Raw genomic sequence first — 267,357 nt, 5'->3', positions numbered from 1 at the left:
CGGGGGCGGTGACAGACCCGGCCCCGGCACCGGCCCCGCCGCAGCAGCGCCCGCTGCGGGCAGCCCGGGCCCACCTTCCCCCGGCCGGCTCCGGGGGAGAAGCCGCTTCCCCGCTTGGAGCCCACCGTGGCCGGTGAGGCGGGGAAACTTCCCGAGGCGCGTTTAAGCCCACCTCGGCCGGAGCTGGCCCTCGGGCCCGGGAGGGCTGTGCCGGGCCCCCGAGGGCCCGCCGGCGTCCCCCGGCTCCAGGGCCGCTCGGGCAGCCCCTCCCGCGGCGGGACCGGAGGCTGCGGGGGCAGCTCCCCGCCACGCAAACGGGGATAAAGCGGGAGATAAGGGGACTGGGAACAGCCCCTGCCCCAGCCCCGCCTGCACCCCACTCCCATTACCTTAGCAACCGCGCCGCCGCCGCCGTCCCCCCCCCGCTTCGCCTCTCCTCAGGGCCGGGGGGGTGCCCGCACCATGGCGTGAGCCGGCGGGCGGGGCCGCCGGGCAGCCCCGCGCCTCTTCCAAAAGCCGGCCCTCGGGCCCGGGAGGGCTGTGCCGGGAAGCGCTGGGCCGGGCCCCCGAGGGCCCGCCGGCCTCCCCCGGCTCCGGGCCAAAATTCTCCGCGTTTCCAAGGTTCGGTGCCCACAGGCCGGACCTGCTTCTGAAGTTGAAACTCTTCCCAGCGAAGCTGCCAGCTCCGCAGGGAAAGGCGCCTTGCCCAACTTACGGAGCCCGTCTTTAAAGCCCCCGAGCAGTGACTGTATTTCCCCCCTTTCCCAACATCCCGGGGATTTACCTCAATCGGACGTTATCAAAAGCAGGTTGTGTTTGGCAAGGCTGCTGACAGACACCGGGAACCACCTTGCGTGGGGATGTCCCATCACCTTATGGCGGTGGCCTGCCCTGGCACGGTGACTTTCTGGTGATGACCAGTACAGGGAACTGCTGCAATAATTCAAACCGTAAACCAAAAATCATTTCTGGTGCAACTCGGCACCGCTCCCCTTTCTGCTGGATCTGTATCTCCATCTTTCTTTACCTTCTTTGGCTACTCCTTCCTTTGTCTTGCGAATGCCAGGTTCCAGGCCAGCAGTTTGCCCGTGCTCACGGCTTATAAAAGATTCTCCATCTACACAGACTCTCCATTTATTTCCTGATTTCTTGTCCAAAGAGTCTGCACTTCTGAAATGTCACAGGATATTTTTTCAATACCTTTTTTTCCAAAATAAAATTAATCTAAGAATATTTCCATTTATATCAAGTTTAAATTCAAACGGCTTATCATTTCCTTCAAATAAACCAAAGCCTGTTACACATTACTTGCCACACAACATTTTCAGGCAAAGGGGGAGGAAAAGGGTGGCTACCTCTGAAATGTAGATATTATTTTTTTCCCGAGATTTTCTCAGCAAAGCATTTCAAATCACTAGTTATATCAAGTTATGCTGGGCTATGACTTCATGTCTTACATCAGCTCTATTCAGGAAAAGCTGTTTCTCCTCTACACTACACAGTCCTTATTCTCCCGGCTGCCTCAAAGGAATGGACGTGCAGTACTTAACAGATCTAAGTGCCTAGATTTATCAGGTTAACTCAGACTAAAATGCAAATTCTATAGAAATGCCATTTTCCAAAATACAGGACTGATAGAGAACACTTCACCTGCATCTTAAAATTGCAATTCAAAGAAATTATGAATAAGGTTCCTGGCAGTGTCTCCAGGCTGAGTATTGCTGTACTACAGGAGCACACCGTGCTGAGGGAGAAAACCCACTGGGGACATCACAGCGAAAGTGACCACTCTGCTTTTTTCAGTCGTGCTCAACAGAAGTTGTAACCACAAAGTACAAATAAAAGCAAAAGGCAAGTGATAAACAAAAACAGTTTAAATGCTATTTCAGTTTTGGATAATATTTAATGTTTTATTTCCACATTTTATACTATAATCTTTGAAATTGATGAAATAAATGAATCTTTGTATAGTGGGCTCTCTTAGGTAACAGCTACTGTTTGCTTGTCCTCTTGGAAATGTTCTTCTATAAAGAAAAACCGCATAGCAGCGTTTTTTAATTTCATGCATTAACTACTGAAACAAATGATACATAATTAAAACCAAAAGAAACCAAGCCAGGGTTTTATTTGCATGGATCCTTACGCTGCGAACAAGGCAGTCAGACTTGGTTCATCACAGAGATCCTTTCTCAGTTTAACCTCTCTCCCAGCGGGAGAGTCCGGCAGTTTGATGAGTGTGATTAGAGATGCAGGAACAGTTCCATTTAGATCAGTGGGACATCTCCAGCTGATGTGGAACTAAGCACATACAGAAATGTTTGCGGAAAAAGGCCTTCCATCTGAAAGGCTTTGTTATACTGGGGAAGAATGAGTGACGAGGGACAGAGTTTTGTTGTCCCCTCTCTCCTGTCCTTTATGATGAAGTCTGAAAGCCAGAAGAGACCACCATGGCCCACACCAGATATAGAACATCACCTGTTGGTAATGATACATCACTAAAACCAAAAGAAGCCAAGTTAGATTTTCATTTTCCCTAACATTTACACTGAAAACATTTGGTGAGCTTTACTTTATCACAGAGGCTGATTTCAATGACAAAACCACACCTTTTAAAAGTTACCCTATCTTTTACCGAAGACTGCAGCAGCAGCCAACTTCTCCCCCCCCCCTAGTAATAATCTCCTGAAGTTGTATTATCCTTATTGCTGTAAAGAGGTCGTTTTATCACCTTTGAAAGATCCAACTTTCAACCGCTGCACACAGGGGCCATGACACTAGAGTTAGACACGCTCACAGGACCTGTGCTGACTCTCTTAATCACAGCTCAACTGTGGGAGGCTTCAGGGCATTTCACCAGCTTCTTCACATGGTGGAGAGAGTCACTGCACAGCATGTTCTCCTCTGATTGTCTGGAAAAAAAAAGATAGGGTAGATATGGTTAACTTCCTGCCAGGAGCATCCTCCTCTCCAGGTGCTTGAATAGAACTCTGAGAAGCAGAAGCCAGCACGGCCATGGTTGTTGCCGTGCTCTGAGGTAGGGCCAGCGCTTTCCTCTCAGTTTGCAAACCAAAAACAATGTTGATCCAATGTTGCCCCATAGCATTTACTTCATAAATATTCAACAGTTGTTAATTACGAGAAAAAACGGAGCTGCTGGCTCGAGGTGGGTGCCAAGACTTTACTAACCCGGTGCTTTCCCCCCACGAAGGCAGTAAAGTGGAGTAAGTGCCTCTGTCTGTCTGAGTGCATGAAAAAGCAAAGAGGTTTTCAGAGTTGTTCAAGGTAGGTTCTATTTTTCATAAAATGTTTAATTTAACAGTGACCTAGTTTTACAACAGCTTTCAGTGTCTTGGCTTTTCTTATCTCCTGTGTCTTAGCCTACATCATTAAAACAACAGAGCAATAGGCTTTACAGACTTTGTTAAAGCAAACTAAATAAGACTTTAGCTGGTGGATTAATTCTTCTCTCCTATTTTGTTTCAGGCACTCGCCATGGCATGGTTTCTTTGTAGTTTTAAGGAGGTTTTAGCACATCTTTTATGTCACATATTGTAGATATTTTTTTTTAAATGTCAGCTCAAAGCCCTTTGCTTATTTCATGGTACATTTTTGAGTATCAGGCTGTAGCAGAATTCCTCAGATTTCTTACAGAAGGATCCTTTGTTTTGTAAACATTCAAGTAACTGTATGGAATCACTGGCCAGATTGACTAGCAAATTTGGAATTTTACAAGCAGTACAGACTCATGCTAGCATTCAGCAGGAGCAAGCTGTGGGGTACTGCTAATTTTGCCTACCTTACTTCACCTGCCTGGAGCTTCAGAAGTAAAAAGTTATTCTCCGTCTTGTCGTTGCAACAAATAACTGGCAGGTCAAGAGATGTTCACTCTTTCTTTTGCTGTGCACTACATACAGTGCTCTCAGCTACCGTTTCATGGTACCCCCTCCCTGATTCCCTGCTTGTCTTTATGAAAGTAGGCTTTAAAAACTACTAATGCTCTATTGTGTGTGCTAAGTTCCACGTGGATTCAGCAGAAAAAGAAGTAATTAAAAAAAACCTGTTGATTTCAGCCATGCAGGTGTAAATTAGGTCTGCGGAAAGATGCCTCTTCCCTCCACCTCCATCTCAGGGACTTGGAGGAAATTTTATCATTGGAGAGTCAAGTATGGGGAGCCTTGCTCCACCGAGTCCTTCCTGCATACACATCCTTCTATGGAGGGAAAGCCAGAGTAGGAGATGCCACCACATCTGCCAGGTTTACAGGAGTTCAAGTGCTTTCTCTACAAGGAGAATTCTCCCATGGGGATCTCTGCCCACAAGAGGCTTTCTTTGATCCACGTTACGTGTGTTGTGCAGAAATTGAATGAGGCTGAAGAACACAGGTGATGTATACTGGCAGCTTCTGAGCCATGAGTTAAACAACATCAAGCCAAACATATACTTCTACATCCACGAGGATCATGCAAGCTAAAAAACCAGACAACTTAATAGGAACCATTCAGAGACAGCGTGTGCCGGGCCTTGCTGAGCTTCACTGAATTCCTCCTTTTGGGCAAAGGGATTTCAGCTGTCTTGGAAAACATGAAATTTGTGTCAGCTCTAATGCTTCTTAAATTTTGCATGACTTCTGACAAACTTCTCAGTGACTTGTTAGCATCAGGAAAAAAAACCCACGGTGGTGAAATTCATGCATGGAGGAACTCATGTCTTGGACATAGGCAAGTCACAAACCTAAAATTATTGAGAATAATTTTTTTTTTTATAAAGCTGGAAATATCAGAAAGGCATTAGTTATGGTCCCTCTGTTCATTTTTACCAATAAAGAACACTATGGAAAAGCAAAATTCACAATCTTTGCAAATACACCTGGGACAGTCTAGAAGACCTTGTTTGCTGGAAGTATTAAACACAGGTTTGTGTAAAAAGCTTTGCCTCACACTGTCTTTTCTGGAGTCCCAAAATGGACCAAAAGCAATACAAACAATCAGCAGGGGACACAGTTTCCTCAATATTCTGGTTCTTGCTCAAGCGTTTTTTTTTCTCTCCTGCCTTGGAAATCACACCCTTGAACAAATCAGAGGACTGGCTGAGTGCGGAGATTGGCAGTCTTGTTCTTTCCTGTCTTCTAAAGGTGGGTCTTTAGAGGGGATGTTAGGTTTTTCTGTCTTTAGCTGGTAGAAATCTGCTTACGATCTCTCCACCACTTCTTTCAGTTCAGCAGAAGATCAATTCCTTAATATCTAACAATGTTTCTTCTTTTCTGTCCTTTAGTCAAGAAGAGTCTTCTGTCCAGACTCCATCAACCTGCTCAGAACTTGTAAAGTTTTAATGGACCAGGTAAGGCCTCCACTTCTGCCACAGTGGGTGTCCAAGCATTATGAAAGCTCACTGGCAGAAATGGGTAAACTTCCCTAATTTCCATGCTTTCTCCAGTCAGACTGTACTGACCGGACTGGAAAAGGTGCACAAGGAATACTTATTCTGAATAAATCACAACATCCTTGGCTATTTTCTTCTGCAATACTGCAGAAGTTTCCTGTGGACTTTTTTCTGTTTGAAATAGGTTTTATGATGATTAATTACATAAGCTGTGATGGGAGCTGCTGTGCAGTGGGAATGAGGAGCCTGAAGTGTGGAGGAAGGCATGAAATGTGTTTAAAAAAACCCTTAAAACTAGCAAAATACAGCATGTGCCTTTCGTAGCCCTGATCATGCTGTTTGTATGCTATATCCCTCTCTCGCTGCTATTTATCTATGTCTTATTAAACTATGCAGTTGTCACAGCAGAAACTATATCATCTTCTGCTTTTGAAAAAGTATTTAACATATGGAAGAAACTGCAAACATCACCATAAAACATGTTTCTTTTCTGTACTTGCATGATTTATAGTACCCACCAGCACAGTTCAAGTATTGAAACGCATGTCTATGTGCTTGTGTATCTATATATATACACTTTGTGTACACACACATTTTTATATATAAAATATTTTCTCTAATAGTTACAAAAAGTTTGTAGGGTGTTGATGATTTGTCTAAATCCCATGGTGCCATTTCTCTCTCTCCGGCTAATTTATGTAGCTAAACATCACAGTGCTTTTTCTGGTTTTGGCAGGGGAGTTTAACATTTGACATTTGCTACTGGTGAATATTCAGATACTCAATTTTGTTACTTTTTTTTTTTTTCTCAATATTAACAGCAGTAAAGCCTGAGCAGTCAAACATTTCTACAATTTGACTAAGAAAAGTCCCTAAAACTCACTTTCAAATTCAAGTGACTATTATTGGATTAATTTTCAGCTATTGTTCCAGCTTGTCTGCTGCTGAGAAAGCACTGCACATGGAGGAGATCTGGCTGAGCAGGGGTCAGTTGTGTAGCACTCACGAGAATGAGTGGGAGGTGGGATGCAGGAGGACTCAAAACCCAGATATTAGCCTAGGAAACCTGATTTTCCTAGGCTCTCACTAGAGACAGTGGGTAGAGACAACTGGAGATTCAAGGCTGGAGCGTAACCTCAGATGCTCAGAAAAGAGCCAGAAAGAATCTTTCTCTGTGCTGAGCACAAGAAGGTGGTAAGAAGGTTTGCCTCACTGGACTGCAGTTCCCTAGCTTTGTGAACCCCTCTTGCCTACAAAGCCAGGAATCCACATGGCAGTTTTGCAAATCTCAGCAGTGTGAAATATGAGATGGATCCCAGGGCTCAGTTCTGGTCTCGTCTTCCACCTCTTCGGCCAGAGGAACTCCACTGGCAGCTCTCTCCTTGAAACACACTCCTTACTTCAACCCTCAGCCTGCTGAGCTGTGGCAATAAAGAGACTGATACAGCTCAATTCAATTAAAACACATTTCAAACTGTTCTGCTCTGTTAAACTAGAACGTGAGAACACCACACTTGCACAATGCATAATTCAAAATAATGCTAGGGCCTATTTTAAAAACCAGGAGTTTAATTTTATTTTTTTTCTCATTAAGAAAGAAACTGCTTCAGATCTGCATCACTATTAACAACTCCACAAATCTTTAAAAGATTAAAATACATGTCATGTCAGGATCTCAAAAGCAATAAACGTCAATGAAACAGTGAGTCCTCAGATCCACTTGCAGGTAAATAACTATGGCAAGTATGGTTGAAATTCTGCCATTCTTCAACTGCTTGGGCTGAAATGTTTCATTTTATGGACTGGCACAAGGCTAGCTTCTTATTTTCTATTTTTTTTTATGTTTCAGCAAAACCAGTTTAATTCAGTCTGAGGAGATTTGAGGAAAAAAGGCTTTTGCCCATGTTAAATATATTCCTAAATTGAATATGCTCATGTTTTGAGGCTATTGTTAAAAATGTATCAGGGAGATGGGCCTTGGTGACAAGGATACGCCGTGCTGTGAAAATCTGCCCAAATTTTGACAAGTTACAAAGTCTGAAATTTTCAACTTGTTCCTGCTTACATTCTTAAAGATTGAAGGCTAAATTTCCCAGAAGCTGGTTGCAGTGATGCATATTCAGAATAGTATAGTTAATTTTAACTAAACATGTAAATTACTCGGGCAGGATGGGGGGTGGTTGTGGTGCTCTGCTTCTTATTATCAAATTGCAGCACAGAAGGGGACTGAAAATCACTGGGTCTGTTCCACTGCTCAGGGTAGACTCAGCTCTGCCCAAGTTACTCCTGACAAGTCCTTAAAGACATTCAGTGCTAGAGACACCAGAGACACTCCAGGCAATTCAGTCTAATGTTTAGTGAACCACTATCTGTGCAAAGTTTCACCCTAATGTTGAAGATGAATGTTGTTAAAATTGGAGGCTGTTGTTTCTTGTCCTCCGTCATGGACATAGAAAGCAGATTATCACTGTTCTCTGCAGAATTTCATGTTTTTTTTAAGACTTTCACCCGTTTTTCTGTATCAGATTAGACAGCATCAATTTTCTTTCCGTACAGCTTGTTTTTTCAATGCCTCACCATGCTGATTGCCTTCCTCTGGACCATCTCCAGCTGCTCCACATTTTTCTTGTGTCCACAAGTGCACACACCTCTCTCACTGACACCTCACCAGTGCTGAACAGAGCACCCTGTGCCTCCACAGACAGCCCAGGGTGGCCTTCCTCTTTTTTGCACCAGCCCAGCGTTATTATTGCCTCCTGTTCAATTTATGGTCTAGGAATATATTCCTGCTAAACATTTTCCCACAGATTTGCTGTGACAACAGTTCTTTGCTGTCCTGTGTTTCTGCAGCTCCTTGCTCCTGTCTAAATGTAGCTGTTATTCATATTGAATGCTACCCACATTTTTCAGATCGTATCTGCAATATATCAAGATCTCTGAATTTTAATCCTGGCTTCCAACCTACTTGCAGTCTCTTGCTGCTTGAAATTATCTGTAAATTTAATAATGATTCTCTTTGTGTCATCATCTGGCTCATTAATGAATTTAATGAATACTACCAGACCTAGAGCAATCCTCTGTGGAACTTCATGCAACTCCTCCTTACATTTTGAGGATGAAATATCTATAACTGCTGTTTGAGCATGGTCTCCTAATGCAACTCAGCATCACATTTTCGGTACAAATAATTACAAGTTCAAAATTTACCTTCTGCAAAACAGTTGTTTAAAACTCTTTTTTTTTTTCCTTTTTGCCAGGAAATTCTTTTATTAAATATTAATGGAACTCAGACTTCAAAGGAGATTGAGCAGAGATGAAGCAAATTTCACGTTTCATTCAAATACTTAATTGTAGGCAATATCTTGAGGTGCACTTTTATTTGCATTTAGAAAAGGTAGTCTTTAGGTATTGCCTGGCTCTCATTTCCTCCCTTCCAAAAAGTTTTCTCAGATTTTAGCTCAGCAGCTGATGGCAATAACACACAAGAAAGCATAAATATTGGAACATGGAGAAAGGAAGTCCTTAATACTCCATTGGACCACTTCGCTTTGAGTAAAAACTTTGTGTTTGTAGTGACTTAGAGACCTTATGCTACAGTTTTCCTCCTTTGAACCCCATATTCTGCAAAAGAGTAATACCCTCCATGACAGTTAGAACATATTTAGACAAGGCCCACAGATCAGCTCATGTGGTTGTGAGCTATAGTCTACCCACACATGCTAAAAAAGACAGAACTCTTCTCACTCTGTTATAATCAGCTGGTCGTCCTCATCCTTTCAGAACACAAAGTAAAATCTCTCTTCCTAGATGCTCAACTATTCAGTTTTTGGAGCGTTCAGGAAAACACATCAGGAAAAGTATTTCCAGTTTCTCTAGCTCTCCAGCACGCTGTGTATTCCTTGCTTCTGCATGTCTGATAGGTGGACTTCCCAAATTGAATAGTTCTAAGTAAAATATCAAGAATCAAAAGTGTAGCAACCACCTTTGGAGATCTAGCCTAGCTGGGACTCAGATGTCACCTTGAAATGACAGCCAAGCATCTGTTCTTTATTAGATCTCATGCTTCTGTTTTGCTTTGTAGCTCTGAAAGCTCTCAGTGAAGGTGAAATTTTGACCATCCTGTCCACATCTGCATGGAGCTGCATGTTCACCCAGTGCAACCCCTGGGGATGTAGCCTCCAACAACCAGTCCTGCTCACCCGTCCACCGGGATGAGGAGCGCAAGTTTGATATACAACTGATCTAAAACAGGTACCTGCTACCAGAATGCTCTCTTCTCACCCAAGGTCCTAGCCACACATTCCAGATCAACCTAGTGGCCAAGTGGCTACAGGACAGGTCAATTTGGATGGAAAACAAAGACAACAAATGAAGATGGAGCTGGAAATCCATCAAAGGCAAGACTGCCTTTGAAAATGGCTACTAGTTTTTAGCTCATTTTAGATGCGGCACAAACTGTTACCTCTGCCTTCTCTCTGCATATTTATCTCCTTCTGACCCTCCAGCCTCCACACATGAGCCCCTGCCTACAGGTTTTAAGTTGTCTGTTCTTAATTATTTTCAGCAGTTTTCATTTTTAATCTACAGTTTGAAATCCTATGCTCCCTGACAAAACCCAGCTCTTCTTCCCAAGCTTCCCTGGCGGTGCATCTTTTTAAAAACAGACGCACTTGTTTGGTCTTTGCCAGTGTGTACATTAATCTTCCAGTCAATTTCACAGTAATTTAGATTATCAGAAATTCATTCCGAACAAAGCTAAAAATACTCTGCTCATTCTCCAGCTCAGCCTTGAAGGACTGTTCTATCTGATGGGGATGATGCACAGACCCAGGTAGTAGGACTGCTCTCCTACACGAAGTGGCTGGTTCACCTTATGACCTCTGCTAGGCAAAAATGTAGGTCCTCCTCTAAGACAATGTCCCAGACTTCCTCTGTAGTCACTGGGGGGGGCAAGTAATTCACCTGTTTTAGATACAGATATGACGGTGGGATGTGTTGCCCTCTGGAGCTGGCACCAGCTCTTCTTTCTTTGGGGAGGGCCTGGACAACCAGCTCAGACCAGCTGTTAAAGCATGGGAGCTGGGGGAGAAGAAACTCAGATAATGGATTTTATTTAGAAGGGACCTGTTTCTGCAAAGCACTCTGAGCTCTCATGGAAGTGTTGGACAAACCACTAGCTTTCAGGATTGTTTTCTAAATCTGAGGAGAAATGGACCATTAAAAAAAGTGGATTGAACTATGGCTCACTTAATCCTTAGGGGCTTAATGCTTCTTCTTTGATAATTAATGACCTCTCCTGTTACATATTTTTAAAGGAAAAAAGGTAAAAATTACAAAGGAAAATGCAAAAATATCCTAATATTGCATCAGCCTTATAGATGTCAAGTAGGAGATCTCAAGAAATCCAAAGTTTCTAGCTTTGCAGCCACTATTAAAATGAGATCATGAGACCAGCAGTTCAATGCATAACAGCTTTCATGCACAGCAACACAAACTACTACACTAGGAAAAAACAGAACTGGCTTCAAAGACACTTTTTGCATACAGCATTGCCTGCAGGGACAACAGGCTTTGTCTGTCAGTAATATCAAAAATTTTTCTCTGACTGACCCTGCAAATGAAAATTTTCCGTGCCTGTACACTGCATTGCTATCTACAACCGCAGGACTGTCAGGAAAAACTCCTGAGAAGGAAACTGATAGCCACAAAGAAAACATGAGAGATGAAGAAAGAAGTGAGAGAGACTAATCAAAACCTCAGTTTTTATCTTCCTGACCCCTTCACTTGCTGCCTTGGCCATCGTATCATGGTCATGATATAATCCACTGTAGGGAGGTATCTTCCTAGTTTTCACCTGATTGTCTTAAAGCTGTTTTTTTTCCCCACTGAAGTGATACATTCCTGGGTATACACCAGCATTTTAAAAAAGCTTCCTATGCAGGTATTCAAGCTTTAGCTGTTTTAGTTTAAGAAGAAAACTTGAGCAAAATTTTAAAAGATTGCCTTAACAGGGAGTTTCAAATAGCTGGAGATTATCTGGTTTTCATATATCAGCTAGATCTATCTCCACATTGGAAGCATTTTTGGCCCAAGCCAGATTAAGTTTCTAAGCAGCCTTAGGCAGGGAAAAATACCATGGGGGGATATAGAGGCCATGGGAACGTCCTGTAGTCCTAAGCTGCCCATTTTCTATCCCACAACTATAATTACACAGAGAACACTTCTACAGTAACTGCTGAAAAATATCCAGAGCCAGTGAAAAAGAATGGAGAGTAAAATTCTCTTTTCAGAAGTGTTGTGCCATCTGGTTTTTACCATACATGTAAATACTACCCTTTTACAAAAATTCCCCAGCATATCCGCAGATTTTACTCATTCTCTTCATCCTTCAGTGCTTCTGCCTTAATTTTAACAGGTACTGCAGATTCTGAGAATACATATATGTGGGCTATCAGCACCTTGCATTTTGCCCAATCTCATTATTAAGAAGAAAATTGCCACGTTCCCTTTGTTACTTCTAACACTTCCCTGTTTAAACCTGTGCTTTCACAGACCTGGGACATTGCATGTCCCTATTTACTACAGTTAACAGTCTCTGGAAATAATTTTGTGTTCCAACAGGATTCCTATTTCTCATTCTCCCTTTATTTGGGAAGCAAATGCAATGCTATTCTCAGTAGTTTTTTCCTACCTTTTATTTTTGGAAATCATGGCGTTCTGTTCTTAATTAATTCTCTTAATTGAAGCTCAGTCTGAAGGGCACCATTCATTCCTTTTCTACTGCCATGATACGTCTGCTCTCCTCAGATGTTACTCTGTCCACACGTCCCCCCTCCACTACTCCCCATCACCTGGGTCAGCTCTGGTTCTCCATACCGTACAGAAGCTATGGAGGGTCCTCCCATTTCTCTTTGCCTACATGGTGTGTCAGGACTTCAGACAGACCACAGGAGGGTAGCCCAGCTTGGCCCTTCACTTCTGTTCATCACAGACCATAATGAATGTGGGAAAGTTCATGTAAAAGGGGGTCCCTGAACACTTTTGTTTTTTGCTGTCTATATACAGTGCCCAGTTTTTCAACCAGCTCTCCTATTCTCATACTTGCCACATCTGTGGCACCCATATCCCATAAGTTATTTCTTCCATAATGTCAACATGGAATTATGCATTTCTCTGAAAAGAAAAAGGGAGACTTGCATCATGTTTACAGGAAAACTGCTAACTCTGCTGATGACGCAGCATCAAAACAGCGTGTGTCTGGCACCAGAAACACTTACACATTCAATTTTCTTTACTGTCCAGAAGTTATAACAGCGTTCCTAAACACAGATTTGAGTCTAACTTTGCAGAATTCATATTCTGAATTCAGAATACATAGTTCATAGATGAACTATGGCTCATAAATACAGAGTACATAAACACAGTTCATAAACACAGAATTCATAGCTCATATTGCCCCCACCAAATTACTACCTTCTGTCTGCAGTGCTCAGCTGTACAGAACAATCCTCGTTAGTCTTGCTTCCATCGGTGCCATCAATTCCTCAGGACTCAGGGAACATAAAATAATACTGGGATGCGTAAGAGAGAAAAAAAATGGAGCGTGAGAAGCTCTCATTAAACATTTATATTATCAGACAGAGACTGACTGGGACTGGGGACTGTTATGACAGGCATTTTTTAACAGAGGTAAACAATTTTCACTTTGCCTTGCTTACAGCCTGTGTCTGAAGACAGGCTCTCCCACTCTCCCAGGCACACAAGCCCGAGCACACCCGGCTCAGCTGCCTTGTCTGCCCCAAGCCGGGGAGATGGACCTTACACAGCTCTTTGGACAAAAGTGGTAACTCAGTCTCCAAAGTCTTTGGAGGTCTGGCTACCCAGCTACAAACGGTACCATGTGGGCATGTCCAGAACACACACAGAGATAAATTTAAATCTCTTGTCTCTCCAGAGTATAAACTAAACCCTTGGAGTGTATATCCCCTTTCAGGATATAAGCAAGTCAATATATCCTCTCCGACCACCAATCCTTCCTCTCCCCTTGCTTTTGACAGAAAAATATCTGGATTGTAATCTGAGATGACACGTTGTTACAAATGAGGGTTATAAGGGAATTCAGCCAAAGAAAACCTCAAAGACTACTTTCCTGTAATAAGAACGGAAAAAGAAGGGGTAGCAAAATTCTCACACAACCCTTTTATCATTTTCTCCCTTCCCAACTACTGGAAAAGTGCTTTTATCTGTACAGAAATGGGAATGGAGAAATGACTCCAAACCCCATCATGAAGGAGGGCTCTCTGTGAACCACGGTGAATTTTATGCTCTGCAGCACAGTGCACAAGTCAGTAAAAAGTACCTGAAATCCTGTAGAATTGTAGTTTGGGCATTCAGTTTTGGTTCAGTTCAGAGCTGCTTCTTGTCCAAAACTCTTTTCTGGCAGGAATGGAAAACCTCAGCATGTAGCCTCAGCTCTCGTCAGTTACCAAAAGAGTACTTCTGGGATGTGCTGATTTTTGAATGCTGCCTGGGCTATGAGGCCCACGAGGGGACAGTCACTGGGACATCTCAAGTTGATAAAATGCTAGAGATGAAGATTCTGTCCTGAAGAGCAGCAGCCTCTCAACCTCTGTGGAAAGGTGAGTACAACCACAGGCAGCATCTGCCAAGCTGATCCTCCTCGCCTGTCTGTGTCTGTAGAGAGCTGCTCACTGAAGCACACCCTAAATTAAAAAGTCAATAATTAGAAAAACCCCAAACCTCCCATATGTTGTCACAGCTAAGTTGGAATTGGGACCTGAAGCCTCCCAAACTCTTGGCATCCTGTGAATAATAAGAGAAGGGAAAATCTTTCAGCAGTCTTCATATCACCCAACACACTGTTTAATAACACTTTCCAAGGCTTTCAAGGAGGATGGATCCTGATACAACCTTGCTTTTCACAGCATCATTTGTGGTCATGCAGTTACTTAACTGCCTCAAGGAAAGCAACTGAAACTGTGTAAGTGACTGCTGGTCTTGAATTCCACAATACTCCCAAAGAACATTTCATGTCAAGGATTTCCATAGGTTAGTTCTTAAATGGATAAAACTAACCCCTTCTCTCTTTTTTTTTTTTTCATTTGTTTTTCTCCCTTTTCTTTCAGCATTCCCTTGTTACTGCACTCAGGAAGCTTGCATAGGATCCGCATGTACTTTCTCTGTATTGCATTGTGCAAACCATATACGCTGTAACTCATCTTTTCACTAAAATATGCAGGCTTCACCTTCTCCACCTGTTCTCAGATGGAAATCTTGCCATTCTCCAAATTATTTTATTACCTGCTTTGAGGCTGTTCTATGTTTCATGGATTTTTCTCATGGGTAGTCAGAACTGAGGGCTGCATCCTGGGAGGAGGTATTTTTCCAGAGGCAGATGTATTTGCTATTCTTAGCTCTCCCAGGAGCAGTGGCTGTATATTTTCTGCTAGTTCATATTCCAAAATTCTTTCAGAACATGATTTTCTCTTTGGTTCCCAACTCCTGGCTTCCCAGCCCCAGTGGGAGTTTTCCCTATCAGGTATGGGGAGAAGCCCAGGTGCAGCTAAGACAGGGCCACAAGGAAAAGGGGCTTCAGAGCCAGGAGCAGCGGTGCCACATCACCTCCTCACTTTGCTGCAGCTCCTCCAGAGATGCCACAGCCCTGGGACATTGGCCAAAACAGCACTTACCTTGCAGAGACTGGCAAACCCCACACAGTTCCTGACCTAATGGGGAACATCAGCAGCTCTGCCTGCCAAAATCAATGTGCATGTTTGTGGCTGGTGATACGAGCCTGTGCCCACCACAGAAACCAAATCTCTGCGGCCCAAATACTGCAAACCAGCAAGGGGCTCTTCCTGTCTAAAAGGAAGGGTTTTAAATGATTGTTAATTGCAGAAATACACTGGCAGTGTCCCCATTAACCATTTTGGGGATGGGGGAATGCCATCCCAACTCCCAAACTCCCCAAAAAACTGTAATCAACAGTTTCTGAGACTAATTCCCTGCTTTATATCTCAAGAGGAAAAGAAGTTTTCTTTTCTTGATATGATTAGCTAAACATTCTCGTTTGTAAAGTCACAGAAAGATACGTCTTATGAAGAAATTTTAGCCTCCCATACTGTGCTAGACTTGTGGGGAAACACATTTTTAAAAGAACATATCACAGTTTTCTTCCATAACAGGTGGGAATATTTCTTTAGTACTTCAAGTAGCTGGGGAGAAGAAAACTCTACCCCTCTTTTCTTCTCAGGGCCCCCAGTCGTTTCCAAAAAAGGTAAATATAAACCCATCAGAAATAATGATCCATTTTCTAACATGATGTATTACTTCTAAGGAAAGACCCAGTTATCTTTCCTTTGGGTTTATTTGGAGATTAATTAGACATAACATGTATTAGAGGTTACATCTCTGAGCATCTTTTTTATCACTCTACTAGAGAACCTAAAAACTAGAACACACATGTGTTATTGTTCTGCTCCCTCTTTGACAACATATCGTAAAATACACGGGAGAGCAGTAGGACCTAAAAGACAGGGAAAAGACCTTTTCCCAAGGTTCAGGCTTCTTAGAGGAGCTTGCAAAAGCTGTCTCACTGTACTCCCTTCCAGCAGACAGGCTGGGAACCTGCCATCAGTCTTTCTTGCTCTAGACTCAGCACTGCTTTGACATTTTGCAAAACTTTGAGCTGAAAGAAACTAAAACTGCTTTTTTGCTTGCTGAAGGAGATGTATCAACAGTACGTTGTCATAGTAAACTAAGGTTGAGAAATGGCTGTGTTCTTATCTTGCAGACATCATTTGTCTTGAATATATTTCCATCGTCTTGAAGTGCAAGGATGCACTTTAAAACACAGAGCAAGAGTAAAAACGCAAGCAACCAGGAATGCCATAAAATGACCTGATTAAAAAATGAACATCTTAACACAGCTTCAGTCGAAGCAGAGATCGACCCCACAGCCTGAAGAAATGCAGCAGCAGCAGCTGAGAGGCAACCATGGCACTCGGCTCAATCAGTGTGTGACAGCTGGGTGAGGAAATACAATTTGATAACCCTACTGATAGGCACCATCTTGCCCATATGAAAAAGCTCATTAACCCCAAAAGGAAATAGAATCATAGAATGGTTAGAGCTGGAAGGGATCTTAAAGATCATCTAGTTCTAATCACCCCTCAAAGGGAAGGGACACCTCCCACTAGACCAGGCGGCTCAAAGCCCCATCCAACCTAGCTTTGAACACTTCCAGGGATGGGGCAGCCACAGCTTCTCTGGGCAACCTGTTCCAGTGCCTCACCACCCTCAGAGCGAAAAATTTCTTCCAAATATCTATCTACCCTTTTTCAATTTAAAACTGTTATGCCTCATCCTATTGCTACATTCAATGATAAAAAGTCCCTCTCACCTTTTCTGTAGGCCCTGTTTAACGGTGAAGGCCGCTATAAGGTCTCCCTGGAGCCTTCTCTTCTCCAGGATCAACAACCCCAACTCTCTCAGCCTGTCCTCGTAGGAGAGGTGCTCCAGTCCTCTGATCATCTTCTTGGCCCTCTGCTGGACTCACTTGAACAGGTCTATGTCCTTCTTATGTTGGGATGGACTAAAGGGGCAGAATCACCTCCCTCGACCTGCTGGCCACGCTTCTTTTGATGCAGCCCAGAATACGGTTGGCTTTCTGAGCTGCCAGTGCACATTGCTGGCTCATGTTGAGCTTCTCATCCACCAACACCCTCAAGTCCTTCTTCCTCTGCAGTTTTTAATTTTAAATAGCTGCAGCTTTTTAGTTAACTCAAAACGTATATGTTGGAGCAGTGACTCTGTTTGTTTGATTTTCACTCAGCTGTCAAGGAAGACACAAGCACAGACAATTGTTATGGTTGGTAACTACAAACTTTGATTTGTGCAAAGACATAAAAATCTGTGCTCTGGGGAAATGTCTTTGCCCTTGGCTGTTGGTAGGAGCTGTGGGGTCTCATCCCACTTGGAGCACCTCAGTCCCGTGAAAGGTGGTGCTTCCCAGGCACAGCAAGCACACCCAGTGCAACAGCTCTCCAGACCCTGTCTCTCTCTGCAGCCTCCCACGCTGACAGAGCTCTCTAAGGAACATGGTGGGCAACTTTTTAAATGTCAACCTCATGCAAGGTGAGCTTGGTGCCAAACGGCACTGTGTAGAGTGAGGAGCACTGAGGTCACCAGTGGTTTTGGCCCTCTCTGTTAAAAACAGAACTGATAATTCAGACAGTCCTGTTTTTCCTTCTAACTTGGTTTTAATAGCTGAATCCCTTCAGAACATAATTAATGTTTATATATCCACTTATGACAGCATGTTAGTCAGTTCCTCAGAAAACCATGAAGCTTTTTGCCTCTGTGTATTGTAACCCAAGATTCACAGCTATTAGATTCACCTAGAAACTCAGAAGTTGTCAATATGTGAATTGTAATTTAATAAAGAAAGAACAAAAGATGGACAAATTAATTCAGAGTAAGAAATGATCCAATCCTTTGCTGAAGTATTTAAAATAACACAATAACAGAAGTAGGGATGTCTGAGTCAATCCCTCTTTAAATTAGTTTCCACCCCATGCAGTCTGACTTGGTATATCCACTTTATTCCATGGAAAAATCCCCGTGACCCTGACATGTAGATGGATTGTGCTTTTAACTGTACACTGCACACTTTAGACTCCATACATGGTGTAAAGCACTGCAGTTCTGGCTCTGTGTTTGGGGATCCTGTTATCTTCAGGAATCCAAATTACTAAAAGAAACAATTCAAGCACTGGATCACAGAAAACATGTAGAAAAAAATTAAATAGATCTTGGAGTGTCTGTCCTGAATAAGAGATGGGAATGTGCAAGGAAGAGTGCACATAGAATTGCCTTTTGGTTTTTTCTTAACCCAAAATCACTGTGCACATCATGATGTCAGAAAATGTTCTACCCCTGCTAATATTTGTTTCTCTATTAAGATTTCTTGGTAGCGTACGACAATATCAACATTGCAAGCCAGACATTGTGTTTCCCTATTCTAGCTTTGCAATGAGTTGATCTATGCCTGCTTCCAGTTTAGGATTGCTCTTCATGTTTTCACCACCTTCAAACATAAGCAATATGTTCCAAGTTGTGTTTTTAAGGTATATAACTGACTGGTCAGTGCTTATTGGAGAGGGCTGTATTTGCTTTCCAAGGTGCCACCTTTGCTTTTCCCCATAGTATAGTTAGACAGTTCAGTATTGTGGTTTCCAGTTGTTTTCACTGTGGTGAACTTCAGGAGGTCTGGGTGATTTTTCTATTCTTGGCAACAGTGAACAGAGCCTCCTCCAAAAGCTGTAGGACATGGATGCACAGGGATTGGTTTGGACAGTTTCAACAGATTTTTAGGTAAATTTGTGCCATGAACCTGACTCAGTTTCCTTACGCATTCCTCTCCAAGTTTCCTTCTGGATTTCATTTCCACAAGTCACTCATAAGGGCCACTTGAATGCAAATCATGAATAAGGTTTTTGGATAAGCATATCCCTTCCACAAATCCATTGTCTCACAGTACTGGAGATCTAAAGGTTAGCTGGACTAGTGATGGCATCAAATGGGACCAGTATAGTAATATACTAATTCTTTACACAGCAATAAAAAGCCAAACTCTTTTCCCTACAAAAACCAGGCCAGAGTGTGGGAGGTGGGGGCTTGGAGAGAGAAAGAGAGTGGGAGAGAAATTAAACTGCCTCTGGTATTCGATGCCTGTAGATGACAGCTTCAAAAATATTTCTAGGGATATACTTGGCAGGCGCTTGCCTGTGATTTCCTTCTTGATACATGTAAACACCAAAAGCACACGAACGGCCTCTTATTAAAAGAGATATAATTATCTTAATTTTCATACACGTACAAAGATGGTTTACAAGCTGGCTAAGGCACGGCTCCCATTACTGCCCCTTCCTCCTCCCAACCTGCCCTTCCAGCAGCTGGTACTCACCAAGCAGAAAGGCAAGACTTGGGGCCAGGCCATTTGGCAGGACAAACTGAACTGGTTTGTGTTCCCCCTGGTCCTTTCACACCACCTGCCATCCCACGGTTTCAGACAGGGTCCTGGGAGACTTAGGGGCTGCGTTCCCACTCCTTTTTAAAGAGATGTCAGTGCCTCTGTACTCCAAAATCCTCTGAAAATCCTGCAGTCACAGACCCACAAAGAAATATAAACCAAGTGACAATTTCCTCCAGTGCACAGAGACAGTTTGTCTTTGAGTTTGAAATCTAATTCCCCAGGAGAAAAATATTAGGTTATAAAGAAGAGCATAGTTAGATGAATTGAAGATTCGGAAGCAGGAAAAGAAAATGATGAGAAGGAAGGATGGAAAGAACAGAAACAGGGAGACAAAGAGAAGAAGGGGGAGGTATCAAAAGAGGGAGAGTAGGAATAAAAGATGGAAAAGACTCTTACACTGTCTTTCTGTGGCTTTCTACTTGGCTCCTAAACCTTTTTCTCAATTTTTTTGTTTTGTTTTGTTTTTTTTTTGCCTGTCAATAAAACTTTTATAGATAATCGAGGGAGAAGGAATGTCTGAGGCAGAATGCATGCAACCAACTAGTGCCAGCTCTGAGGATCTGTGCTGGCTGTGCAGGAGCTGTGCACAGTCACCCCTCCTCCTGATCTGTGCTGGACACCCAGCTCAGGATGCTGGGGGGAGCAAAAGCTGGGCTGAGGGTAAGGGGAGAGAAGGAGGAGTAGCAGAGGAAGGGGATAGAGAGGTGCACAGGGCTTTGGAAGGAGGTGCTGGCACGGGGGAATGTAGTCAAGAAGATGAAAAGCATAGAGGAAGAGGCTTGTTGGCCTGGCCATGCTGCAGTGGCTCCAGGCTGGCTGAGGAAGCTCTTCAGCAATGTATGACAGAGGTTCGCTGCTGGCCAAGCTGCTGTTGCTGGTTCCAACTTTATCTGGGGATAAAGAACAAAGGCAGGAGAGGAGAGGAAGGAAGGAAGCAGGGAGCTGCCTCCTGCCACCTTCTAACATCAAATGGCCACAGGACTTCAGCCTGGGAACCCTTTGAAGTGTGATTGATCCTCATAAGCTACTAAAGTGGGCAAAACCTTTCTATTTAAAACAAAAAAAGTTACATCAAACTAATGTCACCTAATGCAAAGCCATAATCTCTGCTGAAGCCAAGCCCTGCTGAATCCAGCAGAAGGATAAGCACAGCTCTGTGGAGGGGGTGGCAAGGAGGACTGTGGTGCCCTTTAATGACTTTTCTCCTGATCCCAAGGATTTCCAGTGTGTCATGAGCCTTGCCAATCATTTGAAACGTAGTCAGCTCTGGGTCATCTCTAAAACCAAAAGTCAACCTCACTACACTTCTTAAACTCTATGGGGTACACACATGTTTCAGTAGGGTGGGGATTTCAGGTAGGACTGATTACCAGTCTGGATATTGATTTAACTTTTTTCATTGACCTGAGATACTACTGCCACACAAATACACTTGTAAACAGGCTGAACTGAATCATAAACTTAACAAAATAGAAATGACTGTCATACAGTGAACTTTCAGATATATGTGCAAAAGGTACCATTGCAATTAAAATGTGAGATAGTAACTCAGAAAGCAGACTGATACGTAATGCGTTCACTGAATTAACTAACCTCCTAGCTCCTAGTGAATGAATGGTAATTATAGGTATCATGAAACAGACTCACACAGTGTAACTGCTCTGTAATTATACTTGCTGTATTAAAGCGTGACCCTGGTATTACAATGAGAAATGAGATGAAAAGAAGAAGAAAAATCCCAGCTCGGGATCCAAGCAGGTGGAACAAACCCACAATGATACCTATTCAGCTGCTTTCACTGTCTCACCATCTCCCTGCCAAAGGTATGTTCCACACGTCTCTGGAGTGCCAGTGCTGGTGTGTATATTGGCACTGGGATTACACGCACACTGCTCTGGCTTAGTATCATCCCTGGAATCGCTACTCTGTGCCATTACCAGTGACAGGCCAACTCCATAGCAGGAGCAAACTGTTGGCTGCACAAATTCTGTATTGTCCCTGCAGTATATTTAGTTCTAGCAGGCTTCATGTTAAACACACATATACTGGGCCGGTGCCAATGCATTCTCCTCCTTCTGGTCCTTTCTGCCGAAAGCTAAAGAACTGGAAGGAGGCGAGGATGTTTTTGTTGGGTTTTTGTATACTGCTTTTGCAGTGGCAAAGCTTGCTGATTAGCTCTGTGACCTTTCCAGTGCCCAGTCAGCTCAGAAGAGGCATGGGAAACACTCTAGCACACACTGAGAAAGAGAGAGAAAGCTGGGAGGAAAGCAAGCATGGGAAAGTAGCCCTCAAAGAAAAGAGCTAGGATGGAAAAAGGAAATGAAAGGAATCTGGTCAGAAGAGCAACAGATACATCACAACATGACTTACAGATGCTCCTTCTTAAAAACACACATTTCCAGTCACAGGCTTGGCATGCTTTGTCTTTATTCCCAAACCTAGAAGAAAGAAAACCTGGTTGAACTTGTGTAACACTGCCATCCAGTGCTGCCAGCGTGCCCCAGGCTGCAGCCCCCCCTCTGCGCCCTGACCTATCCCACCCCAAAGCAAGGCCACCTTTCTAGCAGGGCCTGGTTATCACCCTCTTTAGGGCAGTCTCCCCAGCTGTATTCCCTTGCCCCTGGAAATCCTGGCAGGGCTCTAGTCTAAGGGGTGTGGAGAGGACTGGAGGGCAGAGCTGTCCTCAGTCACTAGGATGCCTGGAGCAACGTAAACCACATCATCTCATAAGGTGAACCCATCCACATATTTCCTCTCCTGTTCTCCAGTTTTTTAACAGCTCTAGAAGGAAGGTTTCTTATATGCTCAATGCAATGACAATTAGTTGCCTGCTCTTGGGCTTGAGAACTGGTGTGGTAACTGGTATCCTCCGTCCTGGAAGGGGGACACTGTCATTCAGCCCACAAGAGAGACAGGAGTCCCAGACCAGTGATGAGGATGCTGGTTAGGTTTTGCTCTAATGGTCACCATAGTTAAATTTGGTGAGAGGCAAATCTCCTGTGTTTTAAAAAAAATTAAATGCTTCATCTCCCTCAAGCAGCCAGAAGGATATTCTTAGACATTATTCAGCCTTGCCCCATTTTTTTTCTTTGAACTGGCTAAAACCATCAGACTAATACTTTGAGAGCCTTTTCAAGACCTCTGTCATAATAAATACAATAGGTTGATTAATAACTTACATGCAAAAGCCTCAACATATGCTTTGTTGAAGGACAGTCTTTGTCCTTCTCTTACTTCAAAGCAGAGCTTTTCTTTTTGTGATGCTTTTTGTGAGCTACGAGCAAGCCTCTCCCAGACCAGCTCGCTCCCTTTTGTAGAGGAACAGTTTTCTTCTGGACCCATTTATCAACCTTCATCAGAGAGATATCTGGAACTTTTTCACTACAAACTAAATTGATAAATTTGCTACTGAATAATTACAAAAATAGCTCCCTTCAACTGAACAGCAGCAGAATGGACTGCAATGAATCACAAAAATAGATCTGTTGGCTTTTGAACATGCTTCAGCAAGAAAAGTGCAGCTGAATTTGATAAAATACAGTCACTTTCTCTGCTGACTTGCATCGTCAGAAGAAACTCTGCCTTTCAAATCAGGTGAGTTTGAAAGTAAATCTTTGATGTCACACACAGAATAATGTCCTGCATAGCTGAGAGAATGTAAGCAAATAAACAAATGCTTCTTCTTGACTGTAACTATATTTAGTTAATATTCAATGGATGACTTGAAAAATTAATGTAAGGGTTGATAGTGTAGACTGCAGTTTTATTCTTGATCTGCAGAGATACATTATTATTAATTAAAGCAGATACTGTACCTGCTGAAGCCAAGTGGATAGCACATAGTATTTTCCATTTCTTTATCCTTAAGGTTTTTATTCAAATTTCTGGAATATGCAGAGTAGTAACACTGTTTCTGAAATTAAAAAAAAAAAATCAAAAAATCTAACTACTGATTGATGTAGCTAGGAAGATACAATAATTATTATTCTTACCTAGGAAAGCAAACGCCAGAAGTTTGGTGTCAGTTGCATGCTGTTTCTGGGAATTAGTTTTGCCTTACTCCATGGAACAATGTTAAATTCCAGAAATCTTGCAGGTGAAAGATTTCAATCTAAAGCTACCAGAAAGGGCTCTGTTTTCAGCCTTCCCTCAGCCTCCAATATTTTCCTGATCTATTTATGTAGCTTGCACCTGCTCTGACAATCTTCAGCCATTTCCCATTTCTGATGATTAGAGGCACCTCTTTTTTGGTGTTCTACAGCAAGGGAGCACAGTGCTGAGCATCACCTGTGATGTCCTTCCAGCACCAACCTCATCTTGAACACATGGACTATGCTCTCTGTGCTTCATCAGCCCCAGGCACTTTCAGAGGAGGTTAATAAATGCCAGAATGAAAAGGCTGCTATTATGTGCAGTCCCTTAGAAAAAACATTATGTTTTTCAAATGCAGTTCACCACTAGCAGCATGCCAGAGGGTCATTGTCCTAGTTTTCCTAGTTTCCAACTTGGAAGAGCATCTCCACTTGGGCACAGTAACCTCTGACACTTTGTAACTACAAAAAAAGCAACACGGAAGAAGTGCAGATCTTCAATACAAACATGAATGATGTGCAGTAATGACAAAGTGAAAATCCTTACTCACACAGAGCTCACCTTTAAGGACTGAAATGGAAACTGGTGTGCATTTGTATAGAAGCAGGTTACTGGTCCTTGTTAGTATCAGCTTATTATGGCACTGCTGTCAGTGTGGGCCGTGAAACCTGCTGGCTTGGTTTCCACCGTTGCTGGCTTCTTTATCCCTGCTGGCAAACCTGATGGAGAAATATCTTATCTAAAAGGTGAAGGTGGGCCCTTCTGTTTTTTAGGTTCCCAACATCAGTGCTTAGGCAGGATGTGATTAACAGAAGCAGCACTTCTCCAAAAAATCAGCTGTTGTGAACCATCTCAGCTGGGCAACAAGTGGTCAGAGGTCCCAAAGGCTGACCTTAGATGAAGGTCAAGTTGGGCATTTGCCCAAGACAACATACATACATGAAGGAGAGAAACTCAAGGCTCACAGCAGCTGGAGGGTGCTGCTCCAGTGGCAGGACGGCTTCCCAGGCAGCAGGCCACCAAGACCAAAGAAGCTCCCCTTGACCTCTTTGATTGCTCATCCTGCTCTGCCCATCTTTGCACCTCTGCTGGATAAATCAGCTGGATATTATTCCTATACCACAGCAAAGCCAAGCCTTGTCCTGAGAGACCTTGCGCAAGCCGTGATCATGGGTATCTCTAATGGGAACTAACAGGTATTTTATCTGCTTTAGCCCCCTTTTCATAAAAAATTTACTCAAATCTAAATTTTGGACTTCAGCCAACTGGAGGGCCCTCTGAATGTATCATAAAAATTAGTCTTTCATGTATATGGTTTTTGCCATCCTCCAAAGAACATTGGTTGCTCTTCCCACCACTCTCAGTTCCCAGTATAGCACTATATTCCAGAGTTATCGCCTGCAAAAATGTAGGCTTTCATCCTCCAACTTTATATTAGCCCCTAAAGTCTTTTGGTGCCAGAAATGCTCCTAGTTCAATTATGCAATTACAATGAAAGACACAGGAATAAAGGAAAACAACTAAGTTTCTGCAAAGCGGGATCAATTTGCAGCAGATTTATCTATTTCAACTACATGCAGTGCTTATCCTGTCTCCAGACCCAGAGTCATACAGGGTTATGATACAAAGTCCTGTTCATTTCCATCAGTCAGTTCTCTGAGATCCAGGGGAGGAATGTTACCCACAGTGCATCTTGGAGGACTTTGCACATGCATTTCTAAATTAAACACTCTTCAGCTATTGAACAAGAACTCTGTCAGACAGAAGAAGAGCACTGAGGGGAATTTTAAGCTTCACTTTGCTCAGACAATTAATATAATACAATGCTGGTTCCCCAGTGCCTCCCCTCCTGCATAGTTATGCAGGCTAAATCCACAGAGAGATTTTTCCTTCATTCAAAATGCAAATCCTCAGAGCCCCCTTTCCAGCTCTTGCCTAACTTTGGAGCTGGCTGAATCCCTGTGACACCTAAGATCCCATCAGTAAAGCTCTCTGGTTGCTTAAATTTCTGCCTCTGGGCCTGCCCAAACATACTCAAGTCCTGACAGCACTGAATAACTCAATATTTCAGCCCTACAGGGATTCACAGATAAGGCATTACTCTTCTAGGAGCTGTATCTGCTAACTGGGATCCCATAGGAATTTCAACAACCCAAAGGGGATGGTGGGGTGGTATAAACTGCCACTGCTATAATAAGGAAAAGGGAGGGAGAAAGAGGGGCAAAGTATTTTCAAAGAATTGATTGTGGTGTGTTTCTGTCACTCCTGGACTTATCAGAGAATCTTGCAGAAGGAGGATTTCACTTAAATATTATGGATAACAGCTGGGCCAGCCACCTGGGTAATCAATGTCTTGGATGAATGAAGGCAGGTGCCCCATCATTCAAAATTAAACATGTGGCTCCTGCTCCTTTCTTGGCATTTGCTGCTGACCATCTCAGAGGGTCTCTGACTCTGCATGGCAGCTTTTGTAGCTCTAATTAGGCACCTGAATATCCACCTAGCCAGGCTGTTCATTTCACTGGGCATCAGGGCACTAAGAACTAAGCACTGAAACACTAAAATCAAGTTCTCTGAACAGCTTGGCCTCTACTTTGCAACTGAGCTTTGCCTGGGAATCCCATTTTTCCACTCACACGATAAAAAGCTTGAAAAACAGCAAATTAGCCCTCTGGATTTAATTATGCATATGCATTAGTAATGGCAGTAATTGCACTATCTTAGTCACGTTGCACAGTGTACTTACTTGAAACCAAGCCGAAGAAATACCACTGGCAGCTACAAGAAGACAGACCAGCTCAGAGGACACCAGGTGCACTAAGGCTACAAGATAATCATCTCACCCACTCTGGTAATTAACAGCCACAACTCTCACCTTGCAGATCATGAGTCTCTCCACCACTCCCTTCTGATGAAGGGTTACTATCAGATTGTGATGCCTCTGCAACACATCCTTTTGTATGAAAGCTAAAGAGCTGCAGGAGCAAGTTTATTCACTAAAAGTCTCAAACTACCTGACTGCTTCCCTGGAGCTACCTATAGAATATGGGTATGCACTGGGTATCCATGGTCTTACACCAAAACAACCCAGGGCCCGTGTCTGTACTGTTAGTACTGTGCTGCTGTGCAAAAGGAAAAACAAATGTGCAAGGAAAAACTCCTCCTTATCCATCTAGAAGTCCCGAACACAACCCTCATGCCACACTAAGCCCAGGAACATATTACCGAGAGCAATACAGGGCCCCAGCAGCTGTTCACTCAGAAAATTATTTAAGTTGAATTGAATACATGAGGCAAACCAGAAGAGTTCCCCATGGGCCGTTACAAGGTACTGGAGATGGTTCGTGTGTGTGACTAGCACAGGCTTTGAAAAGGAAGCTCAATTTAGTCTGAATTTGTGGGAAAACATCCTTTTTTTCCTCCTTGGTGCAAACACTTGCTAAGGCACAGCACTCTCCATAAAATGTGGTTTTCCCTGTTTTGCTGTCAAACCCTCCTGGTCCTCTGTGGTCTCTCCCAGAACAGTCAGCACTGCCACCCTGTTTCAAAATAGTCACTTACCTCCCACGTCCTTCTCCTTTCTGAAGGCCTGCAGGTGTTTTCATCTTCTTTGACACCATGCCAGCTTTTAATTCCTTGATCCCAGCAGTAGCCTTGGAGGTCTCCAAATGTACTCAGTGTCCTCCACGCTCATCTTCCTCCTGTCTATGATTTTATAATTAGTAACTCAGAAAATAGCAAATAATGGAAATTTGGCACAGTTATCGTGTCATTCGCCTTCATCAGATATAGTCAAGTTTAAAGATTCATAACAAATTACTGAAGAATCATGTTTTCAGATGACACAAAAATACCACATTCAGAGAGGGATGTGTAATGGCACTTGGGAATAGAATCATAGAATGGTTAGAGTTGGAAGGGACCTTAAAGATCATTGAGTTCCAACCCCCCTGCCATGAAAAAAGCAGACTCTACACTCCTGAAATGATAATGCTACTGTCAATTTGAGGTTTTATTTAAAATGATAACTGAAATAGCAAAATTTTAGGAGTTGAATTTCGTGCAGTATTGACAACAAAGAAGAGAAATTCTTGGGCAGGTCACAACCCTCTGTGCCAACATGATCAAAGTCAGCTGTTTGCTGGCCAACGGGAAGCATGGTTTTGGAGTGTGTACATACAAGCATTGGAGTATAAACACCAACCCTTTTGGTAAAAATGGCGTGTCTGTCACAAAGCACAGAGGTAGGTCTCATGAGGTGAGGTGCTGATGGTAAGGATTGCCTGACCTATGGAGCTAAGAGCACGTAGGGGAAATCGTACCAGTTCTAAGGATAGCAAGCAAATCGCATGCTTCAGCTGCGGGGTGTGTTGTGTACGGGTGACAGGGTAATAAAATGACTTGACCGAAGCTGTTTAATGCAAAAAGGTTTTACTATCTGATTCTCCATCATCTTTCATGTTATTCTGACATTTGTATTGGCAAAGAGTTCAAAATGAGTGCATAACATGACCTCTGTCTCCAGTGAGGGGAAAACTCTGAATAGGCATGTATGTGCTCAAAACCTATTTTCCATAAGTGTAAGCAAATATAAAGATTAAATAACAAAGAAGAGTCAACGCATCTGTGTATGGAGTTTGAGTGAGCGACACCAACCCAAGAACAAAAAAAGATCAAAGTGCCAGTCTGCATACACACATGCTAACTGGGAAAAACATGTCACATTTATACTCAACAAACCTTCTAGAGCTGTGTATTTCAAGTAAAATGGTATGTTACGGGATAAAACACGCTCCTATCACTTTTTCCTTCTATCTGTCCTGTAAAGCCAGAACAGCCATAAGATTATTTGTCTGCATCATCAACTTAAACACCTTTGGCCAAGACACCGGAATGAACAGAGGGGATTTTTGAAGAGTACAAAATCTGTTCTCCATTTACTTAAAAAACATCCCTACCATCATAAGTGTGGAATGAGATAACGCCATTCAGCGAACTGACAGATCATGCAGAGTCTGGCATTTCTCTTTGGGCCTTAAAGCAGAGACAAAAAAATGCATACACAACCCAAGATCTAAATAATGGAAGGGACTTTCAGCACAGTTAATGAAAGCATTGAGCTCGTTATCTGCTGGGGTACACACATCACAATAGGAAATATGGTCCTTCTTTCAAAGCTCCCAAATTATACAGAACAAAAATGCGTTCTTTCTTCCTCCTTCCCTCTCCTCCATTCTAATCTTTGCTGCAAAGATTTATTTTTCTTCTGAGAAAAAAACATCTATTTCACCGTCCACTTTAAAATATTTATTGGTGAATTTAGTGTTCTTCAGCATTCTTTAGTGTTCCAGTTTCCCCCATCATTTTACCAATGCACATTAATCCTGATTGGTGAAGACTAGGCAAATGTGGGGTTTCTTTCTTTTTTTTTTAACCTTGCTCAAATCAGCGTGATGTTAAAAGTGTCCATAGCCAGTGAAGCCTGTGGTTCTTCACCAGCACAAGGAGCAAACACTGCAAGGATTTGCTGACCTGCAGGAAGCCCCACCTGAGACCGTGGTAAACTTCTGCTGCTGCCCTTGGTGACCATGAAGAGAGCAAATATACATATATATACATGTGTATATACATACACACACACATATATATATCTATGCACACACAGAGTAAAAGAAGAGGAGTGAGACAGGTGAATTTGTAAAGTGATGGCTCTCCCTTCAGAGAATTATCTGAATAGCAAAACCACCATGGGAGAGCACCATAAAACTGAAGGCCCTGCTGGCTGGAGGGAGAAAGCTGGTGGGGTCCATTCTGAAGCAAGTTTACTGCAGAAATAAAAAGCCACCATCCAAGAGCGAGGCGACACATGGGATGAAACGGCAGAGCAGAGATGGGCAGGGCAGGCACATGCTGCCCTCAGACCAGTTCCCTGCATCCCCCTGCTGAACTTGTTCCTTATATTTAAGAGCTGAAACTGCTGTTGCTAGTGCTGGAAAGAGAGCAGAGCCTGCTCCCAGGGAGCCGGGAGAAGATAGTTGCCCTTTGGGACTGCAGGGCCAAGCAGTGTGTGGAAGGAAAGAAGGTCCAACCGTCCTTTTCCAGTTCAGGGAACCCCTGTGAGCTTTCCTAAGAGGTGACCTAAAGATAATTTATTCCGCATTACACTTCTATTAAGCATTAGTGCCCTAATTAAAATGATTCACAGTCCTTCTTTAGTTTTGTTTCTGTGTTATCCCAGCTGGTGGTAGGAAATAGGATGAAGGAGGGATTTTAATGCCCCTTTATATGTCTGACAAGAGACAGCTTATCTGCCCTAGCCTACTCCAAGGGTCCTGTCCAGCTTTCTGTTCTGCTGCCACTGCTGGAACATCAAACGCCCTTGGCTTTCAGGACCAGATCTTCTTTGCATGGTTGAAAAGATGACAAAGGACAAAGGGAACTTCTTCCCTCTCAGCAGCTCCAGCCTGCAGGCACTGAGTTGCTGCACAGTCAGCCCTGGGGCCGGCATCGCTCCCCAAGGGGCTGCAGGCAGGTAACAAATACTAAATCACCCTAACTAAACAATAACAGACTTTGGAAATTATGTGCCTGATACTAATGTGGCATCTCAGGATGAAGAATTTCAAGCTTTCCTCTACATGAAAACAAGATTCAAGACCTAGATCTTGACCCCCAAGGGAGCCCAGACTTTTTTGCATACCTTTTGCAATCTACATCATTACTACGGTGAGAAAACCCAATGGCATCATAGGTTTTATTGGCTATTTCAAAGCTCCATATTTTGCCTCAGATTGCTGAAGTGCTCTTTCAGCACTTTACTGAACTATTGAGTGGCTGATTTATAGTGGCTGACCAGTCCAGATTTCAAATGAGTTTCAAACGAGTTTCAAACAAATTTCAGGCAGATCAAAACCACACATGTCTTGGAAATGGCTGCTCACAACTTCCCAGAACAAATCCCTGGGGCTTTCTACAGCTTTTATGCAAGCAGTGGGCAAATACTGCGATTGTTTGATGTAGAACCTCTGGTACTCACCCTTCACCACTCCTTCAACAAATAACCTTGAAATACAGTTTTCAAAATGTATCCAGAAAGATTATAAATATAAAAGATAGCAAATATACTAAGCTGAAGTATTAACTGAAGTCCAAAGCCTAAGGATATTTAAGATAACAGCCAAATCAGTAACACTCGTATAAATTAAACTAGGTGAAAAAGCAAAGAAATAATTATACAAAAGACAGGAGAGTAAAACAGAAAGGCTGGGAAGAGGAAAGCTAGCGTGAAGTTTAAGATCTCTGCGGGACTCAGTTTGTACTGTGTCCCAGGATCTATGTTCAGATGGAGCAACGTGCACATCTTGCTCTGTCTACAAGAAGCAGCAAAAGCTCTGCTGACACCCTGCAGTCAGCTGCTATATCTATTTTGGGGCTCAGCGCAAACAGACTTTGTGAAGGAGCAACGAGGAAGGGAGCAAGAATAAAGGCTATCACCTCCAAAATCTACATACATTCAAGTGGGAGTTTCTGCAGTAACAACAGGAGCAATACAAATCCCAACAGAAGTCCTGTCAGTTCTTCTCACAAGTGTCCCTCAACCTGATTCTCTGTTCCACCTCCTCCTTACCCAGGCAACGTTTAGTAATAATCTGTTAGTGGTGGATCACAAAAGATCCTCACAGAGAATTTTCCACACAGGAGAAACACCTGCTGATAGTGCAGATTCATTGGGGATCATCCCTGTTCCTACAAGGAGCTCCGCTGAAACAACAAAATCAATGGGAAGACCCTGTGGATGACCTAGCTTACACGTAAGAAATCAGCAGTGCCCATCATTGTCAACATTGCTCAGGAAAATTCAGCGTAAACAGGATTTAGAGTATTTAGAAGATGAGTTGTGCCCATGAACTGCGGCGAATGGCATCTCTAACTGCCTTCTGGTACCTTTATTAAGAAGTTACGCTGAGTGACCATATTCAGGAAAGAATTTTAAGATTTTCATGACACAAATAAGCAACAGCAACATGAGCTGTGGAATGGGTAATAACTTATTCCGTAGATCACGATCATCTCCTGTCTTTTATAGCCACAGCAGAGTGTTTGTTACCAAGAGAAAACAAAAAAAAATATCTATTTGAGTCACAGGGCAATGTCTTATTTTGCTACAATGGTCAGTTTGAATTACGATGAGCGTAGAGCATAAATTATGATAGCTAGTGTGTGCCATTTTCCCCATATTTTTAGGAAACACCATTTCCATCAATTTTCTTGGTCACTCTTTACATAAGATGATGTCTTCCACTTCTCAGAGAACTGCAAAGTTGGCCAGTAGATAACAAGTGCATATCACACCTTAAACTCTTGCATAAAGGAATTTCATACTAACTCTGAAGAGAGGATAAAAACAGCGTATGTTCTACACATTTCTGAGGGCTCCCAAGTGATGGCACACTAGTCAGGAGTGAGCCAGTGCTACGCACCCAGAAGTCCCTGCGATGGAGTCATAGCAGCTGCTGGTCCAGCAGAACCAGGTGTGTGCATGGGGACATCTCTGCATGACAGTGCCCAGCTCTCCTGGCTGCATTAGGGAGGGCCACCAGGAGGTCTCTGAGCTGGTTTAATTAAGAGCAAATCTCAGTTTCAGAACGGGGATGGGGTTGCAAGAGAAAACTTTAATCCATCCCTCTCCATTCCTGGGGAGGACATGCAAATGTGAAACGATTCCCTGGTTTAGCCAGCAGGAAGTAAAATGTTCTAAAGCTGCTCACCATGGCTCAGGCTGCCAGGAACCTGCATTAGCCACCGGCTCTGGCAAACGCTGTAGTTTCCCCTCTAGAGGGGGAGAACTCTGCCAGGGTTTTTTGGAAGTCTTTCTGGTTTCTGCAGTTATTGGATCGTGTCATGAATAGGTCTGCATTTATTGTCAGACTTGTGATGTCTTCAGCCCTCTCCCTGAACACAAGCCTTTTTGTTGCCTTTCCAAAAAGTAGAGCTGCTCAGCAAGAAAATCACCAGGAAGGCTTCCATAAGTGCTTCTAGTCCTGGGGAAATGATAGCGACCAGTCTAATAAAGAAATTCCACATAAACTTTCTAGTAGCTTTGTTGCACTAACTGCACACTACCAGGGTTATCTGCAGTAATCCCACCACGCTAGAAACCATCTCACCAGAATACCCTGGATTTTCTGCTGCCTGTCACTAGCTGATACAAGGCTCAGCTGTTCTACCCTTATCCTACTTGCCACATTGCTCTGGAGGTAGGAGGTGGACACAGCAGAGACAGGGAGGGCATTAACACCACAGAAGTCCCTGAGAAAGCAGATTGGGAGCTATATTTATTAATTTCTCTGCCACAGTAATACATATAAACATAAATCTGACTTACTGTCAGTGGACAAACGCTGTATGCCAAGCCTGCCAGCAACACATGAAACCCCCTAAATAGGAGAGAGTGGCAAAGAGGTTCTGGAGCTGCATTTGGGCATAAGCTGCAAATTGGCAGCGGCTTCCCCTGAAATCCCCCTTCAGAGGGGCTGCTGTCAGTCCTGCAGCTCAACATCAGCACAGGGGGAAGGTGGGCTGGTGAAACACCACCATATCTAGCCCACAGCACACAAGATAACATGAAGAGACTGAAGCAGTATGGAAATTCTACACATATAAAATGTTAATGAAGAAACACAGTTTGCTTTTGCACAAAATAAAAAAAAAAAATCCCACCACCTGAGACTTTGGAGAATTACATTAATTCCCTTAAGATTCACTTAATGTGTATGTTACAGCAGAGGCACTTACTAAGTACAAGCCATTTACTAAGGTTTTTCTACATTATTGTAATTCCCTTTTTTAAACAGCTTTGCTTTATTGGAAAACTTTCCTATTAAAGTTGATTGTTATGAGTCGTTCTTCTCGTGTAGAAAAAGATAGTCAAATATGCAAGGCAAGAGGATTACAATGCCCCTAAGCTAAACACATGCTTAAAGCGCTTTGGGGGAGGGCTAAAGCGTTAACCAATTCATTGGGACTGAGCCTTGAGCACAGGAATACCTCCCATCCATCCTTAGGGGGAGCTCAGCCACAAATTTCTGCGACAGTGTCTGCAACGCAGTTCAAACTTCTCAAACAGCAAGAGGTGCCAACGTTGAGTTATAAAACTGATTCATGCTTAGATCTTCAGGAAACCAACACATCCTTAAGAAACCAACAATACCAGCACCAAAACACTTCATTTAACAGAGATGATCAAAAGGAAACTTTGCCTTGGTTGGTGTTTTTTCCCTCAGCATGGACTAATCCTGTAAGAATTCTTTTCTAAAATTGACAGGTGGATATGATTCAGTTTCATCTGATGGATGCTGCACTTTTTCTGCCCCCTGTAAAAGCATATTGTACAGTAGTTAGCCCACTGATGCTCCCAAAGTGGAAGAGGGTGATGAAGAAATTGGGAATTGAGAGCTGAGGTCATCTCGTGGGTTTTACTACTCTCCCAGCTTGGTAGTACTACGTGCCGCCCTGCTGCATTTCCCACTTCCATCTCCAGATATGGGGAAAAGACAGCTGGAATTAGGAAAGAGTCTGCTGGAAGAGCCAAAGACTGGCAGCAGTGCCCACCACGACCAACCTAGGGCCTCCCCAGGGGCAGCCAAACTGAGAATGACAACTCAAAGAGACTCCAATACTTGTTAAACCTTCAGACCTTTTCCCATGTGTTGTTCAAGCAGGACAGTGCAGCACAGGCTAATGGACTGGACTGCTCCTGTCACAGGGTGGTTTTGCTACACCACACCGCTCATGCTGAATTTATTTGTAAACTCTGGGTTGGTCTCTGCTATATAGCAACTGTTTCACACATATGTAAGCGTGCAACTCGCTAAAAATAGGTACAGAATTAAGTCAATACTATCACAGTGTAGTCCAAGCCATGATGTGGCAGCATGTGGCACAACTCCCTTGCCAATTTCAGCAGCTGGGGCAGGAAGGTGGGGTAGACTCTGCTCTGCTGACCTCCACACATGGTACATGGTTACAAGTCCCATTCCAACCTGCCTAATGACAAGAACTTAATACACACAGAAGGAAAAAACCACTAAATGTGATTGTGTCATTTCAATGAGCCTAATTAGCTAATAAAGGTCAGTCTCATTAGAAGCTCTTCAGGGAAGGATCCTCTGAAAGAAATTAAACAGCAAAAGAATTTTAACAAGCTGTCCTCCCTCGCCTGCACCAGACACTTCAAGGAGGACTCGATGAGAAACCAAATATCTTGAACAAGTAATGAAGGAAGGTATCAATAGACAGGCATTTTGTGACAATGAAAATGCATCTCTTAACTGTCAGAAGATCATTCAACATCATGGGGAGGGGCTCTGCTTACTCTCTGCACAGGAGATACTGGCTGCCCTGGGTCCATAAAGCCAGCTTGGCTCTGACTACACCTCCTATTTGCTCCTCTACTTCCCAGGAGCCAGAATCCCGTGTCCCTCCATGTCCTGGGCAGTTGAGCTCCTACACAGCACCCTGACATGCCATTTCTTTTGGTTTCAGCACATTTTGCCTCCTTCAGCTACAGGTTACTAAGAGTTATTATCTACTCATGGGTCTGCCATCCTATTGCTAGGCTAACTCCATTCGTATATTCATTAACTCCAGTAAAGACCACTCATGTCTACCTCCTACTTCCCTCCTTGGGAAAATCTACCTCCAGAAGTCATAATGTGTCTCAGTAGAAAAATGAGCAACCAAGTTACATCAAATATTTTTTCAAAGCATAGAATGGATCTTTGCCACGGTCTCCACATTGATCACCCCAGCTAAAGAAACGCTATTAGCTTCTTCCCTGTTCCGAAATAGCTTCGATCAAATCTGGTGGCTGGATTTCCTCCCATGTTGCTAGAACTTCATACAGCATAAAAGGGATAGGGAACAGGTCAGGCATTTTGAAACCTGGAAGTTTAAAGGACTGATAGCTCTCTGGCTTGCACTGGACACTAAATGCAATGGCGAAGGAAGAGAAAATGATTCTCTGTTTTTTCCATTGCTAGGCCAGAAGAATCCAGCAGCAGCACTCCTGAAGTTTAAGTATTTTCTAGTTCCAGATGTTTTCTCATCTTCTGTGGTCCTTCTGCCACAGCAGATCCCAGAAACATGGGGGGTTGGAAGAATGATGGGGAGACAGTTGTTGCTTTGGACCCAGAACATGCACTGGTGTTAATGAAGACTCACAGCACCTCAGAGACTTTGACACTTACACCTTTTTAATGAGCCATTAAGGTATTTTTTAGCTAAGCCACATTGATGGGCTCCTGTAGGCAAGGAAATTTCCTGTAGGAAATTTGACCTAGTCCTCAAAGAAACAACTGTCTCACTGGGGCTGGACTAAAGCAGAGACAGATTTTCCACATTAACAGTTATAGGAACAGATTCACTGTATTGGCCTGTGCGTCCCACAGACATGTACTGCAGGTCCCTACGGGAGGTACAGGCATCTTTCAGCAAAGCAGAGGAGTAAATGTATAGGAAGGGTGTGAGTTCAGGGGCTCCTCACTTCCATTGGAGACCAAAGTAAAAGTATAGGCTTTCCCTGACAGGGTGGTTGTCCCTCCCATAGCTAGATCTGCTTCAGCAGAAAGGTCTGGAAGAAGAGATGACTGGTCCCAGACATCTATACATAATAGATGCATAGCCGCTACCCAGACAAAGAAAAGGATAAGGGGAGTGCCCTTTCTTTAACAACAATGTAGAGGAACTTCCTTACCACCAATCCTGCAGTGCTCAGCAGGCCCTGGGGGTCCTGAGTCGCGCTTTTGTGTTTCTCTGCTGGACACCTATCCCATGGGACGGAGTTGGTGGCTGCTGAGGCATCCTTTGCTCCCACTGGGCTCTTCTCTAGGTGCTTCATGCAGCTCTAGGGGAAAAAAAAAGAGAAAAGAAATTGTAAAAACCTCCTGAGCATCCTTTAAATGCTGCTGTCTGTGACAAAACGCATGTGGGGGTGTCTTCCTCCCCTACTGTGGAAAGAAGAATTATGTTTTGAATTTGTTCATTTTTTTGAAGTAACGACAACAAAGATGAAGAAAACATATTCAAATTGATTTTTCTTAGGTAGTCAACATTTTAAAGCATTCCCTGCAATCTTTTGCCCAAAGTGGACAATAAGTGAAGGAAACAGGGTTATCAAGCAAACAAATGAAGCAAACCCCTTGCATTCAGATGTTTAAACTATTTCCTGTCAAAATGCTTTGATTTGCTTTGTTTAGTTTACTTTTTAATTTGTTATTAAAATAAAAATTTAACACCACCCCTCCTCCCCCAAATATTCACCTTAATAGCCAAATTTTACAGAAAATTATTTGGATTAAATTATCTTGACTAGCTCTTTTTATAGCCATGGAACCCTTTCTGACTGATGCTCTACCTTAGTGCTACAGCACTAAGTTACTGTTGTCACAGTGCTTGCAAAGGCAACATTTGGGAAGACTCGGGCTTTTATATTTGCTTGTTTGTTTTTAAAGAAAGAGTTTAAGGGAGTTTGAGGCCCTGAAGTGGCCCCTTCACTCCCCATTAAGCGATACCTGTTCGTGGAGACTGTTTTTCCCACTGTTGGGTTTTATGTACACAGAGACATTTGTTAGCCTTTTTTTTCTGGTAACATTCAGCTTTGTCTCTAGCTGGCCAGAAGCAGCTCTTATTCAGTGTTGCCTCGACCCTTTCCCGTCTGCTGTCTTTGTGATTTTTGGACACAACCTTTCTGGGCAGGGATGCGCAGCCAGCAGGCATTCAGCAGGGAGGGGCTCCACCCAGTGGGCACCAGCAGCAGGCACCACACAGGCTTCCTCGGCAGAAAAGATGAGAAAACCCAAAATATGAATGAAGGATGCACATCCCCTTCCCTCAGTGGGGGAGATCACATCCCATCATATTGCATCTTCCAGTTGCTCCAGCTCCAAGTGCTGTGATGCAGTTGGGAAATGAGATCCGAACGCAGAGAAAAGCTGTACCCAGTGTGGTTTGTTACCCAAAATGCTGAAGCTGGATGCTGTTTTGTTGCATGGACTCTGCCCTGGCCAGCTAAGGAAACCCAGAGTCCCTGGGCTGACACCAGTGGGTCAAGAGCCCCGGTTGGCCAGCCCATCTGGGAGCATGTGGGGCACACAGTCCTGGCAAGGGAATGATGGAGCCACCAGAGCAGGGGCAGTCAGACCTCCTTACACCAAAAGTAGCAGAGTGCAAACGTATTTCTGCTAGTCAGACCCCATGAATCCTGTCTGCGAATAATAGTAGTCCTTAATTTTAATTTTAGTAGTCCAGTATATTAAAGCTTGTGTTGAACACACACCCCCACAAAGCATAACCATAATATACTGATAGACAAGGGCCAGGAAAAAAACACTTCTGCCCATGCCCTGGCCCTTCCTTCTTATGCACTTAGCTCCAGGCACAGGCAGGCTTTGTACCAGTGGGTACCAGTGGTTCTGCAGGAGGATGGTGAGAAGCCTGGGCAGAAGTGCTCCTGCTCTGCTGACTCAGCCGGGCAGGCAGCCCTGACCAGCCTCATTAACATCAGCTCTGAAACATTAACAACGGAGTCCCTTGGGGGGAGGATAATAACTCAAAGGAGGGACAAGGCTAGAGGATATCCAGTTTACAGAGGCTGAAGCTAAGTACAGGACTATTTTCGAAGGAGGTAAACTCAGACAATAACCCACTGAACACTAGAGGCTACTGAAAAAACAGTTGTAGAGCTGGATTTCTGCCTATCCCTTTCTGCAAAGGGATAAACCTACCGGAGATTTAAAAAATGTGTTTGTGATACAAGCGGCCCCGGATGGAAAGAGCTGTGCTCCTCACATAAACTGGCCAGTTAAGACTTGACCCTCAGACGTACTTTGCAGGAGACTAGAACGGCTCCAGGCCACCCCGTGCCAAAACAGCTCTTAGTTCATGAGCTAATCCTCATATTTTTAGGCAAGAGTCTGCAACATTACTCTGTTTCCTGCGATAGAGCAGAGTGCTGTTACTGTTATTTGACAGCTTTATACTACAATGGCTGCGAGAGCATCAGGAAAGTTCCTCTGAGTTGTACAAGGTGCTGCACAGATTTATAATTGACACTGCTCCCTTGAAGCATCTCCAGTGCCTTACAGCACGGGCAGAACAAGCCCTTGTGGCAGGTGGTTCCATTTGGGGTTTAAAAAACTATGTCACTACTATTCTCTGCTGACCAGAAATCAAGATCAGTGCTCTTTGACACCTTCCTCCCTCAGGTTTGTGTGCATGGAGGGCCTGCCAACGTCAGGCAACTTCTCTGCTCACAGTTACTCCCACTTGTCACTCTAGTCACCTCCTCTCTGTCCCCCAGGCTACTGAACATGACACTGCAGGGGACTGTGGGAGCACTGGAGACTGGGATCACCTGGGGTTAGGCTTTCACCTTGGACAGGCTTCTCACCCCTGAGAAGACCTGGGCCAGGGAAGGAAGGTAACCAGTCAGGGAACCAGCCCCTAGCATGCCTTCACTACAGCATCGAAACAAGCTTTTAAGGAGGAGTCGCCTCTCTGCATTCACATCAAGATTTAACAGTGCTTCCAACCTGGGCTAGATGGCACAGTGTGGACCACACACTCAAGATAACTGTTAGTTTTGCATAATTAAGAGTCTACTCACCTTGACAATGAGGATGGACATGAAACACATTGATTTCAGCCCTACAGCACTAGACTTTATGAAACTGCTCTGCAGCTACTGCCTAGATGAATAAATGGTTGTAGAAAGGTGAGAAGATTCCCAATTGCAATTGCCCACACATGTTCTCTGCTCTAATACCATGCAGGGCTGGCCATGCTTTCAGCCTGGCTTCAAACGCTGAGAGCTCTGTGGGGCAGAGGAATGCAATCTGCCAGAGGGGGCCAAAGAATCCATTTTGGTCCAAAGGATGAGCCCAGCAGGACGATGAGATTATGTGTGACAAGCTGTCCCCTTGAGTGCCAATGTGATCTCTGGACCAGCCTTGTGGACTGCATCACTTTTGGCCTCCTGACAGGTCCTTTCATTCCTCGTGGTGCAGCTGATGGGCTCCCTGAGAATAGCAGCTAGGGAACCTGAAATAACTTGCATTGGCTGATCATTTGTCTTTCTGCCTAGAAAGACCTTCAGTGTTTAACTACCCTGCCTCCTCCTTGCTGGACTGCAGCCTTTGCACACATTACATAGGATAAGGAACAACCTTGTGTCATCTGGCAGTAGTGATGGTGCAAAGCGCAGCAGGACTCTGCATGAGCTGCTGCTGTTAAGTTACTGCACTGCCTCTTTCCCACCACAACATTAGCAGGACTTTGTGGACATGCATTTGCTCACTAGGCATTGAGTGCAAGAATTGGATTCTCAAGATTTATCTCACAAGCAGAAAGATAACAAGGATAAAAGAAGCAAAGTTCATCAGGGAAAGACACTAGCTTGGCAGTCTGCCTGTTGGTATTCACTCACCTTCATTCTGAAGGTAGGAGTTGAGTCCATTTTTGGTAGTACCTCCAGCTTTTCTGACCCACATTTCCTCCCAGCAGAAGTGAGACAGGTACAGGAGAAGGATGAGCTTCCAGCAGCAGGGAAATGCATTCTTGTCTCTGATATTTCCTGCTTGTTGCTGGGAAGAGTAGCGTGTACTACATGCAAGCCCGTTACTAAATCCTGCATCTTGGCTTTGCTCCGCTTGCCCTGGGGGGACGGTTGAGATAGACTGCTCTTCAGACAAATCTGTAAGGGACAAATTCTTCACCCCACATCAAGCAGCTTGTTCTTTTTCAGCTCACTCAACTGAATACAGCTTCAGCTCTGAGCCTGCTGTAGGAAAAGCGCTGAAAGAATTTGATAGTGATGGCATCTAGCACACACAGGAGGAAGGAAGAATGGGCTGGCCTTCAGGACTTTATTGGGGCACAGGTCTATAGAAGTACATCTCCTCCTGTTGTCCTTTCTTCTTAATTAACGTGCACAGCTGTGGCTGTGACATCATGGTTCCAGGCAGCAGTAGCTGCCCCACACTGCACTTCGATGCTCGTTGGGTCCAGGTGAGCTGCCAGCTGCCCCTAAGAAAGACCCTCCTACACAGGGTAAAAGCTCTGTTTTATAAACCCTGCGAGCAAACCAAGTTTCCTGCTGTTCATAGACAGACAATACATTCCAGCATTGTTTTCATGCTTACATAACTTTGCTGGAAGTTTCAAAAAACAGGAAGCAGTTTTCTTCTAGCTGAGGAACATTTGCAGCAGCAATTTTACACATGATGCTTATAGGTTAAAGTGGCCCCACCGCCACCTTATACCCAGCTGAACAACTGAAAACTTCATCCCAAGAAACACTAAGGCACAGGCAGGGCGCGTTATGCATCTGCTGCTGCTCTAAGATTAGCAACCACATCCATTAGCCCACAACAGTGGATGTAAAAAGCAGGAACTGCACATTTGTTATCATTTGACAGCTGATTCCACCCGCTGAGAAGAAGCTCTGCTGTCTACAGCCTTGATTCAGCACAGCAGGAGAGAAATGGCCTATGACAACCACACTACACATCTAAAACACTTTACAACCATAAAAAGGTAGGAGGAGAAAGAAGGACTGAGCAGAGCTGCCACTTACAAAAAGTTAAAGGAGCATTCTCAAGAAGAGAGTGGGTTTTGCAGGACCAGGATGTGCAATTCTTCTCATCTCCAGCCTGCATCTCTGGAAGATGTGACACAAAAGCAGAACAGGGAAATCATGCAATAAGACCATTACACGCTTTGTTTTACCAGGGAACTTCTGCCAAAGTACCAGCATGCTTTTTTCTTTATCATGACAGCTATGTAATATTAATAGCATTTACAGGCTGAGAAAGACACAGTTACTCCTCAGAAGCACAGCTGCAAAACCAAAGATAAATCAGCCCTGATTTCTTAAAGAAACAAATTGCAACTTTTATGCTTGACATAACATGTGGACACATAGATTAAAAACTATAATTGTAAGCAATAGGATCTTTTTCCCAGCAGACAGCACTCAGGCCCACAGAGGAGAAGAGTTTAATTACAATACTGCTGCTTCAATGCAGCCTCCAAGTGTGGGGCTGCTCCACCTCTTTCAATGGGGCTAGCAGTAACACTGTTCCTGTCCAATGTTTTTCATTAGCAGAACACACTGATCCTACAGAAGATTTTTTTATAAGCAGACATCAAAACACTTCACAAAGGGAAGCTCCTGTGCCCATTCTCCTCACTCAGAACCTGAGACAGAGGCATGAAACAACTTGCACAAGATTATTCCCCCCCAAACGACCACAATGCTGGGGAAAAAAGCACAACCTCCAGAACAGCTGCCTGTCTTTGCATCCAAGGGGCCAAGCTTTTCACCTAACTGCAACGCAGAGGGGCTGCGTCCAGCTCTGCAGGTAGAAGAGTGGAGAGATACTATTGTTTTCCTTGCCCATTAGGAACAAACAGTCTCCTGGACTCTAAAAATGTATTTTGGGGAAGTAGGTTATTGGAAACCACTCTCAAGAGCATCCCGTTCAATGCCATCAGCACAACCCTGAGGAGCTCGGGGTTTTGCCCTTTGATTTTAACACACATTCAGACACGATCACCACAAATGAGGGGAGTTGTTCAGCCAGCGTCTGCTCTTCACACAGGGACCAAGGAGAAAGCGAGCAACAGTAGCAGAGGGGGAACCAAATAAAGCAACCAGCCACAGGGAGAGGGGCTGTGTGTAAAGAGAAGGCAGCGACAGGAGATGAAGGAACCGCGGCCTGGCAAGACAGACACCCTGGCTCTCCTGGAGCGCCCCGGGCCTCCTGTTAGCGCCTCACACCTCAGCCCTGCTTGGCCTACAGAGGGAAGGGCAGATGCGGTCGGGGCGAGCTGGGCTACCAGCGCTGACCTGCTGGCTCGGGGGGCTTCTCCGGGGCCCGGTGCGGGGTAGCGGGGCCCGGTGCGGGGTAGCGGGGCCCGGTGCGGTCCCGCCCGCTCGCGCCCTTCCCGCCCGCTCGCGCCCTTCCCGCCCGCTCGCGCCCTTCCCGCCCGCTCGCGCCCTTCCCGCCCGCTCGCGCCCTTCCCGCCCGCTCGCGCCCTTCCCGCCCGCTCGCGCCCTTCCCGCCCGCTCGCGCCCTTCCCGCCCGCTCGCGCCCTTCCCGCCCGCTCGCGCCCTTCCCGCCCGCTCGCGCCCTTCCCGCCCGCTCGCGCCCTTCCCGCCCGCTCGCGCCCTTCCCGCCCGCTCGCGCCCTTCCCGCCCGCTCGCGCCCTTCCCGCCCGCTCGCGCCCTTCCCGCCCGCTCGCGCCCTTCCCGCCCGCTCGCGCCCTTCCCGCCCGCTCGCGCCCTTCCCGCCCGCTCGCGCCCTTCCCGCCCGCTCGCGCCCTTCCCGCCCGCTCGCGCCCTTCCCGCCCGCTCGCGCCCTTCCCGCCCGCTCGCGCCCTTCCCGCCCGCGCCGCCTCAGCCGCTGAGGCGCTTCCCTCAGGGCGCAAAGGGCGGCCCGGCTGGATTCCCTGTCGGGAAAGCTGGGACGAGCCAACTCCCTGCCCCCGCGCCTCCCTGCGAAGGGCTCAATCTGGGGGCTGAGGCGAGGAAACCTTGCCCGAGGGTGCGCAGGGCTGACCTGAGGGGAAAGCCATGATCCCGGAGGCCCCAGGCTGCGACTGCGGCCCCCCCAGGGGCGGGTGCGGCTCCGCTCCCCTTACCGACGGGCTCCGGGTCGCCTGACCTTGGACCTCATGGCTTTACTCCTTCCGGGCCACAGCACTTCCCACGGAATACAGGCCGTCCTACAGGTGGAGACCCTTTGCCTGAGGGTCTCTCAGGCAATGTCCTACAGGCCCGTTATCACTGACCAGACTGATCATGCCACTTACTGAACCAGTAGAGGAGCCTCTCACTGACCTACACTGACCAGTGTAAGAGCCTCTCTCCTTTTACCCTCATTTTACTTCATGGGCAGGGGAAAAAAGCCCTCCACATGGTTTATCGGGTCATTTCTCCTCTGCAGCTCCACATGTCTTCTCCACTGAGCATCTCCACACCACTCGCGTGAGACGCTCTCCAACCCACGGCGAGAGGAGCCTCTCCCACCTGCCACCAAAAGGTTTGTCAGGCACAGGGAGGAAAGGCCTGCTCACCCCATCCAGCACAGAGTCAGCTTCCCAGTAAAGCATCGCACGTCTCTTGCAGGTAAGTTTATCTGGGGATGCAGACCCAGACTGCCCATTGCCTGTGACAGGTAACATGACAGAGTGCTCTGCTAGGCCAGCTAGAAAAGCCATCAGAGGTGTCTGAATTGGCCAACTGGAAGTAGCTTGTTTTAGAGCAGCAGGCCCACTTAAAAACACCATCTGTGAGATACGGTAGATGTGTTCTGGTTTAAGTATGGGAACTGTGCTTATACAGAAGACCCATAGATAGAGCTGGACTGATTTATTGTGGTCAAAGATCTTGTGTTCACTGGACTTTGGCGAGAAGAAGCCCTAGGTGAGTTGCCAGGGGAATGGAGAGCACATGACACCCTGTGTGTCGCTCCAGAGTGCCCTGTGCCACCTCTCCAGCTGAGGACAAACACTTACAGAAAAGCTAAAATTTCTAACAGTTTCTACTATCGCCTAAACCCTCAATATGCAAAAATTCCTGGGCAAAGGTCAGGCATTTCTCAGGTGTTAAATTTTTCATTTTTCCAATGGATTTTGTTTTCAGACTGTGGTCAGAAAAACATCCTAAAGACAAGGCTAGTGTTTTGTGGCTCCTACCCACCTTCCCCTTCACCCTTACAAAAGTTGGTGTTCTCAACCATGTCTGATCCCTCCTACTGCATCAAGCTACCTTCCAGCTGCCTGGCAGGCCACAATCTGCTCCTCTTCTCCTAGTTCCTGTCTGCCACTGAAGGCACACAATGTCACAATCTGACAGCCATGCAAGCTGCCAAAATCCTACCCAATGTGAGCCCGCACATCCTGAATTCAGTGCAGATCTTCCTATTAGTTTCAGCCCGCACGGGCCAGAAACCCTCTCTGCTGCTGGAAGTCCTTTCTAAGTCAAGGGGCTTTTGCCCCCATCCAGGCAGCTTGCATCCATCACAAGGCTGTTCCCAGAACCTGCTTGGTAACTGCAGTGATCAAAGAGTTAAACAGAAGCAGCCTTGTGGCACTCAGAAAGCCACTTGGACCAGGCAATTTCCAAGAGCATTAAGTACATCTGAAGAAATCATAGAACTGACAGGAGAAGTGGTTAGGTCCAAATTATTATATGAGGCCAAAAGGCTTAGTAAAAGAATCCTGAAGCCGAGTTACTCGCTCTATCTTGGCAATAGCTTACCACTTTTTTCTGCCTTCTAAAAAGAGGGAAAAAAAAAAAAAGAGGAAAGCTGCCACACACATTTTTATCATTGTCTCACAATAAACAAAGTACCTGACACAGCAAGAAGAAACCTCTCCAAGGAGACCAAACAGTCCTGAAGCACATTTTGGGAACAGCTGTCAGACTTCATGAATAAAAAGTAAATTACAAAGTGCATTAGAGTATCCCTGTGTCAGCTAATACCCTTCTAAGGGTTTCTAGCTTTATCACAGACATCAGACACACAAACGATCTTATTAGGCCTAGCTTATCCTTGGGGAACACAGTAGGATTAGTCTCTGTAGATAAGTGCAAGTGCTTTGTTTTACCTAGGCAAGAGAGATTTGCAACTGATTCTTATCTGCAGGGTCCTAAGGACAGGCATGCTGAAGAGTGGAGCTGGGCAAGTGCTCCTCTCCTTCTGTCCAGAGCTTTACACCGTTACTGCAAGCCCAAAGGGAAAACAGTTCCTTGCTGATCAGCTGTCCTTTGACTTGATCATACTTCTCTTATACCTACCTGGTATCATTCACATCCTTTTTTCCCCATCAGCTGGCAATGTTCATCACTGCTTCCCCTCTCTCTGCCACAGCAGCTGTCCATAACACATGCTGGGATCTGGCTAGGTCAAGGGGTTGTGAATATCCACAATGCGCTTGCTCAGAGCAGTGACATTAGGTCAAGGGGTTGTGAATATCCACAATGCACTTGCTCAGAGCAGTGACATCCACAAGAAAGGGAAATACTCTGAAAAGCTAACCCAGGCATTGATCTCTACTGCAGCCAAAAGTGGGGCTGAAAACTGGCTTGGAGCTTGTCAGAGCACTCAAACAGGGTGAGGTGCTAACAGAGGGCTCCCAGGACATCACACCAACTAGGGACTCTTTGTGTCCCTCAACACACACCCTGACTTATTTTTCTGCATGCTGCCCTGTCCTTCATTCCAGGGATTAGTTGCAGGTCCTTTTCCCATGACAGCTCTCTGTGCCCCAAACCTGCCTTCTTCCCATCCTGTTTCCTTTTATTGGGTTTTCCGACTTCTCCAAGTGCAGTGCAGGATTTGATAATCCTCCCTGTTTCTGGGGTCTCTCCTTCCAACTTACCTGTGAGATGTTAGGGTTCCTGTTCCTTTCCCCATCGTAGGAGCTCTGGGAACACACATCCCTGCACTGCTCCTGTGTCCAGTGGTTCTGTTCCCAGCTTTTTCCCCATACACATCGTCCCTCAAAGTGTCTGAAAACAAAGCAAGACTGTTCAATAGATTAAGGTGTTCTCTGGGAGGAATAAGAGCAGGTGGATGATGGAGGCTGGATGTCACTGTGAAGAAGGTGGTTGAGGTCTCTATTTGTGCTGCAAAAGCCAGCACAAGCCTTTTCAGATGTACAACTCTCACTCTGTTAATCAAGCATCCTCATGTGTGGGCTGTAAGCAATTCTGCTGTCAGTCTTTTTCATTGCCATTGGTTCCACTTTCGACTGCAATATTCACTGAAACAGCAAAGGATAAAAAGGCCCCTAAATGACAGTCATGAGGCTCCAAATTCCCATACCTGACTCAATGAGTATTTTAAGCCAAATGAAAGAGATCTAACAAGAAAAGCTGGGAGAAAATACACATTAAGCTAATAGTCTGGTAGTCAGGATGCTTCCCTGGGAGATGCAATACCAAATCCCCTTAGAGAAAGGAGGTGATGAAGCAGAGTCTTTCAGCATCCTGGACAAACTCTATACCTACTGGGCTGTTTGGCAGAAGGGGGGTAGTACCGGCACTTCCACCGGTCTTTAAAGAGGTCTTTAAAAGAAAAGAGGTCTTTAAAAAGAGGTTTTTAAAAGAAAAGCAGCCATCAAGTACATGGACAAGAAAGACTCAGTGCATACAAGTGACTGCATATCCTGCTGAAGCAAGCTTCTTCCCTAAAGGTTCTCTAGGAATACTAGGAATATAAACTCCCATAGGAGTGGGTGAATGATTAAAGGGTGGGAAACAAAAGGTGGAAATAAACAGCATCTTTCACAATGGAGGAGTTCACCAAGGCAGCTTCAGAGGGATGAATGTTGAAGGCTGTGATGTTCGGTGGATTTGGCACATTACCTGGCAAATGAGTGGGTAATAAATGTGACAAACCTCCCGGTGGCATGAGGATGTGCTGAGTAAAAGCAGAAGGGTTATCTGCAAAGAGCTGAAAAACAACCATATGCTACCAAGTGACAAGGTGAGAAAACAGCAGAAAAACTGCAACCTAGAAATTCAAAATAATGGACATGGGAAAAGCAGTGCTGACTTCATTACATCAAGATGGGCTCGAGCTGATTGTTAGAAATGACATCAGCTTAGTTTATGTTCAGTTAATAACTGAATATGTTATTTGGTTTTCTATTATACCTTACTTAATATTATTCTTTTTAACTGATAAAATTTCCTGGTTTGTAGTACTGTTTCCGGTTCCACTCAAACAGATATAGGTCAGGCATGTAAATAATCAAATTTTAAAAAGAAATACATAATTGATCATTTTCTGACATATGAATGTGGACATCAGAAATGTGACCTGTTAAAATACATATAGCAATCTGTATTTCAGTAATTCATTTTCCCCTGATTAAGAAAATATACTGTAATTGCAATGCAAAGGCTCACGTTTAGTTGCAACCCAGCATGCTACACTGAGAATCAATGCATCTTTCTTCAGCAAAACATCTGAAAAGTCTAAGCACAGGACAGAATAAAACACAACCTTCTATAATGGATTTCTCTGCTTCCAACAGCAATTACGTGCAAATGCTTAAGCTTCATTTAAGTCACCCTCTTGGTTTATTTCTCACTGCAACATAACCAACCCAGAAACATTCCTGAAAGCACAGCCCTTCCCTTCAAGCCTCCTGTTTTGAGCTGATCCTGGCTACAAAGCCCACAAGTACAAAGCTCTGTAAGGGGAATCTTTGTTGTTCCCTGTCACACGGGGACAGAGGTGAAGTCCAGGAGCCAGCAGAAATTTAGCGTTTCACCCACTTCAGTGCTTTGTGAAACCAATACAGCCTTTACCCATGTGTTTAGACACTGCCAACTGAGCTTTTGAAGTCTGCCCTGGATAAAACCACTCAAATGTAGTCAATTTTAAAACACACTAGACTGCAAGTGGACAGTTTGCCTTAACACCTCCACCCCCAAAAGAAAACAAACTCCACAAAGCTGAAGCAAAATTTTCTCTGTTCCCAAAGGCACGCTCCAAGACTCCTCTGTCGCTTCTCACTCGGGACGCTGCAGTAACGAACTGGTGTGTGCCTACGTGTGGGGTTTCACTCTGCCTCTCCCTTTTCTCTTGCAGTGCAATGGTCAGAGTCTCACAGAGAGCAGCCCTGGTTTTTCCTGTTCTGCTGGCCACTAGGCTGCTGGGAAAACACCTCCTGGGCTCCTGTCCAGGCTGGCTGTCGCTCCTCTATTGACTCTTATGTGAAGAACTTGTCTGCCTTTTCTTGACCTCAGAGGGGGATGGGGATGTTTTTGCCTGCCAGGACCTTTCCGTGAGGCACTTCCCATCATTTCTGCCCACTCCAGCCACAAAGATGACATGATGTCAGTAGCACACCCAACCCACTACATGCTGATTCTGCTGAGTCTGCTCTATGTAGCCTGAGATATGACCCATATTTTGACTGTCTAATAAAGATGGCTCAATTAAAAACCAAATCTAAAAACTACAGGGAAATCAGGGCAAACAAGTCAGAGCTGTGGAACTAATGCTAGTTTCAGTGTTGGTTTTTTTCATGGAAGCCCTGAAATCAAGAAATCACAGGCAAGGGAAATGCATGTTTTCTATGCTGTAGGTGTAACCTCATCAAACTTCTCATCAAGAAGAGGAGACGATTTCTTGCTTTGACAGCAGAATATGGTGCAGCTCTTAGGTGTTTGCTCTCCATGAGGGACTTCCAGGTCATCTTGAAAACTTCATACATGCAATATTCTCCAGTTCCAACAGTCCTAAGTATGGCAAAACTCAGGCAAGCATCAACATTAAAAGGCAAATACTCAGTAGGCAAGAAGCCTGTTCTATACACTCCTCTCTGCCCCTTCTTTTTCCCCAGGCTGCATGTTGAGCATGAGCTGAGAAAGAATATAAAGCAAGAAAGGTCATAAAACAATCTGTCAGTCAATAAGACTAATGGGACTTGTAGGTTGTGGTGACTGACGGGTCTACCAGTAGGAAGCAGCCACAACCAGGAATCTTAAGAAAAAAAAAGTGCTGCAAAGAACATTAAAAGCAAATAGATGCGCATTTATCTTATCCCACCATTAGCATTGAATGTGGTGGGTCACAGAGGAAACAAGACTGGGATCTCCCCGAACTGCCCTCCGTGCCGTGGCTGCAGCAGAAGCTGGCACAGCAGAGCTGGGCTGGGCTGAAGCCCCAGAGCCATGGAGTGCCAGGCGAGCACATCCCGGTTGTTTCTGCTGCGTGTGGGCAGGCACACCCCGGGCGTTATCTCTGGCACATCGCTCTTCAGGCGTGACACAGCCTGTTCCTTCCATACAGATAAGTTATCAGCTGAGCCTCCCAGCTCCAGTTAAGCCAACTCAATTTTGGGCGTGAGATGCAAAGAAGATGCAAATGTGCCTCGACCCCGTTCACAAAAATCAAGTGAGCATCAAGCTCGTTTGTTCAGCCAAGCGCTTCGTTTGCTTGACTGGGTCTGGCCTTTCAGCTCAGCCGCGGGCAGTCACAGCTTCCCTGCCAGGATCAGCGCAGCAGTCGCTCTCGCTGCACCGGCTCCCGGGTGCAGAACAGCAGCCACCAGGCAAAACGGGCAAACTCTGCTGGAAGAGAAGTGCAGGAGGAAGCAAGAGGAAAGAACAGGAATGAAGTTTAAAACAGCACCAGGACAAGTCCCTGTCCTGTGCCATGAAACTTCTTTTTACTTACCAGCTGGTGGCATCACCTTTTTTTGAAAGAAATGGGTAAAACAGGGAGGCAGACCCCGCTACCCGCACTCCTCCCACAGCCACCCACCTTCTGCTCAGGCCAGTAACCACTCAGGCTGTGAGGAGATGCCTGCAAGTCAGATCTCGCCCTGGTCTAGGCTCACCTAGCAGTGGGCATGGTGGAGCCTGGGAACATCTAGCATGAATTCATTGTGAGTGCGGGCAGGGCAGCTCCTTGACCTGCAGGAAACTTTCTGCTCCAACTCAATTACCAGTATCCAATTATGGATGGTAAGACAGCATCTAGTTTTCTTTCCAAGATTCAACCCCTATTTTTCAATCAGATGCTTCTGTTTGCTCTTGCTGCTTCAGAGCTCTGTTGACCGAGTACTACACTGCTGGAAAAAGACAGATTTTCTTTCCACAAGTGCCTTTTAAAGATCAATTCAGTGAACCTGGAAGATACTTTCCTGCAGACCGACCTAGTTCCACGTTTTTGAGCCATGCAGAATAGTGATCCGCCCGGCCAAGAAAAGTTCAAATCAAAACATGTCCGAGGTCATCTCCCAAGTCAAAGGAGGAGATCTGGAAAACAAACCAAAACTAAATCCTATTATTTCCTGCTCACAGGTCTGGCTGTGGGATGCTAAAAGCTATGGGTGCTTTTGGGCATGTGTGCCAGGCAAGTTTGGGTTTGACTTAAATCAGCTTCAATTTTTCCCGGTAAATGATAAAACCCCACTACTCCTCCTCTACCATATCAGCCTGGTGAAGCTCAGAGCCACTGTTAAAGGTAGCAAAACCTTGTAAATGGGGGAAGAAAATACATTTGTGTGGTAATACAAGTAAAAAGACACTGGATGAAGGGTGTGTTACATACCAAGTAATGACCTTCGAAGGGATAAAAAGTAGAAATCTGATAGAGAATGGAACTCTTCTATCACCAAGCACTGAGAAAAGTGGTACAAGAAGAAAGCAGAAAGAAATGGACACTCTGGAAAGTCTTAAAACATTAAACCCAACAAAATCAAAAGAAAATGATTTAGAAGAGCCTTTAAAATGAGTTTTATTGTCAGAATTTTACAAGTAGCCTTTAGTGGCATCATACAAGAAGAACTCTGTTGCAAAACTCTAATAAATAGTCTGCCCCAAGTCCCAAAATATTTTTTGAAATAAAATAAAAACCAAACTTAAAAATAAAAGAGAATAAAAGCAAGACTTCAGGATGCTCAGAGATGTTAGCAATATTTCCCATTTACAAATAATATCAGGCATTATATAAATCTCCTTCATACAAGTCATTAAAAAACCCAAGACATTCTAAACCTTTACAAAAGCACTCCAGAAATAGTTCCAAAGAGATCCATTTCCATGACAAAACATTAGAGAAGAACTCCATGGGGATTAGCATCACAAATGAAGTTTGAGGTTGAAGTGTAGTGTGTACTTGTGTGGAGCAAGATTAAAGAGCATGAAAAAAGGATTTGAGAAGAGCGTGGAAGTTTCTGTGACAAGACTGTGCCTGATGATGTTAATCTGTCTATGTGAGAATGCGGTAAAGGGGAGGGAGTGGATGCTCTTGAAATTAACCCCCAAATACACTGCACTTTATGCAAGGCAGGATTTATTAAGGTAGTGACTGTATCCTCAAAAGGGAGTAAAAGAGTTTTCTCAGCACACTGCACAGTCAATGCCTGTGCAGACTGCGGCGCTTAAAACTCATCTTCTGACACCTACTAGGTATTTTCTGGAGAGGTAACACGTTGTGGCAAGTTAACTGTTCCTTCAAAGAACAAAAAATTAAAACTTTCCTGGCATGAGGCAGTTTGGGAAATCTCACGCTAGACAGTTTCACTGGGGACTGGGGATTTCAGAGCTCCAGTCCTATCCCAGTACTTTGAAAAATACACTTCTCTAATTCACCTTCACATATTCCTCTGTCTACCATAGTGAAAGATTTATAAGACCTCTCATGTAATAAAACACAAGTTGAATAAACATATCTCAAATCTGTTGTGATTTGAGAAGTCCAGAGAAATGGAATGGGAGGGCGGGTGCATGGAGATGGTTTAACGTGGCTTTTCATGGAAGCAGTTCAGGGGAAAGAAATCTTAAATCTCTTTACAACTTCAGCCCAAGTCTTCTGCACATATGCAAGTAACGGATTCCCCGGGAAGGGAAGGGGACTATACTGAAGCAGTGCAGCAACAGTACTCAGTATCTCTCAGCCTGCCTGACACAGCACAGACCACAGCATGCCTCTTTTTGCTGTTTGGAAAGTTACTTGCAGCCGTTGTTTCCACGGGAAACAAAGGCCACAGGAAATGCTAATGCAATAGATGTGTGATAATACGCCTCACCCATGGCTCCCGTCTCTAGTCTCTCTCCAAATGTTGTGATGCTGGTTGTACTGTACCATACACTATGGACACGTGTTCTCTGTAACGTATGGGAAGGTAGCACTAGCAATCGAGCGCAATTTGCTAAGGAGACACCTAAAACATTGCATTACATCTCCTTGTCTGTGGCATACTTCAGAAAACAATGTAAGAAGAGCAGTAAAATAAACATTTCTTTCTAATTTTCTAGATGTCATAATATTTGCCAAAGCTGCAAGGAAAAGCAGATTACCTGAAACAGAGAGAAAGGAGTTAATGGAAAGAGAGGCAGATGGAACAGCAAGCCTGATCCCGCCTCCAAATCATTTTGTACATAACAGATAAAGAGACAATGTGCAAAAAATAGACATTCACATTTTAGCAGTTAAACTTTTATTTTACCTTTTTAAAATTATTTACTTTGTTTTTTTCTACAAAAGGCAGACATTGATTGTTGATCTGCAATTGTTCTGAGTGCGCGCAGAGATGCAAAAAAGGGTTATTGGAGGATGAAGGACAGAGAAGTGCTCTGACTATACTTTCACATGTCATGATTAAGGTGGCATTAAAGCTTAAGTCCCAGTAATAATATTCATAGCAGACAGTTTCCTTCCCCGCACACCGGTCTCAGTTCATATCAATTGTGTTGAAAACCCATTCGGTGAATTTCTTCAGTTTCTCGGTTGCATTCTGGGATTCCTCCTGTAACCTCAAGTTGTCTTCCCGCAAATGTTGCACTTCAGCCTGAAGACTGGCCTTGTCCTCTTTTTCCTTAGGCATGAGCAAAAATACAGATCTTAGTGGAAATTTTAGGTCACGCGCTTCCTACCTACATGGAGAGGCAAGAATCTCTCAAGAGAGCATGAGTCTCAATCTTTCTAAGGATTTTATGTGCAGTAACACATGGTTTTGCATCTAAGGGACATTTGTGACATTTCACTCCTCACTTTTTGCTTGAATGAGCAAGATTTCTCTATATTAAATTCTAATACAGAAGCTGTCTCCCTCCTCAAGTGGTGAAATCAAACTGGGCATGCCCTGTTCTGTATGTACAAAATGTATGTACAACTGCTGATGGTTAAACTAAATAAGGGATAGGAAATATTCCTGCAAATACTTCCCCAGCTAAAAGACTTTTTGTGTGACCACAGCAGATCCCTCTTGGACCAAAGCAGGCAGTAACACAATACAGGAAGTTTCCACAGTAGAAGTTGTATGTTTAGGTAATACTTTCACTTTTCAACATCAGCAGGATATATTTGCACAGACTAGCTTCAGGCCTTTTGCAGTGTCACCTGAATTAGGAGTGGAGATCTCTGAATCACCCTCCTAACTTAAGTAGAGGAATCAGATGCCTACAAATTTAGACACTCCACCCTAACCTTGACAATAATTAGAAGTATGGCCTCAGAAATGTAGTAAAGAAATGTCTTTTTCTTATACAAGGATGAGACAGTCATAGGCTCAGGAAGCAAAGCAGGATTACACAGTTATTAGCATCACCTATCAGCACTAAATACGTCTTATAGATTTTCTGTAGATGAAATGTTTACCTTCCTTAAATCCTCTTGCAGCATCTTCAGCAAACCTTCCAGTTGGTCCACTTTAGAGGCGAGAGTTGGAGGAGATTCTTTACTGTTGAAAGCAGGAAACAAGAATAGGTTATTGTTATGATCTACTGTCTTCACATAGGGCAGCCAACAGCCTTGACTATACCAAGTGGCTTTATGTAGGTATGCACTAAGAATTCACAAAAAGAACAAAAAGAACCTGACAAAGAGTACACGGAACACACAGCACATTAATCAAGAGAACAAATGTAATGCATGATTAATTGGGGCCATCCCATCACTTCTCTCTACTTCTACTCATTATGTGTGCCTTGAATTACCATTGCTTTGGACACGTTCAGGAACATCTCAGACAAGAACGAACCTGCAAAAAGGTTTGTTCTGTACATACAATTCTTCTGTTTTCACTTCCCACCACCATCTTCATGAGAACTTATGAAGAGTTCCGTGAAGCCTGACGATGACTTACAAATAAAGATATTCCTACTCCTTTTCTCGGTTTGCAGCTGAGGAAGCCTGCAGATCTGGTGTACTGACTTACCCTGTGTAAGGCTTTATCTGTGCAGTAAGCTGGTCCTCAGCCTGATCACTGCTGGAGGCAGCGCTCACAGGTCTGTGATTTTCATCAGCAGCAGCAAAGAATGAAGCTCGCTGAACTGAGAGAGCAAACACACAGAGAGAAACAACGGCAGCAGAAATGATTATCTGTTCACGCACAGCACAACTGCTACACTGCAGGATCTCAGAGAAATCTAAGCAGTCTGTCTCAAGCAAGGTAAGATGATGATATGACAGAACAATATCCACTTGACAGAAGCAAACTGACATTGCAAGTGCTTGCACCAGGTTCTCCGCTGTAAGGGATTCAAGAAGCAAGTACCAGCTGTGGCACAGCAGTGGATGCTCACGCAGACCATGCTTCACCCTCCGGCGAAGCAGCTCTCGGGAGGGAGATACTACAGAGTGCAAAGCAGAGACACCCCAGCAGTATTCGCAGAGTCCACCCCAGGCCAGTTCCAAGAGAGGCAAGAAGCCAAGCTGGAACAAGGCCTGTGCAGAACTTCCTGGGTACAACTGCATGACACTACTCAGTAACTATATTTAGGTTCCTTCACTCCATAAAGGAACCCTTTATCTTGAGGAAAGAAAAGCTCACTGTACACAATTCACATGTGGAAAGTAAAATGACCAATGTAATTTTTCAGTACCCGGAATTTTTTCCTTATGCCTTAAACGTTTTCAGATTAAGACGTGAAACCTCTTTGCTGCCTTGTGTCTATACTTTTTTGTCCTGTAACTGCTCAGATGTTTTAACACATCTCTGAATCGCTATCACATGTGTTGTGACTGTAAACTACCCACTGCCCCCACCTCTGGAGTTTCCCAGCAAAAACAGTAACATAAACACTTTTTAGTTTAATAAACTCTTCCTCAGCAGCTGCTGGTCTCTTGCTGGAAATAGAACAGTATTGTCTTTTTCTGCTTGGTAAATTTCTATTCTGTGCTTTCAACAAGGCTAAAATTAACGTGCTTGGGTATTTGATGGAATTTTCTGGCTCCTCTCTCTTTTTTTTTTTCCTTTGAATGAAAATAGGGAAGGTTGGTGCAGCTCAGGGATCCAGGCAGCTTTTGTTTCAGCTGGCTGCAAATATCACTATTTGTAACTTTGGGGGCATGTGCTGAAGACACCAACCAGTGATGTAGAACAGAGGTGTCCAGGACCACAAATCAGAATTTATGCTGCTTGATGCTTGTCAATCCCTTCTGGCACCTGGTAGAGACCAGAGACTGGGATTATATTGACATCTGACAGCTGTTCCCTCTCCAAGTCAAATCTGAGTATAACAGCCATGAGACGAAGGTGCCAGCCCAGCACCATCACCCCAGCTTTTCCTCATCTGGGCTGTCAGGTTCATTAGCTTCACCGCACTGACTCTGCTCACACTTCTGGGGAGAAATGCAAGTGAGTCTGGGGCCTACTCAGGTTAATGAGGACAGTCAAAAAGATGTAACCAATAAAAAAAAAAAAAAAGGATCTTTTAAACAGACATTGCCAACCACAGTGAAATGCCTTAAAACCTGGGTTTTATCCCTATGTGGTGGTGAAAAAACCGTCACTACAAATTCACCTCCTCTTGAGGACTAAGACTTAACTTCGAATACTCTTTGCCAAGACTGCACGGGAGCAATGAGACATGCTGATCCTACAGTCCTATGGCAACAGAGCAGAGCACACACGTACATCTTCAACACCAGCTTAGACATGCACTGTCTTAATGATGTATATGGCTACTACCAGAGAACAGCCAAGAAAGCAAGTTACTTCACAGCCTTCTCCAGCCATGCAGAATAACAGAATAACATCTAAAAGATTCAGGATCAGCAAAAACACTTCCATGAACGTGGGACAGCATTTAAACAGAGATTAGGAAAAGGCACTTCTGTTTAACACGCCTAGAAGACTTTTCCCTCAGATTATAGTAACTGTAAGGTATAAACGCCCTTTGCTCTGAAGTGTATTTCATTTTAAATTCAAATATATCCAGGCAGCTTACAGTTCTTTTCCGTTTACTAAGTGTCAAGGAGATGGAAAGTGTCATAGGAGGAAAGGACCCTGAGGTGCAAGTCTATGTATTCAGAGTATGCACGGGGAAGAATGGCAATGGAAAAGGATATACCAACAAGGCATATTTCCCAAATTACCTTGGCAGTGCCCTTCAGCTGCACCGCACAAACTTCTTGCTAGTGCAGTAAGCAAGCCATCCTTAGTGTGCTCCCATGCTTTCCCTCTGCTATGTGACTTGACTTTTGCACATTTGTGCCAGATGATTTGGCTCAGAGGATTCCAGTATGAAGAAATGGTATCCGAGTATTACATACAAAGTTTTAGGCTGTTAAGAATCAAGTTGCTATTTCAAATGAACTTAATCTTCAGACTAAGTAGAAACAGTAACAGCAAAAGTCAATATTGAACCAAAACAAAACCAAAACCCCGCTCCTTAATGAAGCACGCACAAAGATTAGCTTTTCTAAGTACTATATTCTGAAAACTTACCTTCAAAGGCTTTGGCAGCATCTACCAAGTTTGACCAGTCCAGATCAGAGGCAGAATCAGGCAATGGCATAAGACCAGGGTCTGGCATGGGCTGCCGTCTTTGTTCCTGGATATCTGTGAGGGAGCTGTCTGAGGCAGAAAACTCTCCTAGAGTAACGCAGAACAAATTATAAACTCCATTAAAAAAAAAAAAAACGAACCCAAATTTCCTTCCTAATACTAAATGCATCCCTTAATTTTTCTGGGATAGCACTTTTAGAACCAGAACTCTGTAGAATGTTTGATCAACTGTAGTTGACCTGATAAAGCACGTTACAATCCAGTTTTCTGAAACTGCTTCTCACCAGGACATTCAGCTCTTTTCTGGCCTGCCTGAATCCCTGCAGCTTAGCATTTCAAAAGCCAAACTCTGCCTTTCCCCAGCACTGGGACTCTTCTACCCAACAATTCCTGCCTCTGCACAAGCTGAAAATATGGTGGGGAGGGCTCTGCAGCTTCTGCACTCCCTGGCACCTATTTGCTCCTGTAAAAATACAAAATTGTAGGGTTTTTTCCTCCTCTCTTTACAATCTCATAAAACAATGGGAGCAGACTTAGGCCTACCAAGATGAATCAGAACAAGAAAACCCTTAAAATGACTTCCAAAGCATTGCACATCTCAGCAGTTAGTGAAACCTCTTGATCTTTACTGAAAAATAGTACTCACACCCACCCATAAACTGGTACATGGCCTGCTATGGAAAAAACACTGGCAAGCTTGAAAGAAGGAAGTAAAGCTGTGTAATTTTTGTGCAAACTGATGCCTGGCAAAGTGAAACGCTTGAATTATTGTCACCAATTAGGGGAAGACCAATGTGTGAACCAACAATTGCTTACTTTATTTCAGTTTACTAGCTGGACAATCAAAAAACGCGCAATGCCTCGTCAGTCGGCACATATGTAAGCTCAGAAGCAGCAACAACTCGCTTCCCTGTGCCCTCTGTCAGGGTGTAAAATTCTGAAAAATGTGTAGGTGGTATTAGAAGCCCCAGAGCTGGGGGGGTGAGGAGATGGACTGAGCACCTGGGAGGAAGCTGCAGAGAAGCAGTGTATAGTAAAGAGTCCATTTGGACCAGAGAGAAGAGACAGACAGTGTGGCGGGCAGGATACAAGCCACTGGAAGACAAATGCCACTACCTGTGCTGCTTATTTTTTATATCTCTAACTTTAATGTAACTTTCTAATAACTTCAGCTAAATAATATTGCTGCCTGGGAAACAATGACTAGAAATGCTATGCTGCATTTGCTTAAAATGTTTTTCTGTCTCTGCATGCTTACTTTTTATAAATTAAGTTCAGCTCAGTATTAACATCGAGGGTTCTTGTATTATCTCCCCAAAAGAGGGCAGTTATTTGGGAAGCTCTTAACCTGAAAATATTTATAATTAGTGAAAAGATAAACAGAATTAGAAGAAAAAACTAACCATTTGAAAAATTACATGTTTTAAAACTGTGAGTCGGATTTTTAAGACAGATAAGTAAATAAGAATGTTTTTAGCTCTTTGTTTTCCCTCTTCAACACAAATGAAGGTGCTCTGGAATGGCTGTTCTTTGTTATTAAGATCTTTGACTTAAAATAATTTTGAATAGCTGGAAGTAAACAAATATTTGTGATATTAAACAGCCAGCTTTACTTAATCCTTCTCTCAGAAAAGGCAAGTGTGTATGAGGGACAATTTTGTGCCACTGAAGTATCTGGTCCTATAATCACACAGGTCCTACATTTTTTAGGCAACAGAAAAAAAATAATCTTATTTTGTTGGCAAATGGAGAAAGCTTATGAACTAGGAGGAGTAATCTATTTGGTGTGGAAAAGAACGTGACAATGAAAGAAAGTTTTGTGGTTTTCTTTTGGAAAAATACAGGCATCCAAACAAAAAGAGACAAAGTGCTGCTTTCCACTTCCACTCAGATGGCATCATTAATCTTCTGCCCCCAAGCCCTAAGAAGCTCAAGCCACCAGCCAGTTAGAAGGGTAACCAAGTCTGCAAAGCTGTTTTAGTGCATATAAAAAAAACAGAAGCAAAGAGCTCAGTTTCCCAACTCTTATGCAAGAAACATGTCATATAGAAACAACAGCTCATGAAAATGTCAGGTTAAACACTGAAAACTGATGCCTGGTGATCACAGACAGATGAAAAGAACTGAAAAAAAGAGGTCTTCAGCAGCCTTCACTGTCAAATGTATCTTGTGTACCTAAATACAGACCCACTATAGCGAGTTGGATTTATTGATAGCCTTGTGTTTTCCTCTTGAAACATGCTAAAACATGAATAAATCAGAGCAGAGATAGACTTCTTCAGAAAACATTGCAGAATCCTACACTGTGAGATCTGGCTCTATTTCTGGAAAACACATTTAGTACACATTTAGTTATGAGGTACAGCGGGAACCTGTGAAAATTCCCTTTCTCACCAACTGAGACATTCACATGCAGCAACACACAACCTATCATCCTATAATCCTACTGAAACTTTTCAGTTAACTAATGGGGGAAAGCCAAGTGTCTTCTTGACAGCAGTTTACCCAGTAACTTTTTCTTGTTAGCTCTCTATGTGTCACTAAAATAAGTAACTTGAGTCCTGTCAAACGAATAGGGCAAGGGAGTGAATCTAAAAACTGTTGGCGCAATAAAAGCTGTATCTGGCGTAGCTGTACCTCCAAATGTCCACTGGTATTTATCCACTTCTATATCATTATTTTCCTAGTAATATTTTATTCCCATAATCCCACACTAAAGGAACTGACACCTGAAGTTGTCACTGGTGGAGAACCAGGCATACATCATTTGCCCATTGGTCCAACCAGTCCAGATGACTCCTGGAAGAAATGGTGAAAACTTCCAACCAACGAGGCAAATTTTTGTGTTTCCTCCACCAGATAACTGCACGACCAGTCATGCAATCTTATACCCACTGAAGTGAGGAAAAAATATATTCCCGTCCTATTTTATATATTCAGACATTTGACTTGACTCTCCTCATTTTAGCAAAATCAAGATGGAAGTACTAATTGCTGTAATAAACACTTTCCCTTAACATCATGCGCAAAGGATTCCTTTCAAAGTAGAAAAATGGGAAATACACTTACCATGGAGCGATTTCATTCCCAAAGTATATGATGGTCTCCGTAACGGCAGCGACTTTGGGAGAGAAGGGTACGTGCTGGTGAACAGGACATCGTTTGGCATGGCTTGGTCCAAGAGCGAGGCCCGCGAGGTGAAGAAGTGGTCTCTTTGACCACTGTAAATACTCTCATCTGACAAAGTCCTTTGCAAGGCACGCCTTGTGGTAGGAGTGCTGGGAAAGGGAGACTGACAGGACAGAGTGTGTGACTATACATTCATAAAAACAAATAAAAAGAAATAAGAAAAAAAACAATCAATAAAGAAACTTTTGAAGGCTATATTGAAATAGTTTTTTAAACATTTTTGGTTTTTATGTAAGAAAGCAAGTGTTAACGCAGTATTTTTTCAGAGTGGATCGAGAAAAGAACTAAAGGAATCTGCTTTCCAGATTATACCTAGATAACATATATAGGTCTTTTTTACCCACTCTCACATTCTACTTTTTAAATACACTTCAGACTTCTCCTGAAGTGGAAATCTCAGGCAGCCCTCATGGATTCTAGAGCTGACGTGTAGCAGAAATAATGTTTACAGAAACAGCCTGAATGCTGCATAAACCAGAGCTCTCCCTCATGCCTGGGGGAGGCTGCCTTCCTGCAGGCAGAACACCAGCAAATGCCAACTAATTAAAAGTCTCCTATTACTGAACAACTAGGAACGCCCACCACCGCTTTGATTCTTCAGAAGGACTTCAATCAAAATTAAGTAGCCCCATGAGTAAGAGAACTTGTGTCTTACCCTCACCATCACCACAGCTTCCTCCGTGCTCCACGGAGGAGAAAGGGATGCTGTGGGCAGCTGGGAATTACGTACTCTCTGGCCAGGGCCAGGGAGCTGCTGTCAGAGAACATATAACCATTCCCATCAACAGAGACACTTATTTTCATGAAACCTGTTGCAACGTAACTATCTCCAAGACATAACATTTCTTTACGGTTTGGTTGAAATTTGGTCCAAAGGCCTTCATGGAGAAACGGCAAACAGAAAGGAAGACCTCACCACCCTCATTTGCTCTGGAAGCAAGTTTAAACAAAAAGGAGATAATATGATTTCCAGAAAAAGTGATTAATCATTATAAGGAGTTGCTGATTTGCACATAAAAATAGTTCTCTCTTCTCACAAAGAGGTAAACAGACAGCACTCTGTTCCTGTGATCAAAATCCCACACTACAAGGTGGGAGAAGAGTGTGGAGGAGTGTCACTTGAAGACAATCTGATTTTCCCCCCCCCCAAAACGTTACAAATTTTAATATTCAAAGACTGCTGCGTGTTTTGGTTCTATGATTAAGGATCAACAGAAACAATTAAGATTACTTCCAGAAAACTGCTATCATCAAAAGACAAGGAGGGAAAGAGAAGCCACATCCCATGTCAACTTTCTGTTACATCAGATCCTTCCACGTTGCCTCCCTCAAGACATGCCTGTCACAGTATGAACCTTGCATACAGAGTGAACACTGGAGAAATGACAACTTCGGGTACACAGTTGTCACTATGATACACTGAGGATCAAGCTGCTTTCTTTTCCTGAAATGTAAAAGCTCAATCAGCAGGTTCATTGTGTGATCTAGTGAAATCTCCCAGTACTTGTCCTGAAGTGGCAAAGGAAATGAAAGAGCTGCCAAGTCAAGCAGCATTTACTGGAGGCTGGTGTAGTTCACTTAGTCTTTAAGAACTAGGAGCTGGAACCACCAGTTAATATCAGACATTGAGGTTAAGAGGTTGCACAGATACAAACATCTGGTGCAGACGGAACAGAGGCAACACAAGTAGGAACTGTCTTCTGGTAGGAGAGCAGAGGGAAAAGAAAAAGCAGGGTTACTTCTCTGAGGAGATACAGTGCGTAATTAGTAGGTAAGGAAGGCTTGGAAGATAATAAAGACACACAAGACACACAAAATCACAGCCTAGAACAAATTCTACTAGCAAACAAAGCCTCTGGCAGCCAACAGACAGGAAGGAGGATGATTTTTGGTCATTGTACAGTAAGATAATGAAGGACATTATAATTCTCTTTTTTTTTTAAACTGTCAAAAAAATTTATGCCATAAGAGAACTTTTTTGTAAGATGAACTACAAATCATGCAGCAGGCAGAAATTACAGTTACTTTTAAAATGGAGAAAATTTAATTCATTGGTGTGGTAGAATGTTATTAACTTGCTGAAAGTTATCAAAAGTGTAACCTGAGTTAACGTATTTGTTCCAGTCACCAGGAAATAAAGATCAGGGTAAGAATTGACTCTCAGCCCCCCAAAGCAGAAAAACAACAAACTTGGGAACACACACACTTTTCACAGTCTTTAAGTGACCTCTAAACAGAATGGAATTTCTTGGAATGAGAACAATACCTTTTCTCAAAACAACAAAGAGGAGATGGTCACATCACCCATGTCCCACTCCCTCAGAACTACCACAAACCTGACAAAAAGATCTCTTGCCATTGGCAAGGGGTTTTTTTCCTCCATCCTCAAAGGTAACATCTAAAATAATCTGTGTTTGGAACCTCGCACTTACAAGTTTTAACAAGCCACTTTGGGTTTTTACAAGCAAAGAGAGAAGTTGCAGCTCTCTCTCCTGCATGGTTGCTGTGGAAACCACTGAGGCTCTGGGTGATGAGCCAGAGCCGTTAAGCACTGACTGTACATGGAGACTGCAGAAAGCAAGAAGGTTTCTTCAAAATGATGGATTTTTAGAATTAACATGTGCACTTTTGTGTTATTACACACATTTTGAAACACATCAGGAAATGATTTGTACTATATATTCTGTATAAATATTTGCTTAAGTTTAGGGAGCATTCTTGGTCCTTGTGTAGTAACAGGATTAGAGAGGCATAAAAGTGTGCTTTCTGCAAGGATTTTCAATACTGTCAACCAGTCACTGTCTAGTGATGCAATCAGAGACAAACAATTCAAATGCCTAAGACAACACTATAGGATTTTCCAGGAGCCAGCAGTTGTAGATGTTCTTTGCAGGTTGGCATACCGGTCTCCTTAAATTTGCACACAAAACTGTAAAAATATTTCAGTGACTGCGATAATGAAATTGTTCTCCAAATGTATTTCTCTAGTAGGCAAGTCTGTGATAAACAGATAACCTTTTGTCCATGATGAAAACTCAGGGAATGCCTTGCCTTGGACTCTATTTTCCTGATAGGGGTGAGAATAGAAAAAATCCTGTCTGAGAAACAAGATCTTGAGACCAACGCGAAGTCCAACCAAGTAAGCTCTGTATGAACAAACGCTTCAGCTTTGACTGCTTTGAAAGCACTCAGCATTTTCTTCTACGGCCTTCATCCTTTTCCAAACTGAGGCATTTGCTGCGTTATGGGCAGCAACAAACTCAATCATCACATTCTTACAAAGTGTAACTTTACACATTTCTATTTTGTAACAACAGGACTATGACTTGGATCAGAAGAGGACCTGTGCATTGCTCTTCAGGCATCCTCAGATTTCACTTAACTGTGACAAGAGATAGCCAGATGACAGACTCTCTCTTTAACATACCTTAAAATTCTTCTGAGACTCAGGTGTTGGACTTTCAAGATCTATCAATTTCTTCAGATCTTCTTCAACAGTGGACTTGGATGCTCGTTTGGGTGATGCTCGTAGATCTCTTGCTGAAGCCCGCAGCCGAGGGTGGGCCATTTCATTGCCATCACTCTGGTGACGTCTTAAATGAAATGGAACAGACACATTCAGGTCTCAAAGCCCTGGGGCAGGAGGCATGAATGAAACAGGAATTATAGCACCCTCAAGATTTTCAAAGAAAAATCCTAGGTAGGGGGCATGGAGGAGGGAAGGAGTTTCGCTAATACAGCAGAGCCTCATCTTAATGAATACCTGTTGAAGCAATAAACTTGTTTAAAAATATCAACAAGCAATACACTTAAAGGAAATAATAATATATTTTCCCGATAAAGGAGTGAATCTTTGAAAATAACGTATATTATGTACAAAATAAAAAAATATAAATGTCTTCAATGAGCCCCAAAGCAGCAAATCACTACATTTCTTTAATCTTTTAACTGGCTTTTTTATAACGCAGTTATCACAAAGTTTCACCATCTCCATTTGACAGCCAGTTATTGGTATAATTTAGGGATACTGTGCCTGACCCAGTAAAAGTCAAGAAGGGTTGAATAAATTACTTTGAAACGGGCTTTCTGAACTACTTTCTTTCCAAGCCATACTAGACTTAAAGGAGTAATACTTTCACTAGTCAGTTGTTTCTCAATTTCTTTTCCAAAAGAGATGGTTTCAAACCCTAACACAGAGAGATCTTGGCTTCCTTTAAGCCAGTTCGACTGGATACTGGCAGCAATCTTCACAAGGCACAGGAGTGCCGCGGAGCTCACGCACAGGATGCACAGTACGACTGCATGGATGCGAGACTTAAGAAAACTCAGGTTCTATGTTAAAAGGATTTTTAATATTTGCTCAAATAGCATTGGAGTCACCTTAAAGAAGTCCCAAGGAAAGATAAGTTTTAATAGGACTGAAATCCATACAGCTCTCTAGAAGTGATAAAACAAATCTTTTACAAGTAAGAGGGAATGAGATTAGCTAACTATCCAATATTTAAGACTAACTGCAGAACTCTAGATTAGAGATTAAATTCTACAGAAGACTAAACATCCTATTAAGATAGTCTTGAGCTCTTCTATACATTGAAGTGGCACAGGTCTCAATGCTTCTTTACAATAAAATCACCAAACGAGAGAACCAAAAAAGAGTCTTACTTTCTTGAATCCATAAACCCCACTGAGTTTATTGTCCCTTCTGGCTTTTTCCATCCGATCAGATACTTGCTGGTAGCACCCTGGCGAGGGTAGAAAGTCCTAGGACCAGATGAGGAGGAAGAGGAGGAGGAGAAAGAAGGTGCGAGCTGGGGAGAAGTAGCAGAATGAAGCTCTTCTTTAGGTGAGCTTCTGGCACTGGTGAAAACAACCGGGCTGGCAGAGTGTCGTGAGCTCATGGTACTAGGAAAAAAACATAACAAAGACAAAATTTTCCTCAAATATGTATATATGCAGCTTGTTTAACTATTTTTTTTAAAGCAGAACTCTGGGCACAAGACGATATTCGTATCAATAGTGGGCAGAGCAGTACAACCAGTCTGCTCTTTTAAGGGCCTTCCACCAATGCTTCATTAAAAAGGTCTCACAAAGTAATGAAAAATTTTGTAAGCAACTACTAACGATGGCAATATACCACCATCCCATCATTCCCCTTCGCAAATGGGAAATCTAGGGTTCACAGTCATTAGGCAGCCTAAAAGTTACACAAGAGATTGTAGCTGAATTAGCAAAAAAGAACCAAAGCCCAATTTGTTGCTGGAATTCCTGGCTGTGGAAGAAAACATATTTTGAAGGAACATAAGTAACAAGAAACATCTCTTTAAGACCCCAGAACAAACCCGGAGAAGAAACCCATACACCTTTTAAAAGAGACCTTCCTGGATTGCCTGAAAAGCAATTACCATTTGCAAAAAAAAATAGATTCTTGAGAAGTCTGAGCAGGTCTCAAACATATACCCCAATTTGTCTGGACAGGACAAGGAGTTTCATAGAAAGATATTCAAAGATATTAAAATCTGATGGAACTTGCATACTATCAGGAGCACTAGGGCTTAAGACAATATTTACTATAACAACCTTAAAAGGTCAAGCATTTCTAAGTAGAGCTACAGGAAAGCTTAGTGTACAGCCTTAGCACTGAAATAGCATTTTATATTTGGAGACCAGTTTTCCATCAGCTCTCTGCACAACTTAGCCACATTTTCATCCCTGTATCAAGCACTGCAAGGAAGGAATTTGAAACAGATGGCCCCATGGTAAAAAACTGTCTCTGACTGAAAAATAAAAATTAGCTGGAAGGCTGAATAAAGCCACTTTTCTTTCTTAGCTTAACAGAAAACTCTTCACCACTCTTGTCATATCTTGATAAAACAATGCATTTTCACATTTCTCTCTCTCTTACCAAACAGTGCTTTCTGTTTCTCTTACTGAAACAGAAAGAAGAAATTAAGGTTAAATTTATGTTGCCACCTGGGAAAATAATCTCACCTATGTTTAGCCTTACAGAAGTCAGTTATCTAATCTATGCCACTTGTCTGGCTCCTCATGGAGTCAATGGAGAAATATCCTTAGGAGGCGATTCTCCTCATCTGAAATTATTCTCCACAGGGAGGATTAATGCTTTGATTCCTTTCTCTGCACTAAACAACAGATGGAGTCGAAAAAGTCACCTTTAACGATGTTTCATTTTCATATGGCTCAAGTTAAGCACCACGAGTCCCAACAGTTAAGTGCTGTGGATTTAATGAGGAGTCTAAGTGGACTGTCATCTGCCCACCTCAAACAGCTCCGGCTGCTGCAGCCCAAGCTCCCGTCTGATGTACGTGGGGACGGCTGTAAAGTCCCTCACATCAGGGGCAAGATGTGCCTCCCCGTATGTATGCAAACCAAATGACAATAATACAGATTTTCTATTACAGAATTTTTCTTCTTCCCTCTACCTGTACATTTGAAAGGCCTCTACAAAAGATGGCGGATTTGATTAATATAGGAAAGAGATTTTCCTGTCTATTTGGCGCTGCACATCACAGTGTTCATATTTGTAACGGATATAAGTAAACATAATTTATGGCAAGAGAGCAGAGAAAAATAAGAGCTGGGGGAGAGGCAGTAAATTTCTCTTCATTCCCCCTTTTTCAATACTGAAAGAAAACTCCTACACACGCTGAGTAAACGAGCCCATCTGTGAGGCATCACCACCGCCACCAAATTAAACCACCAAGATTTAGGGAAGATGCCCATCATTAAAGAAAATATATGGGGCTGTATTTTTTTCATTTTTTACCCCCTTCTAAGTAGATCAGTCTTTTGCTTCAGTGTAGGAAAAACAAAGTTCTGATCACATTTCAGAATTCTTTAATCCATCGGGTAGTTCTCAAGGCAGTGCTAATTATAAGAAAACATTTCTTGATAAGAACCACTAACAACTCCTTGACAGGATGGTAGTGTTGATGCTTAATGTTACTAGGCAAAGAGGGTAAAAAATGATGTTCAGTATCCTCTACATAAAATCTATATATACAATGCATATGTATATATTAAAATAATTATAACATTATATTATATATAATATTGTGTATACACATTGTGTATTTTAAGTATTATTACTTTAATATTTATTATAATATATATCACATAATAGATGCCAAGAGCAGCCTGGCAAACAAGCAAGAAAATTAGCATACAGTTTTAAATACACTTTTCTTTAAAGTGTTTTGCATATTTTGAGCTGTGGTTTTCCAATATAGTATTTTGGGAGGATATTCTGCTTCAGGAAGTGCACAGACCTGTGGGTATGACTGAAGCTTTTCACCCTACGGGTAAACACAGGCAGGCCGATAGGGTAGGACACACTTGTTAACTGAGAGCACATTTGGAGAGCGTAAGGCTTTGGATAAAATCTAGAAAAACAAACTCACAGCTGGGGCACCAAGTATCTTAAAATTATTAGGAGTAACGAAAAAGATACTTGTCTAGAAATATCCATGATTTTCCTTTTAGTTTTGGTAAGAGTACCATGTAGTTTAGGTGGAAATGAAAGTTTGATTCTGTTTTTTTTTTTCTGGGGAATTCATGCCATCAGCGCATATGGCTTCATTTAATGACATTCAGCTATAATGATTCTGTATAATTACTGGCCTACATAATGCAATTCTCCTGGGATGCTATGAGAAATCTGCACAATCATCAGGAAGGACTTTGGGAATGGGGGTGGAGAAGAAAAATAAAACCCAGCCAGAAGCTCTGCTGTAAAAGTTAATCACTATAATTTACATTTTGCCACCAATTCTCAGGTACAAGTTCTTTTATGCACCATCAAATGATCTGAACACTAATTATCGCTCCTGTCTTCTACAGACACAAACACTCTAATTTGTGGTTATTTTCTTTTCTTTTGTCACCGAGTTCTTTTTAGGGCCAAGTTCCTTTTCTTCTTGCTCAGAAATGCGACTCTAAAGACATTACAGACATTCTGGCATCCACAGGCAAAAGGTAAAAAAGTGAGAAGCAACAAAGGATAACAATTTAGGAACTGATAGAGAAACACACCAATTAAGCTGTTCATTTCTCACAAAAAATAGCCTGTTCAGAATCATCCTTTAGCCTCCCCTCCTGCACCTCTGTGAAGAGGCAGCTGTGGTTACAGCTTGGAAGTGCCAGTTCAAGAAGCCCCCAGCTCCAGGCTGTTGTGCCTCCACAGATGGAGCTATGGGAGAGTTGGGAGCAAACAGCTGGAACCAGAGTTGGGAGCAAACAGCTGGAACCAGGGTCTCCCCAGGTCAGCGCCACTGTTCAGTGGGCAACCACCAACCCAGGACGCCATGGGAAACAAAATGAAAGCTTTTTAGCCCAGACTGTGTGTGCCTTTTCTTTATTGCGGGGCATCAAACACATGTTCTAGCCTTCAAAAATAAGAAATAATAAAGAAGGAACACGAATCAGTCTGTTTTTTCTCCACCAAGATAAACGATGAGGGTGCCAGGATTGCAGGATTTCTCAAGTATCACGCCCCATGTGTTTTACAAATGACTACTACTCCTCTTTGCAAAGAGCTGCATTTTTAACATCTGATTTTTAAATGTAACTGGAAAAAAAACCTTCAACTGTTTTCTCTAGCATAAAGCCTAGGGAACCTTTACCTGGAAATTTTAGTAAGAGCTCCCAAAAACCACGTAGAGAATCATTAGAATCATTTCAGTATCATCACATAAATTAATCCCAACCAACCAGAGAAAACACCATGTTTGGAGACACAATGCTATCACAAAATAAATTATGAGACAGCATCCTAGACTTAAGTTTGCAATCAAGTTGCAAACTATATCCATGGAAGACCAAGCTGAGAGCTGTCAGGATGTGCCTCCCTTGCAAAGATACGTTTCTTTCTATTAAATTTTCTCAGCTTTTCTACTGACCTAACCCTATTTAGTTTTCAGAGAAGAAGAAAACAGAACCTCAGACATACGAAGATGCCATTCCCGTTAGGCACACCTTTACAATAAAGCTTCCCAGAGTTATATCTCTGTTTTCCAGACTTCTTTGAGTCACTTCTGAAAAAATCCTTCCCAATGGAAATGCTACTGACAACTTTACTGCAATCAGCATCTTGTTCAGGAATCTCACATTTAATGCTACTGCCATTTCATTCAGACAAGTATCTCAGGGCATGTGGGAAATTCTAATGAATGTTAAAAAAGTGCATATAAACATTCTTGTCTTAAAATAAAAGGTATAAAACTTTAGATAACCACTATATAGATTTCTACCTTTGAAAAAGAGGCACATGCTAACATTACCCAAAATCTAAGTAAATCCCTCTGCACAGCTTTTTCTACAGACCTGCTCGAGTCCTTCACGCGTGCATTGCTACTGGAAACACCAAGCTCAAAGACCTGGGTGGGATTTACACCAACTGAATATGAGCTTTAGTGCCAAAACTGGCCAACCATGAGAGGCAGAAAAACAGAGTGGGACCAGCATTAACAGATTATCTAGTCAAAATTACCATGACAAAGTACATGGAGAGCCTTCACTACATTACAGTCTCTATGACAACCCCCTATTTGCAGCTACTGTATGAGGAGTTGTTAAACTGTCTGATAAACATCTAGCCTTGCATAAATGTAGCTTTCCTCAAAACGATTAACAAAATTTGCTTCAGACTTACAGCCTGTAGGTATTTTAGCTGCGCACTCAAAACAGACGTGCCTTAAGAACAAAAATGCAACAGTCAGGCTCTGCAAGGCCAACGAATTATGATGATCACACATCTTCCTTGAAAGAGCTGTGATTTTTTTCCTTGTTGCTAATGTGAGACAATGAGTGTTTTTCAAAAAGTGCACTGAATACTTCATGGGAAATGGGTAAGGAAAATGGCCACAAATGTTTTCTGTCTCTAGCAGCTCTGATCAACTTGTAAAGTGGGTATCTTCCATCTGAGGTGTTCAAGAACATTATACGCGTTCTCAGTATTGCCAATTTTACAAGTGGCAAAGCTGAGGGAGAAAGGGAAGGTGACTGTAATGTGTCACACCGACAAGCTGGCAGCAAAGTGAGATTAAAATCTACACACTAGGACTCCCAAGCAAGTTGCTCTCCGCCTTCATCATACCGTCTGCAAGCAGCTTTCTTAACAGACTAGAAAAAAAATGGAAAACGTCTGAAACGTACTGAAAAAGAACCTCATATGAAACACACATATTGAATATTATGTGCATTAATAAACTGGAGTGGTCTCCTTTCTGGTTCATATACAAACTGCAGTTTTTGCAAGATACTCCTTATAAACACATCAGACTCGTGTCTGTCTGACGTTGGTTCAGTAGCAGTGGTATGGAATATGCTCTCAAAGACATTCTTCAGTGTCAGCAGCAGTAGCAGATGCAAAGACTAAAGGTGGTCTTAATTTTCAAGCATTCTGCACAGTGAGATCGTTCAAAACACTGGTTAATACAAGCAGAGACCGCTCTTCAACATCCACTTCTCACCGTTGATAGGCCAGAGAGTGAGAATGGGAAAACGAGCGTGGAAGGGTCAATCTCATAAGAGGTGAAAATTACCTTGTATGTGAGACGGCGTCACTGAGACTATAAGCACTGTTCTCCCTCGTTAGAGGATTGGAGGCCGGTTGGCTCTTGCTGTGGATATCCAGGCTCAGTGAAGACTCTGTCTTTCGGTCTATGTGGCTCTCTTTTTCCAGTGTCCTGTCTGCAATGGAGACCACCTCGCTGGAGCTGTGCCACAGGGGCGCCACCTTCTCCTTCGTTAGCCCCGTGCGGGGAGAGGTTGCTGCTCCCAGGGAGGCCGTGCTGCCGTGGCTGGGTCCGTAGGAAGTGGTGTCGATGCCGCTGTCAGCTGAAGTCCCCTGAAGGTAGTTGTAGCTGTTCAGCTCCGATTCGGTGCGCTCCCCGCTGTCGTACCACTTCTCGTCGCTGTGAGCACTGGAGGCGTTGCTGGAGAGGGTATTGCTGCTGGAATGGCTGGAGTAGTGGCTGTCAGACTACACAGGAAACAACAATCCAAAAAACCCCCACATTTTAGGCTTATTTCAGAATTATGAAGGAAATAAGCAATTACGAAAGTCACCACTGCACAAAAGGAGCTTGTCTACCTTGAGGCATTGGATAGATACATTGAGGAGAGGCATAAACTCTAAACACGTGCTCTGTTTTGGGTGCACATAAAAAGCTTTCATATGGATATGGAAGCCATGCGTTAAGCACTCAGGGAAAGCCAGAGTGGTGTTTTGTCCCAAAATACTTTGCAGTGTTCTGCTCAGCCCCATCCAATGAAACTGGCTGAGCTGTGTAGACTTTGACTTGGTTCATAACTACTAGAATTTTAAAAATTCTGATTTTAAAACTCCAACATTTTATAACATGCAATATAACTAATCCACAGAAGGTGCACGTTATTTTAATAATCCAATTGCCTATCAAATGCTTAAAGCAGGCAAAATGACCACTGTTCTTCCCGCCCTTTTGTAGTAGCGTGTATTCAGTCCTCAGCAGGAGTGTTCTTTGCAAATGACCACTGAAATGGCATTTAACTAATCTGAAACTGTTTTTCCAAAGGGCACAATTGCAAAAAAGGAAGCTTTAATGTACTGCTTTGAAATTGTCCCATCAGGACACACCAGCCCCTGGCTGTTTTGTGTGTGTTCTGTCCTTGGTCACAGCCAACTGTTACGAAGAAACTGAATGCCCTCAATTCCATAGTGGGCATTGGTGGAATGTCCCATTATGGGAAGAATTTCTTGCCACACACTAATCATTGCTTAGTAGCTCAATTCCCTTTGGGGTATTTATATCCATCTGAATTCATTAATTTTAGTTCCCATCTACAGAATTTATCTACATTCTGATCATCTATATAATGAGAACTGATCAGTTTTTCAGTAGACAATGGACTTGTTTGGTGACCAGATGGGCCAGGAATTGTGGGAGGGATGGAGGAGACCTAGAACGACCTTTCCTACTGTCTCCTCTTGGGAGTTTTACCAAACAGGCATGGGCAGAGGTCCCAGCCAAGTATAAAAGATGAGATAGCTTCTGTTTTCACCGGAAAAAGAGGGAAAATAGAAAATGGATGTGCACAGAGAGCGAGAAATTTCAGCATCCACATTTCTTATTATACTAGAGCAAGAACTGACAGAAAAACAGGCCGAGTATTAAGATGAGCTGGACTCCTAGTTCTCTGCAATTAAAGTTACTGCTCTTCATTAGGAACTGCATCACTCTCCCCCATCCATCTGGCTACATAATAAAGATTTACTTTTAACAATGACTAAACGAGAAGAAAGCAAGCATTAATAATTCCAGCACTGCACTTTGCATGCAAGCTAATGAGTTCTATATTACATCATTATACGGTCAAATGCATCTCCTGGAAAACAGGTCAATCTAAATATAAAAAGTAGTTTGTGCTCCTAAGAATACGAAGACAGGTGTGGTGGTGTGGGGGTTTGTTTTTGTTTTGGTGTTTGGGGTTTTTTTTTTAATAAATAATAAAGATGTGTTGCCATGAATAAATGACCTAAAAGCAACCCTACCAATTTGTATTGAAAGGAGAATGCTGGTGAGCAGGAGCAAGTAACATCAACCAATTAAAGACTCTCTCACACCTAAATAAATGCAATTAATACTTTCAGTATAGTCATGGAAGACAACTCCATACTTTAGTTGACTGTACAAATAAACAAAAAACCCAAGTGATACATCTTATGGGTAATTTAAAGTTTAAAGGGTGGGGACTTTTTTTTGAGTCTAGTGACTTAATCTTCAACACATTTTAAATTTATGAACATTTATCTATCTCTCTGCTTGTAAATCAAGAAGTGACAGTCTCCAAAAGGTGTGAATATCTAACTCTGCAGAGACAGAAAGGCAGAATTTACCACTCAGACAATAAACACAAGTAAAACAAGAAAGTTTTTTTTCAGCAGCATTCCAGCAGACCTTTCAGACAAAGTCTTCCAACACCAGGCAAGGCAGGTTATGGAGTTATGGAAAGGAAGTAATAGTTGCACTAGATGAGGAAAGTGGAGAAAACACAGAACTGACAGCAAGATAACTATTCTGTTTTAAAGCAGCAGCTTTCTGAGTCTTGCACTATGAAATATATTAGCAAACTTTTAAGTTTCACATGTGAGGCCTAGGAATAGCTTTGCAAACTCCCACAAATCCTCTACTTATCACAAGGCAACAGACAAAACGTTGCTGCTCAACTGGCAACAAAACTTTATTAACTAATAAATATTTCAGTAGGCTGTGCTTAGCTTCTGTAGGATTCAGAAAATAAGGTCTGTCTACTGCTTCCTCCGTGTTCTAGTACAGAACAGGGCTTGAGGATACTTTATTTTTTTTAACTGACAGTCTAAATATAACTTTGAACAACACTTTTGGTGTAAAGAGCTTGTGGAGCAAAAGCAAAACATTAAATAATTTGGTTTTTTAGGATAACTTACATGACCCTGCTTATTTGGAGACAAGTGAACCACAGGATCCTGCCTCATCAGTCTTCCACTGGGGCTCTCTCTGAAGGAGGGCAGCACTTTGGACACTGCTGGGAGGTGGCACGTTGGTTCTGCAACACAGCACACAACCAGGTACTGAGGAGCACACGCACGGCAACAAGCTAAGAAAATGTGTCACCTGATTTTACACTGAAATTTTTCCAATACTACCATTAGCCAAAAACTTTGGATACCTAATACAAAATTCATTCCAAATTAAAAAAAAAAATCTGCATTTCCTTAAATTGTATTCTATACAAGGCAGTACAATAGCAAAATTCTACAGTGATCGCTTAAATGAATAAATTTTTTTCCAGTACAGCTAGTACACATATTTCTTGTCGAAGTTAAAGTGAGTTAAATAAACACTTTTTAACTGAAGAGACAGCAAAAATCTGTTGAAATCACAATGTTCCCTTAAAAATTGATGGCTGTGAACGTAGAAACTGCATAGATGTGTAAAAGGAATACTTGTAAAACTAAACCTGACAAAAGTGGATGGGATTCGATTCACTTGTCTTACATGGACACTCACAGGAGTGCTCTTTGCCAGTTAAACTTATTTTTTCCCCAGCAGGGGCCTATGGAGGTCTAGAGGATGTTCAGCCCCAGCCCATCAGCTAGGTTACTGCCTTCTTGGAGTGCAAGGTCAGTATTTTGAAAGAACTTCTCCAAGTTATGTCTTTTTACATGTATCTTCTCTCCTGTGGTTATCCAATATTCTGCACTGCTAAAAATATTGATTTTAAATAGAATATGTGCTTATGAACAAGTACTTAACAGTATATATGGTAATTAGCAGTGCTTTCCCCAACACAACTATAGTTTGTTCCGCTTGATCTGCAGCATTACCAGCTTTTTAAAAAAACAAAACTTTTTGTAGTTATTTTTTTATATGGAAAAAAAGTTTCAATGTGATTCCCCCTGGCAAGTGGTAGCAGGCAGTGCTGGTGCAGAGAGAACACAGCTCTTCTGTAGGTAACAACGGGCCAGGAAGGAGCGAGTGTGTGGATTCACTGCACCTAATGCCTTATTTCCCTTGAGACAGAGTATCCCAAGTGGAAATGTGCTGATTTGGCACAGACCCAAGCTTTCACCTGGAGTCACCAGACTGGCAATAGAGTCTCCAGTCAGAGATGCAGCTTCTGACTGTGCCTCTATGAACGCAGGACAATATACAAGAGATAAAGTACAGGGATTACATGTCAGTGCACATCTCTCAGCTTTAGCCAAATGCCGAAGCCATCTCTTCTACCACACAATTTTTCCTGTCCTTTTTGGCCTTGTTTATTTATTTAGCTAACGTGGTGACACCTGACATGGTACAACAGAACTTGCCGGCAGCTCCACTCGGTGCCAGCATCAACACCCAACTGTTGGTCTGCACAAGCAATGCTGAGCAAAAGATCAGCGTTCCGTGCGCCGTTACCATCACAACAGTATCCAAACATATGCGATTAAAAATCATCTGTCAAAATGAGAACTGCAGATGAGTATAATCACAGCTTTTCAGTGCGAGGTACGGGGGGAGTTGTGCGGGAGGGACTGACAGATGGCTTCAATAACAAGGCACAGCTCACGGAGGTTGTGAAGGTGTGTGAGCAAAGTACAGCTCCACAACTCGAGGCTGGCATTTGCCTTAACAAACTCCTGCTCATCTCACTGAACCTTACTCTGTGCTCAACACTAGTCCCTTTATATAGAACAAAAGCTATGATGCAGGAAAATGATGATCTATACCTAAAATAGAAAAATTATGGAATTGTTTAATCTATGGTAGCAAAGTTAGAAAAAAAAAAACCAAACAATCTAGCAGTCTTGGCCATGGTCACCATGTTGGATCGATGCTGTTTGTAGACAGGAGGTTTCATTGGTGTCAATCTCATTGGTATCCACTCGAGTCAAGTCACAGCTGTAGCAAAAGGTCTATGTGCAGAAACTTCAAATGAAGGCTTAACAATGCAAATTCTCCATAGCCAGCTGTTTTATGTAGTTAATATGTTCCCTCAGCTGACAGCTTAATTGCCAAGTGCAATGAAAATGTATACACTGGTGGAAGGCGGTTACCAAGCTATAGATTTACTTCACTGTTTAAACTTTAATTGCATTTTTTACATTTTGTACATGGTATTTTTATAGCTTCAATGATCAAACAATCAATTTGCATTTATATAGCACCGCTTGAAAGGGAGCATCACAAACACTGTAGAAAAACTAGGCAAAAATTAAACTAAGCCAAGCCACTCGGGAGAGCAGGTGAGGTCAAACAAGTCCTCAACAGCATGACAAAAGAGTAAGTGTGTCTACCCAAGCTCTTCTAAAAGGGCAGAGTGTTTCAGGGTAAGGTAGATTTAGTCCCACAGTCAAATGAAGAACTGAAATCAGTTCTTCCTCAGGTGATATGCAGAGATCTCAAGGAAACAGACGGCAGAAGCCTCGTGTATGCTCCAGACCTAATTATTCATCCTGATGAACAAAGTTAACTTTCCAAGATGCTGAAAACACAGTGCTTAAGAGGGTTCCCTCTCTCTGCACAGAGAGCTATTGCCAAAGTCACCTTGTGGTTAGCACCACTCGCTCGCTGTAAAGCATTAATTACCTACCCATCTGGTCAGCGATACTATCCTCACTTCTCTGCCAGCTGGGTGTGGATTTGCCGCTCCCACCCGTATCCGACTGCGTGTTCTGCCTGTCAATGGAAGCAGGGGATCTACGGCTAATTCCAAACCTGTTGCAACACCCCAAAAAACAAAGCAGATAATGGTTTTAAATATGCATACATCTCACGTAAGGGGAAAAGAGCACTTTTAAGAAGCTAGTGTCAAACAACAGGGCAGACATAGCACAACTGCGTAAAGGATTTAGAGTGTTCTTTCATTTAGCTTTTGTGGCAGCTCTCAGGACTCATGTAGCAACTTTAATGTGCAAGATTACAGTACATGTTAATTTATTGAGCACCTTTTATCAAGAACATCTGGGTACAACGCATACAATTAAAAAAAAACAGATCAAAACATCCAGAAATAAAATTACTAGTTTTCATTTACATACATGTTTACATGGAAACATGACCAGACTGTTACATGGTTACAGAAAATAGACCACAATGAGTAAAACGTAGACATTTGGATAAAAGCCACATAGGGAAACAAGGTGTGTTTGCTGGGAAAAGATATCAAGGATGGATCCTTTGAACCGGGAAAGCACTACCTCAAATTAGTCAATGTGAGCGTCAGAAAGTTTGCTGGGACAATCCCATGGATCTCAGTCACTTTCCTGGGCTCTGAGCAAAAGACTAGTAAGGTCATACCTGGGTGATGCAGACAATATGTACAAACAACATAGATTCATTTGGGACAATATTACACCGCCAAGTATTTTAAATAAGTGTTTAGAAAATTGACTGTATTAGTTATGGATTCCCAAAACCGGGGGGTTATAAATTATGTAAATTATTATTTGATCATAGAATAATTTGAGTTGGCTCCTGTAAACCAAACACAGCTGTAGGAAAGCAGTGAGACAAATACACTTATTGCTGTAGGAGAAAGCATACAGAGCAAAAGGAAAACCATATGCAATGGACTTTGTTTGTAAACCCTGCCAGATGAGTCAGATGGATTTTTGGAAAGTTCAATAAAGGTAGAGTAAACTCAACAATCCAATGACAAAGGAGACACACAGCGCTTCTGTGCCATGCCCAAGTCTATGTGCCCTATATGCCTAAAAACCTGTAAGAATTAGATCTATAATTCTGCATGACATCAAAATCACTCACAAGGCTGTAAGAATTATAATTGGATTCAGAATTAGCAGATCAATCATGAAGAATTTGTCAAGAATAATGCATTTCTGAGGCGTTTTATTTTTGATCAGACATACCCTGAAGGAAAAAAAATCCCCAAACTCTACATGTATAGAGTAACACTCAAAAGAATTTCAAGCTGATATATTCTCTATATATCAAGGAGTTTCTCTAGCTCAAAGTGTCTAATGAGTAACAGAGAATAAAATACCCAAACCGTGCTTTCTACTCACTCCTCTGGCTACAGACTGCCCCACTCCACCTCCAGTGTCAGAGGCATCTGCCCAGCTCCCCGAATGAGTGCAATGTGGGTTTCCCATCTGAAAGTTCACCAATTTGTTAACTCAAAAGAACCCACCAAAGAAACATCGTGTGACTCAGAACAACAAAATCCTGCTCTCATTCTTACAGACAAGCAGCCGGAACACACCTGTACACGCAGCACAGCTCCAAAATGTCACAGTTTGAAATTTGGGGCTTCTAAATTTTACCCAAATGTGACCCTTTTGTTCACTGCTCCCTGGGTACAGCCAATATACAGTTTGATGAATCAAAAAAAAAAAAAAAAGTGAAGAAAACATGGAAATATTTGCCTTCTGAATGCAAACAATTTACATTGAAATTGCATGCAGTGAATAATGCTGTTCCTTTTCTAGTCACACAGCCTAGACAGGATTTCACTTAATCAAACACCTAAATTAAACACAATGAATTCAATACCAATTCAACAGATACATAAAAGGTCCGAACACAACATTTCAAAAGCTGGTTGAATCTTTAAGCACTGATTTCAGGCAATTTTCAAACTTTAGGGCTCAAAGTATTTTGGGAAGAATATCTTTTCATAATAAAATACCTAGAAGTTGGTATCTAAAAGAAATAGCCCAAGCCCCATGAAACCTTAGTGCGATGAAGTTGTGCTGTGTCAGTATTTTACTTTCTATGCACTGTCCTCTTACCTAAACCCCATAATGCTCATACACATAAAAGCACTCAGTTTTGCATTTGGCATATTTCATGATATGGCATCTTTTTTCAAGATTAGAGATACACAAAACCACTACGTTTCCAATTTTATTTCATTAAAATCACTGCTCGTTGTATACAAAAAGAAACTCTTCAGCATTTCTGAATCTCATTTTTACATTCCATTACTACATGTACGTACCTTCAGGTAAACACAGGGTAAGTATCCGAAACACACATATATACATCAAGACCAATCTGGAAATTCTTGAGGGCAGTGGAGTTTTTGCCTATACCCAGCTCAGGCTTATGGACCAATAATCTAGAAGAGGCAGCAGTTACTGCTCTCACCGATGTCTAACAGAAGCCAGACTCACACCCATTGCTTCCAGCCATTTAAGTTTGACAAACTTTCCAGATCTGTCACATCATGCAACCAGAAAGAAATGTACACACAGATTATGCAGCTGAGATTTCCTGCGGTGAGAAATCTCAGGGACTGGCACACCCAGAGCACACTGGAGCTTCACCTCAGGAAGCTGACCTTCAGGACATGGTGCCCCCTTGGCCCCTTCTCCAGCCCATCCTTCTCTCCAGCCTCTCAGCAACTGGACACTACAATCCCTCTCCCCTATTTTAACAACATACAGGGGCTGATCGCCGACCGGCTCCACCTGGTACATCGAACACCGCTACAGAGCTGCCCCAAATCTGGTCTCAGGCAAATCTCAACACAAGGTGCACATGGAACTGGAATGATTTTTAGTGATGTGACAGACATCACTCTGCTTACTGAGGCAAAGGACAGTTTCCTTCATAATTATATTTTTCATGCTTTCCAGTTAGCCTGGACAGTACGGACAGTATTGGAGGAAAAGTACTGTTCCAATAAGAACAGAACATAATAGTCAAATAACTGGACTTCAGTAAGTTTTTTTTTTTTTTTTAAAGCATCCAATAAGAAACATGCAAAGTTCATGTCTTAATTACTTCCTTCATTATTCCATTGAAACACTGTTTCCTTGAACCAAATTAAAACTTCAAAACCAAAAGGACAATATAATAATACAATATAATATGCAAGGTTTCTAGGACACAGCTCTTTCCTGAACCAAAGAATGCTTAATGAACATCTGTGTATAATTAACTTAAAAGCTGGAAAAGGGCTGGGATGGGTGCTGGTGTGCTCTGAGGCCGACTCAAAACAAAAATCCCAGCGTGTCTGAAAATCCCTTCCTACTCCAGCAGTTATGGTTGTGACGGTCTGAGGACATCTGGCAGCAACACCTTTTTTGTAGAGCAAATGACATGGTTGGAAAAGAGCAGACAAGATATCAGGAGCACAAGCTGCTCTTCAGAATTCCAGGCAACAGAAGTGGTGCTGACATGAATGAGCTCGGAATTAGGTGGTGTATAAAGAGGTTAAGTGCTTTTTCCAGCTGCGGAGCTCTGGGCACACTTCTGTTTAGTTCCCTTACAGCAAAGTTTAATGGCTTTTGAGTAAATCTCCTAATTGACATTAGGACATTAAGAATGAACTTCAATAACGACCTGGACAGGCCTGATATTCTCATGAATCAAAGCCTTTATGAAGCAGAGGAGAGATGGCCTCTTCAGAAAAACTCACACTGAGCTGCAAGGAGAAGGACAGGGAGGACAAAGCTCCAGCGCTGTGGAGCAAGAAGCAGCACTAGTTCAAACACATGCTCAGAACAGGACTCTCTGGACTGACACAGAGCAGTGTCCCCCTACAGGCACCTGAACAAGCAAATGAAGGTGCCTTGTGCTAAGCAGTTCCTGACAATGGTATTTAATCTTACTAATAATACTTTTTTAAAAATAAAAAAAATAGAGAAAAAGATACTTCTACTTTAGGAAAGACCCAAACTAGAATCAATTACACACAATGACCTGCAATGTACTCTAGAAGACTTCAGAGGGAAGCTTTGCACTGTGAACTATCACCAGTTTTGCCCCTTTATCTTCTTTATAGGAAGTAATTTGGAATGTAGTAGACAGATCTCCTGCTGCCAATTATTTTTTTCCCTACTTGGAGATGCTTGATTTATTGCTCCTTTCAGTGCTCTCTGAAAATGACAGAGATTTAATTTCTTCCTCTGCAAGTTGCCCCTGCCGTTGACATTGCATCGCTTCAGAGAGTTTGACGATTTCTCAAAAGTTGGAAGAGAGAGCCTTAACCCAGGGTGAATGTGGATATGTGCAGAGCTGCTCGCTGGGGATTACTTACTGCTTCTGGGACTACACAGCCTGAGTCGTAGTTGCACTCAACACTGCTTTGCTTCAACTATTAGCTCAGGCTGCAAGGTCCCCACACCATTACTTATTTTATTTTAGAATCCAAACCTGTGAAATGAAGCAATCTGCAACATGAAACCAGTACCTTTAATGACGATTTTTAAATACATGAAGGTGCCTTTGTAGAGTAACCTGAGCAGCTGTAGAGTAGGATCAGAGAGAGAGGTTGGGTCGCAAAGGGACAAGGTGGAAGCAAGGGATTTTAAAAACTGACGTTTTCAAGAAGCGTGACGGTGATATTTGAAAACAAGCATGTTTTAATGCGTGTAAACAACAGCTGACAGGAGGCTGTGTGAGCACTCCTTCAGTTTAACATACATTACAACAAACGGAACAGAGAACATAAAAACCTGCCTAGAAAGAGTATGAAAAAAAAAAAAGTCTGGTGCCTACCCTTCTGGCATAGATTTTTGCCTGTACGTGCCCCCACCAGAGCCAGTCTCGCTGGAGGACGACAAGTTGCTTGGAGAATTGCGGCACGGCTGCGACCGCGCCAAGGCAATGGAGGACACCGTGACGTAGACGTCGGAGCCGGGAGACAACCTGTGCAGAGCAAAGGGACCGGTCCCGTCAGCAACACCATCGTGTGAGGCATGAAGGGCAACATCATGCAAGGTGTTACATCAGCAAAGAACAGGGCACCGTGGAGACAGCAGAAATGAAGGCAGTTGAAGGATGGGACATTTTTCTCTTGTTAACCTCCCGGAAACCACGGAAAACCAGCCGCAAAGAGCTGGATGCGGGGGACTAAGGGAAGAGAGGCGAGTCTGGGAGGAAATTACCAGCACGCAGGAGGAAAACATCCCATTTTCTCAAGTCCTGATTTGTTTTTACAGATTGCTTGTAAGGAATAACGTAACATGACATTGCTCACCCAAATAACAAACAGAACCAAATATTTCTAATTCTCAGAGCAGACTCTTGCCTGGAATTTAAGCTCACTGGGGTGAGCTGTCTACGCAAACTCTGCCAAGAGTATCAAGCTTATCTCTCTGCCATCAAACTCGTCCACAGTAAATCACAAGGACAAGAAATGTTTGTTATTCATAAATACCTTAAAATCCTTCCTAAAAACTTAACATTCTAACATAAAAATATCTCAATATATCAGAACTCTGTTTGAAAATACAGACCTGAGTCACAGGAAGCCTTCTCCTGTCAGAATTAACTGCACAGCAAGTGAAAGGGCTAGAATTGCAACACGTGTAGCTGGGCAGCAGGGCTGGAAGCAGCAGGCTTATACTGCTCAACTCCTATATCCTGTTCTGGAGTTGAAGGGTTTTTTAGATCATTTTCTGCTTTGTGCATTTTGTTTCCCAAACCCCAGCAGGTTTCACTACTGCCAGCTAGTTCTTTGTTCTACCCGGTGGTAACCGAACTTCTGCAGTGATTCAAGTGGAGTTTGAATTAAGCCATCCATGAACATCAAAATCCTACTGTGAACACAGACCTTTACTCATTCTAACCAGGAAAAATACTGTAACTTACACGAGTTAAATAGCAATTTAACTTTTAACATTTAAAAAATGCATGTTGACTTCAGTGAAACACACAGAGGTGTCTCAGTACACAATTTGGGCCTGGGGATTTACGGTACCTCAGCAGAGCCACTTGATCTGTAAAGGAGTGGCAGATTTTAATCAGCTCTTACCTCAATACAACTTTTAAAATTCAAAAACTCTTTGGAAAAAGAAAAAAACATTGAACTGATTAATGTTATTTATGTGTATGTATCCAAAGACTGTGTGTGTACATATACCAAACGTGCAGTTGTCTTCAATACTTTGCAAAAAAGCAGTAAAAAAAAAAAATCTTAAAATGAGAAGTAGGATTGGACCAAACATCTGGAATTTCATAAAGTGCATGTGACTAAGAGTAACCCTTTTCCCCAGGCAAGAAAGGAATGATCTAACCCCTGACCATCACAAGCACCATCCCAAATCCAGTAATTCCCTTCTAATCTACTGAACCAAATTTCACTTATCTCTATCAAGCAACAATTCTGAAACATTGGATTGCAAAGAACACAGTTCAAGAGTTGGGAACCTGGGGAGCCATGAGCCAAGCTGTTCATTTTCCCAGTGGAACTCAGAAAAAAAAAAATAATAGTTCAGCCAACAAAAATATGTGCTTTCAACAGCATTCACTCACCTGTGCAGGCACACACATTTAAACTCACGCTTGCAGAGCAATACACAGTTTAGAAGTATGACCTTTTTTCCTCAATACTAAATTAGAATTTATGGCGAGGAAACCAATTACTTCTCGAATAATTTCTGTAAAATGATTTCCTGTTGGAAAATGCTTACATTTTCACTTCAGACTCAGCTATGCCTTTTCTTGACTTCCTATGCCTTACCAAAAAGTGACAGCGCTGTTCAGAAGCAATGTCAAAATTTCAGAACTATGTCACTGAGTTATAACTCATTTACAAAGATGAAAGACCTCGAGGGCAAACAAAATTGTATTATAAATGTAATCTGAACAACAGCCCTGAACAACCAGTGAGGTAGGACATCCTATTATTTAAAGCAGCAATACATTTTGCTGGTACAGGTCACAATAGCACTGCAATCTTTAATAGCAGGAGACATTTCATTTTATGTGAAACATATAAATAAGACAAAAGAACTTCTGAGTAAATTAGTTCGAATTGACTTTTTGAGCTGCTTTGAAATCTGTTGATGAAAGACATTTCCCAAGACAAAAGGAGGGTTGTGTTAGCAGGATGCTCCATAGTTAAGATATTCTGTGCTTGTCTTTTATTTATAATTAAAAACCAAACTAAAACAAGCTATTATCTATTTCAAAAAAGACAGCTTTAAGAAGAAATTCCAAAATGGTTAAGTGCATGAGTCCCATAATTGAATTTAGAAATAGGCCAATGGTCCATTGCATTAAACAGATACAATTCCATGGCAGACAATTGAACCGGGATCACACCACGCGTGATTTGGCTTTAACAGATCTCGTTCCTCCTGAAAGGACTGCTTGAGCCTCGCCAAGTATGGGAGGAAAACCAGCTTTTGTGAAGGCAGGGAGTGGGACGGGTGTGCATTTTTTTTTTTGTTTAGCATGACAACACAGACATTGAAAGCATCCATCTTGCTCTTACATAAATTAATTTCCATGCCATTAGCTGTAATTTTCCCCGCGTCTTTAGCATGCATAGGTATGTAATATACACATCAGAAGAGAAATGTCATTCTAGCACACTGTGTGCCTGTGGCCTGGTCTTTAGTTGTGTGATCACACACAGGTGCCTCTTGCCTTAGGACCTCTGCCCCGGGCACTTTTATCTGCGCTACAACCTCTCCAAGGGGGCACAAGCCATGAGGAGAGGAAGGATGGCCTGATGGGTCACGGCATTTCAGTGCTGACTTGGCAAACCGAATTCTTGGTTTTGCAGCACTTCAATATAACCACTGGCATATTTGTTAAAGAAAATTTTTCATTCATTGTCACTAATTGCAAGTTTCTCAAAGGTCTTATTTGATTCCAAGGCCCAATCTGCTTCTGAGCTGAAAACTTACCAAAGCAGCTGAAGTCAACCGAAGCTGTAATTTGAATATATAAAATATTAACAATGCTGGGCACACTTCCAAATGTGAGATGCCCAAAATAAGACACAGCAAATGATTAGAACTTAATTTCTCTCCCCACCTTTGTTCTTAATCTGAAGAGGGCCAAAGACATCTCTTCTCACAGAAGAGTTTTGAAAATTAAGTTTAATTAATACCCATGAAGCATTCAGAAACTATAGTAATGGGTGCCACTGTAAAGCTTAGAGGGGAATTAATAATTGCATCTTTACAGCAGGATTTGAATGGCATCCAGTAAATAAGGGATGGAGTAATAAAGAGGAAAATAAAATATTAAATAGCTCTTTTTTAATGAGCTGCATCCACTGTGTGAACTCAATGAGGCAGATGTACTCTGTTAAAAGAAATTCTCATAATTTAATCAAAGGAAGTATCAGAAAATACAGTTACACTAGAGTTATGAATAAAATTGCACAGCAATTCTTAATTCTGGCATGCTTACCTTCCACGTGTTTGATTTTTGCAGTCCTAATAATACTGCAAGATGTGACAGCTCTTTGAAAACACTGACTCAATGCTCTCATGTTAAAAAGGAAACCAAACCATTCAAAAAGGAAAAAAAGAACATCGGCAATTTTGGGGAAGGGGATAGCGAAGGAAACACAAAAGGCAGTTATGCTGCCATAGTGTACCTTCTCACACCACACTGCACACCTTCTCAAGTATTTTTCTTCCATTTGATCATCACATTTCAGAAAATATGTATTATTACAAGAAGAGATATAGAGGCAGGCAATGGGACAACCAGAGGTACAAAATGGTGGCCGTATGAAGAAACGCTGAACAGGCTACGTGGCTTCACAGATTATAGAGAATTTTACTGTGTCTGTTTCAATCCATCCAAACATGAATTTTATTGGATCAAGCAAAAAATGATTATTCATTATCCCTCATGACACAAGAACAATTAGGAGACCTGGAGCTATCAAGAGACCAGTTAGGAGGCACCTGGATGAAGCTCTACCACCCACAGCTGTTGAACACAGCAGCACAGGTGCATCTGGCCCAGGCCATCTCAAGCAGCAGCCAGCCAGGGGACTGTCCCACCGGGTAAGGAGTCTGTCTTTATACCTGTAAGCATTTCTGATGCTTTCCCTGGTCCCTGCTGGTGGCCACTGCCAAACAAGAGAGGTCAACTCTTGGCAAGACACAACGTGGCTCTACTCAGATGTTTTTGGAACACAAGAGCTTGGCCATACAGCCCAGGTGTACCAACAAACCTTTAATTTTCCACGGCTACATCCAGCTCTAGGTCCTGGTGCCAGCAGGAAATGCATAATATATAATCTCATGTTAGTACATGTTTTAATTGGATGAGTGTTATATAATATACACATCAGAAGAGAAATGTCATTCTAGCACACTGTGTGCCTGTGGCCTGGTCTTTAGTTGTGTGATCACACACAGGTGCCTCCTGCCTTAGGACCTCTGCCCCGGGCACTTTTATCTGCGCTACAACCTCTCCAAGGGGGCACAAGCCATGAGGAGAGGAAGGATGGCCTGATGGGTCACGGCATTTCAGTGCTGACTTGGCAAACCGAATTCTTGGTTTTGCAGCACTTCAATATAACCACTGGCATATTTGTTAAAGAAAATTTTTCATTCATTGTCACTAATTGCAAGTTTCTCAAAGGTCTTATTTGATTCCAAGGCCCAATCTGCTTCTGAGCTGAAAACTTACCAAAGCAGCTGAAGTCAACCGAAGCTGTAATTTGAATATATAAAATATTAACAATGCTGGGCACACTTCCAAATGTGAGATGCCCAAAATAAGACACAGCAAATGATTAGAACTTAATTTCTCTCCCCACCTTTGTTCTTAATCTGAAGAGGGCCAAAGACATCTCTTCTCACAGAAGAGTTTTGAAAATTAAGTTTAATTAATACCCATGAAGCATTCAGAAACTATAGTAATGGGTGCCACTGTAAAGCTTAGAGGGGAATTAATAATTGCATCTTTACAGCAGGATTTGAATGGCATCCAGTAAATAAGGGATGGAGTAATAAAGAGGAAAATAAAATATTAAATAGCTCTTTTTTAATGAGCTGCATCCACTGTGTGAACTCAATGAGGCAGATGTACTCTGTTAAAAGAAATTCTCATAATTTAATCAAAGGAAGTATCAGAAAATACAGTTACACTAGAGTTATGAATAAAATTGCACAGCAATTCTTAATTCTGGCATGCTTACCTTCCACGTGTTTGATTTTTGCAGTCCTAATAATACTGCAAGATGTGACAGCTCTTTGAAAACACTGACTCAATGCTCTCATGTTAAAAAGGAAACCAAACCATTCAAAAAGGAAAAAAAGAACATCGGCAATTTTGGGGAAGGGGATAGCGAAGGAAACACAAAAGGCAGTTATGCTGCCATAGTGTACCTTCTCACACCACACTGCACACCTTCTCAAGTATTTTTCTTCCATTTGATCATCACATTTCAGAAAATATGTATTATTACAAGAAGAGATATAGAGGCAGGCAATGGGACAACCAGAGGTACAAAATGGTGGCCGTATGAAGAAACGCTGAACAGGCTACGTGGCTTCACAGATTATAGAGAATTTTACTGTGTCTGTTTCAATCCATCCAAACATGAATTTTATTGGATCAAGCAAAAAATGATTATTCATTATCCCTCATGACACAAGAACAATTAGGAGACCTGGAGCTATCAAGAGACCAGTTAGGAGGCACCTGGATGAAGCTCTACCACCCACAGCTGTTGAACACAGCAGCACAGGTGCATCTGGCCCAGGCCATCTCAAGCAGCAGCCAGCCAGGGGACTGTCCCACCGGGTAAGGAGTCTGTCTTTATACCTGTAAGCATTTCTGATGCTTTCCCTGGTCCCTGCTGGTGGCCATTGCCAAACAAGAGAGGTCAACTCTTGGCAAGACACAACGTGGCTCTACTCAGATGTTTTTGGAACACAAGAGCTTGGCCATACAGCCCAGGTGTACCAACAAACCTTTAATTTTCCACGGCTACATCCAGCTCTAGGTCCTGGTGCCAGCAGGAAATGCATAATATATAATCTCATGTTAGTACATGTTTTAATTGGATGAGTGTTATAAAAACTTCAGAACAAGAAATGCTCTTGTTGTGTGAGGCAGGCAATGCGTGTGCCACAGCGCTCGCACCATGGTGGCCAGATGAGCACAGACACCTGCTTGTTTGCATTAGGAAGAACGTCACTGATTGAAGCCAGGCAGCAGCAGATCAGGATTTTTATATAAGATGGGAACAGTTTAAACTAAAATCTACCTCTGCAGGAATTAACCTATAAACTACTAATGGCACAGTTCCTGTCACTGACTGCACGCAGGCATCGTTCAAAGGAGTAAGAAGTTTTAGGGCAAGACTGTGCTCCAAAGTCCTCAATACAATTTAAAACCAGTCTTAATGAATATTGTTCTAATACTTTATGGTGGAATTTTACTGTGAGTACTTGACTACTGTTATGCCATAATTCAGTTTTCCATTTGGTTTAAAATATTGACTGTGCTCAGAAATTTTCTAGCTAGATAGAGCCTTGAGCTTCCCCCCAGGACAGCACTGAACTGCTCACGGAAGCGCCCGAGTCCAGCTTTGCTCGCTGCTCTTCACACTTCTCAAACGTTTGTTCAATCAAGTTAAGACTGGTTCCAGTTTAAGGTAAGTTAATTAAGAAGAGATTATTGTCTAACTATCTCATCTCCTTTCCCTGCGCATTTCTTTCTTAAAGTCTGGAAACCAAGTGTACAAAATAAAACCTGAAAATTGGGAGGGGGGAAAAATAATGTTAAGCTCTAAAATTACATCTTCTCCAATAACATTAGCTCTGACATACTTCACATATATGTGGTTTATGTATCACACTGATATTTATTCTGGGTTATAGGCTATATAGGGTCCCGTGTGAGCCAATTAATGTTGTGAAATGAGCCATAACTTGGGATTTATTGCATTTACATTATTAGATTTTTCAGTCTTTAATGTTGCAGTAACATTAGAGATTCATTTTAAGATGGTTTGGGTTATTTTTCCTGCCTACAAATATGCACATCAATCACTAATCCATTCAAGGACAGTATGAGGAACAGGGAGAACTGCAGTATGAACTGCCGAGGTGGCTACATGAGGACAAACCAATAATGGCACATTTAAAGGCTCCGCTGGTGAGGGACAGGGCATCTGTCTGCCTTCTCAGAACCAGGGTCGGTCAAGAACACTCCTCTCCCACCTACACCACCAGGCTCCACAGGGAAGCAAGGGGTTTTCACGTATGTGAAGCAAAATCCTCCTGTTCTCAGGACCGGTAATGCAGCTTTTATCTATTTTTAACATTGCTAAATGGACTAAAGTGAAAATACCAGCTGGGCCAAAAATTAAACGGGTTTCACTCAGTATGCATTTTTAGAGACTCTGGCTAAAGTGATCATCAGTCAAATATCACTCGTAGGTAATGCCAAAAGGGTTACACCTGTACTCCGAGACCACTTTGTACTCAAAAAGGGACACTCTGGTCTTGTCTGTTGTGCTGGTTTTGCTTAAATCAAATGCCTCAAAACACCCATTTTTTTCTAAATACTTAATATAAGCCATGGATTTAACACTGATATCTTACCATTAAAATTAGTACCACGTCAGGTTTGGCACGTCAAAAATGTTATAATTCCTCTATTTCATTCTTTGAAATCCCACCCGCTGGAGCTACAGCTAACGACGGCACAGGCCTTCTGTGGTCCTGGGCAACTGCTACCAGCACTACTTCCAAAAATCACCTCAGATTCGGAACTCCGAGACACATGGATCAATTTACTATGGGTTTCTCAGCTGCCACGTCCCTTAAAACATAGACCACAAACTATAGATTGCTCAGACAAGATGTGCCATCCCTGTCACTGCGCCTGGCTCCATAGATGAAGAACATGCAGTCAAAATGCAAGAGCAGAGAGGGATAAACGCCAGCTCCAGTCTCAACACAACTAAGTATTAAGATCAATCAAACATCAGCAAATCCCAACTGCAGCTCAGCACCACAGAAGCACAAGTGACAGGCAGTGATACCGAGAACCACAGCCAGAGATTAAAATTGAGGTTACAGCTATACTTCAGTACTGAAATGACTTAGTGATGCTGATCTTCACAGGTAAGTTTCCAGCCCCACTGACATTTAGATAGTACCTTCTTTTTGAAAGTGAAGCTCTAATGGTAGTAAGGAAATCCAGGATATCTGTACTGCTTTGCTAATGAGCCATAATTACAGCTGCTGTTTTTCTAAAATCCCTTAAAATTCTGTATAGAACATAAATACTGCACAGACAGACCATTTTGTATACGATGGGGCCATTTTTATAATCTAATTAATTAAAGGGCCCTTTTTGGATCGCAGGTACCACCAGTACAGATCCTGGTACCCCTATTAGGAGGTGACCCTTGGTTCTCCATTTCTCCAGCCAGCAGAGAGCTGAGCACAGAAGAAACAGTTGGGAGCAAAGGCCAGCAGAGCTCCATCACTGCCACCTGCACCAGAAACACACAGATCCTAGCACCTCCTCAGAGCTGGTTTTTACACCATGGAAAGTATGAAAGTTACTGGTATAAAAATCAAATGAGGCAGCAGTTAAAAGAGCTATGAGAATCTCACCTTTGTTGATTTTAGAGGTTTTACACAATAAGAATAGAAGTATCTTAACTTCCCCGAAAGCAAAGCTTTCTTTTTTCATGCAGAGAAGAGACAAAATAAGTCTTGGAGTGAGCTTATTGCCTTTTTTTTTTCCCCTCCAGTATTCCTTTAAAATGATAAAAATGTATTTTTCTTCACTTTAACTGGAAACACGTTAACCTGGTGCAGCTGCTGTTATATTTAAACTTGATCCAGCCAAGAATAACATGTTTAGCAGACCAGACAGATAAGAGAGAAGACCCTTTTCAGGCATCCAAAAAAATTCCCAGCCAAACTTAAAAGCTACTTTGATAATATACTTTTAAGAATTAAAAGACCCAATAGAACTCTTTTTGAATAATAACAATAAAAATACCTAAAAGAATGTCTAGAGGAGAAGAACCCCAGCTATGTGCCTTGAAAATGAAAGAAAATGGGAAATCAAAGTTTCACTTTTTGAAAACAAACCCTAAGTATATGGAAATGTAATTTTCACTTTGCAAACATTTGTCAGGCCCCAACTCCCCTCTAGAAGCATTCAGAGACTGGATAAATCTTAGATGCTTTAGGTGTGCGATGTTGGCTGCACAGGATTTTATGCAGAAGAAACACACAGTTAGTAACACCCCATCTCCCAGTGCAGCCAAAGGCCCAGTCTCCTCCGTGCGAGTTGTGGAACGGCCAACTCAAGACTCCAGACAAAGCTCTTTGGTTAATAACATGAAGAGATGGAAGTGTCTGAAAAAATCAGCAACTCAACTGAATCTGATCTTCTGCCACTGCCTTAAAACTTGCCCAGGTATTACTATGCCTTCCCTAATTACAGAGTGAGATTCTACACCACTGGAGAAAGCAAAAAACCCAACACCCGAACTCCTATCTCTTCAAATTCAGCATCTGCCTGCCCTCACCTCTAACAGGCAGGGATGGCCTGAAGCCACAGAATTTTTATGTTGATCCAAATATACCACTAAAGTCCAGTATCTCACTGGTTTCTGCAACCTTTTTCACAGACAATTTTATCAGGTTGTCTGTGAAATTACTAGTGCTTTCAGTGTTGCAAATTTTCTTTTGCAGTTCACACTGATGGGACCTGTAAGCACAGATCTACTGAACTCACATAAAGCTACAACTGGGGGGCAGCACTCTGATCGGTTTGAGTGCAGGAGTATGGTGGTTTCCAATGATAGTATCAAATAAATAAAGAAAATGAAGTCTTTAACAACTATTATAATTTCTTAACAAAGTGTCCTATGCAGAAGTTTCAATTTCATCTTGGTCTTGGCTGTACCATCTTTGAACATTATTTTTTTTATCCCCAGTTCTTCAAGATGTAAAAAAATGCATTAAGTTAATTCATTAGAATTCTCTTTAAATTTTCTACAATATGCATCTGATTTCCACTGCTTTATATTTTTCAGCAACGTAAAGCACGATTAGAATCTGTCTACAGTTTTGTTTTTAAGGAATTGTTCAAAATAAGAAATACAAGCTACGAGCTTGTTTCCCTCAACAGATCTCTTTGTAAATGCAGAGACAGTGACAGATTTGTATAGATAATCAAAACAATAGCAGTTCATTTGAATTCTATCAAATACATCTTTTTCCATGAAAGAATGAAAACACTGTGACAGGATGTGCCTGACACCTTTATCTTAATAATAATCGCTTTCTTGTTTAAAAAAGAACAACAAAAAACCCAAAGCACCCTGGAGAAATGCAAACTTTAAACAATCTCTTCTCTAGCCTAAAAGGTTCAAAAACTCCCAAATCAGATAAATTTTCTTTCTGTGCTTTCTTGCTGTTTAACAAGAATTCTCTTGCTAAACACAGTGTTCGATGCTATTTCTGCCTTGGGAGCTTTAGGCAATTGCACAAGCCTATAAGCAAGCTAAAATTTTGATTTACTACTTCAAACTCCAGAAGTTCAGCAACACTTAGATCTAAAACTTCGATTGGAACTCATTTAAAACTTTAACAACAATACAGCAGTGTTGGAATACCATCCAACAAAGGGAAACACAGCCTAACAATCCCATAATGCTTCATTTTGTGGTTAATCACGCCAGGAAAGGTATTTCCTTTTGGCTAAAGTTTTGCTCATATATATGTTGACTTTTGACTAATTAAAAACCAAGATTAAAAGCAGTCTCCAGACACTAAGAGAAATCTATTGTGCTTTTTTCCAGACGAGACTCTGAGCAGCAATGAGAAGCCATTTATGAAGAGGACACGTACCTCCGGCTCTCCAGCGGGCGCCCGTCGCTAGAGATGCTTCGCGGGATGTTGGCTGCTCGTTCTGGGGGTGGCATCTTCCCTTCTCCTTTCCCAGAGCCAATCCTGGACGTGACTGGGCTTTGTATCTGGGATGGTACCTGAGCCACATGAGGTCCCTGGCCTTTGCCTGCATTTCGCTGCCATTTGTTATTATTTCTGAAGGGAAATTTGAATTCATATGACATTCCTTCATTCACTTTGTATTCCATCACTGGCATACGGTAGTTTTCCGAAGAACTCCTGGAAATGAAGGAATTTAACATGCTGCTGTAAAAAATAAAATAAATATATCCTGTTCACAAGGATAGAAATCTGAAGAGAGAAGCTGAATCAATTCTATGCAACAGTAAATGTAACATTTTGCTTTTTAGAAACACATATTTAACAAGTTTTGATAGTATTCATCTGATTACTGGGTATCTTCCCTTCCTAATTCAAGTCATGGGTTTTAGAACTTGCCTGCACCCAGAAATGAGACCCCAAATGTTTGTTCTTTTTGAGATAAATCTTTCTGATGCACAGATACCCATGAAAAGACAAGATTTCCATCAAATAATACATTACACTTAAATTTCAAACATCTTTGGCTTTGGAGTACCTCAGCTGACAAATTTGCACATTATGAAAACAAAATGCTTGTTAAAAATTGTAGATGCCAAGCCCAAAAGATGCCCTCTGCTTCCTGAGGACATAAAGGAACAGAACAGCATAAAAATTGGAGTAAAATAGGACATAAGCTAATGCAGTCCACGTGAGATGCAGGGCAAACTTCTGCATACATTTAAAAAGGAGAGATTTGGAGAGTAGATGTGACCTTCAGCTTTGGTGAGGATAATTTTGTATTTCTTTTAACAGATGTATGGAACTCTACCTCAGTGGATTTTTTATTGTGATTACTTTGTTTATTTATACACATTATTATCTAATGGGAAGGAAAAATAAACGATCAGTGCAAAATTTTCTACTTCTAGCTCTTCCTCTAAGTGATTACACCGTTAGTGCTGAGAAATATCAGTACCTCTTCCCAGCCACAAAGAAAACAGGTGAGTTGCTCTCCTGCTCTGCTGCCGTTAGCAGGTGGTGCAGTCAAATAGGAGCAGGCAAAGGGAAAGTGGGCACTGTCCTCTTGCTGTCCACAATACACACGTTTTGGGGTGTTGCTTTGCTCTACCCTCTAGCCTTGCCCTGCAGATGAAATCAGCAGTTGGAAGGCACGAGGTGTGCTGCTGAGGCACCTGTAGTCCACCTTCATCTGAAATTAAATGTCTGTGTGCTCCCAGGGCTCCCGTGATGTGAACCACTCCGTGGCAAGTGGGGATGAGCAGGACATTTGTTTCCAAAGCCCACTCACACCTAACTAAAATCTTGATATCCTTGGTTTTCTTTTCCTATTTTGTGTGTCTGCTGTTCTTTCGCTAACTAGTACATACTTCAGTAGTTTGGCTTTCTCTTTATTTCTGCAGACATAGTTACAGTTTAAGAAGCAAGAATACACAATTTCTTCTTGCTGCTGTGTCCTTAGCTTCAGGGTGAGCAATCAGTCCACTAAATGAGTTCACTGGCAATGTTTTAATGACTGTCTTTTAGTAGAGATACACTAATGCCTCTGTGTAGTGCATTAGATCGTGAATCAGGGTATTTGGATATATTTTTGTATCTGCCACTGACCTTGTACATGTGCCTGTTGGCAAGTCATCTTATCTAACTGCACCCCTGCTCTTCCTCCAGCCTCATGCCAACCAATTTATTAGGACGGGGACTGCTTCTCATACGATCGTACCACACCAAGCAGAACTGATCTTCATTTTAGTTACGGTCTGTAGAAGTCACTGAAATGCTAAATGACCTCCAGAGGACACAACGAAAGGACTCCAATTTTGGAAAACCGATTGCCAAAAGAGAAATTACTTTGCGCAAAGATTTAAGTCAAGTCTCTAGTAATATACGTAGGATAGCTACAAACGCCAGACACAGTTCCTAAACCTTAATGATTTTGGATACAGCAAGCAGGATAAAGAGTCGCTTTATGAAATTTTGTAACTAGGCAATAACCCACCATGAACATTTGCTCGCTACAAGACAACAACAAAACCCACTGATGCCGAGTACAACATTTCAAAAAGTACAGTAATTTGTCTTCCTGCTATGAGTTTGGACAGCCTAGAGCTAAGCCTGCTTTTGGCTGTACTTAATTTAGTTCAGGAATAATAGGATCTGTGCTTTCCACACAGATTTTTCTGCTCTAATCCTTTTGCTATGATTGCAGCTGAACTTTCCATTTGCTTGGGCTGCTAAATACTGTACAAAAGCTTTCCAAATACCTCATGGGTGACCTTATGCCACTGCTCATTTTAATCCCTGACATGTATTCAATTTTCCATTGACAACTAAAGGACAAATGAAACTCCTTTTCTCCCTGCTCCTGTTTTGCTATCAGTTGCAAAAGGAGTTAATACGGCTCACAGTAAAAACAAACATGGATTCGTCTTTTATGCAAGTACAAGGTCTTTGCTTGGAGACACAATTACAGATCAATGCAATAAATATGCAATTAAGTTCAGCTCCAGCCTTAAGTATACAAAGATTTAGCGTGTACCCTTACAAAGACAGTTCCTGATTAGAAAACAGCAAAGCAAACTGCTCTCAGTCTCTCACTGCAAGGAACACACTGAACTTTGATAACTCTACTTGCTTCTTCTTGGCAAATCTAGCATAAACCTTGAGCTTGCCTGCAGGCAAATTTAGTCTATTAAAGATCATTCCATTTTAATCATATAGCATTTGCAAGATACTAATACGGGATGTCAGGAATTTGGGAATCAGATTTAGTGATGTGGCTGAATGCTACAGACAACTGCAGAGAGTTCAGATGAGAGCAGTAAAAATTATGAAAAGCTTTAGTGTGAGTTCAGGAAAACCAGAGGGACTTAATGTCCAATTTAGAAAAAAAAGCACATATTACTGCCTGTTTCTGATCAAGCAACATTTTAAAGCTCTAAAATCAATAACAGAGTTGACACAAGCCTCAGGCTTAACACGGATGAGAAGCCAGAGAGATGCAGCAAAATCTACTACTGAGTAAAAAAGAATTACAATTTGCAGCAATTTCTCTGACCAGATCCGTACCTTTGATAAACTCTCATCATTTACAGCCTTGCTTATTTGTGAAAGTAGAGAACATTAGTGTATTCATAGCTTTCAAGAATTACATCCCCAGACATTGCAAACTACCAACAAATGGGAAAGCAGGGAGTGAAATGTACAATTAACTTTGATGCATCATAAACACGTAACTGTCAACAAAAAGGTGTTTGATTTCCATGTTAAACTCCTTGGAATTTAAAGGACACATGAGGTTCTTCATACATTTTAATAAACTTTGGTATTCAATGAATATTTTGCGGGGCCTGGAGTCTGAATATGGCCAACTTTTCCCTGTCCTCCTATTTCACCTTCCGCTACGGGAGACTGTGTTATAACTACGCCACGGTTTGTGGAGGTTAACACTTACTCTGGGCTGTTTCTTTCCCCCCTAACCCTACAAATCACGACATCATTTCAGACCAAAGGTGGCTATCACACAATACCTGCGCGGCGTGCAGTCCTCGTACGGAGGGACGATGACGACCTTCACGGTTACTGATGTTCTCAGCAGATCAATCATCTGCTCGTGGCTCAGGGTGGCCACAGCCACCTTGCAGATCTCCACCAGCCGGCTGCCCTGCCGCAGCCCCGCCTGCCACGCGTAGCCGTAGGGCTCAACATCGGCCACGATGCCTTCGTAGTTGACGTGGAAGCCAAGCTGACCCAGGCCATTCCTACGCAGAGTCATCTCCACCGTTTCACAGCCCTTCGTCACAAGCTGCAAATTCAAATGGAGACAATTTAATGCGCGGAGAGAACTTCAGTGCTAATAGAGGTTTAAGGGTTCCGTTTTTGTACAGTCAACCAACTCCCAAGACAATGGTGGGACATGATCAAGGAACATGATCAGCTGAAACGGGTCTTGTCACTCCAACCAGTGTTTTCAGTAGAGTCGGATTACCCAAGTTTTGCCTTGAAATTTTTACTGAAACCACAGGAATTTTAGGAGCTACATGGCAGCACACAACAGGAAAGCACATGGCGTTACTGATGCGCAAGAGATAAAGTAGAGATCCTTGTGTAACCAACCAACCATTCCACATCTGTAGCTGTTTCAGTAAGCTGTAAGATTACTTTCAGTCCGAACATGGTGGCACGCAGCTACCAAGCACATAGCCATACCATAGTTGGTCTATGCCAACTCTTCTATGTACTATGAGTGTGAATACCATCAAGAGCAACTTCATAGGGCCTGGCTTTCCTCTTTTCCTGGTCTTTATACAACCACAGTTGTGAAATTACGGAAAAGACACTGAAATATAACACATTCTTTCATAACTTAATTGGATAAAAAATGAGCACGGACAGATGTTTTATAGACAGATACCATGATTCACTGCATTTTTAGTTTATCACATGCATTCAGAGACTATCTGAGGGTTGCAATAGGGATTGGGACTGCACCCTGCTGGCAACATAATAAGTCAGTCTCAAAGATATTATGGCTTCATTTGAAACAAGATACAACAAGCCTATAAAACAGAGAGAGGAAAGGAAAACAAGGAAAAGAAATAAGGCGACACTTCTGTATTTATTGTGTGGGAGCCATTTATGTATCTGAAGGCCCTTTTTTTTTTTTAATATGTATTCAGACATTTTTGACACACACATAACCAGCTGAGGTTGGCCAATATTTGATAAAAGTGAAAGCAATACTGGATTTTGAGAAATAAAAAGCAGGAAAGTAGTTCTAGATTTCATTATAAACAATTAGAACAGATTTAGGGATCCCAAACATTAAATTGAAGCCTTACTCAGCGGTGGGGCGAGAGGAGAAAGCAAAGAAGGGGAACCAAACAAGAGAACACATTCTAACCTCCAGCCTTTTGACGATCTCTTTGATATCATCAATGTTGCTGATGAAGCTCTCCAAAGAAACACATTCACCTCTCTCATAGAATATTTTGATATTAGTGTCCGTTGAAGTCCACCCTATCACATCTCGACAGGAGCAATTGAACACCACGCTTTTCGTGTCCTGTTCAATGAGGACTACAAACTCATTAGAGATGCCAAGGAGACAGTCTATTTCCATACCCTTGCTGTAGTCTTTTGCATGGACGCTCCATACAATAGCACCAGAACTATAGATCTCTGCTCCTGGATAAGGCTTGGACTTTTCTTTCTTCTTTGAAGCAAGCGAGATGAAGGGGAACTTGCCAGAAGGGTCAATAGGTGTGTTGGTGACATTCTTCTCTGCCAAGTCTTTCAAGTACTCTTGACGGGTCCTGGTGGCCATCGCACGAAACTTTTCTGATTTATGAGCAGCGTTCTCTGCATTAATGACTTTGGCTAGTAAGAAGTCCCTGAACACATTTGATTTCGGAAACGTGACACCTTTTGGAATAGGTGGTCCAAAGGATGGTACGTCTCTGGATCTTGTCACAGCAACACTAAAAAAAAAAAAAGCACAGTATTTCACTGTATGCAAACAGTTTTTCAATACAGAAAATACATTTCCTTTTTTCCTTAAGCACTCAATTTCTCTCTCCTTTTCTCAGCAATGTGCCTATATTTATATTTTAATCTTGCCACTGTGGAGATTATGTCCCCCTTCGCATATAAACAGAAGGCCACTTATTTTTGCATCTGGGTAGTTTTGAGTCATCCTCAGTATCACAGCTTAATGAGAGCTTCACATGCAAAATCATGCTCTTTTAATAAACTAATCACTCATGTATGGTAGTTCTGAACTTTGTTTGCTTTTACTATAAACAGAAAATTTCTAACACACACTATTACAACAGCCAGCTTATAATTTAGCTACCTAAAGCTGAAAGGCTCACCTGAAAGCAATGTGAAGTGTAACATCAATACTAGAAATACAGATAAAATGGACACATTAAGACGATAAAGTCATCTCACAAGATCAGTTTCACCATGAGAATCATCTTCCAGTGACTGAATGCATATTTATATCACATTACTAATTATATTTTAAATTTCTGGATTGAGAACTGCACTAGCTGATATTGCATTGCTAGTGATAGAAGCAGACTCCAAAAATACTCAAAATAAGAAATTTCTTCGAAGTTTGGAAACATAAATTATTGATAGATGCTTCCTTTTTCAACTCTTCCTTTTGCTTTCTGTACAAAGTGATGGACTGACAAAAAGATTGCCTTGGGCAATGCCGAGAAGGTTTGCTGTTCTCCCTGCCCAATTCTCTTCGGATACAGAGCGGATGAGAGACGTTTGGCATCACTGAAGATTCGCCATTCCAGTCTAGTATCATTCCCTTACCAATCTGTCTGAAGCAGATACTGACCCCTGTACTTCAACAATTTTATGACAAGAAATGCCCCAAAAGTTTGAATATGATTTACTACATATCTATAACTGAATCCGAAAAAGCTTTAACCAATTTTGGTCAAAATATCACAGTAATGGAGTTTCATAAAGAAAAGCAGGGTGATGAACTTGAACACACTGGACACGTATGTGGTATTCCATTTGGAAGACTGGTGGGTATTATTTTCACACTTTGTTCTAACTTATCTGAATCCTTAAACACAATCAGATAAATGCCCCCCCCAAAAACTGGTAACTGAGATTGCAGAAATACTAGCAAACCTTTTAATTTTTTTGGGACACATGCGTACGACACAGAAATACCAAAAATAAAAAATTAAGTCACCCAATCTTTAACCCTGTTTTCTGTGTTTGGGTGGTGGGGTGTTCTATTTGTTTGTTTTGGTTTTGTTGTTTTTGGTTTTTCTGATTATATTTTCTCAGAACTGATATTGAAAAATGTCAGCGACACTTATAATAGCTTCAAATGTATCAAAAAAGTCTACAACAGGGGGTGCTCATGATGCAACCATCTGATCATCTTCAGTGGTCCTAAAGTGTCTGTTGATAAGAGACAGAAACCTAAGTGTTAAACACAATTACTGGATGTAACGAAAAACTACCAGTGATGTCTTGTTTGATTTGGTTTTCAAAATCATGAATCACAGGCACAAGAATTTTATCTTTAACATATGCCAGAGAAGTTTTAAAAAGTGAGCAATGCAGCCAAGCTCTTGAAATACTGTTTATCTTAGTTGGGAGGGAGAATCACTGACCAAGACAGTGCTTGATTTTATTCCTTTTATGTAGTTTTTAATATAAATTCCAGTACAATTTTATGCTGTATGGCTTCCTGTTTTGTCTAGAATTATGAATCTATGAAACCGTTCCAAATAATTCAGTGAAAAAGAGGTCAAACTTACTTTGAAAAGTTTCCTAGAAAAACTTTTCATAATGGAATTCTATAACATTAAATCAAGTGTTTGCACTGAGAAGATAAAAAAAAGAAAGGATTTTAATCTTAAAGACAGTATACAGAACATATAATGCTCTGGTGGTCATTTTGCATCAAAATGAACCCAGACATTCACAAATTCTTTTCCTACCTGCTCACCCTTTCCCTTAAAGTTTAAGCCTGTCGCATCACTAAAGATGAAATTCTGAAATTTTATTCACTAATAGGAACCAGTAATGTTCCAGCCCTTGTAGTTAGAATCACAGAATCATAGAATTGTCTAGGTGGGAATGGACCTTTAAGATCATCTAGTCCAACCATCAACCTAACTCTGACAAAAAAAACAAAAGAAAACCATACAACTTCCCCTGCCACCACATCACTAAACTATGTCTCTAAGCACTATGTCAACCCATCTTTTGAAAACCTCCGGGGATGGTGCCTCAACCACTTCCCTGGGCAGCCCATGAAGCTGTGAAGCAGTTGTGAAGACTTGAAAAATGAAAGCAATTCAGTAGTCTCAAGGTCTGAAATAGAAACCCCAGATATTTAAATTTATTACAGTATAACAAGTATAAATCTTCCCCATGCCTTTTAAAAGGAAGAAATGGAAAATATGCAGTCATATTATTGAAAAATAATAACCGAAAGCAGATCTTTCTCTGTGTTTGTAATACCCCATTCAAATGGAAAATGCATCTGTAGCCCTTGTGGATGTATTTCCTACTTTCCCTTTACTTCAAAATCAGTTTCTGTACAGAATAAGAGCTGAAACATATGTCTAAAAGTTTAAGAACAAGCTATGTCTACATAAATTATGTAGCAGTGGAATTTGTTAATAAGCTGCCCTAAAATGAGTATCAACATGAACATGTCTGCTCCAGGAGTGTTTAATACAGGTACAAAGTTCAGCAGGAGTTCCAGAAGTGCCGTGTGAGCTTCACCAAAAACTTACAGTGAGAGAAAAGCATTTAAACCTTTCTTTATTACTTGCAAAACATGAATACACCATCTCAGACCGTGAAGTCTTAGCTCCTTCTCTAAATAAGCCCTTACTGAATGAAACACTTATGTCAACATTTGCATTTCAGTAAAGACAAGTAAATTCTAAGGCTACCTCACTTTCACGAGAAATACTCTAAATCCATTACTCTGACACTTCATATTTTAAATAAAGAAGCTTTAGAAAAGTTTGTTGATTATCAGTCAACATTTCAAAATAACAATACAGTACGAGTTCAGCATTTAACAAAGTAAAAAGTTTTACTGCTCATAAAAAGAAATGTAACTCAAAAACTTTATTTCTATACGCTTTCAATTTGGTTAAAAAATGCTAAATAGGAATTTCATCTTGCAGGTCTTTATTATAGTTACTATCAATTGCCACTTTCTATTTTAATCACTGACTTTAAGATTACAGTAAGATTATTTTTTGTTGTTGCAGAACACTCTGGAATTTCTTTGTTGGATTGAAATGATATATAAAATGTAGATATTTCAGACAAAATAGTTCAAATAGCTTAGCTTCTTTCTGAAAGGTCAGTCATACTTTTTCACTGTCTGAATTTCAAAAACTGAACATAAGCTCAGATGCAAACAAAATGTGAATTATTAAGAATTAAAAGAGAAATATTCTTCTACCAGACTCTTAATGAAGAGAATAGAAAAGAAATGAGAATGGAATTTTAAAACCATTCCCAAATACTTAATTCTAAACGTTAATACCCAAGTGTGTGTACACACATACTGACAGCATTATATTCCTCACTGGGTCTGTTTATTTTACATATTTGTATGTGCCTATTTACTGTAAATCCAGTGTTCTGGATTTACAGGACCCCAAATCTTCTTGACTCTCATCTTTCATTGTTTTTCCCTACTGAGAATTTCAAAGAGGAACGACACCTCCCTTTGCACTCAAACGGCATGTTCTCAGTGCCACCAGCCACGGTACCTGTAACAAACGCTGTCGGTGCAGGGCCCGTGCACTCTGACAATGACAAACACGTGCTGGAAGTGGGACCGAATGTTCTTTGGGCTGAACGGTTGTGCTCCAGGCTCCTGGAAAACTATTGTCACAATATCATTTCCAATATGCCGTTTTCTCAGCAGCTTTAACAGAAAAAGAGATTCATAGGTTAAAACACAGTCTTTCCACAATTTTCAATGATTTATTTCTCATTATTCTCAGATTGGAGATTAGGAGGGGGTTCTTTACTATGAGGGTAGTGGAGCACTGGAACAGGTTGCCCAGGGAGGTGGTTGAGGCCCCATCCCTGGAGATATTCAAGGAGAGGCTCCACAAGGCCCTGGGCAACCTGGTCTAGTTGGGGGTGTCCCTGCTGACTGCGAGGAGGTCGGACTGGATGACCCTTGGAGGTCCCTTCCGGCCTGGGCAATTCTATGATTCTATGATTATAAATTACTATTGTTTTTTTTTTTTTTTTATTTTCAAGCTGAAAACTGAAACAGTTGTGGATTTATATGACAAGTACCAGAATGTTAGTTATTTGTCTAATAAATTTCAGGCATAGGCATTTTCTTTTTTTAAACAATTTAATTTCTACATGTAACATACAGGAAGATAATGTTAGGGAAAATTTTAAGCTAAACAGAGAGGAAAACCAACAAGACAATCCGCTAGTTATCAGAGTAATCAGTGACACACGGAAGCTGGAACACATTCTCTGCTTCACACTGTTTCACAAGCCAGAAGTAGGTTCTGGTTCAAGTTGAAAATAGTTGTCAGTGTCCTTAGGAAATGCTGTAACAATTTCCTGATAGGCTTCTTTCAGTAAAGCCAAGACTACAATAAACAAGAAAGGTAAACTTTTGCAAACAAAAGTAAACTAAAACCAATGCTGACTTATCTTTTATTCTTAAAGGAAACGTCTATTTTATTTACAAAAACTACAATAAACAAGAAAGGTAAACTTTTGCGAACAAAAGTAAACTAAAACTAATGCTGAGTTATATTTTATTCTTAAAGGAAATGTCTATTTTATTTACAAAAACATAAAATAACATCCGTTTCTAGAGTAAAATGCATACTCATCATATATAACCAGATGGCCCACGTACTTCACACTAACAAAGCACGTTAGCCTACACAGCTCTTCAGTATAATAAAAAAATTTAACACGCACAAGAAGAAGAGGATTTTGTCTCATGTCTTTTGTAGTGTGCTGTGCAGTGTGCTGGGCCACCCCCGCATCACCTCCGATCCTGTGCATACTACAGGGTGCTGAATGCCAGCCTTAAAGAGCAATGCACTTTGCTGCAGAAGGTTGAAAACCACGTGAAATACACTATGGTCCTGTTGACATAAGACATGAACTCCTACTTAGGTAACACAGAGGTACTACTGACAGTATTGCATAGTATTCACATCAAAGTTTCAGCAAATAATGCACAATTAAACAGAAGACACTATCTAGAAAAATCTACCTATGACATACCTACAATGATATTATTTACTCATCTTCCTGACGTATTGCATAGTATTCACATCAAAGTTTCAGTAAATAATGGAAAATTAAATAAAAGACACTCCTATCTAGAAAAATCTACCTATGACGTACCTACAATGATATTATTTGCTCATCTTCCTGATGTGGAGATGGCTAGGTTCACTTTTGATACTTCTGCTTTTTAAAGTGTTTTCTTTGTTATTAACAAATAAGAGTTATCCTAAACTTTCAATCGTTCAGCTACTTTTAAGATAGAGGAAAAATTAATTCTAAGCAGGCACGGTCCATCTTACCTGTTGCTTGTTGTTTGGAGTATATGGCAACATAGTAGAAACATGGAACATGATTTCATAGTCCTTGTATGTTGTGTATAGAGAGTGAGTACCCGTTGAATCAGCTTCAGTTAAAGAAAAAAAAAAAGAGAAAATAAAAGCATTATTGAAAAAAAAAAATAGTTTCAAAACAAAGTTTCATTATTACCAAATAAAATCATCAGGCAAGACAAGAACTCCTCCTCATCCTTGATCCTAGCTGAAACGTCAGCAAGTAAAAACTTACCCAGAGCTCATTCACCTGCCAAAGCACATGACACATACAGATGGCACGTATAATTTTGTGTACTTTTCCCAATGACGAACTTGGTAGGAAGAGGGAATTTATACCAGAAAACCCTGAAGCCTATTTAAGCATGAAAAGTGGTAATCAAGTCTGAAGTAATTTTCAGACACCACCCAGTATCTCAGGCTAATCAGAACGAAACTGAACTGTAAGGAGTGTGAAAAGGACTTCAGAAAGGAGGGTAGGCAGACACTGCGAATGAACACCATGCATAATGAAACATCAACGGACACACAACCCACAATTTAAGAAAGAACAGAATAGGTTCTTTTAAACATAAATACCAGGACTCTAAATTAACTGTAATGAGGTCAGATAAAACCTTCACTAGAACAGATGCTTTATGGATAGGCGCAGTCAAAAACCCAAACAGGATGCTAGCATGCTTACAGCTGATGATGGAAAAAGCCCACAACAATGACATTATGATGCTGGTATATTAATCAAAGGTACTCTCACCTGTTTTGGGTTCTGGCCACCCTATTTTAAAAGTTATAGAAGAGAGAGAAGGGATCCAGAAACAGGCCACAAAAATAATTATACGCGGATGGAGAGACTTCCATGTGGAGAGAAAATGATAAAAACTAGGATTATGAAGTTTAGAAAGAAAAAAAGAAGAGGGGATATTATTAAAGTTTACGAAGTGTTGGATGAAGACAACACTTGATTACAGACAAACTGGGAACTTCTGGTTTTACTTTTTCTTTCTCTCTCTCTCAAAAAAAAAAAGAGACCCTGAAAAATGTTCCATTAATTTAAGTAGTAACACATTAAAGCTGAAATAGCTAATATATTCTATTAAATATAACTGCTGTCCACAGTGCAAAAAGCCCAGTTTCAAACAGAATTTTAAAAACCCTAGATTTATATATGGAAAAAAGCATCCTGGTTATTTGAAGTTATATAAACATGCTACTATATTATATAATCCAGCTATTTATAGCAACGTATTTTAAAAAGCTGTTAAATACTACACCTTGGCATTTTTTATTAGCAGAGAGAACATGTTACTAAGGAGATAATAGCTCAGAGATTCATGAGGCATTTACAGTAACATAAATACACAGTTTATTTACCCAGATTTTGGGTATTAGCTTTGACAAGAAGTTTTCATTTCCTGTCAAATTCAGAGTAATTAAATAGAGGTAGCTTTGCTGTAAATGAAAAACCAAAACATCATCCATAAAATGAAATGGAAAGTTTCCTACATTACAGCTGAATACAGATTTTGCCTTTCCAAATAATCTACATAAAATAGAATGGGAGTAACAAAAACAAAATTCCTAGAATCTTGTAATAATAAAAAAAAAAAGTCAGTTACTGTTTCAAGAAGATTGGGCTCTCTTTTCCAGCACTCAACATTGCCATTAAGAAAAACTAGCTAACTGCTAAATATTTGCCTTCTAACGCTAATTCCAACAGCGCGACAGCTGAAAGGGAATCATTTCATCCTGCACTCTGCTGTCTGCCTGATCATTATGCTGAAGGAGGCAGATGCACCTGAAAGTCACCTAAGCATCAACATAACTCCTTAGTGGCTTTTTTTGGGTCTAACGAAATATGCTAATTTGTACATCATCTTTCATAAATAGAGCATAGAAAATATTATGAAGAACTGGAAAGGAGGAGTGGGTGCAAAAAGAAAGGGAAGTGGGTAAGAAGACAGAGAAGGGAAGGCCCCAAAAGAGGGGAAGGGGCCCAAAGGGGTTTGGGGGGGAAATAATAAAGCAATTCTGATAAATAATATGCTAGAACAACACTCATCCATTTAAGCCAAACTTTCAGCTTTCCTGGATGGACTTCATTTCAGGCAGAAAAGGGAACAGCACTGCAGTTCTGCAAACTAACTAATAAAGGCACAATACAAATGAACACATTTAGTGATTCCAACTATTTCTAAGTACTTCACAGCTTAAATACCTGTTATTCAAATTCAATGACAAGCAGAAGTCTGTACCCATTACAGACTGTGTCTCTTTCTCACCAATTCAGATTTCTTTGTTCTTACAAGTCCAGAATACTTTTTCTGAAGTACAACACAATAAATACAGGGGGGTTTGCTTTAAATCAAATCATTGCCATTGCAGTAAAATCCAATACTGCCACCTGAAATAGTATCCATAATTTCAAGGTCAGAACTGTAGGCCAGCATCACAATCTACTTTGATTTCCTTGTATTTAACAAAGGCCTGAGGGATCTACAAATTCATTAGCACCTTTTTATGCTGAAGACATCCCCTCCTGCCATCGGCTTACGGTGCACCTATTGATGCTGCCTTCTCAGTCTTGTCCCATTACTGGACTTAGTTACTTAGCTGAGGACTCTTCTGGTCCTCTTCTATCATTATTCACCTTTAAAAATCCACCTTATTCATCTGGCCTTGCAATGTTTCTCAGCTATCTTCACAAGGACTGTCTTAACAGATTCCTATTTAAGTGTTTTCTTTCCAACACCAACAGCGCTGACAACTGTGATGGACACCCACAGCGTACTGCTGATAAACTGACCTCACTGAAGCCACAGGACTTTGGTGTCACCCTGCTTCTACAGCAGCTTTTAAACCTCTGCGCTAGGAAACTGAATAAAAAACAGCATGAGTAGAAAAATTTAACTCGGTGTTCCAAACAAGAATAAATAAATGATAAAATAGATGATACTGATGATGCAAGAGAAGGAACAGCCATTGCTACAAACTGCAGCAGTGCTCACCTTTAAAAGCACAAGAAGACGTTTCACTGCTTCATGCTGTTCCCATTTACCTTTGCTGTTAAAAAGGCTGCCTTATTTCTAGTTTCTCTTGAGTTGGTGGCCCAAATTCAGCACCTGCCAAAGCTGCTCTCCTTTCTATTATACACAAAGATTACCCCAAGCACTCATGTTCAACTTCTCTAATACCCAAGCTTTTTTTTTTAGACACTGTTTCCAAGGGCAGAATCCTTTATTTCTGCTTCTTAAGCAACCAAGGAACCTCTGACCTTCTCTGGCTACTGGTCTCCCCAAGAGTGTCTAAGACCCAACAGTAACTCTATGCTTCCATGTGGCTGAAAAGATGTTAAATAGTACAAGTTAAGAAGATCTGGATTATATAATTAAAAATACTGGGGTTTATTGACAACCCCTAAATGAAATGTCAATTTGAAGTCCATTCATTCCCTAGATTTTTATTCTATATAATATCTTCTGTGCTGTTTTTATATTCTTCACGTCTTAACCAAATGTCATGCATCTAATACAGAAACCTATCATTATTAGCTAAGTTTATAATCTCATCAAATAGGTAATTCATAAACTCCTACAACTCACATTCATCAATCTCCTTCATTTCCTGCACCAACCACGCTGCTGGACACACACACCAGGTTACTAGGCATTATCCAGCTGATCCCATTTACCAATTTAAAATATTGAGAAATAAGACTAAGTGAGGGGGAGGGAAATAAAGGATGTGTTACAGCTAGAAAATAAAGTAAAATGACTGAAGTTATAATTTGAAAGATTACTGTGATGTTTATTACTTTAAAGTGATGCCCATAAACTTCCTAGCAACCGTGGGATAGATGACATTTTCAAGCTCTATTTCCTATCCAAAGTCTGCAGGCTGCCAGGAGATAGACTGCTTCCCCTCTGGTAATTCTAGAAATATACAAACAAACTTTAAAAGTAGCAGCTCTTTTCCACAGTGGCACTGGCAAAGATCCAAAGCTAAAGCCCTTGAAGGATCCAATATACTTAAATGGGCTTTCAGTTAATAGGATGTATGAGAATCCTCCCTTTAAAAATTGGCTCTGTTACGGATACTTACCAATTAAGCCCCTAATTCGAAAACTTTCTAAGAAAAACAACTGTTCTGAAACTGCCTTTTGCTAGAGCAACTTTACTTTTCTAACTTTGCATAAATGAAAAACATCCTGTGAAAATTCCCAGAGTACATATACAAATCAGCTTTCCTCCACGCTGGGAAAATCTTTCCTTGTGTGTTACATCAAGCACCTGCTTTTCACGGGTTGCGAAGTATTGCAAAGGTACAGGAACCAGCAAAGCAGCCTACACAGCTCTGACCTTTCTTCCAAGTTAATGAACAGACATTTGTTTTTAAGAGCATCTTTGCAATCAACTGTGCTGACATTAAACAGAATTTTTATGCAGGAAAATTTCCTGAGCTGTGAGACCACAAGAACTTTTTCATGACAGGGACCTCTAGCAACAGAAGAGCACAGAGCTGGGAAAGGGAGAGGCTGCTTCCCACCTGTAGACCCAGCTCTTTCAACAAAACTTGATGAACCTAAGGCATGGATAAAAACTACAACCCCCTCCTTTGCAGGGTTTTCTGTGTCAGGGCCAAGGCAGAACAGACTGATTGATCACTAGCTAGCAAGGATGTATTGCCTGTCTGGGTTCTGCTGTTCATGAATTCCCCAAACCCGAGATGGAGCTCTTGCAGATGTCTCTGGTCTTCAGCATTTTGCCTACCACAAGGTGGCTTTTTTTTTTTTTAATTTTTTTTTTTGCTATTTCCTATGCAGAATACGTCATAAGGGTTTCCAAATGTAGCTATTCAAAGAGCTTAGTGTTGTGCCCCCAAAACAGCACATTCTCTTCCACCACTCCCAGTCTGTGCTTTGTGTACTGGTGGAAAGGAAAACATAGCCCCATCGAGGTAAATTACAAAAGTGTGTTGCCATTGTTCAGGTTTGCTGCATGAGCTCGTTAAGAACTCACCTATGCTGGTTTGGGTAGTAGGTGTGTATTTCCTCAGTGAGCCTGCAGGCAACAGAACCCAAAACATTTCAGACAATTTAGGAGCTGCTAAGGAGTTCCAGCTGATGAGGTCCCGTGCCTGTGAGACTGTAAACCCTGACTGAAAGGAAATGTAAGAAGCCCTTCCTGAAAGCAGCAGTTTCCCCTCAGAGCATCCCCCTTCCTTTCTGATCACAGTGAAGTGTTCATGTAAAGCCTCTCAATTTTTGTACTTTAAAATACAGTTTGGAGCTGGTAGATCTACTGGGCAATGTGAAAAAGGCATGTCAGCTCTCAACACGGAGTAGAAAACCTTCATTACTAAAAGACAACTTAAAAGCAGGAGAGATTAAGGCAATTAAAAGTTTATATATGTGTCCATTCAACAGGTGCTACATTGACAGTACATAAAATCAAAAGCTGACAAAGTTCCTTCCCTAAGTCAGAAGCAATAAGAAGGAACTTGAACATTACTGGAAAATTCTGCTGTTTAGAAGAAAATTTCAAATGAGCTTAAGACACAGTCACAGCTTTCATGGGTATATCTGAGCAGATGAGTCAACTCTTAATCATCCAGCATTTGCATGTGCTAGGAACCACTGTGTGTGGACTGACACCAAAAAAGGGATTTTTCTCAGATGTCTGAAATATCTAAACCAGGAGAAATGGAACAGAGGCTTTTACTTTAACTACTGAAAGTAACAAGGGGGTCACAATATAAACCCAGAAGCTATGATATAACAAATATTTTCTCTATTTTCCACACACATTTGATTTTTGACCTAGTTTATTTTTATAACTGATAAGGCTTTGGAGCTGCAGAAAAGGAAAACCCAGCCACACAATTCGTATAATTTCAGTAAAGGCAAGGAAATGCTACATCAAGAAAGAGCCTGGATTTCATCTGGAATCATGTATACAATCCTAGCCACTAAATTAAGGAGACTAAATTCAAACTTGGACAAGTGCATAGGAATGTTCCCAGGTAATGCTGCAGGGCAGGAGGGAAGCAGAGAAATCCATGCCTCACATACCAATAAGAGAGACTTGGCTTATTAAGGGTAACATCACAAAAGCATAGAGGAGACAACTGCTGTGTGTAAACGCACTCATGGGAGTAAATACAACAGAGAGGATGTAAGAATTGCAACTGAAAGAAAGCTGGTTCAATGGTAAATGTGTGTGAAATAAGTATTAAGTTAGATTTAAAACCACAGGAAGTTTTATGACCCTCTGAGGAGTGACAATTAGGCTGATCAAGACAGCCTGAGGAGATGGCAATGTGATCCTTGTAAGATTCAAGGACACAAGGTAGAATGGGGAAGCACTGAAGTACAGCAAGTACTTGTGACAGGAGACTTATGACAAGAGCACAGTTTCTGCTGCACTGAAGTTGATGAATGCTTTTCAGCTTTCACGAACCAACTCCTTATTTAATTTCCTTTGCTGCAAGTGGGCAAAAATAACAAAAGATTTCCATAGGAACTGGTTAGTTCCAATACTCAAAGAAAAGGAAGAGAGGCCAAAATTCTCCTCTGAGTATTTTAAAATAGATTTACAAATTGAATATAGCATGCACTAACTGGTAAACAGGTATTTCACAGGCTTCAGTCCAAAAGTAGGGAATTTCTTTTATAGACAGCGCCACCCAGGATCATCTTTCCACTGCATTTTTGTTGCAATGTTTTACTGTTAAAGCTTATAACCGCCAAAACCAGTTTAATTTCCATAACTCAAAAGAAAAATCACAGAGGGAGGAATACATTTGATAGGATTAAGACAAAAGTGGTTAGAAGAAAAACTACATGCAACAGACACAGCAGAAAAGCAAGAGATCAACTTGTCAAGGTGGTTACATAGAAGGGTTCTCAAAACTTTTTTGAGGCAGTCTATTAGCATATCATTAAAAAGAAATATGGCATAGCAACTGTATTGATTACTCTCTTTAGACAGCACACTCGTGGTGGATTTCAGTGCTGATAATGGTTCCATAGTTACTGGTTTCTTGTTGCAGCTTTGGTGATAATTTCATACCAAATCAGTACAAAAATCCAGTAATTATCAGGGTTGAAAGACCATATAGATATGAGTCCAATTACATACTTGCTCTGCTTTCACTTCTAATATTAAGTAACTGTCTTCCTATAGCAAAGAGGTGATTTTTAAGAACTCTCTACAAAAAGTCAGTGAGCAACCATATGATGTATTTTTTTCACTTAGGGGAAAAAAAAAACCAAAAACAAACTAAAAAGCCTTACTCTTTGTATCCAGCTGAGCCCGATACTTTTCGAATCCCTTGAGTCGAACCCGTTCTCCCAAGAGCTGAAGAAACTCTTCAAAGGCTGGACCTGCTGATTCATTATTATACATTTCTTCTTCCGTGCTTTGCCCAGCTTTGCAGTACATGATACCCACCTTAAGCTGGTAACTTAACTGCAAAGGGAAAAACATGAAAATGTTATATGTATACCAAGTGACAGAGCAACTTATTTATTGAATTCACTTCAGAGCTTTTATTAGACCCATAATTTACAAAGCAAAAAAACCACCTAATTATCAGTCTAATTTCAAATATTAGTCCAGCTCCAAATATTCTCCTTGCTTTACAGCGTAATTGTCTCGACAATGGCATATTTAATCCAAAGATGTCAAAATGCTTTCTGAAGTGAAACAAACATTAATGTTCCTTATTTTCAGGAGGACAACAGAGCAGCAGGCAAACGGTGAACGTCTTGCATTGAGCCACGTGGCAACTGTTGGCTGAGAAACGTCAGGAACTCAAGACTCACTCTTAGGCTGGTACCATGGTTACTATCCTGTACTAAACCTTCCACGCAGAAGGACAGGGCACAGCATGTGCTCATTTCTATAGTAAGTGACAAAATTAACATTCCCTCACTTCAAGATGATGATAAAAATTATTCACCTATCAGTACAGTCATCTGTTAGCAATGTTGAAAGAGTCCCTGGCATTCAGTTGGCCTTCTCTTACTTAAAAACAGTAAAAAGACAACAGCTAAATTGAGAAATGCTGGGAACACTTGAAAGGTATTATATCCTAGCATAGACTTTCAAACATATTTGTGCTTTTTAGTTCCATTTTTCCTCTAATTTGGCTTTTGATGTTCTTAAAATAGCAGAAATTGTAGATGTGAATAAAGTAATTTTTTTACCCCACCATAATTCTTCAAAGCAAACTGTTCCCACCAATTCCAAACTGATGCACACACCAAAAGGACCACATCTGTGCCCTTTATGTCTACCTTACAGGAACAGAAGTTCCAGAAGGGAAGAAAGCAGCACCCGTGGCCATTTACTGCCATCCCCAAACCCAGTTTCACAGGCAGGAACTCTGCCTGGCAGAGCACAAAGGAGAGCCTCGGCGTTTACGCACTGAATTCGTCTAGCAAAAATGCAACACTTATTGCAGGGTAAATAATCTTCCCTCCCACACACGAATTTCTGCAGAGGCTCCATTTTAAATCAATACCAAGCAGATCTGCCAGAGTGAAATCACAAGAACGTCTATCGAAACTGGCATGAGATTTGCAAGTCTGGGCTACAGGTTAGTGGGAAGTGAGAACAGCTATTTGCAAGGGAAGCAAAGTCATCTGAATATACTGTGATTTGCTCTCAAAGCTGCTGTCATGACACAAAAGTTCTGGAACTTGCTGGAATGATGTGGACACATAATTAAACTGAAATGCATTAATTTTAAATTATTATATATATTTCTGTGTAACTATAAAGGAAATACACTCTTTCAGCACTAGAGACCCAACTGAAACCATTCGCCTTTAAGAGCAAAGACTGCATATTTTGGGCACTGAAGCATTAAGACTTGAAGCAAAGGTGTTTATTGGAAAAACAAATACCAAGCATATGCAAATTAATGCTACAATTTATACTATGACTACTTATTTCAACTGCCCATTCACTTAAAAAAAAAATCCAAAAAATTCAAAACAACCATCAGTGTACACAATGCTCAAAACAATCCCGATACAGATGGATGGCTCATGCCTTTTTTTTTTTTTTGTAAAACATTCTGCACGACGACTGATTAAGATTTAAATTTTCTCAAGAATCACAGGAGCTAGATGAGATTTGCAGGAACATTTCTATGATCCCTGCTTTAGCTAGCAAACTACATGATTGCACTCACTGCGAGCTTATTGCCTCGCAACAGCCCAACCCTGGGCTATGTGCTCTTGAAGAGAACCTGGACCAGCTACTGCTGACATGTGGGAAGGGAGGAGAGAGGAGGGGGGCAAGGAAGGGTAGCAAGAGGTGGCACCACTGTTGCTCCTACCACAACAACTGCCACCACTTTCCATATCATCAGTAGCAGGTCCTATCTTGGACCATTCAGGCAGTGTTTACTGCTCAGGCATGCTCTTTCTCCACCCCCTGGGAAATTTTCCATGGAAGCACAATGCCTTAGATGCACTGCTAATTACAATAGTTTCCAGTAATTTTACTTAAGTTCGGACAAAGAAGCCCATTCTCACCAAGCACACTTTGCTTGTGATTTAAGCTTCAATTTCAAATGAAGGAAGTATTTTCAAGGGCATAAACATAAATGGGATCTGCAGCATCCATGAGCAAACAAACAACTCTCCTTTATTGCTTTGGAAATGTCAGCCTAAGAAACTAAATAAGGGTTATGCAAAGAGCAAGATGTGCCTCCTAGCTGCGTTCTTAAATTTGCTGAACTTCAAAAAAAAAAATTCCTAAGGACAACACAAGCTAATATTTCTGAATCAAAAAGGTGGATCTGGAAGAAGAAAGGCATGCAGTCCCCATCACTACACCTCCTTCTGATAAATCTAGGGCCCTTCAAAGTGTATTAACTCCAAGTAATAACTAAAAAAGGAGCTGAAGGATGAATTCTGCTGTGGTAAAACCCCTCAAGTAGCAGCTTCATTTTAATAATCTTAAAGAATTTACATATTTATATATGTGGGAAAAGTGCACTCCAAGTATTTGTCTAGCACCCAGTGAACGACAGCACATCTTGGATTTAACCAGTCAGCAAGTTTATATTATAAATATGGAATTATATTAAAAACTGACAGACATTTCACAGTATTTCTGTGAAAGAGGAATTGCCATAAAGATAAACTTCTGGAATAAATCAGTAATTGCCCTGATATTCAAATTTTTAAATCATATTTGGAAGTAAACCTAAAGAAAGTTACCACGAACTCTGCATTCAAAGCAAAGATTAGCAGATGGTAATTAGTCAGGAAGGTAGCACAGCCCTACTGAATGATTGGATTGCTTTTTAATACAGAACCATTCAAATGAATGCATTTTAATAAAGCCAATAAAAGAACAGCTAGGTGACAAGCAATGCAGGCCGTACGTACAGAATAGCAGATGTTCCTGTGACTCTGGTAAGGAACATGCAACTTGACGTACAACACCAGTACAAAATTGGGACAAGAAGAATATTCCCATTCTGACACTGGCTGTCAAATGCAGATATTGAAAGAGTAAAAGAGACAGAGCTCAGCCATAATAGTGATAGGAAATTCAGAGAAAATATGTTGCAGTGAAAGACTTGAAAAGTGCAATCTGTTTAGTTTATCATAAACAAGACCAACAGATGATTTAATCGCTGCATACAAAAACCTTTGCTGGAAAAAAAATCTCACACCATAATGACTCTTAAGATGTAGCAGAGAAAGATATCAGAAGTCTGGAAGTCACAAGCAGATAAATTCAAATAGAGAACTGCAAACTCTTAAATATGAAAACAACCAACTGCTTTAAGACCTCACTCAAAATATATAAAAGGATAGCTTATCTTAATCAAAATTGGTGCAAGCAAAACGAAGGAGTTACTGGGTGAAATTTAATGGCTCAGTCAGGCTAAGGTCACTTCATAGTCTTAACTCTTAAAATTACAAAACATCTTATTTGCTGTATCAAACAGGCACCTGTTTGTGCTGTAATGAAACGGTGCGACACTCAGCAAGAAGTGATAAACATTTTGTGTACCTAATTAGTAGAACAGCTGTTACCCAAATTTTTCTGTTAGCTTGGAATTGATAAAAAATGCAGCTTCTAATTAGTACAGACTGTGCTTATCTTTTTCTGTTAGAAGTGTCAAACTGTTTCATTACCACAAAACCAGAAAATGCTTTGATGTAGATAATACAATTTTAACTATCACTTGTCCTCAGTGATTTTTAAAAGTTTAAGTAGTAACAGAAAATTGTATTATACACTATACTGTTGGGAACTTAATGAAATACAGGATATGAAATTTTGCACTTTTTTAGACATAACCAACTTCTGAAACAAGTTATGCTAAATTACTTTTCAAATTAGGTATTTACTGGAAATAATTTTGGAATTTATTTCTTTAACTATAACTTTCTGCTAAATTTTTTTTTTGTGAAAATTTTCCCATTGACACTATTGAAATTGCAGGTTCTAGACAGGAATATCTGGAAGGTACTGATCCTTGAATCCAAAGGCTCACTTATGGAGTCATGTTGAATTAAATTTCATTTTCTCCACTGCTGAAACAGAGATTGAAAAATATCCTTGAGTCTTCCAGTGCCTGACAAACTTGATTCTGGATGAAGGGCAGATTAGGTTTAGGTTCAGGTAACAAATCACAAACACTGAATATGTGCATATTTGGAATCCCTCCTCTAAGGAAAACACTCAGGCCTCCAATTCACTAGGATCTCATCATGTGAAAGAGATTAATTACACTGAGAAGCGTAAGGATCCAAAAAGTCCACCCTTTTAGCAGGCTAAACCCACATCTCCTCAACCTTACGTGTCTGCTGGCTCATTGCAGTGGTGTTCTCTATAGGGCCAGTAAGCACATGCAGGAGATACAGTTGATACAGAATATACTTGAATTTCCAAGAGACATTTAACAAAGCTGCTTCTTCAAAAAGTCTTAAAAACCCTAAATAGCCAGGGTACAGAAAAGGACCTCACTTAGATGTGTAACTTGCTAAAAGACAAAAAGGAGCTGAAGAAAACGATCAGTAGAGTAAGGCTGGGATCTCAACTTGGATATACAGTAAGACACACTTTGGCAACCTGATAGAGGTGACGAACAGTAAGGTAACTAAGTTTGCTACCATTACTGAATTATTACTCTACAGTACTGGAGCTGAAGACTGGCTACGAGAGCTACCAAAGGAACTTATGATGGTGAATAACTGGGCAGATGAACCTCTGTGCAAGTAAAGCTTGAAGTGACATATGTGGTACAAAGATACCCAACTTTGACTCTACAACGAGCTCTGACTTACACCCTAAGGAACAGGATCTTAGGCATTCATGAAAAGATACTTTCAGTGTTCAGTATAAAGCCATAAAGCAAATAAAAATATCATCAAATATTAGAGAGAGAAGAGAGAGAAGAGATGAGAAAGCATACCCATTTTCAAAACAGCACTGTTTTAAAATAGATGTGGGAGAGGAGGGCAACTGGAACAACCCCAGAGAAAGGCAAAGCAAGACCAGAAGTACAGAACAATTTCTACATGACAAAAAACTCACTAACCTAGTATTCATCAAACTGGTAAAGCAGAGGGGTAGGACAGAGAGCCCTGTAAAAGCCTACAAGCCATGGGGAGCTAGGAAACTATCACTCCACGCTCATCCTGTTCTCATATTCTTATCCTGACACCCACCAGTGGTCATGGTCAGTGACAACACCGGGCTGTGCCTCCCTTGGGCTGACCACACACACCCAGTCTCTGGTTAGTGTAGATGCTCAGCAACAGCCACAATTACCCATTTCTTCATTGTCTTGTATCACGTCCTTAGTAAAATAGATGAAGTTCTGAAACTAACTAGAGGACAAAGTGTTTTACTCAAGTTTTGCTTCTGATAGGTACTTATTTGGCGATTCTCTATCTTGTCCATTTCAATAACCAAACCACAAGGAGGCTGACAAGATCTTCATAATAATCACTTATAAACCTGTTCAGAATAGCTGATAGTCTCTCCCTTCTGGGCTAGATGATGATTAGACCTTTTTAAATTTTATGATGGCAATGTTAGATCAACAGCAAGAAGAAATAATAACACAGATGTTAATTCTGTGCAGGAAAGTCTGATCACGAGAAGCAAAAAGAACCAGGAGAAAGAGAGTCTCGGTACTCAGAGCTGCTAAATGTCACTGTCAAAGTTTTTAATCATAAAATTGACATTACTCATGAACTTTCATTTTGTTAAGTCTAAGCTATATAGCTAATGAGCCTCGGTTCCATCTTTAAAAGAAATGGGGACTATCACCTAATTGAAAACCACTTGTATGAAGAAAGGTGTATTTTCTGATGTAGTTTGGTTTCAGGGGAAGGAAAAAAAGAAAACAAAACCAGGCAGGCAGTACCCTGGCAATGGTTGTGCCAGTACAGTATTACAACAAAACATTTAGTAACATAGGAAACTTCTATTCTCATTATAATAGCAGTAATAAAACCAGAACAGAACTCGCTCCTTCCCCACTGTCTTTGAAAAGCAATCACTGAGTCTCTTTTAAACTAAATCAAAATGGACAATTGCCATAATGTTAATTTAAAACTTCAGACTACTTAGACCAATGAACTTGATTTCATACATACCATATATTCTGCAAAACTTGGGGGAAAGACATGCAACAAAGCTCTCCCTACTGATGGCAAACTTTAGTTTAAATGAGGCGTTTTAATAGGCTGCCTCTAATCATTTAAAGCTAAAAGGTAATTTTGCAGTTCATGGCAGTAATCTGACAGTTTAAGACAATTTGTCTCATTCTGTAACTCTGCACTTACCCCTTGTTCATCCAGCTTCATAAGCTGTTCTGTGACTTTCGGAGTGTTGAAGGCCAGCCTTAGGCAATGGATATTCAGCTCAGGAACCACGTACTCCAGCACTTCTTTTAGGGGAAGTCCCCTGGCCGTGCAATGCTTTGCAGTTGAAGGGATAGCATCTTCCAGCACAGAGCCTCTTAATGTCATAAGCTAAGCATACAAAACAAAAATAGATTATATATTGAATTATGCACTGAGAAAGGGTTGCTTAGCAATAGCAGTGGAGCAAAACGTACTATTTTTCTAATTCTCAACAGAGGCTGAGGACATTAAGTGACTTATGTTGCATGAAACACCGACTCGCAAAATGTCACTCACTCTGACAGCTAACAGCAGTCCGAGTATTTCAAATGATTCAACAGATTTGAGTTTTAAAAAGAAGCTAATACTTGGAAAAGATTAGTAATAGCACTTCTAGCAGAGCATTTCAAAGTATAAAAGCACACTTCTCAGGTCTACCTCCTGTCACATGTAACGGTGGAGGAAGTAATTTTCCTCCTCTTTGCTTACTTCTAGCTAATATAGCTCCTGTAAGTTTCTCAAGCTTTAACCAAAACAACCTTCAGAGTTTCCTCTGTGTTGGATGTTATGGAATAAACTCACTCACTGATAGGCTTATTTGTACTCTGTATAATATAAACATGCAGCATAACTTTGTCAGAAGATTCCTGGATTGTAAGTATGTAGAACAGACAGAAATCTATTATTAATGCTGAAAAGCACACAAACCCCATCCATACCACCTGGTTTTACCTGCTGACTTCTAGCTGCTTTTACTGCCATTCCTGAACTGCTTACCTCACTGGTTCTGAATATGATCCGGTAGTTGTATTGAGGTCCATTTTCTTTGATTTCCTCTGGCTTCTCTCTTCTTATACTCACAGCTACTGGACCCAGGTTCTCATCTGCCCCAAAATAGTTCCAGTGTTCTTGCATACAAAAAAGAAAAAAAACAACACACAAATAAGAGTTCATCTTAGTTCTTACACTTCAACTGTATTTTCATGCTTAGTTGTTCTATTGGAAATAAATTGCCAGCCATGGTACCAGGATTTCATTCTCATGCTTCAGCTCTCTAATGAGCTCTGTTTATACAAGGAGGCTGAAATTCAGCATTGCATCTCTGCATAAACAGGCCTAAAACAGCATTCCCCTCTTACATCGGCTTCTTACAGTGAAATCTGTTTCGTTCACATTGAATACAACAAATTCTCCAGGAGAATGCTGTGGGAAATGGTATCAAAGGCTTTACTTCAGTCTAGGCAGACATTCTCTGTGTTGGATGTTATGGAATAAACTCACTCACTGATAGGCTTATTTGTACTCTGTATAATATAAACATGCAGCATAACTTTGTCAGAAGATTCCTGGATTGTAAGTATGTAGAACAGACAGAAATCTATTATTAATGCTGAAAAGCACACAAACCCCATCCATACCACCTGGTTTTACCTGCTGACTTCTAGCTGCTTTTACTGCCATTCCTGAACTGCTTACCTCACTGGTTCTGAATATGATCCGGTAGTTGTATTGAGGTCCATTTTCTTTGATTTCCTCTGGCTTCTCTCTTCTTATACTCACAGCTACTGGACCCAGGTTCTCATCTGCCCCAAAATAGTTCCAGTGTTCTTGCATACAAAAAAGAAAAAAAACAACACACAAATAAGAGTTCATCTTAGTTCTTACACTTCAACTGTATTTTCATGCTTAGTTGTTCTATTGGAAATAAATTGCCAGCCATGGCATGTCTTCACTGGTACCAGGATTTCATTCTCATGCTTCAGCTCTCTAATGAGCTCTGTTTATACAAGGAGGCTGAAATTCAGCATTGCATCTCTGCATAAACAGGCCTAAAACAGCATTCCCCTCTTACATCGGCTTCTTACAGTGAAATCTGTTTCGTTCACATTGAATACAACAAATTCTCCAGGAGAATGCTGTGGGAAATGGTATCAAAGGCTTTACTTCAGTCTAGGCAGACATTCACAGCCTTTCCCTCATCCGCTAAGTGGGTCACCTTGTCATAGAAGGACATCAGGTTAGTCAAGTAGGACCTGCCTTTCATAAACACATGCTGACAGGGCCTCATCACCTGGTTGCCCTATATGTGCCTTGTGATGGCACTCAGATGATCTGCTCCACAACCTTCCCCAGCACTGAGGTCAGACTGCCAGGCCTGTACTTCCCCAATCCTCTTTCCTGCCCTTCTTGTAGCTCTGCATCGTATTTGCTAACTTCAAGTCAACTGGAACCTCCTTGGTTAGCCAGAACTGCTGATAAATGATGGAAAGTGGTTTGGTGAGCACTTCCACCAGCAACCTCAGTACCCTTGGGTAGATCTCATCTGGCTCCATAAACTTGTTTGTGTAGCAGGTCACTAACCATTTCCCCATGGATTCTGGGGTCTTCATGCTGCTCCCTGTCCCTGTCTCCCAGCTCAGGAGGCTGGGTACCCGGAGAACAGCTGATCTTACTATTAAAGACTGAGGCAAAGGCGCATTAAGTACCTCAGCCTTTTCCTCATCCTTGGTCACTATGTTTTCCCCCACACCCAATAAGGGATGGAGATTCTCTTTATTCCTCCTTTTGTTGCTAATGTATACATTGCACATAACTCAAGTGACAACAACTGAATTCAAACATACACCACCCGACAGGAAAATTTAAGAGAAACTATCAAAATAGAGAAGTCAACCATTGTACAAGAAATATAAATCCTACGTCATCACTTTCTGTATGCTGCATGTCTGCATATATGAATGAATTTATACATGCACAGAAATAGAAAGTTAGAGCTATCTGAAAATTCAACAATTCAAAGAAGAAATGTGAAATTTAGTGGAACGAAAAAAAGATGTAACTGGTCCAAAAGGAAATGTAACCATATTGCCTTAACTACTATATGCTGATTACTTGTTAACCTTAAAACAACCAGAACTTTAAAACAAGAATTTTAAGAGCAGTCTAATATGTGCTATAGAGATAAAATGTAACATTTTAATATCATCATCAAGAACTGCATCTTTAAAGAAACTAAAAATAGATATTGAAATACACTCCATCCAAAGTGACAGCAGTCATTTTTCCCAATGAGTAATCACTTGCAGTGTTAACAAATTTGAGTGCCTCATTTTTTATTCTATTTTTATTCTTTTTAAAATTATACTTACTGGTTCTTGCTATACTTTCCTCCAACACACCAAATGCTTTTCAAGTAGATGCTCTCTCCTTGTGAGCTTACTTTTGCCCTAGAATTACACCTTTGCTTCGCATAGCTGTCCACCCCTTTAAGCCCTTGGGGGCTCTGTTCTATTCCCCGGTATCTGGTATTTCATTACCCTTTCCTCAGTGTTTTCCATTTAAAATTTCAGAGTATGCTAAACATAAAAGAAACATGCTCACAGCATTATATAGCTTGTTTTTTTTACCAAATTCCTCTGCAAGTCATCAAAAGCCAATATTCTGCAGAGAGGTAATTAAGATTCAAAATTCTTTTAATATCTGGTGGAATATCCTGTAAATATTGGCATAAGTTTTGGGTGACTGAATTAGTCATGAGTGGGGAAATTATGAATAAATTAAACCATCCACATAAGTCTAATTAAATCTTTATACTACTCCACTGGTATGAGCCCTGTAAATGCCACAGAGATCTGTTGTTAAAAATCCAAACCATCTTATTAGCACCCGAGCTTTTCTTCTTCCTCTGTTAAGTAACTTGCTTTTTTCAGGATGTTTATAGCTCAGCAAACAGTTTATGCAGAGATGGCCAATGCTGATGCACAGTCATTGAAAATGTGAGATCAATTTTCTATCAGCATATTATGCAGCTTCCAAAACCTGAGATAGCTTGGCCATCTCCACGCTTAGTGACTTAAAAACATCGAAGTAACTTCGCTCACACAAGCATTTTAAAGCAAAAAAGATATGCTGTTAATAAAAGGGTCCAAAAATTACATTACTTTTCTGTACTGACAACTGCACAATTTGTGTATCTTGTAACCAGTCTCGCCTGCAGTTCAGATAGAGTTTTCTGAGGAGAAATCACTCTACATCTTGAACACACGCTTAGGAAAACTGGGAAAAGGAATGTTTGGAGCTGCATGAAAATACACATAGAAATCTGTAACATTCGATTAAGCTTTTTACCTAGCTAATTTGGTAAAATGCACAAAGAAGTGTGAAATTTTACACTTCTCTGCTAATAGGAAATGCCTTTTATCCTTTTTCCCTTCACTCTACACTGGGCAGCTCTCCTGTGTGTCTCCTCAGTCCTCTCTTCTATGCACATTGTCCTCTCCTCTATTCACATTTACTACAGGGTCATCCATTCTTTACTTTTGCCTTTATTCTCTTTCTCCTCATCACCCCACCTCTGTATTCATTCTGCAACCTACAGTATATACCCTCATATCTGACTACTCTTCCCTGTGGTACAGAGTTTCTTGCCTCTCCACCTGATTTTCCATTACATCCTGAACGTCCTTACATCCAACCGCTGTCTCTTTCCTGTAGTAGGAAACACACTAGCAGATTTTAAGTGCACAAAGCTTAATATCCAATCTAAAGGTAGTTAATTAGGAGTTTTATTATAAAAACAAGGGCTACTTCACAACTATAACTCAAGAATTTTATGCCAAACGTGAATAGCATGGAGGAAGCTTTTTCTTCCATCCCACACAGAACCTCATTGAAATCAACACTTCTCAAGCTTCACTTATTCCATTTAAATTACTGCTGAAAAAATATTTAATTAAAAGACATTCAGGAGACAACTAGCAACAACCATAAATTAATTTATAAATCCATGCCTAAAAGAAATAATTAATTTCTTGTACCTGGTCACCAAAACAGATTATACATACTTTTAAAAACAGTTAATATTTATCATATAATTCAAAAGACACTTCCAGTAAAATAATTTAAGTTATAATACTCATTTTTCTGGCAGATATTTACAAGTTTCCCTGGCAAAGGATATCCACATAAATACACTTGATTTTGAGTGAGGAGAGGTTTTTTTGTGCTTTTATGATACTTATCTTTAGATATCATGTTCAATTGATGCATTTTGTGTAATCAAACTAGAAGTAAAATTCCCAAACATTTGAAACTCCGCATCAAGCATTTTCCTTTAATCCCAGCATTTACAGCACTGGAAAACTCTGCCCAGCAGTTCTCGGGAAAAAGAGGGCAGCGTTTTCAGAGCTCAGCCCCATAATATCTTCAGGCTGTTGCTCATGTCCAGACTGTTAACTGTAAATTTTCTGTAAGTCTAGCCACATACTTGAAAGGTACTGATTTGGGGACAGAATATGCAGCAATTTAAAGCATAAGAGCAAAGGGGTTTTTTTGCTGGCTGCCAACAGTTAAAGAAAAGCTCATCTACAGCTCACTTGTTATAAAGCCAGCTCAGGAAACTATTTACTTCTCAGTCAAGTCTTTCATTCTAAGCCACTAACTCAAATTCGTCCTAAATGGTAACGATGTTAATGACTGCTGCCTGATGAAGCCAAAGCTAAATGGATGCTCCTGGTTCTTTCCATGAGAACTGTAATTCCCAGACACAACTCGGGGGACAGAGAATGGAGTGCTCCTCCAGAGTGATATGCTCTCTATTTTAAGCAGCACTTAAGACAAGCTGATGGAAACAAATATTTAATTCCATATAATTAAAAATTTCAGTCAAGTCACCAGCAACACCTCACCAAATTACCTCGGAGAAATTAAAAAGAACTATATCAATACAATGGCTTTCATTCTTTTTCTTTTTAAGACACAAAAGATTAATAGCGTGGCTTTTTTTGTGTGAGAAGACCTACTTTTCATTAAATCATGCTGACTGGCATCATTAATGATTTGTAACTGGCAGTTCTTTGTTGATATAGTCCCAAATTACCTGCTTTCTTATTTCAAGTTGGAATGAAAACAAACTAAAGGATTACAATTCTACGGGTCATTGCCTTTTATTCCTTACAAGCTTTAGAATTACTTCAGTAGTTGTCCAATCGATGAGATTTTCCTGGTTTGAGATCTTTAGGAGCTATTGTTGCTGAATCAGAATTCTTTGCTTCATAATTTTAAGACTATAAAATTACCTGAGGCCTGCTGACTTCACTAGCTGATCCCACTGAAACTGTCTTTCATTACTGTCTATTCCATTAATAACATCATAAAGATTCAACCTTCTCTTTAAACAAGAAAGTTTCTGCATCATTACTTGCTTCACGTTATAAAAACTTTTATTTACAACTCTCTTCCTTCATTATTTTTTTTTCCCCTATTATGCTGCTTTAAGTTTTATCACTGTCCTGTATCTTTCAGATAAGTCTAAAGTTTGCTTGGGGAAAGATGATACACCTGATGGCCAACAAAATGTGTTTGGTACTTGTAGAACTGTGGGGTCTGGGCATATCTGATGAGGCTTCTGAAGTATACCTCTTCTCAGGAAAAACCTCTGGTAGGAACAACGCCCCTGGCTCTCACTTGCTGAACACAAGCGCAGTGAATTTAAAATCCAGTTTTAGGGTGTAAGGAAAAAGAAAAATAAACACAGCTTCTTCTCTCCCTCCAAACCCACTCCATACACATACTGACACTTTTATATCTGGTTACCCCTCACAAATACCCTTAGGACTCAGTTATGTCAATTTTATCTGATTCAACTTAATTACAACTAGAAAGAAAAGGAGATATAGTAGTGACTGGCATTGTAGTAGCACGAGGGTGTGGTTTCCCTTAAGGAAAAGCCAAACTAATAAACTGCTGTTGCTCACATCCCCTTCTGCTGTTCACTTGGCATTGCTTACCTGACACTAGGCTTTGGCACTCCTCTGACTGCAGGGAAAACTGATTTGACCCACTAAAACTTCAGAGAAATAACCAAGCAATAAAAAGCAAATTTATTGCTATGGCAAGATTTCTGCTTGGTTAGTGAACTGAACCAGCTTATCAAGTTTCTAGAAAACAAGAGAACTGGTACAAGGAAGGGAGAGGAATAGTCTTCCCCTTTTAGTGTAGAAACGCTGTTAAATCAGGTCGGCTGTAACACGAAACTGCACCTTTAGTTGCTGATTGCAAAACTCACCAGAGTGATAAGGAACCAAATTGTTCCAGAGGGAGAGTTAGGAAGGTAGTTGCAGGCAAATGTCTCTAATCTCAGGCTCTCCTCTCCAAACACACCTCAGCCTACATCACGCATCTGGTTTACTGTTGTCAGAAAACTACTATTTTTCCTCCCTCCTTTCTCTCCAAAGGATGTGGATCAGTACTCTCAAAAACCGTGCAGCAATGGCTACCTCTTAGCCCTAAAAGGACTGCAGAAAGAGACTATGGAAAGGGTGACGAGAGCCACCCAACAAAGAGGAAGAAGAGACAAGATATGGGAATATTTCAAGGCAAGCAATCAAATGGGAGATGAGATTATTAGCTGTAACATTTTATTTTTTTTTTTAACTGACCATCCACTTATTTTAACCAGACATCCCTGTTGCTTTAATCTGCATGAAACAAGCTCCTTTAAGCTGCTTTCACCAAGGAGAGGAAACCCAATCCTGATGTCTGATAGCTAAGGACCAAGCACTCCTCAGGTCAGTCATCAGACCAGTCCTGTCCATCAGGACACACCACAGCAAGGCTAGGCTAACTTTTCAAGCTGCACATTCCATTAAATCCTCAGTACATCAAGTCTTGATATGGAGGGAAGAAAACTCTCGTATTTTAGGATTTTATTTTCCTTTTTAATCTTTCAAGTGCCAACCTCTGCCCACTCCCATGGATATCAAAGCTGTGTTTCAAGACATTTACAATTTGTAGCCACTGCTGTTACGTATAACAGTACTAAAATCATCAACAGTTTTTTACTCCAACACTGTGAAAAAATATTAGACATAGCATGTATTAGTTGATAAAATGTACCATATTTAAGCAATGATGATTAAAAAAAATACATAATTCTTGCAAATACTATTATATATCAACTGAACTTTGTATGTTAGTAAAATAAAAAATCATTACTAAAACACAAGGAGAAATAAAATTTACCTACCTTTCTGATAGAAGAATTTTCGATAATAATATGCACCAAGGTCTACATGTTCAACGATGTATCTTTTCACTCTGTCCAGATGCAAAATCAGATTCTCCTTAGGAACTTCCAGAACTGCCACTCCGGCATTTGTGCAATGAGAACTCAGAGTCGACTCAAACGAGGCACTTTCGCATCCACTGAAGGAACCTGAATTAGATTTGGAAAGGCTGATCTTCCTCTCCCCTTCCCCACCAATCTCATTACGAAAATAAGGACAACTCATCACAAGTTCATTGCTTTTATCATCCCCTTGGTCCATATTGAGACTTCCTTTTGAATTCAGGTCTTCAGTGCTGCCCATTGGAGAATTGAAACTTGCAGAATGGGACAAGGGGCCAGAGACAAGTGATGCTACAGCAGCAGCAGATGCACCTGTGGTTGTGTTCCTTCTTTTAATGACATTATGCCTGTTGATTGCCGCTTCATTTAAATCAAATAAAATACTCTGTACATCGTAATGAGCAAAACACTTCGGGCAAGTCCAAGGCTTGACGCTATCTTCTGACCTGTTATCTTCAAGATCTGAAGACTTCCCAAGCTCCCCTTCACCTTTGGCATTGCGCAGCTTACGAAAAATGGATGAATCTCCTGTCTCTGATTTTGAGCGTCTCTTGAGTGGCTTCTCCCTTTCCTTAAAGAGTCGCAGGTTTTCCCTTTGAGTAATAGGTCCATCTATCACATCTAGAGAGAATTCTGAACCCTTGCTTCCACTGGCAATCAGGAGTTCACTGAGCTTAGATGTGGATGGGCTTCTCTGATCAGACTTTTCATCTTTATAGCCCTTTAACAAGTCAAAAAAACTGTCCCCTGAAGTTCCCTGCTTATCTATGGAAGATGTGCTGCCATACTCCCTGTGCAGAGATGGTCCAGATTTAAAAGTGGGTGAAATACATTCATCAAAACTATCCACATCAAGCTCACTTATGGTAATGTCACTGTTGCTGCGCTGTCTTATTCTGCGAAGAGCTTTCCTTGGGGAACTGGGGTAGACATCAGGTGTAAGAAACCTGGAGTCTAGATTCTCAGATTGTCTGGTCTTGGTTTTAAGTGTGCTCTGGATGCTCTTTAACATGACAGAATCACTAGCATTCAGGTTAACAGAGCTTCCCTGACTCCCAGGACTGCTTTTAGAAGACATGCTATCAAGGCAACTCGCTGTTTCAATATCTTGACTAGATCTGCTTGCTTCCTTGATGTTCTCCTTCCTTGGGGGCCAGTCGGCAATCCTTGCCCTGACCCCCATTTTAGGGACCCCAGGAGTAGAGGTAACATGATGGGAACTTTCATTCCGAGGAGGTCCAACTGGTGCCATGACTGCAGATCCTAAGCTGCCATTCTGCGACCTAAAGCGCCTCATATAAAAGTCATCCGAGTGGACTTTTGAGGTGCCATCTGTTCCGACTGATACCCCAGTGGCAACAGCCCTTTCGGTCTGGGACCGCTTCAAGCTGGTCATGATCTTTCAGTATGTTCAACCTTAGTAAGTTCCAAGAGAAAACACACTCATTTCTGCTTTTTAAATGCACAGTTCTCTTTTGGAGAATAGTCTCCAAACTATACAATGGTTGCATGAGATCTTAATCATGGACATTTAAGGATGCAGTTAAATGCACTATGTCTAGAAAATCCAGATATTCAGTAGGTTTTGATAAGCAATAATTCCCTTTAACTTTTGCATTTTAAGAAGCAGCCATGCTCCAATACATTCAAATTGTTTTAACATCACTTGTGCTCCAAAATGTCAGAGTTGTAATCCAATCGCTTATGTTGCTTTTAAGCCTAGAAGAAGAAAAGGGAGAAAAAAGTATTAATCATTTCATATATATCTTTTTTCCAAACTGAAACTATTGAAGTAATTATTACACAGAATTAATATTTTTAACAAACATGCTTTTAAATCTCATTGATCATCATCTCAAAAATGCAGAGTTGTGTTATATGGTTGTGAAGAGTTTTCTAGATATGGTTGGTTTGTCTTCTGAAAAAATACTTCTACAATTGGATACCACACCTAAATACATTTTTTTTTCCTTATGAACTGATTAGAGATACTTTTTAGTTGGGTTAGTGGACAGTTTTACAAAGCACAAGTAGGGAGCTAATTTCCTCAGCTGAAGGACACATACAGCATACATTTCCTGTAGAAACTATAGAGGAGCCAGATCAGGACTCCAAATTTTGTTTATAAATGCTTTAAAGAATTTACCATTTCCAAGTCATACATCCTTCATTGCTATTAGGTATTAACAATGCCTATTCAACTTTTCCATTAATGTAAATAACTATGATATGCTAACAAAAAAAGGAAGGAAGCTAATTAGGAAAAAGATTACAAAATTATAATAATGTCAATAACAGTTATTCTGTGCTTTGCACAACCTTATTTGCAGATTAGCTGGATAGTCCAGAAAGCATGTATTCCCTCTGCCCAGATTTCACAACCTATATAAACACATACTTTTAAATAACTTCATATGAAAGGCTCCATTTATTTCTCTGGCTAACAAAATATTGTCTGCTACAGATCCTGTATGACCCAGCTTTACAAAGCCATGCAAGTTAAATGCTTTCCCATACCTCATCAGTACCAAAGTGATTACAAAGCAGTTAGTATACTACTATTTGAGAAGCTAAAAAAAAATAATCCACAAATACACCCTTGCTAGTAGAAGACAAAAGCATTAGACTGTCAAGATAAAATCTTGCATTGCTGTGTATATCCTTTAACACAAAGAAGTTAATAATTTTCAAAGGCTGAACCAATTACACAAAACGTGGCCTTTAAATATTTGCCAAATGTGTGCAGAGAGATGCTGCTGAACCAGCACCGCATTGACAATACAGTATTGTCTACTGTAGGTTCCAGGGAAACTAGTACTTTCCGCAGCCTCTTCTCAAAACTATGGAGTACTTTTCTCCACACTAATTAAATATCAAGCCAGGGCACTTTCTGCCTCTAAAGGCTGCATGTTTTAACTTCACTTGCCATAGACAGCACCTCTTTGAAATAGCTGCTATTTATAAAAAGCTGAACACATAAGGAATACTTAAAATGCAAGCTGACTGCATCACATATAGCCAGAGCGGTGCAAGTGACTAAGGGTATTATTGCATTTGCACAGCGATTTACATAAGCACTTACTTTCCTTGTAATTCTGCTACAATGATGCTGCCAAAACAATAGGGGTTTTTTCAGCCTATGTAATGAGAGTAACTTTAGAAAGGCAGTTAAAACTACTGCAAAACTACCCAATTTTCAGCTGTAACTTTTTACAAATTTCAAACACTCTCCAGTCCAAGAACTGATGACACTGGTGAAACAATGTCAGGTACAAATCAGATCAAGGAAGGAAAAATGCAACCACCGTGTGCTATCATATAACCTCATGTTCTGTCCATGCTTTTCAATGGTGTCATAGCAAATATCGTTTATGCAGTAAGCTCTATGAAAAGGGAACACTGCATAGCCCTTTCTAAAGAGCTGTACAGGCTCGCTTTTATAGGGAGAACGGAAGGAAAACAGAATGAAAACTGACAAGGATTGAAGGGCAGGAAGAAGACAAGCTAAAAGGGACAGTGAAGGAAGAGTCCAGCTGAGGGTGGGACACTAAACAGGCAGAAATACCAATGACCACTACCACACACTCCTCTTCATAGCCTGCAATGAAACCCAAGATTTCTGTCCCTCACCATTCTTCTTTCAACATCAGTATATCTAAAAGCAAAGTATACATCTCCTCCCCCTCAAGTGCTGGTCCTTACAGAAACAGAGAACCTACTAACACAAGTTTCTCATTAACTCAAGGGCAGAAGTTCATGCAGTAGCCCTAAAAAATTCTCAAGCCTGGTGTTAACCATATAAGCATCCAAATGCTACCAGGTATCGTGTCTGTCCTCACTATTTTTTTTCCTCTTTAAAGCTTTCAGGGACAACCATCCTAAATAAAGATATATAGCCATATAAGCATATATAACACAGTAAGTGCCCCGTGGAATTTATTCTTGACCAGTTGTACATATGGTACAGTCATTAGTTACATGACCACATAGTACATTTTCCAAGGAAATACTTTCTCTGTTCCTGACTCAGCATAAAGGATGTCTCACTCTGGGGACCAGATGTTCTGCAGGTTTTTTGCAACTGTCCTACTTCGTCTGCTTGTAGCAGCTGGAATATGGGCAATAAATGATTAAGGTGATAGTTGATACTGTAGTCTGAAGAACCGAATTCCACCTTTGCTTGTGTCTAATTTTATATGAAATAAATCACCTAAAGCAATTGTTTTGGAGACTGCAACTACCTGTGTGTTGCTGTTTCCTTTACCTTTCTTATCCTCCTGTTTAATTTGAGACCTAACAGTCTGATTTAACCTTGATTAGCTCCAACCAAAATAAAGCGAGAGCATTATATTTAATAACATTAAAAACTTGAAAAGTTTAGGTGCTGAGTACACTGGCCATTGGATTTAATGGAAAAGGAATGATAATGGGAATCTGCACTTTAATATTTTCTCATAGTCATCACTTGTAAAACATGACAGTTAAATACTAAGTAACAGAACTGCTAACACAAAATATGTAGTATATTAAAATTAGGTACAACTACAAAATAAGCAGTATAGTACCTACTTCTGAAGTTGACAGCCCTAACTGTGAAGCGCAACAACTTCTCAAGGTAGAGCTATGAATATTTACACAAACAGATTATGGTGAGGACAAACTGGCACAACCAAAGAAATGTATCCTCCAATTCATCTGAACTTACAGAGGAAGCCAATAAAATACTCAGATGAATTAATACATATAAAAAGCCATAAATGAAAACCACATGCAAAAACTTCTAAGAGAGGTACATTTAAATTTAGTACTGATTATATCAATTAAAAACCAGTTAAGAGATCAAACTTGGAAAACCAGGGATCTGCTTATCAGATTGAATGCACTAACTCGTAAAGCAAGCCAAAGATCTGTTCAAAATGGGTCTCAAATCCTTAGGACAAAGCTTATTCATTATTTTTTACCAATACCAGAGTACTTTGCATCTGTAGCTCACTTTAAATTGAGGATAAACAAACCTGTTTTCATTCCTTCCCTTTCTATTTATACCTCTTTCATCAACTTTGTTCTCTTCCCCAAAACTAGAGTTCCAGCCGTGGGACAAAGGCCATTCTGTTCAAACTAAAAGGTCCTTATAGATGAATCCCAAGAGAGTTTTGCAGTCCTATGTCATTCTGAAAAGTCAATTAAGTCAACAGATCTTGATTACTTATTGCTCATGATTGAAGTTTGCCACTACAGAAATGATGAAGATCTACCAGCCAATATTTTGTCCAGAGGCCTCTGAATTACAAAGAAGCAAATATAAGCAGTGATTAAGAAGCGTCTCATTCAAATCAGCTCAGGATGGTAAAAAAACCCAACTACAGCACAATTACCAGTCTCTACCTTGGATCCAGGTGGCCAAATAAGAAGGAAGTTTAACACCTACTTGTTCAGATGAAAGGAAAGATGAAGATCAAGCCTGATGCATCAAAATTCAGAGACCTATTACAGGTTTTCCTTGATTTAGTTTATGTGGAATCATGCTGTTTTTCTCTACAAAGTAGTAATTTTTCCCACAACTGAGTCCTACTTGAAGGATTTAATAATTACTCTTATCTGCTGGGAACACACTGAGACTTCAGACTATAGGATCACAGATGCTAATGATCCTAATACTCGGATGTTGACAGAGATTGATTTGGGACCACCAAATTATTTATGATGCATAATACTCCAGAGGAAAGACTTCATATTTCACCATCAGCCCTCATTTAAAAGTGTCATTTTATAATTAAAAATTTGGGAATGAAATTCTTGAAAATTCTCACATCTTGCCAAGCTTCCGGAACCCCTCTCTTTGAACCCCCCCAGTCAAAACAATAAAATATAGTAGATGGTTGTAAATGCAACACATTTACCAGGGATATTTTAAAATACTGAAAACTGTAGGGTAAGGAGCAATTAATAGCATTTATAGCTGTAACAGCATTTTACAGAGAGTAGTTTTTAAAAACGTAAATCATCTCTATTCCACAGGGTTTACTGAAGTTTAGCCAACTAGGAAACTCTGCAACAAACACACATTACTGACAGTAACCTTTGTTAACTGTTACCAGGAAAAGAACTGGCATTGCCATAAAACCTGGAAACTAGTAGCTCCTCCTGAAACTAGAAAAATAAGTGAGAACAATGAAAAATATTTTATGTATGAAAGTTTTATCTGTTTGGGTCATATATTCTTACCTGAATTATAACACAGATCAAATCCCAGGGGAGGAACATTCATTTATCAGCCAATTAAGCTATTATATGTACAAAATAATGTCTAATTTCATAAAACTAATTCCTCAGAGGAGAAAAATTCAATTTAATCTTTATAAATACTTGACTTTATTTGGTTACCTATTATTAATTTTATCCTTTTCTTCCCAGGATTACTTTCATCATTATAATTGAAGGTTCATCTTTCAGAGGAAGTTTTTATCAACTGAAAGGCAATTTGAAGAATAGTGTTTGGTAGTTTACTAGCTTATCAGTTTTATTTTTGGCCCACTTTGAGGAACTACTGGTTTTGTGTTAACTGGATGTGACAATTGCCAGCTCTGCATAGGAAGAAAGATAAGATTCCCTATAGCTTTTCTTTCTCCTCCTCAATCTATGTTATCTACGAAATTTGCCTCTGATCTACATATAAGCAAGACTGTGTTTCTGCCTTTGTCTCTGAACGTTTTCTTGCTTCCTAACACTCAGAAGAAAATCTTTGCTCTAAGGAAACAGGGTGCCATCTGTTGCCATACACACAATGATCAACTCCACTATCTGCTGAGATTTAATAGTGCTTTACGCTTAACTTCATTCTCAGCTGAAGTAGCTCACACTAAAATACATAAACTTAGGCAAGGTTACATTGATTTTAAGATGCAATTAATGTGAATTACTACCATTGGTTTCTGCACTCTTGCAGTAATGCCCTTCCACAGGCAGACACAAGCTTGCTCTGCCACATGGTGAAACAACTGGAGGGTGTGTGGTCACTAGGAGGGTGCCGAGGTTGAGCTCATGAATTTGCTTGCTCAGGTTTCCAGCCCTGCTTACAACGGCTGGAAACTGTGGGTCGGCTCAGAGCACAGGGAACCAGCTGGCCTCCCTGTGCAGAAGACCATGCAGTCACACTCAATAATCATACTTGCTTGCAGTCAGTGGTCAAACGTTCATGACATAATAGGATGGTAAATTAAGCACAACAAAAGCTATCAAATTGAAATAGATGTAGGCACACAGGGGACAGTAATGCCCTTCCTGTGCATTTCAGCACATTTTGCTCCATTATGTTCTCCCACTCACTAGTCTCCATATAAACACTAGAATATCTCAGGCCAGAATTATGTCTTCTTTTTCACACCAATTTTGTAACCATTAACCAAGATGAGGATATCACAAGATTCAAGCGTACAAGTAACTGTGGCCGAAGCAAACCCTTTAAAACTCCTTTAAACATACAGAGACAGAGAGGGAGAGAGAGAAAAGGCCCTGCACGTGGTCATTCCCACTTCAACACTCATGTTCCATTATGGTACCAGTGTCACTCATTTAGTTAATTAAATGCAGAATCCCTTTCCTGGAAGCTAACATACAGGATCTGAAAAACAGAGGCTGACAAGTCTTACTGTATGCTATACTGTATTCTATTCCTGGAATGAGATTGTTAACAGCAATAGTTTATTTTTGATATCAGCGCTCGTTCTCTAGGAAGCAACCGTAAATCAGTGCCAAAACGCAAGAGCAAAATATTTTAGGCCCCAGATACCATCTCTCAAGAGAGTAAAATTTTAGCAACTACAAAAGGGAGTTCCACATACACCCCCCTATCCCTTTCCTTTTTTAAAAGAGATGTTTCTCTTCTGTGTTTCTTGTTGAGTTTCTAGCTGTTGATATATTACATCCCCAGGTAATGGTTTCAGAAACAGACAGACTGCTCTCTTTGGTGCATGGACTCTGGTAAAAGTTACTAATCTGCAAAGTGCCCAAGTTAATCAACGACTGACTGCTGATGCTGGGAGACCCTGACCTACAAGTAGTCACAAACCACAACCAAACAAAAAAAACACACGGACTGAGAAACAAAACCCCAAAGGAAATGGGCTGATAGTGCTGGTGTGGGTACAGTTGAGCGTAACTGCCGTATGTCACAGCCAGCACCACGGGTGCACTTGCCTGAGGTCTGCATCCTTGCTCGGAGCAGAAAGGCTCATACGCCACCCACCTCCTCCAGCCCGGCCACAAGTTTGTCTCCGGCACAACCTCGGTACCAATCCAAAGACAGAGCTCAGCCTGTGGTCTCCGTGCTGCAGAGACCTGTGGTCTCCCTGCTGTGCTCCTGCTGGCCACACTCAGCATGCTAGTGACAGCAGTCACCACCACGTGTCTCATGACATCCCACAAACATCAGAGCTGAGTGAGAGACCTCCGTTTAGAAGAAGAGCCAAGAGAGTATTTAACCTCATACTTCTAAACTTCCAGTTGCTTCTATATAGTTTGGATTGCAATTCAAAGGTAATTTTTCTAACGATACATCTAAGACTATGAAACTGATTTTATAATAGGATTATTAAAAGATATAAACCCATCATTTCAGTAGTGTTTAAAATATTTTTCCCAACACCATTTTACTCTGTTGCTCTATCACTGCAGTTGATTCTCCCTGAACTCATGATTTGGCAAAAGAATTGCAAGGAGCTGTTGTGCAGTCTTCATGAACGTCATCTAGCTCCCAAAACTCCACAGAGTACCGTTTCTCCATAGATTGATTGATCACAGAGTCATGTGTTTGAGGGAGAAACAAAAGCACCTTCTCAGAAGTGAAAGTTAAATTTTACCTAAAATTAATAGGCTTTATTCCCAGCAACCCCCATATTAACTATCTAGAGGGCGTTTCATATTCACACACATTGCTGAACATACTCCTGGCCAACTATTGCTCCTGCTTTACAAGTCCTGCTGCAACACTGGAGAGGAGAATTAGGAGCACAGAGATCATTATACCAGATGTCCACATGAGGTGGCCCCAATTCCTGCATGACCACCACCCCTTCATCCGCGCCCCAGCTGCTGGCACTCTCAGCTACTGCCCTCTGCAATCATCGATTTGAATTTCTTCCCTCAAAAACCACTCAAAAGACAGCTGAGCATCTCACCAAGTAGACAAGTTTTTGTGGGTTTTTTTAAGCTTCCAAACAGGTAATAGCTGTTCAATGAATTTGCTTCTTATCTACTGGTCTGAAAACACAAAGCAGATTATTCCTCGTGTCTATCACAGTTCAGGCACATTAGAAAAAACAACAGAAAGCAATTGGAAGTTACACAGATAAAATCAAGCACTATGTTTGTAAAGTGAAAAACAAGTTCAAACTACTATTGAATTACAACATTCTGAAAGCAGACAGATAAAAAAGTGCCCCCCCACCTACTAAAAATGTCCATTAGTCTATCTAAATAGATAGCATAAACAAAGTTATTTTCCCTAAAAAAAGGTGTTTTGCTTTTGTGTGTAGGTATATATACCAAGCATATTTTTGTATACTTATATCTACATATATTTACATGCAAGACGTTAATGCTAACTCTCAAAAGCAAGTTTGAGTATACTATATACAGACAAAAGTACAGACTCCACAACAGAAATGTATCGGGTATTGAGATTATTGAAACTCTGCTCAAGTAAAGACAGCATAAAAATAAAGATACTGAAAATCACAGTCCAGACTATGAAATCATACAAGGGCTACAGAGAGTAAGAGGTAGAACTTTTTAACAGTTCACAGGCCCAGACAGGGAAGCGTGTAATCCTTAAATAATCTGTGCAAGATGTAAAGCAGCTTCTGCTTCCATAGACTGCTACTTACCGTCAAGGGTGCAAAATTAAGAAATTAAGTCAATTAAAAACCTTAGACTTGTAAGCAAAATCTTGGGCAATATTTTGGATTTCTTTTTATGACTGTGAGCAAATGGAACATTCAAACTGAAATGCACTCAGCTGCACCCTCCACAGCTTTCCACTATAAATCCTTTTGGGAAAAAACCTGAAAACTCAGTAATATTATCTAAATAGATAGCATAAACAAAGTTATTTTCCCTAAAAAAAGGTGTTTTGCTTTTGTGTGTAGGTATATATACCAAGCATATTTTTGTATACTTATATCTACATATATTTACATGCAAGACGTTAATGCTAACTCTCAAAAGCAAGTTTGAGTATACTATATACAGACAAAAGTACAGACTCCACAACAGAAATGTATCGGGTATTGAGATTATTGAAACTCTGCTCAAGTAAAGACAGCATAAAAATAAAGATACTGAAAATCACAGTCCAGACTATGAAATCATACAAGGGCTACAGAGAGTAAGAGGTAGAACTTTTTAACAGTTCACAGGCCCAAACAGACAGGGAAGCATGTAATCCTCTAGCTGTTCAATGAATTTGCTTCTTATCTACCGGTCTGAAAACACGAAGCAAATTATTCCTCACGTCTATCACAGTTCAGGCATATTAGAAAAAACAACAGAAAGCAATTGGAAGTTACACAGATAAAATCAAGCACTATGTTTGTAAAGTGAAAAACAAGTTCAAACTACTATTGAATTACAACATTCTGAAAACAGACAGATAAAAAAGTGCCCCCCCACCTACTAAAAATGTCCATTAGTCTATCTAAATAGATAGCATAAACAAAGTTATTTTCCCTAAAAAAAGGTGTTTTGCTTTTGTGTGTAGGTATATATACCAAGCATATTTTTGTATACTTATATCTACATATATTTACATGCAAGACGTTAATGCTAACTCTCAAAAGCAAGTTTGAGTATACTATATACAGACAAAAGTACAGACTCCACAACAGAAATGTATCGGGTATTGAGATTATTGAAACTCTGCTCAAGTAAAGACAGCATAAAAATAAAGATACTGAAAATCACAGTCCAGACTATGAAATCATACAAGGGCTACAGAGAGTAAGAGGTAGAACTTTTTAACAGTTCACAGGCCCAAACAGACAGGGAAGCATGTAATCCTCAAATAATCTGTGCAAGATGTAAAGCAGCTTCTGCTTCCATAGACTGCTACTTACCGTCAAGGGTGCAAAATTAAGAAATTAAGTCAATTAAAAACCTTAGACTTGTAAGCAAAATCTTGGGCGATATTTTGGATTTCTTTTTAATGACTGAGCAAATGGAACATTCAAACTGAAATGCATTCAGCTGCACCCTCCACAGCCTTCCACGATAAATCCTTTTGGGAAAAACCTGAAAACTAGTAATAGTCTTTTCATCACTATGCCAATTTACTTTTTGTTTTTGTATACTTATATCTACATATATTTACACACAAGATATTAACACTAACTCTCAAAAGCAAGTTTGAGTATACCACATATTCGATTTGAATTTCTTCCCTCAAAAACCACTCAAAAGACAGCTGAGCATCTCACCAAGTAGACAAGTTTTTGTGGGTTTTTTTAAGCTTCCAAACAGGTAATAGCTGTTCAATGAATTTGCTTCTTATCTACTGGTCTGAAAACACAAAGCAGATTATTCCTCGTGTCTATCACAGTTCAGGCACATTAGAAAAAACAACAGAAAGCAATTGGAAGTTACACAGATAAAATCAAGCACTATGTTTGTAAAGTGAAAAACAAGTTCAAACTACTATTGAATTACAACATTCTGAAAGCAGACAGATAAAAAAGTGCCCCCCCACCTACTAAAAATGTCCATTAGTCTATCTAAATAGATAGCATAAACAAAGTTATTTTCCCTAAAAAAAGGTGTTTTGCTTTTGTGTGTAGGTATATATACCAAGCATATTTTTGTATACTTATATCTACATATATTTACACACAAGATATTAACACTAACTCTCAAAAGCAAGTTTGAGTATACCACATATAGACAAAAGTACAGACTCCACAACAGAAATGTATCAGGTATTGAGATTATTGAAACTCTGGTCAAGTAAAGACAGCATAAAAATAAAGATACTGAAAATCATAGTCCAGACTATGAAATCATACAAGGGCTACAGAGAGTAAGAGGTAGAACTTTTTAACAGTTCACAGGCCCAGACAGGGAAGCGTGTAATCCTTAAATAATCTGTGCAAGATGTAAAGCAGCTTCTGCTTCCATAGACTGCTACTTACCGTCAAGGGTGCAAAATTAAGAAATTAAGTCAATTAAAAACCTTAGACTTGTAAGCAAAATCTTGGGCAATATTTTGGATTTCTTTTTATGACTGTGAGCAAATGGAACATTCAAACTGAAATGCACTCAGCTGCACCCTCCACAGCTTTCCACTATAAATCCTTTTGGGAAAAAACCTGAAAACTCAGTAATATTCTTTTCAACACTATGCCAATTTACTTTTTTCTTTTGTATACTTATATCTACATATATTTACATGCAAGACGTTAATGCTAACTCTCAAAAGCAAGTTTGAGTATACTATATACAGACAAAAGTACAGACTCCACAACAGAAATGTATCGGGTATTGAGATTATTGAAACTCTGCTCAAGTAAAGACAGCATAAAAATAAAGATACTGAAAATCACAGTCCAGACTATGAAATCATACAAGGGCTACAGAGAGTAAGAGGTAGAACTTTTTAACAGTTCACAGGCCCAAACAGACAGGGAAGCATGTAATCCTCAAATAATCTGTGCAAGATGTAAAGCAGCTTCTGCTTCCATAGACTGCTACTTACAGTCAAGGGTGCAAAATTAAGAAATGAAGTCAATTAAAAACCTTAGACTTGTAAGCAAAATCTTGGGCGATATTTTGGATTTCTTTTTAATGACTGAGCAAATGGAACATTCAAACTGAAATGCATTCAGCTGCACCCTCCACAGCCTTCCACGATAAATCCTTTTGGGAAAAACCTGAAAACTAGTAATAGTCTTTTCATCACTATGCCAATTTACTTTTTGTAAAAAGACAAGTTTTGTATTACTATACTTTTAAGCCCTCAAAATACCATTGGTGTATCAGTGTAAGGAACTTGATTTGAAAGCATAGAATAAAGAAACCAAAAGAAATAAAAAGCCCTTAATAATAAAGTAAGTTAAAAGAAACAAATAAATTATAAATATGTTCTTATTCAGATACTGATCTTAGAAGATAAAACCAAAAGTTAGGAAGCAACAGACTTTATATGAAAGCAAGAATGACTTCAGCAACTCTTCACTCTCCCATGGTTTCCGTTCTTCTGATTTTTCTCTCAGACCATGAGTACTTTGCCTGCAATCATTCAACTCGCAGACACGCGGTCCCATTTACAAGCCAGACACTGGTGTCCTGTCACTGGAACAGGCTTCAAAGTTAGTTACGTATTAATTTGCAAAGGATTCTAAATCGCTATCAGCAGCAAACATCTAGACCGGTATTTTACTGATGTTGATAGGCATATGCTATATGCTGAATTTCTCCAATATACTCCACCCAAAGGGGAAAACTGAACATTGGGTACATTCTTTTTTCTGGAACTGTGTTTTGTGTTTTCTGGAGCCTACTTTATGCACATAAAATAAATAAAAATAAAAATGCAAATAAAACCTATAACCAGATGAAATAACATTTTTCTTCAGACAAATTACTCACATAAAAGGTGTGCCAACTGATTCAGTAAGTCACTACAAATTCTTTGCGCAGTGCTTACAGCAACCCCTCTGAGTCCTGTAATATAATGGCTATTCCTAAACTAAAAAGATTGTGATCTTTGTCCAAAAAATACAACTGTTTACTATGTTTGGTTTCATTCAGCACTAAGCACGGGGATCATCCCACAGACCAAAAAGGAAAACCATCTTTGGTTACCATTGGACACACGTCGTGTACATCTGAACTTATGAGGCACATAAATCCACCAGAAAAAAAAAGCTTTCAGGCTTCCAACTCTTATATAATATAAGCAAGTGGGACATCAGAGATCCCTGGGGATAATTCACTTCGCTATTTTTGAGAAAACACATATAAAGAGCTTTTTGTCCCTTGACAACCACACGTATTACACATTTATTTCGCAAAATGTCATCTTTATGGCTATAAAGGAATAAACAGCTCAGCCTCCACATAGCAGTCTATACGTTTTCTTGTTAATTTTCCTGTAGATACTTGCAACATCCTTTAAAATTAAGACTAAAAGAAACATTCTTTTAAGCAAGCATTCACCAATTTTTTTGGGATGAAAAATCTATCAAAAAAATATGGACAAGATCTGTAAACAACTGAAATGCATTTCTGAGCCCTAGGCAGCTGGTGATAAAGAGGAGTGTTACATCCGTTAATGGTATCACCTTAAAAACTGAAAGAGATGTCTAAAGCTTTCAATGTGAAATGCAAAAGAGCGATGGCTAAATCAGTAAAGAGCTCTAAAAACCCAGCAGGAAACACGGGACAACTACACAAGCCTTGTACTTTGCTAAATGAATGAATATGCCAATAGCACTCTCCTTTTGCATGTGGGAATGTACACAAGCACACAAGACAAAAGCCAGACTGGCTGTACATAAATTATTATTCTATATCTAAAACGTTTCAAGTCCTAATAAAGGTGAATAAAACTATGTGGAAAGAGAAAAAAAGTTACCTGCCAAAATACGTAGTTACTCAGCAGCAATCTGCATGCTGCATGATTGCAACATTTATTGTTTAGAAAATAATAAAGCTAGATATAAATATTTTGGTTGATTCATTTCTTGTAAGCACTGCACTATGAGTGGGTGTTCAGGTTGGATTTCAGAAGACTTAAATAGAGGAAGAGTTCTTTACATGTGGAAAGCCAAGAAAGGCATTTTCATTAATTAGAAATTCTCTCTTATGTAGATAGTTCAGCAGTGAGCAACAGGTAGATGACATCCTTTGGTTTGATGACATAGGTATGTTACGGTCCATAGTTCTAACACACTATAGAGTAAAAGCAATTGAAAACATCCAAATAGGCAGTACTTAAATTTTGAAGATAGCTATTCAAATCACCCACTGATGGCACGGAGTTATGTCCAGTAACTGCACAGAGTACAGAATACCTCGCTGGCCATATACACCAATTCTTAAGGAGCGATTGTGAAAATTTGTTCACAACCCATCGTGTAAAGCAACGCACACCACACTGCAGTATCATGGAGAAGCAACATAAGTAATTCTGGTCACGAATCCAGACAGTCAAGCTGGCAAAGCAGGATACAAACTGAAAAGAGCAAGCAAGGTGGCACTGACACCTAAAAAACACACTTTGCAATTTAAATAAGAATCAGTCTATTACAAGCACACATATGCCAGCAGTACTGGCACTTCATCCAGACATCTTTAAACAGAAGAGGCAAATTTAGATGGATGGTTGAACGCTGCTGGTTATCTCAAAGCTTAAGTAAATTTGTATGTGTCTGACCTGCCCCTTTGTCCATGCAGGTACACCTCAGGTTTCACAACACTACAGATGTCTTACAACTGCCCTTCAGCCCAAGACCAGTGAATCTATTCTTCAGAAGATTTATTATTGTCTTTTCTGTAAGTTGGGCTACAATATCTGGCAGAAACAGGAAAAATAAACCTACCTCTTTCTAACTGAGCCCCAATCATACCTACCCCGGTGCTTCTACTTGAGGTTTTTGCATGTAAAACTAAGGAAGTATGACGCAAAAGCCTTTTAGCATTATATTTTTTTTCCAGCTATGGTCAGTAAAAGGAACTATCTACATCTGCTCCCGGTTTACATGCATGCAAAACAGTTCATAAAATGAAAACAGATTTGTAATCATTTAGATTCCAATACTAAACCTTCAAAAGCAAATTACCTACAGAAAGTACATGTGTGGGTGTATTCCTGTTTCACTGCATCAACAGCCTTAATCAGCCTTGCATACTATTTCTGATTATGGCTCATTATATAAAATCACGTCGATAACAGTTCAGCAAGAATGTTTCTTAACCCTTTCTGAAAAAGAGAAATACCACCCTTGCAAGAGTTCTCACCCTCGAGGTGTCCACGTCAGGGGGTGACTATCCCCAGCCACGCAGGACTTTGCAAAAGCCTTAACAGCAAACTTTAAAGCACAGGAATCGGCTTGAGCCATCCATCCGTACAAAGGCTGTGGCTGGTGCTGTGCTGAGCATGGTAACACCTGCAGAACTCTCCTCAGCTCCGCTTGTCACCGCAACCCCAGGTCCTTGCAGAGCCTCTAGAGGAAGCAGAGCTGGAAGGCTGGCACGCCTCCCCGCTCACACCGAGCTGAAACCATTCCCACCGCACCAGCTGGAGCCACATCTCTCCTTCGCAAGCTGAAACCCTGCTAGGATTTTTCTGGAGTTTTTAGTAACACAAATAGTACTTGGAAGCCAAATGTGCCTGCTTCAATTCACAGGGCTGCATCTTCTTCAGCATGCACGCTTGCTTTATTGGTTTTTATAGACTCTTCTGTTACTTTGAAACAGGAATTTTACCAGTGTCACACATTATCTGTTAGCCAGATCAATATCTGAAAACTACTTGAAAACGTCAGTAACTGTGAAGCATCACAAATAATTTCTTGCTGGGATTTCTGATCAGAAACGGATTGTACCTGTGTTCCACACTCTGCTTGCTGCATTTCAAAATAAATTAGGTCTTGATTTCACCTTGTAAAGACTAAATGATTTCACACCTCCTTCCTTTAAGGCCACTTTGCTCAGTGACATCATCACTATTGAGAGTAACTCATCTTTCTGTATTGGAAGACAGTTGTTTTTTTCTGGGGACAACCGTTAAGAAAAATGCTTGTATTTTATGACAATTTCAGTAGCTAATTCAGTAACCAGTGTGATTTTACCACTGCTAAGTCTTTGTCATAAAGCAAAATTTCCCCTTGGTTATGACAGCAGCAGCATAGGGTCTATTTTGACAAGCATCTTGCAGCAAAACCTACCCCCAAAAACCGGGGGCTTGAACACAGGCAAACGTAGTGATGTCACACTTAAATCATTGCTTTGCAAGTGCAGAGACAGAGTGACACCACCAGCAGACTTCTAAAATTCAGTTCCTACACACTTTTAAGAACTCTGTTGCGTTACCATTATTTCACTTGTAAGCCCCATGGTGTCAAGCCACAGCCTTTGAATCTCTGCAGAAACATGAATGTGAGGAGTGTCTCTCACGAGATGAGACCAAACAAAAGCCCTTTGCTGCCAGCAGGGGCAATTTCTGAACCTCCACAGGCCTGGTGAGAAGGGAGATTTCCAAGAGACTAAGAACCCAAGCAGATGGGGAAACCAGAGCTCCCAAAACATAATTTATCCTTTTCACTGAAGGAAATCCTCTTCAATACCTACGTAAATTTAAGCCTCTAGGATTTTACACAAAGATGCCAGTGTAACTAAGCTGACTTATCTGCACGTATGTGTTTGGGGGAGGCTCGGGAGGGGGAAAGAAAAAAGAATTAAAAATAAAATAAAAAAATCAGAGCCCATCAGCTCAATTTGGTTTATAACCCTCACTAAATCTCCTCTAATTCTCAAGCCTTCCCTCAGCACAGCAAAGAGATTACAGCAGACAAATCTATTTGGAGTAGATCACAGGCAGCAAAAAGCTGTTACACCTGAAAACATTGCATGGCTAGTTCTACAGATACTTTTTTCAGTTATCATTTACTAAATTCAGTGAGCCAAAAAATTGATTTTTGAGTAGTGAGACATGGCTTAAAATAAAAACACAAATTTAAAACTGCTTGATGAGCACGGACTCCTAAGATCACAGAAGTGCTTCAAAATACCAGCTTTTATAAAGAAAATATTTGTTTTTCTTCAAAGTAAAGCTTTTAGATAAACTTCTGTTCACCTGGACTTAATACAGACTTGTCAGAAGTTTCCACTGAGGACAAGCAATCATTCTAGTTGAAAATTTAAAACACATAAACTGTGAGGAATGAATAAAGAATCTCTCTTTGAAATTAAACACATGAATTTTCTGATACTCTTGAGTAGTTCATTACCTCAGAAGTGGGAGTAAAGTAGAATCTTTTTTTTTTTAATAAAATGAAAAAAATACAATTACTGGAAGGCAGAAATTCTGCAGTGGAGCAAAACAGATTTTGAGTCTTTAGACTTCTTCACATACATAATTAAGTGTCTGTTCTTTGTAAACTGTTGCTGTAAAAATATCACCAGAGAATTTTTACAGCCAGACAAGATGTTTCCAATTCATTTTAATCTTGTATTAAAGATGCAACAACTGCTCAGGGCAACTCACCCTATTGTATTTGGTACATAAGCCAACAGTTGAAAATCATCCTTTCTTACAGGCTAACAGGAACGACCAGTAGTTTCAGAAGAATTCAGAGTCCCGAGACAATTCAAGAGTTTACACAAGGTTCATAATTCTTTATTCTGCAAAGATAAGAATTATCAAGAGAGCAACTGAAGATATTACCGCTGTAAGATTTCTCAAAAGACATTCCCATTACCCGTGACGTTCTGGACTGGTCAAAAATTTTCCAAGTCCCCTTTGTGATCATCAAACTAAGCATAAGGAAAATAAATACAATAATTCATTTTGCCAAAATCAGTAGATCAAAACAGAGTGATGTAATGGGGAAAGAATTCCTGCCTTACAGATCTATTACAATTTTTTCAAGGAATCATCCAGCATGAGACACATTTGTTTCACATGTGACTGATTTCCTATAGCAAGTTATCTTATTAGAGGATAAAGACAACGAAAATAAAAAAGACAATTAGAAGATAAAAGGGGAAGTCCTCATGAATGACTAAATGAATAAGGATAGGATATAAGGGAAAGGACTTTCACATTGTCACTACCACAGAGGAGAGAGGTTACCAACACTGGCTTGTGTGTAATCTAGAAAATACAGTAAGACACCAAAGTCTGCTTTTAATGTACAGTTACCCAAGCTGGTAACAAAAGATTCAACAACAGCTGGAATGCAAAGAGTTGCAGAGATATCTCTTGATAATGACTGAATTACATGCGTCACCTTATTGCTTCTTCAATGTTGGTAAATACACAGAGGAGAGACATTCTCTAACCATACAGAGGGAATGGTAAGGCCTAATGAACATTTTGTTACTTAAGAAAGCACTTGCAGATATTGCCAACAGATCTCTGAAAACCTTAGTTCCATGCTCCAGGACACCAAAAAGAAAAAAAAACCTTAGAAATTCTGAAAGGAAAAGGAAGGGGAGAAGAGGGGAAGGAAGTTACATGCTATGAAGTCATGGTGCGTCTACTGGAATATTATAAGCAGTTCTGTTACCCTAGAAACATAAGATTTCAAACAAAGCAACCAACAAGTACACATAATCCAAGCGTGAATCTGATAACCATGACTTATGGATGCCAAGACTTACAGAACTGAAAAAGTGGTCAGATAAATTAATATAAGAAAAAAAAATTGTCTCATCAAGGGAGGGCTTCAAGTGCAAATAATTCAACATGCAGTTGAGAAAGTTCTTCAGTCAGACTTCTAGAAACTAGGAAAACATACCATGAGATGTGTAACTACTGCTTGTTCCCACCTTTCTCTTCCATACAAAGAGATATAACAGTTGTCCGATTCAGAACAGCTATTTTTATGTTCTTACCTAAGATTTATTAAAGTACCAAGTTTTATTAATATGAGAAACTAGCTTAAAGGAATAGATACTATTTATATTACTGTCTCAGAAGAAAAGCAGTAGTAAAGCCCTTAAAGACTGTTATACTTGCATTGCTTACAAGTTTGAATTAAAAACTTGGCTATTACTTCTGCGTCGCAAATTTATCTTCCAAAATCAACATGCTACTCCACTGAAATGGCTTTAAAAAAAGGGTCATTAGGTCAGAGCAGCCAATAAAATGAAGACAGAAAAAAATCCAGCACCAAGATAAGGTGCATGTTAGGAAAGGATGCCAACAGCAGGTTTAGGGAGCTATAGACTAATATATCTTCTGGAAACTAATTTCAGAACTAAGTTGACTTCAAAATACTCACTTCACACCTATCGCTCAGATGTCACCTGTTCACAAGACTGCCTGTCAAATCACAACGAAATAAGCATTTTCATGTTTTGGCAATTTGCAAATGTATGCAATCACATTAAGAGGACTATAGTTTGAGGACCTTTCCTATCACAGCAACTACTCTAATAAAAAGCTTTTTCCCTGAAAACCGTGTCTGTTTTTATTCAATCTAAAACACGAGCATTTAAGTCAGGTCTTCTCTGAATTGCTCCCTAAAGGAGACTTTGGCTCTGTCCTCACTTATTGTAGAGGAAGCCTGCAGAACCCCACTCCCTAGGCTAACATTAGCTAATGTGAGTGGCACCCTCCACCCACAGCTCCCAAACAGAAGACCTTTGTGCAAAGCTGTATGAGATAATGGGAAGATGTAAATCAAAAACAGAGGAGTGGAAAGGTACAAGATTATTTTAGCAGCCTGAGAGTATCTAGATAATAAGAAAATAAACAAAGGACAAAAAGGATAGGCCTGGGGAAGACAGAAACATAATAGCTTTTTTTTTTCTTAATGTTATTTATCACAGCTAATAGTGAAGCTACTACAAAGCTTCCTTTCTAAAAAAGAAAGCTTTGATTTCAAGAAGAAAAGTACATTATATACATCGTCACCAATATCTATCTTAAATTGAAAAATCTGCATATGCTAGGAGATGTTAGAGCTGTGCATTGCTACTATGCCATAGTACTGCATTTACTATTTTTAAAAAAAATCCAACAGTTTGTGATGTTGACATACTCTAAATGAACTGTGCAAACAGTGCACTGGGAACAAACTGATATTGTCATTTTTCAAACCATGTTGTTTTAAAATTGCTACCATAACTTCCCACTCTTACAAAATCATTGCATCAACCCCCACTAACTTTATTTTACTTAACTTCAAGGAGAAAAGTACTAAGTTCCAAGTATGGAATGAGAAAATATTTTAGTTGTAAAAGCATATGTGAAATGTGAACAAAGGAAGACAGTCCAGTGACAGGAAAAAAAGCGGAAGACAAGCTGGAAAAAAGTCACATGGAAGGAAACTGGCACACTGCATTGCTGCTAATACATGTGAAAATACAGTCAATGGATCTCCTTCCACTGCAAATGATCTCTGAGAGATTACAGCATCAGGGAATCACCGAAGAACACCCTCTTGAATATACGTAATAACTGGCTAATACGTTACAGGATGCTAAAATTTTCCAGTTCATTACATTTCATAGACTGAATATGATGATTACTGCTCCTGTGGGAATTAAATTTTATTGGAGATTGGTTACATCTGGTATCTTTGTGAAAACTATGTATGTTCCTAGAACAGATTAAAAAAATATTTTGGAGGTACATAAGAATCTTTTAATTCTTCATTTCTTACTTAGCACTGTGTTTCCATCTAAATTATAGACTCAAAGTAAATGAAGGCAATCCTGACTAAAGAATTCGTAGAAGGGATCAAATTAATTCTGACAAAGAATGTTTATTTTAAAGCACAATAATTCAAAAGTGTCATTTATTTCCATTGTTTGGACACTATTTTCATTTTGATACACTTTCTGCTGCAGTACATTAATCCACAACACTAGTGATACCTGCAGAATCCAACTCTCATCCACAATAACGCATCCACACCTACCTCACAGGCCCTAAAACAAGTGGCCAGAGCTCCCTTAAGGTATATCCATGGAAGAAAACAAAAGCATCAAGAACAGACATCAGAGACCTAAAATTGAACCTTACAAAGACGGAAGGCAACCCACAGTACATCGATTAAGTAGAAGTTTGAGAAACAGAAATTATTATAAGAATTAATTGTGAAGGACTGTAAATACATCCAGCAAGATTAGCTTCCAGTTTTCAAAACTAGCATGAAAAGTTAAGTTCCTAAATAGAAATCCATTTAAAATATTAATAAATACAAAAAATATTTCTTAACTACTTATGTATCAGCACAGCAGCTTAAAAAGTATGTACTTAAAATACAACAAAAAATACACCTTTATCATCGTTCCTATATAGGAATGTCTACATAGGCAGGTCAAAAACATACATCCATATTTGCTAGAAACAACAACAAATTACTATATTGTTTTTTGAGAGGCTAGTAATATATAGTGATGTGACAATCTGGTGAGTAGTCTGAACAGATGCTCACTGATGAGAAGAAGTGGCAGCATTAAAGTGCTGTATTTCTAGGGTATTGATCCTAACAAATATTATTTTATATCAACAGCCTAACTTCCAGCAGAGAGACTGTATTAGAACATAATTCCTGCAGCTAATGATCAATAGCTAATCAGCAGAGGAGAAAATGAGCAGAGAGAAGCCTTTGGTGCATACAGAGAATTACCAGATATCTCGAAATACTTGCGCAAAATGAAACATTGGCAACAAGAGTGGGGGAGAAAACACTTCAGTAAAAAAACTTTTATGCATGAACTGGCAATGTAAATTATTATTATCCATAACACTATTCAAAAACAGAACATAAGTAAGCAGACAGTACAGTACTACAATATTTTGCAGTTAAAATCAGTTCAGATACAGTGGTAACTCTTGAAAAGACTCCTCTGGGCTCTTAGAAGCTTCAAGAAATTTTTTAAGTCTTTTTCAAACACTCCTGTGCTGTCAGGTAAAAGAGTCACAACTGCAAAGCTGAGGGACACTACAAAAATGCAAGTTCCTACAAGTGGTTTTAAAAGCCTTGATTTGGGTAAGAGGAGGAAAAAATACTAAGATTCCCTTTTTGGTTTTCTTTCTGGTTACACTCATAATTGCATTATGACTTGGTGATCCTTTCAAGCAACCTTATTTATCACATCCTGCCAACAACTAGGAATGTCTTTTTCTGACAGCAGATCATCGTGACAAGGGTCCAGGAACGAACAGGTTAAGAAGTCTAAATCAAAATTCAGGCTTATAAGCGTTTGGCTTTAAAAAAAGGGATTGATTTCAACCCATACTCACTCTACCCTTCTGCTTAAAAAAAGCCTTATTGGTAGAACGTGAATTAATATAATTCATCCTCTAACTTGTTATATCTTTAAAATATAAATGTGGGGATAGGATTAAGAGATGACAGGTCCTCTGCTGTTAAAAAAAAATGTTTTAAGTTATGTTTTTAGTATAACAATGACTTTAAAGTCAAATAATTACTTGAAATAACCACTTTGTACGCAACTAAACCAAGCATTACACCAGGCTGTGCCACAGAAGATACGCAGTAGAGAGGCATTAATTTCTTTAAGCAAATGGAAAAAAAACCTCTTCATCACTAAGGAGCTCCCATGATCAGCAGGCTACGTTTCTGGCCAGAGAACACACTACTGTGGTATGTAGCATGCTATGCCCTCATTCTCTGATGAAGTCATTAGCCAAAAAAGACTTAGCAGTATGGATTTCTCCAAGATAAGGGTCCCTTCTTTATCTTTTTACTTCATAAATAGGAAGAAAGTAAGGCACAGTCAACCATTAATGCAAGACTGAGAAAAATCTACCATGAAGCGATTCACAAGGTCATCTTCCATCTACAAAACAAACATGCATGTACATTCAATGTAATTACACACATCTATTTTCAATATTCTTCCCATTACCTTCAAACCATAGTGTTATGTCCATTTTCAAGGGCCAAAGTTGATTACTGCATCCATGGAATGTTTTATGGATTTAGTTGCAATCCTCAGTAGAAAAAGCAAAACAATCAAGCCCTAGAAATGCAATTGGCATATACAAATGTGCAGGCAGCATCAATAAATCAAGAATTCTATGGGGTTTCTTGCGAAGCAGAGACAGAAACTTTAGTCAGTGGCTCTGACAACCTGCACAGCAATTGGTTTTCTCTCCCTACTCCTTTCTAAGGATGCACACTGGAATGTGTCAAAGCTCTTCACAATAGACAAGAGAATGACTCTGATTCACTTATCAAGTAAAAAACAAAATAGAAACGTGACAACCATGGATCTGAAAGATGGTGCAATGAGTTGCAAAAATAACCTCCTCCTCTAATGCTTCCAAATTATAAGATTAATTTTTTTAGTCTACTAAATAATGCACTGGAATGCACTAAAATTGAAAACAGAAAAGAAAACACTGGTTTGTCCAGTAACCTCTTACTAAACCATCTAACAAAACCTCAAGAATCAGCTATGTCTCACACTGTGTATTTTGGGGGTTTCGATATATTGCAGTAGATAAACAAACGTTGTCAATATCTCTGCCGGATCACTCACATTATTTGACAAACCTGACAAGGTTCAAAACCAACCTGTAACCTGCCTCAAAAAAAGAAAAATCCCCATTAACTGTATACTTTCAACCTTAATATGTCATTAGAACTAAATAAAAATCCCATTACAGAAATAGGGGCATTAATCCTCCCATATATCATACCACCTTCATTTTTATGTTCAATTTTTGGTAATCCTGTACTATGTTTTCATCACCATGTATTCACTACTTCAGTGACAGGAGACAAGAAAGTTCTTAAAAGGCAGCGGCATTTCAAACATTCATAGCTACACAGATGAAGAACTGAGAGTAAGAGGGGAAAACCCCACTGAAACTGGAGAACAGCATGAAATCAAAGTTTTTCTCTACTTGTTACAGAAGTGTATTATTTGCTCTGGTTTAGTAACCAAGCAAGAATTTGCTATAGAGATTCTAGAGACTGAAGCAAAAGTCCTGTGCACCGTTAAAATCCCCGACAGAATGTTCACGTGTGAAATCTCAGTCATGCACAGAACTTGGGCCCACCACACAATATTTAAGTTTACAACACATTAACAGCTTTATCAACCATATTTTTATCCAACACACATATCTCTGACAATCAGACAGGGAAAAAAAAAAGGTGTATTAATATTATCTACACTTCCAGATTTTTCCATACTAAATTCTGTTTCTGTGATTCCTTACAAAATTTCATCATTTGCAAGGTCCTGGAGTTGGCTCCACGGGCCAATTATTTAACAAATATTTATGGTGCTTTAACAGCTGCTTTTCATTTACAGCAGTTGAGGTAGTTATGATCTGGAAGAGAACATTAATCCTAATTAGCTCTGATCCTATCGCCAAAAAGAGCTGGGATCATCACTCTGCAGAAGATTTCTCAACCTAGTTCTTGATTAAGGGTTCCCCTGCTGGGAACTGTGTTTATTTTGAGTTGTTGTCTTTTGCGCCATAAGCTTCCTGGATATCCACATGTGTGTAGCAAGCTTCTCAGAGAGATAGGAATAAAGGAATCAATAAAGTTACAGAAGTCTCCTGTCAAATATAATTGGTCATGACTGCAGTACTCGCAAAAGGAGGAGGGGTTTGGGTAAACCACAGGACTTTGTGGTTTCTGCCTTCCCTAAACTCAGTGTTTTTTATGGTTGTTTTTTTGGTGTTTGTTGTTTTGTGGTTTTTTTTTTAACTGGACTCCAACAATGATAAAACAATTATAACTGAGAAGTTTCTATGCAACCACAGTTTTGTTTTGTTTTAACAAAGCTGTAGGCTCCAGCTTTCAAGATAATTGAAGGAACGAACTCCTTAAGCACCACTGGCTTCAGAACAGCAAAGTGGACTGAAAAAGGTGGATAAACCAAGCACTGGTATGAAGAGAACATGCAAGATGGAAAGAAACTAACCCATCACCTCCCTTCCCTGCAGACCCAACTCACGTTACTGATGGTTGCTGAGACCAACAGGCCCCATTAACCTGCACAGTCCCAGCACCCTCCTCCCACCAGTTCATACATCCCTATATCCTTTCTATACCATGAAAGACTACAGCTATACCCATGCCTGCAGATGTACACTGGTTGGCAAAGTGAGGGGCAGCAGCATCTGTGCCCACCCAGGATAGGTATGGTCTAGATTCTACCTAGCTGTTTCTCAGTGAACATTCGGACTTCTCTCCTCTACTGAACCACCACTTTTCCCAACAATTTACTCTGTCCTGAGAGCTTAACACCTCTGTCACAGATGGAAATCAGCAGCAAGTTAACACCTAAAGTGCTGGTGCATTATCTTTTTTTTTCCTTTTGGAGTGAGGGAGGAAGGGAAGAAGAAAGGGATTGATGGATGGGCGAGGCTGGTCACAAAAGTCTCACTTCCTTAGCAAAGCCAGGCTAAAAGCAGCTCCCTACAAAAGATCCCCTCAAAAAAAGAGCCGAAAGACTAGGGAAAGGATTTACATAGTACAAATTCTTGTATGTTGACAAAGAACAGAAACTTCGAAAGGAATACTTGTCAAAAGACCCGATCTAACAATGCCGAAAGGAAGGCTAGGAAATCTTTGCATGACAGGGCTGCTTTTCACATGTCTTTAAAATGTGAAGCCACTAGTTGCTAATTGATAAGAGCGAAGGAGATCCCACCCAACACCTGCTTCAGCAATTCAGTTTAATAGCAGTCCTTCACCAGCTTTGACAATTACTCCCACACTCCCCTGTGAGAGACTAATGGTTTGCTAAAAATAAAACGGAGATTAGTGTCTACAGCAAGCTGCCTGAGATACATGCTATTTGACAGAAGGTGATATTAATCAGCCTTGTGGTGTGCTGATGTCCAGACTTCAAAGGATTTCATCTTACATCTAGAGATTTGGGTGTCTGGTTAAAATGGTAGCACGCAATATTACTTTTTGTTCATTTTATTATTTTGTACAGACTGCATTTTAGCATGCAGTAATAATGTTCATACTTACGTACTGGGGAACATACCAGTACCAACATCACGTCTTTGTGTACAGAAGCTGCTAAAAGCTGAAGTTGTCAAGAAACACAAGATGACAAACAGAACGCAACCTTCCCCAAATGTACCAGCAATTCATGATATTTTCCCTATTATGTGAATCTTGCCTTTAGCAAGCAGACCAAGACTTGCCAAGTCAGGGTGGGGGCAAAGGAGGAAAAGAGCAGAAAATACCCTTTTGAATTTTTCTGAATATGATACATAATGTACATTACTCAGTAGCTTGTATGTAGGATGCAAGTAACTAAGAAAGCATCAGTCTTCCCAGAGAATTGGTCTTACCCATTTTACATTAAAGCTGAATAGTAATGAACAGACCATAAAAGCAGCCAATACATAAAAGAAAGTATTTTAAAAAACAATGTTCTTAATTAGTTTCTGTAGGAAAGTCAAACTTTAAGATAAAAAAAAAAAAACTATACATGTTTGCCTTAGGTTAAATACTAAGAAAAGGATCTAAATTTACAGTGGGAAACATCTCATTTTTTCTCAAATACAGAAGAAAATACAAAAGGCTCTACGTGATGAGTCAGATACTGTATACAAAAAAAGCAACCCACCCAAAACCCACAAACAACCTTGAGCTTGTTTTATGGAGGCAAGCCAAATGAATTCCACAATTCAAATCTACAAGATAGGTGACCCATGTCACACACTTTACATTAATTACAGTTGCTCTTAAAGGAGAGTGGCCATCATTCCAAATGATGACTGCCCTACCTGCTCAAGTGGGTTAGGATTAAGTAAAGACACCTAGAACAACAGGTCTGGATTTACCCCTCAAAGATGACAATAAGGAAATTTCTGCCTGCCTTGGAAGATAAAAATAGCCAAAACTCCATTTGTTACCCAGTTGTATGAAAAACTCACATTTTAAAAAGAAAAAGAGACAACATGGGTGAGACCACTGGCAACAAATACATCTTCCTGTACAACTAGAATACCATCAGATCCTAGGTGGTGGTGTCAGAAGATATTAGACAGAAGACCTGAAGAAAATACAGACAACTCCCTAAGAAGAGAAAGGTGGTTTGTCAGAAGCAAAAGAATTGCAGCCCAAAGAGCTGCCTCCCAACTCAGGCTCAATTCTGCCACACATTGACCTCCAACAGGTGATGTACAGGTTAAGTGAGTGGTACCACAGCATTTCACTGTTCTTCCCCTACCCCCTGAGACGTGATGCCCAACATCTTGAGTTTACAATCATGCTTGGGAAAAACATCCACCACTTTCAAGTCACACTTTCCCTAATGCCTTTTATTTACTCTCATAGCTAGCAAGTATTTTTAACTGTATCTCCAATACCAATATTGATTAGATAGAAAACTGTTCAAAAATTATCAGAAGCAAGAGCACATATATTTAACATTAATGCACCACAGAGAAAGGATCTTTCATTATGGATAAAGCTTCAATTGAAAGTCAAAGGTATGGCATGACAAGGATATTTAACCTATGTATGTTCCGATCCCACAAAAACTATTAGGTTATTTACTTATACCTCAGCATTTACAGTTAGGCAAGTACCACCAAATAAACTGCATTAGTAAGAATCTAACACCTCTTGGCACTGAGCCATTTACCGATCTCTCCAGCCTCCATTAAAACATCATTGAGTTGAAAATGTGAACCACAGATTGCACACAATTCTTGTGTAAACTCTGCGGTAAACTGAAGAGGTAAAATAATCAAGTTTTTAATCTAAATTTTATGTTTGGTTATTTCTTCTTCAAATCCTTTCTATTAAAAGGACAGAGATAAACTAAAAAAAACACAACAAACCAAAAACGAAACCACCCAGAACAACAGAAAAACATGACCTAAATGGCCTGCAAGGCTATCATTCATCTCTTCTAAAAAGATTCTCTATAGAGTAACCGTGTAATCCCAATTGGGACAAACAACCTTTTAGCGGAGTGAAAGAAGTAATTTAAGACCAAATTGGCAAATGTCACTGTTACCGCAGAAATTTCTTTTCAGAACTGTGTGGAGAAAAATATTACCAGCTTGTTCGCAATGAATGTCTCCCACATGATTATTTAGCACGCATGAAAAATAATTTGTTGATTCTAGAGCTTGTATTGATTCCAGATAATCTGCCTCTGCTTCTGCCTCGTAAAATATTGATGATATATGCAAAGAAATTCCCTTTATTGTATTTTACCACCGTCCAAAAGGTGCCCTAATTTTTATTTCACACAGAAAAGCAAATGCCTACAGAATATACTGATTTATATTGAATTTTGTATACAATATCACATTTTCTTTTAATCAACTAGGATCCATTTTAGTATCTAACACAACAGAAAAGTGTTTCTGTCTGAACCTCAATCGCAAAATTACATAGCAACAGGGATAAGCTTTAGATGGAATACCGGATGGGCCAAGCTGGGTTGATGCACAGCTGGATCTGCTGTTCACAAACCAGGAAGATCTGGCTGGGGATGTGATGTTCAACAGAAGCCTTGGCTGCAGCAACCAAAGAGGTGGTAAGAGTCTGAAGGAGGAGTGAGGAAGAAGAGTAGTAGAGCACAGATCCCAGATTCTGGAAGAGCTGACTTCAACTTACTCAAAGAACTAGTAGGTGGGACCCCACAGGAATCAGAGACACCAGCTTGACTGAATGGGAAAGTTCTGACTGAGCTCCAGGGCAAATTGAAACAGTAATACAGGAGGCGATAGCAGGCAAAGGCCAGCAAGCAAGAATTTGGAAACATTGTCCAGGCATATAGGCAGTGTTGGGAAATTCATAGATGGTAACACCATTACAGAGAACCATCAGTAACTGAAGACATCCAAATAACTAGAGATGAAAACAGCATCACTCTAGTAAGCAAAATAAGAAATAAACCAGAATGCTAACAGAGCCAAAATAATTTAAAAGTAAGCTTGTATCTTGATATCTTGATCCTTATTCCTAGCATTTCCTCAGAATTTTTTTTTTTCCCCTTTTTTTCCCACCCCTTAAAAACCGTGCCAGAAACACAAAACACAATAAGCAACTTCCTACACTGGAGCGTCCAACTCGTGAACCACTGAATTATCTTCCCTCATTTCACAGAATCACAGAAAATTCATGGTTGGAAGGGACCATTGAGATCGAGTAATTTCCCTCAGTCACTCAGATTTCAAGAATATTCCATACATCCAACATCATGCCCTAACCCTCTAACACAGCCTGATGTATAAAAATACTATATAATCCACTTTAGAAATGGCAGACCAATAGGTTATATCTCCTAGAAAAAGGTTTAGAAAAATGTTTTCCCATTCCCTGCCAAAATTGATTATCCAGTCATTTACAAACCTGGGTGTACCTTCTAACAGGCAAAAATCAAACACCTTAAAACTTGATTCCATCTTATATTATGACCTGTAGCAAAATATGAATGAATAAAATATATTTGCTTACAGTACTAAAAAAAACAATAACCCAGAATGGAAAGAAAATCATCCACATTACTGTTTAACCTCAAAGTGGCTGTGACTGACCCCCAAAGAGAAAACGTTGATTTAGATTTGATGAGCTGGAATTAGCTATCAGTCAAACATGCTAAGAGGAAAAGCTTACAGTTCATAAGGAACTGGCATAGTAACTCAGAAAGAAGGTGACATTGTGGTTGTTTAGATGCAACGTGTTGGCAAGTACCTAGGAAAACTAAGTACACTTTTCTCTTTTATAAAAAGAAAAACAAAACCCAAACAAAAACAGAAAAGCCAGCCAAAACTGTTGCAATTACACTGGCAAATATGGCATAGTTAAGTTTTCAGAGTGGGCTGGCAGCAATGAAAAACTTTATGTACAGCAGATTAATTTTAATTTTTGAAGCTGGAGATTACATGACTCAGCCTGTACTCAACATCTCTATGAAGACATCACTCTGCTGCTGAAATGTCAGCTCCTCAGCTTCAGCACCCGGCAGAAATGGAAGCACAACGTTTGCTTTCTTTCAAAACTTAGCATTTTGGCTTGAATTCCCAATAGCTATGTCCTTTCTGGAAGTTTGAAGTTAAGCCAATACAGCACTCTACCCACTACCAAGTCACACAAAGAAGAACAGATGCATTTTCTTCCGTCACGTTCTGCTCCGTTCCACTTGGTGGTGGATTGCTCTAACTACTGTTAAGCCCAGTAACCAGTTGTGCTCCCCTCACCTTCACAAGCCAGTGCCAGAGTTTAGCATATAAACACAAGGTTTCCTCAGCAGCAGCAATATGCTTACTGTTGTTGAAGACAATTATTTGCAATTTCTAGCGAACACACTAAAAGGCATAGACAGAGAGCATGGACCGGGAACCAGAACAAATGCAGAAGTTCATTTCATCACTTTTTCTGGGGTAGGTATTTCAGACCAGCAGTCTTCTACTGGCTGAAAAGCTGCCAGGGAGATAAATACTCAATATATCACCATGCCATGCTCACATAAGCCCCAGTAACATCTTAGATCGTTTAAGACTTTACTTTGTTGAAGGACTGACATTAGACATAATATTCTGTATGTCTTTTTTTAGCCTCAATCCAGATTTGGATGCACTACACCCCAAGTTAGCTTCATAGCATAAAAAAATAAGGTGCCATTCCTAAATATTTCACCATGTTTATCAATTCAATATTTTAGTTTCAGAATAAAAGCCATTAACAGAACTATATTGCTCCTGAGTGACTGAGGAGGTTTTATTCTATATATAATACACTTTTAAACATAAGCAGAAAACAAAAAAAAACCCAAACCCTCAGCATGCCTTTAACAATTACTTTGTGTTGTTATGGTAACTAAATATCTCTGAAGAAGCAAGAACAAAAGAGGAAAAAATCCCACTGCAAATCCTCCTATAAGTTTTGCAGATATATGTATTTTCTCTGCTGTAGATTCAAATGAACACGGTGCAGCACTGCACTAAGCATCACATCCCCCTGAGATGTAGGTAAACATTTTAAAATGCTGATGGAGATACTGAAGCATGAAGCTGAAGTAAAATCTGCTTTCTCTACAAGGAGGATGGCTGCTCAAATCAGCTGTTCCTTGAGATCATTAAATTTCAAAATCCAGGTGTCCTCCAAGAGGCTCCTAAGGAATCTCTTACTGTGATTTCTCTAGAGCCCACAGCTGGAAAATGCCAGAAAAGTTTAGAAGGGCTAAAAGGGGGCAAAACTATTCTCTTACAGATATAGTTAGAAAACTATTCTCTACACAGAAGAAAGAGGGACAAGCCAAGGCCTCTCTCGTGTCCCAGCTTCCAAAAGTTTTGGTGAAGTCATCCTTATAACTGATACCCAAGAAAAGAGAAAACCTTATGAACAAAACACAAAGCAGAGTCTGTTTTGCAAGAACCAAGATGAAGTGTCAAGGAGATTTATTTGAAAATATGGATTTATCAACAGGTTATGGATAAGGATGGGAATTTATGGTTTTAAGCAATAATTATGGACCCAAGTATTCATTTTGGTCAATCCAAAATAACTTTGAGAGTTTATGAGGGTTGAGGGAGGTGCTCTTTTTTGGAATTAGAAGTCTACAGTTTTACGTCCAGTATCTCTAAAGCAAGTTGCAGAAAGTTTTTCATTATAGAATTATTAATAAACATATTTGAGTGTCTACATATGAGGAAAGATGCCCAGTTTTCCTGCAAGAGGAGAAAATCAGGTTAATAGTATGGTCAATAGTAGGAATCAAAGAGAGCATCTGTGGATATGCTGTTTAAACTCTAAAGAGTCTCTCTGGGCAAATGCAAACAATTTATTTATTTAAGTTCCTACTTCAGATTATAAACAACTATAGTCTAGTTAGAAAGAACAGCACATACTTTTTTTTCCCTAAACTTACACAAAAAAACCCACAACCCCAAAACCCCAGAGGCTCATTCTTAGAACTTGCTGGATTTCATCTGAGGTCAGTTGAAAGACTTAAGGGACTGCAATCAAACACTTAACAGTGGCAACTCTCAAATCAACTTCATTATGAAAAGCAATGTTACTAACCTTGTAAAAAATGTGATGGGAAATCATTTGTACTGTCTACCAAGTGCTGTTTTAACTACTTAACCCAGTACCTTGTGTGAACTTGACAAACAAGCAATGTAATTCATCAGTGGGGGAGGTAAAAATACTATTGTCTTTAACATTCATTGCACGTACCATCATCCAACCTACCCAGGATTTTAGTATGGTTACAATGCACGTGCAACTTATGCATTTTGTGCTGTCACTCAATGACTCGACTGTGGAGCTGAAGGTACAGCTTCAGTCAACTTTTCCTAAACCGCTTTGTGTGCTGCTGTGCACTGGAGAAAGCATGTCATAGGAGGCACATTTAAAGAATGAAAAAGGTAAGAAGCATCCCTAATTATGACCCTTAAGATACTTCAGCAACTGGAGCTCAGACAGAAAAATGCTAATGACAAATGTAACCTTGAAACATAAGAATAAAAGACAACTATTAATAGAAGGTTAATCTAATGTCTCACTTTACATAATACACAAAATTGCAGTAAGGTCAAAGTTCTCTAACATCAACAACGTACTTCAGAGCTCCATCTAGGGTGATGATGACAAGCATGAAAAATTCTCAGAATTTTTAAAGCATTTTGTATCTAGAAGAGTTTATCCTTCAGGCTCTTGAAAGCAGTGCTTAATGACAACCTGACATTATCAAAGGGAAGTTTCTTCTCACCATTCATTAAACTACTACAGTTCGCCTTTTTTTCCTCCTCTCTTCCTGGACACTACAGTAAAAACATAAACCTTGTGTCTTCGTGGCAGAGCAGCATCTGACCCAAATCCCAATCAAAAACATACAAGTTCTGGGGTACAGCCATTTTGCTAAACTCATTGAAACTACAAATACACTCACACGTCACCTTCACTATGACACAAATTATTTTTCAAAGGGATGCCTGAGGAAAAGGGTAGTGACTCAGGTGTGAGTAATAGCAAAGGTGCTGAGAACAAGGTTTATGAATACTTTCATAAATATTTTTCAACTGTGAGATCAATCTTTAAGCCAAGATACTGTGTTACTGGATCCAGAACTGAAGGACAGAAAGCATCATTCTCCATCTCTGGGGCTCACAAGATTACACATGCTGCCTCAGCTCTAAAGCAGACATATCTTTGACCAATAACATATATATATATCTATTTATTGTCAACATTTCTCTCAAAATTTTGTTAAAAACTACAAGTTATGCAGAATTCTGGAACCCCTTTTAGATCTGCAGGATAGGGCCTTCTATACCTTTTAAAAGATACCATCTTAATTATTTTTGGTAGCACAGTCTTCAAAAGACATGTTAGTGAAGGATGGAGGGAAGCCAATGTTTAACTTGACACCTGTTTGGTGGTCCAGGCAATTCTAAGCATACAAAATCACACAGGGTAAATTAAGCAAAGTTCACTGACTACTAAAGATTTAACTCAATCTATTAAACCGTTTCTTGGTAACCTTAATATTCTTTCAAATTACTACTACTGACCCAAACTCCCCAAAGGCACAATCTTCAATCTTACAAAGCAATTATTTTCTAAGAACTAATGTAGTTCTCAAAGCTCTGAGAAATCAGTATGCCAAGAAAATGACATCAAGCAATGAACTGGTTTCTGCCCATCACTGAATCACCAAAGACACCATCCTGCCTGCCCACTTATAGTCAGTGAAGTTCTGCATTACACAGAAGCATTTTACTACCTCCCCTACCTCTTGAAGAGGGATAGGATTTTATATTTAATTACATTTCAAACATGAGCTTATTGCTCTGACCATTTAACTTTTTTTTCTTCAGTAAAAGATTTATGATAAGGAGTTTTCAAAAAGAGAAGTGACATAACAGTTTCATGACTACTACCTACTCTCAATACAACAACCATCAGCAAAAATGGGCTAAGCCATTTAAACTCTGAACCACACCACACAGCATTCCTCAAACCACTGGAGTTGGAATTGAAAATTGAAACAGCGCTAATAACATCAGTGAATCTTACTTTATCCCATTAAGTGATTGAGAAACCAAGATAACTCTACAGAGATCATAAAATGAGTAACGGAGCACACAACCAATGGTATAAACAGATTTTTGTCCAAGAAAAAATTATTTAGTAAAACCCCAAAGGACTCCTGTATCAGATTAGGAGAGTCACTTCAGCCACAACTCCCAGGTCATTCCTGAATTTTCTATATTTGCTGGAGTCGCCTAATGCAACAAAAGCTGGAAAATGCCATGAAGTTTAGCCACACTTTTTAGTCAAATATTAGCATTGAATTTCCTATACAAAAATCAACAACAATTATTGCTCTTCTGTCAAAAATGTAAAAGCTGGAACAACTCATCCATTTTTATTGACTGCAGTAATTTCCCCAGAGCAGAAAAACAGTATTTTATTTTAACTCACTCATACTAAACAGCCAGGCTGATTTACTTTGCTAGCAGAACAGATAAGGAAGGTCTTCTCCAAGAAAAGTCAAACCTTAGAAATGAAGACTGAAGTCACTCCTGAATGACAAAACAAACTGATTTCCTGTGGCAGACAAATCTCATCTTGGCATGTCATTTAATTTCTCTTCATGAGATATTGGAAGTGTTATTACCTATGATGATCAGATAAAGATATGTTTCCAAGAACATTAATGTCTCACGTGCTTTAAGGATATCAAACAGATTTTCTAGTGCTGGATTAATAAAGCTATAGGGCTTCACAGGGTTCCCAGGAAATTTCTGAGATGCTCATCTACTGGAGTAACAGCTCAAGACCAGAAACTTCAACAAATCACCAACTCTGGGGATGCTGAAATTTGAAACATACAAAAATGGCCTGATTTGTGGCATGTAAAAATATTCACGATGGATCTCTTCCTGTGTAGCAACAGCCCTGTTTAGAAAAATCGGTCCCGACTCTGCTTTTCACCCTTTCAGATTTCTCAGACTGGACAACCCAAATGATGCAGAATTCCTACATCAAACTTGTAGATTTGGTAATATTTTTTATCTGATATAGTCGTGCACAGGAAGGAGCGGATTCACTGACAGTGATAGCAAATCATAACAGATACTGGCCAAGTGAATTGTTCAGCTACAGAATTTTTCAAAAAAGACAAGATGATCTATATTTTCAGAACAATGCTCAAGTTTAGCACAGCAAGGCAGGAATAGAAATTGCTTTTAACTCCAGCAGCACAAATGTTTGTTTTAACCGATGCCAAAATTACCAACAGTTTACAACAACAGAAGAATTAACTTCATTTAAAAAAATATATATATATATCCGAGCACAAAACGAAAACTATACAACCTACACTTGAAATGTAATGGAGCATACCATTCACTAGCTTACTGACTTTCAAAATGTGCACAGACACAAGCGTATCACAGAACAATCCCTTTCAGGAAAGTCACCACAGATCAGCTCAGGCAGCTGGTGTTCCAAGTGGGCAGCTGAATCCATTCAGTGAGCACGTATCGGGGTGAGCAACTCTGCACCCTGCAGAAGTGCCAAGCAGCAGGAAAAGATGAAGCACAAAAAGCAGAGAATCAAGCAGAGTGTTCCAAAAAGAAACGCAGAAAGCCATGGTAAAGGAAACACTAGATTGAGATAACACAGAGAACAGGGCAGAAGCGCATCCAAAGCTGCAAACTTACCCAAGAGTACTCACTCTGTTCTAGCCAGCACAGCTATCACACAGCAGAAAATGATAAATGAGCTGGGTGGGTATTTACTTAGCAGATACAGCATTACTTTCACGCCAACATAAAATACTTCACCCTGTCTGTAGCTGCCTTCCAAGGCTTTTCCATTGCAATATGAGCTACTCTGAAAAAATCCATACGCATCAGAATAAGAGTGGCAACAGGAACCTGAACGTGAGACACATTCAGTTTAACTGTGAGGCTCCGTAAGACATTAGTAGAGCAGAAGAGAGAATTAGGTATTTGTGTTAAAGTATATTTATTTTCAGGCTCTGTATCTCAAAACCATAAAATCTATTTAATCAAGAAAGTTAACTCTTTGAAGTAAGCAAAATTTCTAACATGCTCTACTTTTTGAACTAGAGGAATCTTGAGTTTTAAACTCCAAGAGTGAAAAACGTCGGTATGACCACTCAACATTGTGAACTACCAAATATATCAATATTTTAAAAAAGGATAAACCATTTTAAGGATAACTCATCATGAAAGGTATTCTAAAAGATACATCTGCAGCATTAAAAGCTTGGATTCAAACACAATCCATCATGAAGACTGTCAAAAACTTCTTTTACAGAACCTCATTTTAGTTGACTACAACTAACAATCTGAACAGACGTAAATTCTGGTTTGTTAAATGAACATGGCACAGTAATAACAGTTAAAAAAATTCTCCTCTGTATATTATTCTTGTCATTTCTCATCTTCCTGCACACCAGACACTGACATTTATTGCAACTCCTAGGAAAAGATTGGGCAGGTGAGAAACAAACAATAATTGAAGATGTCAATTCAAGAAGCTTCAGAAAAAAATTTAACATATTTATATTATACCTATGAAATATATAATATGTACAACTATATTTCTGCACAGATATATCAATGTAAATACATTTATGTAGATGCTATATATATATAGTATATATATATTTTAAAGAAAAATCAACTATCTACATGCAGGTGGAAATCCTACATAGCTCACTGAACACCTAAAAGAAAATTCCAGCAAGGAAGGAGGACAGAGACAAACATCACTGTGCAGCAACAGTTCTACAACAATTTCACTACAGTACACTATTGGAAAAAACTCCACAAAAAGTAATGAATTTATTGCCCATCAGGAAAAAGGTGGCAGATTTTACCAAATATAAAATCATATGCACAAAGCCAATTTAAGATCCTCTCAAATAAACATATATAAAACACCATAGCTTTTTATGTTAATATGTATTTATATATGTTAACATATTTTAAAAGCTACATTAGATATTTAAATAAAAGGAGAATCCCAAAAATCTGGTAAGCGTCTTCAAATTCAGCCTTCTACACAAGTGTTGTTTCAGGGAGAAGGGTATGAGAAAAATCTGCACATTTAATCTAAAATCTCAGTACTTTCATTCATACTCACCTTCATTTTGGAAGCATTTCAGGATAATTATTAATACTTGTGTATAAAAAGATCAATTAAGAGTTCTGGCATGGATCATAATTTTTTATTATGCCATTTACACTGCAACAAGCAACTGTCACTTTTCATTTTTCCACTGTGCTGTGAATTTTACTGTGCCTAATGACTGCTGGAAAAGACCAAGTTATAACACAGGTAACTGCTGAACTGAATTTCCTCGCAAAAAGACTGCCTATGCAGCATTATCATTAAAGCCATCACTGAAGTTATTACTAAACCACTTCATCTGCAGGGATTCAACTATTTACTCCACCACTCCTCACAACCATCAGCATGAACAATAGTAACGGAGAATCAGAACGCCGAATTTTTTTAGACATCTTTGCATTAAACTAATAGCTCATTGGATATCAAAAAAGATTGGAGTAAAACACTTCACAAGAGAACCTCAATGTCAGTAAAATGCTCTACTACAGAAAAGCGTTTAAGATAAAATAACAACAAAAAAAAATAGTTTTGCTGAAAACTTTTTTAAGCACACTAAGCTCCACAAGGAAACTGCAGGTACACAGCACTGAAGACAGTAACCTCTTTTGTAGTTTGATTTCAGGATACAGAGGAGCCATGCTAGGGAAAGGGTTATCCCATAGGAAGATGTGCAAGAAGAAATTCTGCAGTAGATCAAAAAGAAATGGAGAGAGTTTTTGATCGTCGCTATTGTTTTTCTTTTAGTGCTACTCTAATTTAAAAATGGACTCAGACCAAACAATCCTAAAGTGATACAGCCCAGCAAAAAGTATCAAATTCTTTTTTTAGTACAAGATGCCTAAAATAGACTGAAGTCCACCTTCCCTATTACCACAAATACTTTCCAAGCAATTTGGGTGTGAAACATAAGGGAAGCAGCAGCTGGAGGCTAGGAGACAGCTGAGCATCTGGTGGAATCGATTTCCTTAACACCGTGACATAACACGTGCCATCCATTATAGAGATTATTCACTTTATAGATGAAGGGTGTTTTGTTTGCTGGAATCTAGTTTCAAACACTGAAAACTCTCATGGATGAAGCTTGTGGTGGTACCTTGGGCGGGGGGGGGAACAACCCACAACCAAAAAAAAAATAAAATCAAACTTCAAACGTGCTCTCAAGTGGCTTCTTTAAGATGCACTGAAGTTCTGCAAACACACTTTCATCAGAACAGCCTACAGGGCTAACAGTGAGTAATCATTACAGCAGCATGATGAATGCTAAAAGCAGAAAATGAAAATGCCACTTCCCTACGGAGAAACAACAGTCTCATTCATTTTTTAAAATCTTCATGAAATACAGAGATAGATCTTAACACTTCTCTACAGCTGAAGAAAGGAATAGGTATAGCACAAGGGAGATGTTCTCTTCACTGTCTATTCATATTAGCAGCTGAAAGACACCATGCCAAATGGAGGACTGATGAGAAACAAAACAAAGGTGAATGCTAAATAGCTAAGAGAGAAGTTTTAGAGGAAAAAAAAAAAATCTTGCTTTTTCTTTAGTAACATTTTGTTGAAAGATTTGTTTTGAGGAATTAGGTGAGACTAAGTTTTGTTGTAAAGATGAGAAAAAAGAACAAGAGTAATATGTGGCATGGCTCTGGTACGTCATAAAGCAGCTAAAAATCAGCCCTTTGCAGGTTAAACAGTCATAAAAAGTTGTAAGCATCTGATTAACTTAACAGGAAACAGACTGCTGGAACCAGTGCACAAATACTACAGGGCTCTCAGAGCCCCATCAATATTCCTCAGTCCTGAGTCTGCATACAGTCACCTCCCAAAACTGTCAAAGGTTCGTACTGCTAGAATACTTGTTTTCATCTTAATACCACTCCATTACAAAACTGTTAAACAGCTTTCACTCACAGTCATTTTTTTCTTCTTTAAATCTGTGGGTGACAGTATTAGTAGGAAAATACATTTTATTAACAAGACCTCTTAAACACATTAAAGATTAGTTTTAAAGCTGCAAAAATGTTTACAAAGATTCTTGTTAAAAGCTTTAAATTCGCATTTCATTTAGCCATTAAAAAAAACAAATAGTATTTATTATACATCAAGCACTACTATGCCCTGGGGTTTCTGCTTAGAGCTCTCACATGTAAATGCAACTGATAAAATGGATCTGACTTGTTAGCCAAGGCAGAAGCAGCGGTTGGGGAAATGTTTCATCCTCTCTGGGCCACAGCACAGTATCATCCTTCTGCTGTTTCTGCTTACGGAGAATTGGTTCCTGGGAGAACGAGTTTAATTAGCTCCAAAGACATCCACAAGGTACTCGTTTTACCAACTGAATAATAATGCAAACAGCACAGGTAATGCTATACACAGAGCACCATAAAGGTGACTTCTTCACTGCATGGTAATGGAAAGTCTCAAGGAGAATGGCAAGGAAAAAGGCAGACACAGATGCTATGCCACCACAGGTAGGTCCAAATTCAAGACCTCAAGGGCACAAGGTCCTTTTACTTAAAGCAATGTTGTTTTACCAGTATTTTTATATGCATTGATTCACACTACTGCATTTTCCATCCATTCTGTATTACTGTATCATACTACTTCCCATAACATGTTTTTGTCATGGCATGCATGTATCCCTCCTCCTCCATCAGAAACCATTGACTTTCTCTTTTTAAGCCAGTAGCTAGTAAAGTCCAGCCTTAAAGATCTTACTGGAAATGGGAAAGTTTATGAGGTACCCCAACTAAATATTTGTCTTCCCCAGTGACAAGCTTAAGCACAGTATCACATATCAGCCAAATTCAGTCCCTTAAAAATGGAGATCTCTGAGAAGGGAAACAATTTCCTCAGGGCCATGTCTGTAAGGGTCAGAGATACACACGACTCTGAGCCATCAGACAGCCTGGGTTTACATCTTTCTATGCACACGTACACAAAAAAAAAAATCGTATCAGACATCAGGAAAGCAAAAAAGGATTGATATTTTGTTCTTAGCCTACCTTTGGCCCTTTCTCGTATTTCTTGCTCCTTCAAATAAAAACGTACGCCTACATAAGTAGCAAGTAATTTCTGTAAACAATTGCTTTTTTGTCTGGGCAAAGCACAATACATCAATATTCACACAGAAAGAACAGTAGCAAAGGAAAAGGAGTGGGAGAAAGGAAGAGGAAACTAACTACACATCACTATGTAGTATTTTCATAAAAACAGCATTATTCTATTACTTTTCTACAGCTGATGAGGGTTTAAAACAAAACAGTCCCAAGTGAAGAGTAGGACATTGCTGCCGTAAGTTTACGACGGCTAGGAAGCAAAAAGGATGATTTCACTGACAGAAAGTAAGAGAATGACCACCACTTGCATGCCTGTAATCCCCAAATTCTAGTAAATGGAGGTGAATCAGAAAAGTACATTTTTCTTCAAATACTCCAATTTCTTATTTTTTTTTTAAAGTTAGATCTACAAAGGCTCTGAAAGTTGACCAAACATTGACAAACTGAGAGCTGCTTTAAGTTTTCCAATGTCTTGGCTGGATTTCAGTACTAGCAATCCTGCTTGGCCCAGCAGAGCTCCTTTCTCCGGAACCACAGTACCAAGGAGGAGAAGCTACACCCCCTTAGCAGCTGCCACAGGACACAGTGATCTCTGGACATCCCTCTTCCTCCTTCCAGTATGTGACAGCACTGTGTATCACCTGTCACCACCCAGGAGGCAACACAGCACCTGTACCCTGCTGCCCCATAAGACGTTCAAAGGAGCACAGGTCAGTGACACCACCCAAAACCAGCAGCCAAATAACTTATCCCTTAGCCACACGGGCAGCTGGATTGAAGAATTGATTCAGATTTAAAGCACACACCAAATTAATGGCTTTATAAAGACAAATTCGAGCTCATTTCTTATCCAACTCAACTAACCACTGGCAGCATTTCAGGGGAGAATAGAGCCAGAGGTGAGAAGTGACCGTACAAGATGCAGCGTGCCTCTGGAATGCTCCTGAAGTGCAACATGAAATAACATCCCTGTGTAAAGTACAAAATGAAGTTAGCTGGACAGTGTGCTGCCTCACCTCTTCTCTCAACTGAAAGCAAGGAAAGCTTGCACAAAGGTACACAGGACCTTCTGCAAAAGGCAGAGGAGAAAAGCATTACGCCTATATTGTTACAGCTACTTTGCATCCTAAAAATACCACTTAAAGACCTCCTTTGTGCCCTGTTTTACAGGTGAGTCCATCACCACCTTCTTAATTTCTCCCGGTTTGGGGTGTCCAGGGCCCACTCCCCGCTCAGGGAGAGGCCCCCGCGGGCACTCGTTGCCATGGCAACCGGGGTCCGCTGACTCGATCGTTTATCTCGTGGATGGGGGCAGGTGACCCAAACTGACCAATGGGGTGTCGCATCCCATCGGCCATGTTCAGGATAAACGCTGAGGGAGAGAAGGGGCCGGGTTGGCTCCTCAACAATGGCTCTTCCTGAAGGACTCTCTTAGAAGACTGACGCCTGAGGAAGACCCTGTCAGTTCATCTACCTTCAATCCTCGCCAGCGAGCTCTGGAATTCACTGCCCATTTGTCACTGAGGCCAGTCTGGAACTCCCCCAGTGCCTGCCAGTGACATCTTCCTGGGAACTTGATAAAATTTTGTATGCATTTATATATACTGTACCTATTTCATTATTTTCTTTTATTTTATTATTAATAATTCATTAAACTAGTTTAGTTTATTTTCTAAATTCCTCTCTTCTTCCTCTCCTGGGACTGGATAGAAGAACTTGGCAGAATTACATTTATTATATACTTACTATCTTAATTACTAGATCTAACATAGATAGTAGTGCTTCTGGCTTTATATCAAAATACATACCGCAATGAAGACCTTTCCTTGGACCAGGTGTGGGCAATTTGAAATATCCTGCACACTGGTCCTCAAGGATAAAATTATTGAAGAACTACATTTAGGAAGGATTAGCCCCGTGTGCTCTAACAAGCTAAACATTCACAGCAGCAAACCATACCTTTAGTGAAACCTGAACTGAGTTTTATAGGGGAGAAAACTGAAGAGACACGAAGTCATTGTCAATGTAAAAAAAAATAAATATATTTATCACTCTTTTAGCATAAAACTGATTTTCAGAAAAGTTTTAAATACAAAGTGGGCATTAACCAACTGCAGTCATGCCGAAATTGAAATGATTTAGGCATCTTCTGTTATGCATGGAAGTTAAAAAAAAAAAGTAACACATTCATATTCATTTAGCTGGCCACAAGGATTTTGCACAGTTTTCTGTACTGAATAGCAGCCAATGAATCTCTCCTGACAGATGATCATTTTATTTTCATTTTGAAATTCCTCTCAGCTTTGAGGTTTCACTGGAACCTCACTTAGTAAAAAAAAAAATAAAAATGAAATCTTCACTTTGCAGTCTACAGTGAAGCTGGGAAAGCATGTCTGCACAATTTGAAGTGCTGACTGAAGCTCACTCTGCACCAGGTAACTCAGGTGCCAAAAACAACAGAAAAAATGCCCCCTATATAATCCTCTCCCCACCACTTTCACCATTTCTACACATATGAAGCCAAATTCATGAGAAACAACAATTGCCCTTAGACACTAGGTAATGTAACCTTCAGTAATATTTGTTACTATTTCCCAAAGGTTTTGCATTTTCAATCCTTTTTGGAAATTACTAATGCTTTTTTCTATTATCTTGGCCTCAAACATACCACAATAGTCAAGCTAAGACAAAACTCACATCACCATTTTTGCTACTTTAAGAAATCAGTACATTTAAGTGAAAACTGCAGAGATAGATGGCAAAGATGTCCTTTTTTCTGTATCAATAAAATATCCTTTAACAGTTTCATGCCCTTTGCAAATTCTGCAGTTCATTGTGTTCTGTGATTTCCCAAGAACGACAGTATTTGAAAATATGATACTACAAATATTTTCGTGAATGCAAACAAAGTAAGTTTTCAGCTCAGTTGTTTGTTTACAAAATATCTTAATGGGTGACAGGATGGAATTATAGTTTGACACATTACAAAGTAAATGTAGGTGAATCCTTCTTCCTAGAATATTCAGTAAAAAAAAAAATTTAAGTCTTAAAAGTAAAAAACTGCATGAAATGACCATAATATAAAGCATTGTCTTACATAGTGTTGTTCTAAAAATAAATGCTTTTATGAAAAAAAAAATAAATCACATATTCCCTGTATCTTTAAAAGTTATATTATTACCTGCTTAAAAAGAAAACCTATGTAATAAACAAGAAGCAGACCTGACAGCTAGGGATCCGATGATGCCACGGGTTGCTGGCTCCCCTAAACAAATACTACTGAGGAAGACTAATTTCCAATAGACATATAAGTTCGTTGTTGATTGATTTACTACGTGAATTACACTTAAATTGAAGCCCATGTTTTCCCCATGTCCATTAAAGCTCCTCTTTTTTTCCCCCACCAATACTACCAAGCAACTACCTCCTGCAGTCACCCCAGGCTTCCAGCTGAAATTCTAATCCATGTGGCAGTATTTTTAGTTTCCACTTAACCTTTTGCCTCCGGAATTTTCAGAGAGACTCCCAATGACTCTCCCAATGCTTTCCTGGTACAAGCCTTACCTGCCCGCTCAGGTGCGCGGACAGTATCGTAACCAGAGCGAGAAAGTCACTGATCAGCCTTAGTGACAGCACAGATGCAGAGGTGAAACCATGAGAGAATTAAAATAAATAGATGAAATAGAAATACAGCCAGGAGAACCACCACCAATCTACAGCAATATATGACTAGAATAAATTTTCAATCCAAACATTCCATACAGCAGCCTGTATACAATCTACACTATGGAAGCACAGGTGCCACTCAGCCTCTCTTTGGGTTGGTCATTCTGCTGTAGGCTCACTATAACTATATGCTGCACTAAAACATTCTAAAATGGCATGTGTTCATAATCAGCAAAATATGCCCACTCTTCCAATCTCAGTGCAACTACCCAGAACTCTTAAGCGTACAGCTGCATCCGAGTACTTTTTGGATGCAAAACACAGTAGCATGCAACACGCATGCTGTTGTCAACCAAAAATGTCCAGTTTCCTCAAGAAGTTGACTTAAGCACTTCATATAGTCTTATGCTGCTCTTAACGTCCTACACACAGAACATTCCTGGGTTGCTCAATCTGTAAGATCTATTCATTAAACACTCTCAAACCCAAACAGCTAGCTCAAGAATTAGATTTCCAGCATTTTTAAACAAACTTAATTTCTCAGTAGCATTTTAGGGGTTTGGATCCTGAGTAAAGAATTTCTGCAGACTTTGGAATAAACAGCATCTATTAACGGGCACTTAGCCTCCCCTTCAAGCAGTTAAAAATGAAAGGAATGTTGTTTATCATCCTAAAATAGCTCTCAGTTAAATACTAATCATTACTATTGGTGGAAAAGACAAATTTCAGTCATATAGCATTTAAGTTCTACCCTTAAAATCCTGCATATTACAGGTCCTCCCTGCCACTGTACTTTGCGGTTTGACGTGCATTTTAAAATTCCCCTTCTCATGATTTCTCAATTTCTCAGTTTCACAAAAATATCTTGCATCTCCTTGGAAACCTGAACACAACACAACAAAGATTGCTGGCTCGAAGGCTTAGAAGCAGGTTAGAAGAACTGCATTCCCTTGCTAGTTAGGATAGGGTTCAACACTTCATTTCTCTTTACTAATGTATCTAACAAGAATCTCTCTCTCTTCCCCATTAATTTTCTTACTTGCCTTCACAGCTGTTCACTCAAATCTTATCAACTCCTTCACTGCTAACTTGCTCTCACCTTGAAGTTTAATGAGAGAAATGGAGAAAAATGTAAGCAATTTAAGGAGGCTGGCAATAGCCTTTAAGAGGTAAGCCTCCCCTGCAAAACTGGCAAAAATGAAGAGAACGTAAGACCCCTTTTGCAGACATAGTTAAAACTATCATCTTAAGCTACATCAATTGGTTTCTATACCAATTGCTCTTGATCAGCACAGGATACGAAAAACCACCAGCGTAAAAGGGCATCTTCTGTGTAGCAAAGCAGGTGGCAGAAATAGATTCATTAGGTATTTAATGGCCACAGCCCTTCTCTCTCCATCCCCTCCTTCTGCATCATGGTGCTGGCATCTCCCCTGCTCCCATTTCAAGTTTGGGAATTGTTCTTTAGATATGAATGTTGCTACTACCAGCAAAAAACGTTTGCCCCCTGTTCATAAATCCTTTAAATGTCACTCTAGTTACAGTAAGAAAAAAAAAACCTGCTACTTCTCATTTTGGATGTAGGGAAGCACAGACACCCCCTACTACCCCTAAAAGGGGAATTGCCCCCAGCCTTGTCCTGTGCCACGTTCTCCTCAGAGCACCAGGTTTAGTCATCGTTCCCATTGCAAAGCCACCTTCACCAGTACAACAAAGCATATATTCCTCAATTAAAAGCTAAAATTCTGAAGGTATTTTCTACAAATTACATATCTTCAGTGGGTTAAGATGAGATATATTCTCTCGCAGGAGTCAATGCTGTCGTCTCAACTGAAGCACAGGGGGAAATTGGAATCCTCTAGTTACTGCAGTTTAGTTGAAAGCCTTGCAGAGACAGGAACCAGCAATAAAGGGCAGCATGGAAATACCAATATACAGGGGGGAAAAAAAAAAAATCAGGAAGCGTAAGATTCCCTCCTCCTCACAAAAAGGATAGAAAATGGGCAGAGCAAGAACTTCCTTCCAGGAATACTACAAAAGCAAGAGAAGGTGTTCATCTACACCAAGAGCCAACAAGTTCACCATTTACAAATATTTCTTCCTGTCCCTGCCTAAGGAACACACTGCTGAGGGATACAGGATTTGCAAAGCCAAAAGCTTAGCAGCATTTAAGGAGAGAACAAAAGATACAATTACATTATAATAAAAAAATATTTAAAAATGAAGAGCTGGAAAAGATACAAATGTTTTTGAGTTTTATGACACAAGCTGAACTAAGAGGGTCCCTGAGATATATACCCTGGAGTATATTATTGTCGTAACTGTCTATTGTAGATTTTTTTGCATCATCATCCGAAGCATCTGTTACTACTCCTAATTAAAGAACAGATTGTCTGACCCAATATGGCAATTCCTATGACCCTATATTTATCAGCAGGTGGGGAAATTAAGTTTTGAGGTCTCAAGCAAGCAAAGCAAGATTAACAAAAACAGATAGCTAAACAGGTCCCAGAGCCATCTGGTATATGACACTTACTGAAAATAATATTCTTGAAGATAACATACGATGCATTTTCCACGATCTCTGTACCAAGAAAACAGCCCTTCACAAACTCCACCAGATGCAAATATGACTTAACTCCAGCAACACAGAGATTATTAAGCTAATAAATGAATCTTTTTCCATGTTAAATTAGTCAAGCATAGCTATTCCAGCTGTACAGTGAAATCTGTAGAAGTGGAAGAAATCAGCATGTTCAGATAAAAGCTAGAGGCCATTTTCCAAAAAACTTCTGATAAGGTCATCACACACCAGTAAAAGTAACAAAGAAAACAACACAGGCAATGAAATAAAAAGCATAAGCAGATATGTTTTTGCCTGTATGTTTTTAGTGCAGGTTGAAAATGTGCAGGTGCACTGTGGAAAGCTGCACTCCCAAATCTGATAGTAGATGGAGAAGACAGCTTGAAATAATTAATGCACGCAAGAAGAGAATCTGAATGAGACAGGTATTAACCAAGAAGGCAGTAGCAGCATATGAAAGAAATTATACTTTAAGTGAATAATGTCCCTCCTTCTTAAAGAAATCTTTCATGTTTTACTGGTAAAAAGGTACTTTGGTAGTTTGCGGCTGTTCAGATTTTTTTTTTTTTAGTAGCCTATTGGGGGAAAAAAAAATAAAATGGATGAAAACTTCTATGTTCATGAGTCACAGGAGCTTCTGATGAGTCTCTGTTTTGAAAATGTGCATACCAACCTCATTAACTCGCCAGGAAATACCAATGTAACAAAAGAAAAAATGCCATTTCCACTTAGAAACAGAGAATGAATTAATACACCTGTTCTTAAATTAAGAACCACCTGAAGGAGACTGAAGCAACAACAAGGCTGGATACGGGGACATTCTGTGTGAAGACACCAGAAAGATGCACTTCAGCTTAACCGGGAAGCAGCATTCACCCGCTACCAGCAACAGCAGACAAGTAGTCAAAAGACAAGAGCCTCCCTGCAGGACGTGCCAGCAAAGCACCTCTTCTATGGCTAATAAAATTTTATGGTACAAATACTAACAAGAGTTGAATGCTTCGAACATTCCATACAAGTCTTATTAATTTTCTGTAAATAAACCAGACAGATGAGCTGATTTCTTGCATATGGAAAATTTAAAAAGTCTCCACGCAATTCCTCAGAAGAAAAGGGAAAGTTGAAGTCTCCAAGACATTGCTATGTTGCAGACCTCCCAGATGCAGAAAGGAAGGCTGCTCTCGTGCCCATCATCCCTTCCCTACTAGAAACATGGACATCATTAACCTGCACAGACAAACTGCTCACAACTTTCTGCCTTTGTTAGTTCATAAAAATTTCAGCATTTGGGAGGCGGGAGGTGGTGTCAAGCCATTCACAGTGTTTAATTTTTTTTATCTGCTTTTGTTTTTAGTGGTAATTTTCACCACAACCTTAAACTGATTAATAGATATATAGGTTTTTAAGCCTGTGTATTAGTAAAGCCTTAAAAATGCACTACTGAAAGCTTTTTCACTGCTATTTCTCTTTTCAGATCATTGTACCAGTCATTTACTTTGTCAAGCATTATTCTCCTAATATTTAAAACCTACTTCTAACTAGTAAGTTGCAAAGTGCTCAACTTTTGTATGGCTGTCAGTTAAACTCTACTCTCACTCATGGAAAACCATTAAATGTGACTGATTCAAGTCAAACTCCCCACCGTCTGGTTACTTGACACACTTACTAGAGCTACAAATCGGTGTCAGGGACAGTAACTCACCAGGGTGCCAGTCAACAAGCACATTTCACACAATCATTTACCCACTGAAGAATAACTTTTCTACTGTATATAAAAGTTATAAAACCCCAAATCTAACAAAAATTCCTTCCACTGCCCAAAGCTAAGCATTCCCTTTGTGCCTGTCTGTGATGGAGGGCACACGCAGGGGGAGGAACAGAAATATCTATGTTTGGCTGCAATCCATTATTTAATTTCATTAATTAAAAAATATTCCAAGATATTCTTAAACATGGAAAAATTGACATAGAAAAAAAACAGATCGAATGGTTGTCTGGAAATACCTTGGGGGGAAGTCAGTTCAATACATACAAATGACAGCAATTGAATATATGAAGTCACGCTGTACTGACTTAGTTAAACCAATGTCATCCCTGTGCATGAATGCCCTTATGTAAGGTTAAGTCCATTTTTCAATTTATTTTGTTATTTACCAGGAATGTTTCTACTTCAGGACTTTTTCCTTCAATTTAGAAAAGATGGTACCAAAGACACTAGACATTCCTGTATATTTTCCACAGTGGATTTATGATTTGACATTCCCCAGCATGGACACACAATTAACTGTGCACCCATACGAGCTGAAGAAAATACTATGAAGAAACCAACCGGTTGCATACAGATTTCTGTATCAATCTAAATATACCTACATTGAGTATTGAATTAGAATTATTGACATTAGAAAAACAGGTCTGATAATGCCACATCATTAAAACAATTCTTAATTTTTCCAGTTCTTCCCAGTGAGTTTAAAAATAGACAGTAAACAAGCTTAAAGCATCCATAACAGAAAATGTTACTGAAACTGATTAAAAAGGGGACTATTGTGAAAAAGCAAAAGCTGTGATCACGCATTCCAGGCAGTCTGGTGCAGAAAGCCCTAAGAAAAGAAAGAGACCTGTAATCATAACAGACTCCCCTTGAACCATTCTCATCCCAGAATAAGGGTTTCCAAACTGACTCTGTACATCCCAGTAACGCAGTTCTCTACCATGGCCAAGTTCTGATTGTTCTGCCACCTGCAACATCTTCACCCCCAGCTCTCACTTTGAGGGCATCAATGAGAAGAGAAAACAGGGCAACAGACAACTCATCAAAAGAACCACACAACACAGCTAGGAAACGATGAGTTTTAACAGTTCTTAAGTTAGTAGGGCAGAAGAAAGCCCTTTAGAATCAAGGAAAATAAACATGGGCAAAAAGTAAAAAAGCAGGAAGTCTGCAGCATGCTCTTTAAGACAACACTTAAGAGTATTTAACAATAAAATTAAGTATGAATCCGTACAGCAATAACAAACTAATAATAAAATGCAACACTGGCCTCATTTATAAATCTTCCATTTAATATACAAGTCACTGTGGCCCATCCCTTCTGGTTTTTTTTAAAGCTTTCTGAGGGCTTCCTCTTGCACACATCGCATACATACTCTCTCAGTTAAAATGCACTGTTACGCTGTTGTAGAAATTGTGCTATAAAACTTGCATTTGAAAGTTCTTTTGTTTCTCAATTTGTATTAGCCACAAAAGGTAAATTCTATATACATTTTATAGCACAGTTAAATACAAATATTGTGGCTGGATGCCCACGTGAATTAAGTCCACATTTCTGATTTAGACTGCACATTATTGCATTTGTTATTTTTAAGGGAGGAATTTATGGGTACATTTTTACCTATGAAAATTTAAAAGGAAGTTCTCCAATTAAAATATTTTCCCTGGGGATACAGCAACTTTTAATGCGCACACATGAAAAGAGCTATGGTGATACCATGACAGGCATGTAAAAGACACTGACAGGCAGCAGCCCTTTATGAAGAAAAAAAGATAATATTTTACAGTGATAAATAAATGAAAATACCCATATAAGAAGATTATTTGGTCTTACCAGTTACACTTCCAGTTACACTTGGAATTGCTGTAAACTTGACTGTCATAACATAATGCTAAAGCTGTTTTCGTTTTCCGTAACAGTTTAAAATGCTGCTCCTAAGCATCAAGGAGGAGGTAGTGTTCTTAATGAACCCCACTCAGTTTGACATAAACCTCATCACTTCTGTAAATATCAAACACGGCTGTAGGCAGTGAAAATCTAACAGCAGGTAAAGCAGATCCAGCCCACAGTTTCTGAAAAGTTTCAAAACTTCATAGGAGACTGATTGGGAAAAAATCAAAATCTTATCAACTTCACAGTAGCGATTTTTTCACTGGCTGTTGTTTCAGATGGGTATTTGTATGTTATTTGTTACAGAAAAACCTTCAAATTCCTACACCTGTGAATACATCCCCATTGGAATAGGTTTGTTTTCATATTCTTGAGAGGAAAGTAGGATCACCAATATCTATGATTCATACTAACACTTAACAAAAAAATCTTGTCCATATGCACATGAAAAGGGGCAGCCATCAGCTCACTGGAGTCACTTGTTGCAAAGGGACCTTTGATCTTAGCAGTTAAAAACTCAGGTGCAGGTGTGTGTGCAACCCCTCGAGTGGTGTGTGTTAGTATGTTTGCATACATATACACGTGTGTACGTATTGATTTGGGATACGTTATAATAAGCTAGTGTGAATCTTGCCATCCTCAAATCTGTAGTTAAGTTGGTGTTCAAGTATTTTGTGAAATCATCTTGTAGACCCTTAAATCAGTTAATGATTAAGTGCTGCTAAAACCTAACCTCTTGATCTACCACAAATCATTAATAAATTTTTGAATTGCTAGTACATCACAACTCTGTCAAATATTTCCATCTGCAACACCAGGAAAATTCTGGGAGAAAATGGGTAGTTACCACCAGCTCAGGAAAAACTATCTGCCTTCTTTCAAGACAATTTTTCCATGACGCCCTGGTCCAACACCCTCAGCCTCATCAATCAGACACTCACTTGAAGGGCAGAGCTCTGAAAAGCATCATGGAGAGACACACAGCTGGGGCAGGAGGGGAACATTCACAACCCTCTGCACATTCTGCAACCACAGCACACACAACATGAGCTCTACACAGTATGATGCAAAAATATAAACAAGGAGGTCGATGACTAAACTTAAACAGGGGTAGCCCAACTGATCAGAAGTCAGAGGTCAACTATCATCCTGCCTAGCCTGGGCAACACCAAGACGACTGTATCAGATGCTTCTAAATTGACCTTCAGATTTTGTTTTTAATTTCTGATTATTTTGTTCAGCATTTTTGTAACACATACTGAATTATTCCTATCCTACTGCTCAACTGCATGGTTATCAAAAATACTTTGGTCTGCAGATGACAGACAGGCTCTAAATTCCACTGCTGGTTCCCACATCACAACCTGAGAACAAACAACAGTAAACTATATGAAAGCAATAGGTTTTCTCTAACGATTTCTTTTTAGGTAAACTTTGGGGTGTAATCCATCAAATTGACAAGCTGTTGGCTGCCCTTGCTTCTTGGCAAGTTTCTCCAGCTAAACTCATTGCTACCCCATTAAATAATTTGCTTAGTTCCTCATGCCTCCAGTTATTTTAAACCGAAATGCGACAGCACAGGCTCTTAGCCGTTCTCCTGTTATTCCAGACTTTGCACTGTGGCCCTTTCCCCAGTCACTGGCATGCTCCTTTGACATCAAGTTCATAAGACTGAACTTTTAAAAAAAAATATTTTTAAAACACTGTAAGTAAGATGATGTGATTATATGAAATTGCAGGTAAGACAATTACACTTGTGAAACCAAAATAGTTTTGGTACAAGTACAGTGTTTACATAAAGCAGGTGGAAAAAAAATAAAGCTCTGCATTTTTTGTTAGATGCACTGCAGTCAAATCTTTTGCCAAATCCTCTCCCAATTCAAGTTCCCTCACACAAATTATTCCCTATATTTTTACATCTGAAAATCAGATCACTTGAAATACTATGAAATCCTTTTATATAAAATATGAACAATTAAGCCAATAACTAGGGCTTCAACTTTTTTGTCACTAGTGGGATGGGTGAGGGTGTTTTTAGATGGTAGAAAGAGTAAAGGTTTCTGTTGGATACTTCAGTAATCTTGCTGCTATTTTCTGTTTTTACCATTGAGAGGCTTATGCAGTGAGCCATCTACATTTGTCATTCGTTCCATATACCAAAAAGCCTGATGAGAATCTTAAAATTTGAATTATGTAGAAAGCAAACAGAGCTTACAACTGACATTTTTATGGTACCACTACTATGACTACTGAATTCATCCAGTTGCTTTCATAACCACGGGCCAGCTCCCACTCAAAGGATAGCTATTACACATAGGCCATTCTTTCTTATAGTAGTCTGCAAACTGATTGTAACTTTTAGAGGGGCAAGTCCTACTCCTTAAGTATTCTCTAGACCCTTTGGAGGTTGTTTTCAGCTATGGGTGCTGCACAAACTGTTCAGCTTAATTATTTTTGTTGTTTATGTAATTATAGTAAATGAATATCCTTCCCAGTTAACAGCTGAATACAAGGGCCTGGTTTTAGTACACAAACAAAAAACATTCTTCTGTTCCTTTTCTACGTGAAACTTAGTACAGAGAAAAAACACTATTCATTTAAAGAAAAACTCATTCACACAATTATTCCCAAACATTAGCACACGTATAAAAACACAATTGGATAGAAGCTATTAGTGAAAGGTAGGAAGAAAAACAGAGTACACAACCACAGGTGTTTCATTCCAAGTAAGCAGCAGCACAAAATCCATTCATTACCACCACAGTTCCCAGGACTTCCACATACAGACCTGCTTTCCCTCTCACACCACAGAGGACAGGCAAGCAGGGCTGTCTCTGGCTTGCCCCAAATCTTTGCAACCCCCAGTCACTTAATCTCCCCAATTTAATAAGCCAAACAGCCTTCTGGACCCCTTTTCTCTCTCCCACCCCAATCCCTATAACTCCAGCCAAAGTCTGGTTCCCCTTATCTCATGTTCCCGCTTCCAAACTTTGGCCCTCCTCGTCTCCTGCTCCCCCCAGCTCAGCATCAGTTTTCTGGCTTCCAGAAAGGAGAAAACAAAGGGCTGAGAGGAGAAAAAGGAAGCTGCTTCTTATCCAGTACATGCTACATGTTCTCAGTAGGCCCACCCTACCATACAGGAACTGCTGTTTTATCAGCTAAACCCTGTATAATTTTCAGGAGCCCACAATGGGGTCCTAACGGGAAGACTTCCATGAGCACACAGCAGCTGGGGAAACATGAGACACCTACATCACAACACACGCGTGCAAAAGAAAATAATTATAGTACTACACACAGTCATAACTTCTAATAGCCACAATTCCACAGAACTCAACATCTCAATCTGAACAGTCTCCTAAAATTACTGTACAGTGGAAAAATATGCAGCTGTATTCTCCCAGACTCGCATGGTTTTCTGCAATGTAGAACACTGTGGATTGTACGTGTCTATAGTCTCTGCGTCCAAATGCCATCCCATTGATCTCTCCAATCTGTGTAAGGGACAAAACAGATATTGACATCTACGAGGCCCACAGCTGGGGGCTAACGCCAGGCCCAGGGCTGCAGTTGAACATGCCATCTTCAGCCTGGCTGGACAGCCGGCTGCTGCCAGGAACATGGGGACTGAAACCTCCCGTCCCCTGCTCCATTCCTCCCCTCTCTATTTCTGGCCTACAATCATCTCCTTGCATTGCAAACATTCAGCTTCCAAACCAGTAGGAAACTAACCCAGTAACAAGAACTAAATCAGTCTCTTTTTGCTGAGATGATCCATCAGATCAACTTACAAGACATGCAAGAGCTAGGGAGAAGAGCAGAAGAGAGGAAGCACAGAACCAAAACTTCAATCTTTCAGGGTTCTGCTTACCTGTAAGGCAAAACTACCAGCCGTAATTTAAGTTTACCAATGCTTTTAATAAACTTCACTATATTGTTAAGATTTTAAGAACACATGTATGCCTTCCAAAGCTGAGGAGAAAAATCAAACCACAAAACACATATGTTAAAACCTCCTATTCAACTACATTGAAATTACCCTGCATTATAACACTCCCAGGAAGGTCCCCTTTTGAGCGCAAAACACATCCAAGTGTCAACTTACCCCACAAATTCCTATTACATAGCTGTTTGTGAAGCTGCTTATTTCCCTGAAAACATATGTTTCTAAACTAGAAGAAAACTCTCACAATTGCTCTTACTCAAGCTGAATCAAGCTTTGTTACAAGCATGTATAGTCCTTTATTCATCCTGTACCACAAAGGGCAACCACCACTGCAGGAGCTGCGTTACTGCTGACCCTATATTATGAGTTTCAGAGCAAAATTAAGACAAAACACAATGTTTAAGGAACTGATTAACATAGACAATGTGTCCAGCGTGTAAAAATCAGCATATCTAGAAAAGAGCAGCTTTGAAGCCTGGCCTTCATAGTATTCATACCTAAAGAAGTAAATATGCAGTGCTTCAGCAACCCCAGTAAATCCCTACTTTCACAATTCCATGTTAAATAATGGATCTCAGTGCCAATGAAGGTCTCACTGGGTGCCTATCTTCTTCTTCTTCAGACACCTAGACATTTGTACAGATCTGCTCAGCTGTACTCCTATGATGATCTAACAAGTTCTGAGACTGCTGGCAAACCAAGTTATATAGGCAGCTCAGGTCCCTCCCTTTTCTTCCTGCTCAAAATTTTTAAACCAGAAAAACAAATCAATCCCTTAACTCTTCTCCAATATGGTTCTTACAATCCAGAGGGAGCTTTTTGGCTTTCATTCTAGTACTTATTCCCTAAACACAGCTGTAAAGTATAAAAATCAATTAATCATGTTTTGATGTAAGACAGCTCACCCAGACACTACACAGGACGGATTTACTATTCTCGTCATTAAATAAAACAGTCAGAAATCTCCAGGGACCTTTTTTCCCCACAAATGTTGACAGAGACGAGTACTGCTTTTATTATCACTGTCTGAACTTATAAAAGCAGTATACTATTCATTTCAAATGACCAAAGCAAAAAAATAAAAAGAGCTACCCCTAGCATCGATCATTATTCTCAATTATGAATCATGAAAACCGTATCACATACTAAATCCACCCAATTTTTAAACCATTTAGACTTCTCTGCATACACATTCCTATTAATGCATTCAATTAATTCATACTATGGATTTGATATTCATAGAAAATAGCTTCACTTACAGAAAGATGGCTCCTATTGGAAATATCACAGGCATTTGAAGAAGGTCACAGGAAATCTCTCTTCAAAGACGCAGCAGCTAGAAAAACAGAGACAAAACTAAACAAAATATAGGGATATAATAATTTGGTTCAGACTTAAGTAATTCAAGATCTAGGCAGCAAATGAATTGGAGAACAGTATTCCTGAAAAAAAAGAAGTTTCCACCAAAAGCATCTGCCACAGTATCTGTGGTATCATACAGTGGTACTTTCATGAAAGAATGGTCCAAGCCATCCAGGACTTTTAAAAACCCAACAAGCAGTTATCTGCATTTTCCCTATCCCCAGAACCTCCTCCTGTTACTTATTCCTGCTTGCTGCTTACAAATCACCTTTCCTTGTCTTGTTCCCTCTCTCTTCTTCTTTCCCATTTTTTCCTTTTAAACAGTCTCTGGCTCTTACAGTCTTTCCTTCCTCCCCTCCAAGCGCCGGGCCCTGTCTCCCTGCCTGGCATCTTCTCCTTTCTTTCTGTTCTTCAGCCCTCTAGTATTTGAGCCACAATCATCTCCTCCCTCTGCTCTGCACTGGATGCCAACACAAAGAGCACTACCCGTACCCAACAGATTGTCCCTGCGCTCTCATTTTGGAGACCCACAGCTCACGGAGGCTGGTATCTCAGAGGAAAGGGATGCGAGGAGAAGACAGGCTCAGGCACTGCAGCCATGCACGGAGGTAAGCTCAGGTGCCCCGCCAGACCCTGCAAAGTCCAGTCAGGGTTACAAATACTGAGTGAAGTAAAATGAAGGTCACGGAATCACGGAATTGTCAGAGTTGGAAGGGACCTCTAGAGATCATCTGGTCCAACTCCCCTGCTAAAGCAGGAACACCTAGAGCACATTACTCAGGGCTGCGTCCAGGCGGGTCTTGGAGATCCTTCAGCAAAGGTCCTTCAGCAAACTGAAGTGCCAGAAGAGTAAACGCAGACTGAGCGTGTGAAATCTGTCGAAGCTAAAAGTCTTTGGCAAAAGGGGTTTAATTTGTGACAGCTTATTTTTGAAGTACAACCTGCTCCCTCTAAGTTCCAAGTGATGGGACTGCTACAGCTACTCATCTAAATAACTGCAGTTCAAGCTAAACATAAATGGTTTTTTTCACTGCACTGCAAACCTCAGAGCTCTGACCGATGAGTCAAGACAGTACTAACATTTCCAGAACGGCATTTAAATCAAATGATCACCGATGCAGCCTTGCCTGGGCTGTGAAACTCAGCAGATTAAGGACTGCCTGATGAGCAAGTTTACCTTCTGTTCAGCAGGGCAGGACAGAGCACACAGCTGTAGGCAGCCAGCTCAAGATACACTACCCTCACTCAGCAGGCAGAATTATTCAGAAAAAGGTCATTTTTAAGTAGTAAAAAATCTTGCACAAGCCCCAGTATACCTGTTTCAAGAACTAAACTGTACAGCGTCATACTGTGTAGGACAGTTTTATCCAAATGCATCAGAACCTGTGCTGCAGCACAACCCACCATGAAATATTTGAGTAGCTGAACTAAGCAAGACATCTAAGAGGTGTGCTTAACACGGCAATACGAGTGCATACACTGTGCACTGGACTTCAGACTTCACCCACCCACCCTCTCTCACTATTCCTGGGCAAAAGACTCTTAACCAACCACCAAATCAGCAGAAGGGGAGAGCCAAAACCACCCCTTCCAAAGCAGGTACCAGTTTATAAGTATCCAGTGAACTAAAATGTAGGCCAAACTCAACTATATTCTATTTGACTTAATAATTATTTCCATTTGCAACTTGTATTGTGTAAGCTGCCTGCTTTGTCCTCTGATAGCTTTACCAGCTGAGGTTTTTGGTTTTGCTTTTTAAATCTACTTGGAACTTTCAAGAAAACAGAACTATAGCTACAATTTGAATAGAAGGATTTATTATTTCAACAGCTGTTCGCAAGTGAGGTTAATTCCACTAACAATGGGGAAAAGAACACAAATAGAAAAGAAAAATAAACCTCCACTCAGAAGTGTAACATAATTCTGTTGGAAGTGTAATATAATTCTGTTGGTTTAGATATTGCAATTTTTATTTTTAGCATATACCCTTAATTTTTTTTTTCCTGTTTAAAAAAGGCGAACTAATGCAAAACTCTGCTGCGCAACTATGTTTTTAGTCCTCCAGTCACTTGGAATTATTTTCTACGTTTTGCACTTAAAATGCCTTCCCAGATATGACAGATTAAACAGAAGCCCATGCATCAAGTAGAAGTTATCAGAAAACCTACAGGAAAAAAAATACTAAACCAGATTGAATTTGCATCTGTTTGTCTTCCTTTGGATTTTAATGTCTTTATTTTACTGGTATAGTGTATTTAATAGAATTAAATAAAATACTTTCTTTTTGGAGCAGGGGTTTTAGTGTGCTGTTTGAGCAGTGTAATTGGCAGGACCAGCGAAGGCTGTTCAATACCGGTTCAGTAATTCACAGAAGAAATTTGTCAAACAGCAACCATTTAGGAAAAAAGACATTAGAGGTTTCTGGAGAGTCTCCAGTCACCATGGCATCAGCTTTCAGCACATGTAGCTGCGCTACAGCTATTTGAACAGAGTTTTTGAACCATGGTCATTTACTAACTGGTTCCAGTCATCACAGGGGGAGACCTATCAGCCAGGCAATCCCAAGATGTGTATTAGAGCATACATTTATAAGATACCTCACCCAATACTGTACATTGCTGTAAGTTACAGCAAGTCTGCTCAAATGACAGATACAGTACAATAAAAATAGTCACATAGGCTATTCATTTGCCTGACTTTTCATATCTTTGCAAGCCAAGAACCTCCTTCTCTGTGCTCTTCTATACTGTTCTGACTCAGGCAAGAAGACCTTTAAGTCAGTCCTAGTCTTGCCCAGATAGGAACCAGAGAAAAACACCATACATCAAGTAGGTGGTTAGCAATACCAACACTGAATTTGTTACTCCCTCCAGGTCTTCCCAAGTGAAATACTAGTCCAGCAAAGCTCTACAAGATACATTTTGGGGGTGGTGGGCTACAAATCACACTCACATATCACAAAAATTGAGGAGTGTTATCTTTTTAATTTTGAAAAATACCAACACTGCTCTCAAATTAAGACTTGATGGTGGCTTTTCAACAGCATGCTGGCTTGGACAGCTCACATTGATCCTGGATCTCACCCAGGCCAAAGCCTATAGAGAAGGCTAAACCTGTGGTGGCAAATAGCATCACAAGCCAGTTTTATAATCTGGTCTAGATAATGAGGGATCTCAATACTCCAGGGCTCCACAAGGAAGTGGCAAGAAAGTTTGCAAAAGTAACACTCAAAATGCATTTTCCTTTTAAAAAGCCCTGATCTTTAAATAAGAAAAATTAACACAGAGTTTTATCCAGCTACTTACAATAATGTGTACTAGTGTATATAAATAACTAGTCTAAATTTCTAAACTATCACTGATTTGCTTTGAGAACTAGTAAAACACAAGAGATCTCAGAGCACTATGAAAGAGAGGACATGTCCTATAACAACAGTGAAGAATTGGAAAAAGACTGAAGAAGTACCAAGACAAACAACATAATTCTGATGCTTAGAAAGATTTGGATATATTGCTGCGGGAAAAGACAAGGGGTAAAAATCAATTTAAGTTAGAGGAGAAAGACAAATTACAGTCAGGAAACCACAATCCAATACAATATTCTCCCTTGGGTAAATGTATTAGTGAAGCAGCAAGTGTAGTTTATGTAAATGATGCTTCTGACACTGTTCATTATGACCTGGAGATCCAAAATAATCAGTGTAGATAAGCATAACTCCTGGAAAATTTGCTTTCAGAGAAATAACGCAGTGGCTCAGTATAAAAAACAGAAAGCATTTCAGGTCAGTTCAGCTAGAACTTGACCTGCAGCAAGTTTTGCTTAGTATTTTCATTACTAATTTGGGTGACTAAACAGATGCCTTCTTGCGTGCCCAGGTGGAAGAGCTCCTGCAGCAGGAGGGGGTGTCACCCTCTATGTCAATGACCAGCTGGAGTGCATGGAGCTCTGCCTGGGGATGGGTGAGGAGCAGACCAAGAGTTTATGGGTCAGAATTGAAGGGAGGGCAGGGACAGGTGACATTATAGTGGGGGACTGCTACAGGCTACCTGACCAGCATGATGGAGCAGATGAGGCATTTTATAGACAGATAGCAGCCTCACATTCACAAGCCCTAGTCCTCATGGGGGACTTCAACTACCCTGACATCCATTGGAGAGACAACCAAGAAAGTTACACACTCTACACTAATTCTTACATCCTTGCTAATTCTACTGCTTTTTCACTGTTGGCAATTCATCTCTAAGCAGTCACAGCTTTAAATCAACTTTCGATGTGAGGATTTTTTTCCTTTTAGAAAGGAGTTACAGTCTGACTGCAGCTGATGTCATAAGCTGTATTTACACCTTTAATATAAACCAATTTAGACTTTACCTTTTGTTGTGTATGCACACCTTTATTTTAGCTCTGACCATGCATGTATTTTAGCTCTGATTTTATTCTTCAACTTTACTGTGGAACAGCAATAATATTCAAAATTATACATGAAAAGCTAACATGTATTTACACTGGTACAGACTCAGAGCATTTATCAGAGCTGAAGTGTCAAGAGCACATACCAAAGTATGACACCACCTTTCAGCCTTTTAAAGAATTCAGACTTTCAGCAGCTCTTGTTTAGATTTTATACCACCACAACCCCAAGTCCTTCATCAACATTCCTGTCTGCCAGAAAGTTAATAATAGTAAATTATTCACATACACTAGTTTCTATGAACTGATGGACTGAAACAGTGGCAAATAAACACCTACAATGGCCATAAAACTAGAAAGAGACAGCACTCACTTTTTGCTTTAAAAATATGTATGCATATTTGCTAGTTCAGAGATCTAAAAGCCAGAATAACATTAAAAAGTAGCTTGAAGTCCCAACAGTCCTTATATATCATGTGAAAATATTTGCTGAAGGTCAGAACAAGACTTTGATTACATCACCAGGACTATTCTAAATCTTCTGGTCCATGAAGTCTGGGTCCAACAAGATACACACAAGAAGGAATGCAAAACTCCCTTTATAGGAAGAGTGCCTGTAGTACTGCGAAAGGGAAGATGATAACCACTGGCATATGTATAAAAAAAAGTGCTATTTCTTTGATACTATGGACAGAATGCAGTGTTTTCAGATACACTAGCATCCATTTACAGAAACAAAGCTTAAAACACCACAGTTATCCATTTGGTGTATACAATAGATTTTTTTAAAGTTTTAAAAACAAACCTGCTTAACAACTCTCTTTTGCCTTAACATCTGCATTAACAGAGAAAACATCAGGAACCTGACAAACGAGTTGGAATAAAAACATAAAACAACATGGTGAAAGAAAACAAGTTACCACCACAAGTTACCACATCCACCTGAACAGGGCAGCACCATTACACCTGAAGGGAGATAATGCTGTGGAAAATAGAGAATAGTGATGACCTTATCATTGCCCCACAGAAGGCTGACCTCTCTCCTAACATAGCATTTTCCACCAGAAAACAATTCTCAACTTCTCAAAAAATGTGCCTCCTACATTTTGTTATTGTTTAGGACCTTGTGAGTCTGAATAGCAGTGAGCTCTTAAATATTACACCACCAATCTTGTTCACCAACAAGTCTTCACAACCATCAGCTCTCAAATATAAGAAAGAAATCTGTGAAGTGTCAATGCCTCTAAAAGGCAAAAACCCACTTTATTTGAAGAGACCAATGATTAAGAGACAGCAGTATTATTAATCTGTGGCAAATCAGCAGCATAATTCAAAGCTCATGACTCCTGGTCCAACATATCCATATCAGGTAAATCTTTAAGAATCCACCCTCTTATCCATAGACAAAAGAAAAAAAGAAAAAAAAAAAAATCACACTGGAGAATAAACAGCTGTCTAAACATCTACTGAAGTCCAGAAGAGAAATCCTTCATCATTGTGAGGGATTTCAGTCTTGAAGAGATTAGCCAGAGCCCCCACAGTATCATCAATAAAACTCCCTAGGACTGGGGTTTGCCTTTTGTTTTGGGAATAGGGGTAGGGGTAGTTAAGCTTATTCTGACAAAATACTTTGTAAAAGAAAGGTGATTTCACATTAGACCCCATTCCAACAAATAAAAGTTAGTTTATTACTGGATTTAGAAGTCTGTACCTGCCAAATGCAAGAAAGCACCATCTGGTTTCTATGAAAACCATAAAATATTGCCCTGATGTGTCACATTTTATATTGATCATACCATGATGATAAAGGTAAACGATGCTGAGGTTTCTCCTGTTCTTGCCTGTGACAGATCTATCATTATTCTGTATACTCTTATCAGTGCAATTCATGCACTAAAACACACACTGCAAAAACGCTCAGACTAATAAAAGGCACTTAAGAAAGTACTTATTAAATGTATTTGATAATACAAAATATTCCCCTGACCAATAACTGTTCAGTGGATGAGGAATTGGCTGAATGGTGACATCCAGAGGGGAGCAGTCAACTGCTCAATGTGGGATCTAGTGCACCTGCAGCAAGTTTCTTGATGACACCAAGCTGAGTGGTATAGTCAACATGCTGGAGGGAAGGGATGCCATCCAGAGGGACCTGGGCAAGCTCAAGAAGTGGGCCCACACGAACCTCATGAAGTTCAACCAGGCCAAGTGCAAGGTCCTGCACTTGGGTCGTGGCAACCCCCAGCACCAGTACAGGCTGCGGGGATGAAGGGATTGAGAGCAGCCCTGCCAAGAAGGACTTGGGAGTACTAGTGGGTGAAAAGCTGAATGTGAGCTGGAATATGCGCTGGCAGCCCAGAAGGCCAACCACATCCCGGGATGCATCAAAAGAAGCGTGGCCAGCAGGTCGAGGGAGGTAATTCTGCCCCTGTACTCCACTCTCATGAGACCCCACCTAGAGTGCTGCATCCAGCTCTGGAGCCCCCAACATAAGGACATGGATCTGTTGGAGCAAGTCCAGAGGAGGGCCACAAAGATTATCAGAGGGCTGGAGCACCTCTCCTGTGAAGACAGGCTGAGAGAGTTGGGGTTGTTCAGCCTGGAGAAGAGAAGGCTCCACAGAGACCTGATTGCAGTCTTTCAGTAGTTAAAGTCCCCTTCAGGAATGATGTGGAGGGACTTTTTAGCAGGGCCTGATGCAATAGGACATGGGGTAATGGTTTTAAACTAAATGAGGGAAGAATTAGACTAGATATAAGGTACTGTTTTTTTTACAATGAGGGTGGTGAAACATTAGAACACATTGCCAGGAGAGGTGGTAGATGCCCTATCCTTGGAAATCCAGATCAGTTGAATGGGGCTCTGAGCAACCTGATCAAGTTGAAGATGTCCCTGCTCATTGCAGGGTGTTGGACTAGATGGTCTGTTCCAACGCAAACTATTCTCTGATTCTATCTTTGACTCATGTAAACTCACAATATAGAGTGCTACTATTAAAGACAACAAATAAAACTGTTGCTTTTGTTTAAAAAGCACCAGATCTACATAACATGGAGAGGTGAAGAAGGCACATAAATATCTTTCTAAATATTCTCTAAATTTCTCCACTACCTGACAAATCCATAGCCTCTCCATCTTGCAACATAATTTGCAGTTTCTGTGTCTGTCTTCAAATCAACATCCAATCTGACTCTTACCCACCAAATTTGAGGGAACTTTATGTGTTGTTAAAGAGTATCCTATATAACCAAAGCATCTCCAAGATCATCCAGACGCACATGTGCCACTAATAAAAATAGTAATTACACTGGTCTCCTACAGCAACATTAGATTACAAGCAGAGCCAAATTATTTGGTGAACATGGGGTTAAAGTAAAAAAAAGGTAATAGAAACAAGTCTATCATGACTAACATGACCAGCAAAACTCAGTTTCTTATTGATTTGTGCCCTATGCTCCAAAGCTTCTTCCATCTCCACAACTTAATACTTTTATCTCTATTCCCTGAGAACTGCTCACACAGTACACCCCGTCAGGGCAATACATTGGATTTCTCTCCAATCAAGCCACCACTCTGCACAAACTATTTGGAACTTAATATCATTGAGACTTGGATCTATCCATCAAACTGACAGAAATTAGGAGGTTCAAAAGCTGTTAGGAAAGTCCAGACATCATTAAAGCAAGTTTAAAAAACAGCACATACATACAAAGTAAGAGTATTTCTGTCCAGCACAGAAATTAAGTTGTTTGTTTGCTTTAAGCTTCCCGTGTCAAAAGGATCTCAATCAAATAAGAGGAGAAAAAAAATAAAATCAAAGTATGTTTTGTATACTTTTGTGACAATGTACTCCCAAACCCTGAAGCTACGAAAGGAAGCATCTTCCAATTATTTTTTCTTTCGATTTACACTGTCTATATTTTAAAAGTCAAATAACACATACTGGACATTTACCCTGAATATACACTACACTATACACAGATAGATTTTTATGTGTATAATCAACTGTTTTGCAGGAAATAGCATTTTACAGAATTTCTTTCTCTAATTCTTAAATGGCTGTAAGAGTTGAAGTAGATATGCACAGGAGACAGTAGCGTGGCAAGCTGGATACTTCCATGATAAAGTGCCACGTGGACAAACACAGGAATGTGAGCTTATTGTTTCCCTGAACATAACAAATGAAGAGCTACTGTAAAGTGATGAGACAGTGTGCAACATTTATCATTCTGCAAAGCAAAGACTGGAAGGGCAAGCTGTGTCAGGCAGTAACTGAACTGCCATCAGCAAAGAAGTACTAACAGCTGTACGGATTTTCACAAACACTGGCACCTCCACACTATCGAACTCCAACCAACACTGAGAAGACACCACCACAGAACATGACACCTGCCACGTTGCTTTCTCAGCTGCATCTCGTAAAACAAATCTCTGCAAATTTTTTTTTTCTCCCTGTTCAACAGATGCCTTTTTTTTTCCTGGCCCCTCCTTTCAGAAACACTGCCTTGTCAAAGGAATTCTTTGGTATTTTAAATAACAAATGAAATAGTTGATTCAGGAAAAAAAAAGAAGAACCACAGGAATAAAAGCTCCACACACAAAATCTACAAGAAATACTTTAAATAAACAAGCTTATCTAACAGTACATTACCTCCAGCGTTTTCATCACTATTTTAAAATGCTATGAGATACTTCTGAGCAGCAAAGAAAAAAGGAAGAAAAAAAACAGGGGAAGGACAGGATTGGAGATAAAAATGAGCTTATCAGCTGCTCAAATTTAGAACAAGACTTCTCCAAACACCACCTTCTTGTGTAATTAGAAGTATAATATTTTAATATTTTAGGACAAGATACAAGGTAATATCTCTGTGCCTTCTATGATGTAATATATTTTACATTTTGGTACTATAAAACTGGGAAGAAACCAAATGGATTAATGTATGTTCCTCTACCACAAAGTGCAAAAACATTTTGATGCAGCTGTTTCTGATAATACTTACTACTAAAAACATTTTGATCTAGTTCTGCCATTCCTTGTCGGAAATACTTGCTGTACAAATACTGTTTTTCAAACAAAATCTGAAATTGCAGGACTAGTGCATTTGTGCTAAAAATAAACTAATACTGTAAACCATGAAGTTAAACTGTAAAAAGCAAGCAAATACAGATTAAATAAGAAAAAGATGAAACTTTTTTTATGCCCATACACATTCGCTGAAATAAAAAGCATGAAAGATAGATATTTTAAAATTCATATTGGCCATGAGTAGGATGATCCTGAGCTGCACCGACAATCCAAAGGCCAAGCAAGAGGTCCTACTTCAATGCCTCACTAGTCAATTTAGAACTGGAGCATAATCACCGCGCAGGTACAAACACAGAATAAAATTGGTTTTTAGGTAAACTGTATTTGCAGTTGAGATGACAGAACAGGCAGGAGTCTCTACATTGCTCATGGCTGGAGCACCAAAACCCAAACCTTGGCCTCAAGGGTTGGTTCTATTTGAAAAAGGGAAGAGAAAGGTGACAGTTCTCTACTGACCGAAGGACAAGAAAGATTTCATTTTTGCCATAATGAAATTATTGCCAAAAAAAGAAGTCTGTCAGGAAAAAAAACCAAAACAACAAAACAACCACCCAGTAACCATAGCACTTTGGTTATAAAAGACTAAGCAGCTTTTGTAGCACCTTAAAATTTTGTCTGATGGTGATGTTTGTTGACACCTTCCATACCAGAATTTGTGAGTATGTATTAATACACTCTTCCAATTTCCCACACGCACAGTAAAGCTCTAAGGGTCTCAAAAGGCTTCTTACATTGATTTGCTTCAGAATTCACTCATTTAAACAGAAAGGCTAAATCTCCACTTTCATTTAATAGGCAAAATTAGAAAACAGCTTAAATCCTGATTATATAAAAACGTTAAAAGGTCAGCCACAATCCTCTTTGCTCCGTAGATGAACTCCTCCAGAAGTGACCTTAGAGCACCGAGACAGTTTTGTTCACTGTCTGGGGGCCCCTATGGACTGCAGGTATGTAACTGCACAGCTATCCTAGAAAAATGCAGAGCTATAGTATTTGGTGAACATGGAGTAACAGTAAAAATAGGTAATAATAATGCAGTAGTAATGCCTTTGGATACATAGGCACAGGTATTATTCATCTGTGGTAAGCATAGGGAAGTTTAAGCCCTAGCCATGAATACAAGGGCCCAAATCTTGGAAAATTATACATGCTGCAATGATTCACAGCTCTGAAGCACCCACTCTTAGGCGACTGCAGCAAACAGATAACCAAGTATGATAAGCAGACCCATTATCAGTACTACCTGGCATTTCTCAATTTCTTGTAGAATTCATTACACTGAAGACTATGAAAGTATCTGTATCCATCACTTTATACCCCAATGCTCATTAAAAAAAGAAAAAGCCAACAACAACAAAACCCACCCACAAACAGGAATTATTCTGGAAAGAACACTGGTCCTTTATATATATAGTATAACTCAGTACCAATTGCAATTCTATTCTTCCCAATTAAAAAAAGATACTGCAGACTTAGAAAGGCTAGAAGAAAGGCAACAAATAGCAAAAGTTAGTAGATTTCCTGATTCAGAAAGTCCAGAGCTAGAAGTCACCAGATGTTGACTCTACAGCTGCAAACCTGTCCTAGATTCCTCCAGCTACATCTCTTGCTGAGTTCTGTCAGAGGCAGCACCACTAGAGTAGAGGGAACTTTGATTTGAACAAGAACTGTAATGCTGGATTTCTGGATGAAACAACAGTTAAGATTTTAATGTATGAGAAAATGCATCCAACTTGTCCCAATGTTTAACCTGCTCTTTTGAATATCTTTCTAGTGTCTATAAAGATGGTTATGAACCTCAACATTCTTTTCTACATCCAAGCCAATTTAATAGAAGCAAAGCCACAAAAAAATCCAGAATAGCTTTTACTGATGAAGAAATTACAACTGCTTTGCAGAATAATCCAAGAGAGAGTGCTTGGCCCACAACCTAATTCCACAGCAAAAATTTTAAATAATCACTGCCTTTACCTGCTCTTTTATTTCAAGTTTTCAGTCTTACCAAATCTACCTCTGCTTCCCTTTTATAGTCAAGGACAGATGCCAGGAGCAAAGATTTGCAAGGAACACATGTCTGCCTCCCTTCACTCCCAAGCATGGAAGTGTTTAAAGAATGCTATAAACTTCTGATTCTAAATTAATCCCAGCTGAGAAGGCATTCAGGCCTCAGTCATTTTGGAGCTCATCCTTTTCCCCAAACAACCTCCTCCCAACAGCCAATTATTTTCAGAGAAGAGAAGCTAAAGCAGAATTACCCCTTCTCAGAGGACGGAAGGGTGCACTGGTTCTCAACTTCAACCTTTCTCCCCAGGCAGCCTCTGCAAAGAGCTCCAGCACAGATGCTACAAGGGAGGAAAAGAAAAATAAAATAAGAAGGTTACGCTGAAGAAAATATATGCCTAAAACTAGTGGAGAAAATAAAGGAAAAAGAAATGCAGTAAGAAAATAAAAGAAGAAAAAGTACGAAGAAAAAAAATAACACCGAACTTTTGAGTTTAAACAATGATAATTCAATGCTTCCTCATATCCTAAAAAGTCATATCTGTACTACTACATAGACATGCACACACTTATAGCACCTCTGGGCTACGAGCTTTACAAACGCATTACCAACAGCACAGCAGCACAAGGAAGCGAGAACAGCAGCGGTTCTTCCCCTAAGGTACGACTGTCACGTGAAGAAATCCAGGTCTTTAGGAGCCTTGCTACACCAACACAGACAAGGCTGGTTAAAAAAAAAGTGAAGAAAAAAAAGAAAAAAGTTTTCTACGGTGTTTCTTGTCAAAGCTACCTCATCCAAAGCTTCCAAAAAATTCCAGGTGTGTGGGACCAAGTAAACAGGTTGACCCAACAAACAGATGAGGAAACAGCTTTCCTGCCTTTATTTTGTGTGCAGACTGGAGGAACTGAAGGCACTAAAAGGCTGGCCAGGCCAGCGCAGCTCTAGACACATCTCAGAGTGGCTGACATGTCCAGACGCTCAGCTTCACAAACAACAGGACACTGATGTGGATGAAGGAGAGGACCGCCCTCACTCAGTCTGTGTAAGCTTGCATACACACAAAAAGCCCAACAGCAATAAAACCAAGAAAATCCACCACACCACATCCCAATTTCAATCTATCCAACCAATTTCTCAACTTTGAAAGACTCTGCCACCCTAGGTTTCCCAGTTTAGAGAAAATTCTCCTCCTGTATATTTTCAAATACATACAGATGCAAAAATTTAATGAGCTGTCATGAGAAAACTTGCACCTCCCCCTTTCTATTCCTACTGGAGATGTACAGACATGGGAGAGGTTGCAGCTCAAGCACATGTTAAGACACTCAGCTTACTCCTGTAAAAATACCACATATAAAGCCAAAGCTGAATTTTCAACTACCCTGATGAGTTAGAAAATTGTTTGCCACTTCTGCAAATTATAAGCTTCCTTTGTTTAAAAAAATACAATTATTTATATACATTGACAGACTTCGTAAAATGAAATATTAGTGGTAATGAAGGTCGATATAAGAAATAGCATAGCTTCAAGGTTCCAAAAAACCACATTAAGCTTTCAAATATGGAAATGATGGGATGAACTAATGACTGATTACATAAATTCATCTAAGAACATACAAGGCAGAGAGACCAGCATGCTAAAAAGCCTATACAAATTAAGATTAACAGGAAGCACCATTTGTTAATTGCATTACTACTAATGGGAAAGCTATACAGCATCATTCACATTCTGATGTGTATGTACATGTATGCTATGTTATATACATAAAAAGACATGACTAATGCCTCATGCTGATGGGATCTATAAAGCGAGCATCTACTGCCTAGTACACACTGATCCTTATCTTTCATCAAATGGAGCAGAGTTAAGTTGTGGTCTTGCATTATGCATAAGCAGTGAATACAATTAGACTGAAAAGTAAGCTGATCTTCTCTGATCTCAAGTGGAAAGCATGAACTCTGATCTTCACAGGTGACAGCTTTGTGCATTACTTTCATTTACTAGTTAGCTTCCTTGAATCTGCGTACGCAGTAGAAAACTCACAGCACATCGTTGTGGCTAATCTTATGCAATCCACTAATGCATAAACAAGCACAAATATTAAATAAGAAAGCCAAGCAGTTATGTTACTTTGGCACACAGAAACTGCAATTAGTCCTTGATTTTACAGTTCAAGAAGGATGCTGAAAAACTGGAGGAAAAAAATTAAAATGCCTGTAGGAAGAACACAGGGAGGAAGAGAAGGAAAGAATTTGATCTCTCATCAAGCAGAGAGATAAAAGAACCACCAGTGACTGGAAACTACACCTGAATAAATTCAGGCTAGAAATGAAGCTTCTTTTGTTTTCACATAGATGGAATCATTTAAGTACTGCTCATTTCCAAATTACCAGAAATCTTTTCACTGAAACTGGATGCTTCCCAAATAAATGCTTTATTTCACCTTGGTGTTTCTGTTCTGAAGCAAGAATTTAGGGAATCTCTAATAGATAATGCAGCTGTAGTAGTAGCAGTTGCATATGTTCTCAAAACACTTTACAAAAGGAACCAAACATTTTCCACTTACAGGTAAAAAAGAAGAGAAATAACGCTAGGGGTTTTTTGAGGGGAGGTGGGGGGTTCTGTTGGGTGGGGTTTTTTGTTTTGTAGGTTTGGTTTTTTTAATTCAGTCTGTGGACTATTTTTTTTCCTGCTTCACAGATTCCACTCTGTTCCCTGTCTCAGATTTAATTGCTTATTCTTATTACTAACCTGCAAAAAAGAAAAATATTTTAACTGCAGAAATCTGTTGTTATTGAATGTGAAGCACAGCACATAGTACTTCAGCAATACGCAAGCTGAGCCATGCAGAAACTCAAAATACCAGGATTGCTCATTCTTCCCCAGCCAATCCCACAAAATGTTAATATAGCACGATCAACTAAAGAAATCATCTTGTTTGTTAATCAGTGTACACTTGTAATCATACTTAGTACTAAGCATATAGTTCTAAGTTATACTACATTCCACATTTTAAAGGTAAAAGTACGAAAATTTCATATACAGAATAATATATATATTTAAGCTTCCAACAGCTCTCCACATTTATGCAAACTACAGAACTCAGTAATATGAGCTTTACAAAACCCACTCAATTTCCAGTGCATAGGATTGCAGTGATTAAGCACCCAGACTCCTTGACAGCCTCAAACAGGCTACATTAAAATCCATGCTGTCAAATCCTTGCAATCTTTTTTAATCCAGGCTGGCTAGATTAAAGCGAACTTGGGTGTGCCTAACCATTTTGTGAGCAGGAAATCTGCAGACACAGCATATGTACCCTCGTTCTTGGCCTGCCTAGTCAACAGGTGCCCAGAACAGCAAAGAAAGTGGATCGTTACAATCCATACCACCAAGTCTTCAGCCATTCCAGACTAACAGAAAACAGCAATCAAAGCATAAAAACCACGCCAGCTTACAGGTAGCCAAAAGTTAATGGGATCCAGGCTTTTCTCTTTTCATTCACTCATAGACACTTAGTTTCTGAATATATAAATCTTTCAGTTTCATACACAATGAAATGAAGATGAGACTTCTCATTAACAACCATTTCCTATTATAATGGACATATTTAGTTATTAAGAACATTATCCAGTTTTGTTGAATGGTCCAATAGCAATTCTTCAGTTCTAGAGTACATTAAATAATCTTCCTACTATCACATGCCAACTTCTGGTAATTCACTGTACCGTTTTTAAACATAAAAGAAGCTAAAACCATACTAAGCACTTTCTATTTCTGTTCCATTTAAAGACAGTAACTGTAGTTATCATTGGAATACCACACTACGAAAACATTACAGAAGGCAATCGTTAACTTGGGAACATACATGCCTTTGTCTCTCAGGCGCACAGGTACACACAAAATACACACATGCACTCCCCAAGCAACACCTAAGGAGACAAATGCCATAAGCACCAACTGCAGGGGGCTTGCCCTTTCTTCAGACGTCTCAGGGAAACAACTTGAAGTACAGACCTACACCATCCTAACAACAGAAACCATGTGTATGATCAGCAACTAAACCTTGGGGAAATTTCTTGGGGAAAAAAATAGAAAGAAAACCTGCAAAATGTAAGAAAGGAACACAACTCCATATATCTCCTCCCAGCCATTCAGAGAAATGGTACCCGTACAGCTGCCATCTCCCAGTACAGCAAACACAGCGATATGTCCCTGTGAAAAAGCAGGGATCACTGAGGCAAAACCTTTCCCACCACACACAACCAGACCTTATTATCAATGATAAATGAAGCTGCAGGGCTTCCACCTGTCAACAGGAAAGAGCAATACAGATAAAACTAGCAGCTTTAAATGCTGTCCTACAAAATATAATTTAAGGTCAACATCAGCCACTCTGGCATAGCAACCATCCCTTCCTCTTAAGTGCAGGACATAGAGAAATAACAAGTTTCCAACAAGTTGTATGCAGAATTTTATGAGTTTTGACCTGTCAATATCAACAGAAGAACGTGGGAAAATCTACCAAAACTAAGTTTACGTGCTGCATGTCTTTACAAATCCAATTAGATTCCATGTAAGCAAAAATCAGTTTTATTGGAGCATGTTACTATTTCAAAAAAGCTACCTGTTAACATGGATATACTTAACCAAAACGTTTAACTCCCTCCCACTGCAAAACTTTTCCATGGATTTCAGTAAACAAAACTGAGTCTACTGGACCATGAGCTTATGAGACCATATACAACGCAAACTGTTACTGGTGAAACAATACAACTTTGTAGGAATACATTTGTTACGAGCTGGAATTTAATTATTTTTTTAAAAATTCCACTGGGAAACAATTTCCATTAGTGAACAAAAATTGCATATGTATAATAAAAAGGAACTTAACCACCTTCAGTAAGTATTTCAGTGGTATAACATGGTGACACCATCACTGGCAAAATTAGTTTCATTACTTGGACACTCTTTATAGAAAGTATGTGACAGAAAAACAGACTGTGGAATCCAAACACAGCAAGGTAGAAAAATGGTTCACTAATTTTCCACTAGTAAGTTAAATTAATAGCTAAGAGACTGTTTTTACTTCATCACTCAAGACTGCCCTTTTCCACTGTCCATGTCCCACTACACAGTGGTCAGGATTAAAATTTGTCTCTTGGGACCACAAACTTTAAAAGAAAAGAAACTTTTGTATGGTGTGGTGGGAAAGAGGGACTCAACACTTTCCCCTCTATCTGTAATTTTGAGATCTATGTATCAAAGAAAACCACATAATGATTGCATGCAGAAGACAACACTAAAGATGGTTCCAAGTGAAAAGGTAAGATGATTTCAGAGGAAAGATCAAATGATAAGAACAGCCTTTTCCAAGGGCTCCTCTAGAGCCCCGAACAAACATGTTAGTTTCCAATATATATGTCCTCTGAAGGAAATCTTTTGCTGCTACAATAAATCAAACCTCAGAGGCTAAACAGTCCTCTGCTGACACAAGGCAGCTTTGCTGACAGTATTTCAGAAGAACAGATTGAAATTGACACTTTCGATACAACAACATTGTCCCAAACAACTGCAACAACTACTACAGGGTAGATTCTCTCAAATAAAAAACCTATTTGTTTCTTTAGGCATCCCACAGACCTATGAACCAATGTTAAAAGAGAGGGCTTTTTCTTTAGTAGAAACATTTATTACACTGCCTGTCACTTCCAGACTGGACTTCCTTTGCATGTCCTACACTTACAGCTTTCAAAAATTTGTCAATAAACAGACCATCAAAATCTGTTCAGTGGAGGGGGCTGTGTTTTTACTGCCTGGTTGCAAATCAGCTTAAACTGATCTAAGTTCAGATCCCAGTGCTGTCCTCCCTGCAGTCCCTAACAAGTTTTCTGGTCACCTCCCTCCAGGCAGCACTACAGCCTGCCCAACATGTTGAGTGAATTCAGGAAGTCAATTTGTCTGAAAACAAATCCATTCCTGCCCACCTTTGCAACTGACACCACTGTTCCCCATCACTCCTCCCTCCGCTCCCCAAAACCACACACTGCAATTTTCCAACCTTCTTGATATGCCTTCTTGAACCAGATCATTCCACACCCACAAAGGACTTGCATTTGATGCAAGGCAGAGGGCAAGGCCGCACGGGCAGATCTGCAGCATCTCACACTTGCAGTATCCCTTTTATCTTTTCACAAACTCCCTATATTATATTTCTCTGTGAAAGGATAGATCATGTACTAAAAGCCAGTCCTTTTCAAGAGTCAGGCACATTCAGAATAGTTATCCCTTTCTTCCTTACAACACGAGTTTAGTTTCACAAGTAGATTAAAAGAAACCACCTACAAGAACTACTGTGTTTTAGAAAATGTGACAAAACCAGGCATTCTGTCACAGCCTGAACAGTCCAACCTGCTTTTACGAACACTTCCACAAATACCTAGTAGAAAGGGAGGAGGGAGTAGCCATCTAGTCCCCTTGCATCTCTCTCCTGAAAAAAAGCTCTCACATATAGAGGATGCCTTCAGCGCCAGACTGGGACACAGTCTGGCACTCGGAGGCAGGCAGCCTACCCAGGAACCCATCCTGCTGGAGACCACCCCTCACGTATGCTATGAAACATTATGTGCTATCAGCAGTCGCTTAAGCCAACAATGATTTTTGTGGCAACTAGCACTACTCCAAAGAGTGACCATCAGATGGTATCAGAAGTGGAGCACACGCTCTTACCTATCCCAGTTCCTGAGAAGGCAGGCAGCACGTGCAGCTTCAGCAAAAACTCCCGGCGGCTATCACAACCAGCTTCAGATGAATCATAGCACAGTGAAACCTAGAAACAGAAAGACCATGGGTATGAACAAAATTTGAATGGGAAATTGCGCTTGGAAGAAGCCACCATGGCTATTAAGTTTTTGCAGCTAACTTACTCATCTGGGACAGCCTGCATGAGAATTTTTTCACTATAACAATCCCAACTCTTCTTTTATCACCCTTTCTCTGAACCAAGTTATTTTCTTCCAGAACACATTCTGCTAGGCATTTGGAGATTAAACAAACCTTTGGTTACGCCTGAAATAAAGGGTACATTTAGCAGGGCTGTGGCCCACTTATTTCCTCACTACTCAACATATAGCCTAACACATGCCAAACACAAGGGAGAACAGGAGTGAGTCTAAGGTACCACCTGCAGTTCTCTAAGAAGTCTCCAACAGTAGCAAGAAAAAAGTTTCAGGGTTGGTCCTTCCTATTTACCAGGTCCCGTAATGAAATCTGTATTGTTTCAGCATCAGCCTTAACATCTGACCTCTGTCTATTGCTGACCTCTGTCTATTGCTACAAAAGGCTTACATCTGTAGATGATAGGAACCCTCTAAAATTAGACTGGTCAAACAGATGCAACCATGGAGATTTATGCTGGAGTCCTGAAAACTCTGCAGAGGCACAAGCTGGAGGTAGAGCTCATACCACCAATGAATTTGTCGTCCTGTACTCCCACCAAGCTCACGCGTTAGAGAAGATGTCGGTGAATCATATCAAAGAGACAGATTAAAACCCAATTCTAAATAAGGAGACTGGAGAAGACCTAGATCATTTCTTCAACCTGGTTTTTCCCAATCCAGTTCACTGCACGGCTACGTAAGCGCTTGTGCTGACATGAAGCAGAAAAGGCACAGGACAGGATCAGCAGCCAAGGACGGCTGCTTTCAGCTGCAACGCCAGCTTAAGCTGCACATAAAACCACAGTACAAACACTAATTATTTTATTATAATGATCTCTGAAATCTGATAGGTTGCTAAGCGAATTAATTTTAAGTCGCCCATCGCTACTCTCCCAACAGTTATTTCTAGAGATAGAATTGAATAAAGTTTGAATACTTGGTGGCAAGAACATTAGCATCAACCAAAATTCTTTAAGAAGTGCCAGACAGCACTACCAACAGAGCTCAAGGAAGTAATTACTGCTATCTTCCTTTAAGCAATTAAAAATATAGCTTTCAGAGTCGGGGCTTTTTTTTTTTACTGCGAGTTAAGATTAGGTTTATTTACAAAATACTGTGTGAAATTAAGACTTTGGAAAAAATGAGAAGCATCATCAAAAAAGCTGCAGTACACAAAAAAATAATCATGACATGCAGCAAAAGCAGTGTCCAAAAGGCAGAGAGAACTAAACTCGTATTTAAAATAAGTAATATTCCAGGAACTACCTCATTTTAACTTTGATATTACCAACAAATCAAGCCTGTCTTATTCAAGTAGAATCACATTCTAATTTTGGGGTAGAAAAGTTCAATTATAACTCAGTCTAATGGAGCGAGTAAAAGGTTTAAAAATCTACCTGCTTGTGATTGCTACTGACATTTTGGCAAGTCATTTGGGCAGCAAGTAAATAATTTCCGCAGGTGGTGGCCTTCTGGTCAAGAAGAGTTTTACTTGTTTTATTTAGGGTGAAATTCTTCACCTATTCAAGCATTACTGAGCTACATCATAATTCTAACCCAGAACTCTCCATTTTCTTTGGTGTTAAATTATAGACAAGCTGTGTAAAGACAACTTTTCTTTTTTTTTTTTTGTAAAAGATTGCCTGTGAAGCTCAATTGTGATTGGGAAGGCCGCCTACACAGCAGAGAGAGTGAGAAAAAACACACTTGCAGAGCTGAAAAAACATTGGTGTAGGCGTACCTAAGGGGGGAGGGAAGAAAGAACTTGGTTCTGCTGAAAAAGGCTATTTTCTTACATCACCCTTGAAAGAACTAAAATGTGTTACTTGAAGAGAATTGAAAGGATTGTTTGCTACTTTCCAGATGTCAATATGCAGTACTACAAGCAACATGAGGAACCCTTGCAGAATCATCCCTGATTTCAGAATCCACCACCTACCCAAGGAACGCTTCACTTCCCCCACTTCTCTGCCACATCCTGCAAAAGCTACTCTCAAGGAGCAGCGAGTCACCAGCACAACAGCAGTTTGAAGCTTTAGAACCCTTATATAATTAATAACAATATGAAGTATTGAAATTGCAGCCAAAGCCTTTTCAAAAAGGGAGAAAGAGAATGCTTTCTATAAACACTAAATAGCATTTATTCTCAGCAGAATCTAACAGTATTCAAAACTGCTGGAAAAAACAGCTACAAGAAATTCATGGTTTTTTCTCATAGATGCTTAAAACAAACAAATAATAATTAAAAAAAAAAAAAAACACAACACATTTTCCTCCCTAGCCTGCACAGTCTTCAGTCCATTCATCTCCCAAGAAAAGTGAGCAGGCCTTTCAGGACATCCTTTTAACTAATCCACATTTTCTAAAGCAAGAAGGAATGAGCATCAGTGAAAAATATCCTTCTTAGTTTTCTTTAGGAAGGCACTACCTATATGCATTATAATTTCTAAATCAAGAAGTCTACCTAAAGTGTTCCCGTGCCATCATAAAGCTATGAAAATATTTTCAATAGGTCTGTCTTTCCCTTCATATTAAAACCAAAAGCTTTTGACGTACGTGCATTAGCTGATTATTACTGTAATTACTACCAGAGGAATGAAGACAGCCAGGACAAGTTTCACCAATGAACTTCAACAAACATGAGATGAGGTGTTGCAGGGAAAAGATGCTGCTGCTGCACCCATAGCCTTGGGCACCAGCCTGCAGCCTATTTTGTGAACCCCAGTCACAAGGAGCTAGGACTTTAGCACCTAATTCCCTGGAGTGTTGAGGCTGGTGTTTTCAAAGCCCTGTGCCCAGCAGACAAGTGAATTCCTGCGCCCGCAGTACACTGCCACAATGGAGAAGAGCCTGCAGAGCAGAACTGCTGGAAGGACACCTCCAACCGAAGCATTCACAGGGCTCTAAGTTTCATATCCAGCCAAATACATGCTGTGACAGAAGATGCTGAATGCCAGAAACTGATAAATAACATTTCTACAAAGTAGACTCAATTTTTATACGTCTTTTCAACTATATGACTGCTAAGCACTAATGGCTATTACTCATACACATCAGAAACTCAAGTAAGACGGGGTTTTGAAAAGCAGCAACCCAGATGACTTGCACAAACCTCTATGGCAAGCAAAAGCAGCACACTTAGAAATCACAACTAAGCTCCAAAAATTACTCTTAAAACACCAGTCAGTTGCTCCAGAAACTTGCTGAGGCACAAATTCTTCTGGGTCAGAAAGGCAGGAAAGGATGAAGTACCAAAGGGAGGTAAAAAAAAATCTCAGCACCAGTAAAACTTCCAGAAAAAAAGAGGATCTGAAACAATGAATATGAAACGGTGATAAACACAGAAGCAAGAAAAGAAATAGGGCGATATAGAAACAAGTAAAAATAAATAAATAAATGTCTATAAAAAGTAGTAGGAACTTAAATCCCCTATTCTAGGAATACTGGAGTTATCTGTTATATAAGGAGGTATACAGACTCCTATTAAACTTTGAAATTACAGCCATCTTGACTTTCACCCTGGTGAATAGTGAAGTGCTATTTCTGACACGTTAATAAAGCCTCTCTTCTACATACTAATACACATATAATTCTAATAAACCAAAAAATGCATGAAAATATTACACAACAAATGAATCACATACTTCGAATTTGCATCCTAATAAAGTGTATCCTTTCATGCTCGGCTTGTCAAGCTAAAGAACATTTGCTTCAAGAGTCACTGCCAGAATAATCTGATCTCTTGTATCCTTCCATAAATTTCACTTTTAGGTAAAATGAAGTTTTATTTCTTTTTAGTGAGAACAGAACAGCTCAAGGTAGTTTGGAAGGCTGCCTTTCACTGTCAGGCTCTAAAATCTCCAGTCAGACTAAGGCTATTAGGAAAGAAAAAACCCTAAAAGAGCACGGAGGGCTGTCAGGGGATTCTCTGTTGCTGCCAACATCAAAATTCAGAGAGAATATTTACCTTTTACTTCTCAGACACTAAGACCTTCAGGAATTTCTCAGAGTTATGCTACTAATAAGGAAGAAAGCTGAACTAGTGAAACCTTTTTACCTTCTTATACCTTTTTGTAAAACAGTAGTATAGAAAAATAGATCTGAAATTGAATTGTACTTCAATTTTTGAATGAAGGGACATTCAGCTCAGATGGGGGATGTGTGTCTGGATTTTCTCATTTTCCGTGTTGGTTTTTTGCTTTCCTCTAGGGTAAACTAGAAGTCTGAATTTTTATCAGGCTGTAAATCTGCATCAAATACCTTTGACATCATAATTACACGGTATCAATCAAAATTAGTAACGTTGCACTTAATTCATTAACTCTTTTGCTGCCCTGCCAACAGGAGTCAATTACTGTAATTCTTAACATTTTTCTCAAAAAGGGTAATGGAACAAAATTTCATTTACTTTAATTTCACCTAAAAAGGCTTCTTCTGATGTTCACAGTATCATTTTAGTGCAGTAAGCCATAATATTTCCTTATTATTCAAAACCAGCACGACTTAGGTACTTTCACACTGAGGCTAGTTTTTCTAGCCACACGGCATATGACATAGCATGTAAATGGCTTTATGTTTATCTTTAATGTAACTCCACATTCTACAAGTAAAACACCTTTACCAAGAAGGTAGTGCTGACTGGGAAGAGCTTTTGTCCAGTGCTGAACTAACTGAAGTGAAGCATCAAGGGATTTATAGAGCACAACCATGAAAATGTGAACTTTGGAGTTATTCCTGACAGTAGTAAGCACTTTACAGTAAAGACTGCAAATACTTCAGTTTGAAATGGAGAAAACCAACAAGAAATGCAAACAAAGTCCACTTTTCCCCCCCCCTTATATCAAGTAGTGACCCATCTTTTTTGCTGTCCATTATTCCTTCTTTAAAAGTTAGGTTTTCTCTTCAGAAAAGTTGTCCTATTGTTTGTTTTTCAGCCTAGCTCCCTGTCACAGCTAAGCTGTAAGAGGACATATGCAACTGCAATCCATTTGACTACTCTTAGAAGAAATGAAAAACTGAGCTGGCATCTCGACTGACTTCTGTATTTGGAATTTTAAAGCTGCTTGTCAATGAAAACAGAGGAAGCACCATAGAGAATATGCCACTGCTAGGAAGCTTTCCACTGATAAGGGTCCAAAGTGCTTTGCAGATAAGGTAAATATCATTAAACCAAATACAAAGGGAAATCAAGGCAAAAGAAAGAGAAGCAGCTGTTCAAGGTCATCCAGCAGCCAACCAGCAATAAGAAATATTTAGTCTTCGAACTTCTATCCAACGGCCATAACGACTTCTCTTTATATGAAGGCTTTCATCAGCACTTTGAAGAACTGATAATACACATAATGTAAGCAACAAGACATTAGCTAGACAAATTAGACACCCAAAACAAGACAACAGAGAACTGCCTATGAGTGCACAAACTAAAATCCATGAAGTACTGTTACTGAACGGCATCCACACCTGCTGATCCAGCGGGGTTCCATCAGCCTGTATTAACATCTGTCAACAAATGAAACACGAAATCAAGTTTCCCCAGGCTTTCAAAATATACTGGCATATTGCAGAAACTCCACTACTTTACCCTTACCACAAAAAGTGTTTAAGCCAGGAATAGCCAAATGCAGACTGTGGTTAACTGCATACGTGCTGTGAGCACCACTTCTATAAGCCTCCAATCTCCTTCACAGCACAACAGAAACGTACACCATACACCTGCCACAGAAGGAAGCTTCACAACACAAGTTGTATAGATGTACACTGGCCGTAAAATTCATTTAAAAAGGCATTAACTACATCGCTGTATTTTCAAAATATCCCACAGCATATGAAAAATCCCACTCCATTGAGGAGAATTTATTCAGTCTGCAAAAGCTTTGAAACGGTGTCAAGCTGAAAATCCTAGTAATCTCTAAGAAGTTTCACACTCCATAAATCATATCTTCTCCTACCCCTAATTCAAAATTCAACTATGATAAAGAGACAATTCTTTAGCTAGAAAGTTTTTTGCATATGTAACCAAACTTCTGTTTTCCTGTGTTACCAGCCTTCCTTCAAGGAAAAGAAAACATTCATTCATGCCACCTTTCAGATTAAGTAGAACTCATTATTTCCATCCTACTGAAACAGCCAAAAGTAATTCAAGGTACTCTCTCCCGCCGCACCCAAGGTTTCCTTTTCCAGTGGAGAAGCCCTTGTTTCACTTGAATTTCATGGGAAATGGTAATCTGTTATTCCATAGAACACAAGCACCTTACATCTGCACCCCCATTCGACTCACGTAGCAGACCTGCTAATTCCCATTAGAGCAAGGGTTTCTCTGCCCGTGCAATGACCTTCACGCTCTTTGCCAGGTTAAGATAAAATTTAAAAGGATTCTTTGCCTGTTTTCCCAGGAAAATTACAAACAGTTTTGTACTCTTCTCAGTAGATAGCTCATTCATCCACATGTCGAGATATACTGTTCTATAAACAATAGTTCAGTTATCCTCTTGGTCATGCAACACTTCAGGAAACAAAACCAGCATTTTTCTGTCTGCTCAGATGGCATCAATATTATTACAGCTTACATAAAAAAGTTTTGTAAAGAATTTATTGAAAACAGGCACCGTCTAGCAATTTGACCACATGCCTAAGAGCTCTGCATAACTCAAACAATTTTACTTGTCTGTTCTGCAATTTTCCCATTAATGAAAATAATATTTACTTCACAGGGGTCAGAATGATTAATTTCTATGAAGAGCTTGAATCTAAAACAGAGGGTAATTTGATAGATCTCCGAGGAGAGAGGGTGCAGAAAAAAACAAATTAGATTTTATATTCATTCTCAAATGAGAAAATATTTGAGTTGCAGCACAACCAGCTACTTTTGCATTTCCAAGAATATTAGCAAAATTACACACAATAAAGAAAATTCAATGCTAACATAATTTCTCTCGAACTACATGTCCAGCCATGAACAGCAGCAGACTCTTCCAACACCAGATTTTTATCTCAACAGACAAGTTTGGCATCTGCCTTGATTCTTGCCCATTCCAAAGTTGCCGCAGTTTCCCTAATAAAATGAGATGTAACATTTTGAGAACATGGTGCTCATTTATCCGTGGGAAGGAAGGAAAGAGAATTACAGAACACTCTGAACATACTACTTTTAATAAACCCAAACCAAAAGAGAAATGTAAGAGAGTACCTCGTGAATCCAGAGACTATTAATATAGCTAGCTATTAAGGATTCATGAAAGTCTATTCCCAGCTTCAACTGCTCAACTCAAGGCCAGAAAAATTACCCAGTCCACATCAGAGTAATGCATAATTATTCAAACACTATTCTTAATGTGGTCTCACCATCACAGAACCATTTGAGCCCAAGGTGACCAGGTATAGCTGAGAATCTAGGCCGCTTCTTTTCTTCTTCTGTTAAAGTGATTTTGTATGTCTGGCGCTCAGCATAGGATTCTCTTATTTGTCAGTAAATATACAAAAGCATGAATTCACAAATACAAACGTATTATAAACGTATACAAACAGGTAGATTACTTTGGGTATTTTGAATTAATTTCTGGAATAAGTTTGATAGATACTCAAGAGCCTTAAGAAAAACTGTCTTTGTCAAAGCAATCATCTGACACATTGATGTCGTATGATACACACCACCTTGACACAGACTCTGACACTGGATGTATCACCGTTAAAAGTATCATGATCAGAAGGTAAATGACTAATATAAGTAAATGACAGGATATAAGATTGAACCCAAGTTAGGGGATGTATACAGAAGGAAGATGGGATTTTTTGTTATTATTGATGGCAGAGGGAGGGAGCTAAAATAGGGTATTTGTTTATCTACAAGTACAGAAGTTAAAACACTTTGTAACTAACACCCTTAGATACTGAGAAAAATCCATTGTTGAATGACTCATGATTTTAAAAGGATTACCAAGAAGCTAGACACAAATTGAGATTCTAAACTTCAGTAAGTATTCATTAGTGCTAGGGAAAAAACACACGCTCAATGTACAAGAACAGCAAAATAGTGACTTAATGTAATGCCCTAGCATAAAGGTGATAATGTAGGCTTTGTTGGGGTTTTTTTTTCTTTAGATGCAGAAAACTGAGTTTACTTTCACTTTACAAAAAGATACTCTTTAAGGAAAGTTTCACAAATGTTATTAACCACAATCCTGCAGCACTAGGCCGATGTAATTAAACAACAGTTACTGAAGTTGCAGAAGCTACAGATGTTTCAGAACATAAAACTAAAAAAACAGGGGTAGAAGGGAGTAACACCGGCAATTAGAGAGACCAGTAAATAATTTATTTTTTTTTTTCCCCCCCAAGCCACAGAAACCCAGTGGAGGCAGTGTGACACCACCAGTAGCAGCACTCCTCCAGAAGGTAACCACAGTGTTCTTGGCAGCTCATCCCAGCCCCAGCAGACGCACCCTACTCACCCACCACCCTGAAGCACCCACGTCTGTTTCTTCATCAAATACACTCTGTACACCAGAGATTCCCATTAAAGAGGAAAAAAAAAATCTCTAATCTTATGCCAGAGTAAAAAATTCAAATATAAAAGAATTAGTAACATAAGCACAAAGCCTGTACCTATTACTAATGAACATTTCTTTTTCAGCCATTTCACAATCTGAATAGCATCTTGTGCTCTAGTCCATTTGAGTCATTGTCCATCACAGCAAGAATACACAGGAACAAATCAATTCTTCACCTGCTTCCTTATATCCTTTAGGGCAGAACATGACTACTCTTCTAAATAAAAGCCTTGAGAAAAGCCTGTTCCAGTGATTCATTCAAATAAACATGCCAGCAAAGGTTTACATTCCACCAGTTGAATGTAAAAATAAAAAGTTACTATAAATCTTGAGGGGAAAAAATTAACAGGCTGTTCTTTGGTTTTTCATAAAAATATTTGTCCCTTCATATCAGGCAACTGAAACATTGCACAGCTCAGTGAGCTGTACTAAGAGGAGAGCTAGAAATCAGCTCTATTAGCTAGAAGTTAGAGTCCACATATTCAAAGCAACAATATGTAATGTACATATCTTTAGTAAAAAAAAAGTTTATTCTCTTAAATTAAATAAGAGCAAACAAATTCAGTGACAAGTAATCATCCTGAGATACTGTCCACATTATTCCTATACATCCACATTATATCTAAACCAGCTTGTATTCATGACTGCAGTGAAACCCAGCTAGCTGTATTTAAAACTTTTAAATTTCAAGATTAGCTTTGATATGCTTTGTCTTGAGAACACACAAAGCCTCAAACTGTTTCACAAACAGGAAAATACTTCACAGAAAAGACCATCTCTGCTGCATTGTGGACATCTGAATTAACCAAGAGCGGATTTTTTTTTTCCCTCCCACGTACTTGGAGACCCATTTTGAAAATCTATAGGATTATTATATGATCCTTAACCTCCACTGGCAGGATCTACGAAAAGCCTAAGGCAGGCCTTAAATGATCTTACCCAACCCTAACAAAACGACAGCGCCATTCCTACAAAGGCATGCTGGTTAGCTTCTGATGGGATTAGGAAAAGCATGGGAAAGAAAACATTAGTAAGGCATCACACGGAATTCAAACATCTAGAACAGGAACATGGGGCACAAGCAAACTTTAACAAATCCTGCTTATAAAAAACCAGGCATACCATAAGTGACAGCTGATTTCAGAAACATCCTATTAAGGCCATGCAGTTGAACCCGTATGAAGCACGAACATGTGCTGGTGAGGGAGAGCTCTCTTCCCCCTTCTTTGGAAGCATTGCCTTTCTCAGGATCAATCCCCTCTCCTCAGCCCCCCTGCAGCTGCACACAGCTGTAAGTGGAAGAGTAGAAGCAAGATGTGCCCTTCCAGGGGCTCATGCCAGGCTGGCATGGCCACATCTCCACACCCTGAGCTTCCAAGGAGGAAAATTCCCAGTTCTGCTAGGAAAATAGTGATCCCATCCAATACTGCTACAACAGTTATTACTAAAAGAGAGAGCTGAGCTCCCAGAGAATAGTGATCCCATCCAATACTGCTACAACAACTACTAAAAGAGAGAGCTGAGCTCCCAGAAAGCTGAACAAAAGATCTCATCCCATTGGCTTTACTAGTTACCCCAGACAGCTAATGACTGAGGAAAAGAACACCCGAACTTCAGCTAAAATACTAATTTTACCAATTCCAAGCAAGCTTAAAATCTGTCAATACATTCCAAAGTTAGGTTTGGATATAGTTTTGACTCTTCTTCCAAGAGATTCAGCAGAAGCATTTGAAACAACCGCAGCAGATCTAGTTTCCACACATGGCACAGTTTCCTTTTTTAGCATGACTGATGTAAGGGGAATTGAAGATGAGCTTCTGCAGTCCTGATGTCCCATAGATGGGAGACAAATCAAATCAGCCCAGACTGGTGCGCTCTGTTAATGGACCTTCTCCTGACCTATGGCAAGTAATCTCATAATTCGTATGAGAAACTGCTCTGCTGAACTCGTTTTTAGAAAGGTCGCAAATGGTTATCTAGCAATTACATACAAGAACAATTTGCTGCCCGGTTCAAATATTTGGAAGATGTAGCATTATCGGCATGTTACATGAATAGATATTTGAAATTCAGAAAAAAAGAAATCCCCCACCCCATACATCACTTGAGTGTTTGGGTATGGAATAATTCGCGGGAGTATATTTGATTTGGTAAACAGAAAGGTCTTTTCTTGACAAGCAAACATTTCCAAATTTAAAGATGGATATTTTTTAATGATATTTTAGAGGGTACCACGCACTTTCTAAGACAGTGACCTAAAAGGACTTCCCCATCACCAGCATCTGAGCCATCACAGCCACATAAAGCCAATGTGTTAAGAAAACAGCACGGTGCTGCGGAGGGAAGCAAAGCCATACTCTGCCCAGGACTGTGATCATCATGTGCACTCAGCACTCTGCAGATGCACAGATTTTTAAACATTTCTACGAATTTTACAGACATTATCTCCAGACAGGTTAGTTGCACAGTGCTCACCCAAAATAGCTGGTAAGATACCCTGGAAAAGCTGTCAATAATAACCCGAGGTTTTCTCCAGAGGAGAACGGACTCCTATCACACTGCTCACTCAGTTCTTCCCTTACACTGCAACAGGGTCTCAAACACAAAAGTATCTTGATCGTAAGTGTTCCTCACACCTTCCTGGCTTTCTGAACTACTTTGGTAGCAGTGAAGCCTGTCCTCATATCCAGACTCAACACACAAAAATCTTTCCTGTCATGAGCCTCACCCAAAAACCCAACTGTTACCTGAGTGCACTTCTCCAGAGAGACGTGTTTGCTTTTCCACAAAAGAATGCTCCTTATGATGCATACTGTGCAAACACAGTTTTGCTGAGGAGAAGACAGGAACATCAGCACAGCACAAGGCTCCAAAGGAAAACTACCTGCACCAAAGCGTGCCACCAGGCCAGCCTGTGCTCACAAATTCCCTGCTTTGCTGCTCTTCTCACTCAAGCACATCACTTCGGTTTGTGTTCTACAAGATACAGAAAATAGGTCTTAGTATGTCACCAACCAAATCTTAACTAACCATGCATGGTAATTAGAGGAAAACTATTAGAGTCCATATGAAACGATCATTTCGGGGAAAAAAAAATAGCTGCAATGATGGACATCAGAGGTACATAAAGAACGTCAATGTAACTAAAACAAAATACACCTTCAAAACAAAAGTGACTTAACAAGAAACCCTTCAGATGTGCTGAGTGGTGACATCCTGAGTCCTGAAACCCTTTCTCCCTGTAGCAGACAGGGAGAGGAAGGGCCAGAGACATGTGAGGCCTGGGGTGACCTTAGGCCCTAAGCAAAATCAAGGTAAGCTCCAAGCCAGTTCACACCAAGAAAAAAACATACTTAGCATAATGGCAGACTAATATGGATGTGAGGCCTGGGGTGACCTTAGGCCCTAACCAAAATCAAGGTAAGCTCTGTTCCAAGCTAGTTCACACCAAGAAAAAGACATACTTAGCATAATGGCAGACTAATTTGCCTGTATGGTAATGAACACAAAATAGATCTAGTTACTGAAAGAGTATTATAGGAACTCTCCTCTTCGAAATTGTCTAGCAGTGTATGTATGCTGTGCTTACACTTAATTTTCCACCAGTTCAAATTCCAATTCACATTCACCAATTTGCCAACAACCATGCCTAGGTCTGGAAGGAGAGGGGAAGAAATGGGAACAGCAACATGCCAAACCTCTTACTTTAAGAAATTTCTGGCTGAAGCTCACTCTTTTTCCACATTTTTTTGTGGACTTCATGGGAACAGCAACATGCCAAACCTCTTACTTCAAGAAATTTCTGGCTGAAGCTCTCTCTTTTTTTGCATTTTTTTGTGGACTTCAAAGGTTTATAAATATGTCCTTATATTTGAGAAATACAACCTAAGGCTTTCAAACAACTTACCTTTAACTACAGTTGTTAATGTTTTCTTAATCATGCTTATATTCACAACAGAAATACCACACTGCAGGACTCACAAAGGGATGTATTTTTTTTGCTGCTGTATTTTTGTGAGGTTCATTTCACAAACCATCTGTTTCTCAGTAAAATACATACATAATGGGATATCTGCCTTAAAACAAGCTCTCAAGTAAAAGGTCCTACCTTCCTCCTTCCTTTCAAGCCTTATTTGGCAGATGGTCAAGAGGATGTTTACAGTAATAGAGGATGTTTATCAACCAACCTTCACAGGTTAAAGAGGCTGGTGCCTTAATAAAAACATTTGACAATGCCTTTTAGCAATCCAAGTACTGAACATGTAATGCATTCAAATAATTAAATTAAAAAGAAATTGGAAGATACTGTTGCTGCACTCACATCTGCAAAGCTGCCACCTTACACCTATTTGGGTGTAAGATCCCAAATAGGGAGCCCCCAAAATACAACCTTACCTCGACCTGTGGCTTATCTAAGCATTACTTTAATTCAGAGTAAGTCTCAATGACACTCTTGGGAGTTAGCAGTCCCCAATGACTTCATGGTTTGAGAACAAAATACTTATGAATTCCTGATTGTCTTCATAGTGCAATTTTGATTAAACACCCTTTTCTTTTGAAGACAGACAGTTTGATAAACTTATTTAGCAGGTCACAGTCAGAGTTGCGTGAACTTTATTACATTAATCACAGAAAAACAGAAGCTATATTACAGGCCAGGACTAATCCATATTCTATGCCCAGCATTCCTCCTCATCACACTTTGTGAAACAAGAAGAATTATTCCAGTTCCAAGAGATGTAACTGAGGTGAGCAAGCTGACAGTCAGAGGGACTCCAACTGGGGACACTCTGCCTTCCTTCAGGCATGCCCCAAGGCAGCCAACCCATAGCCCCGTACCATACACTTCCACACATGCAAGATATCTGTCATCATCAGGGAATCATGCTCCTTTTAGGGCTATTCCATTTTAACAAGATTTCAGCAATAATTAAAAACTAACGGAAAGGGACCATCTTTTAAAAAACAAAAGCACTTGGACATGAACACCCAAGCCACACATCAAACCCTAGTTTTGCCCTTCAGGATTGAACTGTCAGAGGGTAATCCCATGCTTATGTTAGCCTGGAGCAAAGTGGGAGCCACAGAGGAAAGAAGTCTTGGCTTTTCCCACTTTCTCAGCCCTTTTCTGTGCCATCACCAACAGCCAACTGGTGATGTGGGGAGCCATATCAAGAGAGCCAACTCAACTGGAAGCTGAAATGCCATCTTTAGCAGGTCAGCTTTAACACAAGGCAGTTTCCAGCCACCTTCACTGAGTGGCTACCAGGATGCCCATGCTAGCAAGAGGCTGGGGGGAGTACAAAACCACAGTTTTTGGCAGTAACCAATTCAGGCTGGATTAAAATTGTCCAGGAGGCTACAATATTAATCATCTACATTTCCATAAGTCATTTTCCCAAGCTTCTGCTCCTGTTCAGAATTTTTATTATCTTATTCCTAATGATCTCTAACCAAGGAGATCGGATCTAGGTTTTTAAAGGTCCTCTTCCATCACACCACGAGGTAAACCAGGGCCTAGTCCAGCACATCCAACACAGAGACAGCCAACCAGAGCCTAATGAAAGTACATCTCACACAGATCAAGAGAACTGTCATCCACATGAAACAATTAATACAGACACAGCTAGTCAAAACTTCAGGAGGGGGGATGGCAATACCAGTTATAAAGGGTAAGTAAGAATTTCTCAGACTTGAGACAGTGCAGTTGGTGTCTGTCCGTCCCCCCCCAACCCCGAACCTTTCTTTTCTTTAAATCAGCAGATCCAAGTCCTGCAATATATGAACCAAGATTTACTACGCATTGAGCTGACCGCCCACAAAGTGAAGGCTCACAAACCATCTACTAAAGACTTTCACTTTTAAATCATGTTAAAGTAGGTTTTAGCTCCTAAAATCACTTGGAATATTAATTTATAAAATAGTACTGGACATTTTTGTATGAATTATATTAGTATCTCTAAAAAGAAACTTCTAAGTAACTTCTGAACATAATACACTTCTAAAAGAAAAATACCATATACAGAAAGCTGTAAAATAACAATATAGGTGATGTGTTCAGCAACTTTCAAATTGGATTATAAACATAATTGTCACACATATACAGCATACTAATTGTAAATTTTTAACATATTTCGCTCTAGAGAAGAAATTCATGTTTTTAAAACAAGGGAAATCAAAAGAGTATTAAGGATTTTTAATTGTCTGTGACCTAGCAAGGATAACTAGTATACTTCTCACTGGGTATCATTCTTACTGATTGAAATACCAGTAATTTCCCTGTAGACCAAAGCAGATCTTATCAAATAACTACTATGCCCTGAAGAGGCCATAAATTAATAATGTTATGCAGTGACTTGATACTGGGGGCGGGGGGGGGAAGAAGGAAGGTGGAAAAAGAATACACATGACGTCAATGAATTGCAATTTGTTTCTGAACAGCATGCTATCACCAATTTCAGCAGCAATAGACAGATGAAGCAGGTAAATGACTTGCAGGCTCCCATGTGAAGACACACAGCTCTTAAAAGAAAGGCTCCATGCAAGATACAAGGGTGTTGACATGATATATCTAGAAGACATCATTAGCTCTGCAGTTAGTGACAGCAAGTTATATCTTTTAAGGAGCGTCTTGGCTTTACAAAGGGAAGCAAGTTAATATGTAAATTTTAAGCCTTGCAATATAAAGAATTGACAGCATAGCTGCTGCAGTAACAAAGATACAGAAAGCCACCTAAGCAGCAGATGCACTTTATCAGGGAACCAGAAATTCAAAATCAGATAAAAATACATACACATACAGACATCTGTACAGTTCTCTACTCATCTGTGCTCCTACAGAGAATGACAGATGCAGACAAACAAAATCAGGTATGCAGAAAACAAAACAAAAATCAGCAAAAAAGCCATGTTTTCATATTTCAAAGTTATAGCGATACAACACTGAATTTAACAATTATTTGAAAGGATTCTGTAAGTACCCTCAATAGAGGGCTCACATCTGCAAGAACCATCACTTATACTTGAGAAGTGACATGTATCTGAAGGATACATATTGGCTGTGACGTGTACCAAAATAGAACATGATAGGTTGAGTTAAGCAAATTATTGATGCTTCAGAAGAACAACAGACATAGCAGGACACCACAAACATTATGCAAGTGAAGAAAACACCACATTTCTTAATTAGATACAGTCACAGGGAAAAGACCTGGAAACGTAGCTTACATAGAAAAGAGCCTCCCAAGGAATAAGTTATCACGCAAGCTAACAGGTCTCAGAAAAAAACCCTTCAGACTCCTGCATTACCTTACTCCAATGTTAGGTGCTCACCTTATTCCAGCAGATCTGGCCATAACAAGAGGACTGGATTCCAGGAAATAGGCAGGGATTGTACATCATTTGTATAGAAGGGGCACTTCAGGGCATACTAACACAAGAGTTACTTTAAAAAAGTTACCTATATAGAAACAGGGCATTAAAGATACTAAAATATCTCACCATTGTGTTAGAAGTTACAAATCCAGAATGATAATGAAAAAAAATAGTTTTCTTTTAGGTGCAAAGACTATAGCATATATAAAATAAATTGTCCCTCAAATCTTCAAGTTTTTCCAAATGTTTCACATACAGTGCTCAATGATGAAACAGCATTTGCTTTGTTCCATTTTAAGGGCAACAAATGCAGGGAGTTAACATTAAGGATCTATCCAGAGCCCAAGAAGATACCAGATGAGCTTGTGGAAACTTTGCCAGAGAGATCCATGTACAATCTTCTGGCTGGATGCTTTTGGCAAGAAGACTGCTTGGCCCTCATGGCAAGACAGAGGCTGCAGCTCACCTGTGGTGTCTATTCTTGCTGGAGGTGAAGCGCTCAGAACATCTTTCACTATGCTGGAACGACGATGTTTCTTTCAGATACCTTTTGCTTAAGCTTGCAAACCCTCATATAAATATATTTACGCACAAGACGCTGATATGTCAGTTCAGAAGCGGTGGATACTTGTATTTCAGATGCCCCAGACATTTCATTCACCACTCTCACTTGCAGCCTACCGCAACCCACGTGGCTGTCGCTGCCCAAGTCATTTATAGTAACCAAGCTGCTCTCACCACCTTCCAAACTACAGGCTGGTCAACTATCAGTTTACCACCAACAAAACCAAGTTTCTTTTTATATTATTCTTTCCCACATCCAAATAAATTATTTATAAATAAAGGGGCTTCCCCCCCGCCCATATTTTTTTTCATATAACAAAATCTACATGACATTGACTTAAATCCATGCTCCTTTCTCACTTTACCAGACTTCCTAAAGTGTAAATAAACGCACATTGCCATCTTACTTTTAACTTACAGAATAAAATAGAAACAATAAGTGACTGAGTTTTGGAGGGCATTGCAGGACATTACTATGGCTCATTTTTATGAGTCTCTTTTCTTCTGAAAAGCGAGGAAAATAACTGATACCTCATGCAATCCAATCAGTTTTACTCAAATATGTGCATAAATACAGGCATTACTGTCACAGTAAGGAAAAAGCCTAAATATCAACAAAAAGTCACACAAGATTATTTTAGCATCAGGCTCATTGTGTCATTCTAACCTTTAACCAGAAATCTAAAAAAACACATCAATTAAAAATATATCCTTTTGCAATGCAGATAAAACAGGTAATATTCGAAACTCCAAACAAAAAGGCATTACAGTAGCTGGTGATCATGTTCTCCCACAAGCTAAGCATAAAAAACAGAACTAAACCAAAATACTGAAATCAGTAGTAAATACTGGATTTGGTGGACTTTGCAAGTCCCATAGTTTGATGTCACATCTAGAGAGAATACAGGAACTGAACATATAAGGTATGAATATGCTAAAGCCTGCGCATTTGGATAAAGAAAGCAAACAAACATACTGTTTCTAATAATGCAGAAGTAATTGGGAAGCTTGGGTAGACAACAGTAGTTAAAAAGTAAAGTTACAGGCAACTTAATATATACTTTACTCAACTAGAATCTTACGTCACCAGGCACAGCACCCTGCCTGGCTTTACACATCTGCAACAAGGCAAAGGTTGCATTTACCAGAATTACTTGTAGTTGTACGACACAGATGTCGGTGCCTCTGAAGCTTTATGCCTACCACAGGATGATCTTGCCATTACCAACCAAGCCACCAGTGCGAATAACACACTGTAAGCCAAGCAGGAATTTGAAAACCCTTAAACTTACACATGTAACAGAGGAAAGAGACATGAAGTACTAAGAAACAATTCTGCAAACCAAGCTCAAGGAAAAAAAAAAAAGTCTTATCCAGCCTCAAGGGGAATGCTAGAGTTTAGAGATGAAATATTTGTACATTGCAATGTTTCTATAAATACCTCCTTTTGAACAAAGTATCTGATCTTCCTTTCCATCCAACTTACAACATGATAAATGCTGTCACCATAAGATATAACTCTGAGCTCAGAGAAAAGAGGACAAGCCTGAAAAAAAAGCAGGTTAAATTGGAGCAAGTTGTGAAACAGTACATAGAGACAGCTACTTGCTATGTAAGTGTGAAGACTAAATCATAGATAAGTCCTCCTGTTTTTAAAGAAAGCACTCATAAAAGGTACGCCCTGAGAAACAATCACCACTTTTTTAACACATGACTTTTACTAAAGGTTAGATTCCAGGTCTTGTGAGAAAGGGATAAGGGAGGAATTTCTGCACTGAACTTTTGAAACAGGCAAACAACAAGAATTACAACAGTGTCCATGTGTGAACATAAATTAAAGGCTGTTGCAGGTTTTTGGCTTTTGTGGCTGGTGGAACTGGTCACTCAGCTTATCCTAGATTCAAATTAAATAAAAGCTTCACATACAGATAACCTCCCTGCTTTGCAACAAGGAAAGCCAGTCCTCCAAGAGGCCTGTCAGTTGCTCTTCACAATGCCATTAGTGCCCCAAAACCAGAACAGAACACAAAGTATTAACAGTTCTTAAACTGGATTCCAGAAACAAGAGAAAAAAAAAATAGGTTATTTCAGCCTATGAAACTTTAGGTAACAATGCTACTTAACCCTTGACAAACTACCAGATTAAAAAAAAACCCTAAAAACCAAAGACAGCTCCTAAAATGCTCGAGTAATTTTATTTGTGGTAATATTTTTGCCGAAGCTAATCTGCAAACCTGTTCACAGATGTCTTCTTGAGTACCTTTAACATATCTGTTCATTCTTTCCTAACACTTTGTACTAGCTATTCTCTGCTTTCAATTCCAGTTAAGCTTTGCTGCTGACTCTTAATGTAAAATAAAATTCCTGCTAACGGTATAAAATTGAAAATATTTTAAGAGTGAACAACTTTTTTTCCCTGTTTGGTCAAAGGAAAGCATCTTTGCTTTGGGTCAGCCCTAGGTAATTAGAAAATTATAGAATATTAGGAATTCAGAACGACTTTCAGGTACTCTGCTCAGGAAATTCTGCCCCTCCTCAAAGAAAGAAAGGCTGCTGTTTTGTAGCTAAAAATCAGAATCTTTAATGGTGAGTTTTCCCTCTTTTTTTCCAATATTGCTTATATTGTACTAAGACGATGGAATTTAGTACCACTTGATAAGAAATACCATCAGAGATGCAACCAAAAGTGTATTTGCAGGGCAGAGAAAGTTACATTTACAAAAGTAGCTATTTCAGGTAAACAGCAATGCATAAACAGGGGTGTGCAAGGAATGAAGAAAGAATCTTATCAGGAACTGCACTGCAATGTTGTTTCTGCATTACCACTATCATGGAATTCACAATCACCCATTCCTCAGTACTAATGAACTCCATGTAATACATAAGAAAATATTCCCAGGATGCCCCAATCCTGTATGCAGGAAGGGACTGCACAAGTTTTCTATCAAAATCTGAATGTTCTGTAGTTGGATTCAAACCAGTGAATCTACTGGAAGCCATTATATGTTAAAGATACATTGAGCATAAACCCTACCTTTCCATTTTCTTACTCTGTTTCTTTAGACCTAGAGCAGGAATGCGCAGTCTGTTTTCCCTTGACAGTCTATTTTCAATGTAATCTGCCTCCAAATTTGAAATACTACAGCAAAAATGCAATATACTGACTTTAGCTACTTCAACTAAAGCATTGGTAGAAAATCCTGTCCCAATCCTATTTTTTAATTTAACACCACCACCACCCCAAAAAAAACAAACCAAAAAACCCCCCAAAACTCTCTCAGGCATATTGCCTACTTTTTTCCTTATGAGGATGAGGTTTAGGGAAAAAAAATATTATTAAGTAAACAAATTGAAAATGAAAAATTTACATTGCAGTCCAAGGAAAATATCACCCTGCCTAAAAAACAGTGTATGGTAGGTCTTTCATGAGAGGCTGAAACCTTTTAACTTGTTTTGCCAGTATAAAAAGGCTCTTTTATAACTGTTAACCAACAAACGGAGCAAGGAACATCTCATCACTTCCCCATCCGAATCTCTCCTGGTTGAACACTAGTCATACCAGACCAAATTAGCAGCGCTCTTTATTGCTTGAAAACAACTTTTGCGTGCCTCTCAAGTATGATTACATTTATCAATAAAAAGCTTCACTTTCTGTGATGCCATGCTGCTATTGGTCCCAGGTGTATGCTCAGAGATAAGTACAGGTCCACTGGTGTGGCATAAAAAGGGCTAATACACCGCCTTTGGGATCACCAGAGCAGGTATTTGCTCTGGCTCGTGTATGCACAGCTGCACCTCTCCCTCAGCTCTCTGCCCTGGCAGCTACACCCAGCCCTGTATAAATAAGATTCAGCTGAACGCCACTATAGTCAATATTTTCAGATTGGGTTTGGTTTTTTTGTTTTGGGGTGTTTGGTTTTGGTTTTTTTTTTTTCTTGATAATTGATTCCAGATTTTGCATTTGTACAAAATAACTGCAGTTTCCTATTCAGTCCTACAGTCCGGGCAGCAAAGGGTAAAAACAGATGCGCTAAGAGATATTATTCTATTGTAAGATAAACTAATGAAACATGATGAGCAGGAGTTACAAACCCCTGATACTCCCTCGGCATACACCCTGGGTGTGTCCATCACATCAGTCAGACCTGGCACTCCCTATGGTTGGAGTTCTCATCTGAAATTCAAGAGCAAAATTATTGTGGTTGGACAGAAATGAGGCAACAGAGACTGCCATATTCCATTTTCTCACCTCACCCTTAGAAAATTTTGGAGCAATGACAAAGCTGTAGGAAGTGGTACATGAGCTCTCCTACCCTGCACCAGGTGAAGTTCCCGCTGGTGCGTCCCAGCAGCGGAACACGCAAGGGATGCTCAGACACATCTCATATTCACTATTTTTGTATATTCAGGCCTTGGTTTTCAAATAGCCAGAACTTCCATTGAAGTCATACCCCTATCAGTTAGCATGGAACCTGCTCACAGTATGTTTTAGAGTAAACAGATGAGTCACTGAAATCATCATGTTCCTTGATATTGTCATGCATTTCAAATTCCCTTCCTGTTCATGAGAAAAGGCAAACAGGTTAGAGAGATGAATAAGTATAACTGTTTGACCACAAATAAACCCATGTCTACATACCAAGTGCCTGTATTTTGCTCTCCTTTTTAAAAGAAAACAGGCATCTCACAATATGGAGATTACATGTTAAAAAACTACTGCTGTGGTCCTTCAACATCCTTCACATCAAAACACTTAAATCAGTATCTACATAAGAATTCTAGTGATCAAACTGCAAAAATACAATAGATTTGGAAATACACCAATATATTTGTATTATGACAACCCAAAAAACAGACTATTTAGTGCAGAAACTAGCCTGAACCCTCTACCAACTTCAGATTCTTTCCATGCACCATTATATAATGGATGATTTTAACACCCGTATCACTTCGGATTTTTTCCCCAATTCTGAGAAATCCTGCTCTTCTCCATTTAGGAGTAACCTAATATGACCTAAACCTTATAGAACAGTCTCTATTCCTATGTTATTTCATTGTTGCATCCCTTGTAAAAATAGTAAGAACACACATCTGGAGAAAAAAGAACATTTAGATTGCAGAGAAAACAACAACAAGACATGCCTTTCACCAAAAAGAATGGCAAAATGCTTAAAAGTTACAGAACTCATTTAGAAAAGGAGCTACAATAAGGCTAATCTCTAAGATATACAAACAAAATGGGTTTGGAAATACTAAAGAAAAGGGGTGGAGTTTTTGTGTTTCGGTCTTAAAGGCCTTCAACACTGCAGGGCCTTAGTTGTTTCAGTCAGATATTCGCAAAACAGGTCAGTCTGGCCCCCAACCTCAGCACATGAGGAAACACTGAAGTGTTTCAATGGTTATTACCAAACTTTAGCCCATAGATAAACAACCTGCAAACCAAACATACAGCCCATCTGTAACAAAAACAAACCAAGAGATTTTGAAATTCAAGCATACAAAAAGATGTTTCCCTGAGAGATGGGGGCGTTCTGTAACAGGGATACCACAGGGCAGGCCCCGTCAAGAGGCCTAAAGGCTGTTGCACTTCAGAACCTGAAGATTTCTGAATATTTCCTAAAAATAAGTCTTACCAAAATGGGAAATCCAATGCAATGGCTTCATTTTAAGGTGCATCTTAATGGAAAAACTAACGAAAAGACCCTGGAACATTTTTTTAAGGAAAAAAAAAATTAAAATCACACATTTCTTTTTCAGTGACACGTCTGACACTAACATGAAGGACTGCAAGGTGCCTTGACAGCATGAACCTCACTGAAAAGAGGGAAGAATCAACAGCTTGAGAACTGCCACATTTGGAAAATGACAGAAAACACCTCTTATGGAAGGGGAGGGAGGGGGATATCAAACTGAGGACTATTTTAAACATCAGACACTTCATTTGTATGGAAGAAAAAAAAAGTATTGTATCAAATGGATAATTTTACCTACTATATGATGAATTAAAGGTTTAATTACAATCAGAAACTCCTTAAAATTATTGTCTGCATCTCTGGCTTCCCAAGTTCTAAGAATATACAGGAACACAATGCCCAGTATTATAAACTTAACATGTATCCCCAAATCTATAAAAACTGGATTATGGAAACTTTTGCAATACCCAAAACACTTTAGAGCTTTGCCTCAGTCACCTGTAAAATACAGGCTCCAGAAACAATGTAAAGGTATCATTAAACCTTCTCAATTATAGACAGACAGGTTCTTTCATCTTGTAACCATGCTTGCATCTGGGCTTGGACACCCACACCTGGTCACACAGGGGATGTGCTCTTTCTTATTACTTAAGTTTCAAAGTTTCAGAGCCCCACATGTTTCCTTGGCTATAGCCTTTTCCCCCCATAATATTTGCTAATAGCTCCCTAAAAATACGAGCAAAAAATTTACTGCCAAATTAAATATTGTTCTCCAGCTTAACAGCTTCCTTTCTCTTGGAATATCTCTTGGCAGTGAGAGTTGACATGGTCACATTTACATACCTCTGGAAGCTGGACAGGTTGCTATCACTTCTTTGAGCATCAAATCAATACAACTGGTTCCTCTTTCTAAAAATTCATACTGATATTTTTTGATTTTAAATGAATTAGTGAAACCAATCAATCTCTTATTTATAAAAAGTGAAGTTAATTTTACTGTATAAACTCTTCTTCCCACAGGTATGAGAGAAAAATACATTAAGTGGCCATTTCATTCAGAATTTCTACCTTCACCTTGACCATTAAAGCAGGTAATAAAAAGAGCAAGGATAATGTGCTATGTGGGAAGAATCCTTTTATGTAGCTTTTGGTTCAAGGAGGAATTTCCTTCATTCATTCTATTTTTAAAAACCCATGAAACAGGGCTGATGCTCCAGCTAATCCTATTTCTTTCAGATGTCAGTTCAGAAATGAGAGGAAAGATTTGTTTTCAACTTCGAGCAGCTCAGCTTGTGGGTCCCTCCCTGAGAGAGGCTTGGCTATCACTCAAATCCATCCAGCCACAATGAAGTGCCCCAACTCCCCCTCCATGTGCCAGTGAAACCCAAGAAACGCACTATATAATCACAATGGCAGACACCAGCGGAAGGATGTGTGCATGCATAAATACGGCACATCATGATTCTGTCTTCCGGTGAGCTACAAAATCTCACATAACAAGTTATGCCACCTGACTCTCCAAAGGCAGTTTGCCTTCAGCCAGTCAGATGGGAAATTAACGCTTTGTCATGCCATACCATGCAGATTCCCACAAAAAAACCCCACCACCTTCAAGATGATTTAGACAGTAAAGGGTAAAAGTTATGACTGAACAGTCACAGAGCAATTGAGGAATGTGAACATCATGCTTAGCAACAGCAGCTACATGAAATACAGGGTGTAGAATTGAGGCGTTCAATTTTATTGTGAAACATACTTCTGGACAGATTTCTGGAATAAGAATATCAAAATGTTTCTCAAGGGGAATAAAAATTCTCCATGATTGTGATTTTAAAGTACACATAATAAGAATTAAACACTATCAAATACTTCTATTAGCATAGTGCATAACAAATTAAATCAATAGGGCCTACTTTGTACTAGGTGCAGCAAAAACAAAGCCAGTTCCTGAGATAATTACCTAAACTACTTGTCGAACTGCGAGCATTAGGCATTTAATACTGAAACTGTGTTGTCTCCGCCAGAGGGAAAGATGCTATGTTAAGGACGTACAAGTTCATTTTCTATTGTGCAATGCCTTGTTTGGATTGCTTGTTTCTATCTGATATGCATAAATTCTGTGAAGTTATCATTTAATTATGCAGCACGCAAATCCCTGCATTTCAGTTGGTTTAAGCTGTTGCAGTCAGAGCACAGGAATTCATCGTCTCCCTAGTAACACACACCTGGATCCAGGAAAGACTCAGACACAGGCACAGCAACACCAGCAGGCAAAAGCATTTTCTGGAAGTGACTTTAAAAAGACCTTACCCACTGGTGAAGGAAATCTGCTCTAGATAACTAAATTCACAGCCTCTGGTTTTTAAGCAACATTCAGAAGCGTTTTGCACCAACCTAAGCCAAACTACTACACACATCCTTGCTTGATGATGGTAAAAATCAAAGCAGGCCAAGTCTGTAATCACACCAGGAGTGGTGCTCCAAAGGAAGTTACCTGGGGCTAACTCAAGGCATCCCCAAGAGCTACCTCACCACACTGTGACCTGGAGCTCCTCAAGCACCACTGCCTGAAGGGACCATGCTATCCTCTGCCCTGGCTGTTAAGCATCCCTGCAGCTCCAGCTCACAGCCCAATTCCCATCCATACCAGCGGCAGTCAGTGACTTCATTTTCCCTTTGAGGATGACCCCAGGATAAATACCGACAAATACTGCTGCTAACAGGCAGAACATTCAAGTCCTTCATGTCTCCTGACTACATCTAAAGTTAATTGAAGGGGAGGGCGGGGAGGGAAATAGGAATATCAGTCCAGGGGCACCATGAGATCAAATGCCATGCAACTTTCATGCTGCCCGAAGGGGAACTTCTTCAAAGATAACATTTCCCCTGAAAAGAAAAGATGCAGCAGGACCGCAATGCATTCAATACATCCAACAGTCCTCTGAAGTGACAGCATCTCTGTCTACATATGTAACTTGAAAAAGAATGGGAACAAGAAATACAGAAAGAGTTCAGATGATTCTGCTTTGTTGTTAGGAAGCATCACACTTGAGCACCACAGATTCCTCCTAAACTCCCTAGCAAAACAGATGTTGCTCAGGGTTTTTTTTTATATGCAAATCTCTCACCTTTAATCAATTATAACAGATGTTCTAATCAAACTCTGTTCCAATACTCAAAATTTCAGCCTTTTTTTCAAGAAACAAGAAAGCTGTTCTTTCATCATCCAGTCAATTAACAGAACTGTATTGTTTTTTCTTAGGCAAAAATAAAAAAATATTTCTTTCCCAACAACTGTTATACAAATTTTTCAGCAAAGCTGCCTCAATTCAACTCTATTATTCCAACTCAAGCGTGGGGAGCTTTTTCCCCAAAAAGGGTACAGCAGAGTAGCTGTGAAAGGCAAGATATTGATTATGACCACCATTCATGATGTGAAAAATTAACTGTCAGGAGAACATTTAATGAATTAGTTCTGCAAACACATGAAAAATGCTCTTTCAACTCCAATACTCTGAGTATTTACAACCCCCTAAAATTATCCCAAGGGCCAAACCACTTTACAAAATTAATTAGTGAAAAATCCCAGTGAACCAATTTTTACATGTATGCAAGAATTATAAAGCACATTTTTCCCCTTCTGCTGTAAGTAGCAGCTGTCCTATTTATCTTTCAGGCTTTTTACTCCACACAGGGACTGTTTACACACAAACTTTGACAAAAGTGGAAGAGTGTATTTTTAAGAGGCTCAAAAAATAATAATTAAAAAAGACTATGTGCTTCAACAGTTTAAAATGAGCATCAGAACATAACCTTTAAAAAGAGCTATAGAACTTTCATATTGTTTTCATCTTATTCCCATAAACACTGTTGGCTGAATTTAACTAGAGAAAGACAAGTTACAGTCTGAGAAAATAAGATTAGTCTACACTTTAAAAAAAAGTGTTTGTTTGAACTTGTAAATATTTATTTTTTTTTTTCACCCTCCACAAAGACTTCCCCTCCCTGCTGCCAATCCTCTACACAACCCTCCTCTGTAAGGCTCTATTGCCTAGCAAGAAAGACATAAAAATTAGGCCCAGCTAGCAGTTATTTGGCCAAGTGATTGTGCATGAAACAACAGGCAAAGTACTAGTGAAATAGTTTAATAGCTATACTGCTGCAGCACAGTTTTCCCACACCATCTCAGTCACACAAAATACTCTGCTGGCCCTAGTGCCATCAATGGTGGGTGGCATTTTCTTGTATAAAATAGCAAGATTTACCAATATTCATGTGCTTTCACAAATACTTAAAGATAACACCAGATCCCTGAGTTTTCAAGCTCCCATCACGACAGAGAAGTACAATTCCCTCCCCTCGCCACGGCTTCAGTTCTCATTTCTACCACCCTCTCTTGGAGAAGACATTAAAAAAGAAAACCACAACATCAATCTGCATGAAATATCATCAGTTAAATCCACACAAACTGCCCTAAATGGATGAAATCAGGTTAACTCAAGCCACGTGAGCTAACAGCTTGGTATCGCCACAAGCTGTAACCTGACAGACAGCTTATCTCCCCTCCACACCCCGTCCTTCTGGGCTACCTCTCTCCTGGCTTACCTGACCTCCACAGCATCAGCTCCAACACAGGCTGACACCCTGTGATAGGAAGAATGGGGAAAAAGGAGATACTGCAGAAGCAGTTATGGAAGGGTTTTCCAACTCTCTCATAATGGAGTTTGTTACTTATAGATTATACATATATACACAAATATATATATATTTTATATATATACTATATATTTTTTTATTTATATATATTTTTATATATATAATTTGTATGTGTTTTATTTTTATATATATTTTATTTTTTAATACATATTTTTATATATATTATACATACATATATAGGCCTCCCTGATATCACTTACAAGTTAAAGCTCCACAAGGCACGTAATCCCTAAAGAAGGGAACCAACACACACAATGCTCACAGACACGGGGCTTTATAAAAAAGCAAGCAGCAATTGTTTCCAAAGCAGAAAGTTAAAACTGCACAAGCCCAACTTTCACAGGTTTTTTTATTTTTGATAGGTCATCTTTAAACTCAGAAAGTTTCTGACTTTCATTTCAGAGGGCACAATGCTTCCCCGACCCTGCTGAGTCTCAGGCTTTTCTTCTGACAGTAGCCTCAACCAACTAGTGCTCGAGGCTTGGAGTTTAATAAAAAGAGGTTCATTTTTCAAAAGATGACAATATTGATATTACCTTTCAATTGGAAAAAAATGGCAAAAGCAAAAGACTACAAAACAAAACAAAAAGAAGTAAAGGATTTTCCAAGTGGGCCCAAGAAAGTTTCTAAAATGATCAGGAAAATTGGCACATTAGAATTGTATGAGTATTACCCATGTTGCTCATGAGGGAAAGCTAATTTTCCCCTGTTAACATTCCATTTTTAAACATTAACAAACATTCTATTAAAAAGCTTGTTTGGCATTATTTGGTACACATGAATTCTGGCCTATGAAACTGCTCAAGTTTACAAGGAAGCATGCCTTTCAGTGTAAACAATTCAGTTTTAAAGCCTTATGACTTTTCATCATTGCACAAGAAGTCTTAAAACTTCTGTTGCATCTGACTGGGTTTGTTCCCTGGCTGTATAGTGTTGCCTCCAGACAGCACTACTGCGCAAACTGAAGATCGTGGTCTTTTATCACACAGTGGATGCACACAGAGTTAATTTTCCTCTCCTACCACTTTATCAAATATGTTGCTTTATGTTGAACTACATAAAAGGAAGAAAGTGCAAATATTCCAAAGCAAATTTTACCTTAAAGTTGCCAAGACTGTGAATAATTTCCATATGATATTATGTTTTCTGTCCGTTGTCTTACTTCTCCTTAACCTGGACATATCCCATCCCAAAATAATTGCAACTCATTTGTTTTTAGTGTGGTACCCAACTGTTTTGTTATGCTAGCGTCAGCCAGACTTAAGCAATATTGACTATGTTAATTGATGAAATCCAACACTTAAATTACAGAACTATCTTTGTTAGTTAACTAAACAAACCTTATATGTAAACTTTTTGGTTTTGTTTCCCAGAAAAGGAAAAAAAAAAGCATAAAGCAAGGAAGTCAGGAATTACAAAGTAAATGAACAGGTTGATAAAGTATTTTAATTTCACATATTTTATTACTGTTATAGTTTCAAAAAACAGCAAGAGCCAGGATGGAAGTAGAAAGCTAACCCAATGAAATGGTACGTGATAAACTTCTAATTGTCTCTTGCCACCAGGCTCTGAACTTTGGCACCGCTGACGATTGTACAATGTCTTGAAATATGAGTTGGTAATTACTATTGGTCTCTGTATACAACAGTTCCAACATATCAGCCAAATCTTTCATCAAGAATGAATATGCCTTTTGTTTTCAGTAATTACTGTAAACATTGTCCTGCCACTGACCAAGATTTAACTACAGAAAACCTATACATTTTCATAACAGAGCACTCTGCTTTTCAATTTCACCAGTAGACTGAGCCCATCACGCTGAATGTACTGATCATTAAGAAAAGCAGTCCATATCCTACTGCAACAAATACATTTTAAATGGATTAAAATGTGAATCTACCCAGGAATCCTTTTTCACCTCCACGTGAAAGAAATCTATAACCCTCTCTTAATCTGTTAACCATGCAGACAATAAGAATGTTAGCACAGCAGAAACACTCTGGTCTGTTACTAATATAATGGACATGTTTTAAGGAAAATTTGGAGTTAATTCAAGACAAAAAACCCTGTTGCTGCTCTTCTCCTGTTGTGACAACCCAAAAGAATGAGATTCTGAACATAGAGCCTTCTTTACAACAGTTCAAGCCATATCCTTACGGCCTAGTTTACCATGACTTTCCTCATACTCTCCTCTTTTTTTTTTTGCACTTCCCATTTAATTTTTTGCAGTTAATTGAAAATTCTTGTTTCTTCTTGTTAAGAATGTTTATTCCACATTCTATGTGTATGTGTTCGGTGTATTTATATATGCCAAACAAGCAGAAAGATGTCCTACATCTTTTTCATACAATAAAGGCCTGCAGAAGTATTGCCAGATACATAAAACATAATGGAATCTTATCTTCTGAAAAAAGTGCAATGGCATCTTTTCCAACCACATGGTGTCTCTTGCATGCTAAATTAATTTTTAACAATTTTAAGTGCTCTGAAGAAAGAGAGCAGACATGCCTAAAATGCCAATGAAACATTTTCATACATGTACATAAGTCTGATGACGTAATTTAGATTTCTGTGAACCAAATCGCGTGGCCAAAATACATTTCAAACTGCCTTCTGGCCTCCACTTCAACCACAATACATGTTTAGATTACAGGATTTCTACCCTTACCCAAACCCCCTCAGAGAAACAGTCTGTGAAACTGTGCCACTATAATGGAGCTGAATGTTTAGCAGCTAAACCAAGATTTTTGTCTTCAGACAAAGAAAATTTTCATGTGCTAAGGAAGAAGGTGAAGGGTTAGGTTTTGTGCTTGGTTTTTTTTCCTTTTTTCCAAGAGGTTCATATACTTGAGCTGCTTCGTTTCTTCACCCACTACAAAAACATTGTTTAAGTACAAAATAAAAAGTAATATGGCTGTGTGTTTCTCAAAAACACACAGGCACATTTCTTGGAGAAAGCAAGAATATATTGTTCTGTGGCAAAAACTAAGGATTTTAAAAGATTAAAAGCAAGACCTTTGGGGAGTTAATAGTTCTACCAAAGCAACCTGTTCCTTCTCTCAAACTAAACCGATGATAGAACTTCTGAAGGGGAAAGTCTCCTGTTTGTCACAAGCCTCCCACAGGTAAGCTCCCATAAAAGTGATGATTCTCCATTATTAGTTTTTCATTATATTCCAGCATTACTACTGACAAAAAATGCTAGCATACACATTAAGTGCTTGCTAACCACCTGCATTCAGCTGATAAACCACATGTTATTTCTCTTGCCAAAGGCTTGCTGAGGGAAGTACTCCATGGTCAGCACCTTGGTAGTTAAGTTTCTAACTTCTCCCACTGGCTTCTGCCTCCAGCATATTTTTTGCACCTCCTGGGTTCCCTTTTTTTTTAAATACCAAAAAAAAAAAAAAGAAACACAAGTTCCTCAAGAAGTATTCGACCTTGTGCTCTTATTTCAGATGGCACATTTAACAAATACACTTCACTGCCCTGTGGCATGTGACGGATGGCAGAACATCCACCTCCACTTCTCTGATGGCCAGCCTCTGCAGCGCAGTGTCCTTGGCCCTCCCAAGCAAATCTTTCCACTACACCACCAAGAAATTTCCTACCAAATCCCAGGGCAGATTCTGTCATCCACAGTTGCCAGGGTCACCTCCTCAGATGAACCTGCTCAGGAACTCCTCTTCTGTTGCAAAAAAAGGGGGGTGTATGGTTAAAAGGCAAAGTGACTAAAACCAATATCCACTCAATTTTAAACATAGAGGGGTAGAGTGTTGCTCTACAGTTGTATGAAGTCAAGCAACTCGTATTGAGAATCCTGCTAACAAACAATTTCACCAGTTACTGGTGTCTTTAAAAGAAGGCAGTGGGGGCAAGGAAGCAGCAGGTTTCATGGACTGAGTTGCTTTCACCAAAATTTGTAGCTGGTATATTGCAGAATACAGCAAAAAATGTTAAAATATTAAAAAACAAAAACCAACTAGCCAAAACTGCATACATATGGCTCTTCCTCCTTTTTTAAAAAGGTAGATATGCTTCTCTCTTGTTTTGTTATTGATTTGGAGAAGCTAAAGATTAGGGAGAAGCAGCAGAAGAAATGATGTTTAAATGCATTTGAAAAAGAACAAAGCCTTAAGTTTTCACAATGCTGCAAGAATTACATTGCCAATTTTTCTCCTCCTACCCTCTATTATTCTGTGTGATATAATCACATATTACATACAGTTGTTAATCAAAAGCTTCTCAAAGCTTTTCACAAACATCTAGTTAGGCCTTATAAAAGAAATAGTAGTTTTCCATCTTTCCAAACAAAGACGACTCCCAGACAGGGACCTGATCCAAGACAATGCCATGTCTCAACCAGAACCCGTGTTATCCATTCCCCATTGCTGTGCTGCCTGGATCTCACCTGGGTGTTCTTTCTGGTCTCCCTCAGAGAGCTCTAAAATCACTTACTATATACATTTAAACATACACTTGAAAATTCATCAAACTGCAGAGAAACCGTTCTTCACTTAAGCTGCAGGGTTTTCTTTGTATTAGGACCAAATTATATTACAAAAAGCATTCTAATTATATCTGAACAATAGTGCTTCTAAAAACCAGCCCGGAAAAACAAGCTCCTGAGCTCATCAACGCACATTAAGATTTGTAGGAACCAAACATGCCACAAAGGACATCAGCTTCACGTTAAGCTTTCGGACCCTTCCTCTCCTTGAAAGCACACCAAAATGAAGACGTGCCTGGACAACAAACACCCCCAGGGTCCATTTCAGCAATATTGTGATTAATGTTTGGGACCTTTAAAGGTCCCTTCCAACCCAAACCGTTCTAGGAACTATACTAATATTAATCAATTAACACTACATAAAATGAATATTTGGGATCACCATCTACATAAAAACAGCAGAAGATAAAGACTGTATTTTGAAAACAAGGCATTTTGCCATCTTCCTTAGACATGCTGGAAAAAAAGACATGCTTAGACAAAAGCAACTTTTGTTGTCTTGTTGTACCTTACAGAGCAAGCATTGGAAGGAGAATCTACTCAAGGCAGAAAAGGAAAGGAAAAACATAACCAAACCTCACTGTGCAAACCCAGGTGCCAGGCAAACTTGTTTTGTAAGTGGGTCAGTTTAGCCAGAGATATTAATATTCCCAAACCACTTGCTTACAGCCAAGGACACCAGGAGTGTGACCAAACTTACTGAGGGCAAAATGAGCCAGGCAGGTTGGGTAAAGGGCCAATCCAAAGCCAGCCTACCTTGGACAGACTGCACTCGCACAATCCCTGCGGCTGAAACTGGGAAGATGGAGAGGGGGAACTATTTGGTGGTGGGATAAGCACAGTGCCTTTTTGGAAGACACCTTTGGCTCGTATCAGTATGGTGTTTTTCTACAAGAATGGGAGAAGCCACACTGCAATGACATGCACCAACAGGCATAAACATTTTTCTCATCTGCACAAAGGTCTAAGATGAGGAATTGTAGGGTAACACTAATGAAAGTGCCCAACACTTTAAGCCACTTCACATCATCCCTCCCGCCTTCATAAAATTTTCTCAAGACAGGCAGTAAGTAATCTCTAATAAAGCTTTGTACAGACAAACTCTCCTTTTCCCCATTCTATAATGTTTTATACCTTAAAAAGAACCACATGCCTAAATATAATTTACCAGATATTAAACTTAAAATTAAAAGGCAACACCCTTTTCATTATGGTGACCTGACAAAGAAGGTGAACAAAATTAATAAAACTTCAAAAAGGCATAATAAAATCTTCAACATTCATTAAGCTATAGTCCAAGCTATTATTAAAGAGCTAGCATTGCAGCAGAACACACAAAAGTGTTTAGAAACACTTTTTATAAAAAAATCAAAATGCAGTTAGAACATAAGACGTGAGGAACCCAAGGAAACAAGAAATGTTTATGAACACAAGCATCTCAGAACAAGCCTAAGCATTCAATCCTCACTTCACTCCTCTCTGCTCCTTATCTAATTCACAGATAGAGTCTCACAATACCTGTAGAAAATACAAACTTTCAATTATGAGTGAGCTATTACACAAAGGCAAATCTCTTTGCCTCCAGTTCCAAAATGGGCAGTAGCTCTAACAGCAAACTGTCTGTTATAAATACTGTGGGGAAAAGAAAAATAATAATAATAATAATACAAAAAAGCAGCTGGTGCCCTTCCACACCAACACAGAGTCCAGACAACCCTGACTATAGCCCCGCCTGTCCCACACCATCCAATAGTCACTTTAGTCTTTTTAGATTTATGTCAAACTAAAGCCCTAGATCTTCCTAAACTGAGAGACAAAACTGTGAATTCCTAATGCAACAGTGCATTCAACACCAGTGACTGAGCACATTTCATTGCCATTTTTTTAAATAGGGTAAGAATACATCATGTACAATAATCCAATTATAAGCATATGAGCATCTGCATCATCTTCACAGTAGCACTCATGTCTACACTCTGGGAAATTATTTTTAGCATATTCATTTAGAAATCATCCCTGTCTTTTCTATTTCTAGTATAATGTGCTACTCTGTATCAATCATAAGATTTCATTATATGAAGGGATGGACAAACAAACTTTAGCAGTTTATTTTAGAAAAAGTAATTTGGTATTTCTTAAATGAATATGAACATTAAAGAAGACTAAGTCAAGTTCTACTTCATAATTACTCATTTCTATGAACATTTGTTGACATTTTTCAGCATATGGCCATTTTTTCTAAAGCAGAATCCAAGTTAAATTTCATGTAAGTGACTTAAACTGTTTCCCAGCAGTCATGAGTTACTCTTATCTCTACCAGACACAGGACTGCAAGATTTCCTGATAACCACCCACTTGGAAGCAAGGAACAAAGAAACCAACAGAAACCTGGGGACATTCTGACATTCTTACCTTCCAAATGAGAATACTTGGTGCTTAAAAGAAGCTATAACTGAAGAGCTCCATCACTTTTTCTTTTTTTTTTTTTTTAAACTACAAACAGGGAAGGAGGAGGATGCACATCCAAGATTACTCCAACAGTCGCACCTCCTTGTGTGGGTCACAGAGGGGCCCTATGCAAGACCTTCCTTCCCTTGACAACACCTACATGCTGTGACTTTTTGTCTGCTTTACACCTTTTTTTCCACAGCCGATGCACGCCCATTCTAAACACACACACATGCTTGTCTAACACACTGCTCATTTCAGAAATATCTGCTAACTTCATGCTTACTTCTAGTTTTAGCCTAGATCTCATTTCAAACCATCTGTAATAAGGAACAGTCAGATAACTCACTGTCATCAAAGTGGATGTGGAGAATATTAAATGGAATGGCGTTCAAAAAATTGATGAGAAAGTATGGCAATACGCAAAAGTAAACAAATACAGGACATCCTTTCCATAAGGAAGCCAGGGAACAAACAAGTTACACAATGCATTTTATAAAAAGCAACTTTTAGTGTTTAGTGAAGGCGCAATACAGTAATCTTTTATGGAGTTATAGCAAGCAAAACAAAATACTAAACAGGAACATAAAGAAAACAATGAATTAAAAATTCAGAAAATGCTGTGTGCCTTTCAAAAGGAATTATGATTTTGATGCAATTCTGTTACATAACTTTTACTTTAATACATTCCCTCAAAAATACACTGTAATCAGCACAAAATAATAGATCTCTTTCCTGTTGATAGGCTGTGCTTATCACTAGCTTAAAATGAAAAATAGAACTTCTTACTTTTTTAATTTAATTGCACAGGCCTTCTCAGCCAATACAGCATTTTCTTGCCTTGTGATTTTTTTTTTTAAATCAAAAAACTCCACCAACCTATCATAATTCTCTGCTTTCTGGAAATAATGATGAGATACAGAAAGGAAGTTGATGCAACGAAACTGCAGAAAATAGCTCAGATTGTTTTTATAAAGGAGAAAAAGGAAGGAAGGAAAAGAGCTATTCAGAATATGGTAGCTTTTCTAAAAAGATTTCACAATGCAGTTAAACTAATTAGGCTGAATTTTTATATAGCTAGATTTTATTATATCAAGAAGATACGCAATAGCAAATTTCTAGGACACCATAAGCTGTAAAATACTGAATGTTCACACCTGCATTATGACCATCCAACACTGCACTGGTTGGTAGAAAATGCTGTGTCTCAGCCACATAATCTCAACCCTCCCTTGTGTCCTTGTGTCGTGGTGAGCAGCGAATTGCATCACTTTGCTGCTCTGGCTGAAAAGCAGGGAAAAAAAAATAAAAAAAAAAATAAAGTCTGTGCAGATCCATGAGCTGATGTGTTTTGCTGTCTATGTGCCAATCTATTCTTAGTATTGCAACAAAGGTAAGTAGAATGCTTCAGCAGAAAGAAATTACATAGCAGCAGTGCAATTTTAGGTTGCCTCCATCATGAAGCATCACCTCACACGTGGATCACACGTGGAATCCTGTTTTACCTTTGGCTAAAACCAAAACTACACAGAACATTCTCCAAGTGCATGCACTGTTAAGAGTTGCCTTTTAAACACAATGCATATTTAGAGGAGGTCTGGAATCAGTTCTCTAACCTACCACAAAGATCAAATCTCATTTTCAACACAGCTATTAGACTTCATCTTAGGACTCTTCACCAAATTTCAGCTAAATTACTTTTTTGCTCATTGTTTCAGAACAATGCATTTCCACGAGGGAAATCAGAACCTGTATTAGAAAACTATGTAGTAGGAAATGGGATATTTAATGAAAACATTATATTCTCTGACATTTCAAATCCCATTGCATTCTTGACATAATTTACATTATTTGCCCTTCACCCCATCTTTCATGCTCACAAACTGTGTCTTACACAGCTACCACAAAACATGACGACTTCAGTATTATTCCCTCTTGAGGCAACAAACCAAATGCTGAATTGCAAGGCATCTAATAACTCTAAAATTCTACTTAAAGACAGCAGCCAAAGAACTTATTAGAACTAGACAATATTTACTTTTGAAACTTCTTGCTTACTCGGCACAACTGAAGTGCCTGATCTTGTTTTATTTTTGAATGGAATCAACCACAAATTTCAAAATGTAACAGCAAACATTAAGCAACTGCTGGTTTTTGTTTTTCAGCATTTCTATACTGAAAGACTAACTTATTTAATATATTTTTTTAAAGTAACAAATGTAGTATTGTTGTTCTTTCCTTTCACTTCTTGCAGCTTAATCCCGGAATCAAAATATCATCCAAAGGATGGCATTCATGCCACCAGCCCACATACACTTTTTGGCAGGCTACAAAGATGTCAGTGCTCTTCACAAAGCAGTTGTGTTACGTGGTGACCGATGCCAGTAAAATAGTACCCAAAAGTGAAGCTTAGTATATAAAATATATGCAAGCATCAGAACCCATACTCTGAAAATTCATTTCTCTTGATGAGTAATAAAGTCATCAAATGCCTTGTAACTCAAAAGAAAAAAAAAATAAATCTACAGAGTTTGTGTCCCTCCACACTTCATTTTTAACTACAAAAAAAACCACCGAAGAATGGAGAAAATACAAAAACCACTCACGGAGAGCATGAACAAAAATAGACTGAAGATTCCAATGCAAGATATTTCTCTCTCACATGCCTTTAAGTAATTATTGCTTTCAAAGCTCTTTGTCTATCCTTTGACATTGGAAACAGGTGAGAAATTGTATCTTGAGAAGAAAGACAGACTGGTTCATAAAGAGGAGAACAGCAGCAGCACCGGAGGTCTGTGCATTAATTTTTTTCCCTTACAAATGCATAGTAAGTGATAAAAGTTTTTCAGCTCAGCTCATCTTTTGCAGAGTAATATACTTCTGATAGGACCATTAAATGAAACGTAGTAAGAGACGCACTGTCTTCTATTTCTCGATTCCTCAAAACCTGATTCCCTGCAATCCAGTACTTCCATGCAGCTGCAAGCTGAATTCATAGCTCAAGCTATTGGGTGGACTTTGCTGCTCAGATTTCTAGAAGCACATGCTATTTTCAGGACCTAATGGACTTGTTTGATGAAATAGACTCATTAACCAGACGTGAGAGTAAATAACCTTGATAGGTGCAGTATGCAGCAACTCTTTTGTTAACTATGAAGACATAAGCGCTGTGAAGTATGCACATACAATACACTGTTATGTATGCTTAAAATAATATACATGGTTTTAATAACATAGAAGCTGGCAATTGTGGAATAATGTTTAGCACATGAACCAAGTTCTCACCTTGCTTTGCATTACTACTTTGCCATTTTAAATTCAACCTGGTTTTTATGCATCTCTAAGCAATTTGAACCTGGATCAAACCATTTGGCTCCAAAAGATCTTCTACCTCCACTCTACACTGCAAAGTAAAAAAAATTATGCAAAATACAGGATTGTGTTTCCCACAAAGAGAAGGCAGGCAGTCATAAACCAGGGGAGTAGATACAAGCGCAAAGCACAAATACATGGTCTCCACGGTTGTACGACACATTAAAACAGTCTTCTGCTCATCATCCACATTGAATTCTCATCATCTCAAACTTCCTTGTGTAACTATCCATGTATTTGCATGCAATTATGCTGTGTCAACAAGTGGCCTTAAGAGGTCATAATACTCTATGCGATCAGATTTCTGCTTATGGGTTGTATTTTTTAAAAAAATAAGCCATTTTTAATAAAAGACAACAATAAAATAACTTACATTTTGCCAAATACAAGTTCAGACATTAATCAGAGCAAATGTACAATTGTAAACAAAAATTGCTATAACAAATCATTCAACTATTTGCATACTCAAGATTAAAAGATATGTTTGAAACTTCTTCCTCAGAAATAAGAAAAACTTTTTGTGAGGCCACTGAGTCACAAACATTTCAAAGTTTCCAATTGAAAAAAAAAAACAAACCTTACCTAGCCCAGAAATGCAAAGTCTGAAAACAAAACAAGTCTAAAATAGGAATTCATATTACCAGCACTGATCTCAACGTAATTTGTTATGGAGTAGAACAAAAATACCAAGAGAAATAATCTTTGGCAGCATAGCACCATTCTACATCAATTGGTCATGGCAACAAATTTTTGCTTTTAAATCCATCTGATAATGAAACATTTCCAGAAAACCGAGAACACAATGCTGCTTAAGAAGTCAGGAGGTCTTAGTACAATATACAGATGAGACCTTGAAATATCAAACAGACTTCTTCCTGACTATCAATGGAGATGAAGAGTCCTATGTGCTTAGGAGGCTTCGAGTTTTATGATTTTTATGCGTTTATGATTTTTTTCTTAAGTGGACTACTTCAAAAATGTTTTGTGAAGAAACACTGTTTTGTTTTACCAGCTTTGCAACTGCAGAATCTAATAAGCTATCCCTAAAATTTAAATATGTAGTTTTAGAAGATAGAAATCCTTATACTAAATCTTTCAACCTCACTAGCCAACTGCAACTTGCCAAGTTCAGAAATAGAACCATTCATTGAATAAATGCACTGTTCTGCACCAGGCCCACAGAGACAACTGCAATGCTAAAATCCATATAGTGTCAACTGCTGTGATCACACAACTAGCGAGGCTTCACCTCATCCCCAATTAAAATGTACACATGCTATATTTATTTGTTTTCCTGAATGTGACAGGGATGCCTCAGATTACCAGATTTCATTTCAAAATATTAACTAATAAGCTAATGTCTTCTCATCTACAAAAAGCCTGCTAAAATTTCTTTACTGGCACACAAAACTCCAAATGCTAAGAAAAGTCTTCTTGAATACTGCTTCAAAATTAGGAATTTGTTTTATTATTATAGCCCATTACACACAGTAACATGACATACTGAGATAATACTGCTTCTTGTATTAAAACTCAGATTATTGTAGAAGTGTAATGGAAATGTAATTACTTAAGTTACATTAAGCTAATGGCAACAAAGAGAAATAAATTTCAGTTATTCTTTTATCAGTGAAGAACCACTATATAACTATGATTTTAATTATTTTTGATGTAGGTTAGTCATATCACACTCCCTACTTCCTCCCCCAACGTTTAACAAGAAATAAAAAGCAGAAAGTAGTACTGCTTTTTATAGCAGGGGAGAAGGTGAGGAGTTTTTTGCAGTACAAAATACAGTAAATATTCATCAATGACAGCAGGACTTTACTCAAAATCCAGGCATAGCAGGTTAACTTCCTGAATTTTGTTTTCTCCTAGATTACCCAAAATTGCTCAGTTTCAACAAATAATTGCAGCCAGGTAATTTGGAGGGATGATTTTGCCTCCTAGTAACTTCCTGGCTGAAGCAGTTAATTCACAGATTATTTTCAATTCCTTACACTAGTCAATTCACAGATTGTTTCAGTTCCTTACGGTCACCCTGCAGTCTATGCTTAGCCTGCCGTTTACACATCCCCTCCCTATTCACAAGTTGTCATCACTAACAATTAGTATCAGCAGAGCAAGTCAGAATAACTCACAAGATATCTTACAAAATAGCTTACAAGAACCTTATAAGCATCAATTTCAAAATAAAAGGTAAGTACAAGAGAGCTAATATTTAATTATGGAAATTTACCTGCAAAAGCATTTTGGTGGGGTTGCAGGGGTTTGTTTGGTTTTTTAGTTTTTTTTCACTCACTTCCATAATACTAAAATATTCAAGTATTGTAGGTAGATTTATCATTTACCTGCAGACCACCTGGTCTATGAAAGATGAGGTAGATCCTTAGAACTAGTATTGAACTACAGCAGAGTCCCAGGACCCACCTGCCTATGCGATGTCAAAAGTAGTGAAGGACAAGCAGTAATCAAGACATAAGGCAGGCAAACTGGAAGCATTCGAGTGCACAGGTTAACAACATGTCCCATTAGACAGTTTCCTATCTTCTTCAGGCTTCAGACAGACCCACAATTGGTCACTTCGCAGCGGTTCTATGAGCTGGCACATTTTTATGGAAACTGCCATTTTGTTCTAGCACTCAAGCTGCTATTAAAGAAAAGTTTGACCGATCCATTAAAGCAGCAAAGAACTTCAAAAATAAACATGTGTGCTTGCTGACTATCTGCAACAATGATCTGGGATACAAGAATTCATTTCAAGGTAAAAGAAATACCATGGGAACCTATAGAACAAGGGAAACAGCATTATCATGTTACAAAGACCTACTTATTCTATTACTGAGCAATAATTATGTTTGGGAGCACATTTGAGAGAACCCCACTTACCTGTTTTCTCCATCAGGCACTATTTTCTAACTGTAAAAGCACATAGAAATAAAAGACTAGATGTTTTGGTAGAAAGCAACACAACCACTGATGACAAAAAAAATAAAAGTCATTCTTTGGGTACAACTAAAAGCCGTAAGTGTCCTTGTTATTCATACGATTTCATACCCAAGAACAGGTCAGAAAAGGTGATTTTCTCTTTGTGGATACCAACATGAAACTTTGGAGGATTTGTTTGGTTTATCTTATATTCATGTAAATTTTTTCTGCAATACTAAAGAACAGATTTACCTCAGAAGTATCACAAAGCATCATACTGTACTTGCAATTAATTCTCAAAGGCAAAATGAACTTACACAGAACATTATCATCCACAAAACACTAATTACATTAGGATTATTAAGTGATTTTTTAGAATATCATTCTAGAATTAACATATATCACTTGAGACACTATCAGAAACAAGTTAATTCATGTACTGCTTCACTAGTATTATATCTGGCATTTTACAACCCCAGAGCCCAGCCAACAGAGATTTCCTTTTTGTATGTTATCTAGAAGTCTCAGAGAAAGACTTCTAAAGGCAAAAGGACCAGAATTATTGTGAGTGTCTTCCCCTTGCTATCTGAATGTAACAACGCTTTTCAGATATCCTCAAAATCTAGGGCAAATGAACATTTCACTTTACCATACTGGCTCTCAAAACACACATATTAGCCACATCTCTAACACAGCGCACCTCTGACCATCAGCCAGCTACTCAGAGGTCTTAAATACACCTGTGTAGTATTTGCAGTATACGGATTTCCCCAGCTGGTGAGGAGGAAGGTTCATCCTGGGAGACTCCCCCACCACCTGAGCACAGGGAACAGGCACAACCAGCCGCCTCAGCTGTGTCCCAGCACTACCTACACACAGTTAAACTTAATTGCAGTCACATATTTTATTCAACAGTTTAAAGTGTTCAAACAAAAGAACCTGTTAAGTAAAGCTGAGATTTACAGTACTCGCTCCTTTCAGAAACTTCATTAAGTCAGCTTCTTATTAAGCAGCAGCCATGAGGAACTGTTTACAATATATTAAAAATGCACCTTCCTAAGCGTAGCAAACAAGCCAGGGTGTGGTTGCCTCACAATTGGCAGGGAACGTGTGTCTTACAAACATTTCCAGTTCTACTGTGCAGCAGCTTGGGTTTAGGGCAGCACAACGCAACAGGTTAAAACGCATTCAGAGTTATCTCATGCCATTGCCACAACTGCAAGGTGTGCCTTCTGGCTCTCCTGGAGACACTCTTTATTATTCATCTCACTTCGCTGGCCTGTTCAAAGGAAAACATTATCATTTCTTTACAATAAGGTATATAGTAAAGCACTCCGATTTCCATGAAGAGAAGTCCAACCATTTAGGATTTCCTAAAGGAGACAAAAACTATTCAATGTAATACATTCAAAAAGCTCTAGAACATACATGGAAGCTTAGGAGAAAAGCAAGATCTCTCACTGAAGGGTCTTAAAGAAACCAAATTCTGACAGGATGACAGCATGACAAATTACCTGGAAATTATAACCCATCAACAAATACAAAGTGGGAGATAAGCACAAGCAATAAGATATTTTTTTTTTTAAATGGTGATCAAGAGAGCAAAAAAAAAAAAAGAAGGGAAGAGGCTTATGCACTGATACCTTTTCTCAAGGATCTATACTTGGATCTATGCTCATAAACATGGAGTAAAGTGCCAGATACAGAAACTTCTGTGAACTTTGGAAGCCAAGTTTCAGATTCCAATTCAGAATTAATCAGAATAATCTTGCCTGAAAGTCGGTGTGGATAGCTACAGAAGGGTTGCACAGTGACGGGTTGATTGTGAAATAAAGTGTTAAATGAAATCCATTGGCAATAAATGCAACAGGAAGCAATAAATAACCTGAAGTTAATCTAATATTAACAGGCTTCATATTTGTTGTTAACCCTTCAGACTAAGACTTGAAGTCACTATACCTAATTCACTGAAAACATCAGTGTTACACCATCAAAAGGCAAGTGAAAAGAGTTGAGATATTTTAGAAAGGAAAACAAAACAGAAACCATCACCACATACAACAACCATGGTTGTTCTTGACTACTGCTTGTCACTCACATTGTTCAAAAAGATAGAGGGACTAAAGAAAGGTACGAGCAATCAGATACAGCACAGCTTCCATACAAACAAAAATTAGGGACAATTACAGCCTCAGGGGTATAAAAAAAAAAAACCAGCTAAAATCATGACCACAAACAAGAAACAATTATCCATGATATACAAAGATTGATGAAATCTCATTAAGATAACCAGGGTTTAACAAGAAATTTGAAAGTAATTTTCTTCTCCGCAATAGATGTTGTCCTATGGTCACAATTATAAAGGTCAGAATTATAGTTTGAATCAAGAAGTGAATCCACTGAAGATCAGGCACTTTTTAATACAACACCCCAAATGTGTCATTTCCAGTGCCAGTAGCCCTGAAGCAAGTAGAACACAGTAAAAATAACTGCTCGTAATATACTATTTCTTAATTCTTTTTCCACTCATATTAAAAAAAAAAAAAAAAAAGAGTGGGGGAGGGAGCTGTTAGGTACAGTTTTAGCAGTATTTAAGGCTTAGATATAACAATCCCCAAAACTGATACATGTAAAATAGTTTTAATAAGCATCTAAGTGTCTCTCAGATTACAAGAAGTGTTGTCCTCTCATTTTTCAGTGCATACGCTATTCGTCATCTCCTGAACGCTACCAGAACTTGCATTTTATTAAATCAAAGTTTTCTAGCCACCATTCGGGGCAGGGGAGGAGTGTGGAATGTCACAAGGTTCACAAATGAGCCACCTGAAACTACAGACTAGCAATTGAAATTGAACAACATGCTTCATATTAAGGAACCTCTACAAAACCTGAAAGAAATCCCACACATTCCTGTACCATCAGAAAATTCATATTTGGTTGAACGATGTACGTAATGAAAAGGAAAAAAAAAGTTTTTAAAATGCAGCCTGGGATACTGACAAGAAGTTATATTCTTTTCATGCACCAAATTTTCAACTGCTTAGGGCTTGCATCCTTATATGCTTCAATCCTTATAAACACCTCTGAGTTGTAAAGCACATATTTAAGATTAAGCAATTGTGCTATGGCTGCCCCAAAATATTATGTGCTGAAAGCACCAGTGTTTACGGACGAAGCTTGCCAAACAGTCATTCCATCAAAACCACAACTCAACCACTACTTGAGCTAAACTTGTTCGAACTAGACTGAAATACAGATGTAAAGTATTATGTTCATACTAAATTGCAAAATAAATGCCATGAAAACAAAAACAACACACCTGTTGGAATGCATTCACAGGAACAATCTGCCATGCACAGAGCTGGCAGTGACACCTATGCCTTCGTAATACAGATTTGAAAGAGGAGAGAAAAAAGCAGAACAGCAGGTTTCATTATAGCAACACACAGACAATTCGTAAATACCTCAGACCACTGATATTGTTTAGGTGGGGGGATTTTTTGCCCTCTCTCAAAATGGCAGCAAGAAATGAAAGGAGTGATACACCCCCAAAAGGGGGAAGGAAAAAATAAAAAAAAAGAGAGAACCAAGGAGTCTGTCACCTATAGATTTCAAGTACAGCTTAAAATGTCACAAGATTATTCTCATCCAACTGTGTATTGTGTAAAGAAAGAGACTTTGTCTCTTCCCAGTTTCTAGCATCCAAAAATGACCCACAGCAGCCTCAATTAATATCCTCATTGCAGAAGGTTATAAAAAAAAATGAAGTAGAGAAGAATTGCCGTAGTTCTGAATTCTCTCAGAATGAGACAGCAGCTGCACTTACACTCGCAATGTTCTATTTCTTACAACCTATGTTCTTTTTGTTTTACAAATAAAAGTTACAGCAACTTTGAGAATTTCAGATAAGCAACTTCCTTTTCCAGTTTGATTGGCTACTTTTAAAAAAGATACATTTCCTAGCTTTGCTGGTCTTTCAGAGAAGGCAACACGTAAAGACCCAGAAGCGCCTAAAGTTGCCACACTATTTTTAGGATGTGGTTTGATGAGCAAGTCTTTTGGTACAGCTTCTTTCCTCTCCACTGCTGTCGCAATTGTGTGAGCACGTACGAGGTGGAGGAGGGCAGAGAGACAAGAAAGTGACTCAATGACCTGTGAGGCAGTGACGTACCCGGGAGGGAGGCCCAGAAGCAAAACCCAGCCCAGAGCAGAAAGCCAGGACTTCATAAGCTGTCACCGCCAGTGAAACAGACCAGTCACAACCCAGTTTCAGGTGTAGCTCTGACTCACAAGGCACCCTAGTTCATCACCAAGTATATTACCCCATGAGTCCCTTCCCTAGGCCATCAAACAAACAAATATGGGAGACATCTCAAAATAAAAACCGCAAAGGAGAGCGAGTCAAATCCTGGCCTACAAAACCTGCACGTGAGCACAATTCAGTCTTCGGTGCTTATAAGGTGCTTAGGTGCTTTCACCTATAAGTGCTTTCAAAAAAAAAACAAACCCAAAACTATATTCTGTCTTAGCCATGCGGTGCTCCTTTAGGCACATAAGATTGGCTCACTACCATTCAGAGAAAAGGGCCACTCCACACACAAGAAATTAACAAGGGATATCTCTATATAGTTTATATTAGGCAGCAATTACCTAAAAAGTTCTGAAAATTCATAAAATACCTTTCTATCAAAACCAGCCAAAAATGTCATTAAAGACAACACAAACCATTTTAGGGAAGAATAACTGAACTCATTACACTGAAGAGCCTAAGTACTCCTCAAAAGGAGGCACAAAGGAAAGAAATTAATATTTTCAATAATTTTCTAATCTGCAAGGAGCAAAGAGGACCTAAACTACTGTTAGCTTATCAGTATCACAGTGTATGTTAAAAACCACCTTTGCTCTTCCCTCAGCTGACTTGTTTTAAGAACCATAAAAAAAAAAAAAAATCCACCTGCACACAGGCGTATTACTTTCCCCTGCTCCATCACATCAAGCACAGAAACTCTTCGTGTTCAAGAAGAAAAATTAAGCCAAGTCCCTGTTAGCATTGCATGGCAGGAATTACATTATCTTCAGAAGAAATAAAAGAGCTTTAAAGCATAAAGTCAAATTACTAAGTCAATTTTGCCATAGGATGATCCTTCCTGTCCACCAAGATCCTTTTAAATTCTTACCATGTATTTTTAAAAAAGTCATTCTACTTTTGAGCCTGCAAGAACAAAAGGTCAGAAACTGTTAAAATGAATCACCTGCAGCTATGAAGCTATAGAAGTCATGAGAAGTATCACAGAAAAATCTAGATATGGTTTAACTATACACTGTGGAATAGATCTTGAAAAGAAATGGGAGGTTTCTTTCTCAGCCCACTTCTGCTCAAGCTTCTTCACAATGTGAGCTTTCTACTGCATGCCAAAAAATTATCAGGCAAAACTAATATCTGACAAGGAAAAAAAAAAAAAAAAAAGCTTTTCAAATTCAAATGAAATGCATTTTAAGGTATTTCAAACTCCAAGCAACTCCCTGAAGTTATTCCTCTGTTATAGTTATGACCTCCATATACTAAAACCAGTTTAAAAAAAAAAAAAAAACAAACCTGCTTCCTCCAGGTTTCATAGCCAACATGACACATCGCTTTATTATAACAGAGTTCAAAATAAACAGATGCCAAAAATTTCACCTCCTTTTCCTCAACAAGATAAGTGTTCTGCCACCATATAACTGTTCTGTGGAAAGCACTCCATATCTGCCACTACCATTTTCCAGGTTTAAGTATTCAGAACAATATTTCACCTTACGTTGGAATAGAGAAAGACTGAATTTGACTGCTGTCTTTACCCTTCATAATTTCCTTTGTTCTTTCCACTTACATAGCAGAAAGTGGCACATTCTGTATTACGGTAACCAGATATACACAAAAGTAAGGTTTATGCAAGAAAAGTGAATTCTTACCCTGCTTATCAATTCCTTTAGATCACTGTAGATTCACAAAAGTCTTCAGATTTTCATTCCTGTTAGAGTTAATATCTGGTCGAGTCCAAAGGATGATTTTCACCTAGAAATATATCAAAAGTTGGATTTTATGGCAAAAGCATCATCACACACACAAAAAAACCCCCCACACCTTTCTTGTCCCAGGTAACTATTCTAAATTTGTTCTCTTCTTTTGTAAAATCCTTATCAAGAAAAATTTTAATCACAGTTGTAACCATATGAGCAATTCAGAGTGAACTGATCAACTGAAAAAGACTTCATGGCAAGTTCAATTATGGATGCACCATATGCTTCAATATTCCTGTAGGTATACAAAAGGAATCAATTTGTGCAATTTGTTCAAATATAAAAAGCCCTTTCGGCAAGATCATCCTTTAGCTGAACAATCAGTTTCAACGCTTGTCTGCTGAAAACATCACCCACAGTAATAACAGTAACTTAAACAAGCACAGGAGTAACACGGCTCTGAACTGCTCGGTTCTGCTAAAGGAACAGATACCTTAAGAGGGCAGGAGAACTTGCTAGATCCATGTTTATTAGCAGAAATGAATTTTGTGCTTGGTAATTTAGGGTTTTTTTCCTAATTAACCTTTGTCTGATACTTAAGGTGACCTTTACCAGAGGCTCTCAGCAGTGGTACAGCAGTAGCCTTAGATGTACAGAGCTACTTCAAGTTTGGTAACACAATTTCCCTCTTACTTTACACATGACCAGAAGTTTGAGAAGTAAATTCTGGAAGTGAAATATTTATGTCCCAGCTAATGTATACAACCAAGAAGCTTCTTAGATACAACTTAACTCAAAGTCATTCAGTCATTCATAGTGAATCCGTGAATTTCATACTAAACCACAAAAACTACAAGCATTAGTATTGTCTAGTTTTAGCCTCAATTTAAAAATCCAGAAGTGTGATTCTAACAGGAACACATGTTCTAATATCAGTTTTCATTTCTCCTTTTTCCAGGCTGGAGTTAAGGTTTATCTTTCAGTAGATGCAGTGATCAGAACAGTCACAGTACAGAATAGTCCACCAAATCAGTAGCATTTCTTCTTATTAAAGGCTCTCAACCTAAAGACAACCCGGGACAGGTCTGGAGTTCAACAGCAGCACATCACTTCTGCCTATTAATTTCTCTCCTCTTCCAGTGGTCATTAGCCAATGGTTCAGTTAATTAGTGTTTGATCTATTCGCTTAGTGTGGATGCACTTATGCAAAGCGGAATTTAGCTTTTTAGAACAGTCTTCATTTTATCTACTACCACACACTAAAACAAAGACTAATCAAGCTAGTACTCTGTATTATGTGTTCTCCCACCAGTGAAAATGGAAACAGTTCTTTTCAAAAGAATCAACTTGGAAAAAAAAAAAAAAAGTATCAGCAACAGTGACTACCTGCCCACAGAACCTCTTCTTGCCTTTGCAAAGAAGTACTAGCGCCCTGCTAGTGCTCCTCAGCACTAAACCAATTCTCATATTTTCTCAAGGAAATTTAGATCAGTCTGATGAAGTCTGATTAGAGTTTCATGCACGATGTATGGGGAAGGCATGATGTACAGTTCCAACCAGGCTGGTGCATTACTTCTCCTCCAAGGAGTATGACAGCCCAGGAGCCTCCGTTCTCCAGGGTGAGACACACCAAACCTTCACAAGCACCTTGGCATGGGAAAAGCCACACTACCATGCTGTATGATTGCCAAGACAGAGAAGGTATTTTACCAGGAATTTCCTCTTTGAGGTAGGGTGGCATTTTAGGTTTTTTTGAGGGTTTGGTGGTTTTTTGAGGGTATGAAAATCAAAAATTAAAACAAATTTACATTTGCTAGTTTATTTATTTGAATTTGCCATCTGGGGAGCTAGGGACTAAAGAGACACAGGACTGCATTCACTTTGGCTGCAGTTGCTTTAAAGCAGGTTTAGTTTCCATAATTAAACCTGCATTTGCTATATACCAACATGCAAGTACAGTCAGCAAGATCTTTAGATTCAACCTTCTTACCAAAAGCAAAAATGAGCCAACTTCCTAACTACATATTCTGATCAAGATATATACTAAATGTTTATCTGGTGTAGACTACTGTCAAAGAAGAAAATGATGACTGAAGCAGTTTTAGAGTAATTACCACATATATGCAAACTTCCCTCTCCAACTACTGATTGGCTTCGGCTACAAGTCACAAATATTTCTAGCCACTCTAGTATTTTGGCACCAAGGGCATCCAGTTTTAACAGCAACAAAAGAAAAGTTTAATAATGCACTTAGTGGCAAAGAAAGAAAAAATAACTCAGGTTTACCATACTGCAATTTTCTTCAGCTTATCCTGGTGTAGGTCATCCTACAAGCAATTCCACATGCACAACAGTTCACACAAAGGAAACTCACATCTGAAGTAACAACAATTTTATTTCCCTTCCTCTTGTTTTCATTTCCCAATCCCTCAGTTCTCAAAATACAAATCCCATTTATATTATGTAATATCCAGGACACCAGACAGACCTTCACCCAGAAACAGTAACACCTCTACAGTCTGTCATACAAAAGCCACCCCCGTTTCATATAAATTAAGGCAGAGACTCCCATCCTAAAATGCAGCATTGCTTTCCAACTAGATAATCTTTTAAAGTCCTTTCCAACCCAACCATTCTATGATTCTGTCAATTACGTGTATGTAATTGACATGTATTACATGTACAAAAAGCAGGTTGCTACAAGTTTAGTGAGTTTTAGTTGACCCACATCTATTACAAATATTATTCCAACAGTAGGGTTAGGAATCTGAGCAACAAACATGAAATCCATCAAAAAGAATCAGAAAGTTCTACCATTAGCTACACTAACATCTTAGCTGGTAAACCTTTTTACTCCCAGTGTTATTTTAGAAGCTCCTGAACAGTGACGTTTCTGCCATAAATACATCTAATAGTGTCAAACTTTAAAAAGTCTGTAACCATGAACACTGCAGATGGTTTTTTTTCTTCAGGTGACATGAAAAAAGCAAAGAGAGGGGAAGTCAATGTTCACCTAAAGCTGATAAGAAAGCAAACCAAGAAAAAAAAAAACCACAAAACACATAGACCTGCACTACTCCGACAGTTTTAAAAAAATGGCCTAAACAAGGCTCTGACTGCAGTTTTAATACAGACCACTCTCTCATGAACACTGCATGATTTTACACGTTGTTTTAGAAGAACAGATCGCCGTTTAGAAAGCCCACATGTGTGACTACAGAAAGCAAGCTGCAGGTACATCAGAAAGTAAGTTTATTCTGTGCAGGTGATAAAAAAACCCAAACCTTCCTCATGGGAATAAAATAAACTCTAAGAGGGAGAAAACTGAAGTTAGTTGAAACTCCACATGACAACCCACATAATTTCATGGCAGATTAAAAGAATCATTTAAATAATCCAAGAAGCATGAAGCCATTCAAACAGGCAGTGTTTACATTTTTATCTTATCTGAGTCCACTGATCAAATTAACAGAAAAAAAGTAACATTGGCAAGATAGTAAGAGTGGCTCAATTAGACATAATTACACCTGATAAATCTTTTCCCATGAGGTGAAAGGCAAGACAGCTGTCACAAGCACAGGCTGTAAGCTCGTTTGTCCTTGTGTCCTGAAACACTACATGGTATCTTAAAAACAAAGCTACTGATCCAACCTGCTGACAGCCCATGGCACAAATGCTGCAGTTGCCAAAATACAATGTTGTGCAGGTCCCAGCAAGTTTTAGCTGGAGTTACTCTTCGGCCAAAATCAAAGTCATATAACTGAGACCGTTACCATAGGAGAGGTCTGAACTTCAGCCAAGGGGCTGAATTCTGGATGCCCTGGACTCCGTGCCAGTACAGCTTCTATGGCAGCCACCTCCTGGTCTGGCACCACTGCACAGCCTGCTAGATGTCATAAGCAATATGGTAAAAGATATGAGGAGCAAGGACAACGTGTCTTTTCTCACTGGTCCACATGGAAGATTAATCAGCCCAGGACAAAAATACATCCACTGTCTCGTCTCTGGTCCCCACCACTGATTTGTTCTCCTGATCACTGTTTCTGAGAATGTCTGCTTTCACATTTCTCCCATAAGCATTTTTTTCTGACATGATTTTTATTGATTTTAACGAGGAGACATTAAAATCTGGTGCAAAGCATATCCCTGCATGCGGCTCAAACAAACAGTAATTTATAAGTTGAAGGCTGACACTAAGAATAAAGCGGGCAGAAAACTACTTTTTCCACCCAAGGTCAGACAACCACAATGGTTTGTTTGATGGCCATCTTGAAGAAATACAACATGAGCCAATATGTCATACAAGGCAAAATACATCAGTAGGATAACTAAAATGATATGTGACTACACAGTTCAATTTAGGGAAAAAAAAAAAAAGCCAAACAACTTCAATGAGCAGAGAAATATATTGATTAAATTTGTAGCTGCATGAAACAAGTTTGGCTACAAATTATAAATTCTACTTCAAGCCAGACAAAGTAAATAAGCTTTTCTGGAAACAGTGATATGCTAAAAAATGGTTCAATCAAAGGTTCCTCATGCATCCAAGAACAAAAATAGACATTTCTGAAAATACACTGTTTCAAGCTGTAGGGAAGATTAAGTTACAGTATTTGCCTTGCAGTGCTTGTCAGTGCTCTGCATAAACCCAGCAAGTGACACTTTCGCTCAGCACCAGTGAGACCTCAGCTGAATGAGTTTGTCCAGCTTTACCCTGCCCAGTATAGAATGGACTGAAGCAAGTTCAGCAAAGAGACTACTAAGCAGTCAGGGGGCTGAAGTTCACCAGGAACAAGGACAGGTGGAGACACCTGGATATGTTACTCTGGAGAACGCTTGGGGGATCATCATGCTTTCTACATCTACCTAAAGGAAGACTATAGCACAGACAAAGCTAAAGCCGCTACCATCATAGACCTCCGATTTATGGTGATCGTGCTTTGAGAGTGGGGAGTTGGACCAGATGACCTCCAGAGGTCCCTTTCAGCCTAAAGCAGCCCACAACTCTGAGATTACCCAACAAAATTTTCATCCCCATTTTTGATGCTGCTTTCTGATTACTCAAATTATTGACTTACTACAGCACAGAGACAGTTACCTACAAAATACTGACTTTGTGTGGAAAGAGTAAGGTTTCCAAAACCAGCTGTGCAGCATCATATTTAATACAAAACAACCATCGATTAAAAATAAGCAGTAAATTTTGCTGTAAATCTGAGTTTTGGTTTAGCTACCATTAGAAGTGGGGTAAATGGAAGAATGAGCAGCAAGGCACACAAAATACCAGTTCCCCTGAAGAAGTACAGTCCAGACTATAGTACTGAGCTTTTCTGAAGGTACAGAGATGAAGCAGTGTTTCCAGAAAAGAGAAAAGAATACCTCTAGCAGATTCTGACTCACATGTATGCATCAAAACTAACTCTCTAAATACCAGTTTCAGATCTAAAGCATGTGTGTGCCAACCTCCCACAGGAAGACTGGACATTTCTGAGCATACCTGCAGAAGGACTACGTCACCTGCTTCTACAGGCCAGCAAAACATCAGTGATACAGAGGATGTTTCCTTAAAAGCTGTTCACAAAGCATAACACATTATATGAGAGCTGTATCAGACTAGTAGATCCAAAAGTGAATTTGTCCTTCTGTTCCTATCTGAGAGATCCAACGAGTAGCTCCAGCTTGCAGTTGCTATGTAGCTCACAAACAGAAAGAGAATAGAAGTCAAACAATAAAACACAATTTTTGAATTGTATCCTGGAGAATCTTTTCCCTTGACTCCTGACACGCACTGTGCTGAATCACCATCCACAAATACTTACAACTGCAACAAGTTAAATATCAGAAACACCCTGCAAACATTAAAAAAAAAATTACTTTAAAGGTGACAACTCTGAAACAGGTCATGCAGACAGACCGTGGAGTTTCCATCCTCAGAAATGTTCAAAACGCAAAACCCTTGGGCAACATCCCAAGGAACCTCCTCTAGCTGACCCTGCTTTGAGCACCAGGGTTGGACTAGAGGATCTCCAGAGGGCCCTGTCAACTAAGAACACAGAATCATTGAGGTAGCTGAATCTGCAGAGTCAGTCCATAAAAACATGAGCTCACATCCATCTGCAGAATCTGAGCTATACTTGCATAGTATATGTGTATTTTGTTTGATGCCTCTAGATGTGATCATACCATAAATTTAAATTACTGAAATCCAATAATCAAGCCAAGGAAAGACTCCTCAGCTTGTAGAAGATGTAAACAGAAGACACTCCAGTTTCCCTGCACGTGAAAAAAAAAAACTCAAAAGAAACAAGCACCTCTCCCTCTTTCTAGCCACTGATGAAGGCTACTATTGGGAGGGGGAAAAAAAGTGTAAATGGAACATCTATGATAATAAATTGATTTTTTCCTGCCACAGATCAATTAAAAAAAATAAATATCATCTGAAGCCATGCCCTTGACAAAATATTTTGTCAAAAGTTTCCTACCATTACAACGGTTAAATTGCCTCACTCCGCATTTTTTTGACGCTGATTTCAGACACATTCTGTAGCAGCCGTGACACCACTTATGAACCTTCGTATCTCCTATTCTGTTGGAAACTGTCCTATGTGAACTTTGAGTATAAAAAAAAAAAAAAAAACACTTAGTCAAACCCTAGAAGTATAGGTTTCCCCCTTTTCCAAATAAAGGTCAAAAGACTTCAAAAGATAAGACGATTTCATGTCTTGAAACAGAAATAGCAGCTCATAGTAGAATCAGGTCAATTACTGAGAACTTTGAATATGTAAACGCCTTCAGAAGGAGATTCAATTTCCAAGCCACGTCTAATAAGAGAGATCCAAGTAGAACATTTATGATCCCATTAAAATATTTTCGTGTAATGGGCCCTTTTTAAAAAAAAAAAATACTCTCCAGATAAAAAGAGTTTTACAGCTATCAAAATACTTAAAAGGAATTCAAGAAAGAATCTGCTCCATTAGGACTTTTTTCCCCCCTTTAGTTTTGGCATAACATTAAGAAAGGATGATGAACAAAATGAAGATAAATGTAATGAAGATTAGCGTTTACCACATCTAAAAGCATCCTTCCGTAACGTAGACAATAGTGGTTGTACAATGCACGCAAAAAGCATCCCTTCTTTAATCATTCAAACACTAAAAAGAAACAAATAGTTCTTTAAGTTACTAGTTACAAATAAAATTGACAAGTAAACTTTCTCAAACATTTGTCAGGAAGTTACAGAAGATGAAATGCTGAATTCACAGCCATTAGCAGCACATCTCTGCACTACCACATCATCGACTATGATAAGTTTGAGTCAAACGAGACTTCGGCACATCATCATATTTTATGAAATGTGCCAGAACATGATACCAAATTGCTGTCAGTGGCAGGAATTTGGTATATCTAATCCAGTATAAAAATCACAGTGGTCTAAATAAATAATGCTTAATGTAAATAAGCCATGCTTCTACCTTGTATGTATTTTATTTTTGCTTTAATTAAAGCAAACAGAATAGTTTATGAGATCAATACTTTACATATGACCACTACGCTTTTTACCCAGTATTTGGAGTCCCAAAGCCCTGCTTGTAGTACTTTGTAACCTTTGTTTGAATATTTTATTACATATGCTTTCCAACAACTAACATAGATTTCTACACTATTTTTCTCTCCTCTTTTGATCAAGAGGAAAGTTAAAAGCATTATGTATTGAAGCAGCTGTACAGCCCAACATGCCAGTGCCAATCGATGCTGAATGGCTGAAAAAGGACCAGACTTTTTGACAGACCTAAAACACCTAAACTGCAAAACTGTGTTATCATGGCAACCAAAAAAATAAGTTCTTATCCTAGAGAATTCATGATCATTATGGTTTGTTATTAAGCCTTGCAAACAGTCAGTGCAAGTGAACACACCAGTATCCTCCTCAACTCTTGGAGGGAAAAGGGATCAAAGATCTCTGTTCTCAGGAGTGATGGGAAGAGAGACAACAGCTACTGAGCCCAGATTGCACATCATATGGCAACCTGCTGAGATCGAGAGGATGAAAAGGAGGGTTGAGAGGGAGAAAGAGGAGTCTGGCCCAGTTACTGCTTCACATGGTGCTGCAGTCACAGATAACTGAGGTCAATATGCAGACTTTCCCCTTTCAGATGCATATGAACACTTCGGTTTTGCATCTCTAAAAAGAGATAAATCTCAGATTGCAAACCTGCTTTGTAATCAATCCCAAGTTTAAAAATAAGTCATTACAAATCCTGCTTTACCTGCAGCCTTATTGTCCAGCATCCAAAAGCATTAGAAGTGCAGAAGATACAATCTTCCTAAAGACAGGATGTCCTCTTTGGATTGTCTCCCCTACCACCTGTCCAGTGAGACTTGTAACAATTAGCTTCTGCATTCCTTGACTAGGTACCAAATGAACCTGCCTGGCTTCTCAAACAGAACAGGAAAAATTTGAACAAGAAAAACACTGAAGTTTTAACTGGTCAAACAAGCAGGTTTGACAACTTACCAGCAGACACCTACCAGCAGAAACTATTAAGCAGTCTAAATACAGATATCACTACAGACTCCCACAGCATTTTGTCTTCTGCACTTTATTTTTTGGAAATAAGACTTCAGAGAAATCAATACAGAACAAGTAGTTACGTAAATAACAAAGCCTGGTACTTTCAAATCTCTCTCCCAAACTTGACCAGATTCGATAGCTCCAGCTGAAGTTTCTCCCACACAATTCTGCTTATCACACAGTTTCTCTGGTGACTAACAACATCTTTGTGGATGCTGCAGCTCTTGCCACCCTAGGACTCAATCTCACCCACCCAGTAGTCTTTTTATACAAAGCCTGTCGGACTGGAGGTGTGCATAAGGGGCTAGAACAGCAGCCACTGAATTCAAAGTATTTCGGAGATTAGGGAGAAGTTAGAAGTGTTAGAGAGGGGAGAAAACAAACAGGCAGGCACCCACAAAGCATAACCACACAAGTTGGTTTCCATGGGAAACCAAAAACTTTGAGGGCAACCTTGCCTCAAACCTGTTATCAGAAATCTAGGATACAGCCACCGTGCAATCTCAGCAGTGACTGCCATGCAGCACAGACACTCCAGCTAGCTCTGAGCTGAAGAACACTATCCACACGTTTGCTAGAACTAGACAAAAATCAAAATGGAAAACCGCAGGAGTGACGATGTGAGGCACATTGGCCAACTCTCACAGGGCACCGTGTCAGCAGAGACACTCTCTGAAGTACAGCCAGGCAGTACTTCACAGCTAACTTCTGAACACAATTCCTCCTTCCTAAACCCAACTTGAAAGCCCACACCAGATACTAATCCAGATTGAAAGCAATACTTTTAAATGTATTTTAATGGCCTTAGATCTGACAATTTTCACACATTTCACTTGTTCATTTTGTGTGCAGTCTGTTTCATTCTTTTTCAATTTTCTAGACAGTCTCATTCTCTCTCGCTACAGGTCAAGATGAGTAAGAGTTCACTAAGATAAGCAATTAAAATCCAAAACATTCCATTCCAGTATTACTTTAATTTGTAGCATGAGAGCTATTATGTTGGCACCATTGATCTTCTGACCTTTGAGCTAAAACCACTGGACTAACACCAGAACTGTGAGAGCCCCATTAGCACAAATGCTGTCCCTCAGCTTGGTAAGCCCTACTAAAGAGGAAGGCTTGCTCAGCTCATATCCAGTGCTACTTTAGCGCAATTAAACGCTATTTGCATGCAAGCTACAAACAGCACAGGGTCGCACTGTACCATGTAGTCACTGTGAGCTAAAGCTATAGTAATACATAAAATAAAGCCAGGGCACAGGTTTGAGCACTAATCATAACCGTTCATGCCAATAAACCGTTATCCCATTCATCAGCATGGTTTTGTTCAAATTTATTAAAAGCCACCGATGTACAGAAGATCCCACAGGGCTAGGGACTGTTCCCAGCAAGCAGTAGGGATGCGAGCCATGCAGAGCCACACTTCAGAGCAGAAAACGTGCTGCAGACAAGTGCAGACAGACACTAGATCCCTCAGAGATGGCTGAAGAGTCTCCAGCACAGCTTCACAGCTAAGTTATGAATAAATTCGTCCATAGTAAGATGAAATCTAAAGCCTAAGGCAGCTTCTGCTCAGAACACTATTACAATTTTTCATATGCCTGTTAAAACTACTTGCTCAAGGGCATCTGCATTTCCTTATTTCACAAAGTCAATGAGGTAAACTAATGAATGAATGCGAGGCACTGATATTACAGTAATGTCACATCAAAATACAATCTCATTAGTACCCATAAATGAGTGAACTTGAGTGCACTCAATGCAGAGCAGAACAATTATCATGCAACTATTCTACATCACAGTAGCTATGTAGATGATCCCATATTTTGCCTAAGATGTCAGATTAGGGCTCTGGCCCTTTCCAGTCTGTGAAAGTACAGATACAGGTATAAAATACTTGCCAATTGTCAATGTTGTGACTATCCTGCTTGTCATGCAACTATTCTACATCACAGTAGCTATGTAGATGATCCCATATTTTGCCTAAGATGTCAGATTAGGGCTCTGGCCCTTTCCAGTCTGTGAAAGTACAGATACAGGTATAAAATACTTGCCAATTGTCAATGTTGTGACTATCCTGCTTGATTTACTTCCTCCTTAAAAAAAAAAAAAATAAAAAAAATCAAGGTAGTATTGTCTAAAACTAAGCTTGGGAGGGTGTAAGGAAATCAAACTCCATCCCAAAAGTAATCATTTCTGCCACCAACAGAAACAATTTACAGAATCTTCCACACATAACTCTTCTTTCCCAGCAGCCTTTCAAATGCTGAAAAGGAGCCGATCAGATCCTATGAACTTTACCAGAAGCAACAGCCTGCTACTCACATGTAATCATGAGATTGCGACAACTGGATTTTTTTCACAAGAAAAGGCCCCACGAAGAGAGTAGTCTCAAAGCTGAGCACTGCTATTAAAGCAGTCCCTCCGCCTGCAGCCAAATATCTGCCCATCTACTGTTTCAGAGAGAAGAGGTGACTGAGACCAGATGACCTGTACCCAAGGGACAGCTTTGGCTCAAGGGGCACACTGTAAGCCCTTCTCAATTATCTTCCTTCTGGGGAAGAGTCAAGCAACTCTTTAGTACGGCTATTCAATGAGAGAATGACAACAGCTCAATTTCACAAGCAGTTTTATTAATACTGCATATGTCCATCTTAACAACATTCAGCACTAATTAACATGGCCATAAACTGAACAACAGTGGCACCTCAATAGTATCCTACGTCTTCAACTCCAAATTTTAGAGCATGGGGATAATGTAACACATTGCCTTGTGACCCAGGGTGCCAGTATTCAGTAACCCCACTGAAGTTACCACATATTTCAAGAGCTTTTGGCATCTCAGTTAAGTACTAATGCAATAACAGGGGAAAAAAAAGGGGTTACAGCAAACAAGATCGCTACTGCTATTAGTATTTAAGTCAGAAATTCAGTGCAAACAGAACAGTAACTCAGCACTAACACAAGATTCAAAAAGAAAAAAACCTACCACTTTGAAAAAGACAATTTTTCTACCTGGCAAAATTGCTTTGAACCTCTAACATGGAAATGTTTCTGTACCTCATTTATCAGCAACAAGAAAATAGTGTAATGCAAGGATCAACCACTATTTAAGGTTATTTTGCATTATACTATGCATACGATTACTTCATTTTCAAAAGTACTATTAAATGATAACATTAAACGACTTTACCTGCAAGCACATAACACCCACATACTGTCGCAGAGCCAAGAGTTTTTATTGCCACCTGTAAAATATTACTGAAATAGAGCAGCACTGTTCCATAAGCCCTTTTCTTCCCCCATGTAAAAATATGAAAGACCGCACAATCAGGTACACTGCCTATGCTATCCTCATGTAATTTATCTGTTACAAGCAATAAAGTTCTAATTTCTAGCTAAGTTTCAAGTAAGAACTAATTCTAGCCATGTTTTCTGACAAAGCCTGGAAAAAAAGCTAGTCATACTGGAGGAAAGCAGGATTCAAATTTAAGATACTAGTCACAATTTTAAGCATCTAGCTTCATCTTTATAGTTGTGCTGATTCTTCTCTCACCTTCCTTCAAATAGATCTTTAATTCTTGTCCCGCCTTTAAAGCTAGAAAATCAGACATCTTTGGACCCTTCTTTTCTAAATTATGACACTCAGGAAAAGAGGGAGGGAGAAAAAGACATGATTCACTTATTCATACAGTTTCAGCTACAATATTTAAAAACAACATTGAAAATATTGTTTTTCAGTACCTACCAAAAAGTAAGTATCAGCCATGCTTATTCTGGATGCTTTAATGCCATATCAAATGGAAACTCATTGTTCTGCCAAAAATCTTTTAGCCCTCCACATTAGCACAACTGACAACCATAAGGCGAACAACACTACAATTATTTACAGTCCCTCCTCATCTGAGCCCAACTGTTTCTGTCTAAATAGTCAATGATCTAACAATTCTTACTGTTATTACCCTCTCCACCTTTCCCCCAATTCTTACTGTTATTACCCTCTCCACCTTCCCCAAAGTTCACAACACTAACTTTCAATCTGTTCCAAAAAAATAAGCGATCAAAGTGCTACTTTATTTTACGTCTGTCCACTAGCTCCCCCTTCCATCAATTGTTTCTTCGAGTTTGATTACCTCTTCCTTTTACAGGCAACCGGAAGACAAAATGAGGATTTTATCTACAAATTCCCCCTTCAGAATTGCTCCTTAATTTATTTCCTTATAACAGCTTGTGAGGCCTGTCTTATATAGCCTCGAGTCACTTAATTCCCTGCCCCAAGAATCTGAAGAAACCTGTCACCTTAAGTTAGAATGCATCATATTTGGGAATATTGGGCAACTACTTTAAATTGCTTTGGATTTGTTTTTTTTTTTTGTTTGCTTTGTTTTTTAAGCAAAGTGCAGGTTTTCAAAAAAATAAGGAACAGCAGAAGTCTCCCCTCTCCCCAGCACTTCAGACATTTTCTATCTCTGGGCATTTTGTACTTTACAAGAGGCAATGTTTACCTTGCATATGATTATTTTTTGTGTGGCCAGCTCTGCACAACTGCTAAATTGTTCTGAATTGAACTGACTGTTCCCCCTGCTCCAATTTTCAGAAGAGATGCATTATATCTCTTAGTTAAAGAGCACATTCACAGCATTTGCACTCTTGCCCTTGGCAGGCATAAAGTTGTTGGCAGTTTGAGGTAAGTCATAACACTTAAGATCCAAGAACAAAAAGATACTTCAACGATGCAAGAATGGAAAACTTCAGTTCAGCTGCTCAGGTACGTAAGCGCTGACTGACATATTAAAAAATTGAGATTTAATGATGCCAGCAATCAGTAGATAATGACAAACTTCTGGTAAAATAACAGTGATGAGCACCCTTTGCAACATTTAATTACTGCTTATTATCATACCTTTGTTTTATTGAAGATGTGCTTTAAATTACCAACAAATTTGAAAGTCTTTACTGCATCAACACTACATATACAAGTGATTAAATCTGGAACATACAACACACTGTTGCATGTTCACACCTAATTCTAATGCTGTTGTTTGGAGACAGAATAGCCTCTTCTGTTCTCAAATGTTATCTAGCATATTAATTAACCTTAAAAAAAATCTGGCTAAAAATAGAAGTACAATAGTACAGGATTAAAATTAAAGAAGTCCTGACATTTTTAATATACAACAACAAAAAAAAAAACAACAAACCACCAAAACTATGTAGCTCTGCAGATATTCTGGCTTTGTCTAGATAGGAAGGCAATTGCATAATAAGGCAAGGATTAATTTATCACTCTCAAATTATTCCACGGAGCTTCTCCCACAGTTCAGATTGCAAAGTGGAAGTGTCAGGGGCAGGCAGTACTCCACAGTATTAATGAACACTCATTTTTCTGCACAGACAAGCCCTAAAAACCCACAGAACTCTCAATCCCAAAAAGGCCCTTTCAGTTTTGAATGAATGGCTTGTTTTAAGATTATATTAGCATTTTCCTTTTGTGTATATTAACAAAGGCATCCTAGCAAAGATTCTCCTGCGGTCTCTCTGTATGGCAGTGCAATAAATAATACTAGATTTGGGACACACGGGAGTTTCCAGAGTTATGTCAAGTACAAGTGGATCACTAGCCTGCAGAAGTCAACAGGGGAAAGGTTAAAACACACTGATTTCTGTCAACACTGCCTTCTTCAAAGGCTGCAAAAGGAGGGAAAGAGAGAAGAAAGAAGAACATCCAGGGAAAGGACAAACTATGTAAATAGCTTTTACATAAGTATCTCCCATCTTTTTTCAGTTCTTAATGTTTGCTTTAGCAAAAGCAGAGGGAAAGCATCAGGTTTCACTCTTTATTCCAGCTGCTGTATAATCGATATTGTGCAGTCTATTGAACTATTTTATTACAATCCATGCAACAAGCTGTTAAATACATTTGCAAAGTAGAAGATCAGTGCCAGTATCATGTCATTCACAAAGATATGTTTATTTTCAAGACATAAGAACCCTAAAACTGTAAATTTCTTCTGCACAATTATGCAGTCCTTCTGCATGGACTGAAAGCATAAAATCCAGTTTCAGCCCTTCCAATTTGAAAAAACTACAGTGGTAGAAATCCCAACTGCACCCAGCAGAAGCAGAGAAGGCCCTCTAAGATTTATTTGGTGGGGTCCGGTATTGTCTTCTGTTTGACACATGCAACAATACCCAAAGTAGCATTTTAGTTTTTAAAACAAAAAAAAAATTAAATCACATTGGTAATTCAGAAAGCAAAGAGAGACAGCTTGTCCACAAAAGTAAGAAGAAGAGATCTGTAAATACTTCAGAGGTAAGAACCATAAGGACTTTTGTGTAATAGTAGCACACTTAAGCCCACAGTTTGAGTTTCATCACCCATTGTCACTTTAAAAAAAAAAAAAAAGCACACACAAAAAACTACTTAGACAAAATCGTGTTATGCTTCAGAAACATGGAAAAAAAATAAAGTCCGATTTTTGCCACAGTTGCTTCAGCAAGAGCAAATTTGTTCTCCGGCCCTGCCAAAACACAAACATTCATGATGTGCATGTTTTTTCTTACATTGCCCTCTTGCGAGAAAATAAATAAATAAATGTGCTTACGTTCTTGCTTGCCCACAGATAAAGGAAATCAGGTTTCCTGTTGCAGGTTTGCAACCTGAGAGCCAGCACAACAAAGTTGTGATAAAATGACACCGGCGGTACTGCAGCTACCCAACAGACACAAAATGGGCTGGATACTAATATAAAACTGTTCCACATTAGTACTAAAAAAAAAAAAAAAAAAAAAAAAAAAAAAAAAAAAAACACACCAAACAAATTAGCTACAAGGATGGTCCTGATTTTTAAGCAGTGGCCTTTGAGTCTCCAGAGCACTGAGGAGCAGTTTAACCCAGGAGCCCAACCTCCTGCTCCAAGCAAGGGCTGACTTCCACGATGCATCAAGTTGCTCATGGCTTTGTCCCGTCAAGCTTCAGAAGTCTCCAAGGACGGAGATTCACCAGTCACTCTGGGGTGGTCTGTTCAATGCTTAACCACTCTCATAATGATTTAAGTTTTATAGTCGCTTTGGTGTGCATAAACCGGATTTCTCCTAGAGGAAACTAAGCTAGAAATCCCTCCCCAGAAGTTCACTAGATGTGGCCCAACCCTTAATGGCCATAACGTTTCAAACTAACAAACCACATCTGTGTCGGGGACATCCATTTAGGAGACCAGACAACATTCCGTCTGAAGTAAAATTACTGAAGTACTAACAGTGTAGATCAGGGAGACTCCACTTCTACTCTGCCAAACTATTTGCTAGTTTAAGTCCAAGTGATAACACCAAGCACACAGATAGCAGTATTAGAAATTAGATGAAAGAAAGAAGCACTCTTTGAAACAGAAAGGAGAAGAAAAAAAAACAAGTTATAAATGTGAAAATTATAATCTCTTGTTAAACACCAATCATCGTGGATCTGCACCAAATACTTCTATGATAGTGTGAAGTACAGTTAGGATTTTGAGTGAGCGTGAAGTCAGATCAGTAGCTCATTATAACAACAGGAAAAAAAGAGGCAATACAAAAATACAATTTCAATCATTTCAAAAAGCCCCAAGGGCATGTAAAAACATTCTTGGGGCTATGCAACTTTTGATCAAATCAACAAATATAGGTGTTTAAAAGCATTTGTTAAGTCTAGAGAGAGCTGTCTGTATTACCACCACCAAGAAAACCCAAGATAACTATCAGAGCTGCTGACGTGAACAACTGCCATACAAAAAGTTCTGCTACCACAGCAGTCGTTTTGCAGATAATATCTGCCGCTATTAAAAAAAAGTTCTGAATTAATCCTATTTCACATCACATCAGCATACAATAAGCCTGTCATTTGAATTCAAAGGTCAAAAGACAATTGGTTTAGCTGATGGTGCTGTAAAATGCATTACGACTTGAGAAATTCTGAGAGCAGAACTGTGCTACAAAAGTAGCCCTTGGCACCTCCTGGAACCCCACCATCCGCTGCACAGAGACAGGCAGCAAAGAAGATGCTTGGCAATTTCCCCCACCCAGAAAAATATGCATTAAAACTCACAAAATAACAGCCAAGTACATTAGATGTAACTAGGTCTCCCAAGCAGGCTCAACAAGCAACTTTTCCCTACATTATGGTCAACTTCTGTCCCCTGCTTTCTAGCAGCCTGCAGTAAGAGCTTGCTTCCTGCTGATTTTGGCTAGTTGAGGCTTTTAATCCATTACATCGTCAATTACAAAAAATAAGGTAGATTTCAGGGTTAACTTGAAATGCTTTCACCAAGATGAAAGTCTATGTTAATGCACAAGTTGAACATCGGTATGTTTCTCTCACAGCTGCAGTAAAAACCAGCCTCTCCAAGGTCTACATAAATATTTTGAGGTAAAAAAATTGTTACCTTAACAGGTAAACAAACAACAAAAATTGACATAAACACCATCAAAAGGTTTTCAAGCACTGAATGTAAACCATAAGGAATCATGAAGAACAATCCAACTTTAAAATAATTATATGCTATATGCCAGTAGTTTATTTAAATGTTGACAACTTAAGAACTAAAACTCGGTCTTCAAAATGCATTTCACTAATCTTTAATAACATCCATCTGAAGAAAGCATTTCTACAGAGCCCAAGAGGAAAGGCAAGAGAGTATTAAAACATCAACAAAAAAACCTGCAAGTGCCTCTCAGGCCTAAGCATGAGCCACAATTCCCAGCTACAGCATTCAGAAAAGTTCTCTACACAGTCGTGTGTTTATTAGGAACTTGATCTCTCTCTTCAAAACAGACATCCATCCACCATGCTGGGAAGAAGAGCTACCACTATTGCACTGCAGCATCCAACACGAGCTTTAAGTAGTGCAAAGAGATGAAGCCACGAGTGATTTTGATCCTACTAATCAAACACGGGTTTGCAAGAGAGGATCCACTTTGAAAAAGCACTGACAAATACTCGGTTAGCAATCACACAATTCAGCAGCTATCGAGATTGCGAAAAGTGTTATGTCACCACATTCAAATGAAGTGCTCTTTAAAACATGCTTCCATAAAAGAAAACAAAGGCTTGTAGATGCTTAGTCTCACTTAACATAAAGGACATGTGGTGGAATCTAAATCAAACAACCCACCCAGCAAACTGGTGCCACGGAATTCAAAATTAAAGAGACTGAGACAATGACATAATTTAGCTTTACATATGCAATACATATGGAAAACCAGACATCTAAAACCATTTTATCTGCTGATTCATGTTCAAAAACACAGTTAAATAACCGAGCAGTGCTAGTGCCTCTGCAACTCCTAAAGGGTTTCCCAAAGTTCAGAGTGCAAAACTGTCACAGCTAACACTGGAACTGCTACAGACTGTGTCAGTTTCGCACTGCCAGCTGCGCATGGATTAAAAAAAAATCACAATTAGTCAAACCCACAAAACTGTTGTCACTCAGCCTCACCAATGGCCATATTCTGCAGGTTTACAACTGTGCCTTCAGTTAACCATTGCTAGCAAGGTTCCACCCCCAGAAAACACTGATTGCCCTTCATTAAATAGAGAATCTCTCAACTCTCATAGACCCATAAAATCCCACTTCAAAAACTAGAAAAATCAGTTCCAGGACTCTCCAACTTGAGAATCCTCATTCCAACATTAAAGTGAATTCAGTGTAATAGAAAGTTTAGACTATTTAAAAGTTGCTATTTAGAGGGAAGCCACCGAAGTTGTATGTCCCTGGAAACTTAAAAGACAGAACAATATAACATTTTTTTCCCCTCGCTCACAGAAAGTTATTTAATATACAATTAATTTTACATGCCAAATCAATAAAAGCCTCACCTAGCAGATTTTAGAATAGATGCGTTTACACTGATAAAAGAAATAAGCAACCACACTTAGTATATGTCTGCCATAACTTCTTGTTAATAAGTTAAACAAATGGACTTCAGAATACATTAATAAAATAAAAATCTAAAAGATGGATAATCAAGTAAACAAAGCAAAGATATAAAAACATTAACAGATTATTAAATCATGCCTTATTGACTTTTTAAATATTTAAATTAGGTAGCTGTTGAGGAATAAAAGGAATCTGCCCAAAGCTAAGAAAGCCAAGGAAACAAGAGATCAAAACTGTCTGCCAACTAGCCAACACGTAGGGTCAATGAGAATAAATTTAAACCTCTGAAAATGTCAGCATTAGGGAAATCAACTTGTGTGACTGAAATCTTGATGAAGGCAGAAGCTCTGCTTCTTTACCCCAGTAGGGTATCCAGGATTTCTAGCCAGTAGAGTAAGAACTCAATAGCTTGCAACAACCCCCTTGGCTGAAGGGATTAAACTATTGATACAGAGAAAACTGTTCCTTTTTCTTCTCTACAATAGACATGCTATAGGACAAAGCAGATAGAGGCACAGAAAAGAAATTCAATTGGGCCTCAACCCTTTCTCTAACTAGCCTCTCCCCCATTTTCCCAGTGTATTTCCGAAATTATCCTCTTTAGCTGGAAGAACACGACCTTAAAATATTCTTACTTGTTATTTTTGAATTTTAGTATGTTCTTAATTTTAAGGTTTTTTTTCTCCTATCTTAGAAATAAAAAATGTGTTTAGCAGCAGAACTAATAATTTGGAAACAGACATTTCAAAGGATGTATTTGAGACACGTTTACAAAACAGAGGACAAAAAGAGCTACCTAAGAACAAAACATTCTCAAGGCAGCAGGAGAATGCTTAAAAGCATGATAAAAAAAATATCCTTGAAAATCTTGGGGATGGGAGGTGAGAGGCCACATTGGGCATAGTTTTTAAAAGGACAGCCATCCAAAAGTTAATCCCAAACCTTAAAATAACAGTTTGGATAAACATGAGAGAGAAGCAGCTCTTCAAACCTAGAACCAACAATAATGTATGAGTGAAATGACAACCATACATTCTATTATAGGAAAAAAAAACAACACAGCAACAGATTATTAATTACTTGTCACCATATAGTTTTTATTCATTATTGCACCTCCATCCTTTCACAGTCCTGTGTTAGTGCCTACCTCTACACCTGCTAGCCTTTCTAGTCAAGCAACTTTTTGCAGCCCTACAATAGTCAGAATCGACACCCCATTTTGCTTCTGACTTCATGATCTAAGAGGTTTTATGAACCACAACTGAAAGCTAAGTATGCCTATCCCAAGCAACAATGTTAGAACTAAGCATTTTATTAGCATCAGTAATACCTTCTTAATACACTCTTGAGCAACTAAATGCACATCCTTTAATCAACTGGCCATAAATAAACTCTCTTAAAATCAGGGGGAAAAAAAAAAAATAATCTTCTGTCCCTAGTTACCTATCAATAAAGAGGAAACATAATATTTACATAAAACATTCAATCCTTAAACTCTTCTTTTTAGCTTTACTTAAATAGAACACATGTGTTTTTACAACTAAGGAAGAGATAAATTTGAAGTTCCCACACTGCTTCTGGATTAATAACCAGTAGGGTGTCTGATGGCCTAAGGCATAAAAGCCTTGACAGTAAAACACAACTTATAGATCTCTCTCTATAATTACAGCTGCCACAAACTTCTACCTTAGTACTTTCACCTGTCTCTCCCACCACTCCAGCTGAAGAGGAATGGAGGTTAGTCCAGCGATACCTTCCAAACAAATAATGACCAAACTCTCCATCAGAGCAAACACTTATTAGCCAGTCAGTACTTGCAGTGACAACAAGCAAAAACTGGGGGGGACAGACTGCTTTCCCTTTTTACGAAACTGGTTTCTGCCTTAAATTAAAGGAAACTGATGCCTAATTCTCATAGTTAATGAGAAGAAAAAAAAAACAAAAAAAGCAAACAACCCTCTATCAGAATTCCACCGCGAAAGGACTGCTTTCTAAAGAAAATGCCAATCTTGGTTCATCCATACAGATCTGAAATCTAATGAAATCTGACACCTTTACTCAGAAAACAAATTTGCATTGTATTATCAACTAAGGCTCCACGCTCACAGATGCACTTCATTCAGCATGCAGTAACGGCTTCGTTAAAGCAGCACCACTAAAATTTTTGAAAGCGATCTTGCAGGCAACATTTTTAAAAGTAATTTTGTAAGACATATTATCCAAAAAATGCCTTCGTGTTCTTCTTTTGGTAACCAACACGCCTCCTCCATCGAAAACATACAGATGTTGCAGCCAAGGTTATACAAGGAGATCTTCATTAAGTTGAGCAATTCCCATTTTGTATCACTGCTCTACCAGACACGAATGGGTGAATTCCTCATTAAAGGAGCTGCAGCTGCATCGCAGTTACCCGGTGCAAATAATGCAGTTATTTTTAAATACAGCATGAGAACATTAACATCCAAGACCTCATGCAACAGAAAATGGGGGAAGAGCAAACAAACTCTGCTGAGGAAGGCTACCCCTTGCTCTTTTACCCTCCCCTGCTTCTCCACCAACATCTCCTCCTCCCTGTAAGATCCAGGCATTCCCTGTTCCTCCACTTTTCCAGGCTCCCAGTGAAGAAATCAACCATCCGCAAGTATTTCGCTCCTCCACCCCCTCTCTCTCTCTCATAAGCCGAACGCGTTCAGAACATCCCCACCGGCACTGCCTCCAAATTACCTAATTGTTATCATTACTGTGGTCTCCGCACCGGCTCGGAACAAAAAAAAAACCAGCACGACTACACCCTCGCTGGCTATAAAAAGTAAAGAAAGAGGAGGG

The 267,357-nt window shown here is 39.7% G+C and overlaps 2 protein-coding genes and 1 long non-coding RNA gene across 7 annotated transcripts in view; all 3 read right to left on the bottom strand.

Moving 5' to 3' along the window:
* The window catches only part of RGS6 (regulator of G-protein signaling 6), a 275,931-nt gene extending 275,498 nt beyond the window's left edge, over window positions 1-433 (bottom strand). Inside the window, exon 1 of the mRNA XM_014941850.1 lies at window positions 390-433. The gene's annotated coding sequence lies outside the window, so the exon portion shown is untranslated. The remainder of the gene's footprint in view (window positions 1-389) is intronic.
* A 12,445-nt stretch (window positions 434-12,878) lies between these two features.
* Window positions 12,879-19,503, bottom strand: LOC106887918. The gene is made up of 3 exons (XR_001411995.1): window positions 19,367-19,503; window positions 13,739-14,102; window positions 12,879-12,950 (listed from the first exon to the last, which is right to left on the bottom strand). It is a non-coding gene; the product is annotated as an uncharacterized LOC106887918 (long non-coding RNA).
* A 31,325-nt stretch (window positions 19,504-50,828) lies between these two features.
* SIPA1L1 (signal-induced proliferation-associated 1 like 1) lies at window positions 50,829-246,125 on the bottom strand. 5 transcript variants are annotated; one of them, XM_014941799.1, is made up of 24 exons: window positions 246,001-246,125; window positions 199,689-199,788; window positions 193,212-193,298; window positions 181,358-181,434; window positions 125,266-127,086; window positions 118,716-118,846; window positions 117,180-117,368; window positions 110,643-110,817; window positions 103,322-103,425; window positions 101,513-101,670; window positions 97,129-97,705; window positions 95,756-96,030; window positions 92,130-92,408; window positions 81,034-81,183; window positions 76,157-76,281; window positions 73,506-73,624; window positions 70,600-71,039; window positions 64,703-64,942; window positions 63,468-63,633; window positions 59,921-60,164; window positions 56,792-56,938; window positions 54,278-54,392; window positions 53,719-53,800; window positions 50,829-52,936 (listed from the first exon to the last, which is right to left on the bottom strand). In XM_014941799.1, the coding sequence occupies exons 5-24, from the start codon at window positions 126,761-126,763 to the stop codon at window positions 52,793-52,795; spliced, it is 5,358 nt and encodes a 1,785-aa protein (XP_014797285.1). In that variant the 5' UTR covers window positions 126,764-127,086; window positions 181,358-181,434; window positions 193,212-193,298; window positions 199,689-199,788; window positions 246,001-246,125; the 3' UTR covers window positions 50,829-52,792. The 5 variants fall into 5 exon arrangements, with proteins under 5 accessions (XP_014797285.1, XP_014797290.1, XP_014797286.1 ...); XM_014941804.1 differs by having other exon boundaries at window positions 59,921-60,143; XM_014941800.1 differs by lacking the exon at window positions 193,212-193,298.
* Window positions 246,126-267,357: the final 21,232 nt, after the last annotated feature.

The sequence above is a fragment of the Calidris pugnax genome, unplaced genomic scaffold (genome assembly GCF_001431845.1).
Source record: "Calidris pugnax isolate Ruff unplaced genomic scaffold, ASM143184v1 scaffold56, whole genome shotgun sequence".
NCBI lineage: Eukaryota > Metazoa > Chordata > Aves > Charadriiformes > Scolopacidae > Calidris > Calidris pugnax.
This window is presented reverse-complemented; position numbering and strand designations above follow the sequence as displayed.

Coding starts and splice junctions, on each gene's coding strand:
- SIPA1L1 (XM_014941799.1), bottom strand. CDS start 126,763: ATGACCAGCTTGAAGCGGTCCCAGACCGAAAGGGCTGTTGCCACTGGG. Junction 101,671..103,321: donor CTCCAAACAACAAGCAACAG/GTAAGATGGACC, acceptor TTTCTGTTAAAG/CTGCTGAGAAAACGGCATAT. Junction 81,184..92,129: donor CGCCCGCTGGAGAGCCGGAG/GTACGTGTCCTC, acceptor TGCTCTGCACAG/GTTGTCTCCCGGCTCCGACG.